Here is a 288,358-nt window from a genome sequence, read left to right as displayed (position 1 = left end):
TCACTTAGTGATTGACAGCTAGCCATGACTGACTGCAGCCCTGACCAAAGAGCTCAGAGCTGTCACTTTTGGCCATTTTTGAAGAAAAAATTATTCACTGGCATTTTTTTTTACAGAGGAAAACATTTCTAATAAAAAAAAATAATAATAATAATTAAAATATATATAATTATTAGGGATGCCCCGATCGATCGGCCACCGATCGTTATCGGCCGATACTCAGTATAAATATGCAATCTGTGAATTCCGATAATGAGTCATATTCGCCGATCGCGGAAACCGATCAAGCGAAGGTCTCACTCGCTGTCTGTCTCAGACACACACGACCTGCAAACTGCCGCTGCTCCTCCTCCCTAGCCCCGCCCGCCCCCGTGTAGAGTTTGTAAACACTGAGGACTGAGAGGAGGCTCCCCTGCTCGAGTCTGTAGTGCATTCGACCTGAGCTAACGTTAGCTACCTAGCTATCGTTACTGTTTAAACAAAATTACCCAGTCAACTATTCACGTTTAGTAGGCATTGTCTAACGGTATTTAGCCGGCTAGCTACTGATAGCTCCTGATATCAACAAATGATCCAGAAAGTCTAGTAGTCCATGTTCATACCTCCGTTAGCTTGCGTTAGCTTGCGTTAGCTGACGTTAGTTCTCTGTTCAAAACGAAATGTCCCATTGAACTAAAGTTCTGTCTTAACGTCATCTAGCCGGCTAGCAGTAGCTACAGATAGCTCTTGATATCAATGTCTTATAACATTGATTCAATGCGTATTGGAGCTGAGGGCTTGCTGAATGTGAAATGACCAAAGAACCGTAACGTTACCAATAGGGTCCAGCTGCAGCGCCGGAGAATCCTTTTTGGAGCTGGAGGCTACTAGAGTACACAGACAGTGGAGCTGTTTGCAGATAGCGAGCATTTTGACTTGTTGCGTGGTGGCGATGTCTCACAGATAATACAAGTACAAGTATTTTTTTGAAATGATCTTTTTATTGATTTTCACCATGGTCCATACAAACAATATCTTGATTTCGCCTTCTGCTGTACAAATTGCATCAATTGTTAATAATTATTACTTAACTTAAAAGTTGCAGTGCAGAAGTATCATTACGTGCGTGAGGACCCATACAGTCAATAACATCCTATACTTTTTTTCTTTTCTAGACAAGCAAAAACGATAACAAAAAATAATAAATAACAAAACGCAACAAAACAAAATTATATGTTATGGTACCTCTCCAATACATCTGCATTTACCATAAAGTAAACAAATAACCAAATAATATGTTGGGGTGCATCTTCCTGATACTCTCCTCCATTTACACAAGTTTCACTTAACAATTATCCCGAATGATCATTTCTATACACCTTAAACAAATGAAGGTCGTAACGGTGTAATGTACATTATCCATCTTTCCCATTTCTTCCTAAACTTATCCTGTTGCAACCTAAAAGAAAAAGTTATTCTTTCCATCTTAAAAATATCATAAATAATATCAATCCAATCATCCACTGTAGGAATTTCTGTTCTTAACCACTTTCTAGTGATGGCTTTCCTGCTGGCCGCACTTAATATCTGAAATATATATCTATCCCCATTTTCTAATGGCCTGGCGCCGAAGTATAGGCTTTCCAATTTAAATGGGATGTCCCCCTGGAATACTTTTTCAAAGATTGTATGGACCTCCCTCCAGAAAGGCATCAGCAAGGGACATGACCAGAATATGTGGTAATGATTTGCCTCTGAGAGGCCACACTGTCTCCAGCAGTTGGAAGATTTGGTATGGTGGCTCCCTTGAGCTGGAGTACTAAAGAACCTAATCAGGGATTTCCAACAAAATTCTCTCCATACTGGTGAACTTGATGTTTTCCATTGTATTTCACATAAATCCTCCCATTCCTCTTCTGTTATATTTAGGTTTCCCTCCCTTTCCCACTTCTGTTTTACATACAATGAATTACCTTTCGTCTGTTGTAATCCCTTATAGAGTCTTGAGATGGTTTTTTGGTTCGAGTTCGAGACATAAGCCCCTCTGAAGACTTTTAATAAAATATTTTCAGAAAGTGTTTGTTTACTAATACAAGTACAAGTCTAATTATATAATATATATATTTTATAAAAAAAAATTTCTTTATATAAAATAAATTTTAATTTCTTTTTAATCAAAAACAATCGGTATCGGATCGGTATCGGCCGATATGGCTCACGACGATCGGTGATCGGTATCGGTGGCAAAAAACGTGATCGGGGCATCCCTAATAATTATATATATATATATATATATATATATATAATGTGTAAATTAATAATAATTATGAATTATGAGTGAATTTGTGTTTCACGTGTTGTCATAGAGAAACCGCCACTGTGGTAAAGGTAACGCTTAAAATGTATTATTGCAGCGGCAAAAGGCGCAGTGAAAATGTTGGGTGCACCTAAATTATGTGCTGGTGCACCTAAATGAAAAAGTTGCAACCAATGTAAAAAGTTAGTCTGGAGCCCTGGTCTGTGATCAGTACATAACTATCCTACATGTCTGTGATCAATACTATCCTACATGTTTGTGATCAATAGATAGAACTATCCTACATGTTTGATCAATACTAGAACTATCCTACATGTCTGTAATTGATACATAGAACTATCCTACATGTCTGTGATCAATACATAGAACTAGGCCTGCCGCGATAAGCAATAAATCGATTAATTGCCGCGATAATTAAAATGAATGCAATGATTTTGACGGGCGCGATTAATTGCTATTTGCGCGTTTGTTTTAATGAGGCGGACCCAGTGCCCCTTGTCAGTCACTGTCCGTGTTGGGAGGCATTAACGTTACTCATACAAACAGAGTAAACACAGTTTTCAATCAATCAATCAATAACAACATTAACGAGACCCTCGTTGTGTCTATTCTGCTAACGCTAACGTTACCTCTCATTGTGTCTATTCTACAAGCGTTAACGTTAGCTAGGCTGTCTATGCTAACGTTAACGAGCATTAGGCTAACAAGCTGTAACGTTACCAGTCGCGTCTATTTGCTAACGTTAGCATTAGGTAATAACCGGTTTAAAGTGGATGGTGATTACCTCACGTTGTGTCTATTCTACTAGCATTAACGTTACTCATACAAACAATCAATAGCGAGTTATATTGATCACGCTATGTACGATAGCCATGCTAAAACGCTAGCACAACATTAGCACCTAACCTAACAACAAGCCTTAACAAGTCAGCGATCTTTTTGCGAGACTAAACTCTCCGCTCGGTGGCAAATTGTGTTGATGTCGGTTTTGTTTAATCAATAAATGAGGCAGAATACACAGTGACTGTATCCTTTGTTTATTGCACTTGTGCCTGCTGCAAACATAATGATTATGAAATCCTAGAGACGCGTCTCTATTCAGTGGTCTGCAGTGTTTCACGTGACTTTTCTGGTACCCAAAAAGTACCTGATAATAATCACAACAATACTTCCGGTCCGGTCGGTGGGCTTCAAAATAAAAGTCTTAAACACCGGAAAAGACGGAGCGGTGGGCTTCAAAATAAAAGTTTTGGGAAATAAATGTCTCCAAAAAAAAATTCTCTAACCGGTCGCAATAATATCGCTTATCGCGATATTTTCGGGGGCAATTAATCGCCCAGCAAAATGTGTTATCGTGGCAGGCCTACATAGAACTATCCTACCTGTCTGTGATCAATACATAGAACTATCCTACATGTCTGTAATCAATACATAGAACTATCCTATGTCTGTGATCAATACATAGAACTATCCTATGTCTGTGATCAATACTAGAACTATCCTACCTGTCTGTACTTTTTACTGTTGCATGGTTTGGAGAGCTAGGAGGCAACATTACGCTCTAGCCTAAAGCTAACATTTCCTTTTTTTCCATTTTTAACCTTTATTTCAACTTGTTAGGAAGTGGCGGTTTCCCTCATGTAGATTAGATTAGCTGTCATTATACAGCACAAGTACAGTACAACAAAAAGAAGTTTGGCAGATGTAGGCTATTGTCGGTACATTATGAACCATGACACGAAGGTATCTTTTTCTCTTAACCTGCTGTAATTTAGCCTTTAGTTTTTTGGCAAATAATCCACTGCGTCCACCATGATTAATTTGTTTTGTGCATCTTTGTTTCGACGTCTAGAGAAACCCCTAATGGATTGTCCAGACGTCCACACGCTTCCCATCACCCGTGGCAACAAGGATGGTCTGCTGGACATGGATGAACTTGCCAGAGGTGATCATTTTACCACTTAATTTACATTCTTTAAAGTAATTTTGTTCTTAATTTCTATCATTCCTAAACACCTCATGGATGTCAATCAATCTACATTTTATTACGGACTCAGGGTCCATATAAAAGACAATACATAGAATAAATTACATATAAAAGCACCATAAAAAACATAGTTTAAAAGATAAGTCTCGCATAAAGACAACTGTCTCTGGTGGGGTTGAAGGGCAAAACCAAGATTATCTCATTTACCTGGCAAATACATTTCTACATACAATCTCTTAAGGCAGCTTGGGATGGAAGTCCTGCAGCCACAAACATCTTACTTGCACTACACCACCCTCACTGACAACCCCCACTGTGTTACATTAACACACCCTACTGGACTATATACTTGTCCACTGTATTGTTACTCTTTCTAATTAGTGTATATAATTGTATAATTGACCACATCTGCCCAGTTGCACAGCCCTGGCCTATTCCTATTCCTATAAATTTTTTTACTTATAATTATACTATATCTATTGTGCTATATTTAGTTATTTAGTTTATATCTCATATAATTGTATTCAACCTCTTATATACAGTCGTACAGCCCTGGCCTATATTTTATTTCATAAATATATTATTCGATTGTGCTTAACTCATTCAGCGCCGGGGATTAGACGGGCCCTGTTGTAGCTAGGCCAACGCTTTTAAAGATAGGAGTGCGTCACCTTGTTTGCAGGGCTATATTCTATTCTATATTATAGCTATGGATACAATACTATGGCCCATTTGACATCAAATATCTATCGCTCACTATGTGAAAAAGAATAAATGTTTTCATCCATACGTTCCTGTGTTATACCGTGGTGAATATAAGTGGTTTTACAATGGTCTGGGGTCATTCCTGAAATGCTCAGGAATAGCCTTCTGCGTTTATTATACTATAACCGTTGCCGTTTCTTGCCTGGACCCGCTACTATTCTCAAATCAAATAGTTTTTTGATGCTTTGATCGTCACCAACGGCATACGTTGTGGAGTAACACACACGTTCGGATCAAGGTGAAGACATGGTTGGATCAATGCAAGATTTATATCATATAGCCCTTACCTTGACTAGGATGTACCCCAAAAAGAATATTCCAATTATCTGATCGCGATTCCAAGTATTGATGTCCATCGTCGCCAACATAATCCACCACACATCATGCATCGGGAGCATTTGACACTTCTCAATCCGACCGGTATAACTGCTCCACTTGCCCAAAAAAAAGCTGACCCGGAGACATTTGATCGACGCACAGGCCAAGATACAAGGTTTTCAAAGGGTGCTAGATACCGCCATCTAGCTGGATGCGGCCGGTATTGCACTTTGGCGATCTCAGACTCATTCCCTATGGTAACGCCAAGGTCCCCGGATGAATAATGAATAAAAATATCGAATAAACGACCAAAACCCGAGATATCTCTGGTCTGGCGCCCAACCGCTGGCGAGTTAACCCGACATATCTCGGGTTTGGCGCCCAACGTGTTAACGTAGCTCATATTTCATTTTATTTTACTCCACCACTTTATTGTATTATCTGACTGTTAACACATTGAGTGCCACGCCCCTTCCGGGAAGTGACCCCTTCCTTGCCGTCCATTAATCCCATGTAAACGTAGTTGTAGTTTGTAGAGCTAAACCTATATTTTATAGTATAGCTATGGGTCTAATAACGGGGTCGAGTCTCAGTGACAAAAACAGATTATTTTTTCATCCGTACATTTCCGTTTTATACTGTTTTGAATATAAATATAGTTTGGGTGCTTCTGAGTCATTCCAGGGAAAAGACGCGAAAACTGTTTTTGTGTAATTCAATAAACACGTAATTTTTCGCCTGATTATTGGATCTTCCTGAAATCAACGCTAGATCATAATTATTATCCTTCCTCGTGCACGCATGCCAGGGCCGCCTCAAGGGGCGTGCGAGCAGTGCGGTCGCACAGGGCCTCGCGGGGAAGGGGGCCTCGTGAGAGAAAAAAATAAAAATAATAATAATAATACAATGTTAACACTTTGGGGACCAGCGTTTGCAATCTAATACATGGCTGGAGGACTAGGCTTTGTCAACAAACCGATGTACTTTCTAACAGTTATATATATACTTTATAGTATTGCTATCTGTCCATTCTCATTGTCACTTGAGTGCATAAACCGTTCCTTCATAATGGCTTAAAGAAAATAAAAATCCATCGGTTGGTTGTCATTTTATAGCGCCGTGAATATAAGGTTTATCGCACTTTTCGCCTAGTCTTTTTTCTGGGAAGCTAGATATGAGGCTAAAGGCTAGTCACGTTATATCAAACGCCATTTCTGCTGTATATATACGAATGAAATAAAACATACTGCGTAGCATCCGGACTATTACAGAGCATCTATGGATGAAATGGGGGCGGCGGGTGACACCGATTACTATTATTGATTTGCAATATAGTGTGCGTTCAATCAGCCATGTTCACTGATCGATCACGTTAGGTTTTAAAACAATGTCCAATCCAGCTGTAATTTGGGGGAATAGTATCCTACCGTCAGGCCATGTGATCGCCGGCAGCATTTCGTCAGTAGTCTTCGGAATCTGGTAGATCGATATGTCCATTGGCTAATCATAAATCCCATTATTCCAGGCTGAAATATGCGTTCGGTAACGGGATCAAAGATGGAGGGTGTTCGTTTGGAATCGAGGCTCAAATGAAACGCCCACAGATGGTAAACATTTTTTTTTTTCAATCCCCCTCAATGATACTGCAGTGGAGCGATGGTGCCCCTAAACGGATCTGGCCGGTATTGCATGTTTCGAAAATCAAATATGCGGGTAGGTCCTGCAAGTTGATGGCGGACTGTAATAGCGTTATAAATATGGAATAAAACAATAACAACTCGCCACGAGTTAACTCGTGGGTCTGGTCCACAATGCATGGCACCGTAACACGTATATATACGTGGACGGTCCTTAAAGTGTTAACAATCACTTTCCATCACAGACCTAAAATCTAGTTTTGCTTACATGCTTATATATTTCACATTAGACACGTTTGTAGAATGTGTCTGACTTGTTATGGGCTCTGCGGTTCTGCAGATATACTATTGGAGCTCTGCGGCTCTGCAGATACACTATTGGAGCTCTGCGGCTCTGCAGGTACACTATTGGAGCTCTGCGGCTCTGCAGATATACTATTGGTTTCAACGAGGGGAGGGGTTACAGGTACGGGGTCTGACTATTCGGCGCTATCCACGGGAGCGTCTTGGCCAAGAGCATCCTACTTCTGAAAACCAAATGTGCAGCATCGGAGCAGAAGAAATAACGGTGCGTGCCGTAAGCTTATCAATACCAAGTATAGTGATTAGGTTATGCCAAGACGAAGAGGACGTTTGGCAGATGGACTGAAGATGAAAGTTGTTGCGTGTTAGAAAGTTCAGTCAGGCTAGCCATGTCGGCTTAGCTAAAGGCAGGGACAGCTAACTAGCGTTAGCTACGTTATCGAGTGCTAACGTGTGGCAGATAAACTAGGAACAGACTCCCAAGTTCATCCCAATGGGGGGGGACAATATGTACTGGTGAACTTTGTCATATCCATGGTTGTAGGGGTGGACGGTATAAATGGTATACGGTATAAACGGTATTCATTTGCTCTACGGTATGGATTTTTACTATACCGTGTAACCGGTAGAGCAGCTCTAAAATAGCAATGACGTCATGTAACCACAGCGCGACTATTTCAATCGCATTTGCCCCTAAAAATAGATAGAATTAGTCATAGATAATAGATATGTGCAAACTGGAAAAAGTTATTTAGGAGGCTTCGCGCAGTGGGCGTGTCAACACGCAATTGTCATTTCATAATAAACACATATCACCGCGGCGCACAGCAAGTTTCAATTTCAGTTCCTGGCATTTTTAACCAGTGGAGAAAGGTAAGAGATGTGAATGAATGAATGAATGAAAACTTTATTTAACAGATTGCAGAATGGGTACAATACAGTACGGCTCAATACATACAATTGTTAAGGGGATGCAGACCTGAGAAAGACGTTTGTCTTGTTTCCATCAGGGTCCCCCATTTTCAATTCATATTCATATGTCCCTATCGTTTTTCTTATATGAATTATTCTACGTTAATAAAACATACCTGGTGATCAACTACAGTTTGCTGTAAACATTATGATATGCGTGTAGTGTTATGATAACGACGGCTGCAGCGGGAGCCGGGAGGACGGCTGCAGCAGTGGATTTGCGAATAGCATGCAGCTGCAGAGCCGCAGAGCCAGCGCGCTTTCAGGTCCGGTCCGCTCAACAGCGCCCCCCCACCCAACGGCTGAAAGTTGTGACCAGACCTGAAAGCGCCGCTGGCTCTGCGGCTCTGCAGCTACATATGCTTCTAGCAAAATCCAGCATCCAGCCCGGCTGTTTGCAATGGGAGCAGCACGGACTCGGGACTTATTTTATTTGGAATATAATGACTTTATACGCAAAAGTAGCCTAGTTTTAAGTTAAAATATTATAAATCTACATGCCTTGAGGATGTCATTCTTTATATAGCCTGCCTATCAGGCAAAAAAAATTATTCTAACGGAAACACTGATACCGTGATATATACCGTTACCGTCTATGCTTCAAATTATACCGTGATATAAATTTTAGACCATACCGTCCACCCCTACATGGTTGTCTCCTTCCTCTTGGACGTTTGGTGAGTTTTTAATGCAATCTATTCTGTTCCCGCCGTGGATCTCTCTCTCTCTTGCTCTCTCTCGCTCTCTCTTGCTCTCTCTCTCTCTCTCTCTTGCTCTCTCTCTCTCTTGCTCTCTCTCTCTTGCTCTCTCTCTCTCTCTTGCGCTCTCTCTTGCTCTCTCTTGCTCTCTCTCTCTCTCTCTCTCTCTTGCTCTCTCTCGCTCTCGCGCGCACTCTCTCGCGCGCTCTCTTGGTCTCTCTCTCTCTCTCTCTCACTCGGTGTGTTGGATCATGCAACAGGGTCTGCTCACACTGTACTTGTGCAGTTTGTGACGTGTGTACTAAGCTTATAGAGTTCGATTCAAATAAGGCAAAACTGCAAATCTGCATGTCGTGCTTGAAAAATTTACCTGGCTTTAAGCTTGTTTATCAGGTTCCAGGGGTGTTTTATGCATTTTCCCTGTTACTGCCCGGTGTACGACTGTACAGGTGCATTGCCACTAAGCCTCGGGCAGCGCTATTATTTAAGAATACGTTGACTGTATCATATGCCCAGCCTCGGGCAGCGCTATTATTTAAGAATATGTTGACTGTATGCCCAGCCTCGGGCAGTGCTATTATTTAAGAATACGTTGACTGTATGCAAAAAATAATTTATTAATAAAAAAAAATAAAAATAGGGGGGGGGGGGGCTCACGTTTAAATCTCGCACAGGGCCTCGCATTTCTCCCAGACGGCACTGACGCATGCAATGTTGTTTAGACCGGCGCGCCGCCCCCCCCCCCTCCTGCAACCCAACGGCAAACAGCCACACATACAGACACAGAGACAGCGTCGATCGGGGTAGAAATAAATATCAGATCAACGCAAGCTTTCATATAATGTCCTTACCTGGTCTCTGATGTAATGCAAAAAAAAGAATCCAAATATCTGATCGCCATTCCAGTTATCCACAGCGATCCTGTCTGTTGTTGGGCATTGCACTTCAACGTGCGGGTGGGGTCAGTAGTCAAAACCATCCCTACAAGCGTGTGTTTTGCCGGAGTGTTTAGGACCTGCCCCCACGCCGCAGCTCGGTAGAGAAAATAAACTAACCCGTTTCTAACAGGGTGCAATAATGGCCGAAGGCGTTAGAGGGCGGTATAAGACCGTCTGCCAGCTCAGACACATTCAGTACAGCATACACAAGGTGCCCCGCTGAATTATGAATGACAAAAGCGAATAAAAGAAATACTGTGAGAAAAACGTAGATCTACGTTTCCGGCACTCAACGATCGGGCGACAGAAACGTAGTTCTACGTTAACGGCAGCGGATGTGTTAATATCTGTCCGCTAATGTCGCACCAGTAACGTCCAAATCAAATTCCTTGTATGTGAAAAGTACATGGCAATAAAGACCATTCTGAATATGTATGTATATAGTTGTGTATATGTATGTGCGCGGATGTATGTATATTTGTATGTGTATATATTGATATGTGGGACTTCGGACCCCAGGAAGACTAGCTGGTGCCATTGGCATCAGCTAATGGGAATCCTTTTTAATAAACAAATACAAATATGACTGTTCTCTCAGTTTCAGAAAAGGACACAGACTGGTTTGTAATCCAAGGTTATGAGGAGCTTGGAGAGAAAAGTGGAGCTAAACTACAGACGAGACTCTTGGAAATCCCGCTCAAGAGATTGTCAGCGGTAAGATGGGGAAGAAAATATTACATTGGGAGTTGTTTTGGCATAATCCATTTGCAGATTTTAGACAAAAACATTTACATAAATTATGATAAAAATATAGATATACTGTATTAATTAAAAAAAAATTATAATAATTGCCTAGTCTCGTTCTTGGCTGGGTCTTGCTTAACTAGGCTTGCCTAGTCTTGTTCTTGACTGGGTCTTGCTTAACTAGGCTTGCCTAGTCTTGTTCTTGCCTGGGTCTTGCTTAACTAGGCTTGCCTAATCTTGTTCTTGGCTGGGTCTTGCTTAACTAGGCTTGCCTAGTCTTGTTCTTGGCTGGGTCTTGCTTAACTAGGCTTGCCTAGTCTCGTTCTTGGCTTGGTCCTGCTTAACTAGGCTTGCCTAGTCTCGTTCTTGGCTGGGTTTTGCTTAACTAGACTTGCCTAGTCTTGTTCCTGGCTGAGTTGGGCTTGACTGGGTGTCTGTTTGTAGCCTAATGTCTCTTAGCGAGAGAGAGAGGTGTGGAGAGAGACACTAACCAAACACACTGCAGCACAGTTTGACACTGGTCTTGGTTGATCAGGTGGAGAGCATTAGAGAATCTGTTTGACACTCGTATTGGTTGATCAGGTGGAGAACATTAGTCTGTTTGACACTGGTCTTGGTTGATCAGGTAGAGAGCATTAATAATAATAATAAACTTTATTTATATAGAATAGAATAGAATGATCTTTATTGTTACAATGTTACAACAAAATTTTAAATGCAGCCCTATGTGCTAGCCGTCACACAGTCCTACATCATAAAAACACAGTCCTAAACACAGTATTAAATATAAAACAAGAGTAAGGCATAATAGACATAACATAAACAGGGGGGTATAAAACAGGGCTCTACAGTGCGACCATATTGCTTGCATATGCCCCTAAAAATATGTGCGTGCGAACATGCAAAATCAAGTACTCGCACGGCGTGCGAGTGGGGCCAGCGAGTGCAGAGTACAGCCTCTCATTCGTCCTTTTTTTTCTCCGCTGCGAGAATCGTTAAACTACAAGTCCCACAGTTCACAGCCGCATAAACGTTCCAATCACAGTAGTTTCCTGTGGTCACGCGACTGGAAACCGAAAGTAATGATCAGCGGCTGCGTCACTGTCTGAGTCAAACAATAATACAGCCATGTCGAAGCCCATTCATTTTTATTTTGCGCGAAAGATACCGGAGAATGAGAAGTCAGGCGAGGCGGCTCATGTTACAGAGGTGATGGTTAACGTTAACCAAGATACTGATGCTAGCCAGCATGCTAGCGAAGTTGGCCAAGCTAGCGAGGCTACACCCACTGTAGCACCCAATGTAGCACCCAATGTAGCCAAAAATTTAGGAGCACACAAAGAAATTTAGGAGCACCCAAAAATATTTAGGAGCACAGTGAAAATATGTCAAGTAACAGAGTTTATTTTTTTTTTCAAAAATAAATGTATATTTGTACTGTGCGTGCATGTGCAAATGGGACACATCTGTGCAATAGCACATACCACCAAAGTCACTGGCCCACTGTGTGCGTGTGTATCATCTGCGTGTGCAAACGGGAATGGGACAGACATTTGAACTATTAATTAAGTGATTAATGCCTACTATGGCAAAGTTGTAGCCAACAACTAGGCCTAATAAGAAAGGCAGTGATATTGAACAAAAAGGAGACACTGGCTTTACAACCAGGGCCATCAGTAGAGGGGGGAGCTAGTGTTGCTCTTTTAGAAAAATAATCCTTTCAGGGTTGCCTATTGAAATACTGTACACCTCCAGTACAGTAGTTTGCGTGTCAGGTAGACCATTGATTGACAGTCGATTCTGCCAATTACGACGTCACACCGTTGCACTCTGGCCGTCCGGCGCTGCAGCTGGACCCTATTGCCACACTGCTTGCACTCTGGCCGTCCGGCGCTACAGCTGGACCCATTGCCCACCTCTGCGGTTGATAACGCTAGCCAAGTTAGCTGTACACACATACACAGTGGGCCAGTTGTAGGGGTGTAACAATGCATCGCAATGCATCGATCCTACTTTGCAATATTTACAAAACATGACATTGTTTTCGAACTCTAGCCATGGGGAAATGTTTAGCCAATTCACGTTAAATTTGTATGTCTTCCCTCCGGCTCCAGTGGGTGTAGCTTCGCTAGCTACAGTGGCTACATTGGGTGCTACAGTGGGTCACGGGTGTAGCCTCGCTAGCTTGGCCAACTTCGCTAGCATGCTGGCTAGCGTCAGTATCTTGGTTAACGTTAACGTTAACCATCACCTCTGTAACATGAGCTGCCTCGCCTGACTTCTCATTCTCCGGTATCTTTCGCGCAAAATAAAAATGAATGGGCTTCGACATGGCTGTATTATTGTTTGACTCAGACAGTGACGCAGCCGCTGATCATTACTTTCGGTTTCCAGTCGCGTGACCACAGGAAACTACTGTGATTGGAACGTTTATGCGGCTGTGAACTGTGGGACTTGTAGTTTAACGATTCTCGCAGCGGAGAAAAAAAAGGACGAATGAGAGGCTGTACTCTGCACTCGCTGGCCCCACTCGCACGCCGTGCGAGTACTTGATTTTGCATGTTCGCACGCACATATTTTTAGGGGCATATGCGAGCAATATGGTCGCACTGTAGAGCCCTGATTAGCCTGATGACTGGCAGTGCGCATAGTACAGTGCGTGCTCCAAGTCAAACTGGATGACACATCTCTCTCAAATCCATTCTGAGAACGGAACGCAGTGCCTGCGACGCGGGTCTTGATTGATTGATTGATTGAAAATTGTATTAACAGATTGCAGAATGGGTACAATACAGTACAGTTCAATACACACAATTGTTAAGGGGATGGAGACCAGAGAAAGACTTTCGTCTTTTTTACATCAGGGTCCCCCATTTTCAATTAATCATAACATATATGACTAGGGATGGGTACCGAATTCTGTACTTTTGAGGTACCGAACCGAAACACGTCGGTACTACCGAGTATCGATTCAAGTGAGATAAAAAAAATTATTTTAATTTTTTTCATGTCAACGTTCACACGCACAATATATGCTTACCTAGGATTTGACTTGATTCAACAACAAAGCAGTCGGAGCAATGGCAAGCCGAAAACGGTCGAAATTGTAGTTATTTGAAGTTTGGATAATTTCTTTCACGACTGAGGTAGGCAAATACATTATTTTGAGACTAAAGTACCGAAAAAAGGTACCGTTGGGTACCGGTATCGATTCACAGGTACCGGTACCGTATCGGTTCAAATGTGAAAGGTACCCATCCCTATATATGACATACATGACATACAGATAGACAGTACTGCTACATTTATGACATACCAGATCTACAAATACAGTACTGTTTGTGATACAAAAATAGTTTAAAAAAAGGGAGTATATACATTTGATGTAGAGACTGTACATTGGAGGAGGTGGTGGGGGGTGCGGGGGAACTGTACATTGGAGGTGGTGGGGGGGGGGGGGGGGTGGTTAGGCGGGTGGGGGCAACTGTACATTGGATTATCGACGAAACCTACTTGGTCCAAGAAGAGGGTCTCGTGTATTACTGGGTTTAAGTCAGTTGTTTATTTATTTATGTTTTACTGTTTGCATACGAGGTGGTCAGCAAATGTTCTTGATAACAATCTAGTGGTCCGCATAAAACAGAAGTTTGGGAACCACTGATATAGACAATCTCTAAATATGCGTTCTATGCTACGTATACAGTACTGCATGTCTGTATGTCATGTCATAAATGTCATGATATATATCTGTATATCTGTATGTTGTGTATGTCATAAATGTCATTATGAATGGAAAATGGGGGACCCTGATGTAAACAAGACGAAAGTCTTTCTCTGGTCTGCCTCCCCTTAACAATTGTGTGTATTGAGCTGTACTGTATTGTACCCATTCTGCAATCTGTTAATAAAATCTTCAATCAATCAATGGCTTGGGCGGCCAGAGCATAACTGTTCTAACGGCAATATATAATCCATTTCAGACAGAATGCACACAATAAGTTATAATAATAATAATTATTATTATTATTGAAAAGTTCTGTATTTTTAAAGTCGTATTTGGGGGCAATTAACCAATGGTATGCTTTTTTTTTTTTTATTATATTTTTTGGGTAAGAATTTCTTATTTCGGTAAGAGTGCTCTCGACCACTCTTATAATTTGTTCTTGCCTGAGAAAAAAGCAACAATAAGAAAACTTTACTGAATCCCAGGTAAGAACAAAGTAAGAGGAAATGTTAGTTAAGAACGAAATCTGTTCTTATATCGCTTCATGCATGAGGCCCATTGTGAGACACAAACTGAAACAAAAATACAATCAGCACATTCTCACATATGTGACCCAGTCTGGTGATGATGCCTACAAGTCGCCAGGGTGAAATGACAGAGACACAATCATTTTAATTTTAATTTTTTTTTTATATATAATTAGAGTTCGAGTGTTGAAGAACATATTTAGTATAACAGCGAACAGATATAATAACTCTAATTGTAAGAATTCTGTGTTTAAAAAAGGCTGTCTTGAAACAGTTTGTCCTCTCCACAGATGAGAGGTGGGGGGCTGGGTTTATTTTTGCATCTGAATAGAGCTGCGCGTTGGGAGGTACGCCCACGCTGTGTGTTTATTCAGATTCACTGAGCCAGGTAAAGGCATTCACACAGAGAGAGTCATTAACGTTAACGATGGACGCACAGAGATTGTCAGTATACATGGCCTGGCGCGCTCAGGTTTGACAAGGTCCCCGGTCGAGGAGCGCAAAATCCATGGACTGAGGAGAGCTCTGTACTCGATCCCCTGTGCGGTATTCCAGCCTGCTGTACGGGACCTCACTGATAATGTCCAAACATGTTCGTATAGCTTATTCCCCCCGACTCGACAACGTGAATGCACCACCGGTGGCGATCAAAAGCTATGAATGCACATTGCACAGCCATGTATATCTTTCCAGAAAACCAGACTTGCGAGTACAAGTTTATACCCAACTATGCGCGGTGTACATATCAAATGCACAATGCCAGTGGAAGGTCTGTTTTAGTTTGGAGTCCCTTTCAGCGCAGTGACATTGCAGCTTCTTTTCAGAAAAGCGCCAGGTCCCACCGTCGTTGCATGGTGAGTCAGTCCCAAATCTGCAGCCTTTTTGCCCGGTCAGAGAGAGTAGGCGTCAATTCCTGGGGGAGAAGCTCTACTCCTTTGATAGCGGGTACAGTAGCTCTGAACCTATAGTGTGAATATCTACTCATATTTACTGAATCTAGTGTGAATATGTACTCATATTTACTGAATCTAGTGTGAATATCTACTCCTATTTACTGAATCTAGTGTGTATATCTACTCTTGTGTAAAGCAGTGCTACAGCACATTTCCTTGTATGCCAGTTTGGGTCATAACTATACCCAAGAGTCACCAACCGAACAGTGACAGTCCATTCCATGAGTTTAGCTTTATTATACAGGGATATTATCACCCGGGTACGTCCAGTGATTTGTGATTTAATTGCAGAATGAATCTGTGATTTTTATGCCCTCCCCCCCCTGTTTTGGGGTAAGAGTGGATGCATGATTGCATCCATTCTGATCTGTCATGACATTGACAGCATGCCTGTCACAGCACTTAATTATGTTAATACTATTCAGGGTTGAGGTGTGGATGGGAGGTATTGTCTACGCCCACCACAAACTTGCATAGGTGTTAAACCTTTGAGAGCACTTTTCACTGCTTCAGTCTCTGAGAAAAAACACAGTTTACAATATTTAAACTGAGCACATCATAATAACATTCTCAGATTTCAATGTATGACACATCATTTGAAAGCTTACATTCTGTACTTTCACAATCTGGAAAATGAAAATGGAGACTTGTAGGCATTTTCGCTAGACTGTGTCACATATGGTGGCTGCAACACTTACAGTAGATGTGAGGAGTTGAGCAACGTCTCGCAGCTTGTGGACATTTGTGGGACATTTCAAGCGTCCAGTGCAGACTGTGAAAGAGGGTTTAGCTTGATGAATCGTATCAAAACATCAAGAAATCGTCTTGAAGTGGAACATCTAGACGAGTTGATGCGAATCAAGTCAAGGCTGCAAGCAGACACAGACGGTGCCACCACCATCAGCCTGGACAAGGTGTACAACCACTGGAGAACTGAGAAGGACAGACGGGAAAGATAAGGTAACATATTAGTTCCTGATCAGATATGTGCATGTTATACTGTCTGTCACTCATTAGGAATTAAGAGCTTGTTTTTATCAGTTGTAGAACTGCTAATATTAACATAATTTTGTTTAGTCATATTTTTTATTTTCTAGACCAAGACAGTTTCAAGACTACAGTATTAACAGTAACACAAACATGTGTGTTTTGAACTTGGCAAAAATCTGATGTTAGAAGATTAATGACTAATTACTCTATTCTATTCTACTCTGTTTCCCAGAAGAAGCAGACCAGACCAGAGGAGAAGTGGCTTCTGCTGACTTTGGATAACTTTATTTATTCTTAAATTTTTTTGAGGAGCAGAGAATAAACAAGTGACTATTTTCTGATGTGCAGTGTTCTGATGTGCAGTCAGGCATTAAAGCGTTCCGTCTTGGGACGGATATCCGTCCATTTGATTTGGAGATTCCGTCATTTGATTCGGAGTCGTGACGGATTTTAACCTGAGCCAATCTGAGGCGTCAAATATCATTTTTTCCCCTACCGCGGCCGCACCAAACAGTCATTTGGCTCTGCGGCTCTGCAGATACCCCCTACTCCTTTCACCCGCCTCCGCTGTGCTCAGCACCAATGGGAAGCGGCCATTTTTCGTTTTGAGTTTCTGAAACTCCGCCATTGCTCTCTAGCTCTACTCGAGAGTAAACTGGACTCATCAACATGCGGCAACTTTTCCGAGACAGTAAGTTCATTTGACTTATTCTAGTCTAAAGAAACATATATATTACTATTGCTATTGATAAATCTAGGTAACGTGAATGCCACAAAACGAATGCCTTTTGTTAATCAGAACGTTATTTACGCGACAAGTTCAACCAGTGTGTTGTTGTTGGTGGTGGTGGTGGTGGTGGTGTAGCGTGTGTGAGCTTGCGCCTCCGTGTATGATAAATGTATGAATGTTGATAAATCTAGGTAACGTTAATGCCCCAAACGAATGCCTTTGTTAATCAGAACGTTATTTGCGTTATCAATTGTTTTTAAGCTCAATAAACGTCTTTCTACCATTTGTCCGGGAGATCTCTGGGTAACAGTACTGTATATTTGCATATCATATATGTCACAAATGTAACATTACTATCTCCTTTAGTATGTCATGTATGTCACTATGAATTGAAAATGGGGGACCCTGATGTAAACAAGACGAACGTCTTTCTCTGGTCTGCATCCCCTTAACAATTGTGTGTATTGAGCTGTACTGTATTGTACCCATTCTGCTATCTGTTAAATATTGATTGATTGTTATTAACAGATTGCAGAATGGGTACAATACAGTACAGCTCAATACACACAATTGTTAAGGGGATGCAGACCAGAGAGAGACTTTCGTCTTGTTTACATCAGGGTCCCCGATTTTCAATTCATCATAACATATATGACACACATGACATACAGATAGACAAATACTGTAGCCTATTGTTTGTGATACAAAAATAGTCTAAAAAGAGTATATACATTTGACGAAGAAACTGTACATTGGAGGTGGGATGGGGGGGTTGTAACTGTACATTGGATTATTGACAACCTTACTTGGTCCCAAGAAGAGGGTCTCGTGTATTAAATAAAGTTTTCATTCATTCACTCTGGATCTTGTAAATCCAGTAGCAATACACACAATTGTTAAGGGGATGCAGGCCAGAGAAAGGCGTTTGTCTCGTTTACATCATCAGGGTCCCCCATTTTCAATTCATAGTGACACTTATGACATACACAACATACATGACATTATGACATTTATGACATGCATGCCTTACAGGTATATAGTAATAGTACTGTTACATTTGTCACATATACGATATGCAAATATACAGTACTGTTACCCAGAGATCCTAACAGTAAATACCGTAATTCCTCTAATAGTAACCGGGTCTCAAATACAAGCCGGGTCTCTATTAATGGCCGGGTGCGCTCTTGAGCTAAGCAATTATAAGCCGGTCTCCTAATACAAGCCGGGTTACTAATATACTGAGCTGCATACTGAGCTAATTACTTGATTTCACTTTGAAAATGTTGAAATGACCAGTGACCACCTGTAATTGCACTGTTTACTATTTCATACAGTACTTGGTTTCAATAAATGAACCCAGTACATTTGACTGGGTTCAAACTGACACAAAATGTTGATTTATTCATTATGATCCGTTTGAAAATTTGAAATATAGGCCTCCCTCTTATACAGGCCTCCTCCTAATACAAGCCTGGTACCCGCTACAGTTGAAACAAATACAAGCCGGGGTTACTATTAGAGGAATTACGGTATATACATATGATGAGGAGGAGACTGTACATTAGGAGGGGGTGGGTGGGTGGGTGGTAAAAAAGATATACAAACGGTGGGGAGGAGACTGTCCATTGTTGTTGTACCATAATTGTGAAACGTGTTTAGTCCCTTGTTTGTATGATAACAAGCCGTTTAGTTCATGGTTCAAAGTAATGGGAAAAGGGTGCTATCTCGCCATCAATCAGAAGCTAGCCACAAGACTTGCATTCACGCTCTCCAGCACACAGCCTCCCTGCCTGGCACAACAACCACAACAGTAGGGTCTATAGTCACAGTCAGGACAGTAGGCTCTACAAGTAGGCTCCCTTAAAACGCTAACGCTATACAGTGGAGGTTAAAATAAGAATATGACTTGGCCAGAAAAAAAAGTTCAGTCAGGAGATTTCTTTTTGCTTTAATCCCTGTGCAGTGTGCACACAGACTAACAGAAATGACTAAGAGCTAAGACCAGACCAGAGGAGAAGAGCTGCCTTTGGATTATTTGATTTATTATTTTATTATTTTTTGAGGAACAGAGGAGTAAACAAGTGACTCTTTTCTGATGTGCAGTGTTCTGATGTGCAGGTGTTCTTATGTGCAGTGTGCACACAGACTAACAGAAAGGACTAAGTAAGAGCTAAGACCAGACCAGAGGAGAAGAGCTGCCTTTGGATTATTTGATTTATTATTTTTTGAGGAACAGAGGAGTAAACAAGTGACTCTTTTCTGATGTGCAGTGTTCTGATGTGCAGGTTTTCTGATGTGCAGGTTTTCTGCTGTGCAGTGTTCTGATGTGCAGGTGAGAGGTTTAGAGGGAGGGAGAGAGAGAAGAGGGAGGGAGGACTTTGCTCTGCATCGTCAATCAATGGTAAAATAAATATTTGATTAAGGAATATAATATGCCTTTTTGTATTATTTCTGTGTATCAGCAAAATGTATAGATTTTTATGTTAGACATTGAGGTAAATTAAGATTCTCAGATCTTTTACAAACCGCCACTTATCAACTAACCGGTTAATCGGAAGGTGACGTATGTTGCTCAGTAGTTGCTGATGTCTGCTCAGGAGGTGTTTGCTCAGACCGAAAATAAATTAGAGGGAACATTGCTCATGGCTATTTGGAGCAAAAGGGGAGCATGATCCGAGTGTGTCATGGCTAGGGATGGGAATCGAAAACCGGTTAGCCTTAGCATGTAGCCATGGCAGACTCTATTTGATTCCTTAAGGGCTCGAAATTGCCTGGGTTTTGGTCATATGCTCCCGAATGCTCCCGCTTTTTGGCTACTTCTATGTGCAGTGAAAACTACTTGAATGCTTTAGAACCTAGTCATTGATTTAGTTCAGGGTGAGCTAAAATTAGCCGCGGAGCTAACGCTAGCTAACGTGAGCTAACGCTAGTTAATCAAGCTCACAGAGAGATAAACAGCTGACAGCGGATAGTACAGGTACAAATACAATAAAACAGCCGGTGGGGGCTGTTGTGTAAACCTTGTACTCACTATATCCACCTTGAGATGTATGCAGTGTTAATTTTGGCAGCTATTTTACTTTTAGTTTTAGTCTTATTCATGTGTCAAATGCTCCTTTTTCGTTTTCATCATATTTAGTCACCTTCATTTATTTTCTGTTTAGTACATTTTAGTCAACTACAGGTCTGAGCATTTTAGTCTGTCAGTTTTAGTCTCGATTTTGTCTTTTTTGTTTTGGTCTAGATTTAGTCGACGGAAACAAATGACATTTTTGTCTGTTTTTTGTGAATGGAAAAAAAGGCATTTTATTCTCTTGTAAATAATGCAATTCTATTTATAGTCTATCCAAAACCCTATCAGCTGATTGACAATACGACCTCCTTATAACCGACATGGAGGCAAATTTGAGGCAAGTGGTGTTTTCCATTTATACTACATTCCAGTCAATTCCCTTTTGTCTGTTGAGTCGTACCGTAGATCGCTGACGTCACTTTAAACTTAAAACTTAAAATGGCAGCCTCCATCAGAGCATTACACTAACAACATTAGCTTAGCGAACCTGCCACTGCACTAGGGGTGGACGGTATAAACGGTATACGGTATAAACGGTATGAATTTGCTCTACGGTATGGATTTTGACTATACCGTGTAACCGGTAGGGCAGCTCTAAAATAGCAATGACGTCATGTAACCACAGCGCGACTATTTCACTCGCATTTGCCCCTAAAAATAGATAGAATTAGTCATAGATAATAGATATGTGCGAACTGGAAAAAGTTATTTAGGAGGCTTCGCGCAGTGGGCGTGCCAGCCCCTACCGCACGCATGTAAACACGGGTCTAGTAGTCTAGTGGGACGGGAATGAATGAATGAATGAGAACTTTATTTAACAGATTGCAGAATGGGTACAATACAGTACGGCTCAATACATACAATTGTTAAGGGGATGCAGACCTGAGAAAGACGTTTGTCTTGTTTCCATCAGGGTCCCCCATTTTCAATTCATATAGTAACGTATAGACACGGGAAGACGGCGGCGTCTCCCTGAGCTAACGTTAGCTTAGCTACCGTTACAAAATGACCCAGTCAACTATTCACTTTTAGTTTAATACATGATGAGGCATTGTCTAACCGAACGGTATCTAGTCGGCCAGCTACTGATAGCTCCTGACATCAACAAACGCTCCACAAAGTCTAGTAGAGAGACGTGTATGCTACCTGTTAGCTCACGTTAGCGCAAGCTAGTTCACTGTTCAAAACGAAATGTCCCATTGAACTAAATAATTCACTGAGGCGTTGTATTAACGTTATATATCCGGCTAGCAGTAGCTACAGATAGCTCCTGATATCAATGTCTTATAACACTGATTCGATGCGTATTCGAGCTGAGGGCTTGCTGAGCACAGTTAAGTAACGTTATGCCAATAGGGTCCAGGTGCAGCGCCGGAGAATCCTGGCCGTAGCTCTGCTCGAGGCTACTCGAGTATGGGTCCAGGTGCAGCTCCAGAGAATCCTGGCCGTAGCTGGAGGCTACTAGAGTACACACAGACAGTGGAGCTTGTTGCGTGGTGGCGATGTCTCGCAGATAATACAAGTACAAGTCTAATTATATAATATATATATTTTATAAAAAAAATAAAAAAAAATTATATAAAATTTTTTTTTTTTTATCAAAAACGATGATACCGTGATATATACCGTTACCGTCTATGCTTCAAATTATACCGTGATATAAATTTTAGACCATACCGTCCACCCCTACACTGCACCTCTATGTGCATAAAGTGTGCTAATAACAAAATATCACAGCCCCTAAGACTGGGAGCGTTCTAACTCTACTGAGCATGTACCCAACATTATATGAGAAATTAAAAGTCATTACGATGTTTTAGTGCGCTTCAAGCGCTAAAGGGATTCATTAACAACTTATACTAGTAGGGTCCATCTCACTCTGTTAGTACTCGTCTGTTTCTTTTCTTTTCATACCAACATTACCTTTTTAAGTGAACGTGGTCTTGTCCTTGTTGTATCCATGTGTAATGTTGATAGTAGTGGGTGTACACAGACGAAATAGTATCTACGAGGAGAGCAAGTCTGTCTGGGATATAGGTTCCTGGCTAATAAATGAGCAGTTCTCGCAGCCTAGCCATCCTCTTTAGCCTCTGTTGTCTTAAATGCTATGTTCTTTTGGTAGAACTCTTCGGCTGCCGCAGGAGTGTTGAGAAAGTAGCGGATTCTGTTCATGGTTATTGGTAGGGGTGGGACCGTACATCGATCCAGATTGATATATCGATCTATTATCAATGATCCAATAGGATCGATGCAACGTAAAACGATCGGTTCATATTGCGATACTCTTATTTTGAAAATCCTGTGGCGAGTCGTATCCGCCCAACAGCACAGCAGTAGCATGTGAAACGCAGTGTAGACATTACAGCAGAGCAGGGCTACAGAGTGTGCCTATTTTGCAACCCGAAATAAGTCCCTGCTGTTTTTTTTTCGCAACGGGTCAAATGCGTCTAACATGCTTTGCATCTTCGCCATTCCTTTCTGCCCACGTTGCGTTAAAGACAGAAATTGGTTTGGAGTGGGGCGCCCATCCGTGCCGTGATGTGACCAACGAGACACAGCACATACACATTCCACACAGAGAGGCTTCGATTGCGGGAAAAAAAATATCGGATCAACGCAAGATTGTTAATATATAGTCCTTGTCTTTGATGTAATGCAAAAAGAATAATCCAATTATCTGATTGCCATTCCAAATACTGGTCGCGGTAGTCTGTCCCACGTTATCCAGCATTGCACATAACGGGCGGGCGGATTAACTCGTCGAGGCATCCGTGGTGACCGCTTGTCTTGCCGGAGTATTTAGACCCCGCCCGCACGCTGCAGCTCGGCCGAGAAAACAAACTACATTGTTTCAAATGGAGTGCAATAGCGGCCGCAAGACCATATTTAGTCATCATTTTCGTTGACAAAATTAACACTGGATATATGCCGCTCCCGCCATATATCCAATAAATTAAGATCTATAAGTTATTTCTAAGGACCTTGGCCGCTGATGTTAAAGGGTGGGGAAGGATTTATCCATTGCGGGGTCTAATACCAGGTTAAAATCACCACCAATTATAAGCTCCGAGGGGGTGCATGTCACTTTAAGAAAAAGGTTCACATAGAAGTTAGGGTCATCTTGGTTTGGACCATATACCTACAGTCTGCCTACAGGAGGGAGGTGGAGGACCTTATAGTCTGGTGTGATAATAACAACCTGGCGCTCAATATAAAGAAAACAAGAGAGATTATAGTGGATTTTAGAAGATCAAGGCCTGACCACTCCCCTCTGCTCATCAACAACGAAGTAGTGGAGAGGGTCACTGAGTTCAAGTTCCTGGGTCTCAGTGTGAGTGAGACCCTGTCTTGGAGCACCAACACCGCCTCAGTGATCGGAAAAGCTCAGCAACGCCTATACTACCTAAGGAAGCTGAAGCAGGCTGGCCTGCCACGAAATCTCCTTGTCAACTTTTACCATTGTGCGGTTGAGAGTGTGCTGACCTACGGTGTGTCTGTGTGGTTCTCCAGCTGCACAAAGGCAGAGCAAGAGGCTCTACAGAGGGTGGTGAAGGCGGCAGGCAGGATCATCGGGACTCCTCTACCAAACATCACCTCCGTCTTCACCTCCCGCTGCCTCCACCGCTCCAAATGTATCATCAAGGACCAGTCGCACCCAGCACATCACCTCTTTCAGCTCCTTCCCTCAGGGAGGAGATACCGGTCAATACATGCTAAGAGTACACGATTTAAGAACAGCTTTTTCCCCCAAGCAGTTAGACTGTTAAACACTCATTGACTGTCCCCTCACGTGCACCATGCACTTACCACTGCACTTGATAATCTCTGATTACCACCCATTATGCACTTTATTATTTAAAATATTCTGTTATGTACAGTGTTATGTGTTATGTGTTCATGTATGTATTATGTACTACGGTCTGTGGGAGCTCCCCTGAAATTTCGTTGTATACTGTGCAATGACAATTAAAAGTCTATTCTATTCTATACATTATCTTAACGGCCACCGGCCCGGGACGTTTTAAGGTTTCGGGACACATCAGTAAAACGGAGTAGGTGGATCACTATGGCTCAGGGGAGGCTACCTTCATCTGGTCGGCGTTGGAGTGTACGGTGAGCCTGTTCGAACTCAATGGATTGCCCGGTGTCTAGGTCTACTATTTTCGGGAGCCATACTTGTACGACAGCGATAGCGTTTTTACCCTCCACACCTTCCGGGAAGACTGCCAGTCTTAGGTTCCGTCTTCTCTCTCTGTTTTCCAAATCGTCAAGCTTTTCTTTCAGACCGCTGACTTCTTCCTCTGTATTTTTATTATGTTCGCTGAGGTCTTGTTGTAGGGAGTTGAGGCTATCACTATAGCTAGCATGCACTTCTTCTATTTCCTTAACACGGTGCCCTAGCGCCCGGTTGTCACTGATAAGACTTTGCACCGAGATATTTAGAGAGTTCAACTTGAGTTCCATCAAGGTTTGTATTCTGTCGAATACTTTTTCCAGTTCCCCAAGAAACCATGCCGGCGGGGTTTCACTGCTAGCCTCGGTGTTAGCTAACATATTAGCCAGAGAGTTAGCTAGAGAGTTAGCTCCTTGTGGTTTCACGCTAATGCTAGCACCACCGTTGGGCGATGCAGTCGGCTTCTTGCATTTATCTTACTTCGCTTCAGGTTTTTTGGGTGGCATTTCTTTGCTAGCGATGTGGTTAATAATATTCACCAGCGTGAGTTATCATATACTTACGCTAAAAGATGCGTCAGTTTTGTGTAGGAGCCCGTTCCACTATGTCCTTCCTCTACGCCGCCATCTTCATTCAGGCAACTGCATGTTGGGTTTTATCTCAGTATTTTATTAATGTTGGCCAGTTTTAAATAACCGCCCTTGGAGCAGATTTACTTTTAAATCGCATCAATAACTACATTTGGAGCATAAAACATTTTTAGAACTTGACAAATACAAACTGAACTAAATTAACTAAAATATTGTGAAAACATAAATCAATTCAAATCTAGACTAAAAAAATACAAGATACAAGAGTTTTATTTGTCACGGCATACAAGTATACAATGAAATGCGGGGGGTCTTGCCCGCAACGATGTGCATAATACAATAGTAATATATAATACGAATCCAATAGAACGACATTGTGCAATAACAAGTAAACAAAGTAGGGCATATCGGTATCTGTACATGAGTTATTTACAGAGCATGGTAGGACATGCTAGGTCCTGTGGTAGTGCAATACACTGTTAGCTACGGATGAGGTACTGGGTCTTTATGTACACTGCTATACAATGCTATATTTTACAATCTCAAGCTATACTATACTATTCTTAAAGTGACCTTTCCTTCTGTAAAGTGACCATAAGTGAGCGTGTGCAGCATGAGTGTGTGTGTGCTCATGTTAAAGTGGCTGCTAGTGTGTGAGCGTGTACAAGTGTGTGTTGTGTGTGTGCTCATGTGTGCTTGTGCGTGGAGAGTTCAGTGTTCAAGGCTCTGATGGCCTGGGGGAAGAAGCTGAGCCGAAGTCTCTCTGTCCTAGTTGCGTGAATATTAAAGGCAACCAACTTGTGTTCGGCTTTTCTCTGATTGGCCCCGCCCCCACGCGCAGGCAAGCGCAGTCGTCCCACGTCCCAAATGAAATCCAAGGAGCGCAAGCGAGCGGCAGCGCGGGCAACCAACTTGTGTCAACCAACTTGTGTTCAGCTGCGGTAGCAGTGGAGCGCTATGAAATGCGCTGAACTAGAAAGCGTAACGTTATTATGTTTCGCGTCACTGTACACCAGATTCACTCGTGTATAAACAAAGCCCATACAGTTATGAAATGCGCTGAACTAGAAAGCGTAACATTATTATGTTTCGCATCACTGTACATCACTTCAGCTCCAGCAGCAGCAGCACCGTTGTACTACCAGATTCACTAGTGTATAAACAAAGCCCATACAGTTATGAAATGCGCTGAACTAGAAAGCGTAACATTATTATGTTTCGCGTCACTGTACATCACTTCAGCTCCAGCAGCAGCAGCACCGTTGTACTACCAGATTCACTCGTGTATAAACAAAGCCCATACAGTTATGCTCATATTTTGCGAATGCATAAACTATATCTTAAATTATGGCTATGTGTCTAATATGGCTGTCGCTTATCAATGACTTCGCGACAGCCATATTAGACACATCGCCATAATTTAAGATATAGTTTATGCATTCGCAAATATGAGAGCTCTGTCATTGAAGTGGGTGGTGGCACTAACAGTAGCGATTTTTATTGTTTTGTCATGACCAAACATAATCCCAACATAGATAGGAGGTGTACTGTATGTCAAATGTCGGTCATGTGGGCATGGTGGAAGAGTTTAGTACAGTCACACAACAGAACACCAGTGGCATTAACCAACAAGGGCGCTCCTCTCAAGAGTACCTGGGGGAGCCTCATGCGCATGCGCGTCTGCCGCGTCTCGCCGCGTCTCTCGAGTCTCTCTTGCCGCGAAGGGCGTGTGCTAGTGGATTGATTGATTGGCTGTGTGGCCAATCAGAGAAACGCTGAACGAAAAGCTGAACACAAGTTGGTTGCCTTTAATATTCACGCGTCCTAGTTACTGGTGTTCGCTGACCGCAGCAGCATGAACAGGGTGTTGTTGGGGTGGTGAGGGTCTTTCATTATCCTGCAGGCTCTGGATTTGCACCTCTTGTTGTATAAGACCTGCAGGGTTGGTAGTGCAATACCCGTGGTACGCTCGGCTGAGCGCACCACTCTCTGTAGGGCCTTCTTGTCCTGTGCCGTGCTGTTTCCATACCAGGCAGTGATGTTTCCAGTCAAGATGCTCTCTACAGCTCCGGAGTAGAAGGACTGGAGTATCTTCCCAGATACTCTGAACTTCCTTAACTGTCTCAGGTGGTAGAGGCGCTGCTTCGCCTTTTTTTACGACTGAGTCTATGTGTGTTGTCCATGTCAGGTCCTCTGAGATGTGGACCCCCAGGTACTTGAAGCTGCTCACCCTGTCCACGGTAGCCCCGTTTATCCTCAGTGGTGTGTGTGTCTCCTGCTGTCTCCTCCTAAAATCCACGATCAGCTCCTTGGTTTTACCAATGTTCAGGAGCAGGCTGTTGTCCTGGCACCAGCGTTCCAGTACCTCAACCTCCTCCCGGTAGGCCTTCTCGTCGTTGTCCGAGATCAGCCCCACCACCACTGTGTCGTCCGCAAACTTCACTATGGAGTTGGAGCTGAACTTGGCCACACAGTCATGTGTGTATAGTGAGTACAGCAGGGGGCTCAGAACACAGCCCTGGGGGGACCCGATGCTCAGGGTGATGGTGTTGGAGGTCTGACCCCCCACCCTGACCGCCTGGGGCCTTTCGCTCAGAAAGTCCAGTATCCAGGCGCTCAGAGCGGAGCTCAGACCCAGCTCGGTCAGCTTGTCCACCAGTCTGGTGGGGACTATGGTGTTGAACGCTGAGCTGTAGTCCATGAACAACAGTCTCACATAGCCCCCCTTTTGGCGTTCTAGGTGAGAGAGGGTGCTGTGCAGTACTTGGGAGACCGCATCATCAGTGGACCTGTTTGGCCTGTATGCAAATTGCATAGGGTCCATATCACTGGCGTGGGAGGCACAAATGTGATCCTTGACCAGCCTCTCGAAACATTTCATGGCCACAGAGGTGAGTGCCACCAGTCTGTAGTCATTGAGATCTGTTGGGGAGGGTTTCTTTGGTACCGGGATAATGGTAGACATCTTGAATCAGGCAGGGACCACTGACTCCGCCAGGGATCGATTAAATATGGTGGTGAACACAGGGGCTAGCTGGTTGGCACACATCAGAGCGCCAAACGGGAACGCGGAAGGACAAGCCAGTTGCCGAAAGGATACACGCTGCCCCCCCCCCCCTCCACAACAGCCGGCGCGCCAGTGACGTCACTAGCTGTTGACCTAGCGGTGCCACTGTCTGCACCAAACCGAGCGTAGAAAGAGTTGAGTTTGTCCGCGAGAGAGGCGTCGTCGCTCCCCATTGAAGGGGTGCTGACTTTGTAGTCAGTTATCGTCCTCAGTCCCCGCCATAAGCCTCTAGTGTCATTCTGTGCCATTTGTGCCTCCATTTTGTCAGCATACGTCCGTTTTGCAAGTTTGACAGCCTTGCGCAGAGTGTAGACTGAACTCTTGTACTCTTCCATATTTCCTGTCTCTCTGCCCAGGTTGTAGGCAGTGGTGCGAGTATTCAGAGCTGCTCTGATAGTACTGTTAGTGTCCACCCACGGTTTCTGGTTCGGGAACACCTGCACCTTTTTTGTGGGGACAATACTATCAGCAAGTGTTGTTATGAAGCTCACGACAGTGTCTGCGAACTCGCTGACGTCACTGGCACTTTCTTGAAACATATCCCAGTCGACGCCCTCGAGAGCGTCCTGAAGCGTGGCCTCTGATTGGTCGGACCATCTTTTTGCGTCACGTGATCTGAGCAAGATGGAGTCATGGTCCGATGTGCTTGTGGCTCCCGCTAGTGGAGGAGCCGGTACAGCTTGTGGTCGAGCGTGTTTCCTCCCCTGGTGGAGCAGGCGATGTGCTGAAAAAAGGATGGCATCACTTTTTTCAGATTCGCCTGATTGAAGTCGCCGGCAATGACCATGGCTGCGTCTGGATGTTTAATCTGGTGGATGTTGAGATGCTCCGCCAGCTCTGCCAGAGCCCTGGCGGTGTTCGCTTGGGGAGGGATGTAAACCGCGGTCATAATGATGGCGGTAAACTCTCGGGGGAGGTGGAATGGGCGACATTGAATGGAGAGATGTTCCATGTCCGGGGAGCATGAACCGGAGAGTATCTTTATCTCCTTGGGGCTAACCCAACCGTTGTTGGTAATGAGGCAGACACCCCCGCCGACGCTCTTACCGGAGGCTTCCGTGCGATCCGCTCGGAAGACTGTGAAGGAGTCCGAGGGAGAGACGCTGTGGTCCGGAGTCGCTGGTTTCAACCATGTCTCCGTAAAGCACAAGACGTTGCAGTCTCACTTCTTGTTGGAATCGGACCTGCACCCTTAAATCGTCCATCCTGGTCTCCAGCGAACGTGCATTTGCCAGGAAGATGGATGGGATCGCCGGTCGGTAAGCAGATATTTTTAGCCTTAATCTGACTCCACTTCTCCTACCTCTATGCTTTCTCTTTGTCCTACCGCCGCCTTTGTCCCGCTTGATCTCCGATGGCCAATCTTGGCATAAAGTGTCTCTAAACTCCTCTTTAAGTTCGGAGTTTAGGTCAATAAGTGACTGACGTCCCCGCCAGTGTGGTTTCCGTAAAAAAAGTAGTAAAAATAAACATAATGACTAAAAATAAGCACAATCGTTGCGGAGCTAAACCAACGGCGACTAACCTGAGCATTGTCTTGAAAAATCTATTTTTGATAGGTACAGAAGGGAAGAAGAGCTTTAATGGCATATTAAAAAAATAATAATAAATACGTATGATACTGTATTATGGTACTATATTGTATTGTATATATCATGTACTATATATCTCACATCACATTATATATGTGCTGTATACACTATTATGTACTATATACTATTATATACTGCAGGTATACTATATGTGGACTATATGTGTGCACTGAAATGTGTACTATATGTATCTAAAACAAATTAAAAAAAGAAACGTAAGTCTTCAGGGGTAGGGCCCGACAAGCCTAGTGCTTCTCCCTAGCCCTTTTCGGACAATTGGACAATGCTGCAATAGCAGCTGGTAAAACTTTGGTGTTTTATGGAATGACCGTTGTTATGTGTCCAAAGCCCGAAAAATAACTGAACTGAACTGAAACTGAACGAATGCAAAACACACAAAAAATATGAACTCTTAATTGGTGTACTTCTCTCTTCTCCAGGCACAATTGCTGCATTGCTCCCCAACAACAAGCAGAGATATAAATGAGTCAAGGCCTCACTGCTGTGACCAGTGTGGAAAGCGCTTCATCAAAAAGGAAGCTTTGTTAATACACCAGCGTATTCATACAGGAGAGAAGCCCTACCACTGTGATCAGTGTGAGAAGAGCTTCAGTACCTTTGTACAATTAAAGATTCACCAGCGGCGCATTCATACAGGAGAGAAGCCCTACCACTGTGACCAGTGTGAGAAGAGCTTCAGTACCTCTGGACACTTAAAGAGTCACCAGCGCATTCATACAGGTGAGAAGCCCTACCACTGTGACCAGTGTGGAACGCGCTTCCGTAACTCTGGAAACTTACAGATTCACCAGCGCAATCATACAGGAGAGAAGCCCTACCACTGTGACCAGTGTGGGAGGAGCGTCAAGACCTCTGGAGAATTAAAGATTCACCAGCGCATTCATACAGGAGAGAAGCCCTACCACTGTGACCAGTGTGAGAAGAGCTTCAGTACCTTTGCACAATTAAAGATTCACCAGCGGCGCATTCATACAGGAGAGAAGCCCTACCACTGTGACCAGTGTGAGAAGAGCTTCAGTACATTTGGAAATGTACAGATACACCAGCGCATTCATACAGGAGAGAAGCCCTACCACTGTGACCAGTGTGGGAAGAGCGTCAAGTCCTCTGGAGAATTAAAGAGTCACCAGCGCATTCATACAGGAGAGAAGCCCTACCACTGTGACCAGTGTGAGAAGAGCTTCAGTACCTTTGCACAATTAAAGATTCACCAGCGGCGCATTCATACAGGAGAGAAGCCCTACCACTGTGACCAGTGTGAGAAGAGCTTCAGTACCTCTGGAGAATTAAAGAGTCACCAGCGCATTCATACAGGAGAGAAGCCCTACCACTGTGACCAGTGTGGGAAGAACTTCAGACAATTGAGTATCTTAAATAAACACCAGAACTTGCATACAGGAGAGAAGTTCTATCCCTGTGGCCAGTGTGGGAAGAGCGTCAAGTCCTCTGGAGAATTAAAGCGTCACCAGCGGCGCATTCATACAGGAGAGAACGCATTCATACAGGAGAGAAGCCCTACCACTGTGACCAGTGTGGGAAGAGCGTCAAGACCTCTGGAGAATTAAAGAGTCCAATCTGATCCAAAATGGCGGATATCCATTATAAGAATGGAACTCTACTTACAGTAAATTTCATTCTCAGTTCTTGCTGCACGCCTGGTGATACTAAATCCAGATTGAACTTTGCCACTGGAAAGATAGGCCTGATATTCTATATTCTATAATAATATTTCAAATTGCCTGTGTCCGGATGGCAGAATTCAGTACTGTATCTACAAAACCTGTTTAATCATCTTCCCTTTATTCATTTCCTTAGATTTATTTGTACAGGTGATCTCAAGAAGGTGCTGAACGAGCTCAGTGGCCATTTTTCATGTCTGGTCATTTTTAGCATGGTGTTATTCACTGTCAAAGATGCTAAGAAAAATCATAATTTATATTGTCCTTTGTTGCATCACAATTTACTCAAGCCTAGTAACGGACACAATATACCTGAATACATTCCCTGAGATCCATAGATGTCCCTAGATATTAAAAATAAAAAGATAAATAAAATATGTCTAACCCTAACTAACCTTACTGTCATGCACTTGTCCTAATAAACTAACCTACACGGTATCACGCAACACTTTGATGAACATTGTTACTCAGCTGATAGAGCTGTACCCTTCCTGATGACTTGTCGTACAGAACTTGTAAGTCTCTTTGGATAAAAGCGTCAGCTAAATGACTAAATGTAAATGTATGTATTTAACGTTAAAATATTTCTTCTTTTCTATACCTGACATCGCTGCAAATGAGGGCAATCTTAACTTTTTTCTAGTTAAAATAAAGGTGTGAAATTAAATGAATTAGGATCAATAGTATTCAATACAGTGAAATAAGCAATCAACAGTGCAAAAATAAAAATTTTACATTGTGAAACAAAATTGTTTACAATCCAAAATGTTTATTTCTCATGAACGATTCATTTTGGATGACGAGCAAACAGTTCACATTTCTGATTACTGTGCAGGTTGTCAGAGTCCAGTGCATGTGTGAAAGGGGCTTCAGTGTGTTTTGGGGGGACAAGCATGCTACAGATCTTTTCCCCTCAATTTACTGTATGTGTGTTCATGTGTGTGTATATGTGTGCATGCATTTATGTGTGCATGCATGTATCTAGTAATTCATGCATGAAAATAATCTCTTAGTTACATCAAGATTGTGCCATGCAGGCAGTGTTATGTTTATATGTGATGTATTTACAATGATTACATGTCTCTGCATTTATAGATTAATGGTGCAGTGGAATATATTGGAGCACATAATCCTCTCAAAGTAACTCTGAAGTAATATGTTTATGCATTCAAGATATCTCTTTTAATGGCTCTATGTTACCATACAGTGAATCTATTATATTACAATATATTTTTCACGTTTTGTTTAGACATTAAACAATATATAAATCTTTATACATTTTATTCTCATCATTGAGCAGTCCTTGAATATATGGGTACTAATCTTGTAGTTCCACTTAGATGGAAAGACATGCAGGACACAACTGCCATAGACAATATTGTATTATGTGATTGAATGGAAGAAACTTCTTGATTTAAAACAATACAACACTTTGGCAGAACATTTTCAATCTTTAGCAATCAAATGTACTGCAGTTCAGAAAGAGTCAACCATCAATATTGTCCGCTCTGGGAGTGGAGACCACTAGTCACCACCACTAGCTTGTGTTTCAGAAACCCTGTTTAAATATGCTGATACTAACGCATATACATGTGAAAAAGTAGAGCCAGGTACTAATATCTAATTGTGTGCCCAGGTAAACAACATGAATCACAGACTGTCTGAGCTTGTCCCAGTCTGCCAACCACTGCACATCCACAACACAAGAAACAAGCATCTTATATCTGGCAAGAGGAGGAGGCTAAATTGTGCTAGCCTAAGCATAGCATGCAGGGGTCCACAGATCTGGAACAAGCTTGATGAAAATCTAAAAATGACTAATACCTTTAAAACCTTTAAAAAAATCACTGAAAGAGGAACTGCTAAAAACATATCTCTAATTAAAATTATAACTTAGGAATAAAATTGTCTGTATTATGTATCTCTGTTATATGTCAGTTAGTAGGTAGGTGTGTAAACCTACCCACGTTGTATTTTTTTGTTTTGTTTTTGTTTGTTTGTTTTTGTTTATTTGTTATTGTTTTGTTTGTTCATATTCTGTTTGTATCTGTGTTCAGGCTCCCTCCAAAAGCTTTAAATAGCTTCTTGGGAGACCTGGCACATGCACACAATTTGCGACATGTTATCACATGAGGATACTCGCATGTAAAATGTATCGTGTGTGTGTGTGAATAAAAAATTCATTAAAAAAATAAAAATAAAAAACGAGAAGCCATTCTTCCTGTTTTCAATGATCAATATTAAGATCTGGGGGAAAAAGTCCAATGCCATGTATACAGATATCCAGGAGAGGTTATATTCCAGGTTGAGTTAACTCCTATCAAGCGGAGCATGTAACGCCTTACTTTTATAAATAATAAATTACCTTGGACCTAAATGTTAACAAAGTATATTAAACTGGACTTTGAAGAAGTCTTTATTCATTGCACACATTGACATGCAGGGGACCAATCCAAGTGCTCCTGTCCGTATTTGTCAAGGACGCGACAGCGATCTGTTCTGCATGTTTTTCCATTGGGTTTATCTTATCGGGAGGGGAAACCCTTGCGAGCGCGGTGAGAACATGCAAACTGGGTACCTGGCAACGCGGCAACCTGGTCCCCAAGCTGGTATCCAACCCTGGACCTTCTAGCTGTGAGGCAACAGTATTAACCACTACTACACCATGCCGCGATAGAACAAATATTATTCACCTGATGCTTTTCACTTTGAATTGGAGGTAAACAGATGGACAGGTCTTTACTGAATGAGTCATTAGGAAGTGGAAGGATTTCAGGTCATCAGGTCTGAGACTTGAGTAACGATAATCAATAGTTTAACATCAAATTACTCAATAGGTGCTTAACACATTGACCACCAATCACGTTCGACGGGTTTCAAGGTCATGCTAATTCCGCCATTCCACGTCGTACGACGTTATTGAGATCATATTTCATTTTTTCGCCATGGTATTCATAATTCCCTCACCCAGCCTCGGCTGATACAGTGGGAGCCTGCACAACTTTGCAACGCTTCAATACTGCCGCCTGGTGGTGATCGGGCGAGTTACAACCGGAAATGGATCTCTGGTGATCTCCGTGCACCGGGGAAATGCGTCCGGCACTCACATAATTGTTGCGGGACTCTAGACACACATCCGTGTATATGGATCCCTGCCATAACTCAATAATCGATATGATTTGGGCGTTTATTATTATTATACAAACCGGAAATGGATCTAGTCGATCCACGTCAAATACTACATAAAGCATTTACTGACGATCACGGAATTATAAACGACCCCCCCCCCCCCCCCCCGTTCATCCGCGCATGATGAGCCATAACGTTTAGGATCATGTACAGTTGAAATTTTGTATATAGTGTGTATCGGCAACAAACGGCAGTTGATAATCTATATATGGTTTATGCCTATAACTCACGTTCTAGGAATTACTGCAGAAAACGATAAAAACATATTTACATTCTAGACTGTATTTTCGTATGAATCTATGAAAAAGTATAACGTTCCTACATCCTGAACGATAGATAATCGATGTTGAATGGGCCATAGTAATGTCAATTTAGCAATACAATTTAAAAAGTTATAGCCCTGCAAAGAAGGTGAACATCTCCATAGGCTTAGAGTGGTGGCAGAGAGTGGTATGAGACGGGCAAACTGTGGCAGTTAATGTGTTAATCATGATTATTATGCCCTCTAAATTAATTGCTTAACATAGAAATATACAATCAATAAAATAAATGCAACACAATAATTGAAATAATAAAACAACAATAAATAACTAGTGGTAAGAAATTGGATCAAATGAACATGGTGAGACAGCACCACAGTAAAGAGTAAAATTGTATGTATTATTATTATCATTTCAAATGAGCAACTGCTTGAACGGCTGATCTAATCCCAGCAACTGCAAATAGTCACCTAAAAGGTGAAAATCTTCTTTGTGATATCAACAACTTCCACATGCCCATCACCCAGCATCAGGATACTAAATGCACCCATGGGGCCGGCAAGCCCAGTATATGTTTACATGTATTTAAACATGTTATGGATGGGGTTATGAGAGTGGTTAAGGTTACTAGGTTAGGGTACACTGTAGGAGGTCATGCAGCAGGTGATGGCTATTCACCAGCTGACAGGCAGAGGGCGCACATGATTCATTTACAGTACAGGGTGTCCCAGGTGGGAGGAAGTTTCCCTTTCTGTACCATTCCATTACATAGGCCCAAGGGTAAAGAAAAACAACCCGGTCTATCTCAGGTTGTAAAACATGGGCATCCCTGATAAAAATCACAATTATAAAAATAGTGCAGCTATATAATTATATGTAGGGTAAACTAAGAGCAAAATGGATAACACTTCAGATATATCGCTAACATGTCGCCTAATAATCTATTATCCTCCTAATATATCACATTATGGTCATTTCTACTACTAATTTCTACTACTAATACTACTCAGCATTTTGGAGACAGGGTAAGGGAGAATTCTGCTATAGGATCTGATTCCAGACCAGAAGGGGTATGTGGCTCCAGAGAGTGGGGACGCTTGAAGCCTTTCTCCAACGTGTTTGTGTTTCCGCGTCTCTGATTGGCCAGGTCATGTGACATGTACGCCCAATCGTGGGACCGCAAGTTTTTACACTGGTTAAGCTTAGGCGCTCTTTCGAAGTTGGTTAAGGTTAGAGTTTGTCTTAGAGCATGGCAATAGAACGCCTGCCCTGATTACAAACTCTAACCTTAACCAACTTCGAAAGAGTCGCCTAAGCTTAATCAGTGATAAACTAGGCATTAGGTAGTTTGCAGGCTGTTCGACCCGGAAATAGGCGCAGAACTTGCCGTCCCATGATTGGCGCACATGTCACATGACCTGGCCAATCAGAGCACAAAACGGAAACACGGACGCGTTGGAGAAAAGCTACACGCAGTGGGGGCACCACTCTGCATTTCACATCTAGATTCTAGACATTCTCTCATGTCATCTCATCTCTCATCAGTAACAAAAAGTCAAAACAGGTCAACACTGACATCCAGTGTTGCGTTGCTGATTTCAAAGCTGGTTGCACGGTGTTTTAATGACGCCACGTGCCTGCGCTCCCGCGCATGCCCATAAATGTTCCCTTGCATAATCACAGACTAAAGACGATGCCTAATTGCCTATACGAATGGAATGTAACACATTTCATTTACAAGTTGTGTGTGAATGTATCTCAGAACGTATTTGAACACACCTGACGATCGGCGCTATTGTTATGCAAAGTAGCCAGGTGGGTACTTAACAAGTTGGCGCATCAGTCGAGTGCAGCGCATTCCTGTGTGCACATCCGTGCATGTGCGTGCGCGTGCTTCTGCTCACAGAGCCGGTTGCACGGCGTGCAACCCCGTCCCATGAGCAACGCACCCCTGCTGACATCGTACACTTCTCACCACTAGAGGGCACAATCGCACACTTTTCTTTTGTTATTGTACAGACTTTGAATCCAGTGAAAAAAACAGTTAGATATAGAGACATTAAATATAGCCTCGTAAAGTCTCATTTAAATAAATAAAAATTAGTCAATCAAGTGTTGCAGCGTCTGATGCAGAGTACAAAACACTGACAGTTCTTGATGCAGAGTACATAACACTGACAGTTTTTGATGCAGAGTACAAAACACTGACAGATTTCTTGATGCAGAGTACAAAACACTGACAGATTTCTTGATGCAGAGTACAAAACACTGACCTAGTTCTTGATGCAGAGTACAAAACACTGACAGATTTATTGATGCAGAGGACAAAACACTGACATAGTTCTTGATGCAGAGTACAAAACACTGACATAGTTCTTGATGCAGAGGACAAAACACTGACAGATTTCTTGATGCAGAGGACAAAACACCGACCGATTTCTTGATGCAGAGTACAAAACACTGACAGATTTATTGATGCAGAGTACAAAACACTGACATAGTTCTTGACGCAGAGGACAAAACACTGACAGATTTCTTGATGCAGAGGACAAAACACTGACCGATTTCTTGCAAACGTTTTTAGACTGGATGATCACACCCACAGAAAATCCTATTTCCTTAACCCTCTGTTAGGATTAGGGGAAGAACGGAACCCAATATGCAGAACGATGGAGGAGCCCCAGAACTACAGAATGACAGGATAACGGAGACGGTGGTGCAGAATGACAAGAGAACGGAGATGGTGGTTGCTCTTCACAAAAAGGTGGTGTTCTATTTATTTTAGAACCGAGGGAGCAAGGTTAAACTACAAATGACAAAAAGAACATAAACGGTGCAGCAGTGCTGGCACTAGTGAAACAGCGAACTTGAGAATACGGAAAATAAACCGGAATAACAAAACACTAACACTTACTTAGAATGAAAACACAGTGCAACACAACATGGACAGGAACGGGGGGAACTGGAGGTATGTCGCCACACAGAACAGAGGAAGGACACACTTAAATACTAGACTAATTACAATTGACAACACCTGGCATGGCCAGTCCAAAAACATAGAAACAATTAAACACCAACTAGACACAAAAGCAATTCACAACAACAACCAAGGCAATATCACAAACAACAACCAGACAGGGGGATGACAATTAAACAAGGAAAGGAAAAGCCCAGGACAACATACATGAAGAAATTAACTCAACTATTTTAAAGAAACACAAAATGGTGGCTTGCATCATCTGGCCCATCTGATGGTGACCACTAGAGGGAGGTAGGAGACCAGGTAGGAGACCACTGTTTCCATTGTGGCCAATGTTCACTTTGTGAGCAAAGTTCTCATTGTCCTCCCTGGAACCGTTACACCCTCATGTTGTGTTAGGAATTGGCACCACTGACCGTTGTTAGCGGGTCAATGTTGACCCGGGGCCTAACTCAGTCCTGACCACTAAAAAGAAAGGAGTATCACTCAATATAGTTAATACTACATCCTAACTAACATTATATGCATTCATAACCATATAATCACATTGTAATGTGATTTTATGGCCCCCGAGACACATCATGTCCCTTATTTTTAAGATGAAAATGAGGTTGTTCAATCATAATATACTAAATGTGAAACCCATAGATAATAATGTTTTCTGACTATAATAGAACAATATTAGAATATAACTTCTGAAAAAAAGTTTAATATATTTATTATTATTTTATTTATTTATATTTAGTATTTTTATAGTATAGTTTTACCTTGCCGGGTCAAGAATGACCCTAACACCACTTTTACTTACTTACTTAGGCCTTTAAATTCCCAAAGGAACATAGGCCATCGACGAAGCTCGTCCATCCTCTCCGGTCTTGTGACCTCCGCTCCAGATCTTGCCAGGACAGCCCTTCTTTCTTCATCTCCTGTTCTGTGGTTCTTCTCCAGGTGGTTTTTGGTCTGCCTCTCTTCCTCCTGCCCTGTGGGTTCCATGTCAGCGCCCGCTTTGTGATTGATTTCTTTCTTCTGAGTGTGTGACCTATCCACTTCCACTTCCTCCTCCGGATTTGAATTTCGATTGTGTCCTGTTTGGTGAGTTCCCACAGGTTGGCGTTAGAGATGGTGTTGGGCCAGTATATTCCCAGGAGGCGTCTGAGGCACCGGTTGGTGAAGGTCTGTAGCTTATTGAGTATAGTGGTGGTGGTTTTCCAGGATTCTGAGCCATATAGTAGAGTGGTCTTTACATTTGAGTTGAAGATCTGTAGCTTGGTCTTGAGTGACAGGTTTTTTGCCTTCCAGATAATGTTTAGCATGTTGAATGATTTTATTTTGAGCCCGAGCAGAGCAGCAGTTTCTTCCAGTTTTCCCGATTTTTATTTTTCCTGCATCTGTTGATGTGTGTGAGCCAGTAGTGCCAGGTCATCAGCTAAATCCAGATCTTCCAGCTGCTCTGTCAAGCTCCATTGTATGCCAGTTTTTCTGTTGCTGGTTGTTTCTTTCATCACCCAGTCTATGCAGAGGAGGAAAAGAAAGGGTGAGAGCAGGCACCCCTGCCGCACACCAGTCAGGACCTCGAAAGCTTCTGATATACATCCTTCATGGAGGACTTGACATCTCATCCCTTGGTAGGTGTTCCTTACGATGTTGATGATCTTTGCTGGGATCGAAATACACTCCAAATACAACTCCAAAACGTTCCTGTAAACATGTTGTGACTAGAGATGTTCCGATACCATTTTTTCCTTCCCGATCCGATTCCGATACCTAAGCTTTGGGTATTATTATTATTATTATGTAAAATGTTGGACACAGAACTACAGTGGAGAGTTCCGCTGCTCTTGGGCCTGGGATCCACACCTCCAACCTCCAGGGGGCCGTAGTGCTCTTGTGCCTGGGATCCACACCCCCAACCTCCAGGGGGCCGTAGTGCTCTTGGGCCTGGGATCCACACCCCCAACCTCCAGGGGGCCGTAGTGCTCTTGGGCCTGGGATCCACACCTCCAACCTCCAGGGGGCCGTAGTGCTCTTGGGCCTGGGATCCACACCCCCAACCTCCAGGGGGCCGTAGTGCTCTTGGGCCTGGGATCCACACCTCCAACCTCCAGGGGGCCGTAGTGCTCTTGGGCCTGGGATCCACACCCCCAACCTCCAGGGGGCCGTAGTGCTCTTGGGCCTGGGATCCACACCTCCAACCTCCAGGGGGCCGTAGTGCTCTTGGGCCTGGGATCCACACCCCCAACCTCCAGGGGGCCGTAGTGCTCTTGGGCCTGGGATCCACACCCCCAACCTCCAGGGGGCCGTAGTGCTCTTGGGCCTGGGATCCACACCTCCAACCTCCAGGGGGCCGTAGTGCTCTTGGGCCTGGGATCCACACCCCCAACCTCCAGGGGGCCGTAGTGCTCTTGGGCCTGGGATCCACACCTCCAACCTCCAGGGGGCCGTAGTGCTCTTGGGCCTGGGATCCACACCCCCAACCTCCAGGGGGCCGTAGTGCTCTTGGGCCTGGGATCCACACCCCCAACCTCCAGGGGACCGTAGTGCTCTTGGGCCTGGGATCCACACCCCCAACCTCCAGGGGACCGTAGTGCTCTTGGGCCTGGGATCCACACCGCTGCTTTACAGTAATTGCAGAATTCAGCCATACTTGTGTCCATCATTTTGAGACAAAAATAAATGTTTGTAGTTGTCAACTTGACCAAATCTGGGTTGGATTTGATTAAAATGTATTGCTATTGCACAGCACAAGTACAGTACAACGAAAAGAAGTTGGCATCTAACCAGAGAGCGAATGTAACAGTAAAGTGCAATGTGTACAAGTGATTAAATATGATATATATAACAAGCTACTGGAAATGTATGTACAGTATTATGTACAGGTATAAATATACTATGGTAGTATGTGAACAGGAATATATGCAGATATATCCAACAGTTGTAGATATTGTAAATATATATATATATATATATATATATATATATATATATATATATATATATATACACGGTATATACAGTATAAACTCTGAACAATTTATTGTGAAGCCGTGGAGCCTCTGGTACGACAGAGGCGGGCTCGAGTGATGGTCTCACGGGCAGGTGTAGATCCCACAGTAGCAGTGGGGTAGGCGGTTCTCTGCTCCAGCAGCTTGGTCAAAGCAATGAAGAATAATAATCCTTGCCGGAAAGTGGCACTGCTGGCGGGGTGTAAATCCTCCGTGGTGCGCGGTTGAACTTGACGTTACTATCCTATTAGTACGCGGCAATAAATGCTCTATGTAGACGCACAATTACCCACTTCACGTGGTCTTTGACTCGTAATGAAGGTTTACTAATAAATAGCGAACGATACGTTAAACGAACGTATTAGGATAACACGAGACTCTATCTTGGGGCAATGCGAGCCCTACTCTGCCCACGTTGCGTAGTGGGGAGAGACGTCACTTGGATAACTGGAACTGAACGAGACTGAACGGGACAAAGGACTAAGAGAGAGTTCTACTTTACTTGCGCCATATATATATGCGCTGTGAACAAATGGTACCATTCGTATTTCAGTAGCCGTATTCATGGGCAGAAGCTGGGCATGTACAGACATATCTCGTCGGTACCTTTGAAGTCAGCTCTAGGGGGTAAGGCACTGGCGCCAGGGGATCGCTTCCAATAGGAGAACGAATATTATGGTCTGTCCCGTATCCACACCGCTGCTTTACAGTAATTGCAGAATTCAGCCATACTTGTGTCCATCATTTTGAGACAAAAATAAATGTTTGTAGTTGTCAACTTGACCAAATCTGGGTTGGATTTGATTAAAATGTATTGCTATTGCACAGCACAAGTACAGTACAACGAAAAGAAGTTGGCATCTAACCAGAGAGCGAATGTAACAGTAAAGTGCAATGTGTACAAGTGATTAAATATGATATATATAACAAGCTACTGGAAATGTATGTACAGTATTATGTACAGGTATAAATATACTATGGTAGTATGTGAACAGGAATATATGCAGATATATCCAACAGTTGTAGATATTGTAAATATATATATATATATATATATATATATATATATATATATATATATATATATATACAATACAGTATAAACTCTGAACAATTTATTGTGAAGTAGTTTTTTTTACTAGTTTTTCCTTTTTTCCCATCATGTCCAGTTAGGTGGCATCTTTGTATAACGTGACTTACAGTGTTCTCTTCTTGTACACCGTATGGATGAGTGGCTGCATTCCTATCCTGCTTTTCTAGTGTACTGCTCCCTTTACAATGGAATGGCTGCGTGACTGCGTACATTTTCCTGTACGAGTGGCCCCAGTCAGATCAATGGAACCCTTAACTGTGTTAGAGCCATGTTTTATTACTGTGTCCTGTTGTGACAATACACATAACAGTATCAAAGTTGTAACTGAGGGGTACAATTCCCTGACTGTATTAATCAAGTACTAGTATCATTAAACTACTACCGTCCTGTACATTACTGGCCAATACCGTACAAAGGTATATTAGATTAGAACACTTCCACAATGAAACGGTTTCCACACAAATACTAATTTAGAATATTTATTACATCAAAAGGTTATTACATTTATCATTTGAATGCGCTTATAAGGCAAATCGAATGTGCATAGGCAAATCAATAATGAATATTAAGGATTATCTCTATGGTACTCTGGGAAAGGGTGTACTACCGGTTGTAAGCCAGCAGGGGGGGGCAATGCTCTATGAAAGTCAATGGTCCACGGAGGCGATATCACCCTTGTGTCAGCGGGGACAGGCAGCCTGGGGACAGGCAGCCTGGTCCCAGGGTGCGCGCCGTGCAGGTGAAAGCCGTGGAGGTGAAAGCCGTGGAGCCTCTGGTACGACAGAGGCGGGCTCGAGTGATGGTCTCACGGGCAGGTGTAGATCCCACAGTAGCAGTGGGGTAGGCGGTTCTCTGCTCCAGCAGCTTGGTCAAAGCAATGAAGAATAATAATCCTTGCCGGAAAGTGGCACTGCTGGCGGGGTGTAAATCCTCCGTGGTGCGCGGTTGAACTTGACGTTACTATCCTATTAGTACGCGGCAATAAATGCTCTATGTAGACGCACAATTACCCACTTCACGTGGTCTTTGACTCGTAATGAAGGTTTACTAATAAATAGCGAACGATACGTTAAACGAACGTATTAGGATAACACGAGACTCTATCTTGGGGCAATGCGAGCCCTACTCTGCCCACGTTGCGTAGTGGGGAGAGACGTCACTTGGATAACTGGAACTAAACGAGACTGAACGGGACAAAGGACTAAGAGAGAGTTCTACTTTACTTGCGCCATATATATATGCGCTGTGAACAAATGGTACCATTCGTATTTCAGTAGCCGTATTCATGGGCAGAAGCTGGGCATGTACAGACATATCTCGTCGGTACCTTTGAAGTCAGCTCTAGGGGGTAAGGCACTGGCGCCAGGGGATCGCTTCCAATAGGAGAACGAATATTATGGTCTGTCCTGTAGCAGGTAAAGGGATATTCCGTATATATGTACAAAGAATATACAAGGGATATCAAACGATATACAAATATTATACATGGGATCTCAGGCAATAAATATATATATTCGGTTTAATCTGACCCTTTGTAACAGCCGCCCCCTAATTAGTCCCACCTAATTAGCTAAGCAGAGACAGATTAACCGCACTGTCCACTACTCAATGTCTGTGAGGGGTCGGTCAGTTCACAAAGTCATGGGTCATGGTCGTCATTAGGCGAGTCGGGGAGCCTTGGCGACTCTATCAGCCTTGCCACGGGTCGGTTGTAGATCCGCCCTTGGCCGAGCACTTCTGCCACTCTGACCTTTCCGTCGGCACCAGTGGTCACTTTGCTTACGCGGCCGGCCGGCCACGCAGCTCGGGGTGGTGACTGGTCTATGGTCATGACGACTGGACGGGATGAAGGGGGGCTTAGGAGGAAGCGGGCCTGAGACTGCTTTGATCTGTGCTTGGCTGTGCTTTCTCCTCCTCCGTCTGTTTCTCTTGTTCGATCTGTACCCCGTGTGAGGAGGGGCCGGTCCCGGCCGCCCCGTCAAGGAGTCGCTTGGGGTGCTGGGTTCGAGGTCAGCTACGTCTGAAGCGCAGCTGAGGGGGGTGGAGTTCCGAACTCCCTCTGGTACCCACGGTTCTCTCACGGGCCTCTCGCTTAATGTCAATAGCCTCTGCTGTACGGGGGAGAGGCCGGTGTCGCTCGCCTCTGTGTGTAGGCAGCTTGTAGACATGGGTTGACTGTCAAGTCCGTAGAGGGGGCCTTGGAGCGTCCATCCCAGTCGGGTCTGAACCGCGACCGGGCATCCTTTGGGTCCGACGTGGGCCGCCTCAATTGGGAGAATGAGGTCCGCGTGGTCGGAGCCGATGAGCAGGGTCGGTGTGGCGCCGTCGATAAGCGGTATAGGTAGTTGACGTAGGTGCCCATACTTAGCCATCAGCTGTGGGATGGGGTAGGTGTACTGCGACAGGCCTATGTCGTGGCTGGTGAAGACGTTACTTATACTATACTGCTTCTCGGGCTTGTCCACCGCTGCTATCTCGAAGGAGACCTTTTCACCCTTTATGGTCTTCTGGTCCCTTCTGATGGTGCGTATGGTCATCGTATCTTTGACACCTCGCAGGCCCAACTGGGCTGCTGCGGAAGCGAGGAGGAGAGTCTTTTCGGACCCATCGTCCAGGACGGCGTAAGTGTCCAGGACCTTGTCCTCGTGGCTCAGGAGCACTCTGACCACTTTGAGGAGCACACGGGGGGTCCCGCTGTGCTGGTCAATGTGGAGCACTCCTGTGGGTGGTGACGTAGACTCTATATGGTACGAGTCGCACCTTGACTCCCAGTGTCTGCCGTAGCAGTCGGGACACCAGGGAGCGGTCTGGTGGAACTTTGGTTCTGGTGCCACCGCCTCGGCATGGTACATCACCGCGACGGGCCCACTCTGTTGTCCTGGCTGACGCCTGTTGATGTCATGCAGGACCTCCAGGTGGGTGCCACCGCACCTGCTGCACTTCCTTTTCAAGCGGCACTCAGCTGCTAGGTGGCTGCGTGCGCAGCGGAAGCAGCGGCGGGCGGTGGTCCTTGACCCACTGGCTCACATCATCCGTGGTCAGCTTCTTGAAATCTTCGCACTGATAGAGCCGATGTTCTCCCTCACAGTACTGGCACTCAATCTTCCACTGGTCCTCTTTCGTCGAGGGGGTGTTGTGGTTCTGGTGCTGCGGTACTGATTCGGCTTGGTGCATAACAGTCACCGATCTTCGGCCATCGTTTACTCTCCTAGGTCCCTCTCTGGAGCTTGGTGTGCTCCGCACGAACGTATCCAATCGTAGGCTGCTGACTTCTCTCGCCAGGAAGTCGGCCAAGTCTAGGAGGGATGGTTCTGGACCGTTAGGATCACGGTGGTCTCTTTGCCGCCTGAAGCGCTCCTGTCTGGCGGGCGGCAGCTTCTCTAAAATCCTCTCGACGTTAGAGTTGGCGTATAGCTCGTGCATACCCTTTTCTCGTTGCGCTCCCAGCATCCCTACCAGGGACTGTACTTTTATAGACAGGTCGTCTAGTGAGCGATTGTCTGTTGCTGGGGGTAAGCGGTCAATATGCCTTATCTCTTCTATTACGTAATCCCATATACGTCCATATCTCTGGTCCAGCGCTGCTAGAGCCGCGGTGTATGGGGTCGTAGAGGTGGCATAGGCTAGCGCTATATTGTGCGCCCGGGGCACTTTCAGGTGCTGCAGTAATATTGCATACTTGTGGCGTTCATCAGCGACATCCACCATCATTGTCTCTAAGCACATCCGGAGCTCCGTATACTGTGCTCGATTCTCATGGGTGAAGTCTTGAAACGTCGGTGTGCCAATGTATGATGTCATGGATGACTGGCACATCGGTGAGCGTTGGGGGAGAGGCCTCCTCGGCGAGTCTCCTCTTGCGTGTCGTCTTGGGCTGGTACTTGGTGGGTACCGAAGGTCGGGTACCCAGGTGCTGTTCCTCGGGGCTGACGGTGCGTCAAACTCACCCGTGAGTTGAGTCGGGGGTTTGTAGCGCAGGGCCTCGGGGCTGACTTCTGGGCTGTACTGGACCTCCTGGTCCTGAGTACGTTGCTGCTGGTCGGGGCTGTACTGGGCCTCCTGGGCCAGAGCACGTTGTTGCTGGTCGGCTTGACACTCCTCCTCCTCCTCCTCCTCTCCCTCTGCTAGGACCTGGAGTCTTCTGTTCAGTCTCTCGGCGTGGTCCGGTTCTTCCCGGTTGCTAGGTCTCGTATGGACCGGCCGGGGAGGGGGTTCCGAGACGTGGACAGGATCCTCCTGTAGGCGGGGTCCCGGGTCGCTTCGTCGGGTAGGGGAATGTGTCCTAGACCCATATCTTGACGATCTCTGGGAGCTCCGTGCGGAGTGAGGGGGTGTCGCCATGGCAACCAGTTTGTCCATCAGCTCCGCCTGCAGCCGGTCGCGCTCTGCCTCGCGCCGGGCATGGGCTGCGTCGCACGCGGCTTCACGCTGGGCATTGGCCATGTCGCGCTGCGCATTGGCGCTGGCCTGGGCAGCGTCGCGCTGTGCGTTGGCGACGTCGCGCTGGGCATTGGCGCTGGCATGGGCGGCGTGGAGCTGTGCATTTGCGACGTCGGCGCGGCTTCTCTCAATGTTCTCTTCTGTCTGGAGGCGTCTGGTCTCCAGCCTTCTGCGGTCGTCTTCACTCCTTTGTTGCGCCTGGAAGCGCTCTCGCTCGCCTGCAAAATGTTCGCGCTCGCACGTCTGTTGCGCTTGAAGTCGATCGCGTTCGGTGGAGGCTGCCAGGGTGGCGATGAGTGCCTGCGCCAGCATCTTGTCCGCCTCGCTGGGGGAAGACGCCGTTCGGGGCGATCGGCTCCCGGCAGTACTTGTTGGAGATCCGTTCTCCTGTTGCGTACCGAGGAGATCCGTCTCCTGGGTGCGCGTCTCTTTAGGGTTGTCTTCCTCCCGGAGCTGATCGGGGACTATTTCTTCGGTATTGTCTGGGGGTAAAGTCGTGTCAGTTCCCTCCTGGTCCCCACCGTGAGCTTGGTCAGTTACATTAGAACCCACTAGGGCCTCTGTTGGCGGGGTAGCCTGGTTGTTAGGGTCGGACATAATTTTACTTTCTACTTTTTCCGCGTTTAACTTCCCTTTAAAGCTAGGTATTGGACTGACAGAGTATGCCTCTAGATAGGGAGGTGGCTGCCGTCTGCGCTGCGGGCGATCTAGTTTAGGAGAACCGTTTGTGGAGTGTTCGTCATCGGCCATGTCAATATTAATATTATATTAATATTACGCTAATTATTATCTCCGGCTCGAAGGACCAATTGTATCTGAGGGGTACAATTCCCTGACTGTATTAATCAAGTACTAGTATCATTAAACTACTACCGTCCTGTACATTACTGGCCAATACCGTACAAAGGTATATTAGATTAGAACACTTCCACAATGAAACGGTTTCCACACAAATACTAATTTAGAATATTTATTACATCAAAAGGTTATTACATTTATCATTTGAATGCGCTTATAAGGCAAATCGAATGTGCATAGGCAAATCAATAATGAATATTAAGGATTATCTCTATGGTACTCTGGGAAAGGGTGTACTACCGGTTGTAAGCCAGCAGGGGGGGGCAATGCTCTATGAAAGTCAATGGTCCACGGAGGCGATATCACCCTTGTGTCAGCGGGGACAGGCAGCCTGGTCCCAGGGTGCGCGCCGTGCAGGTGAAAGCCGTGGAGGTGAAAGCCGTGGAGCCTCTGGTACGACAGAGGCGGGCTCGAGTGATGGTCTCACGGGCAGGTGTAGATCCCACAGTAGCAGTGGGGTAGGCGGTTCTCTGCTCCAGCAGCTTGGTCAAAGCAATGAAGAATAATAATCCTTGCCGGAAAGTGGCACTGCTGGCGGGGTGTAAATCCTCTGTGGTGCGCGGTTGAACTTGACGTTACTATCCTATTAGTACGCGGCAATAAATGCTCTATGTAGACACACAATTACCCACTTCACGTGGTCTTTGACTCGTAATGAAGGTTTACTAATAAATAGCGAACGATACGTTAAACGAACGTATTAGGATAACACAAGACTCTATCTTGGGGCAATGCGAGCCCTACTCTGCCCACGTTGCGTAGTGGGGAGAGACGTCACTTGGATAACTGGAACTGAACGAGACTGAACGGGACAAAGGACTAAGAGAGAGTTCTACTTTACTTGCGCCATATATATATGCGCTGTGAACAAATAGTACCATTCGTATTTCAGTAGCCGTATTCATGGGCAGAAGCTGGGCATGTACAGACATATCTCGTCGGTACCTTTGAAGTCAGCTCTAGGGGGTAAGGCACTGGCGCCAGGGGATCGCTTCCAATAGGAGAACGAATATTATGGTCTGTCCTGTAGCAGGTAAAGGGATATTCCGTATATATGTACAAAGAATATACAAGGGATATCAAACGATATACAAATATTATACATGGGATCTCAGGCAATAAATATATATATTCGGTTTAATCTGACCCTTTGTAACAAAAGTATTTACATGTTATTGTCTACCAAGAAATTATGAAAATACCATGATATTACCATTGGTATCGTGGTTTAAATTGGATTATAGCATAGTATTATTTAATAGGGATAGGTGACTTTGGATAAACCAGTCTAGCGAAAATGCCTACAAGTCTCCATTTTCATTTTCCAGATTGTGAAAGTACAGAATGTAAGCTTTCAAATGATGTGTCATATTTTTAAATCTGAGAATGTTATTATTATTATGTGCTCAGTATAAATCTGGTAATCTGTCTTTTTTCTCAGAGACTGAAGCAGTGAAAAGTGCTCTCAAAGGTGATGCCACATTTTAACACCTATGCAAGTTTGTGGTGGGCGTAGACCACACCATACCACACCTCTCTCCTGAATAGTATTAACATAATTAAGTGCTGTGACATGCACAGATCAGAATGGATGCAATCATGCATCCACTCTTACCCCAAAACGGGGGGGGGGCATACAAATCACAGATTCATTCTGCAATTAAATCACAAATCACTGGACGTACCCGGGTGATAATATTCCTGTATAATAAAGCTAAACTCAGGGAATGGACTGTCACTGTTCGGTTGGTGACTCTTGGGTAGGTTATGACCCGAACTGGCATACAAGGAAATGTGCTGTAGCACTGCTTTACATAGGAGTAGATATACACACTAGATTGAGTAAATAGGAGTAGATATTCACACTAGATTAAATAAATATGAGTAGATATTCACACTAGATTGATTTGATTTGATTTTTATTTGTCTCGAACATAGAAACATAAAACAAGTTTAAAAAACAAAAAGGTAAATAGTCAAAGACTATTTCCATACAATAAGTGTTCGAGAAGGAACAGGGGGAAGTAAAACAACTTATCAAGCCCTGCCCCTTCCTTACAATATTTGACATTATAATTTAATAAAAATAATATAACAAATACAAAATAAAAGTACAGTTTTTTATATATCCAAATGAGAAAAAATAATAGGCAGTCACATTACTGCTCAAGCTCCTCTCTCTTATATGTGTCCATAAGTGCTTGTTTATAGCTACCTTTAAATGTATTGATATTTTTGCTTAATTTTATATTCGCATCCAGACCATTCCAGAGTGATACCCCACAAACTGCAATGCACATGCTTTTAAGAGTTGTACGTACCGTAGGTTGCTTTAAAGCTAATGTCCCTCTAAAATTATAAACACTCTCTCTAGCCGTGAACATCTTTTGAATGTTGCTTGGTAATTTGTTTTTTATTGCCAGAAACATAATTTGTGCAGATTTGAATTTGATTAAGTCCATGAATTTTAATGTTTGACTCCTTACAAACAGACTATTTGTGTGATCTACCATGATGTACTATCCGTATGGCTCTTTTTTGCAGTGTGCATATCTTTTGTAAGTTGCTTGTAAGTATTTCCCCAGATTTCAACACAATATGATAGATATGGTACAATGAGTGTGCAATATAATGTATATAGAGTTTTCTTATTCAGGATATATCTAGTCTTGCCCAGTATACCAATACTTCTTGCTAACTTTGAACACAAATATTTTATATGGGGTTTCCAGCAGAGTTTGTGGTCTATTAAGACCCCTAGAAACTTGTTTGTATATACTCGCTAAATTTTTACATTATCAATTTTCAGTTGAGGATCAGTGATTATTTTACAATTTCCAAATATTATGAAGTTGGTTTTTTTCAAATTGAGTGATAACTTATTTGTGTTGAACCAACCTTTTAATTTGTCCATTTCTATGTTTGCCACTTCTAAAAGCTGTTGAAGGTCATCCCCCGAACATAAAATGTTTGTGTCATCCGCAAAGACAACAAGTTTCAGTATGTCAGATGCTTTACATATATCATTTATGTATAAAATGAACAATTTGGGTCCCAATACTGACCCCTGTGGAACACCACCGGTAATGTTTAAGCATTGTGACTTCAGCATCAGATTCAGTAAATATGAGTACATATTCACACTAGATTCAATAAATAGGAGTAGATTCAGTAGGAGTAGATATTCACACTAGATTAAATAAATATGAGTAGATATTCACACTAGAATATTCACAGCCGTGCGTCCTTTGGGGGAATGTTATGAGTGTTTGTGGAGAAAAGCCGCTTTATAATTTGGAGTGTCGATTTTGGAAAGATATACATGGCTGTGCGTTCATAGCTTTTGATCGCCACCGGTGGTGCATTCACGTTGTTGAGTCGGGGGGAATAAGCTATACGAACATGTTTGGACATTATCAGTGAGGTGACGTCCCATACAGCAGGCTGGAATACCACGCAGGGGATCGAGTACAGAGCTCTCCTCATCATCATCATTAGGTGGCTTCTTCGTTCCGAAGGTTGCCTATCACTCTCCAACCCATTCTGTCCCCACTTCTTCTCTCCAACTCCGTGACTCCGCCTCTCACTCCACTCCAATCACAGACATCGTCTACCCAGCCTCTTCTTGGTCTTCCACTTCCTCTCTTTCCATCCACCTTCCCCATCACCACCTTCTTGAACATCTCCCCGCTGGATCCTCTCAGAACATGCCCGCACAACTCCATCTTTCTCTTTTTCAACCTCTCCAGCAGCTGTCCTCCTTGCATATCCGCTCTTCTCAGTACCTCCTCATTCTTGATCTTATCCTTCCATGTTATCTTCAGCATCTTCCTCAGTGTCCACATTTCAAAAGAGTCTATCATCCTCTTTGCCTCTTCATTCAGCGTCCATGCTTCTGCTCCGTATGAAAAGACTGACATAACATACGTTTCCAAAATCCTGGTCTTCGTTTTCCAACTTATGTTTCTTCTCAATAATTCTTTATGGTTCCAGAATGCGCCCTTTGCAATTCCGGTTCTTCTCTTAATGTCCATGTTAGCTCTTCCACCTTCACTGATCCAGCTTCCAAGGTACATGTACTCCTTCACTTGTTCAAGTTTTTCTCCATCCACCTGTATTTTACAAACAGTTCCTGGTGTTTTTTCAATGCTCATTACTTTAGTTTTCTTTGTGTTTAGTGACATTCCATAGTTTTTGCATTCGACATTCAGCTTATTCATCATGTCCTGTAGATCTTCTTGACAGTTACAGACTATAGCAGTGTCATCCGCGTATCTTATATTGGTGATGTTCTCTTCGCCAAGTTTTACTCCTTTCCCTCCTCTCAGACCTTTTTTCATCAGTGATTCACTGTACATATTAAAGAGTACAGGGGACAAGATGCATCCTTGTCTTACACCCTTCTCCACCGGGAAGTCTCTTGATTTCTCCTTTCCTATTCTAACATTAGCCTTCTGCCTCCAGTATAAGTTGGCAATTATTCTTCGGTCAGAAACTGGTATTTTGAATTCTTCCATTGTTCTCATCAATGTTGTATGTTCAACTCTGTCGAAGGCCTTCGTGAAATCGATGAAGCAAATATACAGCTTCTTCTGTTGGTCTATCGATTTTTCACCAATGATTCTGAGTTGGCAGATTGCATCTCTTGTTCCTTTTCCTTTGCGAAAACCCATTTGGCTATCCGAGAGCTGATGTTCAATTATGGGTTCTATTCTGTTCTTGATGATTTTCAGGAGTACTTTTGATGCATGAGATATCAAACTGATAGTCCTGTAATTGTTGCATTCTGTGGCTCTTCCGGTCTTTGGGATCGGAATGAACATTGATTTTAGGAAATCATTTGGAATATTTCCTGAGTTATAGATGTTGTTTACCAGTTTCACAAGGAGCTCGATGCATCGGTCACCAGAGTTCTTAATCAGTTCAGCAGGGATCTCATCCTCGCCGGGCGATCTGTCCGTGGCCAGTGACTTCACAGCCTCTTCAACTTCTTTTTTCGTGATCTGGACTTTTTCTATCTCTTCTAGTCCATGGATTTTGCATTCCTCGACTGGGGACCTTGTCAAACCTGAGCGCACCAGGCCACGTATACTGACAATCTCTGTGCGTCCATCGTTAATGTTAATGACTCTCTCTGTGTGAATGCCTTTACCTGGCAACATATGTGATAAAGAGCCAACATATGTGATAAAGAAAGAAACAACATATCTGATAAAGAGACAGCATATGTGATAAAGAGACAGGATATGTGATAAAGAGACAGCATATCTGATAAAGAGACAGCATATGTGATAAAGAGCCAGCATATGTGATAAAGAGACAGCATATGTGATAAAGAGCCAACATATGTGATAGACAGCATATCTGATAAAGAGCCAACATAATGTGATAAAGAGCCAGCATAATGTGATAAAGAGACAGCATAATGTGATAAAGAGACAGCATATGTGATAAAGAGCCAACATATGTGATAAAGAGACAGCATAATGTGATAAAGAGCCAGCATATGTGATGGAGACAGCATAATGTGATAAAGAGACAGCATATGTGATAAAGAGCCAACATATGTGATAAAGAGCCAACATATGTGATAAAGAGCCAACATATGTGATAGAGAAAGACAGCAATAGCCCCGCACCACTCTGAGATAATCAAACACAAAGCTTCTAAACAAGCTTCTCTGAAGTGAAAACTGATTCTCCCCAGGTGAGTAAATCTCAGTTTTTGGGTAATCACGGCTTTGTTATACTATACACACATAGTACTACTATGTACTATACACACAGATTACTACTATGTACTTTGATTGATTGATCGAAAAGTTTATTAACAGATTGCAGAATGGGTACAGTACAGTACAGCTCAATACATACAATTGTTAAGGGGATGCAGACCAGAGAAAGACTTTCGTCTTGTTTACATCAGGGTCCCCCATTTTCAATTCATCATAACATATATGACACACACGACATACAGATAGACAGTACTGCTACATCTATATATTTATGACATACCAGATTTGCAAATACAGTACTGTTTGTGATACAAAAAGTGTCCAGAAAAAGAGTGTATATACATTTGATGTAGAAACTGTACATTGGAGGAGGTTGGGTGGGTGGGGGGGCTGTACATTGGAGGTGGGGGGTTGGGTACGGTAGGGGACACTGTACACTGTACATTGGAATACTGACAAAGCCATACTTGGTCATTTACTGTACAACTGGGTTAGGACATTTGTAGGGGCCAGTTTCGATACTATATACAGAGTAGAGTACTACTATGTAGTATGTACTATGCACACAGAGTACTACTATGTACTACATGCTGGGGGGGCTACATCAACTCGAGGGACGCCAACAAACTGAACTATCCTAGAGAATCCCTCCCACCCCCTCTACAACGAGCTAGTCAAGATGAGAAGCATGTTGAGCCACAGACTCATACCCCCCCAACACTCAACTAACCGCCTCGGACAGTCCTTCATACCAGCGGCCATCTGGCTCCACAACAGTGGGCAGGGACTGCTGCCAGACATACAACTAGAACGAATAGGAACCCAAGGAGGACAATAACACTACCTTATGCATACTGCACCTTATGTGAATACTGCACCTTATGTGAATACTGCACCTTATGTGAATACTGTATATTTCAGTTAGTTAGATAGTAAATTATATTGACTTATTTGTTTACACTGCTTGTGTTGTTTTTACTACCTGTACCCCCCCCCCCCCCCCCCATGCTGCTATGATGCCTGAATTTCCCCAATGGGATCAATAAAGGAATATCTTATCTGTAAAGTGTTAAATGAACCTTTTATTTTCATTATTTATGTTCAGCAAATTGCACACCTATGGGCGTGTTTGCACTAGTATCTAATCAGAGCACTATCTTTAGTGAATATATCGCAAAGACGGAGCAGATACCACGCACAAATCACGCGCAGTTAAACTCTTGAGCCCTAGATTCCGCCTAAAAATACATCCTTAAGTAAATGGAAGATTTCTCCACTCCTACAAGGTCCATTTGCATGTTCCTGGTATCTAGGGACATTTGTGGATATCAGGGAATGTATTCCCAGTGTCAGAAATATTGTGTCTGTTACTAGGCTTGAGTAAATTGTAATGAACCAAAGGAGAATATAAATTACATGTATTCCTCTTTGACAGTGAATAACTTACTTACTTACTTATCTCCATTACGCCGGCTGTCGCATAGGGCAGCAACAAAGTTTCTCCACTTGCATCTGTCTTTGGCCATCTTCTCTATAATAATAATAATTAATAATAAAATAATAATTCATTTATTTTGTACAGCGCTTTTCAATGACCCAAAGTCGCTGACAATAGGCAAAAAAACCAAAGAAACATAGAACCACGGGGAAACGGAGAACAATATGAATACACAAGAACACAAAAGTACGAGTAACGGATAACAAATACAGGAGTCAGTGGGGGAGACAGTCGGGAAGCGAGCAAGGGAAACCGAGGGGGGTGGGGGGGGGCAGGAGAGGAGACATAAATCAGGGCAGGGGAAAAGGGGGTGGTAGGTTGGAGGAGGGCGGTTATGGGCAAGGAAGGTCGAATGCTAGGGAGAACAGGTAGGTTTTGAGTCTGGATTTGAAGGTGGCGAGTGAGGGAGAGTCTCTGATGGTCTGAGGGAGGGAGTTCCTGGGTGCAGCCCGTGAGAAAGCCCGGTCACCAAAACTTTTAAGTTTGGATGACGGGACAGTGAGGGAAAGAGTGGAAGAGGACCGGAGGGAACGGGTGGGGCGGTAGGGGAGAAGGAGGTCGGTCAGGTAGGGGGGGGGGGGGCAGGCTTTGAAGGTGAGGAGTAGTGTTTTGAAGTTGATGCGTTCCTATGGTCCCCCAGCTCTGGTGGTGTTGCTGGAGCTCCTTCTCTATAGTCCTACGCCATGTCGCTTTAGGCAGTGCTTGAATTGGAATAGGTGCCAGTACTCCAAATCAGCAACTGCACAGCATGCGCGCTTGTGGCTCCTCTCACTGTACCTCTCCTCCCAACAACACAGACACAGGTCGGTTCTTTATAAACAGGCGTTTATTATCTTTGGGCTCATCACACCTCCTCGTCCCTTCTCACAGGGATTCTGTATCGACGTTTTACACTCTTCAGCCTTTCTTCTTGAAATCCTATTGCTTTTTCTGTAAGGGTTCGGGTTCTTTCACCTCTACGTAACTGTTCCAGTTCTTCTGTAGATTCAGTGTCTTTAGCTTCAGGCTGAATATGCGATTCAACATTTGAGTCTTTAGCTTCAGGTTGAGTATGTGATTCAACATTTGTGTTTTTAGCTTCAGGCTGAATATGTGATTCAACATTTCCACGGCAGGTCTCAGTACTTGTGTCGGACATCTTGACTTAACTTGGATGGCTGTGGGACATGTGTAACTATTGAGCTTGAACTGGATTTGTGTTTATAAATGTATACAGTAGGTTAAATGTGAGTAGCCATAAAGGTTGTTAACGGTATACATACATTCTAAGCATAGACCTCAATATTACATCAAATAACCGTTTAATTTAAACTTTTACACTTCAAGTTGACTTAAATTTAAAACAGAATATAATTTGAAATTACTTAAAATGTGCAAGTATAAAACACAATATCTAGAGTTACCCTTTAAATGCACTTAAGTTACAATCATAAAACACAAAATTGTTACAAATCTTAATTTCAACTTTGAGTGGAATCCCCTTTGGGGTGGAATTCCGCTTTAAACCTTGTAACATGCGACAACCACCAGCAACACATTAGCTTTATCCCCAAAGAAGTAGACTCAGCACAGTATGCAACGTTAATAGTGATTGATTAATTGATTGAAAGTTTTATTAACAGATTGCAGAATGGGTACAATACAGTACGGCTCAATACACACAATTGTTAACACATTGGGCGCCATGTATTATACCCATCATTATGCCCTCTCTGCCACCGCTGTAAGCCTATGGAGATACAAGATACAAGAGTTTTATTTGTCACGGCATACAGGTATACAGTGAAATGCGGGGGGTCTCGCCCGCAACGATGTGCATAATACAAGTAATAATATAAGAGTCCAACCAATAGAGCGACATAGTGCAAAATACAAGTAAACAAAGTAGGCATATCGGTATCTGTACATGAGCTATTTACAGCTACATACAGCTATGTTTACCTTCTTTGCAGGGCTATAACTTTTTAATATTATAGCTATATCTGCATTTCTATGGCCCATTCAACATCGGGTATCTATCGTTCCGGATGTGGGAACGTTATATTTTTTCATTCATACATTGTTGTGTTAATACCGTCGAGAATATAAGTATGTTTTTAAGCTTTTCTGCTGTAATTCCAAAAACGCTAGTTATAGGCGCTGAATCATGATAGATTATCGATTGGCGTTTCTTTCCTATACACGCTATATTAAAAAATTCAAATGTATATGATCGGTATACATTATGCTTCATCATGATTGAAGGAAAGGGGGGGGGGTCGTTTATAATTCCTTGATCGTCAGTAACAGCTTTATTTAGTATGGGTTGATATATTGATCAGATGGATTGCAAACAAAGAAATGGACAATCAAGCTGAAAGTAACGTTAGTTTCGTCTAACCATTCGCCGATGAGATTGGAGGAAAAATATTCAAATTATTTGACGTCGATCTGCTAGATCCATTTCCGGTTTGTATGACGCAATAAACGCCGAAATCATATCGATTATTGCTATTCCGAAAGCGATCCAAATGCACTCGAGTGTGTATATTGATCCACGCTACAATACATCTCTGGCGGAGGAATTTCCTCAATGCACCGATCGCCACTTCCGGTTTGGCGTGAGTGTAACTCGCCCGACCATCCACCAGGCGGCGGTATTGAGGCGTTGCAATATCAGAACAGGGTCCAGCTGGCTCCCGGAGGGAGGCTGGATGAATTATGAATGCCATGGCGAAGAAATGAAATATTGATCCCAGAGGCTTCTATACTTTAAGCAAGTGGCTTGTCCTTCCGCGTTCCCGTTTTGCGCTCTGATTGGCCACGCACGTTTCTGGTCATGTGACATGTGCGCCAATCGTGGGACGGCAAGTTTTTGGACGGTTAAGCTTAGGCGCTCTTTCGAAGTTGGTTAAGGTTAGAGTTTGTCTTAGAGCATGGCGATAGAACGCCTGCCCTGATTCCAAACTCGGCGTTAGGTAGTTTGCAGGCTGTTAGACCCGGAAATAGGCGCAGAACTTGCCTCTATGCACCCTCTATGGACCAGCCGCAACTGATTATGTGCATGGATTATAACATACACCTTTCTCTTGGGCATTTCCTGGTTGTAGCACCTCGCTGGTGTTATACATAACATTCAGCCACAAGGTGTCGCACTAGAGCACCAGCATGTCATTTATCAGGTGTATTCCACGTGGAGAAATGGGAAGTAGGGAGGGGATACATGCCTGCTGCAACATTCATTTTGGACCCACAATTATTTTTTATTTATCCACTTTTTCTCCTTATTTTTCTATTTTTCTCCCATCCCAATTTCGCCTCGCCAAATTCTCCCTTCAATTCTCCCCTCCCCTGTCTCGAACGTTGCTAGACCATGCCTCCCACTGGTCGGCTGCAGTGAGGACCAAGCCTTGCATCACGTGTCCCCTCCGGTACACGAGGAGGCAGCCGTCGCATCTTTTCACCTGAACAGCGCGATCTCTCAGTGGCGAGGAGTAACGCGTGGGAGGCTCACGCTGCCCCCCGATACTTCCTGATTCTGCTGTACAGGCGCACCAACCGACCTGTAGGAGTCGCTGTCCACAAGGTCCAATCCCCACCCGCCGGCTTTCCCACCCCTAACACTGACAATTGTGTTAGTATGAACGACCAGCCAGGCCAGTAGCAACGCCGAGAGCTGGGCTCGAACCCAGCATCTCCTGCGTTAGTGGCAAGCGCCTTGCCCACTGCGCCACTTAGCCGCCGACCCACAATTAGTTTTTAATGATAAATCCATTAACCAATTCTTTTTGGGGGGAAAAGCAATGTTTATTCTGCACCTTTCTAAAAGCTGTGGATGTACCGTATATATTTTTAATGATTACCCTACATAAGGATTATCTATAGTACCTATAAACAAGGTAAATACTTCACCTACAAACATATTACTGTTCTGACAATATTGATAACAGTAACAAACAGTCGCTGAAAATAATACTTTCTTTCAACCTTGATGTGTGAAGTCAGACTCGGGTAACGGATTACTCTGAGATACGTCTGACTTGTCCTCGTCTTCTTACAATCGGACTTGGAGGGAGCTCTTCGGAAGCTTTTTGGAAAACCTTTTGGACAGCGTTAAATAGTGATATTTTGGTGAAGATGTTGAGTAATCAGAACTGTGTTCAGTTTCAGAGGTACTTAGCTCCCCATCATGTTCAGGCTCAGACTCAGTTTCACATGAAGGTGTCATCTGTGGCCTCGGGTGCTGATCCCCGGTCTGGATGTCGCCGTCCTCCTCCTCTGGGCCAGAAAAAATGGGACAGTGCGCATAATTGATGTTCTTGGCCTTTAGGAACCCGTCTAGAGAGTCGAACACCTCTATGTCAGTGGAGGGAGACGCCGCTGCTAGTTTTGAGGTGGAGTCTTGATCTATGGATTGTTCACGTTGCAGATCTTCATGTTCCAACCCTGGCTCTTTAAGTGAAGCTTCAGTCTTGACCACATTTTCACACTGTGAAGAGTTAAAGAGTGCATGTTTAGAAGATTCAGTACGTTATAGGCTCATATCTCTGATTCATGTGTCCCATGCATACTGATGTGGATACACAGATACTGATGCCAGTACAGCAGCATAAATACAGCAGGTACTGAGGGTGATACCAGGCTAAAATACTGCAGGTACTGAGTGTGATACCAGGCTAAAATACTGCAGGTACTGAGGGTGATACCAGGCTAAAATACTGCAGGTACTGAGGGTGATACCAGGCTAAAATACTGCAGGTACTGAGGGTGATACCAGGCTAAAATACTGCAGGTACTGAGGGTGATACCAGGCTAAAATACTGCAGGTACTGAGGGTGATACCAGGCTAAAATACTGCAGGTACTGAGGGTGATACCAGGCTAAAATACTGCAGGTAGGGTATATTTGCAGTTGTGAAGTTAATCTAACTCACTTGGATCATGGCGCTGCAACGAACGGCTGCCTCTCTGATCGCTCCGTCGAGACTGTGCTTTCTTTTGTTAATTTTTATAGTATTAAGAGTTTTATTTGCACCTACTGTTGGTGCATTATACGTGTATGACCGTCAGTCAATCATTGACATTGGATTAAAGAAAACTTACCGATTGGATTGCTCTCTGGATCGGATTGCCGAGCAACAACAATGGCCAGCGGAGATCCTTTGTTGTGGCCATGGCCAAAGCCAGGAGACGCCACGACGAAGAGGGAAGAGAGCCGGAGTCCGGAACAGACTGAGGTCCAAACGACACAGAACCACATTGCCCAGCATATTGTTGGCCAATGTGCAATCGATAGGGAACAAACTGGACGACATCAGAGCACGGATCCAATTCCAGAGGGACATTCGGGATTGTAACGTCCTCTGTTTCACAGAAACTTGGCTGAGTCCAGATGTCCCGAATCACGCAATAGAACCGGCAGACCACTTCTTCGTCCTCCGCAAGGACCGGACGACAGAAGAGTCACTAAAGAAGAAAGGAGGCGGCATTGCCTTCATGATAAACAAGGAGTGGTGCGATGTAGGCAACGCAAAGGAACTGTCTAACCACTGCTCCCCAGACCTGGAGTTTATCACGATAAAATGTCGACCCTTCTTCCTCCCAAGAGAGTTAACGTCCATCATCCTCATCGGAGTGTACATTCCACCACACGCGAACACTGGGGTCGCACTTTCAAAACTTCACGACGAGGTAAACAAACTCCAGACAGCTAATGTTGACGCTGCCATTTTGGTTCTGGGTGATTTCAACAGCGCGCGTCTTAAAAAGGTGTTGCCGAATTTCTATCAGCATGTGACCTGTCCCACCAGAGGCGAGAACATATTAGACCATGTATACTCGCAATTTAAGAATGGGTACAAGTCACAGGCTCTTAGTCCATTCGGTAAAAGCGATCACGCCGCCATCTTTCTTTTGCCAAAGTACAAACAAAGTCTCAAGCGAACGCCGGTGGTCTCGCGAGAGGTTAAGCGTTGGGCCGTGCCGTCAGAGGAGTCACTCCAAGCTGCACTTGAATGCACAGACTGGAGTGTATTCCGTGATAACACAGCCAATATTAACGAATACACCGAAACGGTGATTGACTATGTCTGTACTCTGGTAGAAGAAACAATCCCCTCCACCAAAATTAAAATCTACCCAAATCAAAAGCCCTGGGTAGACAAATCCGTCCGTGAGGCTCTGAAAGTGCGCACATCAGCATACAACACCGGGCTGGTGACAGGCAACATGGAAGAACACAAGATAGCAAGATACAACGTCAGGAGAGCAGTAATAGAGGCAAAACGGCGTTACAGGGATAAAGTTGAACTTCAGTTTGAACAGGCTGACTCTAGAGGCATGTGGCAGGGCCTCAGAACAATGACAGACTACAAAGGCACCCCCCTCAAACTGAACAGTGACATCTCCTTAGCAAATGATCTCAATTCCTTCTATGCAAGGTTTGAGGCTGTGAATAACAACACCAGCCTACAAACCACGGCAATGGGGGGGGGGGGGTCTGCTGATGGAGACTCAGTGTTCAGGGTAACAGAGCATGAGGTGAGACGGATCTTTAAAAAAGTGAATATCAGGAAGGCAGCAGGACCGGACGGCATCCCCGGCCGCGTCCTAAAAGTCTGTGCCGACCAACTGGCCCCGGTATTCACTGACATCTTCAACCTGTCCTTGGAACAGGCTGTCATCCCCACCTGTCTGAAGAAGTCCACCATCATCCCTGTACCCAAAAAATCTACGCCCGCTTGCCTCAACGACTACCGCCCTGTAGCCCTCACCTCCATAGCCATGAAGTGCTTTGAGAAGCTAGTGAAGGGCTACATCTGTTCCTCCCTCCCCATCAACCTGGACCCTCTGCAATTTGCATATCGCCCCAACAGGTCCACAGAGGACGCCATAGCCCATGTGCTGCACACAGCAGCATCACACCTGGACAAGAGGCAGGGGAACTATGTGAGAATGCTGTTCATCGACTACAGCTCAGCATTCAATACCATAGTCCCCTCCAAACTCATAGCCAAGCTCAGGGACCTGGGCTTGAACTATGACCTCTGCCAGTGGGTCTTGGACTTCCTGACGGGCAGACCCCAGGTGGTAAGAGCCGGCAACTGCACCTCCTCATCCATCACGCTCAACATAGGGGCCCCCCAGGGCTGTGTTCTGAGCCCCCTCCTCTACTCCCTGTACACACATGACTGCGTAGCACAGCGGAACAACAACACCATCATCAAATTTGCTGATGACACAGTAGTGGTGGGCCTGATCTCTGCCAACGACGAAAGGGCCTACCTGGAAGAGGTAGAGAACCTGTCACAGTGGTGTCAGGAGAACTGCCTCTCCCTGAACGTCAGCAAAACAAAGGAGATGATTGTGGACTTCAGGAGGTCGGGGGTCAAGGACTACAGCCCCCTCAGCATCGACGGGGCACCGGTTGAGAGAGTGAACAGTTTCAAGTACCTCGGAGCCCACATATCCGAGGACTTGACATGGACCACACACATTGACAGTGTTGTGAAGAAGGCACGACAACGCCTCTACTTCCTCAGGCGCCTAAGGAAGTTCCAAGTCAGTCAGAAGATCCTTAGGAACTTCTACTCATGTACAATAGAGAGCATCCTGACCGGCAACATCACCTCCTGGTTTGGGAATAGCACTGCACAAGACCGTAGCAGACTACAAAGAGTGACACGTTCAGCCGAACGCACAATTGGAGGGGGGCTTCCCACCCTCCAGAACATTTACAACAAGCGGTGCAAGGGGAAGGCTAAGAGAATTATTAAGGACTCGAGCCACCCGAACAACTGCCTCTTTGAACTGCTGCGGTCAGGCAAGCGATACCGGAGTCTTAAGGCGAGCACAGAAAGACTCAGAAGAAGCTTCTATCCCCAGACCATCAGGCTGCTAAACGAACAATAAACAACCATCAAATGCACACAGCACACACACCCACACGCACACACTCACTCAAACAAACAACACACTGCAGCACCCACTCTCCACACTTTAGATCACACAAACACACTTTACACTTTATATTTATTGATAAAGGATTTGCACTACAACTCGTACACCTACTGTGAATTGTACCTAAATTGCACCTCGTCCCATTTCTGCCTTGCACTATATAGTATTGTATATTAGTACACTGCACAGTATTGTATATTGTATGGTAACTACGTCTATTCTGCATCGAACATTGTACATATGTCTAAACTGAACACTGTGACCTCATTTTTTTTACTTCTAATTTTACCATGTTATTTTATTTCATACTTATCTTGTCTTGCACAGTCTCTGGAGCGTAACAGTAAGAAGCATTTTGTATAAAAGTATTCTGTACTTCTGTATGACAACTATTAAAGAAACTTGAACTTGAGTGTGAATGTGATATATCATAAGAGACTACTCAACCTCTATACTAGAGAATAGTCAGATATAACTTCAGTTAGTAAATATAAATAGTCATATTTAACCTCAGTTAGTAAATGTAGAGAATAGTCATATTTAACCTCAGTTAGTAAATATAAAGAATAGTCATATTTAACCTCAGTTAGTAAATATAAAGAATAGTCATATTTAACTTCAGTTAGTAAATATAGAGAATAGCTACTGATGTTTATATAATACTGTATGACTCCTACAATGTGATTTTAAGGAGGAAAAGTTATTCACACATCCGTACATGAACATATTCTGTACACTATGTTCTCAGTCGCTCTATAGCTCCTGTCTCTGCTCAGTATCTGCTTCGGACACTATAATGTAAACGGCCTATGATATATAATCAGCGAAGGGAGATGTACCTTATGGACTATTATGGACATAGTCGAGACACAGTAGATGCATCATGAGAACATACACATCAGAATTTACATGTTAAATATGTATCAAGTAATATGACTTTGTCTGTGAGAGATATAAAACATGTACACTGTGTTACTGTCTCTTATATCCTCTGCTCTTTATCCTCTCCTCTTCGCCACCCTTCTTCCCCACTCTTTTACTAATGAAAGAGCATTTTTATTTCACAAACTGTATTGATCCATATTATAATAGACAACCTTATTGAACTTTAGGAATTGTCTCATTCGGATATTAATTTCAATTAGTATTCCGATTTCTATTCTTAATACCTCGGACCACGGATCTTGATTTAGATCAAAACACATCATTACAGTGATATAATCACCTGCATAAACAGTGGCTCAGGAGGTAGAGCGGTCGTCTGGTAATCAGAAGGTTCCTGGTTTGATTCCAGCTCGTCCCGGGCAGTGTGTCGAAGTGTCCTTGAGCAAGACGCATAACCCCTAACTGCTCCCGTTAAGCAGGTTGGCACCTTGCATGGCTGCCTCCGCCGTCTGTGGTGTTTACGTTCTGCCTTTCTCTTGAAGCTCTCCCCACACTGGTCACAGCAGTAAGGTTTCTCTCCTGTGTGTACCATGTGGTGACTTTTAAGATCTGCCATCCTCTTGAAGCTCTTCCCACACTGGTCACAGCAGTAAGGTTTCTCTCCTGTGTGTACCATGTAGTGTTGTTTAAGCTGTGACTTCGTCTTGCAGCTCATGTCACACTGGTCACAGCAGTAAGGTTTCTCTCCTGTGTGTACCATGTGGTGACTTTTAAGCTCTGCCTTTGTCTTGAAGGTCTTCCCACACTGGTCACAGCAGTAAGGTTTCTCTCCTGTGTGTACCATGTAGTGTTGTTTAAGATGTGTCTTTGTCTTGAAGCTCTTCCCACACTGGCCACAGCAGTAAGGTTTCTCTCCTGTGTGTACCATGTGGTGTATTTTAAGATCAGACGTTGTCTTGAAGCTCTTCCCACACTGGTCACAGCAGTAAGGTTTCTCTCCTGTGTGTACCATGTCGTGACGTTTAAGATGTGTCTTTGTCTCGAAGCTCATGCCACACTGGTCACAGCAGTAAGGTTTCTCTCCTGTGTGTACCATGTGGTGTATTTTAAGTTCTGCCTTTGTCTTGAAGCTCTTCCCACACTGGTCACAGCAGTAAGGTTTCTCTCCTGTGTGTATCATGTGGTGCATTTTAAGATCTGACTTTCTCTTGAAGGTCTTCCCACACTGGTCACAGGAATGACATCTCAATTCCTCCATGTCTCTATTGGTTGCCGGGCAGCAGGACAGGGGATGGATCTGGGGAACAGAGAGAGACAGAAACATTCACATAAAGAGATATGTTTATAAACTGGCAGTCTAAGGCCATGTATAGATTTATGCTTTAAGACCTGAGGAACCGTGCCTTACAGTGAAATTACAGAGGTTCATTCTCCACTGGACACATAAGTAAGTAAGATGTAAGATGGCGCCACGGACGGCTGCTGTGTTGTGCGCTCCTCATAGACCTAGCAACTCTTAGTTATTATGTTGTTTTTTAGTAATGTTTTTTACACAAAAAGGTGACCAGCATTCATAGATATGACAGAGAGGCACTACTGGACATAGAAGATTTGACGATCACTCCAAAACTGGAGTTTTTACACAAAGATCCGTTGTTCATACGAACTGCAGCAGACCCGTTCAACACAGTGCTGCCGAGGTCAAAGAGACGCAGAAAGCGGGGATGCAGAGCCGGCCTCCTGGTGAGACTGAGAAAGCGAGCCAATAGCCCCCCGCCTCCCAGCATTCTGCTTGCCAATGTACACTCTCTGGATAATAAACTGTGCGAGCTAAGAGCAAGGATATCATTCCAACAAGAAACGAGGGACTGCAACATCATATGTTTGACGGAGACATGGCTGGGCGAGGAGACTCCACGCCAGAACAATCAGCAACAAAGAAGGTAAACACCCAGAGGCTGCTTTCATCGTGGTTGGAGATTTTTTTTTTTTTTAAAGAACAGTTTACCTATCAGCCAGTTCTACAGGATCTGTAGTACAGATGAGTTTTTTCAGGAACAGACAGATACTTTAAAAACGATGTTTAAAACCAGAGGGTACACACAGGACATGGTAGAAAAAGCAGCTTTGAAAGTAGGCCATAAAACCCAAGACGATTGCTTACAATCTACAAGAAACAAAACTACCTCTGCACAACCTACAGTGTGTTACACAATACTCACCTCTAGGCAACCTTTTTAAACAACTATAAAAAACATTGGCATCTCAGTTCTGATCCAACATTGGATAAATCTTTTCAGATCCTCCCTAGACTAGTATACAGGAGAGCACATAACATCAGAGACATTGTGGTCAAATCGACCGACCACCAAAATTACATCTGGTCATAAATCAATATTTTTCAGAGTGTTGCATATAAGTTGCGATTTTTTTATCAAACGTTTTCAAGTATTAAAGTGGACCTGCATTGCTATGCCTTGCACTATTTGGGCAACTTTACACAATTCCTGTGAGTCTATGGAAGACATCTGTAAGGTTTATTTTTAAAATAATCATTGTTTTATATTTCTAATGGAGTACTCAAAAGCATAATTTTCCAGCCTCAAGATTTCAGCCTGTTATTGGCCTGGCTCTGCCCATAAGCACTTTCAGTGGCAGTCATACACACAGTCTGCGAGTGGCAGAGAGAGAGAGGGTGCAGGTCCCCTTCTCTTTCTCTCTCTCCCTCTCCCGTTCGAGGAAGTCTACCACTGTGCCGCGCGCTACAGCTTATGCTCCCGAATCGAGAGAGAGAGAGAGAGAGGGGGGGGGGGGGTGCAGATCCCCTTCTGCGTGCAGGTCCCCTTTTCTCTCTCTCTCGATTCGGGAGCATAAGCTGTAGCGCGCGGCACAGTGTGTATGTGTGCTCTGTCGCGAGGGTCTATCTGATTCTCCCTCTCTCTCTCGCTCGCTCTCTGTCAAACCCCGTTTGGTGCGCTACAACCACAGAGCCAATCGGCTCACTATCCGCTCCATCCTCGCCACGTGACGTCACCATGCGAGTCAAATCAGAACGACCTGATTAAAATGGACCAGGAAATGAATGACCTGAATGACGGCAATCCGCCAATATGGTATTTAGAGACAAAAACACATTGATACTAACTCCTATTACTATAATACAATGCTAGAGACTCAAAAAAGACATTTATAATGCATGTCACCTTTAACATCACTAACATGTCACAAAAGCATGTAGAATGTATATGATCATCAATACGTTAGTTTAGCAATAGGTTAAAAGTGCCATTAGATTTTTCCTCTGATTTTCTCCCCATCCCAATTAGTCGTTGTGCCACTTCCCCCCCCTCCCCTACCTGGCGCTGTATGCATGTTCTCCCATGAGTCGGTACAAGGCGTCCCCTCCCCTACCTGGCGCTGTATGCATGTTCTCCCATGAGTCGGTACAAGGCCTCCCCCCTCCCCTACCTGGCGCTGTATGCATGTTCTCCCATGAGTCGGTACAAGGAGTCCCCCTCCCCTACCTGGCACTGTATGCATGTTCTCCCATGAGTCGGTACAAGGCGTCCCCCTCCCCTACCTGGCGCTGTATGCATGTTCTCCCATGAGTCGGTACAAGGCGTCCCCTCCCCTACCTGGCGCTGTATGCATGTTCTCCCATGAGTCGGTACAAGGCCTCCCCCCCTCCCCTACCTGGCGCTGTATGCATGATCTCCTATGAGTCGGTACAAGGCGTCCCCTCCCCTACCTGGTGCTGTATGCATGTTCTCCCATGAGTCGGTACAAGGCCTCCCCCCCTCCCCTACCTGGCGCTGTATGCATGTTCTCCTATGAGTCGGTACAAGGCGTCCCCCCCCTCCCCTACCTGGCGCTGTATGCATGTTCTCCTATGAGTCGGTACAAGGCGTCCCCTTCCCTACCTGGCGCTGTATGCATGTTCTCCCATGAGTCGGTACAAGGCGTCCTCTCCCCTACCTGGCGCTGTATGCATGTTCTCCTATGAGTCGGTACAAGGCCTCCCCCCCTCCCCTACCTGGCGCTGTATGCATGTTCTCCTATGAGTCGGTACAAGGCATCCCCTCCCCTACCTGGCGCTGTATGCATGTTCTCCCATGAGTCGGTACAAGGCGTCCCCCCCCCCTCCCCTAACTGGCGCTGTATGCATGTTCTCCTATGAGTCGGTACAAGGCCCCCCCCTCCCCTACCTGGCGCTGTATGCATGTTCTCCTATGAGTCGGTACAAGGCGTCCCGAGTCGATCACACGCTTCCTCCGAGGCATGCGCCGACAGCCAGTGACGTATTTTCACTTGGCAGCGATGGCTCTCATTGGTGAAGCGTAACGCGTGGGAGGGCACGCTATCTCCACCAAGTCCTGCCCCGCTGAGCAAGCGCCGAGACCTGACCTGTAGGCGTCGCTATCCACAACGCCAGATTCCCACCCTCCAGCTTTCCCACCCCCTAATACTGCCAATTGTATTAGTGTGAGCGGCCAGCCAAGCTGGTGACAACGCTGGGAACTGGATTCGAACAGGCAAACCCAGTGTCTCCCAGCGTTGGTGACGAATGCAATCTCCGCTACGCCACCTGACCGCCCTGCCATTAGATAGTTTTAAGTTTTCGATTTACTGAAGTCTATTGCGAGACGTCGACCATTTTGGAAATTTTGAAACATGGGAATTGTAGTCTTTTTGGGGCCATTTTGTGGAGGGCATCTATAGACCACCATAACACTTCCGGGATTCTGAAATCAGGGAGGAGATTGCGGGGGGGTCAAATGAATGAATGTGGACGAGAGCCGTGATGTAAGTGGTTGCCGATACGGCTGTGGGGGTGCTAAAGACATGATCGAATAGACGTTTATGCGCCTCGCTCTCCTGAACACGGCGTGACCCATAACTAATCGATCAGAACTAAATCGGCAGAGAAAAAGCCCATTTTAAAGCACCTATTCCGCATGGACATGCGCAGAGTGCCCATGGAGTCTGGACGACGCGAGATGACGCTCGAATGAATGTGGACTGTTCCATCAGAGGGGGGAGCTTCGATGGTCATGTAAGTGGCTACAGACCGCTGCACTTAAATATAAACATTAGTCTACCTGTAGACTCAATGAGGTAATTGTAGATGTCGCCATAAGACGCGGCTGGCCATTTAGTGGGATAATTTTTTCATTATCCTGTTCGGCTGAAAGGACATTGGCCACCGAAGCTCCGCCCTCTGATGGAACAGTCCACATTCATTCGTGCGTCATCTCGCGTCGTCCAGACTCCATGGGCACTCTGCGCATGTCCATGCGGAATAGGTGCTTTAAAATGGGCTTTTTCTCTGCCGATTTAGTTCTTTTTTTTTTTTTTTTTTTTCAAATAGTTTTTCTTTATTTTCCCTTTTCAACATGAAACAAGACAATACAATACAATAACAATACTAATAAACAAGACATCACAGGACAATAACAGTAATAATAATAATAATAATAATAATAATAATAATAATAATAATAATAATAATAATAATGACAATGACAAAACCATCAGTTAAATCAGAATAATGAAAAATAAAATAGTCATGTATAAATTAAATATATAAATTAATAAGAATATATATATATATACATATACATACACACATACATATATATACATATATACATGCATATACCCACATGTATGTACCATAAGGCGAGATTACTTGAGCACCCGTCATCTCCAGTATCGACAACCAAGGTCCCTACCCCGTGAGGACCCCAAATCCGGCGCCCCAGCGAGCCAGAGCATCATGCCTCTTTAACACTCCGATTCACCAAGACCTCGAATCAGGGGCCCCCACCAGTCCGAGACCGCGTCTTGTTTGCTTTTCTCATATTTTTATATTCAGAGTTAATGATATTGTTTACACTGTTCATTTTTTCTCATACGTATTTTTAAATAAACAATAATAAATAATAACAACAATGACAACAACAACATCATTGTTATACAACAGACAGGCCTCTTACGCGTCTGTTGTACAACTTCCTCCACTAGGGAAACCCACCTCCAAAAAATACACAACCGGGGATAGACATCCCAAGACCCCCGGCCCCCACCCCTCCCCCAACCAAACAGCAAAACCACCAATCGACACGGCCAGCGACAGCATGCGGATATATTCACATACCGCCACTAGCCGTATCAATCAACAGCCCCCCTGCTCAATCGAGAAAACAGCGGAGACCAAAGGTCCCGGAACATCCACCCCCGGCCGCGCTCCTCCAAGGTCAATCTCTCCAATGGGAGAAGCTGGGATATCTGATCTTGAAACATCTCAAAAGTGGGCGAAGAGTCATTTTTCCAAAACAGGAGAATACATTTCTTGGCAAAGTATGTTATAACAATCAGCAGTCTATATTTTCTTGGATCCATCTGGATCTCTGGTAATTCATTAAGTAAATAGGCACATGGGGACAAGTCAAATTCCGTTTCTAATACAGATTTTGTAAATAAATGAATACAATTCCAGAATCGTTTTAGTTTATCACAGTGCCAAAACATGTGTAGAAATGTTCCTTCGTTAGTTTTACATCTAGGACAGTTTATTGAATTATCTCTAGACATTTTATGCATTTTTATTGGAGTTAAATACAATTTATGGATAAATTTAAAATTTGCTTCTTTGATTTTGTTACTTGTAAATGGAAAGTGTATTCTATCACAAATATTTAGCCATGTATTTTCTACAAATTTCATGGTTAGGTCTGTCTCCCAGATCCTCAACAAAGGCAAAAAAGATGAGTGACATTCTTTGGAGAAGATGTCATAAAATTCACAAATTTTACTTTTAATTGTGGTCGATGACATTAGTATTTCTTCTATTTCATGTAATTCTAGTCTTAGTTTATTTTCTCTTCTCAGTATGTGTATAATGTTTCTCATTTGTAAATATTTAAAGAAATCAGTATTTGGGATGGCATATTCTGTTCTTAAATCCATAAATGATTTTAACTGCATATTTGTATGAAACAGGTCTTTGAATTGACTTATCCCCAACTGAGCCCATTTGAGTATATTAATTGATCTTAGATGTTTATCTAGATCAGGATTGTGATAGATAGGAGAGTATATGGAGGTACAATTGGTGATACCCAGTTTTTTTGAGCAGTCCTTCCAAGCACATAGTGTGTTAAAAACAGTGAAGCAATTACCTATGTTTCTTATCTTTTTAAATTGTTTTATAAATATGAGAGAGTCCAATGGTAACGGGTCAACAAATTTAGCTTCTAACTGAAACCACTGTGAGTCCCGTCTTCCCAACGACCATGACAGTACATTTCTTAATTGGGCTGACCAAAAATAATGTTGGAGGTTGGGGAGACCGAGACCTCCCATGGATTCTGGTTTCATAAGTGTCAATAACTTTATCCTAGGCATTTTGTTGCACCAAATAAATTTTGAGATGGGTCTATTCATAGATTTGAAAAATTCTGTAGATAAGTAACATGGTAACATTTGAAAAAGGAAATTTAGTCTTGGAAGGACGTTCATTCTTATTACATTTATTCTTCCCAGCAGAGATAATGGGAGCGTGGACCATTTACACAGATCAGTTTTTATCTTTTCTATAAGAGGACAATAGTTTTCCCTGTACAAGTTATCTAATTGCGGTGTAATGTTTATTCCCAAATATTTAAACCCTTCTGGAGACCAATTAAAGGGATATGTTTTATACATCGTTTCGGTTGGGGTCATATGCAGGAGACAAGCATTTGATTTATTAAAGTTTAACTTATATCCAGAGTATTTTCCAAATTGTTCTATTTCGTTATATAAGTGTGATAAGGACTGTTCTGGGTCTTTTATGTATAAAATAATGTCATCTGCGTATAAGGATATTTTATGTTCCTCCTTATTCATTTTCAGTCCTTTAATGTGAATATTGTCTCGTACACATGACGCCAGCAATTCAATCACCATCGCGAAGAGTGAACTCGACAGTGGGCATCCTTGTCTTGTCCCTCTCGTTAGTGTAAAAAAATCAGAGGAAGCTCCATTGGTAATGACAGCTGCTTTAGGATTTTTATAGATTGCTTTAATCCAAGCGATAAAGTTTGGTCCCATATTAAGCTTGTCAAGTATAGAAAAAAGAAAGTTCCATTCAACCCTATCGAAGGCCTTCTCTGCGTCCAGTGATAGGAGCAGAGAAGGGCTCCGACTGGTGTCCAAATGGTTTATTACATTTAAAAGTCTCCTTATATTGTCAGCAGAATATCTCCCTTTTATGAAACCCGATTGGTCTGGATTAATCAATTTAGGCAAAATATCTTCTAGTCTTTTTGCTAATAATTTGGTTATAATCTTGTAATCGTGATCTAAAAGACTAATAGGTCTATATGATGAACAATTTAAAGGATCTTTGCCACTTTTGTGCAATACTGTGATATGTGCTAGGTTCATTGATTGAGGGAGTATTCTATTGTGACAGAAATTATACATCATTGCCATAAAAATGGGATGAAGTTCAGTCCAAAATTCTTTATAAAATTCAGCAGAAAAACCATCTGGTCCTGGGCTTTTATTTATGGGCATTAACTTAATTGTGGCCAAAACCTCTTCTTTTGTAAATGATGAGTTAAGATATTGCTGGTCTAATTCAGACAATTTTGACAATTTCTTATTTTGTAAGTACTGGTCCAGTTGTTCTTGTGAATGAGAACTTTGAGATTTGTAAAGTGTATTGTAGAATTCAAAGAAAGCTTGATTAATCTCTTTAGGTTGATATGTTATATTATCATTGAGATTAATTGCTTTAATAGTTCTTTCAGTTTGTTCTTTCTTTAATTGATGGGCCAGTAATTTACTTGGTTTATTGCCAAATTCGTAATGCTTTTGTCTAACGTAATTCATTTTTGTTGTAATTTCGTTTGAAATATTAAGGTTTAATTTGGCCCTGGCCACAATTAATTGTCTCCAATTGTCCTCTGTAGACGCTGTCTTATGAAGTGCTTCACATCTTATTACTTCTCTCTCAAGTTCTTGTGCTTGTGCTCTTTTTACTCGCTTTTTAAATGAACCATATGAAATTATTAGTCCTCTTAAAGTGGCTTTTGCAGCCTCCCAGATAATGTTAGGGTCAATGAGGGGGTCATTATTTTCCTTTATGTAGTTTGTAATCCATGTTCGCGTTTTTACTTTAAATTCTTCATCTTGGAGTAATGAATTATCAAATTTCCATTGTTTGGTGAACGAGTTGTTCCTATTAAACTGAATAGTCATGCATATTCTGGCATGATCTGATAAAATGATTGGGCTAATTTCACATTCCTTTATCATGTATATATATTTTGAGTAAATAAAGGCATAGTCTATTCTACTATATGAGTTATGTACATTTGAGAAGAAGCTGTAGTCTTTAATGCCTGGATGTAATTCACGCCAGACATCAATTAGGCCACTTTCTGCACATAACCCTTGAAGAACTTTTGAGGATTTGGAGCTATGGTTAGTTTGACTAGACTTATCCAATGCTGTCATTGTCAGATTAAAATCTCCCGCCATCACTCCAAAACCTTTACAGTTTTCATTGAACAGCAACACCATGTCAGACATAAATGTGGGTTCATCGGCATTGGGGGCATAAATGTTCAAAAAAGTAATGGATGTTCCCCAAATGCAGCCTGACACCAAGACAAACCGTCCGTTTGGGTCTGTAATTGTTTTTTCTACTGTAAATGGTATTGTTTTGTTAATCAAAATAGCCGTTCCCCTGCTATGACTTTTATATGATGAGAAATAGACCTGACCTACCCATTCTCTTTTTAACTTTGCGTGTTCAGTGTCTGACAAATATGTTTCTTGTAAAAAAGCCACATCTACTTTGTTTTCTTTTAGAAGGGATAACATTTTTTTCCTTTTAATAGGATTTCCCAAGCCTTTAATGTTCCACGAATTTATAATTATATCTGACATGGTAGTTGGTACAATCTTTGAGGAGTATCTATGACTGTATACATTTGCCTCGAAAATATTGCCATTACTTTTATTAATAAACATGACCAAAAAACATAGAACACAAAACATACATAGAATACACATACATAGAATAAAAAACATACATGAAATACATCAACCCACCCCAGCCATGGTTTTCTGAACCACGACATTTACCCCCTTACTCCTAGTAGGCCATAGAGAGACAATAATGGAAAAAACAAAATAACTGAAAAAGAATTAAATCTTTCTTATATTGGCCCCTGGAGCTCTTGTCTTCAGTGTAATAACTTCCTTTTATTTATTTGTATTTCTCTTTACACCCCCTCCCCTCTTCACTTCCCCCCATGTTGTTAAATATGAGTTGGTCACCTGATATTACTGAATGGTGAGGGGTGTTTCTTATTAGGCAGACTTTTTTTTCTTTTTTTTTTCTTTTTTTTCTTATACTGTTGAGAGTTCTCCTCTCCACATACTTTTTACCATTCAGTCATTGTGACCTTCTAATGTTTGAGAGAAAAATATCAGTGCAAAACAGATGCATGTTAAATTCGTGCCATTCCTTGTACCCCCCCTCCCTTCCTTTAGTCATGGTATCGTCCGTATGACGTCACACGTTGTTGCAGGAAGTACCGCTGCCAGACAGTAAATATACACGTTGAGGAGAAAAGAAATAACAGCCGATCGCGACTGTATTGGCAAATCAATACCCCTTCCTCTGGGGTTTCAAAGTCAAGTGATTTGTCCGTATTATAACAGTCATAATGAGGGGGTGCAAACAAACAAAAAAAAACGTAAATGTCATCTTCTTACCTCCACCATGGGTAACGGTTTACGAGGCAAACCTCAGTCCAGCTCGTCGGCGAATGATTCTGCCTCTTTTGGATCGTCAAACAGGACAATTTTGTTTTTATGGAGGATTCGAAGCCGGTGAGGGTATGCAAATCCTCGAAACATGCCCTTTTCGATGAATATCTTGGTCATCCGGTCGAATTCTCTGCGTCTTCGACGTACCTCTGTGGGCAGGTCCTGGCGAATGGTGAGTTTGGCTTCCCCCTCTGTGATTGTAGATTTCTTTGCTGCTTGTAGGATCAGCTCTTTGTCCCCGATTCGTAAAAAGCGGATTAGGACTGGTCTGGGATATTTCCCAGCGTGTGGTTGTGATTGTGGTCGCGCTGGGCGAAACACTTGTTCCAGGTCGAGTGTTTTTTCCAATGAAAGCTTGAGCCAGTTGGGTAGTTTTTGCTGAATGTACTCAGGTAGAGTTTGGTCACCCTCCGATTTCTCTGGAAGCCCCAGCAAAACCAGATTTTTCCTCCTCCCTCTGTTTTCCAACTCATCCGTTTTCATCTCCATTGTTCTCAATGTCTTTTCGGCTCGGTGTAACTCTCGCTGGGTTGTTTGCAGGTTGTCCTCTAGTGCAGAAATCCTCTCTTCCGCCTCATCCAGGCGCTGCTTGTGTTTGTCGACTGCTTTGTTTGTTTTAGTCAGTCCTTCTTTAGTCGCCGATACTTGGTTTGTCACCTTTTCCAGACGAGTATCGATACCGTCTAATCGGCCCAATATTGCAATGCGTTGAGATTTTAACTCTGACATAATTTCGACCAGCGTGGGGTCATTGTCTGTTTCAATTGTTTGGTCGTCGACGTCGACATCTGGTTTGTTTCGCTGGCCTTTCCTTGTTGTTGCCATCTTGCAAATCACCACGTTTTATCAAAAGCCTTTACTTAATTTAAGTTGAAACAAAATTATTGAAATTGTCCTTGAGTGGAGGTAAGAATTGCAAATTTAATCACTGAGACAGTGTAGAGCTCTTAGTTCAGGCAGCCATCTTGTTTCCCAGCAGCCTCACTCATAGAAACTTTTTGACTCCGCCCTCTGATGGAACAGTCCACATTCATTCGTGCGTCATCTCGCGTCGTCCAGACTCCATGGGCACTCTGCGCATGTCCATGCGGAATAGGTGCTTTAAAATGGGCTTTTTCTCTGCCGATTTAGTTCTGATCGATTAGTTATGGGTCACGCCGTGTTCAGGAGAGCGAGGCGCATAAACGTCTATTCGATCATGTCTCTAGCACCCCCACAGCCGTATCGGCAACCACTTCCATCACGGCTCTCGTCCACATCCATTCATTTGACCCCCCCGCAATCTCCTCCCTGATTTCAATGTAACGCGGAAGTGTAGTGGTCTATAGCTGTCGATCAGCGGCGTCTATACTTTCCGTAGCCACATTTCTGCAGGACGCTCTCTGATTGGCCGACGTCAGTTTCTACACTGGTTAGGCTTAGGCACTCTTTCGAAGTAGGTTAAGGTTAGAGTTTGTCTTAGAGCGTGACGGCAAGTTCTTCCGACGGTTAAGCTTAGGCACTCTTTCGAAGTTGGTTAAGGTTAGAGTTTGTCTTAGAGCATGGCGATAGAACGGCAGGTAGTTTGCAGGCTGTTCGACGCGGAAATGGGCAAAGACACAGCTCGTCACGAGATTGGGCAAACATGTCAGTGGCCAATCAGAGAGCGTCAGTCAGTGGCCAATCAGAGAGCGTCCTGCAGAAATGCGGCTACGGAAAGTATAGACGCCGATCAGCGTTGGAATCTTTCCAAACTACACTTCCTGGCAGATTCTATGGGGGTTCAAAGTTCAGCGTTCTGAATGAATTATATCAATAACTGTTATTATTCAGGATAATAAGCCACAAAAGGTAACGTTTTTGACAAATATTGAAACGCAGTTAGTTTCTCCTCCCTATTGTTAGCATGTAGCAACAATTAGATCTTAAATTAGTTTCAAAATGGTTGCACTGTGGTGAAAATAAAAAAGTACAGTAAATTACAGTAGATCTCATTATCTGTTCTTATGCACGCCTGGTGATACTAAATCCAAATTGAACTCGGGCATTTGAAAGATAATATGTATATATATATATATAAATGTGCGAATTGGCTATAATAAGGTCATTTATAAGCCTCCTATTCTATATTCTATAATATTTCAAATGGCATTGGTCCGGATGGGAGAATTCAGTACTGTATCTACAGAACCTTCTGTTTAATCATCTTCCCTTTATTAATTTCCTTAGATTTTTTTGAACACATGATCTCAAGAAGGTACTGAACGAGATCAGTGGCAGTTTTTTATGTTTGTTCATTATTAGCATGGTGTTATTCACTGTCAAAGATGCAAAGAAAAATCATAATTCATATTCTCCTTTGTTTCATCACAATTTAATTGATGTATTACCTCATTTAATGTCGTGCATTTTACTTGTAACGTGAGTTTTCACAAGTTGAGCAAACTAGCAGCTGGCCGTGAATTGATGAATTGAAAATGGAGGACCCTGATGGATGAATGAATGAAAACTTTATTTAACAGATTGCAGAATGGGTACAGTACAGTATGGCTCAATACATACAATTGTTAAGGGGATGCAGACCTGAGAAAGACGTTTGTCTTGTTTCCATCAGGGTCCCCCTGTTTCCATCAGGGTCCCCCTGGAAACAAGACGAAAGTCTTTCTCAGGTCTGCATCCTCTTAACAATTGTATGTATTGAGCTGTACTGTACTGTACCCATTCTGCAATCTGTTAATAAACTTTTCAATCAATCAATCAATCAACCGTGTGTTTCTCTTGCATGTTAGCAATCGCCATTTTATCTTTGAGTGGCTGCCGTTACATGTTCACGTTTGGTTCCCCTCATGTTAGCATGTTACAAAAAGAACACGAAGAGATGCTGTTTCATTCTGTTCCGTTCGCTAACTTACAGAATGGACGATGAAAGCATTTGTAGATCACTTACTTGTATGATATCTTTGTTTTCTCCGGACAACCGTCAACAGGCTTCACTAGTGATGGGTCGGTCATGAGCGACTCGTTCATAAGAACCGATTCATTGCCGTGAGCGTGAGTCGAATCGCTCACGTCTGGCAATGAGTCGGTTCACGCCCCCCCCCCCCCCCCCCCCCCCCCCCCCCCGGCACGCACACAGACACACACAATGAAGTCAACGGATATCGTCGATCGGGGGCTCAACTAGAGTCTGACACGTTTCTATGATAAACTGAATGAATAGTAGTACTATACCTATTGACCGACATTGACAGAGACAACTGAATGAATAGTACTTATTTGGTTGTATAGGAGTCGAGTGGCGCTAATGAGTGTCTTTTGTCAAACAACAGTAGCCTATGAAGAGGCTATGACTAACGTAACGAGATGCAAATATATACTATATGTAGCAGGGTGGATTATCCCTGCTTCGTGGGAACTGTGGTGCGCGGTCACTAGGTAGCGAGACACAGTAGCACTCTGGCCAGCTGCACCTCCGTCTTTGGGGTCCGGAGCGTCAACTGGAGACTGGCAGTGGGAATGTATGAGGCCCAGGATTTACAAACCTGGTCCGGTACTCTGGTCTTCCTCCCTCTCTCTGGGGCAGTCAGCAGTACTCCCCAACACACTCTCACCCTCCACAATTGTCTCCTTAGCCCTCCCACACCTAATGACTGGATGGTAAAGAAATAACTTGGTTCCCCCCGCAAGCAGTACCCTCCCTCAGTAACACCAGAAACCTTACAGTGGAAATGGAAGGTAGGATAGGAAGGGGTTAATGATAAATATATTACCCACATCAAAGGGTTAGGATTAGGGTTAGGTTCAATAAAAGACACGCACACAGTGCTCCTGTTCTGGATGGATGTTATTGTAACTCAGCCTAGTTACAACAATGCTACGTCTGGTGATTACTGCACCATGGGTATCCACACAATAATTACACTGGCATAAATCAATGATAGTATTACACCCAGGCACCAAGTGCTCTCAAGGTACCCAGACTAAGTGCTGCCCACGTCTGGGCGGAACACAGTATTTACCTTCTCTAAGGAATTACACTTATACTGTTCCCGGTTGGTAATATGGGGAAGGAAGGGGGAGCATAGGGAAGGAGAATAAAAGGGATTCACTGAACGGGAAATATTATGAAATACACACCTTATCACGCTCAAAGAAAAGGAATGAAATAAAAGAGTGAGCCCACAAAATACCGGTAAAGTCCTATCTTAATGCCGGCATATATTGTTCGGGGTACCCCTATGAACTGATAGTAGCAACGTTACTTTCGCCCGCGGGCTGCACCACACTGTGTATTGTATAAGGAATCGGGAGCATCAATGCTCATTTGTACTCATCCGAAATGGCCGCCTCGCCACTCCACTGTTGTCCGGGAGGCAAGATGGCGTCGAACGCTCTCGGCGAGGATGTTAGCAGGCATGTACTGAGTGATGACGACCCCTGCTGGATGGGCGGAACTCCCGTCGGCCGCAGGCAGCCTGGTGCAGGTCTGAGTGAAGTCCTCCGGAGCAGGCTGAATGCAGGCAGCCGGTTGCAGGTCTGGTCGAAGTCAGCCGGAGCAGAATGGTTGTTGGCCCACGCTCGTCCTGGTGCGCGCACTCTATACCGCACACTGTAACTACTATAACTCGGTAGTTAAAGACTTGGATATTTGTTTAACCGCACGTTACCTATACCGCACACTGTAACTACTATAAATCGATTGCTAGTGCCTGGCTCTGCACTTATTGTTCATATACTACCGCTGGTACTGCTAGGACATCGTGTCCACTAGCCAGTACTGGTTATCACCCGTTGTCCTCTCACGGGGCCCTCTGGCATAACGTCAGCAACAGGGCTATCCAGAGCCCCCGTTAGCTGCGACTACTCGTTGTCAAGTTCACTGCCGAAGAGAACGACTTCCGCTGGTCTCTTCCATATATCATCTCCCAACTCTCTCCGCCACTCTCTGCCTGCTACCGCCCCCTGCTGGTCCCGCCTGCCAGTCACAAGGGGAGACGCATTGTAGAATATGATTCAGTACTGTCATTTATAATCCATATTCCAGTGCTCTTCGGAAGGGGACGCTTGTGTCATTGTTCGTGTGAATATCAATGACACTAGTTAGAATGTCTTTGTGTACAAGAGGGATATAAAACACAGTCAGCAGTTCTGAATAATATACCATATTTTCCAGACTGCTACATATATATATACTATACTACTGCCGTCCGTCACTGGACCATGCGTGTCCCGACACCGACGCCTGCTGCGCCTGCTGTGTGCTGTGAGTGTCAGTGTTGCTACAGTACAGTCACAGTCGTCAGTCAGTCACACTTATTTAACATGATCAAATAATTATTATAATATTTTTTACTTCACTTTGAAATATTATAGTGAAATATTTTGCAATGTTGTCGCATTTATCTTGTTGAAATCCTCCAACAGGCTCTTTTTTGTAAGTTGACTGGTTTGCACACCAATAATACAGTGCAATAATAGAATAGTAGAATAGATAGTAAAATTATGCAATAGAATGGCCAGAGTAAAATAGTGCTGCTACAGTACAATCAACAGCGGGTGTATTAGAAGGCTATGGTGAAGAGGTACGTTTTTAGCTTATTTCTGAAAATATTAAAAGATCTAGCTTCCCTAATGTCCATAGGTAGTGTGTTCCATAACTTTGGTGCATAGTTAGCAACGGCTGCATCCCTGATTTTCTTTAGACTGTGGCTTGGAACCTTCAATAGTAGATGATCGCAATGTTTATACTTTGTATATAAGGAGGAGGACCTTGAAATAAATTCTAAATGTTACCGATGATTACTGATGTAAACAGGGGGATCCTGATGTAAACAAGACGAAAGTCTTTCTCTGGTCTACATCCCCTTAACAATTGTATGTATAATTGTATGTAATTGTATGTATAACATCGGCCAAGTGTCACTGAACCGTGAACCGTGAGTCGAATCAGTGAATCGGTTCATTGCCGTGAGCGTGTATCGAATCGCTCACTCACTGAAATGATCCGTTGGGCACATCAGCGTCCCTCTCTGATTGGTTGAGCTCCATTTCTGCAGACCCCTCTCTGATTGGTTGAGCAAAGCCCCTCTCTGATTGGAAATGTACTACCAGATTTGCGTATAACGTTATTTCGTGTGACTTCGCGGTTTATTCATAATGTTATGCACATTTCACAACACTGCCAGCTGTCAGAAATTGTACATTGTTATTTCGCGGCCTGCCCATTTGATGTTCCCAAATCATATTCAGAAAGTATCACAGAGACTTCTATTGACCAAGGAATTAGTTATTATTAGTAAGACACAACATTTCCGTAGCAATTGACCACCAGACTCTTTCTCTTAAGGCATTAACTTAACTGGGTTAATTAATATAAATGTTATATTGTAACTGTCTAGTTACACATTGGTTCCGAAACATGTATGTTCCACACGATTATTATTGGTTTTTAATGACAAACCAATTACATAATCCTATCCAACATATGTGTAAAGGCACACACAACATATTCCAGTTAACGGTATATTTTTTTAATGATTCGTTATGGCGTAATCAATACTTCCATGCGTATAAATTGCGTTCGCGACCTCCATGTTTTGGGGCTATTCATCAGAAAACTCGGATTCGGGATTCGGCTCCCATCCGTCGGGCAACAACTGTGGGTTTTCAGCCTCTCTCTCTGGAGCTTAACGGAGTTTCGCCTCCTGGCTAGAGGAGCTTGTCGCGGCTCATGCGCATGTGCGCGCTCGGCCAATCAGAGAGGGGTCTGCAGAAATGGCCTCAACCAATCAGAGAGGGGTCTGCAGAAATGCGGCTACGAATTGTAGAGACGCGGCACATCACTAGGCTTCACCCACTTCAGCCCTTGTCCCTCCCCTCCACCAACCCGCAGGCTCGCGGGAACAACAGCGTCACGTGCCAGCCCCGGGTTGGTGGAGAGCAGAGTGACAGCCGGCCGACCAATGAGCCCGATACTAGGGTCGCTACAGTATTTAACGTTTGAGTCTGCAGTGAACTTGACTGCGAGATGCATGTTAAAAGAACACGTGATGACTAATACATGACTTTGCTCTATTTTATAACCACACACTGTATCAAACAGATGACAGAATAAAGCTGAGTTCGAGAAGATGTCCATTGTCCAGTGTTTATTTATTTAATTTAATTACAGGGCTGGGTAGCTACCTAGCTTTGTGTTAAACATACTGTTAGATCATATCCACTGGTGCAAAACATATGCCAACGCTAGCGACAATAATGCCTGCTAGCATATTAGCTTTCTTGCTGATGACAACAAAGCTAGTTCCAGTAATTTCAGTACACAGCTTTCTCCACTGACTCCAGATCTGTACTGTCCTCTATACAGAGTATAGTGTCTTCAGTACACAGCTTTCTCCACTGACTCCAGATCTGTACTGTCCTCTATACAGAGTATAGTGTCTTCAGTACACAGCTTTCTCCACTGACTCCAGATCTGTACTGTCCCCTATACAGAGTATAGTAACTTCAGTACACAGCTTTCTCCACTGACTCCAGATCTGTACTGTCCTCTATACAGAGTATAGTGTCTTCAGTACAAGCTTTCTCCACTGACTCCAGATCTGTACTGTCCCCTATACAGAGTATAGTAACTTCAGTACACAGCTTTCTCCACTGACTCCAGGTCTCTACTGTCCTCTTTGCAGACACATGACCCTGGAGCCGGGTTGTAAACGGCTTCATCACCGCGGTAACAACCTGGAGGAGCTGTGGAAGCTTCAGCTGCTGCCTCAGGAGGTCGGTCTTCTGCCCTCTGTGTCATTTCATGAAGACGGGGACAGAAAGGACCGATCTGGAGACTGGAGACGAGACAGCAGCACATCCACCCATCTGACCTCTGGAGTCCTATCACTCACACACACACTGGGGTTTAACCATATTTTAATTTGTGTGAACTTCTAATGTACAGTATTTCTAATGTACCTACTGCTCTCACTGTCTATAACTGCCCTACACTGTAATCATAATCATAACTACCCACCTCATACTATAGTCTACCCATATACTCTGTATGATAGCACAATAGTGCTGTACATACTATATATATATTTATCATATATATATATATATATCCATATGTCTGTATATAATCATTCTGTATACCTACTTAAACACCTGCATATAACTCTGTATGATAGCATGTACAATAGTGCTGTACATACTATATATATTTATCACATATATCTATATATATCCATATCCGTCTGTATATACCTGCATATAATTCTTCTGTATACCTAAACACCTGCATATAACTCTATGATAGCATGTACTATAGTGCTGTATACCATATATATATTTATATATATATCCATATCTGAGGGGTTCTCCAGGATAGCGGCCAGCTTCCTTCTCATCCTCCTCTCTGCCACCACCTCTAGTTTGACCAGCTCGAAAAGGGTCTATTCACGTAGCTGTTGTTTTTCCAGTCTCTCTCTCTTTTTCACATTCCATGCATGTGTGGAAACAGAATCCCCTCTCTCTACTCACCAACTACATAGTTTCTCTCTCTACTCATCCTAGAGATCATAGTATCTCTCTACTCATCCTAGAGATCATAGTATCTCTCTACTCACTCTAGAGATCATAGTATCTCTCTACTCACTCTAGAGATCATAGTATCTCTCTACTCACTCTAGAGATCATAGTATCTCTCTGCTCACTCTAGAGATCATAGTATCTCTCTACTCACTCTAGAGATCATAGTATCTCTCTGCTCACTCTAGAGATCATAGTATCTCTCTCCACACGTACCAAGTCGGGATAGATATATATATTTCAGATACTAAGTGCGGCTAGCAGGAAAGCCATTACTAGAAAGTGGTTAAGAACAGAAATTCCTACAGTGGATGATCGGATTGATAATATTTATGATATTTTTAAGATGGAAAGAATAACTTTTTCTTTTAGGTTGCAACAGGATAAGTTTCGGAAGAAATGGGAAAGATGGATAATGTACATTATACCGTTACGATCTTCATTTGTTTAAGGTGTATAGAAATGTCCATTCGGGTCAATTGTTAAGTGAACCTTGTGTAAAAGGAGTTGAGTGTCAGGAACATGCACCCCAACATATTATTTTGTTATTAGTTTGCTTTATGGTAGATGCAGATTTATTGGAGATGCACCCTAACATATTATTTTGTTATCTGTTATTTTTGGTTATTGTTTTTGTTTGTCTAGAAAAAAAGAATTATAGGATGTTATTGACTGTATGGGTCCTCGTGTGCTTGTACATCTGCACTTTAACTCAGAATTATTAACAATTGATGCAATTTGTATTGCAGAAGGCAGAGATAAATGAAGGAGAAGTCAAGATATTGTTTGTATGGACCATGAAAAAATAAATAAAAAACAGTACTGTATTTGTAAATCTGGTATGTCATAAATGTATAGATGTAGCAGTACTGTCTATCTGTATGTCATGTAGGTCATATATGTTATGATGAATTGAAAATGGGGGACCCTGATGTAAACAAGACGAAAGTCTTTCTCTGGTCTGTATCCCCTTAACAATTGTGTGTATTGAGCTGTACTGTATTGTACCCATTCTGCAATCTGATAATAAAATGTTCAATCAATCAATCACTCCAATGCAGTGTTTCTCCTGTTAAGTAAGCACAGCACCTCTCTCTCTCTCTGAGCTTCCCCCCATTAACTCCGATTGGTAGCCAGAGCTGACGACATGATTCTCACCAGTAGGTACAAACATGAACCAGTTTCAAAAGAGCTGACAACATGATTCTCACCAATAGGTACAAACATGAACCAGTTTCAAAAGAGCGGACAACATGATTCTCACCAGTAGGTACAAACATGAACCAGTTTCAAAAGAGCTGACAACATGATTGTCACCAGTAGGTACAAACATGAACCAGTTTAAAAAGAGCTGACGACATGATTCTCACCAGTAGGTACAAACATGAACCAGTTTAAAAAGAGCTGACGACATGATTGTCACCAGTAGGTACAAACATGAACCAGCTTAAAAAGAGCTGACGACATGATTGTCACCAGTAGGTACAAACATGAACCAGTTTAAAAAGAGCTATAAGGACAGGATTCTCACCAGGTACCAGGATGAAGAAGGGCTTCGACAATCACCAGGTGTTTACATAGATTATTATTTATTTATTGACTTTAATATTGTGGGTACATATATTTAAATGTATAAAGAACAGTACATGTATGTGTAGATATCTATGTATGTATGCATTTAGACTTAGAATGATGTATAATTACAATCACTTAGTAGTAGAGAAAGGGTAGGATTAAATATGTTTATACTTCTTCCTACTCCTTTTCAGACATAAAGTTAACATATATATATTGTTTCAACTATTTTGTTGTCGCTATATATATTGCTTTATATATTGCTTTATATATTGCGGTGAGACAACACACTCAGAGCGTCTACAACAGTGATATTTTGATGATGATGATGACGATGATGAAAATGATGATGACGATGATGATGATGAACCCGTCAGGGCGGCGGTGTTGAGGCGGCGGGCGGTGGAGCCGTGCTTTCTGGCCGCCTCCAGGTTTCCAGCCAACCTCCGGTCCCTAGACTGGGAAGATAAAGTGGATGGGAGTTAAAAACCAGCACTAACAGCACCCATCACTTGTTCCTATAGTTAAAAACTAAATAAAGGGCTACAGGTATAATAAAAAAAAAAAAAAAACTCCGCCCCCCGATGCATGTGGCAGGGCATCCAGGCCACCATGGATTACAAATCCACCAACAACTCTCCCCCAACCACTGACTCCTCCCTCCCTGATGAGCTCAATGACTTTTATGCCTGATTTGACAGAGACAACCAGGAGGCGCCCACCAAGGCTGCCCTCCCTGCCAACCTCCAACCCTCACTCTCTCCCCCACTGACGTGTGTACGGCACTGAGCAGGACTAATGCACGTAAGGCAGCGGAGCTGGCAGAGTGCTCAGGAAGTGCGCTGAGCAACTGTCCGGGGTCTTAACTGACACTAATCAACCTGTCACTATCCCAGGCAGTTGTCCCAGCATGTTTTAAAACCACCTCCATTGTGACAGTGCCGAAACACATCTCTGCCTCGAGCCTTAATGACTTCCGCCCCGTTGCACTCACCCCCATCATCAAGAAGTGCTTTGAGAGGCTGGTCCTGGCTCACCCTACCCAAAGCTGTAAAGGAATGTGAATCACTACCCACTTTCAAAACCACTCTCAAAGAGCACCTACGGGAGACTGCAATTCGAAACTGGCCCCTCTAAATGTCCTAACTCAACCCCCTCCAATGTACAGTAAATGTCCTAACCCAATAATACATGAGACCCTCTTCTTGGGACCAAGTACGGTTTCGTCAATATTCCAATGTACAGTTTTGCTTGTACAGTTGTACAGTTTCCCCCACCGCGCCTACCCAACCTGACTGTACTCCTATACATGGTACCAACACCATAATTAAGTTTGTAGATGACACAACAGTGGTGGGCCTCATCAAAAACAACGACCTATAGGGAGGTCCAGCACCTGGTGGCGTGGTGTGCCGACAACCATCTGGCTCTCAACACCAAGAAAACCAAGGAGCTCATGGTGGACTTCAGGAAGACCAGACCCAGCGTCCACATCAACGGGACGGAGGTTGAGCGTGTCTCCAGCTTCAAATTCCTGAGAGTCCACATCTCCGAGGACCTCTCTTGGAACCTCAACACCTCAGCACTGGTCAAGAAGGCTCACCAGCGCCTCTTCTTCCTGAGGAGACTGAGGAAAGCCCACCTGTTCCCTCAGATCCTGGTGAACATTTACCAGTGTGCCATTGAAAGCATCCTCACCAACTGCATCACAGTCTGGTACATCTTTTGCACGGCCTCTGACCAGAAAGCACTGCAGAGGGTGGTGAGAACAAAGCATCACCGGTACACCACTCCCTACTATTGAGTCTATCCACCACAAGCGGTGTCTGAGGAAGGCACGCAGCATTGTCAAGGACACCTCTCACCCCAATCATGGACTGTTTGACGTTCTCCCCTTCGGGAGACGCTCCAGGGTCACGCGCCACTGCTAGATGTATGATAATTATTGTATTTGCACAATAAAAGCAGTTCGCTCGTTACAGGCACAGAAACAGCCCGTTGAGAACAGGACTGAAACAGAGAGGTATAGATGCTGCTAGAATGCTTTTTCTTCAGCAAAAACACCTCTTTCTTCAGCTCAAAGAACTACGTACAGAATATTAACTTGTTGAAAAGGACTCAAATATGTCCACTTTGAATAAAACAGGTCTCTTATACCATCTTTTAATACCACATTGGCTATTGCATGTACATATTTGTGTTTTATTACATACATACCAACTGTTTCACCCGTTTTATTCTCCACCCATTGATACTACTATTACCGACATCTAAGAAGGGAGAGCCCCCCTTGAACGGCCCTTCTAAAGTTTCTCCCCTCCACGTTGCCTGTGGTGCTTTTTTCCTATTGCTAGGTTTTTAGTGAGTTTTTCCCTACCTTCGCGTGGGGCATGTCTGGCAGTGTTGCATTTATTTATTTTACATTATATTTTGGATTTCATGGTGTTTTTTGTTTTGTTTTTGATTTATTGTGATGTTTCTTCTTGACTTGTTTAAAGAAGACGTGTCCGGCCCATGGGGACATTAATGTGTGTTGTCGGGCCTTACAAATAAATTAGATTTTCACTGTAGAAATGGGATTTTTGTTAAACCCAGACACAAAACAAATAAACACAAACACCAATTGTATTGCATTAGAATGCTGAATGTGACGTATCCTTCCCTGTCCAATCACATACTAAGGGTCTCAATTAAGGAAGAAAATATATAAATGATGTAAAACCTACTGAGCAGGGTGTCATTGTAGGTAATACAGCATCTGCCTCTCATGTAATGCTTCTTTCGGTGACCCGACTGGACATTTCTTGGAGCATTGCGGGCAGGAGTGTGTGTACATGTGTCTTTTCTAGGGCTGTCCCAGACTAAGGATTTGGATGGTCGACTAGGATTGGCCAAAATTTGCCGTTTGCCGTTAGTCGACTATTGGTCGACTTAAAAAAAAAAAAAAATATATATATATATATATATATATATATATATATATATATATATATAATATTTACATTTTTTTTAATTTTTTATCATTCCATTTGGGCTGTGGGGGTGCTTAATGTCTGAAGGAGTCGACTGAAGGCTTCTTGTCCTCTGCAAAAGCATGCAATTGGTCCACTGATGGATACATCTTGATATTTGTCTAGTCTAGTGTGTTCATTAGGGTGAAATCCTCTTTCAGTGCCTCTGTGCCTGTTTTCGTAGGCAGTTAGCCTCTGGTATGCGTGCCATTAGCGTTAGCCACGCTTCTAGGCCTCTTTTCTTTTGGAAAGAATGATAAAAAAAAAATATATATATATATATAAATATATTTTTTAATTATATTCGACTAAGAGGTTGGCCAGTCGACTACGGCTCCTTTCGACCGATTAGTCGACTAATCGATTAATAGGGGTCAGCCCTAGTCTTTTCAAATGATTCTAGAAAGCCTTTCCAACAGTACGAACACCTCTTCTTCTCTCAGGTGTACATTGACACATTGGCGGTGTGAGTGGCGCGAGGGCTGTTCGTGTTTTTCTTCGGTCATGGCGTGCTATTGGGGTGTGTGTCTTGGATGGGGATGTGGTAGGGATTTATGTGTGGGGTCATATTTAGCTAATAACACTTAAAATCATTGCTAAACAAACGTAGTGCTGAAAATATACACTTTGACTGCCGTTTTGATAGGGTTAGGGTCTTTACTCTTGGCTACATTTTAAAAGGAAATGCAACATTACTTAATACGGACTGTATTGATCTATTTGTGACGTGAAATTAACCTCTGCCTGATTTGGGCCGATCAGGCATCAGTTCAGTTCAGTTCAGTTATTTTTTATTTCGGGCTTTGGACACATAACAACAGTCATTCCATAAAACGCCAACGTTTTACCAGCTGCTATTGCAGAATTGTCCAATTGTCCGAAAAGGGCTAGGGAGAAGCACTAGGCTTGTCGGGCCCTACCCCTGAAGACTTACGTTTCTTTTTTTCCATATTTACATACATATAGTACACATTACAGTACACATTACAGTATAATATACCTGCAGTATATAATAGCATACTAGTATATAGTACATAATAGTGTATATAGCACATATATAATGTGATATGAGATATATAGTACATGATATATACAATATAATATAGTACCATTGTTGTGAAGGATCAGATTAAACCGAATATATATATTTATTTATGGATATATATTGAATAGTATTTGTATATCGTTTGATATCCCTTGTATATTCCTTGTACATATACACGGAATATCCCTTTATTCTACTACAGCCCATAATAGTTCATTCTCTTATTGGACAAAAGGACCAGGCGCCAGGGACCAGCCCCTGGCGTTCAAGTTCAAAGGTACCGACGAGACATGCCCTTACTAGCCCCGGCTCCGCGCAGGAATACGGCTACCGAAAGGAGAGTGGCACTATTTGTTCACTGTGCATATAAATATGGCGCAAGAAATGTAGAATTCCTCTTAGTCCCTACCCTTCTACCCAACTAAGTAACAGAACGTGAAGCCTCACCCCACGATACTGCGTGCGGTGTAGTATGGCCTGTTTGGCCTTAGAATAGCATTGAGACCTCGTGCGAATTAATAGCTGAATTGCCAGAGTTTGGCACCGTATTTCTATTAAGTAATAATAGTCTATTATGTATGGTGCATCGTGCGGTTAGAGTTCTAAAGTGAGCAGCACCCCCATCGCTTCCTCGTGTTATCTAGAGTCTTAACCAGGCTGGGCAGACCACACGTGGTGCTTTCATCCGAGGAGTTCTAGGCGAGGACCGAGTGGACCTGTACATTGGATTACCTACCCGACGACTGCTGAGCCCTATGCGGCATGGAATATATATTTGCTTTGGTACTTTGATTTGTGGAGCGGATAATCGCCAACACCGGTGAGTGTTGGATCTACCCCGAAAGGAGTCAAGGTGAGACGGCGCTCAGACCAGACTGAGGTCGCCTCGCTTCTTCTTCACTGTGGAGCTACAGCTACAGCTACAGCCTACAAGAGAGCCAAGGTGAATTCATCTGTGGATCAAGATTCTACTGCACTGTCTTCTGTACGTGAAGTCTCCCTAGACATCGTTGACCAGACGGGATACGGCCGACGGCTCTCCTACCCCCCCTACCGGCCTACAACCGGGAGGACCCCTACAGTATATCCAGCTATAATCATTAAGTGACCATAGATATAATTCCCTAAGAGCCAGGTTGTATACTTGCTTCCTGCGTAACCAGAGATTGGACATTCAGTGTTGATTTGCCTACGAGTACTCATTTGCCTTACAAGTGCATTCAAATCATAAACGTAATTGTAACTGAGGGGTACAATTCCCTGACTGTATTACTAGATATGATACTTACTACCACTACCTTTGTACTTAATATTCGGCCACCCAGTACACGGCATAAATATATTATGATGAACACTGTCACGTAGATGAAACGGATCCAACACAAATGTACGAATTAGAAATAGGTCTTTATTTCTACACAGCGATGGTGTGTAGAGCAAGCACTTAATCAAATCAATCACATTTATGAATGGGAATTAGTATGCACTTTTATGGCAAGAGTATTCGTCGGTATATCAATAGAGAATGTCCAATCTCTGAAGGCGCAGGTGGTACATATACGACCTGGAATAGTTTAAGGGATAACAGCAATGATACTTTAATGATTATATACTGGACACACTAGGGGGGGGTTAATCCGGTCGCTTGTAAGCCGACAGGAGTAGGAGGGGGGGGGGGTAGAATCCGGCTGCCTCATCCGGCCAAGGGTATCCCAGGTGAACCCACTGTAGTGCCGTTCAATGCGCCGGCGATCCTTGGACCACAGATGAAAGCAGGTGGACTCTTTGTGGGCCGGCGTCATCCGGTCCACGGAGGAGAGACGTGAAGCGACCTCGTCTTGCAGAGCGTCTCCTCACCTTGCGTCCTCTCCGGGGGGGGGGGTTCCAACACACGGCAGTGTCGGGGGTCTTTATCCATGGAATAATCAAAGTATACAAAGCATAATCCGTGCCTGGGAAGGCGGGCTGTCGTCGGTAGAATAATCCGGTATACAGGTCCACTCGCTCGTCGGCTCTGGGGCTCCTCGGGTGCAGCTTCACGTGGGGTCAACCACCCTGGATAAGCAGCCAGTTCTCTGCCCGAAACGATGGGGTACTGACTACGGTAGTATTCTCACCGCACGAAGCACTATATATTAACAGACTATTATTAGCTTAATAGACTACGTCCAACTCGACGATATAGTGCCAAATATGACTATTCAAATATTAATATACACGATGTCTCAATACCGATGGTAGGCGAACATGGCCTTACTCCCACACGTGGCGTCGCGGGGAGGCTTTACGTCTGTGACTCTATTGGAGGGTAAGAAACTGGACTGAAAAGGAAGTCCTACTTTAGTAGCGCAGTATATATACGCACTATGAACAAATAGTCCCATTAGTGGTGCGGTAGTCAGATTCCTACGCGGAACTAGGACTTGTTCGTACATGTGGAGCGGTACGTTTGAACTGGGTCTGAGGGGTATGGCAGCCTGGCACCAAGGTCTCGACCAATAGTAGAATGGAGACTATTATGGGATGTTCAGTAGGCTAGAATGGATATTCAATGCATATTGTACAAGGAATATACAAGGGATATCAGGGAATATTAGAGAATATACAAATACAATTAAATATATATATATAAATAAATATATATATTCGGTTTAATCTGGCCCTTCACAACAGCCACCCCCTGATTGGTCCCAGACCTAATCAGTTAAACAGAGACAGATTAATCGCGTTGTCTATTTACACATAAGGGTTTGCTGTAGGGGTCAGTCAACTTCACAAAGTCATAGGGTTATAGGGTCATGGTCATCATCGATTGTGTCTGGGAGTCGAGGCAGTTCTATGAGCCTCGCCACGGGACGGGTGTAAGTGCGACCCTGGACGAGCACTTCAGCTGCTCGGACCTTGCCGTCGGCACCGGTGATCACTTTGCTTACGCGGCCGGCCGGCCACATAGCTCTGGGCAGTGATTGATCAATAATCATGACGACTGTTCCTTCTGTCAAATTGTCTCTCTGGGCTCGCTGCAGTAGAAGCAATTCTGCTTCCTCGTAGTTAGCTGCTGACATATCAGCGGGGGACTTGCACTCCGGGTGGTACCGCAGGAATGTTCTTTGTTGTGCACTCTCTATGGACGTGCAATCGTCTATGTTAGGGTCGGTGGAGGCTACGGTGCTCAATCCACAGAACACAGACTTCTTATTTTCCACCTCCTCTGGACTTGCTTCCCTCGGGATAGGCCTGGGCCACTGTCCTTCCGGGAGTCTTAGGAATGCGGGGCCGTCACTGTAGACATTGCGACGGGTGAGGTCATCCAGGGGCATCCCCCGGGTGATGACGTCAGCTGGGTTCTGTTTTGTATCAACGTAGCGCCACTCTGTTTCTCCGGTTAACTCTTCGGTTAAGTCTTGAATCTCGGTGACTCTGACTCCCACGAAGACTTTGTACTTGCATGAGTCCGATTTGATCCAGGCGAGTACCGTCGTGGAATCTGACCACAGGATTGTTCTAGACACCGGTATGGTGAGCTCACGTTGGATGAGCGTGGCTAGGTGCGCTCCGGCTAGGGCTGCGCAGAGCTCTAGACGTGGGATAGATTGTTGCTTGCGTGGGGCTATTCTCGAGCGGGCGAGGACAAATGCTGTGTAGATCTCTCCCCCCTTCTCTTGGGCCCGCAAGTAGGCTACTGATCCGTATGCGACCTCTGAGGCGTCACTGAAGACGTGTAAGTCCATTTTACATGTCTCTGGCCTCACCGTGGGTGGGAAGTAGCTTCGGCGCATATTAACGCCTGGGAGTGAGTGGAGCTCCATCTCCCACTCTCTCCAGGTGGATGCAAGGTGTGCGGGAATGGGGTCGTCCCAGCCCTGGTCCTTGTCCCACAATGCTCGTACAATCATTTTTGCCCTGGTGGTGTACGGTAGAATACATCCTAGCGGGTCATATTGTCGGGCGAGTGTTGTGTACACACTCCGTCTGGTGGTCGGCGCCGCCGCCGGCCTTCCCTGCTCCGTAGTCAGGGGCTTGTGTCTGTAGTGAAGCGAATCTGTTTTGAATCGCCACACCAATCCCAGGGTCATCTCCTGGGCTTCTCCCGGGATTGTAGCCATCCAGGTCTCGCTGCTGGCTGCCTTGTCCTCGGAGGAGAGGCTGCGCAGTACTTGCGGATCGCTGCTGGCCCACTGCCTGAGATCAAAGCCGCCTTTGATCAATGAGGCGCAGAGTTTAATCAGGAGAGCCTCGGCTTCTTCTTGGGTTGAAAGGCTTTGTAGACAGTTGTCTACGTAGAAGCTGTTCTTTACGCTGTGTCGGACCTCTTCGTCCGCTGCTGGGTCCACTGCTACATGTTTCTGTAGTGCAAATGTAGCACAGCAGGGGCTGCACGTCGTTCCGAAGGGGAGGACTTCCCATTGGTAGATGGCTGGGTGCTCATCTCCTGGCTTCTCTCTCCATAGGAACCGTAACAGGGGCTTGTCCGCCTCTACTAATCTCACCTGCAGGAACATTCCTTTAATGTCCCCGCTGATGGCCACCTTTTCCTGGCGGAAGCGGAGTAGAACGCCGAGTAGGGAGGGGCCGAGTGTGGGACCGGGCAGTAACTCTTTATTCAGATTTTGGGATCCGATCTGGTAGCTGCAGTTAAATACTATGCGGTCTTTACCGTTGTGATGGACCTTGTGGTGAGGCACGTACCACGATTCAGTGGTCTGGTCAGCCTCTTTAATGTCCATCTTTGTGACGTGTCCCGCTGTGATGAGCTTCTCAATCTCAGCGCGGTATACACTCTCTTGGGCGGGGTTTTTGGCTAAGCGCTGCTCCGTGTTCAGCAGGTACCGTTCCGTGGCGTCTGTCTTGGCGTGGAAAGTAGGCATTCCTTCTCGCCGCAGGAGTGGCGTGGCGTATCTCAACACGCCGTTGACCGGGACTCTCTTGGTCCCTGTCTCGAGGAGGTGAATGGCGTAAATGTCATCTTTAGAGCGAATGTCTTTCTTTCCGTTCTTAAAGGGCATTTGTTCCAAGGTCCATAGCCGCTCTACGTGTTGCAGGAGTGCGGTTTCTCACTCTGTGACTCGGGAGTGGAGACATCTAGTGGCTGTACTTCGGTTGAGAGATTTGGCGAGCGGGCCTTGGAGAGTCCATCCCAAACGGGTCTCGACTGCTGCAGGACAGCCTCGGGGTCCGGTATGAACCCGGTCTATCGGGACAATGAGGTCTGCATGGTCGGAGCCTATCAACAGGGTCGGCATAGCATTGTCTATGAGCGGGATCGGTAACTTGCGCAGATGTGCATATTTCTCCATCAGCTTGGCGACGGGGTATGTGTACCGCGACAGTCCTATTTCTTGGCTGGTGAAAGCGTCTGTAATCTGGTACCGTCGCTCAGGCTGGCCGCTTGCTGCGTTAGAGAATGAGACATTCTCGCCCTTTATCGTCTTCAAATCTCGTCTTATTGTCCGAATTGTCATTTGGGTTTCGCTTCCCCGCAGCCCTAGCTGGGCCGCAGCGGAGGCGAGCAGAAGGGTCTTCTCTGACCCGTCATCGAGGACGGCGTAAGTGTCCAGGACTTTATTCTGGTAGCTTAGTGTCACACGCACTACTTTTAGGAGTACTCGGCCTCCACTGCTGCTGGCGGGATCGATGTACATGACGCTCGCTTTGCTGCTGGATGGTGCGGGTGAAGGGCGCCGTCTGTTACTGTCGTGAAGTATGTCCAGATGGGCTCCATCGCACTTGGTGCACCTTTTCTTTAAGCGGCATTCAGCTGCCATGTGTGAGCGCGCACAGCGAAAACAGCGCTTGTTGGACTTTATCCATTGACTTGCTTCCTCCGCGTTCAGCTTGGGGAAGGAGTCACATTGCGCTAGCCAGTGTTCTTTCTCACAGTAGGGGCACACTATCTTCCACTTCTCCGTTCTGGAGGGGGTACTGTGGCTCCTGCTGCTCGGTACTGACTCCGATTGGTGCATCACAGTCACCGATCTTCTTCCATCATTTAGTCGTCTGGTTCCTTCTCTGGAGCCAGGGGTGCTCCGTCCGAATGTATCTAGCCGTAGGCTGCTGACTTCTCTCGCCAGGAAGTCTGCTAGATCGAGGAGGTTCGGTTCGGGGCCATTCGGGTCTCGGTGGTCCCTCTGTCGCCTAAAACGCTCCTGTCGAGCGGGCGGCAGCTTCTCCAAGATCCTTTCCACATTTGAGTTGGAGTAAAGTTCATGCCTCCCCTTCTCTCTCTGCGCTCCCAACATCCCTACCAGGGACTGCACTCTGATGGACAGGTCGTCCAGTGCTCGATTGTCTATTGCTGGGGGTAAGCGGTCGATGTGTCGGATCTCCTGGCTCACGTAATCCCATATGCGCCCATACCTCTGGTCCAATGCTACCAGCGCTGCTGTGTATGGGGTGGTGGAAGTCGCGTAGGCGAGCGCTATATTATGTGCGCGGGGTACCTTTAGGTGCTTCAGTAGGATGGCGTATTTGTGGCGTTCATCCAATACATCCACCAACATGGTCTCCAGACACATGCGGAGTTCCATATACTGGGCCCGGTTCTCTTGGGTGAAGTCGGGTACCATAGGCGTGCCAATGTATGACGCTGACTGTGGATACATCGGCGAGCGTTGGGGGAGAGGCCTCCTAGGCGAGTCTCCTCCCGCTCCTTGGTATGGGCTGGTACCGGCAGTGTACCATGGCCCGCTTGTCCAGGTGCTGTTCCTCGGTGCGGGTCGTGCGTCGTGCTCACCCGTGTATAGAGTCGGGGGTCTGTAGCGCAGCTCCGCGGGAGTATAGCCTGGGCTGTACCGGACCTCCTGGTCCGGTAGAGTACTGTGCTGTCGTCGGGCGTGGTTCTCCTCCTCTTCCTCTTCGTCTTCAGTTAGGTCATCCAGTGCTTGTAGTCTCTGGTTTAGCCTCTCCACAGGATATGCTGCTCCTTCCCGGTTGCTAGGTCTCGCTTGGACCGGTGGGGGGAGGTGGTCTGTGGGGGGTATAGACCTCGTCTGTTGGTCAAGTTCAGGGTTGTTTACTCGGCTAGGGGATGCCGCCCTGGAGGTGTGTCTAGACGAGTTCCTGGAGCCTCTGGCGGAGGGAGAGGGTGTTGTCCGTCTGATCAGCTGTTCTATTAGTTGCGCTTGCTGTCTGTCGCGCTCTGCGTCCCGTAGAGCACCAGCAGCTGCTCGCTGGCTGTCTGCTCGGTCTCGGGCCACATTCTCTTCTCTCTGAATGCGTCTTAGTTCTAGACGTATATGCTCTTCTTCGCTCCGCTGCTGGATCTGCAGTCGGTCGCGTTCAGCAGCGGCGTTCAGGCTGATGAGGAAGGCCTGCTGTAGGGTCCTCTCTGCCTCGCTGGGAGAAGGCGGTTGTATAGGGGAGCCTTCCCTCGGGGTACTCCTTGCGGAGCCTTGGAGCTCTATCTCCACGGTGCTCTCCCCGTCTTCTTCCGTGCCGAGTTCTCTCTCGGTAGCGTTGTATTCCTCCCGGGACTCATCGGGGACTACTTCTTCAGTACTGGCGGGGTGTGAAGTCATGTCTGGTTCCCACTGGTCCCCACCGTGAACTTGGTCAGTTACATTAGAGCCCGTAGGGGCCTCTATGGTCGGGGTAGTCTGGGCGTTGGGGTTAGACATACTTTTACTTTCTAGTTTTACCGCGTTTACTGTTAGTAGAAGACTAGGTTGTTGACTGACAGCGTAGGCCTCTAAGTACTGAGGGAGCCGTCGTTCGCGCTGCGGGCGTTGGTTAGGAGGATCGTTTCGTGGAGTGTTCATCATAGGCCATTTCAATATTAATAACACTATATTAATATTACACTAATTACCCTCCGGCTCGAAGGACCAATTGTAACTGAGGGGTACAATTCCCTGACTGTATTACTAGATATGATACTTACTACCACTACCTTTGTACTTAATATTCGGCCACCCAGTACACGGCATAAATATATTATGATGAACACTGTCACGTAGATGAAACGGATCCAACACAAATGTACGAATTAGAAATAGGTCTTTATTTCTACACAGCGATGGTGTGTAGAGCAAGCACTTAATCAAATCAATCACATTTATGAATGGGAATTAGTATGCACTTTTATGGCAAGAGTATTCGTCGGTATATCAATAGAGAATGTCCAATCTCTGAAGGCGCAGGTGGTACATATACGACCTGGAATAGTTTAAGGGATAACAGCAATGATACTTTAATGATTATATACTGGACACACTAGGGGGGGTTAATCCGGTCGCTTGTAAGCCGACAGGAGTAGGAGGGGGGGGGGGGTAGAATCCGGCTGCCTCATCCGGCCAAGGGTATCCCAGGTGAACCCACTGTAGTGCCGTTCAATGCGCCGGCGATCCTTGGACCACAGATGAAAGCAGGTGGACTCTTTGTGGGCCGGCGTCATCCGGTCCACGGAGGAGAGACGTGAAGCGACCTCGTCTTGCAGAGCGTCTCCTCACCTTGCGTCCTCTCCGGGGGGGGGGGGGGGGTTCCAACACACGGCAGTGTCGGGGGTCTTTATCCATGGAATAATCAAAGTATACAAAGCATAATCCGTGCCTGGGAAGGCGGGCTGTCGTCGGTAGAATAATCCGGTATACAGGTCCACTCGCTCGTCGGCTCTGGGGCTCCTCGGGTGCAGCTTCACGTGGGGTCAACCACCCTGGATAAGCAGCCAGTTCTCTGCCCGAAACGATGGGGTACTGACTACGGTAGTATTCTCACCGCACGAAGCACTATATATTAACAGACTATTATTAGCTTAATAGACTACGTCCAACTCGACGATATAGTGCCAAATATGACTATTCAAATATTAATATACACGATGTCTCAATACCGATGGTAGGCGAACTTGGCCTTACTCCCACACGTGGCGTCGCGGGGAGGCTTTACGTCTGTGACTCTATTGGAGGGTAAGAAACTGGACTGAAAAGGAAGTCCTACTTTAGTAGCGCAGTATATATACGCACTATGAACAAATAGTCCCATTAGTGGTGCGGTAGTCAGATTCCTACGCGGAACTAGGACTTGTTCGTACATGTGGAGCGGTACGTTTGAACTGGGTCTGAGGGGTATGGCAGCCTGGCACCAAGGTCTCGACCAATAGTAGAATGGAGACTATTATGGGATGTTCAGTAGGCTAGAATGGATATTCAATGCATATTGTACAAGGAATATACAAGGGATATCAGGGAATATTAGAGAATATACAAATACAATTAAATATATATATATAAATAAATATATATATTCGGTTTAATCTGGCCCTTCACAACAGTAATAGTGAATGTTATATGTACCTTTTGCTATATATTAAATATTTGATTATTACCTTTGTGTGGTTTCATGGTGGTTTCATGGTGGGAAAGTGTTCATCATATTTAGATATTGTGTACTGTATGGCCAGTAGTTAAAGTACATAAAGCGGTAGTGGTTTAATGATACCATACTTATCAATACAGTCAGGGAATTGTACCCCTCAGTTACAATTGGTCCTTCGAGCCGGATGGTAATTAGTGTAATATTAATATAGTGGTATTAATATTGAAATGGCCTATGATGAACACTCCACGAAACGGTCCTCCTAAAGTAGAACGCCCGCAGCGTAGACGACAGCCACCTCAGTACTTAGAGGATTACGCTGCCAGTATACTACCTAGCCTTCTACAAACGGTAAACGCGGTAAAAGTAGAAAGTAAAATTATGTCCGACCCTATCAACCAGGATACCCCGACCACAGAGGCCCTAGTGGGTTCTAATGTAACTGACCAAGCTCACGGTGGGGACCAGGAGGGAACTGACACGACTTTACCCCCCGCCAAGACCGAAGAAGTAGTCCCCCCAGAGCTCCGGGAGGAAGACAACCCTCCAGAGATGGAACTCTGCACGGAACAAGATGAGGAGAGCGCCGAGGAGATAGAACTCCAGGACTCCCCGCAGGGGAACGCATCCCCGACCGGTACTGCCAGGAGCGGCTCACCTCAACAAGCGTCTTCCCCCAGCGAGGCGGAGAGGATGCTGTCACAGGCGTTCCTCGCCACCCTGACAGCCTCTACCGAACGCGATCGACTCCAGGGTGAACGCGATCGACTTCAGGGTGAACGCGATCGACTCCAAACACAGCAACGGAGCGAAGAAGAGCACATACGTCTGGAGCTGAGACGCCTTCAGACGGAAGAGAATATGGCAAGAGACCGGTCCGACACCCAGCGTGCCGCTGCCGGTGCCCAAAGAGAAGCAGAGCGCGACATCGCTCTCATCCAGCGCGAAGCCGAGCGCGACAGACTACAAGCCGAGCGCGACAGACTACAAGCGCAGCTAATGGAGCAGCTGATCACCAGGGCAACACCCCCTCCCTCCACAAGGGGTTCCAGGGCCTCGTCAAGACACGTGTCAAGGGCACCCTCCCCTGACCGAGCAGGCGACCTTGAACCCGACCGCCAGAGAGAGCCCACACCCCCCTCCGAACTCCTTCCCCGACCGGTCCAAGTGAGACCCAGCTACAAGGAAGGAACAGCGGACACCGCGGAGAGGCTAAATAGACGACTACAGGATCTAGAAGACCTGGCAGAGGAAGAAGAGGGAGAAGAGGAGAGTCAAGCCCGACAGCAGCACATTACTCCACAGGACCAGGAGGTCCAGTACAGCCCAGGCTATACCCCCGCGGCTCTGCGCTACAGACCCCCGACTCGACTCACGGGTGAGCATGACGCACGACCAGTCCCGAGGAATAGCACCTGGACCAGCGGGCCATGGTACCCCGCCAGTACCAGCCCACCGAGAGGCGTAAGAGGAGACTCGCCCAGGAGGCCTCTCTTCCAACGCTCACCGATGTGCCAGCCATCCACGGCGTCATACATTGGCACACCGACGTTTCCAGACTTCACCCAGGAGAACCGAGCACAGTACACGGAGCTACGGATGTGCTTAGAGACAATGATGGTGGATGTCGCTGATGCCACAAGTATGCAATATTATTGAAGCACCTGAAAGTGCCCCGAGCGCACAACATAGCGCTGGCCTATGCCACCTCTAAGACCCCATACACCGCGGCTCTAGCAGCGCTGGACCAGAGATATGGACGTATATGGGATTACGTAATACAGGAGATAAGGCATATTGACCGCCTACCCCCAGCAACAGAAAAAATTCTGTTCCACGCTCATCTGCCAGCGGCGCGAGGAAGCCACGGTAAGATTCAGCATTATATTCTAACGTGTTCCATATAAACTGCTATGATGAACATATGACCCACTCTGGATGAATCATCTAACGCTGCCCACGGAATTATAAACGATCCCCCGCCCATCCGGTCATCATCAGATGATACGTAGTAACTTCTACGATAAAAACATACTTATACTTTAGACCATATTTTAGTATGAATATGTGAATGAAAAAGTTTAACGTTGCTACACCCTGAACAATACATATAGGACATTGAATGGGCCATAATAATGGCAATTTAGCAATATAATTTAAAAAGTTATAGCCCTGCAAAGAAGGGGAACTTCTCCAAAATTAATATCTACCCAAATCAAAAGCCCTGGGTAGACAAATCCGTCCGTGAGGCTCTGAAAGTGCGCACATCAGCATACAACACCGGGCTGGTGACAGGCAACATGGAAGAACACAAGATGGCAAGATACAACGTCAGGAGAGCAGTAATAGAGGCAAAACGGCGTTACAGGGATAAAGTTGAACTTCAGTTTGAACAGGCTGACTCTAGAGGCATGTGGCAGGGCCTCAGAACAATGACAGACTACAAAGGAACCCCCCTCAAACTGAACAGTGACATCTCCTTAGCAAATGATCTCAACTCCTTCTATGCGAGGTTTGAGGCTGTGAATAACAACACCAGCCTACAAACCACGGCAATGGGGGGGGGGGGTCTGCTGATGGAGACTCAGTGTTCAGGGTAACATGAACATGAGCATGAGGTGAGACGGATCTTTAAAAAAGTGGATATCAGGAAGGCAGCAGGACCGGACGGCATCCCCGGCCGCGTCCTAAAAGTCTGTGCCGACCAACTGGCCCCGGTATTCACTGACATCTTCAACCTGTCCTTGGAACAGGCCGTCATCCCCACCTGTCTGAAGAAGTCCACCATCATCCCTGTACCCAAAAAATCTACGCCCCCGCTTGCCTCAACGACTACCGCCCTGTAGCCCTCACCTCCATAGCCATGAAGTGCTTTGAGAAGCTAGTGAAGGGCTACATCTGTTCCTCCCTCCCCATCAACCTGGACCCTCTGCAATTTGCATATCGCCCCAACAGGTCCACGGAGGACGCCATAGCCCATGTGCTGCACACAGCAGCATCACATCTGGACAAGAGGCAGGGGAACTATGTGAGAATGCTGTTCATCGACTACAGCTCAGCATTCAATACCATAGTCCCCTCCAAACTCATAGCCAAGCTCAGGGACCTGGGCTTGAACTATGACCTGTGCCAGTGGGTCCTGGACTTCCTGACGGGCAGACCCCAGGTGGTAAGAGCCGGCAACTGCACCTCCTCATCCATCACGCTCAACATAGGGGCCCCCCAGGGCTGTGTTCTGAGCCCCCTCCTCTACTCCCTGTACACACATGACTGCGTAGCACAGCGGAACAACAACACCATCATCAAATTTGCTGATGACACAGTAGTGGTGGGCCTGATCTCTGCCAACGACGAAAGGGCCTACCTGGAAGAGGTAGAGAACCTGTCACAGTGGTGTCAGGAGAACTGCCTCTCCCTGAACGTCAGCAAAACAAAAGAGATGATTGTGGACTTCAGGAGGTCGGGGGTCAAGGACTACAGCCCCCTCAGCATCGACGGGGCACCAGTTGAGAGAGTGAACAGTTTCAAGTACCTCGGAGCCCACATATCCGAGGACTTGACATGGACCACACACATTGACAGTGTTGTGAAGAAGGCACGACAACGCCTCTACTTCCTCAGGCGCCTAAGGAAGTTCCAAGTCAGTCAGAAGATCCTTAGGAACTTCTACTCATGTACAATAGAGAGCATCCTGACCGGCAACATCACCTCCTGGTTTGGGAATAGCACTGCACAAGACCGTAGCAGACTACAAAGAGTGACACGCTCAGCCGAACGCACAATTAGAGGGGGGCTTCCCACCCTCCAGAACATTTACAACAAGCGGTGCAAGGGGAAGGCTAAGAGAATTATTAAGGACTCGAGCCACCCGAACAACTGCCTCTTTGAACTGCTGCCGTCAGGCAGGCGATACCGGAGTCTTATGGCGAGCACAGAAAGACTCAGAAGGAGCTTCTATCCCCAGGCCATCAGGCTGCTAAACGAACAATAATCGCTAAACGAACAATAATCACTATGCAACAACCATCAAATGCACACAGCACACACACCCACACGCACACACTCACTCAAACAACAACACACTGCAGCACCCACTCTCCACACTTTAGATCACACAAACACACTTACACTTTATATTTATTGATAAAGGATTTGCACTACAACTCGTACACCTACTGTGAATTGTACCTAAACTGCACCTCGTCCATTTATGCCTTGCACTATATAGTATTGTATATTAGTACACTGCACAGTATTGTATATTGTATGGTAACTACGTCTACGAACATTGTACATATGTCTAAACTGAACACTGTGACCTCTTTTTTTACTTCTAATTTTTACTATGTTTTTATTTCATACTTACCTTGTCATGCACAGTCTCTGGAGCGCAACAGTAAGAAGCATTTTGTACAAAAGTATTCTGTACTTCTGTATGACAACTATTAAAGAAACTTGAAAACTTGAAACTTGAAATAGACAAATAGAGCTGGCGAGGGATGGTAAATTATGAATTTAACCCATGGCGATTAAAGTGTTAACAGGAAACTCTTAATAAAGAATTCTAGTCTTATAACTATAGGAGCGAGTGATGTGCTTCCGTTTTTCCTTCAGACAAGTCAAACCCCCGTTTTTCCATCTCACTTCTTGTGGCACAGATCTGCATGATTATGTTTACATGAGTAATGGGATTTCAATTCCATGCTGTCCCACATTTTGGACTGCCAGGACCATATCTGTGGAAGAAAAAACTATAAAAACCTTTGAGGAGACAGGACAGTAGACCATGTCACACCAATAGGCTGATGCATACAAATCTATGCCCCTCCTCCACCTGGGACCATCTGACCACCTCTCTTTGTTGATGCTCCCAAAGTACACCCCACTCATCAAACGTGTGAAGCCCTCAGTCAGAACAGTCATAGTATGGCCTGAGAGGACAGACTCTGAGCTGCAGCAGCTGTTCCAACACATGGACTGGAGTATGTTTGCCACTCAGGCCACCCTGGATTCCCACACGGACTGGAGTATGTTTGCCACTCAGGCCGCCCTGGACTCCAACACACGGACTGGAGTATGTTTGACACTCAGGCTCCCCTGGACTCCAACACACGGACTGGAGTATGTTTGCCACTCAGGCCCCCCTGGACTACCACACAGACTAGAGTATGTTTGCCACTCAGGACACCCTGGACTCCCACACGGACTGGAGTATGTTTGACACTCAGGCCCCCCTGGACTCCCACACAGCTGGCCCTGAATGGCATCCCCGGCAGAGTGCTCAGGAAGTGCGCTGAGCAACTGTCCGGGGTCTTAACTGACATCTTCAACCCGTCACTATCCCAGGCAGTTGTCCCAGGATGTTTTAAAACCACCTCCATTGTGACAGTGCCGAAACACATCTCTGCCTCGAGCCTTAATGACTTCCGCCCCGTTGCACTCACCCCCATCATCAAGAAGTGCTTTGAGAGGCTGGTCCTGGCTCACCTCAAATCTGGCCTCTCACCCTCACTGGACAGTCACCAATTTGCCTACCGTGAGAACGGGAGCACGAAGGACGCCATCTCCTCAGCGCTACACTCCGCCCTCTCCCACCTGGATGAGAGCAATACCCATGTGAGAATGTTGTTCATAGACCTCAGCATTCAACACCACCATCGCCTCCAAACTCATCTCCAAACCAAGGACCTTGACATCAACCCCTCGGTCTGCAACTGGATACTAGACTTCCTAACGAACAGACCTCAGTTTGTTAGGTTAATCTCACCTCCTCCACCCTCACCCTGAACACCGGCGTGCCGCAAGGCTGTGTGCTGAGTCCACTCCCTGTACTCTCTCTTCACCCACGACTGCACTCCTATACATGGTACCAACCCCATAATTAAGTTTGTAGATGACACAACAGTGGTGGGCCTCATCAAAAACAACCATGAGTTGGCCTATAGGGAGGAGGTCCAGCACCTGGCGGCGTGGTGTGCCGACAACAATCTGGCTCTCAACACCAAGAAGACCAAGGAGCTCATGGTGGACTTCAGGAAGACCAGACCCAGCGTCCACATCTCCGAGGACCTCTCTTGGAATCTCAACACCTCAGCACTGGTCAAGAAGGCTCACCAGCGCCTCTTCTTCCTGAGGAGACTGAGGAAAGCCCACCTGTCCCCTCAGATCCTGGTGAACCTTTACCAGTGTGCCATTGAAAGCATCCTCACCAACTGCATCACAGTCTGGTACGTCTTTTGCACGGCCTCTGACCGGAAAGCACTGCAGAGGGTGGTGAGAACAAAGCATCACCGGTACACCACTCCCTACTATTGAGTCTATCCACCACAAGCGGTGTCTGAGGAAGGCACGCAGCATTGCCAAGGACACCTCTCACCCCAATCATGGACTGTTTGACGTTCTCCCCTTCGGGAGACGCTCCAGGAACCTCCGCTCCAGGTCAAGCAGACTCAGGAACAGCTTCTTTCCCTCAGCGGTCATCTCTCTGAACTCTGAACCACGTTCACAGCAGACTCAGGAACAGCTTCTTTCCCTCAGCTCTCATCTCTCTGAACTCTGAACCACGTTCACAGCAGACTCAGGAACAGCTTCTTTCCCTCAGCGGTCATCTCTCTGAATGATAGCATGTACTATAATTCTGTATATACCGTATATATATATATATTCTCACCGCATATATACCTATCTTGTCTGTACTTACCTGCACAGTCCCTTACTATATCTCTATATATCCTACTCTTGACTTACTAGTTACGCTGCTGGCCAGTAGTAGTCATACTGTCTCTCTCATATATATATAATACAACTCTGTACATACATTTGATTAGCACTACACTCAGTAGTACTAATATGTATATTGTGTACCCAGTTAACCACCTGTACATTGTATATTGCTGTTGCACTTTACTGCTACATTTGCACTCTGGTTGGATGCCAAACTTCTTTTTGTTGTACTGTACTTGTGCTGTATAATGATGACAATACATTTGAATCGAATCTAATCTAAACCATGTTACTGACCAAAACACAGTGATGGCTGTTGGAATGTAGAGCTATTATTTTAACATGTAGACCACTTATTTTAACAAAGAAAATAACACTTTAAATATGCATTGTGGCTTTTCTGCAGTTCAGCTGTGACAAGAACCGTCCCTCGTGAAACCAGCCATTCAGAATTCCAGCCACGCTGTGGGTAATAATGTGTGTGTGAAGATATCTTGATGCTTATGTACAAGATACATAAATCTTCTATTTTCATGGAACCTAATTTGCATTGAACCTAAAATATGTTTCTGACAACATTTGTAATGACAGGATTGCTATGCTATTGCTGGATCTGGAGTCATATTTGATCTGCAGAGTCCAGTCTGAAAGTTGGATCTGAATTCTGTTTGACGGTACAGGGTCACGCACCACTGCTAGATGTACGATAATTATGGTACAGGGTCACGCCCCACTGCTAGATGTACGATAATTATGGTACAGGGTCACGCACCACTGCTAGATGTATGATAATTATGGTACAGGGTCATGCACCACTGCTAGATGTATGATAATTATGGTACAGGGTCACGCACCACTGCTAGATGTATGATAATTATGGTATAGGGCAGCCGCGGCGATATAGGCGAGGCAGTCGCCTCAGGGCCCGCGGGGGGGGGGGGCCCGGGCCCGAAAGGATATAGAGTAGTGTAGAATAGGGATTGTCATGCATAATCCATCTAGCTCCAAAATCAATTTCAGTAGGTGGCGGTAATGCACCAACACGTTAGTGCCAACCGCCAATAAACATTAGAAGAAGAAGAAGAAGAAGAAGAAGAAGAAGAAGAAGAAGAAGAAGAAGAAGAAGAAGAAGAAGAAGAAGAAGAAGAAGAAGAAGAAGAAGAAGAAGAAGAAGAAGAAGAAGAAGAAGAAGAAGAAGACTTGTTACTGGAGGACTGTGACGTAGCCACGTAAGTTTCTTGGAGCAGCGCGGAGTCTGCGGACGTAAACAACAAAGATGGCGTCGGTACTAGGAATAGTTTCAGATGAAAAAGATTGCTTGCTATTTGTAATAAATGCAATGCAGAAGTTCCACGAGGAGGGAAAGGGGCAACAAGCTATAACACATCCAACATAATAAGTCACCTGAAACATCACCACCGCTACGATGGTGTATTAAAATCTGATGACGCCGAGCAGCTAAAGGCTAAGCTAATCCAAAACCAGCTTCCGGTCGGGACATTTACTGAGTGAGGACCAGCACAAAGTGTAGATATTATGATTTAACAAGTCTATCTGTCCAGGACGATGACAACATTATTGCAGGTAAGCAGGCAGCCTAGCCGTTTCTAACTACTAACGTTATCACGCTAGCTTGGATGCTAACTAACGTAATGTCATGGTTCATAGTGAGCTGTTTGTGTTATAACGAGACAGCAAATTAATGAATGAATGAAAACTTTATTTAACAGATTGCAGAATGGGTACAATACAGTACAGCTCATACAATTGTTAAGGGGATGCAGACCAGAGAAAGACTTTCGTCTTGTTTACATCAGGGTCCCCCATTTTAAATTCATCATAACATAATGACATACATGACATACAGATAGACAGTAGTGCCTACATCTATACATGACATACCAGATTTGCAAATACAGTACTGTTTGTGATATGAAAAGAGTCCAGAAAAGAGAGTATATACATTTGACGTATTATTATTGTATTGTGATATGTTTTGTTTCATGTTGAAAAAAAAAAAAAAAAGAAAAAAAGATTTTGATAATTTCTTTTTTTAATAATACAATAAATATCGGTATCGGTGTGTGGGGCCCGAGCTGTCAATCTCGCCTCGGGGCCCGTGGGGCATTCCAACCGCCACTGGTATAGGGTCACGCACCACTGCTAGATGTACGATAATTATGGTACAGGGTCACGCACCACTGCTAGATGTACGATAATTATTGTATTTGTACAATAAAAGCAGCTCGCTCATTACAGGCACAGAAACAGCCGGTTGAGAACAGAGGTATAGATGCTGCTAGAATGCTTTTTCTTCAGCAAAAACACCTCTTTCTTCACCTCAAAGAACTACGTACAGAATATTAACTTGTTGAAAAGGACTCAAATATGTCCACTTTGAATAAAACAGGTCTCTTATACCATCTTTTAATACCACATTGGCTATTGCATGTACATATTTGTGTTTTATTACATACATACCAACTGTTCTTCCCCAAGGCCATCAGAGCCTTGAACACTGAACTCTCCACGCACAAGCACACATGAGCACACACACAACACACACAATGTACACGCTCACACTAGCAGCCACTTTAACATGAGCACACACACACTCATGCTGCACACGCTCACACTTATGGACACTTAGTATAGCTTGAGATTGTATTTAAGCATTACATCACACGCAGGAGTGGTTTGTGACCAATAAACCATGCCTAGGGGTGGTTGTTAGGCCCGAGGCGCAGCCGAGGGTCGTTAGACCCCCCTAGGCATGGTTTATTGGTCACAAACCACTCCTGCGTGTGATGTAAAGCTTTTATACAACTGCCAGATTCATCCAACCTTATTTCTATACAATAAACACACATTAATCGAAGATTTATTGAAAAAACCATCCGCCAGAAAAAGTAGTTCCCACAACTCCATGTGGAAGCAGCTTGAAGTGCATCCAACCAAACTAACACATCCAACTGTGTATTATTGGAATGATTGAGAGAAGTTGCCTCATGTGGAAGCAGCTTGAAGTGCATCCAACCAACTAACACATCCAACTGTGTATTATTGGAATGATTGATTGAAAATTTTATTACCAGATGCAGAATGGGTACAATACAGTACGGCTCAATACACACAATTGTTAAGGGAATGCATAGGAAAAAAACGTTTTCTTCGCCCTATTTTTTTATTTATTTCTTTTAGCCTAAACTTAACCAGTTGGAAACCAGGGGTACAGTAATAAAATTAGCAATCAACCAATCAATCAATTCAATAGACCATGCTCACTTAAAACAGCGCTGCTTCTCTCTCAGTCTGACTCCCCCGCTGTTGCAGACAGGAGTGTGTGTGTGTGTGTGTGCGTGTGTGTGTGTGTGTGTGTGTGTCACAGTGTGTGTGTGCGTGTGTGTGTGTATGTGTGTGTGTGTGTGTGTGTGTGTATGTGTGTGTGTGTGTGTGTATGTGTGTGTGTGTGTTTGTGGGTACGCCAGCGTCGGACAGTGAGAGAGAACGCTGCAGTCAGTAGCAAGAAGGAAGTAGAAATTTAAATCAATCAATTAATCTATCAATCAAACCGCGATTTTTCTTTTGTTCTAGATTGCCTCAAGACCCATCAATTACATCATCCAACATTGTTTAAAGGGCTAACACATTCCCCTTGACAGAATCGCTTCATATTTAGTCGTTTAGTCGCCATTAACATATCCATTTGTAAATATTATTGGCCACCTTCTTGTGATCCGGCGGAGTGATGTGATGTGGGTCGGTTGTGGGCGGGTCCTGGGCCAGCAGCGTGGATTGTTGCCAATAAAGACGTGTAAAATGACTGTTTCAGCCAATCAGAATCGAGAAATTTGCATGCCGTTGTATAAAATATAGCATTGTATAGCAGTGTACATAAAGACCCAGTGCCTCATCCGTAGCTAACAGTGTACTGCACTACCACAGGACCTAGCATGTCCTACCATGCTCTGTAAATAACTCATGTACAGATACCTGATATGCCTACTTTGTTTACTTGTTTATTGCACTATGTTGCTCTATTGGTTGGACTCTTATTATTATTACTATTGTATTATGCACATCGTTGCGGGCGAGACCCCCCGCATTTCACTGTATACCTGTATGCCGTGACAAATAAAACTCTTGTATCTTGTATCTTGTTTCACCCGTTTTATTCTCCACCCATTGATACTACTATCACCAACATCTAAGGCTGCGGTTAGACTTTTGTTTCATTTTCGTTTCATTTTCAGATGAGTTTCGCCGCAACGTAGCGTTAGGCGAGTCACACTTTCGTTTTGTCACCTGAGCACAGTGATGTAGTACACTGCCAAAGCAGTAGGTGGCAGTAGGTGGCGAACATGAAGGCAATTTTCAACCAATCAGAACTTGAATGTGCCAATACACTTCCTGCAAAGAAAATGTCAACAAGGCGGGCGCCGCCATCTTTGCCTATTTATCCAATGCAGCACTTCTTTTTCAGGAAAGTGTAATAAAAGTGCAATAAACAAAACGGATAGATTCACTGTGTGTTCTGCCTCTCATTTGTTGATGAAACAAAACTAACATCAACACAAGTCTCAAAAAAGATCGGTGACGTTGTTAGCTACATTGTTAGCTGCATGCTAACGTGAATGGAATATGCCATTATAACAGTATAGCATTGTGGCTAGAAGCTAACGTTAGCTCACGCTAGTTAGCCAGCACCAAACTGATGATATCGGGAGCTATCAGTAGCTAGATAACATTAGAGACAACGCTGTGTGTATTAAACAAAGGTGAATAGATGACTGGGCCATTTTGTTTAATGCTTGTTAAGATTGAAAGAGGAGCTCTGAGCTAACAGGGTCTGATAGCTAACGTTAGCCAGCTGCTCATGCAATCGGTAATGCTAGCAGAATGAATGGATGTAAACTTTATTTAACATATTGCATAATGGGTACAATACAATACGGCTCAATACAAACAATTGTTAAGGGAATGCAGACTGTTGTAGCTTGGACTGGGGTCCTTATAACAATAACTTGACAACACATGATAGCTGCAGCTATTTGGGACAGGCTACAGCTCTGTTGTCACCGGAAGGGCACGCAGATGGTATCTACTGCGCATGGGCGTTTTCGCAACGACGGCTCCGTGCAGATTACACGACTGTTGTCGGCGAGGTTTTGGCGCTACTCCAAAACGGAAAACACAATTTAGCGTTTTCAGTAGGGCCACAACGTATCCGCCAAAAAACGCATTTCTGTGTAAAAAGGACAGCAAACGTATTCAAAAACGTATAAAAACGAGCACAAAAACAGTCAGTGTAACAAGCGCCTCAGAAGGGAGATCCCCCCTTGAACGGCCCTTCTAAAGTTTCTCCCCTCCACGTTGCCTGTGGTGCTTTTTTCCTATTGCTAGGTTTTTAGTGAGTTTTTCCTTACGTGGGGCATGTCTGGCAGTGTTGCATTTATTTATTTTACATTTTATTTTGGATTTCATGTTGTTTTTTGTTTTGTTTTTGATTAATTGTGATGTTTCTTCTTGACTTGTTTAAAGAAGACGTGTCCGGCCCATGGGGACATTAATGTGTGTTGTCGGGCCTTACAAAAAAATGCGATTTTTTACTGTAGAAAGGGGCGTTTTGTTAAACCCAGACACAAAACAAATAAACACAAACGCCAAATGTATTGCATTAGAATGCTGAATGTGACGTATCCTTCCCTGTCCAATCACATACTAAGGGTCTCAATTAAGGAAGAAAATATATAAATGATGTAAAACCTACTGAGCAGGGTGTCATTGTAGGTAATACAGCATCTGCCTCTCATGTAATGCTTCTTTCGGTGACCCGACTGGACATTTCTTGGAGCATTGCGAGCAGGAGTGGGTGTACATGTGTCTTTTAAAATGATTCTAGAAAGCCTTTCCCACAGTACAAACACCTCTTCTTCTCTCAGGTGTACATTGACACATTGGCGGTGTGAGTGGCGCAAGGGCTGTTTGTGTTTTTCTTCGGTCATGGCATGCTATTGGGGTGTGTGTCTTGGATGGGGATGTGGTAGGGATTTATGTGTGGGGTCATATTTAGCTAATAACACTTAAAATCATTGCTAAACAAACGTAGTGCTGAAAATATACACTTTGACTGCCGTTTTGATAGGGTTAGGGTCTTTACTCTTGGCTACATTTGAAAAAGAAATGCAACATTACTTAATACGGACTGTATTGATCTATTTGTGACGTGAAATTAACCTCGGCCTGATCTGGGCCGATCGGGCTTAAGACGTTAATAACATGAACAAGTCCCCAGCAGTGGTTAGCAGTGTTGACTCACAGCAAGAAGGTCCTGGGTTCAAACCCCCTTTCTGTGTGGAGTTTGCATGTTCTCCCCATGTTTACGTGGCCCTGGCCTAGTAATAGCGATCTTTAAATATTTAACCTGCAAACACAGACTTTTCTCTCTCTTTCTCTCAGTCTTGGTGAATATGATGACTTAAGTTTATTGTGAGCTTAATTGTATTTTTTCAGGTAATGTAACTATAAGATTTATTCTTCTTCCTGCTCCTTTTGTCCATGGTATGGTATTTATGATTTAGTATGAAGAACTCAGATTGTATTGTTTCCATGTGGCAAATAAAACTCTGAATCTATATGTATATTTAATAGGGCTATATATTTCATATACTATTTATATTATATATTTAAAGCCACAGAAAATCTGTTGGAGTTGGGAGTTATCTACCTGAAAGTGTGCTTGTTATTGTTGCGACTACGTTCAAATTTGTTCCATTGTGGTCTAGCCCCCACTTTCCGATTCTTTTCACTCTGAGCAGCAGGTTCACCAGAACTGTTGTACCGGATGACTTGGCTGTTCCACTAAGGAAAAGCACATTTAGCCAATCAGCCCTCTCCGTGAGAGCTGCTAAGACCTGGAACTCCATACCAATTTACATCCGCCATATTGAAACACACAGATCATTCAAGCACAATCTCAAAACATGGTTAAGAAATAACTAAACATGTGAACACAACAGCCCTTCAGAACCCTAACCCTGTCTGCTTGCCTACGTGTACATGTATGATCGTATGTACCTAATATGTCGTATTATTGTTTGTACATACATTGTCTGTACATGTCTGCTGTACATATCTTGCCTCAGCATGATGTGTTTTTAAACTGTTCTTAATTAACTGTATGCCATATATGTTATGCTGTCTTTTTAGCTGCTCTTTAACACCAGGGACAACAGTTGAAAATTTGCTTTGGCTAACACTGTCTCACATTTACATTTATGTTCATTAATGTGTCCGGCTCTGTTCAAATGAAGTATAAACTGAAACTGAATTGCGGTGAAGTAATGTGTATGATTAGAGCAAGGAAGGAACCCTATCAAGCAAAATGGCAGGTCTTACCTTTTGTTTCACATGACTGTCTCCCATCTTTCCACTTGTAACCTTCACTCAGTGTCCTATGAAAATAAACAAAGGTCCTGAACAAGAATTCAAATTAGATCAATCAAATATGATGAACTATTTACATTTGAATTGTCACTCATATTTCCTAGGACTGTCAAAATTAACACATTCATTTTTTATTATTTTTTTATTTTATTTATTAAGATGCAGTAACTATTGCGTAGTGGGCAAGGCGCTCGCCACGAATGCAGAGACGCTGGGATCACCTGTTCGATCCCAGCGCTCCACATTGCTTTCAGTTTAGCTGGTCGTCCACAGTAATACACATTGGCCCAGAAAAAGTAATACACATTCCCAGAGCCCAGGAAAAGACGACGAGGAAAGAGGGCTGGGATCCGTAACAGGCTGAGATCCAGACGCCACCGTACACCACTGCCCAGTATATTGCTAGCCAATGTGCAATCAATTGACAATAAACTGGATGACATCCGAGCAAGGATTCAATATCAAAGAGAGGCATCCTATAGAGGCAAATCTTTCCTGTGACAAAATGGGATCCAATGTAATAAAACTAAGTCAACCAACGAACTAGATTCCTGTACCGGATCTCCTCTGGTAAACAAGAATACCTTGAAGACTCTAACAGGAGCACTCATTCAAGGGTACTACGACTATGCTTGCACCTCATGGTACCAAAGCACCTCAAAGGCACTAAAAACAAGATTACAAACATCACAAAACAAACTGGTCAGACTACTGCTTGACCTTACTCCTAAAACCCACCTCACCCCTGCCCACTTTGACAACCTAGGATGGCTTAGAGTAGACGACAGAGTACAGCAACTTGCAATGGGCCTGGTCTACAAGATACACTACACCACTAAGATACCCATGTGCATGTCGAAATACTTCCCAAAGGTCAGTGAATACCACGACCACAACACCAGAGGGAGTTCCACAAATCATGTTCAACCCAGATAAAATCATTTAAAAAGTTAAAAAAAATAAAGAAAGAAATTATAACTTTTTTTAATAAAAGAAAAATCGTCATAACTTAGAAATGAGATTGCATAGGTCTATGAATCGATATCGCGATTCTGTTTCGATTAATTGCCCAGTCCTACTGTACAGTAAGTTAGCTTGGTGATCATCATTGTGATGTAGGCTAAGCTGGCTAGCTACTGTTAGCATACAAGCTTTTACAAACAATGTACTTACTTTTTCATCCACAACTTTTTTTCTGATCCAGATGCATAAGTCCACTTCTTCATGTTGCTCAGTTGCTGGTTTATACTTCGGTCCTAATGTTGGCGCAAAGTTTAATTTAGCCTACTGTGTTGTTATAGCTGTACAGCTTACTAAACTACTAGCTTGCTCTTTCAATGCTGCCTTGCACACAGTCAAACCAGTCCAGCTGCAGTTCCATAGGTTAGGTTTAGCTGGGGCCAATCTCAAGTTTCTCAAGTTTCTTTATTAGTTGTCATACAGAAGTACAGAATACTTTTATACAAAATGCTTCTTTCTGTTACATTTTGTATAAAAGTATTCTGTACTTCTGTATGACAACTAATAAAGAAACTTAAGAAACTTGAGATTGGCCCCAGCTAAACCTAACCTACGGAACTGCAGCTGGACTGTTTTGACTGTGCAATACAGCAATCTCTGATTGGATTTGAAGGTTGTCAATCATTCAACCCGTGTTCGTGGGTGGCTGAGGCAAATCTGCACAGGCAGTGCTTAGATAACTCAAATAGCCTATTTTGATTGGATAATAGAATGAAAAGAACTGCCTGTGCAGTGAAGGTTTCACTTAGTGATTGACAGCTAGCCATGACTGACTGCAGCCCTGACCAAAGAGCTCAGAGCTGTCACTTTTGGCCATTTTTGAAGAAAAGAAATTCACTGGAATTTCTTTTACAGAGGAAAACATTTCTAATAAAAAATAATAATAATAATTAAAAAAATATATATAATTATATATATATATCTATATATATATATATATATATATATATATATATATATATATATATATATATATATATATATATATATGTAAATTAATAATAATTATGAATTATGAGTGAATTTGTGTTTCACGTGTTGTCATAGAGAAACCTCCACTGTGGTAAAGGTAACTCTTAAAATGTATTATTGCAGTGGCAAAAGGCGCAGTGAAAATGTTGGGTGCACCTAAATTATGTGCTGGTGCACCTAAATGAAAAAGTTGCAACCAATGTAAAAAGTTAGTCTGGAGCCCTGGTCTGTGATCAGTACATAACTATCCTACATGTCTGTGATCAATACTATCCTACATGTCTGTGATCAATACATAGAACTATCCTACATGTTTGATCAATACTAGAACTATCCTACATGTCTGTAATCGATACATAGAACTATCCTACATTTCTGTGATCAATACATAGAACTATCCTACCTGTCTGTGATCTATACATTAGGGGTGGACGGTATAAACGGTATACGGTATAAACGGTATGAATTTGCTCTACGGTATGGCTTTTGACTATACCGTGTAACCGGTAGGGCAGCTCTAAAATAGCAATGACGTCATGTAACCACAGCGCGACTATTTCACTCGCATTTGCTCCTAAAAATAGATAGAATTAGTCATAGATAATAGATATGTGCGAACTGGAAAAAGTTATTTAGGAGGCTTCGCGCAGTGGGCGTGCCAGCCCCTACCGCACGCATGTAAACACGGGTCTAGTAGTCTAGTGGGACGGGACACGGGTCACACGGGAGGACGGCGGCGTCTCCCTGAGCTAACGTTAGCTTAGCTACCGTTACAAAATGACCCAGTCAACTATTCACTTTTAGTTTAATACATGATGAGGCATTGTCTAACCGAAAGGTATCTAGTCGGCCAGCTACCGATAGCTCCTGACATCAACAAACGCTCCACAAAGTCTAGTAGAGACGTGTATGCTACCTGTTAGCTCACGTTAGCGCAAGTTAGTTCACCGTTCAAAACGAAATGTCCCATTGAACTAAATAATTCACTGAGGCGTTGTATTAATGTTATATATCCGGCTAGCAGTAGCTACAGATAGCTCCTGATATCAATGTCTTAACACTGATTCGATGCGTATTCGAGCTGAGGGCTTGCTGAGCACAGTTAAGTAATGTTATACCAATAATAGGGTCCAGGTGCAGCGCCGGAGAATCCTGGCCGTAGCTCTGCTCGAGGCTACTCGAGTATAGGTCCAGGTGCAGCTCCGGAGAATCCTGGCCGTAGCTGGAGGCTACTAGAGTACACACAGACAGTGGAGCTTGTTGCGTGGTGGCGATGTCTCGCAGATAATACAAGTACAAGTCTAATTATATAATATATATATTTTATAAAAAAAATAAAATTATATAAAATAAAATATTTTTTTATCAAAAACGATGATACCGTGATATATACCGTTACCGTCTATGCTTCAAATTATACCGTGATATAAATTTTAGACCATACCGTCCACCCCTACTATACATAGAACTATCCTATGTCTGTGATCAATACATAGAACTATCCTACATGTCTGTAATCAATACATAGAACTATCCTATGTCTGTGATCAATACATAGAACTATCCTATGTCTGTGATCAATACTAGAACTATCCTACCTGTCTGTACTTTTTACTGTTGCATGGTTTGGAGAGCTAGGAGGCAACATTACGCTCTAGCCTAAAGCTAACATTTCCTTTCTTTCCATTTTAAACCTTTATTTCAACTTGTTAGGAAGTGGCGGTTTCCCTCATGTAGATTAGATTAGCTGTCATTATACAGCACAAGTACAGTACAACAAAAAGAAGTTTGGCAGATGTAGGCTATTGTCGGTACATTATGAACCATGACATGAAGATATCTTTTTCTCTTAACCTGCTGTAATTTAGCCTTCAGTTTTTTGGCAAATAATCCACTGCGTCCACCATGATTCATTTGTTTTGTGCATCTTTGTGTCGACGTCTAGAGAAACCCCTGATGGATTGTCCAGACGTCCACACGCTTCCCATCACCCGTGGCAACAAGGATGGGCTGCTGGACATGGATGAACTTGCCAGAGGTGATCATTTTACCACTTCATTTACATTCTTTACATTCTTTAAAGTAATTTAGTTCTTAATTTTTATCATTCCTAAATACCTCATGGATGTCAATCAATCTACATTTTACTACGGACTCAGGGTCCATATAAAAGACAATACATAGAATAAATTACATATAAAAGCACCATAAAAACATAGTTTAAAAGATAAGTCTCGCATAAAGACAACTGTCTCTGGTGGGGTTGAAGGGCAAAACCAAGATGATCTCATTTACCTGGCAAATACATTTCTACATACAATCTCTTAAGGCAGCTTGGGATGGAAGTCCTGCAGCCACAAACATCTTACTTGCACTACACCACCCTCACTGACACCCCCCACTGTGTTACATTAACACACCCTACTGGACTATATACTTGTCCACTGTATTGTTACTCTTTCTAATTAGTGTATATAATTGTATAATTGACCACATCTGCCCAGTTGCACAGCCCTGGCCTATTCCTATTCCTATTACATTTGTACTTATAATTATACTATATCTATTGTGCTATATTTAGTTATTTAGTTTATATCTCATATAATTGTATTCAACCTCTTATATACAGTCGTACAGCCCTGGCCTATATTTGATTTCATAAATATATTATTCGATTGTGCTTAACTCATTCAGCGCCGGGGATTAGACAGGCCCTGTTGTAGCTAGGCCAACGCTTTAAAAGCTGGGAGTGCGTCACCTTGTTTGCAGGGCTATATTCTATTCTATATTATAGCTATGGATACAATACTATGGCCCATTTGACATCAAATATCTATCGCTCACTATGTGAAAAAGAATAAATGTTTTCATCCATACGTTCCTGTGTTATACCGTGGTGAATATAAGTGGTTTTACAATGGTCTGGGGTCATTCCTGAAATGCTCAGGAATAGCCTTCTGCGTTTATTATACTATAACCGTTGCCGTTTCTTGCCTGGACCCGCTACTATTCTCAAGTCAAATCGTTTTTTGATGCTTTGATCGTCACCAACGGCATACGTTGTGGAGTAACGTTACACACTCGTTCGGATCAAGGTGAAGACATGGTTGGATCAATGCAAGATTGATATCATATAGCCCTTACCTTGACTAGGATGTACCCCAAAAAGAATATTCCAATTATCTGATCGCGATTCCAAGTATTGATGTCCATCGTCGCCAAAAACAAAACATAATCCACCACACATCATGCATCGGGAGCATTTGACACTTCTCAATCTGACCGGTATAACTGCTCCACTTGCCCAAAAAAAAGCTGACCCGGAGACATTTGATCGACGCACAGGCCAAGATACAAGGTTTCAAAGGGTGCTAGATACCGCCATCTAGCTGGATGCGGCCGGTATTGCACTTTGGCGATCTCAGACTCATTCCCTATGGTAACGCCAAGGTCCCCGGATGAATAATGAATAAAAATATTGAATAAACGACCAAAACCCGAGATATCTCTGGTCTGGCGCCCAACCGCTGGCGAGTTAACCCGACGTATCTCGGGTTTGGCGCCCAACGTGTTAACGTAGCTCATATTTCATTTTATTTTACTCCACCACTTTATTGTATTATCTGACTGTTAACACATTGACAGGGCTCTACAGTGCGACCAAATTGCTCGCATATGCCCCTAAAAATATTTGTGTGCGAACCGTAAAAATCAATTACGCGCACGCTGTGCGAATACAGATTATAGCCTCTCTCGTCTTTTTTTTCCTCCGCTGCGAGATCGTTAAAAAACTACAAGTCCCACATTGCACTCAAGCCAACGGTCCAATCACAGTAGAGTGACGTGACTGGTTTCATGAGAAAGAAAGCAAATGACCAATCGGAAGCTCTCATTTGGCTTGTTTACTTCCTGAAACGCCACCATTGCGATATGCAAGAGTTTCCCCGAGACATGTAACTTCTAGTCTTACCAATAGAAATATATTTTAGAACACCTAGATTTAGCGATAGCAATAGTAATATAACGTTAATGCAACAAAACGAATGCCTTGCTTGGTTAATCATAACGTTGATGCAGTAGCGTATGCCATTGTGTTGACTGTAACGGACATGATAACAACATAACACTGTGTACACATTCAAATTGCGATAATCGATTCTAACATTTTCAAATCGACCAAAGTAACTGGCCCACTGTGTATGTGTGTACAGCTAACTTGGCTAGCGTTACGAACAGCAGAGGTGGGCAATAGGGTCCAGCTTTTATCTCTCGAGATAAAGCTGGGAACGAGGTTAGGGTCCAGCTGCAGCGCCGGACGGCTGGAGTGCAAGCGGTGTGACGTAATTGGCAGACTCGACTGTCAATCAATGGTCTACCTGACACGCAAACTCATAAACAATGTTTCTGTACTGGAGGTGTACAGTATTTCAATAGGCAACCCTGAAAGGATTATTTCTCTAGAAGAGAAACACAGCCAAAACATAGGCATTGTATGCATAAAAGGGGCAAAAGCTAAAGTTAAGTGACTGTTACTTTTGTAGCAGTAGTTTGATTTGATAGTTTATTTGATAGGGACAGCACATGTTAATGAACATAAAGTACAAAATGTAAACATGCAGGGTTGTAGCAAGAGCTAATTTACACACATGCACGCACAGTACAAATATACATTTATATAAAAAAAATTAAAAAAAATCTTTTACTTGAAATATTTTCACTGTGCTCCTAAATATTTTTGAGTGCCCCTAAATTTCTTTGTGTGCTCCTAACTTTTTTCATTTAGGAGCACCTGTGCCCCTAGTGAAAAAGGTTAGCGTAGAGCCCTGATTGAGTGCCACGGCCCTTCCGGGAAGTGACCCCTTCCTTGCCGTCCATTAATCCCATGTAAACGTAGTTGTAGTTTGTAGAGCTAAACCTATATTTTATAGTATAGCTATGGGTCTAATAACGGGGTCGAGTCTCAGTGACAAAAACAGATTATTTTTTCATCCGTACATTTCCGTTTTATACTGTTTTGAATATAAATATAGTTTGGGTGCTTCTGAGTAGAGCTGCCGCGGTATTGATTATTTCCTTACCGCACAAATTTGCAAAATATTTCCTACCGCCGCGGTTTTTACCGCACGCACACAAAAAATAAAAAAAAAAAGTTTGAATGCATTTTTTTTAGTAGTAGTCTACTCTTTATAGCATATAGCCTGCCTCTAGTCTAAATGTCTATCTTTAGAGGATGACTTTGCAGCATGAATATTGTTTGGGATTCGGCAAGCACGCATTCGTTATTAAAAGTGAAACACGGATTCGAAGTCTCCCCTCTGGTCGTGCGCCGTTCACTAGGTGTCGCGGGCAGGAGTGGTAGCGGCGCGCCCGCCGGTTACCCCCCCCGACCCTTTCTTCTTATTATTATTATAACGTTACTACTTATGATTACAAAGGCATTCGATTTGTGGCATTAACGTTAGTATAGTTACACGTTCGTATTTACCGGACCATAGCAAGGCAAGCGTTACTAAATTAATATCTAAGTTCCTTTCTTTGCTCAGAGCGTGCCGAGTTGTACCCATTCTGCGGTCTGTTAATAAAGTTTTCAATCAGACAAGTGTATAGAACGAAGGGCTTTTATTATAACATTTCGTTGCAGTAAAATCATTATGCCTCGTTCCCTGAGGAGCGACGGCAATCCACTCCGGTCTCCGGTGGGAGCTAACGTACTATTAGCCGTGTTGTGACTGAGCTCTGATCAATGGCTCATGGCTGAGATTCAGGAAGTAAAAGCACTTCGCGTATCTCTTCTGACCAATCTGTGGTCTGCAGTGTTTCATGTGACTTTTCTGGTACCCAATAGGGTCGCTTGGAATCTCGACAGAGAAGTAGGGTATATCTGCAGAGCCGCAAGCCCAACGAGAGCGTAATAATAATAATAATAATATAATAAAAAACAGCGGTGATGCCGGTATTCAGCCCAACGCTGCGGTGGGCATGATGTAACAGCGATACCGCGGTAATACCGATACCGCGGCAGCTCTACTTCTGAGTCATTCCAGGGAAAAGTCGCGAAAACTGTTTTTGTGTAATTCAATAAACACGTCATTTTTCGCCTGATTATCGGATCTTCCTGAAATCAACGCTAGATCATAATTATTATCCTTCCTCGTGCACGCATGCCAGGGCCGCCTCAAGGGGCGTGCAAGCAGTGCGGTCGCACAGGGCCTCGCGGGGAAGGGGGCCTCGTGAGAGAAAAAATAATAATAATAATACTTGTTAACAACTTTGGGGACCAGTGTTTGCAATCTAATACATGGCTGGAGGACCAGGCTTTGTCAACAAACCGATGTACTTTCTAACAGTTATATATATACTTTATAGTATTGCTATCTGTCCATTCTCATTGTCACTTGAGTGCATAAACCGTGCCTTCATAATGGCTTAAAGAAAATAAAGATCCATCGGTTGGTTGTCATTTTATAGCGCCGTGAATATAAGGTTTATCGCACTTTTCGCCTAGTCTTTTTTCTGGGAAGCTATATATGAGGCTAAAGGCTAGTCACGTTATATCAAACGCCATTTCTGCTGTATATATACGAATGAAATAAAACAAACTGCGTAGCATCCGGACTATTACAGAGCATCTATGGATGAAATGGGGGCGGCGGGTGACGCCGATTACTATTATTGATTAGCAATATAGTGTGCGTTCAATCAGCCATGTTCACTGATCGATCACGTTAGGTTTTAAAACAATGTCCAATCCAGCTGTAATTTGGGGGAATAGTATCCTACCGTCAGGCCATGTGATCGCCGGCAGCATTTCGTCAGTAGTCATCGGAATCTGGTAGATCGATATGTCCATTGGCTAATCATAAATCCCATTATTCCAGGCTGAAATATGCGTTCGGTAACGGGATCAAAGATGGAGGGTGTTCGTTTGGAATCGAGGCTCAAATGAAACGCCCACAGATAGTAAACATTTCTTTTTTTTCAATCCCCCTCAATGATACTGCAGTGGAGCGATGGCGCCCCTAAGCGGATCTGGCCGGTATTGCATGTTTCGAAAATCAAATATGCGGGTAGGTCCTGCAAGTTGATGGCGGACTGTAATAGCGTTATAAATATGGAATAAAACAATAACAACTTGCCAAGAGTTAACTCGTGGGTCTGGTCCACAATGCATGGCACCGTAACACGTATATATACGTGGACGGTCCTTAAAGTGTTAACAATCACTTTCCATCACAGACCTAAAATCTAGTTTTGCTTACATGCTTATATATTTCACATTAGACACGTTTGTAGAATGTAGTGTTGTCACGATACTGGAATTTCGACTTCGATACATATATATATATATATATATATATTAAACTAAATAAGACTCGTGCACATCTGGTTGGACCCCGACTGGAGGTGCAGGTCAGCGCAAGAGAGATAAATAAAGTAAAAGGAGAAAACCTTCAAGGGAAAGAAGGGACCGCACACTCCACAGGACTGGTTTTTGCTTATTTATTGTTGCACAACGCGTTTCGCTATCGCTTCCTCAGGTGCTATGCAGCAGGTGTCATCAATGATCATCATTATGTACACCCCACATCGTAACACATCAAGCCCATTGGCTACTCAATTATCACATTTAATTTGATCATTTTGCAGGATGTAATGCATATAACTCTTATGTATAAAAATGATGCATAGAGACCACATATATACACACTCATTTTTGAAAATTATATAATACAAAATGAGAGAAGTGACAAATCGTAACACATCAAGCCCATTGGCTACTCAATTATCACATTTAATTTTATCATTTTGCAGGATACATATCACTCTTATGTATAGAAATGCCTAGAGACCACATACATACACAGACTCATTTTTGAAAATTATATATAATAAAACAATATGAGAGAAGTGACAAATACCTAGGTCATTAGACCTGATAAACAGTTTAAAACAGACTTAAAACCACACCCATATAGGTTACACAGAACGGATAGTGGTTACAAAAATGGATTCAGCTCGAGGGATTCATTTAGACCATGGGGTTCTACAGAATTCAAAGTAAAAATCCAGTACGCTTCCCTTTGTAAGAGAAGCTTTACTATATTACCTCCCCTCGGTGGTAGGGTGACTCTTTCGATTCCAATGAACCTTAGAGAGGCTGTGGAACCATGATCTCTCTCCTTATAGTGTCTTGCAATGGCATAATCCATATTGTTGTTCCTAATGGCTGCCTTGCGTTCTGCTATTCGCACCTTCAAATTTCGTTTTGTTTGTCCAACATAGACCTTACCACAGGGGCATTTCAGCATGTATATCACATGAGTGGTGTTGCAATTAATAAGATCCCTTATTTTATATTCCTGCCCAGACTGTGGATGGTAGAAAACTTTTGTTTTCATAGTGTTTGAACAATGGGTACATCGACCACATGGATGGTTACCACACAGCTCTGTTAGCCAGTTAGAGTGACTTACTACAGGGGATTTATACATAGAATTGACGACAAAACGCAAATGAAGCTGACAAAGCCAAACGAGAGGCTCAACGTATTAAAGACGAGCTGGTTGTGAAACTGGGCTCGGATGAGTTCACAAACCTGGAACGCAAGATGAAAGATGACCTCCAGAAGTTTGAGAGTGAACTTAAAACTCTTAAGAGGAACAAATTCGAACGACATGCTGAGGACTTCAAGAGAGGGACCGTCTACAAGTGGCAACAACCGGCGTGGAAAGAACGACGTCCAGCGGCCTCACGCCAGAGGGAGCGATTCCCACGCAACGAAGGGAGCCGAGGAAACTACACAACCGAGGAGTCTGATCCTGCCCTGTCAAGTGACTCGACCCATTCCCAGGATGCACGTTTTTTAGACGCACGTCCATGGTACGGCTCACGACACAACAACCAACGAAGAGGGACCAGGGGAAGAGGACGAGGCGGGGGAAGAAAAGACATCGACCCGCCATCTGTCGTCACCAGGAGCAGGAGCAACAGGCCGTGATTAACATCTCGGACTGTCCCCTCACACCAGCCCAACAATCGGTATTAGGTAAAGGTCTATCATTTGTTCCAACAAATAAGGTGAATGTCTTTAAATTAAAAGTGGACTGCGGAGGTTGAAAGAAGAGCTCTAAACGAATTGAGAAAAAATGACAAAATTATTATCAAGCCGGCAGATAAGGGTGGCTCTATTGTAATACAAAATGTCAAGGATTACATGTATGAAGCCACACGGCAACTTAGCAATACTGCATTTTACAAGTCTCTTCTTCACAACCCTGTTGAACAGTTAATGACAGACAGAGATAAGATACTAGATGATGCACTTAAAAGTAAGAACATCACAAAAAAACAATACGAGTTCCTAAAAGTTGAATTCCCTGTCACACCTGTTTTTTATCTATTACCTAAAATTCATAAAAAATTGACAAACCCGCCAGGACGCCCCATAGTCTCAGGAAACAATTCCTTATCAGAACCTCTAAGTCAATTTGTAGACTATTTTATCAAAGATATTGTAAAGACATTACCTTCATACCTTGCAGATACTAGGGATGTGTTGAAGTTGTTAAAGACTTCCATCCCACAAAATGCATATCTAGTATCCTTTGATGTAGAGAGTCTTTATACTAATATTCCACATGAGGACGGCCTGGCGGCCATGTCATTTTTTCTGGGTACAAATGATGAAGTCTCCTCTGATTTTTTACTCGGCTTGACGAATTTTATTTTGAAATCTAATTACTTCATGCTTGATGATATTGGTACATTCAAATCCAGGGTACTGCCATGGGTTCTGCATTCGCACCTAATTACGCCAACCTATTTATGGGCCACTGGGAATCCCAGTTTATCCACAACCAAGATGCCTCGCCCCTCTTGAAAAATGTAATTATTTGGAAAAGGTACATAGATGACATTCTCATGGTGTTTGTTGGCTCGGAAGATGAGTTATTCCAGTTCAGGGAGTATATCAATGGTACACATCACACTTTAAAATTCACGATGGTACACAGCAGAGAACATATTGATGTCCTAGACTTACGGATATCAGCAGACAATGAGGGAAACCTGAACACTACTATCTTCCGTAAACCAACAGACCGCAACACTATTTTACATGCACAGAGTCATCACCCGAGACGTATGGTAGAGAATATCCCATACGGACAATTCCTGCGCCTTAAACGTATCTGTAGTGATCCCACAGACCTAGAAAGAAAGGCAGATGAAATGAGTAACAGATTTGAACAGAGGGGATACAAGGCATCAGTGGTGCATACAGCCAGAAATAAGACAAAACATGTACAGAGGGAAACCATTTTGGAATCTGACAAAAGAGACACCCCTGGTAACAGAGTCACATTCGTTTCAGAATATAGTACTTCATCTCAAGTTGTTAAAAAGATTATTGACAAACACTGGAACATACTCAAATGTGACCCTCTTTTAAAAAACATTTCTTCATTACCACCAAGATTTTGTTTTAAAAGGGGAAAAACATAAGGGGCGCTGTCGTCAATTCTATGTATAAATCCCCTGTAGTAAGTCACTCTAACTGGCTAACAGAGCTGTGTGGTAACCATCCATGTGGTCGATGTACCCATTGTTCAAACACTATGAAAACAAAAGTTTTCTACCATCCACAGTCTGGGCAGGAATATAAAATAAGGGATCTTATTAATTGCAACACCACTCATGTGATATACATGCTGAAATGCCCCTGTGGTAAGGTCTATGTTGGACAAACAAAACGAAATTTGAAGGTGCGAATAGCAGAACACAAGGCAGCCATTAGGAACAACAATATGGATTATGCCATTGCGAGACACTATAAGGAGAGATATCATGGTTCCACAGCCTCTCTAAGGTTCATTGGAATCGAAAGAGTCACCCTACCACAGAGGGGCGGTAATATAGTAAAGCTTCTCTTACAAAGGGAACCGTACTGGATTTTTACTTTGAATTCTGTAGAACCCCATGGTCTAAATGAATCCCTCGAGCTGAATCCATTTTTGTAACCACTATCCGTTCTGTGTAACCTATATGGGTGTGGTTTTAAGTCTGTTTTAAACTGTTTATCAGGTCTAATGACCTAGGTATTTGTCACTTCTCTCATATTGTTTTATTATATATAATTTTCAAAAATGAGTCTGTGTATGTATGTGGTCTCTAGGCATTTCTATACATAAGAGTGATATGTATCCTGCAAAATGATAAAATTAAATGTGATAATTGAGTAGCCAATGGGCTTGATGTGTTACGATTTGTCACTTCTCTCATTTTGTATTATATAATTTTCAAAAATGAGTGTGTATATATGTGGTCTCTATGCATCATTTTTATACATAAGAGTTATATGCATTACATCCTGCAAAATGATAAAATTAAATGTGATAATTGAGTAGCCAATGGGCTTGATGTGTTACGATGTGGGGTGGAGTATGCTGTACATAATGATGATCATTGATGACACCTGCTGCATAGCACCTGAGGAAGCGATAGCGAAACACGTTGTGCAACAATAAATAAGCAAAAACCAGTCCTGTGGAGTGTGCGGTCCCTTCTTTCCCTTGAAGGTTTTCTCCTTTTAGTTTATATATATATAATATATATATTTTTTTTATAAACAAATTTAGCTTTTGTTGCTGGTTGATTCTCCTCAGCTTCAAGTCTGGTACTATAAGAGAAGATAAATATAACACTTTTAAAACCCTTTGTTTATCTTTAGATCACACATTTAAAAATAACTGTTCATCTCACTTAAATCATTTTTATTGCAAATGCAGAACATGGTATTTTCTCAAGCAGACAGATGTAAACACTGTAATCTGTGTTGCATGTACCTCACAAACTGAACAGTTAGTAACAGTTTCGATTTTTATTTAAAGATAACGAGAGCAAGCAAGAGAGAGAGAGAGAGGTATCGGTAGATAGAGAGAGAGAGAGAGGTAGCGGTAGATAGAGAGAGAGAGAGAGAGGTAGCGGTAGATAGAGAGAGAGACAGAGAGAGAGAGAGGCTATGCTCGGAGCATTTCAAATCAAATTTATTTTATGCAAAAAAAATTAAAAATAAATTAAAGAATGCAAGCACTCCCAGACATACCCCACGCGAAGGTAAGGAAAAACTCACTAAAACCTAACAATAGGGAAAAAAGCTCCACAGGCAGTGTGGAGGAGAGAAACCTTAGAAGGGCCATTCAAGGGGGGATCTCCCTTCTTAGATGTTGGTGATAGTAGTGTTGCAGACGGACAGTTGGTAAGCATGCACTCATGTGTGTAGTGAAACACAGATGAGTACATGCAATAGCAACTGAACATTTTGAAAGATTAAAGATAAAGCTAATAGCGATAGCAACTGAACATTTTGAAAGATTAAAGATAGAGCTGATAGCGGATCTATTTGAGGCACAGGGGCGGCGCAAAGAGGGTCACGTCCTCCCCGTCTTAGTCACGGGACATTCAACACTCCGGTCATTGCTCAGGGACAGCCGGAGACAGGGAGATAGGGGGCGGCGCAGAGAGGGTCGCGAACTCCCCGACATCATCGCGGGACGTCCGGCACTCCGGTCACCACTACGAGACCTCCGGAGACAGGGGGGCACGCAGAGGGGGTCGCAACCTCCCGGCCTTCATCACGGGATGTCCGACACTCCGGTCAGCACTCCAGGACAGCAAGTCATAGGGGGACAGGGAGACGGGACAGGCGTTAGACAGCTCATGTGATTGTAGTGGGCGGACATAGCAATAGATACAAGTGGTAAGCATATATGTGAATGGAGTAGATATATGAAGTAAGCATATTTATGTGAATAGAATAGAAGTACTTAACCCAGCAATGAAACCGCGTTGACTGTTAATCTGTTAACAGTCTGTTAATACTGTTAATCAGTTGACAGGACCACGGACAGACGACGGTAAATAACTGATCCAAGGCCTCGGAGGTGCATGTAGAGCAGTCACTACAATCTTGGCCAAGACCCCGAGGCATCCATCACCTTAGTCAGCACCAGGAGACGAGCACTCAGAGAGATGGGGGAGGGAAGGGGGGGAGGGAAGGGGGGAGGGAAGGGGGGGGAGGGGGGAAGAGTTAGAGAGTTCCCATGTTTGTGGTGCTGCAAAAGAGCAGACATGTAGTACCCTGTAGTGCCATGTAGTACCCCGTAGTGCCATGTAATACCCTGTAGTACCCTGTAGTACCCTGTAGTACCCCGTAGTACCCTGTAGTGCCATGTAGTACCCCGTAGTGCCCTGTAGTACCATGTAGTGCCATGTAGTACCATGTAGAGCCATGTAGTACCCTGTAGTGCCATGTAGCACCATGCAGTACCCTGTAGTACCATGCAGCACCCTGTACCCTAACTAAACTACCCTGTAGTAAACTACCCAGTAGTACCATGTAGTACCCTGTACCCTAACTAAACTAGACAGATTAATCTAAAGGTCAGTCCCTGACCAGGTGAGATCAGGGTAGGTTGAAGGAGAGAGAGAAAAGATGAGTCTTAACCCTTGTGCACCCCTGGGGTCTTTTTCTACTTTTTTGAAATATTTTGAGTGTGTGTGTGAGCACAGCGGTGTCTGTGTTTATTATTATTTCATGAAATTGGGTAAATATCTTAATTTTACATATATGTTCATTGTGTGAAAAGCTTATAACATGAAACACTCTAGAAAAATAGTTACAGATTTAGTGACTTGTTCACCCCTAGTCCCTTTTTCTACTCCCATCCACTTCAATGGTAAAACGGCATTTTTAAGCATTTTTAAATCTGCTCTCATTCGTTAAATTCTCGATATAAATATAAAATGCAGTGTTGTACAACACAGTCAGTGAGCAAGCTTTCGACCAATCCATCAATCAAAGACCCATGATGCCGATTTCGAACACAAGGTGGCATAATAACACTGCAGACCACCGGCTACTAACCATGGAAGAGGCCGGGGGAAAGTGGCTGCTGGCTGCTGCTGCAGCCACAGTCTACTGCTCCGGTGTGTGGGTGTGTGTGTGTGCAGATGAAAGAGCAGCACGTTCCCCTGAAGTGGGCCAAAACAATATTGGGGGGGGGGGGGGTCGTGTGTGTGAGATACAGATACAGGTCATGCACAGAAGCTTCAATCATGTACGGCAAAGTGGGCCAAAACAATATTCGCGGGAGGCAGTGGTTGTTTACGCAGGTGCGACTGATGAAAGCAATTGTTCGGTGAGGTGGCCCGTTGTTTACAGTTGCCGGAGGGGGACGCGTCGCTGGCCGATGAAGTTCTTCTCGAACATGCTGGAGTGGACATGTCCCTCTACAACGCATTGGTGCTGTTGCAATATAACCAGGCTGGAACGTCGGGAGGAAGTACAGACGGAGGCTATTTATCGACGAGATGGCAACCAAGCTTCTCATGCCGCAGGTGGCAATCCGAGAGAGGTTGCCCCGCGGGCACCGGCAGCAGCGGCGAGACCACCACCGTGCCGTGCGCTTAGCCGGTGATGGTGGTCGCTGCTGCTGCGCCGGGCGCTGTGGGAAAATAACCCGAATGGAGAGGCAATGTCACATGTGCACTAAGTCAGTGTGCAAACACCACAGTGATTGCGTTTGTAACACGTGTAAAATAAAATGAAAGAAAGAAATCTATTTGTCTTTTTTCTTCAGTATGTTGTAAACGTGCGTTTCGCCATGTCCAGACCAATATGCGTAAATTCTTTTTTCGCCTCAACGCCGTTTCTGTCATCGAATCTTTTAAAAAAAAAATTATTCGTATTCAGAGGTAATTCGTCGAGATATTTCTAATTGGTATTTATCAAAAAAAAATATGGGAAATATGGTCAAAAACAACATTTATCCGTTTTTTTTGAACCGCCCGCAGTCAGTTGAGCACTTAGTAACGTTTCGCCTCAACGCCGTTTCTGGCCGAACTAGTCATCGAATCTTTAATATTTTTTTTGATTCGTATTCAGAGGTAATTCGTCGAGATATTTCTAATTGGTATTTATCAAAAAAAATATGGGAAATATGGTCAAAAACAACATTTATCAGTTTTTTTCGATGAAAAAACACGTTCTATCAAACAAACACAGGTTTGAGTGGTTATTTTTCATAAATATGAGTAATATGTTGAGAGATATATTGAGATTATACTATTACTGTTACGCACATAATGTGAGTATAATGTGCAGCTGGTTGAAACGCTGGGATATTATGTATAAAATGTAGAAATTAATATTTGTATGCAGGTCGAATATACTTTGCTCACAGAGCGAGCCCACTTGTGTGAGTTCTGTCACCAGCCACCTAGTTCACTGTGATTGGTCACGCCCCTCTGCTCCCGGCTGCTCACTAGTGAGACGAGAGAGGGCTCGCTCTGCCATGGGAGGGGCTCTTGTGTTGAGAAATATACCGGCAAATAAGTACTGTACCCCCGCTAAAAATATGAGTTATAACCGGTCCTCTCTAACGTTAGACTCTCGGCTATTTCTGACTGCTATTTCTGACCGAAATAGTCTACCTTTCTTTTTTATAATGGCAGATTCTTATTCACAGGTATTTTGTCCCGTTTTGATATGCTGTAAAGTATTGGAAAAAAATAATAGATATATGGTGAATATGGCGGGTTATCAGGGTTTTTTCAATAAAAACTGACGTGGTATCAAACAAACACTAATTTAAGTGGTTAAAATTCGAAAATATGTGTAATTTTTTACAGATATCTTGAGAATAGGCTATGAATGTTAACACTTTGACTGCCGGGAGCCGTCTTTAGACGTCTTTGCTGGCCATGCTAAAGTTGCCGGGGGACGCTGTAAGTCGTCTTTATATCAATATTTCAAAAATCTGCGATCGGATTCATAATGTCCCTCCGCTGGCCTGAGATCCACCAGCAGGACCCACTGAGCTCTCTGGCGGTTCAGGAGCGCCATCTGGTGGCCGATCGGCGCAAGCGCTTAACAGGAAGCGCATTAGAGGTTTTGCTAGACGTCCGTATTGCTTCCGGCCACTCGGTACATGTCCCGTGACTCTAGCTCGTCACTCTACATAGCGATCGATTGCCAATAACTCGATAAACAACATGATTTGGACGTATATACCATTATACAAGCTGGAGATGGACCGGGTAATAATATATCCCATAATGATAAAATTTCTACTCGACGATGATCGCCCAACGGCGCGCGGAGACTGGGGTGAGTTTCAGCGTGTAACGTTACCGTCTTCGATAATAACTGATATTATCAACATTTGACCCACATTAGATGATTGGTATAACGCTGCCCACGGAATTATAAACGCCCCCTCGCCCATCCGGTCAACATCAGATGACGTGTAGTAACTTCTAGAAGTACGTCTAGTTGGAATTTTTTATATCGCGCTGATTGCCATCAAACTGTATTTCATCATCAATATAATGCATTTGGGGCTATATATCACGTTCTGGAGAAAGCTGCAGAAAGAGATGAAAACATACTTATACATTAGACCATACTTTACTATGAATATGTGAATGAAAAAGTTTAACGTTGCTACACAATGAACAATACATATAGGACTTTGAATGGGCCCTAATAATGGCAATGTAGCAATAGAATTTAAAAAGTTATAGCCCTGCAAAGAAGGGGACTTTCTCCATAGACAAATAGCCCTGGCAATCTATGGTATATCATTAATTTAACCTTAGGCAACCAAAGTGTTAAACATTGGTAAAACATTTTTTTTTAAATAGTAAACAGTTAAAATTATTTGGCTTTAAACATGATGTATCTTTTCCTCTCTTAAAGGATAACTCCACTTTTTTTTTAAATTAGCTTATTTAACATCTTCCCTGGAGTTAGACAAGAAGATGCATACCTTTTTTGTCTCTGTGCGTGCATTTTAGCTTTGGGAATAGACGCTCCGTTAGCATAGCTTAGCTTCATCACTGGAAGTGGGGGAGGACAGTAGCCTTACAGTGCCTTACAGTGTATTGCAAGGTCTGACATTGACCAAACTTGATATGCATGACCTTGGTGGGCTCTAGGTCAACTCCTGAAAAGGGGGTCAATGTCAGACCTTGCAATCAAAAGTTAGGGGCGCACTGAAATTATGGCAAGGGTTATTAGCCCCCTAACTTTTGATTGCAAAGTCTGACATTGACCCCCTTTTCAGGAGTTGACCTAGAGCCCACCAAGGTCATGCATATCAAGTTTGGTCAATGTCAGACCTTGCAATACACTGTAAGGCACTGTAAGGCTACTGTCCTCCCCCACTTCCAGTGATGAAGCTAAGCTATGCTAACGGAGCGTCTATTCCCAAAGCTAAAATGCACGCACAGAGACAAAAAAGGTATGCATCTTCTTGTCTAACTCCAGGGAAGATGTTAAATAAGCTAATTTTAAAAAAAAGTGGAGTTATCCTTTAAGCCCAGTGAGCTCCCCCATCGTTAGGCATGCACAAGGAAGCAGGGATTTAAAAGCTTCGACAGAGCAGGCGCACCTGATGACGGCAGGTCATTAGTAACGTTACATTTTCAACAAGATTGCTGCTATTTAAACACTTGATGGAAACGGGGTAACGTTAACCTTATGTCGACTGTAGTATTGTATGACCTCGACATAACGTTTACACGTTAACGTTACTCCGTTTACATGCAGTAATTATAACGGTGGCCAGCTAAGCTAAGGGAGCTAACTGCTAGCAGTAGCTAACGTTAGCTGGTAGCTGTAACGTTACAACGAATCAGCTGTTGATATTATGCGCCATCAGTAGACAACGTATCATGTAGGGGTGGACGGTATGGTCTAAAATTTATATCACGGTATAATTTGAAGCATAGACGGTAACGGTATATATCACGGTATCAGTGTTTCTGTTAGAATAATTTTTTTTGCCTGATAGGCAGGCTATATAAAGAATGACATCCTCAAGGCATGTAGATTTATAATATTTTAACTTAAAACTAGGCTACTTTTGCGTATAAAGTCATTATATTCCATATAAAATAAGTCCCGAGTCGAGACTCCTGCTCCCATTGCAAACAGCGGGGCTGGATTTTGCTAGAAGCATATGTAGCTGCAGAGCCGCAGAGCCAGGGGCTCTTTCAGGTCATTCATTTCAGCCATTGGCAATTCATTTGGGTGGGGGGGCGCTGTTTGACGGGCCTGTGACCAGACCTGAAAGAGCCCCTGGCTTTGCGGCTCTGCAGCTGCATGCTATTCGCAAATCCACTGCTGCACGCCGTCCTCCCGGCTCCCGCTGCTGCCGTCGTTATCATAACACTACACACATATCGTAATGTTTACAGCAAACTGTAGTTGATCACCAGGTATGTTTTATTAACGTAGAATAATTCATATAAGAAAAACGATAGGGAAATATCTTACCTTTCTCCACTGGTTAAAAATGCCAGGAACTGAAATTAAAACTTGCTGTGCGCCGCGGTGATATGCGTTTATTATGAAATGACAATTGCGTGTTGACACGCCCACTGCGCGAAGCCTCCTAAATAACTTTTTCCAGTTTGCACATAACTATTATCTATGACTAATTCTATCTATTTTTAGGGGCAAATGCTATTGAAATAGTCGCGCTGTGGTTACATGACGTCATTGCTATTTTAGAGCTGCTCTACCGGTTAAACGGTATAGTCAAAATCCATACCGTAGAGCAAATTAATACCGTTTATACCGTATACCGTTTATACCGTCCACCCCTAGTATCATGTATTAAACTAGAGTTAATGGTTTAATGCTTCAGTCACAGTGACGTTGAAAGAGCAGCTGTCACGAACCTCTTTCATTTCTTTATGGAAGCATTGGGGAAGCTTTAGCTTGTCCTTCGTTGTTTACTTCAAACCCGAAGTACCTCCAAACAGCACTTCTGCTGTTTTCTTTATCCACAAGCACAAGTTGCGGAGGCTCTGCATTTGCCGTAATTTTCAGCTAAAAGCTCTTGTTTACAAATACAAACTGAAGACTGCTCTGTGAGGTGGAGGGCTGGACTCGGAGCAGGCGGAACAGCGCGTCAACAACTTGCTGTAGAACACTCGCCAGCTGGTACCGATACTGCAGAAAGTATCGGTATTTCGGGAAATGAGTATCGAAGCCGTTTTAAATATTCAGTATCGATATGTATCGATACTTCGATATTTTTGACAACACTAGTAGAATGTGTCTGACTTGTTATGGGCTCTGCAGCTCTGCAGATATACTATTGGAGCTCTGCGGCTCTGCAGATACACTATTGGAGCTCTGCGGCTCTGCAGGTACACTATTGGAGCTCTGCGGCTCTGCAGATATACTATTGGTTTCAACGAGGGGAGGGGTTACAGGTATGGGGTCTGACTATTCAGCGCTATCCACGGGAGCGTCTTGGCCAAGAGCATCCTACTTCTGAAAACCAAATGTGCAGCATCGGAGCAGAAGAAATAACGGCGCGTGCTGTAAGCTTATCAATACCAAGTATAGTGATTAGGTTATGCCAAGACGAAGAGGACATTCGGCAGATGGACTGAAGATGAAAGTTGTTGCGTGTTAGAAAGTTCAGTCAGGCTAGCCATGTCGGCTTAGCTAAAGGCAGGGACAGCTAACTAGCGTTAGCTACGTTATCGAGTGCTAACGTGTGGCAGATAAACTAGGAACAACAGACTCCCCAAGTTAATCCCAATGGGGGGGACAATATGGACTGGTGAACTTTGTCATATCCATGGTTGTCTCCTTCCTCTTGGACGTTTGGTGAGTTTTTAATGCAATCTATTCTGTTCCCGCCGTGGATCTCTCTCTCTCTCTCTCTCTCTCTCTCTCTCTCTCTCTTGCTCTCGCTCTCGCTCTCTCTCTCTCTCTCGCGCGCGCACTCTCTCGCGCTCTCTCTCTCTCGCGCGCTCTCTTGGTCTCTCTCTCTCTCTCTCTCTCACTCGGTGTGTTGCATCATGCAACAGGGTCTGCTCACACTGTACTCGTGCAGTTTGTGACGTGTGTACTAAGCTTATAGAGTTCGATTCAAATAAGGCAAAACTGCAAATCTGCATGTCGTGCTTGAAAAATGTACCTGGCTTTAAGCTTGTTTATCAGGTTCCAGGGGTGTTTTATGCATTTTCCCTGTTACTGCCAGCTGTACGACTGTACAGGTGCATTGCCACTAAGCCTCGGGCAGCGCTATTATTTAAGAATACGTTGACTGTATCATATGCCCAGCCTCGGGCAGCGCTATTATTTAAGAATGTGTTGACTGTATGCCCAGCCTCTGGCAGTGCTATTATTTAAGAATACGTTGACTGTATGCAAAAAAAAAATTATTAATAAAAAAACATTATATATTATATAAATTTTTTTTTTGTATTATTACCTTTGGGGGGGGGGGGGGGGGGCTCACGTTTAAATCTCGCACAGGGCCTCGCATTTCTCCCAGAGGGCACTGACTCATGCAATGTTGTTTAGACCGGTGCGCCGCCCCCCCCCCCCCCCCCCTCCTGCAACCCAACGGCAAACAGCCACACATACAGACACAGACAGTGTCGATCGGGGTAGAAATAAATATCAGATCAACGCAAGCTTTCATATAATGTCCTTACCTGGTCTCTGATGTAATGCAAAAAAAAGAATCCAAATATCTGATCGCCATTCCAGTTATCCACAGCGATCCTGTCTCCGACGTTGTTGGGCATTGCACTTCAACGTGCGGGTGGGGTCAGTAGTCAAAACCATCCCTACAAGTGTGTGTTTTGCCGGAGTGTTTAGGACCTGCCCCCACACCGCAGCTCGGTAGAGAAAATAAACGAACCCGTTTCTAACAGGGTGCAATAATGGCCGAAGGCCTTAGAGGGCGGTATAAGACCGTCTGCCAGCTCAGACACATTCAGTACAGCATACACAAGGTGCCCCGCTGAATTATGAATGACAAAAGCGAATAAAAGAAATACCGTGAGAAAAACGTAGATCTACGTTTCCGGCACTCAACGATCGGGCGACAGAAACGTAGTTCTACGTTAACGGCACCGGATGTGTTAATATCTGTCCGCTAATGTCGCACCAGTAACGTCCAAAGCAAATTCCTTGTATGTGAAAAGTACATGGCAATAAGGACCATTCTGAATATGTATGTATGTATATAGTTGTGTATATGTATGTGCGCGGATGTATGTATATGTGACTCCGCCCAGCGTGCGCGCCTACAACTCGGCGACCCAGGTTCCTGACGAGAAGAGAAAGTATTTTTTATTTTATTTTTTTTCCATTTCCGTTTTTTTTTTTTTTTTTTTATATACTTACAGTTCGAGGGTTGAAGAACATATTTAGTATAACAGCGAACATATATAATAACTCTAATTGTGTTTAAATTGTGTTTAAAAATGGCTCCTTGAGACACTCTGAATCGTCTCTCACGAAGCTCTAGGGGCAGTTCCCTCGGGCTGTCCTATTTTTGCATGTGAAAGGCTGCTGTTAATGTGAGGTACGCCCCCACACGGTGTGGTGTTTATATTCACAGCACCTGTAGCCCAGAGAACACTTTTTTGCTGCTTAGATAACATCGACATGGCCGCACAAAGATTATCAGCTGCTCTTAATAGAGGAAGAGATGGAATGAGTATAGACTCCTCGGCGTTAATGAGTGACCACATCACGGACTACATGATCATCACGGAAGGTGAGCGGCCACCAGCTCTTTCATCCGACGATGAAGAGACCGAAGACGCAGATGAAATTGTCCCAGATCCAATCGAACCTACCGACGAAACAGAAGAGGAAGACGGGGACATTTGCGTTGAAACTGTAGCATTGGGCTTTTCAGCTGAATCGACCATGCGATCAGTTGAAAAGATGTCTGGTTTAACGGTGGAGGGCGAAATAGAAGAGGAACTGAGAAAGATACACGCTTTCCACTGCAAGTGCCAGGCGCGCCGAAAGGAAAATTCAGAACGATCTGCCCTGTCTTGTTCAAAAAAACTGTCGGTTGAGCTAATTTACCAAAACCGATTGGACACCGCGTCGTTGACACCAAGAGAAAGGGACATGTGTCTGTTGTCCATTATTGGAACATGCCAAAATGTTTCAGAGAAGACGCAAAGTACAAAGAGTGAACGCTGTCCGTGTGGCTTCGAGGACAACATACAGATTTCACGACGTTGTTGTCTGTCGTCCAACGTTCTGTTTCATTTATGGGTAAGTGTCTTTATGCTTGTATATTGTATTGGACGTAGATGTATTGTATTGGACGTATATGTATGTTTAGCAATAGCAATAAATAGGTGTTAAAGTCTAGATATAGTCGTCGAATCCTATTCTACCCTGCGAGGGCGTCCATTTTGGATATTCTGGGTAGTGTAGTTTTTGTGCGGCCATTTTGTAATGCACATCGCTAGGATAGGGATTCTTAAAAACTACACCTGAATGTAAACAAGAGTGATTGATTGATTGATTGAAAAGTTTATTAACAGATTGCAGAATGGGTACAGTACAGTACAGCTCAATACATACAATTGTTAAGGGGATGCAGACCAGAGAAAGACTTCCATCTTGTTTACATCAGGGTCCCCCATTTTCAATTCATCATAACATAATATATGACATACAGATACAGTGTGTACAATGTGTGTATTTCATTCATTAATTCTCTTCCCTATTGTTAACATTTTTGTTTAGGATCAGCGATGCGCTTCTCAAAAGCCTTTTCAAACACTACAAGACAGATGGCCTCACACCGCGGGAGAGGAAGAAACAGCCGAGAAATCACAAGCGTTTTTTGTCTCTTTTTGACGTAAAAAGGGTTGTGAAATTTCTGATCAACTTTGCTGTCCTCCATGCGATTGTGTTGCCTGGCCGTCATGCTGGTCACAAGGATTTCACTGCAAAGTTACTGCCAACCAATCTGACCAAAGCTTCCCTGTGGCGCCTTTACAGCAGTATAGAAGGTATGTCTCTTTCTCTCTCACACACACACATGGTTCCCACTTTTTCTTATTCTACCAATCTAACAAAAACACTTGTCTTTTCAGGATTTCGTGTTGTTGGTCAGAGATCCTTCCTTCGGTTGTGGAAAGCACTCCTTCCGCAGATAATGATCACAAAACCCAGGACAGATCTGTGTTCTCAATGCTACTCCAACAATCACCAATTACAGCAAGCCGCGGGAAGGCCAGAGAAGTTGCAGGTGGAGAAACTCCAGGTGTGTACAGTCTACTTTCACTACTACACTACAGACTGTTTTTTACCACCATCTATTCCCCTGTACCCCCGTCCATAGTGGCTTGTTTACAGTATTTACCCAAACATAGCAACGTCCGATGACGACATAGATAGCAAGCATTTTACTGTTCATATCTCAGCCGCAGGGAGCTGTTGTTGTTGTCGTTGAGCTTTATTATTCTGTTGCCGGCTGAATGATTGAATGCAGAATGGGTACAATACAGTACAGCTCAATACAACAACAGTGGACTGGAGGATGAAGACCAGAAAAAGACTTTCATCAAAACATTTAGAGACATACAAATATACAGTAGTTTCATAAAAATGCTAAAATGCTATTGATTGATTGATTTAAAACTTTATTAACATATTGCAGAATGGGTACAGTACAGCTCAATACATACAATTGTTAAGGGGATGCAGACCAGAGAAAGACTTTCGTCTTGTTTACATCAGGGTCCCCCATTTTCAATTAATCATATTTCATATCTAAATCATATAATATCTCATTGCTAAATATATGCAATATATAATCTAATAATCCTATAATCTAAATCTAATATATAATATAAAAATGCTAAATGCATGGGTATTTTATTTTGTCTTTAATGTTAGCTTGCAAACTCGAATACTGTCTTGGTAAGCCTCGTAATGAATTGTTTGGGGAAAAAAAGAAAAACATCGTGATGTGTATCGTGTATCGCCGAAAGGTCAGAAAATATCGTGATATCATATTTAGGCCATATCGCCCAGCCCTAGCTTCAACACACATGACATTAGGATAACCTGAGGATAACTGAGCACTGCCACCTCATTAGCCGTGTGTGTGTGTGTGTGTGTGTATTGAGCCGTACTGTGTTGTACCCATTCTGCAATCTGTTAAATAACGTTTTCTTTCATTCATGCTTTCATCCAGGTGCAGTTAAAACATCTGGCCCTTGTTGACAGAGAAGCGAGCTGTTGCAGGAGATGACTGCCGCCACAAAGAGCACATGCGCCGAGAACATGGATCTGTCGCTAGGCCCCTCCCCACCTGCAAGCAGAGATATCACGATGCACTACAGCTTTGATTACGCACAGCAGGTGAATATCCAATATAATGTTGCTTTTTGTTGTTAAAGGAAAACTTACAGGAACGTTTGAGTTGTATTTGGAGTGTATTTAGATGAGATGAGAGTGGGAGGAGAGAGAAAATAGGAGAAGAGAGGAGAGAATAGGAAAAGAGAGGAGAATAGAGAGAGAGAGAAGCACTTTGAGCTGCAATTCTTGGAATGAAGGTGCTATACAAATACGGTTTATTATTGTTATTATAGTTTATTCAGTTTTAATGTAAAAATAGTTCCTTATAGTTTTAGCAGTATTTTTTCATGAATCATTCGCCAAACATAAAAAATACTTGCATTTGGCTAGTAAAGTGGCCTAATTTCCTCCCCTGTTCCCTTATTTCAATGTCCCTTATTTCAATGTCCTTTTTTCTTTTTCTTCTTTCTCTGTCAGGTTCATTTTCCATCTCACCCTTTTCAAGTGGGTCCCATCTTTTTTCAAACACCGCGCAAATGTGGCCTGTTCGGTGTCCACTGTGAAGGGCTGACGAAGCAGGTGAATTACCTAATTGATGAAGGGATGTCAACTGGTAAAGGCAGCAATGCCGTTATCAGCTATGTGGATCATTTCTTCACCAACTATGGAGTTGGAGAAAAATCAGTGGACCTGCACTGCGACAATTGCTCCGGGCAAAATAAAAACAATTATGTCTTGTGGTATTTTGCGTGGCGTACTATTCACAAACTTCACCTGCAGCTTGCTCTCCACTTCCTAATTGCAGGCCACACTAAATTTGGCCCCGACTGGTGCTTTGGTTTTATAAAGCAGGTTTACAGGAAGACTGCGGTCGACACCCTGGCAGGCATCGCAGACATCGTCAGGAAAAGCTCTGCAGTGAAAGGAGTCAATATCCCCCAACTTGTCGGTCGCGAAGATGGCACAGTTTATGTTCCAAGCTACGACTGGCAACAACATCTCGGAGGCTTCTTCAAAAGATTCCCACAAATAAAGAAATACCAGCACTTCAGCTTCGATGCCAACAGTCCTGGCATGGTGACGGCGAAATTACACTGTGACGATACAGAGCCATTCACGTTTCAGCTGTTGAAAGACCCAAAACGCTACCCAACCATCTCTGGTTTTCCTGTCCTCCCCCCACCTGGTCTAGACAATGACCGACAGGAATATCTTTATAAGGAGATAAGACAATACTGTTCTGATGACGCAAAAGACATTACATGCCCACTCCCAACATCTAGAGCACCTCGGAACAAGAAGACTGTACGATGTTAGACACATGGATGTAGAGCACACACACACACACACACACACACACACTGTACTAGCAGTCACTTTAACATGAACACACACACACACTCATGCTGCACACGCTCACAATGTATGGTCACTTTAAAAAAATTAAACAAGAACAGGAGTGGTTCTTGTAGAGTAAAAGCTTTTGTAAAACTCATGTACATATACCTGATATGTCTTATTCTTATTACTTGTATTATTGCACAATGTCGCATTCTCATCCTATTGGATTCTTATTATTGCATTCTTGACTTGACTTGATAGTATAGTAGTACTAGTATAGCATAGGGACATAGAATAATTGTATTGTTGTGTACCGGTACATGTACATTATATTTTTATTATTATTACTATTGTTTTATTGCACAATCGTAGCGGGCATGGCCAACCGCATTTCACTGTATGCCCTGGTATGTATGCAATGAATTAAAAAAAATGTCACTTTAAACTAAATGGAAAGGTCACTTTAAAGGAAAGAACCGATGTGGTTCTTGTATAGTTTAGATTATTGTAGTATAGCATAATGACAGAGTTGAAACTGTATTAGCATGTCTATTTTTATCATGCACATCTTATGCCTTCTTATTACCTGTTTATGTATTTTATTATTAGTATTATTGCACAATCGATGCGGGCATGACCACCCGCATTTCACTGTATGCCCTGGTATGTATGTGACTAATAAACCTCTTGAATTGATTTGATATTGTCTGCTGATTTTCATCCAGTTGTCACATGAAAGGTGGTAACAAAGATAATGATAATAATGAGGCTTGTGTCTATCACTCCGCTGGCCAGTTCTACCAACTATGCATTACAATTCCCTGCGGTCAACATAATTTCTTCCTATTTTGGTTGTAATTGTGTAATGATAGATGTATAACCTGAACACTGTACATATCTGTTTTCAGGAAACACTGGGCTATACAAAGAATATGCTGTGATGTCACATGAATGTATAAATATATGGCCATGCATTTAATCTCTCTTTTTTATAAAATCATTATAGCCAACATGCAATATATCCCATTGATTGGTACAATGGGACAGACATTTGTTTTATACAGCTATAACCTGCATTCTTTCAAAATATATCATTAATCAATAAAACAGATATTGGAATACATAAATAAAGGTTTTCAATTCAATAACTGAAATATACATTATTCAGACTAGTAGTTATATTACTACTACAATAGAAAATGTTTGATTTTTTATCTGATCTGTCAGCATGGCTGTCACAGGACTTAATTATGTTAATACTATTCAGGGGAGAGGTGTGGCTGGGAGGTATTGTTTACGACCAGCAGAATCCTGGCAAAAGGTGTCAAATCTTTAAGAGCTGTTTTCTCTGCTTAGGTCTCTGGGGAAAAAAGACTGCTACAAGATTTAAAATTAGCACATCACAATAATAACATTCTCAGATTTCAAAGTATGACACATCATTTGAAAGCTTACATTCTGTACTTTCACAATCTGGAAAAATCTGGAAAATGAAAAAATAGACATGTAGGCTATAGCACTGGTCGGGGTCACATATTTGTATGTGTATATATTGATATGTGGGACTTCGGACCCCAGGAAGACTAGCTGGTGCCATTGGCATGAGCTAATGGGGATCCTTTTCAATAAACAAATAAAAATATGACTGTTCTCTCAGTTTCAGAAAAGGACACAGACTGGTTTGTAATCCAAGGTTATGAGGAGCTTGGAGAGAAAAGTGGAGCTAAACTACAGACGAGACTCTTGGAAATCCCGCTCAAGAGATTGTCAGCGGTAAGATGGGGAAGAAAATATTACATTGGGAGTTGTTTTGCATAATCCATTTGCAGATTTTAGACAAAAACCTTTACATAAATGATGATAAAAATATAGATATACTGTATTAATTTAAAAAAGAATTATAATAATTGCTTGCCTAGTCTCGTTCTTGGCTGGGTCTTGCTTAACTAGGCTTGCCTAGTCTTGTTCTTGACTGGGTCTTGCTTAACTAGGCTTGCCTAGTCTTGTTCTTGCCTGGGTCTTGCTTAACTAGGCTTGCCTAATCTTGTTCTTGGCTGGGTCTTGCTTAACTAGGCTTGCCTAGTCTTGTTCTTGGCTGGGTCTTGCTTAACTAGGCTTGCCTAGTCTCGTTCTTGGCTTGGTCCTGCTTAACTAGGCTTGCCTAGTCTCGTTCTTGGCTGGGTTTTGCTTAACTAGACTTGCCTAGTCTTGTTCCTGGCTGAGTTCGGCTTGACTGGGTGTCTGTTTGTAGCCTAATGTCTCTTAGCGAGAGAGAGAGGTGTGGAGAGAGACACTAACCAAACACACTGCAGCACAGTTTGACACTGGTCTTGGTTGATCAGGTGGAGAACATTAGTCTGTTTGACACTGTGGTCTTGGTTGATCAGGTAGAGAGCATTAATAATAATAATAATAAATTTTATTTATATAGAATAGAATAGAATGATCTTTATTGTCATTGTTACAATGTTACAACACTTTTAAATGCAGCCCTAGGTGCTAGCCGTCACACAGTCCTAAACACAGTATTAAATATAAAACAAGAGTAAGGCATAATAGACATAACATAAACATAAACGGGGGGGTATAAAAGATAATTGCACTATCCCTTAGTGTTGTGTGTGTGTGTGTGCGGGGGGGGGGGGTGCAGGCAGATTGTTGTTTTAAATTTTAGCTGAGTTTAGTGCACATATGGCCCTGGGATAGAAACTAAACTTCAGTCTGTTAGTCCGGGTGGGTATAACACTGAAACGCCTGCCCGAGCGCAGCCGTATAAGGTGTTTGTTGCCAGGGTGGTGTGGGTCCTTTAGTATTTTCACTGCCTTCTTAACACATTGAGTGCCAGCAGGGGGCACACTATTTATCGCTTGAATGCCAGCCTTTTGGGACTGATTTTCCGATATTTCATGATTTTCGCGGAGCTATTTCTATATTCTATATTATGGCTATGTGTCTAATACGCCCGTTGCTTTTCAATGACTTGCTTGCAGTCAACATGTACGAAACCGATTGTTTTTTCATCTGTACATTTCTGTACATCCTCTTCCTCACCCTTGCAAATCCCTCCCCTTCGCCTCCTCCTCCAATGTCCTCTCTCCTGCTGTGCCATGTGTCCTTCACCCCCCTCCTTCCTCCTCCTCCTCCCCCTCCCTGTGCACGCAAGCGAGAGAGAGAGAGCGAGAGGGCGGGGCCGGCCGATAGATTGATGGGGGGGCATGGCCTGGGCTAGTGTATTGATAGCCTTCTGAAAGAAGACGTTTCTTCAATTAGCTTTACCAGTGATATTTGGAGCTCTGATGTCAGCCCCATGTCAATGCTGAGTTTGACAGCTCAGTGGATTGACGCAGACTTCCAACTCCGTAAAGCGCTCCTGCATTCCCAAGAGTTCTCCGGCTCCCATACTGCTGCAGCGCTGGCATGGCAACAGCATTCGAGAATATATTTTCCAGACGTGGCATATTCCGAAAGAAAATATTCATGTCATACTCCGAGATAATGCCCGAAACGTGGTCAAATGCATGAAAGACACAGTTTGGGATGTATGGCCCACGCACTTCAGCTGGCTGTCCAGTGTCCCCGCCAATGTTCCGAGACATTTGTATAATTGTTAGGCTATTTGAATCCACCATTTAGGGCTGGTGTATTCAAATAGCCTAACAAATAAAATGTAATATGTCTCGGAACATTGGCCCGCAGATGCACCACTGCAAACCAAAGAAATGTGAACTCAAGAAGCCAAAACGAAGTATAGCCTGTTTTAGAAGGCTATAGCCTAAAAAAAATGTTGCCTTTTACCACCGCTTAGCCTATATTTTACGCAGTGTTTAGCCTATTAAATAGGCTAATTGTTTTTTTATTCGTTTTAACTTTCAGCTTAATAAATGTGTCGTTAATTCAGTATTTAACTTCTTGAATTCATATTTATTTAGGCTATCTTAATTAAAAACACAAATGTTATGGACATCTAATTTAATTATCTGCTTATTTATTAATGCTTCAATTCATTCAGAAACGTTGCAGCAAACAATCCATATGCATTTGTTTACATAATGATAACGTACACAAATAACATTATTGAGGGAGGAAAAAAAGGAAACTGATACCTACTTCACCCTGTTAGTCAAGTTGGACTATCGCTCTGACTCAGACTGTGGGTGTGGGGGGGGGGGGGGGGGGGGGGTGTCTCGCAGATAATACAATAGTATAATTATATAATATATATTTTTTCTGTAGGTAACGTTACATTTGGTTGACAATTTACTGACTGACTTTCACAACACTCCATATTTACGTAGCTATCTAACCAGCACTGTAAACCGGGACCCAGCCCAAACCATCACCGTGACGTCATCATCATCATTAGGTGGCTTCTTCGTTCCGAAGGTTGCCTATCACTCTCCAACCCATTCTGTCCCCACTTCTTCTCTCCAACTCCGTGACTCCGCCTCTCACTCCGCTCCAATCACAGACGTCGTCTACCCAGCCTCTTCTTGGTCTTCCACTTCCTCTCTTCCCATCCACCTTCCCCATCACCACCTTCTTGAACATCTCCCCGCTGGATCCTCTCAGAACATGCCCGCACAACTCCATCTTTCTCTTTTTTAACCTCTCCAGCAGCTGTCCTCCTTGCATATCCGCTCTTCTCAGTACCTCCTCATTCTTGATCTTATCCTTCCATGTTATCTTCAGCATCTTCCTCAGTGTCCACATTTCAAAAGAGTCTATCATCCTCTTTGCCTCTTCATTCAGCGTCCATGCTTCTGCTCCGTATGAAAAGACTGACATAACATAAGTTTCCAAAATCCTGGTCTTCGTTTTCCAACTTATGTTTCTTCTCAATAATTCTTTATGGTTCCAGAATGCGCCCTTTGCAATTCCGTCACCATCCAGCTAAATCTAAAATGGCGGCGCCCATGGCAAAAACAGGGAAATTGCATTCGAGTTTTCAGACAAATAAGCAGGATTTCATATTTGATTATAGGACCATGTCTTACCCAAAGTACACAACAAACAAACTAGGCTCATATTGTTTAATGCTTCATCTCTCCTTTAAATCATTGGTTTTAGGACCTGGCAATTCAAGCTGCCCACTACTGGAACCTCTAGTCTAGTGTAATGCTCGTGCACAGTATTACTAAAAACAATCTGATGGTAGGTAGTTGTTGGTAGCTAGCTGCTGCAGGGCTGGTCGGTAGCTGCTAGTAGCTAGCTGATGCAGGGCTGGTAGGTAGTTGTTGGTAGCTAGCTGCTGCAGGGCTGGTGGGTAGATGCTGGTAGCTAGCTGCTGGTGGGTAGCTGCTGGTAGCTAGCTGCTGCAGGGCTGGTGGGTAGCTGCTGGTAGCTAGCTGCTGCAGGGCTGGTGGGTAGATGCTGGTAGCTAGCTGCTGCAGGGCTGGTGGGTAGATGCTGGTAGCTAGCTGCTGCAGGGCTGGTGGGTAGATGCTGGTAGCTAGCTGCTGCAGGGCTGGTGGGTAGATGCTGGTAGCTAGCTGCTGCAGGGCTGGTGGGTAGATGCTGGTAGCTAGCTGCTGCATGGCTGGTGGGTAGATGCTGGTAGCTAGCTGCTGCAGGGCTGGTGGGTAGATGCTGGTAGCTAGCTGCTGCAGGGCTGGTTGGTAGATGCTGGTAGCTAGCTGCTGCAGGGCTGGTGGGTAGATGCTGGTAGCTAGCTGCTGCAGGGCTGGTGGGTAGATGCTGGTAGCTAGCTAGGGGTTGGACTTGGAATCGGTGAGTTGTTGCTGCTGCAGAATGAAGAGGAAAGACGTGACAGGAATGAGTAGTTGCAAAAGAACAGATCTGACAGCCAGCAAGTGAAAGTGCTCATTGACGATGTACTACTCGGCATACAAATGAATGCATCGATGCCGTCTGTTCAACAGATCCTTGATCATGTGGCAAAATATGTGAGTATCCCAGAACACTGGCGGAGCTAGAACTATGCATTTGAGTTTGTGAAGTCAATCAATGCAATTGTACAGAATGAGAGTATGTGCAATATTCGAAATGCCCCGTTTCATACCTTGATAGTAGATGAGAGCACAGACATCACAGTGCACAAAATGCTAGTTCTGTATATAAAATACAGGGAGGAAAATGATGTCAACTACAAAACTGAGTTTGGTGGCATCATTCAGTCAACGTCATGCACTGCTCCAGGTAATTCAAGCTCTGGTTTTGTCAAATCTTGACTATTGTCCTGCAGTATGGTTGAATGTAACAACGAATAAACTGAAAAAAATTACAAATGGTACAAAACAAAGCAGCACGTATAGCGCTTCGCTGTGAGTACAGAACTAATGTTGCAGCGCTGCACAGTTGTTTAACTTGGTTACTTGTCAAACATAAATTACTCTGCTCACTCCTTGTATTCACTAGGAATATTCTTGTTACAAAGATCCCCTCAATTTTATATAACAATTTATCTATAAGTCTTGACAGACACAACCATTCCACCAGACATGCTTCTGCACAAGGTTTTACACTTACAAAAGTGAGGTCGAATGCAATGAAGTGAACTGTCATGTTCCGTGGTATGCAGGAATGGAACTCTCTTCCCAGACATGTTAAGCAGGAGAATAGTAAATGTTGTTTCAAAATCGTGGTAAAACAACATTTTCAACCAAAGAAATTGACATTCCCTAATAGATAGTGTGTACGTAAATGAAAATGTATGTGTCTGATAAAGAGATAGTATATGGATGAAAAGGCATGTGTCTGATAGGGATATATTATTAAAATATTGTATAATTGGCTGATATGAACATAGATAATGTATGTAAAAGCTAAATAGTATATTATGCTGTATTGTATTATGAATTAATTATGAGTAGGTATTATTGTATTGTATTATGAATTCATAAGGCGTATATATTGTTGTATTGTATTATGAATTTGATTAGGGTTTTTATTGTTGTTTTAATTGTCTGTATGACATGTAAATGTTGTGAGTGTATAAGTCTGTAACTGTATTTTATGTGTTATGGACCCCAGGAAGAATAGCCCCAGCACTGCTGTGGCTAATGGGGATCCAAATAAACGTTTAAACTTATAAACTTATTGTTGAGGCCATCACGCAGTTTTATTCCATTGTGCTAGGAAAGCACAATGGAGTTGCAGCTATATTGAGACGCCAAATACCACATCTCACAGAACAACACTGTGTGGCCCACAAAGAGGACTTGGGCATTGATGATGCTTGGAAACATGTGCCTTTGATGAGAGAAGTGGAAACACTTCTTAGAAGTGTATACAACATGTTCTCCCGGTCAGCAGTAAAGGGCAGATTTGAGGAACTAGCCGATGTCCTTGATGAGGATACACTGTCATTCAGGCCTTTGAATGAAGTGCAATGGCTGTCACGCAACCAAGCTGTAAATGCTGTTCTGAGAAACTACACTGTTCTTGAAGAATACTGCAGAAGAGTTGGTGATGAAGGAGATCCAGTGGCAAAATACTGCTACAAAAAGCTGAGTGATCCAAAGTACAAGGTTACACTCACTGCTCCTGGAGGTGTATTGAGCGAGCTGGCACCACTCTGCCTTTCTCTCCAAAAACATAACCTGACAGTGATGGAAGGGCATTGCCTTGCAAGAGCCAAGATCGAGAAGCTGCGTTCACAGTACCTGAATGATGCTCAGGGGCCTCAGTGGAGTGACGGGGTCAAAGAGGTGATGAGGGCCTCAGAAGCAGATGGGGACACTATTACCAGGGATCTTATCCTGTTTATTCACAGCCTGTGTGATCGCCTGGATGCTCGTTTTCCAGTGGAGGGTTTAAAAGAGTGGTCTGCGTTTGACATTGCAGCATTGAGTCCAGCCAACATCACTTTTGACTACGGAGCATCAGATGTTGCCATGCTGGCAAAGAAATACCAGGCCATTCTCCTCCCAGAGTCTATGGATGTCATCAACCATGAATATGCTGATTTAAAGTACAATGGGCCTCATTCAACAATACTCTTATTATTTTTCTTATATTCTTGCTTACCTGTCTGTTAAGAGAACAATAAGAAAAGCCACCGCCACATTCATCAAGCCGTTCTTAAAGTCCAAATCTGTTCTTACCCAGGTTTTTTTAATGGTGAATCCCACTCATTCTAAACTGGATGCGCGTTCTCGCGCAAGTCATTTGCATACAGAGTGAGACCCGCCTTGCAGGCTCATTATAATACGAGAGCCGTGGGTCTGCATCGGATCCCCCGGCCGTATTCAAGTGCTGGAGCGCTTTGCGATGGATCAAAATTAGATGGGAATCAAGTGTATTGTCATCATACAGCACCTATAGCTATATAGTGGAATATACTGTATTAATATAGTAATATAATAGTAGATGGCTAGTTGCACGCTTCTGGCCACCTCCCGCAGTGCGCGCATAACATGTATACAGTACGTGCAAAATTAATCGTTCCAGCAAGGTACTGTAGGCTTTGTCAATACTGAACGACTGTGCATTGTCGAGAGCCAATCGCACAGGTTGCCACTCATCTGGCTCTGCAAATAGATCTAGAGTCTGAATATCTCCGCATATATAGCCTCATTAGCCTGATGACTGGCAGTGCGCATAGTACAGTGCGTGCTCCAAGTCAAACTGGATGACACAAATCTCTCTCAAATCCATTCTGAGAACGGAACGCAGTGCCCGCGACGCGGGTCTTGATTGATTGATTGAAAATTGTATTAACAGATTGCAGAATGGGTACAATACAGTACAGCTCAATACACACAATTGTTAAGGGGATGGAGACCAGAGAAAGACTTTCGTCTTGTTTACATCAGGGTCCCCCATTTTCAATTAATCATAACATATATGACTAGGGATGGGTACCGAATTCTGTACTTTTGAGGTACCGAACCGAAACACGTCGGTACTACCGAGTATCGATTCAAGTGAGATACAATATTTTTTTCTTTTTTTTTTTACTTTTTTTTTTTCATGTCAACGTTCACACGCACAATATATGCTTACCTAGGATTTGACTTGATTCAACAACAAAGCAGTCGGAGCAATGGCAAGCCGAAAACGGTCGAAATTTTGGGGTAAGAGTGGATGCATGATTGCATCCATTCTGATCTGTCATGACATTGACAGCATGCCTGTCACAGCACTTAATTATGTTAATACTATTCAGGATGGGGGTGGATGGGAGGTATTGTCTACGCCCACCACAAACTTGCATAGGTGTTAAACCTTTGAGAGCACTTTTCACTGCTTCAGTCTCTGAGAAAAAAGACAGTTTACAATATTTAAACTGAGCACATCATAATAACATTCTCAGATTTCAATGTATGACACATCATTTGAAAGCTTACATTCTGTACTTTCACAATCTGGAAAATGAAAATGGAGACTTGTAGGCATTTTCGCTAGACTGTGTCACATATGGTGGCTGCAACACTTACAGTAGATGTGAGGAGTTGAGCAACGTCTCGCAGCTTGTGGACATTTGTGGGACATTTCAAGCGTCCAGTGCAGACTGTGAAAGAGGGTTTAGCTTGATGAATCGTATCAAAACATCAAGAAATCGTCTTGAAGTGGAACATCTAGACGAGTTGATGCGAATCAAGTCAAGGCTGCAAGCAGACACAGACGGTGCCACCACCATCAGCCTGGACAAGGTGTACAACCACTGGAGAACTGAGAAGGACAGACGGGAAAGATAAGGTAACATATTAGTTCCTGATCAGATATGTGCATGTTATACTGTCTGTCACTCATTAGGAATTATCATCTGAATCATTAAGAGCTTGTTTTTATCAGTTGTAAAACTGCTAATACCGTAATTCCTCTAATAGTAACCGGTATTCAATTAAAAACCGGGTCTCTATTAATGACCGGGTGCGCTGTTGAGCTAAGCAATTATAAGCCGGCCTCCTAATACAAGCCGGGTTTCATGTATATTAGAGGAATTGCGGTATTTCCCTCAACGGATTTACCATAGGCAATATATTTTGTTATTGTTGTTATATGCTGGCCTGGCTGTGCAGTAAATACCATATAATGGTATGGTGTTAATGTTTACCAAGAGAGTAAGCCTACCTCAGAATTGTATAAAACGAAGTTATTATTATTATTATTATTATTATTATTATTATTATTATTATTATTATTATTATTATTATTATTATTATTATTATTATTATTATTATTATTATTATTATTATTATTATTATTATTATTATTATTATTATTATTATTATTATTATTATTATTATTATTATTATTATTATTATTATTATTATTATTATTATTATACCAGTATTGTGATTGCACTATTTTACTTTATTTAACTTTTTTTGACCACCTGTAAAATTGCACTGTTTACTACCGTATTTCATACAGTACTTGGTTTCAATAAATTAACCCAGTACATTTTACTGGGTTCAAACTGACACAAAATGTTGATTTATTCATTATGATCTGTTTGAAAATTAGAAATATAGGCCTCCCTCTTATACATGCCTCCTCCTAATACAAGCCTGGTATCAGCTACGGTTGAAACAAATACAAGCCGGGGTTACTATTAGAGGAATTACGGTATTAACATAATTTTGTTTAGTCATATTTTTTATTTTCTAGACCAAGACAGTTTCAAGACTACAGTATTAACAGTAACACAAACATGTGTGTTTTGAACTTGGCAAAAATCTGATGTTAGAAGATTAATGACTAATTACTCTATTCTATTCTACTCTGTTTCCCAGAAGAAGCGTACCAGACCAGAGGAGAAGTGGCTTCTGCTGACTTTGGATAACTTTATTTATTCTTTAATTTTTTTGAGGAGCAGAGAATAAACAAGTGACTATTTTCTGATGTGCAGTGTTCTGATGTGCAGTGTGCACACAGACTAACAGAAAGGACTAAGAGCTAAGACCAGACAAGAGGAGAAGAGCTGCCTTTGGATTATTTGATTTATTATTTTATTATTTTTTGAGGAACAGAGGAGTAAACAAGTGACTCTTTTCTGATGTGCAGTGTTCTGATGTGCGGGTGTTCTTATGTGCAGTGTGCACACAGACTAACAGAAAGGACTAAGTAAGAGCTAAGACCAGACCAGAGGAGAAGAGCTGCCTTTGGATTATTTGATTTATTATTTTTTGAGGAACAGAGGAGTAAACAAGTGACTCTTTTCTGATGTGCAGTGTTCTGATGTGCAGGTTTTCTGATGTGCAGGTTTTCTGCTGTGCAGTGTTCTGATGTGCAGGTGAGAGGTTTAGAGGGAGGGAGAGAGAGAAGAGGGAGGGAGGACTTTGCTCTGGATCGTCAATCAATGGTAAAATAAATATTTGATTAAGGAATATAATATGCCTTTTTGTATTATTTCTGTGTATCAGCAAAATGTATAGATTTTTATGTTAGACATTGAGGTAAATTAAGATTCTCAGATCTTTTACAAACCGCCACTTATCAACTAACCGGTTAATCGGAAGGTGACGTATGTTGCTCAGTAGTTGCTGATGTCTGCTCAGGAGGTGTTTGCTCAGACCGAAAATAAATTAGAGGGAACATTGCTCATGGCTATTTGGAGCAAAAGGGGAGCATGATCCGAGTGTGTCATGGCTAGGGATGGGAATCGAAAACCGGTTAGCCTTAGCATGTAGCCATGGCAGACTCTATTTGATTCCTTAAGGGCTCGAAATTGCCTGGGTTTTGGTCATATGCTCCCGAAATGCTCCCGCTGTTTGGCTACTTCTATGTGCAGTGAAAACTACTTGAATGCTTTAGAACCTAGTCATTGATTTAGTTCAGGGTGAGCTAAAATTAGCCACGGAGCTAACGTGAGCTAACGCTAGTTAATCAAGCTCACAGAGAGAGATAAACAGCTGACAGCGGATAGTACAGGTACAAATACAATAAAACAGCCGGTGGGGGCTGTTGTGTAAACCTTGTACTCTTTAGTTCACATATAATAAGAGACGGAGTGTTTGTTTACTAGTCTGTACTGTGTAAGCCAGGAAGTACCGTGGTGCAACATACAAATGTGTCCGTGTAGCAACACAAGCCAATACCTTACAGGACAGGGGCCCGGGGAGGGAGCTCTGTGTGTGTGTGTGAGAGACAGAAGTCAGAGGAATAACGACCTGTTATTCAATAGATTAAATTAGTTTAAGAATAAAACAATAAATACATTTTAAGAGAATCTCAAATACATTATTTTATTTAAGTGTAGGCTATAGTTAATGTTTTATTTTTTACAGTTTTTGTATTTTTCTGACATGGGGGCTCAACAATAAATGACAATCAGAAATGTCAAGTTGCATGTTGTTATTCTAACCAGCTTAGTTCTGTTGCATTTCCAATTTATTTATTTAAATTATAAATTGAGCAGGTATCGATAAGGGAATCGATAAAGAATCGAATCGATAAGCAGAATCGATAATGGAATCGTATCGATAAAATCCTATCAATTCCCATCCCTAGTCATGGCTAAGTATTCGCAGGACGAAACAAGATGGAGTTTTGCTGCACGTATAAAGAAGGTGTCAAGCCTAGAGTAGCTGTTGTGCATGTATGGGTAGAAACTATATCCACCTTGAGATGTATGCAGTGTTAATTTTGGCAGCTATTTTACTTTTAGTTTTAGTCTTATTCATGTGTCAAATGCTCCTTTTTTCGTTTTCATCATATTTAGTCACCTTCATTTATTTTCTGTTTAGTACATTTTAGTCAACTACAGGTCTGAGCATTTTAGTCTGTCAGTTTTAGTCTCGATTTTGTCTTTTTTGTTTTAGTCTAGATTTAGTCGACTGAAACGGATGACATTTTTGTCTATTTTTTGTGAATGGAAAAAAAGACATTTTATTCTCTTGTAAATAATGCAATTCTATTTATAGTCTATCCAAAACCCTATCAGCTGATTCACAATAAGTTCAGTAGAAGGCTAGAAGCCCAATAGTAACCAACCATTACTTGAAATGGTCAATAGATTCAGAAATAGTCAGACATGGAACATATTCTGATTTAAATAGCTTATTTTACTTTTTTTTTAACCAACAACGCAACAATAGGATAGGGTAAATACACACAGTACACACTGATTGCAATTCTCACTGGGACCTACAAATTTCACACACGTCACACACATACATACCACAATGAAAACTATTAGTGCAACTTAGTTTACATGAATCGAAAAAAGCTAGATCAATTTAGATATAAATTTTTTTCCTTTACCAAATGGTAGAATAACATGATTATTTTTTTTTTTATCTCAAAGTATTTTTGGTAAATAAAAATATTTAAAATAATTATATTAATTAACAGCAGCCGTTCTAAATAATTTAAAGAACATAAAACGACCTCCTTATAACCGACATGGAGGCAAATTTGAGGCGAGTGGTGTTTTCCATTTATACTACATTCCAGTCAATTCCCTTTTGTCTGTTGAGTCGTACCGTAGATCGCTGATGTCACTTTAAACTTAAAATGGCAGCCTCCATCAGAGCATTACACTAACAACATTAGCTTAGCGAACCTGCCACTGCACCTCTATGTGCATAAAGTGTGCTAATAACAAAATATCACAGCCCCTAAGACTGGGAGCGTTCTAACTCTACTGAGCATGTACCCAACATTATATGAGAAATTAAAAGTCATTACGATGTTTTAGTGCGCTTCAAGCGCTAAAGGGATTCATTAACAACTTATACTAGTAGGGTCCATCTCACTCTGTGTTAGTACTCGTCTGTTTCTTTTCTTTTCATACCAACATTACCTTTTTAAGTGAACGTGGTCTTGTCCTTGTTGTATCCATGTGTAATGTTGATAGTAGTGGGTGTACACAGACGAAATAGTATCTACGAGGAGAGCAAGTCTGTGTCTGGGATATAGGTTCCTGGCTAATAAATGAGCAGTTCTCGCAGCCTAGCCATCCTCTTTAGCCTCTGTTGTCTTAAATGCTATGTTCTTTTGGTAGAACTCTTCGGCTGCCGCAGGAGTGTTGAGAAAGTAGCGGATTCTGTTCATGGTTATTGGTAGGGGTGGGACCGTACATCGATCCAGATTGATATATCGATCTATTATCAATGATCCAATAGGATCGATGCAACGTAAAACGATCGGTTCATATTGCGATACTCTTATTTTGAAAATCCCGTGGCGAGTCGTATCCGCCCAACAGCACAGCAGTAGCATGTGAAACGCAGTGTAGACATTACAGCAGAGCAGGGCTACAGAGTGTGCCTATTTTGCAACCCGAAATAAGTCCCTGCTGTTTTTTTTTCCCGCAACGGGTCAAATGCGTCTAACATGCTTTGCATCTTCGCCATTCCTTTATGCCCACGTCGCGTTAAAGACAGAAATTGGTTTGTAGTGGGGCGCCCATCCCTGCCGTGATGTGACCAACGAGACACAGCACATACACATTCCACACAGAGAGGCTTCGATTGCGGGAAAAAAAATATCTGATCAACGCAAGATTGGTAATATATTGTCCTTGTCTTTGATGTAATGCAAAAAGAATAATCCAATTATCTGATCGCCATTCCAAATACTGGTCGCGGTAGTCTGTCCCACGTTATCCAGCATTGCACATGAACGGGCGGGCGGATTAACTCGTCGAGGCATCCGTGGTGACCGCTTGTCTTGCCGGAGTATTTAGACCCCGCCCGCACGCTGCAGCTCGGCCGAGAAAACAAACTACATCGTTTCAAATGGAGTGCAATAGCGGCCGCAAGACCATATTTAGTCATCATTTTCGTTGACAAAATTAACACTGGATGTATGCCGCTCCCGCCATATATCCAATAAATTAAGATCTATAAGTTATTTCTAAGGACCTTGGCCGCTGAGGTTAAAGGGTGGGGAAGGATTTATCCATTGCGGGGTCTAATACCAGGTTAAAATCACCACCAATTATAAGCTCCGAGGGGGTGCATGTCACTTTAAGAAAAAGGTTCACATAGAAGTTAGGGTCATCTTGGTTTGGACCACATACATTATCTTAACTGCCACCGACCCGGCCCGGGACGTTTTAAGGATTCGGGACACATCAGTAAAACGGAGTAGGTGGATCACTATGGCTCAGGGGAGGCTGCCTTCATCTGGTCGGCGTTGGAGTGTACGTTGAGCCTGTTCGATCTCAATGGATTGCCCGGTGTCTAGGTCTACTATTTTCGGGAGCCATACTTGTACGACGGCGATAACGTTTTTACCCTCCACACCTTCCGGGAAGACTGCCAGTCTTAGGTTCCGTCTTCTCTCTCTGTTTTCCAAATCGTCAAGCTTTTCTTTCAGACCGCTGACTTCTTCCTCTGTATTTTTATTATGTTCGCTGAGGTCTTGTTGTAGGGAGTTGAGGCTATCACTATAGCTAGCATGCACTTCTTCTATTTCCTTAACATGGTGCCCTAGCGCCCGGTTGTCACTGATAAGACTTTGCACCGAGACATTTAGAGAGGAAACTAACAGTAAACGTTTTTACATGAAATACAGCCCAAAAACCCTGCTGACAAACGTTTGCTTATTAAATACATTCTATACTATAATAATACAAATGTTTCATTGCCTCTCTGTGACGACAAAGTTGTTTAAATAAGGGGAGAAAAGTAGCTAAAACCAATGTATTTGGATGGCACATGAAGTGCCATTGGCAACCGGAAGTCAGCCGGAAGTGGCTACTTTCAGATTGTGCAAGTGGAGAATACTATACTATTCTTAAAGTGACCTTTCCTTCTGTAAAGTGACCATAAGTGTGAGCGTGTGCAGCATGAGTGTGTGTGTGCTAATGTTAAAGTGGCTGCTAGTGTGTGAGCGTGTACAAGTGTGTGTGTTGTGTGTGTGCTCATGTGTGCTTGTGCGTGGAGAGTTCAGTGTTCAAGGCTCTGATGGCCTGGGGGAAGAAGCTGAGCCGAAGTCTCTCTGTCCTAGTTACTGGTGTTCGCAGGCGTTTGCCTGACCGCAGCAGCATGAACAGGCTGTTGTTGGGGTGGTGAGGGTCTTTCATTATCCTGCAGGCTCTGGATTTGCACCTCTTGTTGTATAAGACCTGCAGGGTTGGTAGTGCAATACCCGTGGTACGCTCGGCTGAGCGCACCACTCTCTGTAGGGCCTTCTTGTCCTGTGCCGTGCTGTTTCCATACCAGGCAGTGATGTTTCCAGTCAAGATGCTCTCTACAGCTCCGGAGTAGAAGGACTGGAGTATCTTCCCAGATACTCTGAACTTCCTTAACTGTCTCAGGTGGTAGAGGCGCTGCTTCGCCTTTTTTACAACTGAGTCTATGTGTGTTGTCCATGTCAGGTCCTCTGAGATGTGGACCCCCAGGTACTTGAAGCTGCTCACCCTGTCCACGGTAGCCCCGTTTATCCTCAGTGGTGTGTGTCTCCTGCTTAGAGCTGCCGCGGTATTGCTGTTTTCCTTACCGCACAAATTTGCAAAATATTTCCTACCGCTGCGGTGTTACCGCACGCACACAAAAAAATATAAAAAAGTTTGAATGCATTTTTTTTTAGTAGTCTACTCTTTATAGCATATAGCCTGCCTCTAGTCTAAATGTCTATCTTTAGAGGATGACTTTGCAGCATCAATATTGTTTGGGATTCGGCAAGCACGCATTAGTTATTGAAAGTGAAACACGGATTCGAAGTTTACCCTCTGGTCGTGCGCAGTTCACTCGGTGTCGCGGGCAGGGCTGGTTACCCCCCCCGACCCTTTCTTATTATTATTACTATAAAGTTACTACTTTATAATAAAGGCATTCCTTTTGTGGCATTAACATTATATAGTTATACGTTCAATAACATCACTGAGCGTATTTACCGGACGATAGCAAGGCAAGCAATACTCTATTCATATCTCAGTTCCTTTCTTTGCTCAGAGCGTGCTGAGTTGTCCCATTCTGCGGTCTGTTAATAAAGTTTTCAATCAGACAAGTGTATAGAACGAAGGGCTTTTATTATAACATTCGTTGCAGACAGTAAAATCATTATGTCTCGTTTAGTACTCCTGAAGAGCGATGGTAGTCCACTCCGGCGGAGAGTTAAAGCTAACGTTATTAGCCGTGTTGTGATGATCTGACATTCAGGACGTAAAAAACGTGTGCCGCGTCTCTCTTCTGACCAATCAGTGGTCTGCAATGTTTCACGTGACTTTTCTGGTACCCAATAGGGTCGCTTGGAACCTCGATAGAGAAGTAGGGTATATCTGCAGAGCCGCAAGCCCAACGAGAGGAGGGTAATTTATTATTATTATTATTATAAAAAACAGCGGTGACGCGGTATTCAGCCTACTCTGCGGTGGCCGTGATGTAACAGCGATACCGCGGTAATGCGGTAATCGCGGCAGCTCTACTCCTGCTGTCTCCTCCTAAAATCCACCATCAGCTCCTTGGTTTTACCAATGTTCAGGAGCAGGCTGTTTTCCTGGCACCAGCGTTCCAGTACCTCAACCTCCTCGTCGTTGTTTGAGAACAGCCCCACCACCACTGTGTCGTCCGCAAACTTCACTATGGAGTTGGAGCTGAACTTGGCCACACAGTCATGTGTGTATAGTGAGTACAGCAGGGGGCTCAGAACACAGCCCTGGGGGGATCCGATGCTCAGGGTGATGGTGTTGGAGGTCTGACCCCCCACCCTGACCGCCTGGGGCCTTTCGCTCAGAAAGTCCAGTATCCAGGCGCTCAGAGCGGAGCTCAGACCCAGCTCGATCAGCTTGTCCACCAGTCTGGTGGGGACTATGGTGTTGAACGCTGAGCTGTAGTCAATGAACAACAGTCTCACATAGCCCCCCTTCTGGCGTTCTAGGTGAGAGCGGGTGCTGTGCAGTACTTGGGAGACCGCATCATCAGTGGACCTGTTTGGCCTGTATGCAAATTGCATAGGGTCCATATCACTGGCGAGGGAGGCACAAATGTGATCCTTGACCTTGACCAGCCTCTCGAAACATTTCATGGCCACAGTGGTGAGTGCCACCAGTCTGTAGTCATTGAGACCTGTTGGGGAGGGTTTCTTTGGTACCGGGATAATGGTAGACATCTTGAATCAGGCAGGGACCACTGACTCCGCCAGGGATCGATTAAATATGGTGGTGAACACAGGGGCTAGCTGGTTGGCACAGGACTTAAGTATGCGTCCTGTTATTCCATCTGGGCCAGCAGCCTTTCTGGTGTTCACCTGCATAAATGCTCTTCTCACACTATGTACCGACAATGAGAGAGCGTCCCCGCCACCCCCCCCCCGCGTGAATCCTTTCGGCAACTGGCTTGTCCTTCCATGTTCCCGTTTGGCGCTCTTATTGGCCAGGTCATGTGACATGAGCACCAATCGTGGGACGGCAAGTTTTTGCACGGTTAAGCTTAGGCACTCTTTCGAAGTTGGTTAGAGTTTGTCTTAGAGCATGGCGATAGAACGCCAGGTAGTTTGCAGGCTGTTCGACGCATAAATGGGCAAACACGCTATAAGGAGTCCGAGGGAGAGACGCTGTGGTCCGGAGTCGATGGTTTTAACCATGTCTCCGTAAAGCACAAGACGTTGCAGTCTCTCACTTCTCGTTCTCGTTGGAATCGGACTTGCACCCTTAAATCGTCCATCCTGGTCTCCAGCGAACGTGCATTTGCCAGGAAGATGGATTTCTCCTACCTCTATGCTTTCTCTTTGTCCTACCGCCGCCTTTGTCCCGCTTGATCTCCGATGGCCAATTTTGGCATATCTCACATCACATTATATATGTGCTGTATACACTATTATGTACTATATACTATTATATACTGCAGGTATACTATAATGTAATGTGTGCTGTAATGTGGACTATGTGTGCACTGAAATGTGTACTATATGTATCATGTATGTATGTAAATAAAAACAAATAAAAAAAAGAAACGTAAGTCTTAAGGGGTAGGGCCCGACAAGCCTAGTGCTTCTCCCTAGCCCTTTTCGGACAATTGGACAATGCTGCAATATCAGCTGGTAAAACGTTTATGGAATGACCGTTGTTATGTGTCCAAAGCCCGAAATAAAAAATAACTGAACTGAACTGAAAACTGAACGAATGCAAAACACACAAAAAATATGAACTCTTAATTGGTGTACTTCTCTCTTCTCCAGGCACAATTGCTGCATTGCTCCCCAACAACAAGCAGAGATATAAATGAGTCAAGGCCTCACTGCTGTGACCAGTGTGGAAAGCGCTTCATCAACAAGGCAGCTTTTCTAATACACCAGCGTATTCATACAGGAGAGAAGCCCTACCACTGTGACCAGTGTGGGAAGAGCGTCAAGTCCTCTGGAGAATTAAAGAGACACCAGCGCATTCATACAGGAGAGAAGCCCTACCACTGTGACCAGTGTGGAACGCGCTTCAGTCAATCTGGAGGCTTAAGGAATCACCAGCGCATTCATACAGGAGAGAAGCCCTACCACTGTGACCAGTGTGGATCGCGCTTCAGTCGATCTGAACACTTAAAGATTCACCAGCGCATTCATAGGGGAGAGAAGCCCTACCACTGTGACCAGTGTGGAACGCGCTTCAGTCAATCTGGAGACTTAAGGAATCACCAGCGCATTCATACAGGAGAGAAGCCCTACCACTGTGACCAGTGTGGATCGCGCTTCAGTCGATCTGAATACTTAAAGATTCACCAGCGCATTCATAGGGGAGAGAAGCCCTACCACTGTGACCAGTGTGAGAAGAGCTTCAGTACCTTTGCACAATTAAAGATTCACCAGCGCATTCATACAGGAGAGAAGCCCTACCACTGTGACCAGTGTGAGAAGAGCTTCAGTCAATCTGGAGAATTAAGGAATCACCAGCGCATTCATACAGGAGAGAAGCCCTACCACTGTGACCAGTGTGAGAAGAGCTTCAGTACCTGTGGACACTTAAAGATTCACCAGCGCATTCATACAGGAGAGAAGCCCTACCACTGTGACCAGTGTGAGAAGAGCTTCAGTACCTGTGGACACTTAAAGAGTCACCAGCGCATTCATACAGGAGAGAAGCCCTACCACTGTGACCTGTGTGAGAAGAGCTTCTGTCAATCTGGAGGCTTAAAGATTCACCAGCGCATTCATACAGGAGAGAAGCCCTACCACTGTGACCAGTGTGGGAAGAGCGTCAAGTCCTCTGGAGAATTAAAGAGTCACCAGCGCATTCATACATGAGAGAAGCCCTAACACTGACCAGTGTGAGAAGAGCTTCAGTACCTCTGGAGAATTAAAGAGTCCAATCCGATCCAAAATGGCGGATATCCATTATAAGAATGGAACTCTATTTACAGTAAATTTCATTCTCAGTTCTTGCTGCACGCCTGGTGATACTAAATCCAGATTGAACTTTGCCACTGGAAAGAGATTTGGGCCAATCCATAGATGTGCGAATTGGCTATAATATGGTCATTTATAGGCCTGATATTCTATATTCTATAATAATATTTCAAATTGCCTGTGTCCGGATGGCAGAATTCAGTACTGTATCTACAAAACCTTCTGTTTCCCTTAATTCATTTCCTTAGATTTATTTGTACAGGTGATCTCAAGAAGGTGCTGAACGAGCTCAGTGGCCATTTTTCATGTCTGGTAATTTTTAGCATGGTGTTATTCACCGTCAAAGATGCTAAGAAAAATCATAATTTATATTGTCCTTTGTTGCAATTTACTCAAGCCTAGTAACAGACACAATATACCTGAATACATTCCCTGAGATCCATAGATGTCCCTAGATATTAAAAATAAAAAGATAAATAAAATATGTCTAACCCTAACTAACCTTACTGTCATGCACTTGTCCTAATAAACGAACCTACACGGTATCACGCAACACTTTGATGAACAGCTGATAGAGCTGTACCCTTCCTGATGACTTGTCGTACATAACTTGTAAGTCGCTTTGGATAAAAGCGTCAGGTAAATGACTAAATGTAAATGTATGTATTTAACGTTAAAATATTTCTTCTTTTCTATACCTGACATCGCTGCAAATGAGGGCAATCTTAACTTTTTTCTAGTTAAAATAAAGGTGTGCAATTAAATGAATTAGGATCAATGGTATTCAATACAGTGAAATAAGCAACCAACAGTGCAAAAAAAAATATGTTACATTGTGAAACAAATTTTTTTACAATCCAAAATGTTTATTTCTCATGAACGATTCATTTTGGATGACGAGCAAACGGTTCACATTTCTGATTACTGTGCAGATTGTCGGGAGTCCAGTGCATGTGTGAAAGGGGCTTCAGTGTGTTTTGGGGGGACAAGCATGCTACAGATCTTTTCCCCATCAATTTACTGTGTATGTGTGTATATGTGTGCATGCATTTATGTGTGCATGCGTGTATCTAGTCATTCATGCATGAAAATAATCTCTTAGTTACATCAAGATTGTGCCATGAAGGCAGTGTTATGTTTATATGTGATGTATTTACAATGATTACATGTCTCCTTGAATATATGGGTACTAATCTTGTAGTTCCACTTAGATGGAAAGACATGCAGGACACAACTGCCATAGACAATATTGTATTATGTGATTGAATGGAAGAAACGTCTTGATTTAAAACAATACAGCACTTTGGTAGAACATTTTCAATCTTTAGCAATCAAATGTACTGCAGTTCATAAAGAGTCAACCATCAATATTGTCCGCTCTGGGAGTGGAGACCACTAGTCACCACCACTAGCTTGTGTTTCAGAAACCCTGTCTAAATATGCTGATACTAACGCATATACATGTGAAAAAGTAGAGCCAGGTACTAATATTGAATTGTGTGCCCAGGTAAACGAGAAGCCATTCTTCCTGTTTTCAATGATCAATATTAAGATCTGGGGGAAAGTCCAATGCCATGTATACTGATATCCAGGAGAGGTTATATTCCAGGTTGAGTTAACTCCTATCAAGCGGAGCATGTAACGCCTTACTTTTATAAATAATAAATTACCTTGGACCTAAATGTTAACAAAGTATATTAAACTGGACTTTGAAGAAGTCTTTATTCATTGCACACATTGACATGCAGGGGACCAATCCAAGTGCTCCTGTCCGTCTTTGTCAAGGACGCGACAGCGATCTGTTCTGCATGTTTTTCCATTGGGTTTATCTTATCGGGAGGGGAAACCCTTGCGAGCGCGGTGAGAACATGCAAACTGGGTACCTGGCAATGTGGCAACCTGGTCCCCAAGCGGGAATCGAACCCTGGACCTTCTAGCTGTGAGGCAACAGTATTAACCACTACTACACCATGCCGCGATAGAACAAATATTATTCACCTGATGGTTTTCACTTTGAATTGGAGGTAAACAGATGGACAGGTCTTTACTGAATGTGTCATTAGGAAGTGGAAGGATTTCAGGTCATCGGGTCTGAGACTTGAGTAACGATAATCAATAGTTTAACATCAAATTACTCAATAGGTGCTTAACACATTGACCGCCAATCACGTTGTACGACGGGTTTCAAGGTCATGCTAATTCCGCCATTCCACTGCGTACGACGTTATTGAGATCATATTAAATTTTTTCGCCATGGTATTCATAATTCCCTCACCCAGCAGCCTCGGCTGATACAGTGGGAGCCTGCACAACTCTGCAACGCTTCAATACTGCCGCCTGGTGGTGATCGAGCGAGTTACAACCGGAAATGGATCTCTGTGCACTGGGGAAATGCGTCCGGCACTCACATATTGTTGCGGGACTCTAGACACACATCCGTGTATATGGATCCCTGCCATAACTCAATAATCGATGTGATTTGGGCATTTATTATTATTATACAAACAGGAAATGGATCTAGTCGATCCACGTCAAATAAGTGGGATATTTTTCCTTCAGTGTCATCGGCGAACGGTAAGAGGACACTGATGTCATTTTCAGCGTGATTGTTTATTATTATTAATGCAAACTGCTCTGATCAATATATCACCCATACTACATAAAGCATTTACTGACGATCACGGAATTATAAACGACCCCCCCCCCTCCCGTTCATCTGCGCATGATGAGTCATAACGTTTATGTACAGTTGACATTTTTAATATAGCGTGTATCGGCAACAAGCGGCAGTTGATAATCTATATATGCGTTTATGCCTATAACTCACGTTCTAGGAATTACTGCAGAAAACGATAAAAACATATTTATATTCTAGACGGTATTTTCGTATGAATCTATGAATATAATATATATATATATATGAATATAACGTTCCTACATCCTGAACGATAGATAATCGATGTTGAATGGGCCATAGTAATGTCAATTTAGCAATACAATTTAAAAAGTTATAGCCCTGCAAAGAAGATGAACATCTCCATAGGCTTAGAGTGGTGGCAGAGAGTGGTATGAGACGGGCAAACTCTGTGGCAGTTAATGTGTTAATCATGATTATTATGCCCTCTAAAGTAATTGCTTAACATAGAAATATACAATCAATAAAATAAATGCAACACAATAATTGAAATAATAAAACAACAATAAATAACTAGTGGTAAGGAATTAGATCAAATGAGCATGGTGAGACCGACTAAAGCACCACAGTAAAAAGAGTAAAATTAAATGTATTATTATTATCATTTCAAATGAGCAACTGCTTGAACGGCTGATCTAATCCCAGCAACTGGTTGGGTTGATCTAATCCCAGCAACTGCAAATAGTCACCTAAAAGGTGAAAATCTTCTTTGTGATATCAACAACTTCCACATGCCCATCACCCAGCATCAGGAGACTAAATGCACCCATGGGGCCGGCAAGCCCAGTATATGTTTACATGTATTTAAACATGTTAGGGATGGGGTTATGAGAGTGGCTAAGGTTACTAGGTTAGGGTACACTGTGTAGGAGGTCATGCAGCAGGTGATGGCTATTCACCAGCTGACAGGCAGAGGGCGCACATGATTCATTTACAGTACAGGGTGTCACAGGTGGGAGGAAGTTTCCCTTTCTGTACCATTCCATTACATAGGCCCAAGGGTAAAGAAAAACAACCCGGTCTATCTCAGGTTGTAAAACATGGGCATCCCTGATAAAAATCACGATTATAAAAATAGTGCAGCTATATAATTATATGTAGGGTAAACTAAGAGCAAAATGGATAACACTTCAGATATATCGCTAACATGTCGCCTAATAATCTATTATCCTCCTAATATATCACATTATGGTAATTTCTACTACTCAGCATTTTGGAGACAGGGTAAGGGAGAATTCTGCTATAGGATCTGATTCCAGACCAGAAGGGGTATGTGGCTCCAGAGAGGGGACGCTTGAAGCCTTTCTCCAACGTGTTCGTGTTTCCGCGTCTCTGATTGGCCAGGTCATGTGACATGTACGCCCAATCGTGGGACCGCAAGTTTTTACACTGGTTAAGCTTAGGCGCTCTTTCGAAGTTGGTTAAGGTTAGAGTTTGTCTTAGAGCATGGCGATAGAACGCCTGCCCTGATTCCAAACTCTAACCTTAACCAACTTCGAAAGAGTCGCCTAAGCTTAACCAGTGATAAACTAGGCGTTAGGTAGTTTGCAGGCTGTTCGACCCGGAAATAGGCGCAGAACTTGCCGTCCCATGATTGGCGCACATGTCACATGACCTGGCCAATCAGAGCGCAAAACGGGAACCCGGAAACACGGACACGTTGGAGAAAAGCTACACGCAGTGGGGGCACCACTCTGCATTTAACATCTAGATTCTAGACCATCTCTCATCTCATCTCATCTCATCAGTAACAAAAAGTCAAAACAGGTCAACACTGACATCCAGTGTTGCGTTGCTGATTTCAAAGCTGGTTGCACGGTGTTTTAATGACGCCACGTGCCTGCGCTCCCGCGCATGCCCATAAATGTTCCCTCGCATAATCACAGACTAAAGAGAATGTCTAATTGCCTATACGAATGGAATGTAACACATTTCATTTACAAGTTGTGTGAATGTATCTCAGAACGTATTTGAACACACCTGACGATCGGCGCTATTGTTATGCAAAGTAGCCAGGTGGGTACTTAACAAGTTGGCGCATCAGTCGAGTGCAGCGCATTCCTGTGTGCACATCCGTGCATGTGCGTGCGCATGCTCACAGAGCCGGTTGCACGGCGTGCAACCCCGTCCCATGAGCAACGCACCCCTGCTGACATCGTACACTTCTCACCACTAGAGGGCACAATCGCACACACTTTTTTTTTGTTATTGTACAGACTTTGAATCCAGTGAAAAAAAGTTAGATATAGAGACTGTTGTGAAGGGCCAGATTAAACCGAATATATATATTTATTTATATATATATATTTAATTGTATTTGTATATTCTCTAATATTCCCTGATATCCCTTGTATATTCCTTGTACAATATGCATTGAATATCCATTCTAGCCTACTGAACATCCCATAATAGTCTCCATTCTACTATTGGTCGAGACCTTGGTGCCAGGCTGCCATACCCCCCAGACCCAGTTCAAACGTACCGCTCAACATGTACGAACAAGTCCTAGTTCCGCGTAGGAATCTGGCTACCGCACCACTAACGGTACTATTTGTTCATAGTGCGTATATATACTGCGCTACTAAAGTAGGACTTCCTTTTCAGTCCAGTTTCTTACCCTCCAATAGAGTGACAGACGTAAAGCCTCCCCGCGACGCCACGTGTGGGAGTAAGGCCAAGTTCGGCCTACCATCGGTATTGAGACATCGTGTATATTAATATTTGAATAGTCATATTTGGCACTATATCGTCGAGTTGGACGTAGTCTATTAAGCTAATAATAGTCTATTAATATATAGTGCTTCGTGCGGTGAGAATACTACCGTAGTCAGTACCCCATCGTTTCGGGCAGAGAACTGGCTGCTTATCCAGGATGGTCGACCCCATGTGAGACTGCATCCGAGGAGCCCCAGAGCCGACGAGCGAGTGGACCTGTATACCGGATTATTCTACCGACGACAGCCCGCCTTCCCAGGCACGGATTATGCTTTGTATACAGTGATTATTCCATGGATAAAGACCCCCGACACTGCCGTGTGTTGGAACCCCCCCCCCTGGAGAAGACGCAAGGTGAGGAGACGCTCTGCAAGACGAGGTCGCTTCACGTCTCTCCCCCGTGGACCGGAGAGAGCCGGCCCACAGAGAGTCCAGCTGCTTTCATCTGTGGTCCAAGGATCGCTGGCGCATTGAACTGCACTACTGTGGGTTCACCCAGGATACCCTTAGCCGGACGAGGCAGCCAGACTCTACCCCCCCCCCCCCTCCTACTCCTGTTGTCTTACAAGCGACCAGATTACCCCCCTTAGTGTATCCAGTCTTATAATCATTAAAGTATCATTGCTGTTATTCCTTAACTATTCCAGGTCGTATATTTACCGCCTGCGCCACCAGAGATTGGACATTCTCTATTGATATACCAACGAATACTCTTTGCCATAAAAGTGCATACTATTTCAATTCATAAATGTAATTAAGTGATTAAGTGCTTGCTCTACACACCATTGCTGTGTAGTAATAAACGCATACTTCGACTTCGTACATTTGTGTTGGATCCGTTTCATCTACGTGAGAGTGTTTATCATAATATATTTATGCCGAGTACTGGGTGGCCGAATATAAAGTACAAAGGTAGTGGTAGTAAGTATCATATCTAGTAATACAGTCAGGGAATTGTACCCCTCAGTTACAATTGGTCCTTCGAGCCGGATGGTAATTAGTGTAATATTAATATAGTGTTATTAATATTGAAATGGCCTATGATGAACACTCCACGAAACGATCCTCCTAACCAACGCCCGCAGCGCGAACGACGGCTCCCTCAGTACTTAGAGGCTTACGCTGTCAGTCAACAACCTAGTCTTCTACTAACAGTAAACGCGGTAAAACTAGAAAGTAAAAGTATGTCTAACCCCAACGCCCAGACTACCCCGACCATAGAGGCCCCTACGGGTTCTAATGTAACTGACCAAGTTCACGGTGGGGACCAGTGGGAACCAGACATGACTTCACACCCCGCCAGTACTGAAGAAGTAGTCCCCGATGAGTCCCGGGAGGAATACAACGCTACCGAGAGAGAACTCGGCACGGAAGAAGACGGGGAGAGCACCGTGGAGATAGAGCTCCAAGGCTCCGCAAGGAGTACCCCGAGGGAAGGCTCCCCTATACAACCGCCTTCTCCCAGCGAGGCAGAGAGGACCCTACAGCAGGCCTTCCTCATCAGCCTGAACGCCGCTGCTGAACGCGACCGACTGCAGATCCAGCAGCGGAGCGAAGAAGAGCATATACGTCTAGAAATAAGACGCATTCAGAGGGAAGAGAATGTGGCCCGAGACCGAGCAGACAGCCAGCGAGCAGCTGCTGGTGCTCTACGGGACGCAGAGCGCGACAGACAGCAAGCGCAACTAATAGAACAGCTGATCAGACGGACAACACCCTCTCCCTCCGCCAGAGGCTCCAGGAACTCGTCTAGACACACCTCCAGGGCGGCATCCCCTAGCCGAGTAAACAACCCTGAACTTGACCAACAGACGAGGTCTATACCCCCCACAGACCACCTCCCCCCACCGGTCCAAGCGAGACCTAGCAACCGGGAAGGAGCAGCATATCCTGTGGAGAGGCTAAACCAGAGACTACAAGCACTGGATGACCTAACGGAAGACGAAGAGGAAGAGGAGGAGAACCACGCCCGACGACAGCACAGTACTCTACCGGACCAGGAGGTCCGGTACAGCCCAGGCTATACTCCCGCGGAGCTGCGCTACAGACCCCCGACTCTATACCCGGGTGAGCACGACGCACGACCCGCACCGAGGAACAGCACCTGGACAAGCGGGCCATGGTACACTGCCGGTACCAGCCCATACCAAGGAGCGGGAGGAGACTCGCCTAGGAGGCCTCTCCCCCAACGCTCGCCGATGTATCCACAGTCAGCGTCATACATTGGCACGCCTATGGTACCCGACTTCACCCAAGAGAACCGGGCCCAGTATACAGAACTCCGCATGTGTCTGGAGACCATGTTGGTGGATGTATTGGATGAACGCCATAAATACGCCATCCTACTGAAGCACTTAAAGGTACCCCGCGCACATAATATAGCGCTCGCCTACGCGACTTCCACCACCCCATACACAGCAGCGCTGGTAGCATTGGACCAGAGGTATGGGCGCATATGGGATTACGTGATCCAGGAGATCCGACACATCGACCGCTTACCCCCAGCAATAGACAATCGAGCACTGGACGACCTGTCCATCAGAGTGCAGTCCCTGGTAGGGATGTTGGGAGCGCAGAGAGAGAAGGGGAGGCATGAACTTTACGCCAACTCAAATGTGGAAAGGATCTTGGAGAAGCTGCCGCCCGCTCGACAGGAGCGTTTTAGGCGGCAGAGAGACCACCGAGACCCGAATGGCCCCGAACCGAACCTCCTCGATCTAGCAGACTTCCTGGCGAGAGAAGTCAGCAGCCTACGGCTAGATACATTCGGACGGAGCACCCCTGGCTCCAGAGAAGGAACCAGACGACTAAATGATGGAAGAAGATCGGTGACTGTGATGCACCAATCGGAGTCAGTACCGAGCAGCAGGAGCCACAGTACCCCCTCCAGAACGGAGAAGTGGAAGATAGTGTGCCCCTACTGTGAGAAAGAACACTGGCTAGCGCAATGTGACTCCTTCCCCAAGCTGAACGCGGAGGAAGCAAGTCAATGGATAAAGTCCAACAAGCGCTGTTTTCGCTGTGCGCGCTCACACATGGCAGCCGAATGCCGCTTAAAGAAAAGGTGCACCAAGTGCGATGGAGCCCATCTGGACATACTTCACGACAGTAACAAACGGCGCCCTTCACCCGCACCATCCAGCAGCAAAGCGAGCGTCATGTACATCGATCCCGCCAGCAGCAGTGGAGCCCGAGTACTCCTAAAAGTAGTGCGCGTGACACTAAGCTACCAGAATAAAGTCCTGGACACTTACGCCGTCCTCGATGACGGGTCAGAGAAGACCCTTCTGCTCGCCTCCGCTGCGGCCCAGCTAGGGCTGCGGGGAAGCGAAACCCAAATGACAATTCGGACAATAAGACGAGATTTGAAGACGATAAAGGGCGAGAATGTCTCATTCTCTATCGCAGCAAGCGGCCAGCCTGAGCGACGGTACCAGATTACAGACGCTTTCACCAGCCAAGAAATAGGACTGTCGCGGTACACATACCCCGTCGCCAAGCTGATGGAGAAATATGCACATCTGCGCAAGTTACCGATCCCGCTCATAGACAATGCTATGCCGACCCTGTTGATAGGCTCCGACCATGCAGACCTCATTGTCCCGATAGACCGGGTTCATACCGGACCCCGAGGCTGTCCTGCAGCAGTCGAGACCCGTTTGGGATGGACTCTCCAAGGCCCGCTCGCCAAATCTCTCAACCGAAGTACAGCCACTAGATGTCTCCACTCCCGAATCACAGAGGGAGAAACCGCACTCCTGCAACACGTAGAGCGGTTATGGACCTTGGAACAAATGCCCTTTAAGAACGGAAAGAAAGACATTCGCTCTAAAGATGACATTTACGCCATTCACCTCCTCGAGACAGGGACCAAGAGAGTCCCGGTCAACGGCGTGTTGAGATATGCCACGCCACTCCTGCGGCGAGAAGGAATGCCTACTTTCCACGCCAAGACAGACGCCACAGAACGGTACCTGCTGAACACGGAGCGGCGCTTAGCCAAGAACCCCGCCCAAGAGAGTGTATACCGCGCTGAGATTGAGAAGCTCATCACAGCGGGACACGTCACAAAGATGGACATTAAAGAGGCTGACCAGACCACTGAATCGTGGTACGTGCCTCACCACAAGGTCCATCACAACGGTAAAGACCGCATAGTATTTAACTGCAGCTACCAGATCGGATCCCAAAATCTGAATAAAGAGTTACTGCCCGGTCCCACACTCGGCCCCTCCCTACTCGGCGTTCTACTCCGCTTCCGCCAGGAAAAGGTGGCCATCAGCGGGGACATTAAAGGAATGTTCCTGCAGGTGAGATTAGTAGAGGAGGACAAGCCCCTGTTACGGTTCCTATGGAGAGAGAAGCCAGGAGATGAGCACCCAGCCATCTACCAATGGGAAGTCCTCCCCTTCGGAACGACGTGCAGCCCCTGCTGTGCTACATTTGCACTACAGAAACATGTAGCAGAGGACCCAGCAGCGGACGAAGAGGTCCGACACAGCGTAAAGAACAGCTTCTACGGAGACAACTGTCTACAAAGCCTTTCAACCCAGGAAGAAGCCGAGGCTCTCCTGATTAAACTCCGCGCCTCATTGATCAAAGGCGGCTTTGATCTCAGGCAGTGGGCCAGCAGCGATCCGCAAGTACTGCGCAGCCTCTCCTCCGAGGACAAGGCAGCCAGCAGCGAGACCTGGATGGCTACAATCCCGGGAGAAGCCCAGGAGATGACCCTGGGATTGGTGTGGCGATTCAAAACAGATTCGCTTCACTACAGACACAAGCCCCTGACTACGGAGCAGGGAAGGCCGGCGGCGGCGCCGACCACCAGACGGAGTGTGTACACAACACTCGCCCGACAATATGACCCGCTAGGATGTATTCTACCGTACACCACCAGGGCAAAAATGATTGTACGAGCATTGTGGGACAAGGACCAGGGCTGGGACGACCCCATTCCCGCACACCTTGCATCCACCTGGAGAGAGTGGGAGATGGAGCTCCACTCACTCCCAGGCGTTAATATGCGCCGAAGCTACTTCCCACCCACAGTGAGGCCAGAGACATGTAAAATGGACTTACACGTCTTCAGTGACGCCTCAGAGGTCGCATACGGATCAGTAGCCTACTTGCGGGCCCAAGAAGAGGGGGGAGAGATCTACACAGCATTTGTCCTCGCCCGCTCGAGAATAGCCCCACGCAAGCAACAATCTATCCCACGCCTAGAGCTCTGCGCAGCCCTAGCCGGAGCGCACCTAGCCACGCTCATCCAACGTGAGCTCACCATACCGGTGTCTAGAACAATCCTGTGGTCAGATTCCACGACAGTACTCGCCTGGATCAAATCGGACTCATGCAAGTACAAAGTCTTCGTGGGAGTCAGAGTCACCGAGATTCAAGACTTAACCGAAGAGTTAACCGGAGAAACAGAGTGGCGCTACGTTGATACAAAACAGAACCCAGCTGACGTCATCACCCGGGGAATGCCCCTAGATGACCTCACCCGTCGCAATGTCTACAGTGACGGCCCAGCATTCCTAAAGCTCCCGGAAGGAGAGTGGCCCACGCCTATCCCGAGGGAAGCCAGTCAGGAGGAGGCTGAGAATAAGAAGCCTGTGTTCTGTGGATTGAGCACTGTTATCTCCGCAGACCCCAACATAGATGATTGCACTACCATAGAGAGTGCACAACAAAGGACATTCCTACTGCACTACCTACCGTCTCTACAGACCCGCCAGAAGTGGGTAAAGGAGAGAGACAATTTGACAGAAGGAACAGTCGTCATGATTATTGATCAATCACTGCCCAGAGCTATGTGGCCGGCCGGCCGCGTAAGCAAAGTGATCACCGGTGCCGACGGCAAGGTCCGAGCAGCTGAAGTGCTTGTCCAGGGTCGCACTTACACCCGTCCCGTGGCGAGGCTCATAGAACTGCCCCGACTCCCAGACACAATCGATGATGACCATGACCCTATAACCCTATGACTTTGTGAAGTTGACTGACCCCTACAGCAAACCCTTATGTGTAAATAGACAACGCGATTAATCTGTCTCTGCTTAACTGATTAGGTCTGGGACCAATCAGGGGGTGGCTGTTGTGAAGGGCCAGATTAAACCGAATATATATATTTATTTATATATATATATTTAATTGTATTTGTATATTCTCTAATATTCCCTGATATCCCTTGTATATTCCTTGTACAATATGCATTGAATATCCATTCTAGCCTACTGAACATCCCATAATAGTCTCCATTCTACTATTGGTCGAGACCTTGGTGCCAGGCTGCCATACCCCCCAGACCCAGTTCAAACGTACCGCTCAACATGTACGAACAAGTCCTAGTTCCGCGTAGGAATCTGGCTACCGCACCACTAACGGTACTATTTGTTCATAGTGCGTATATATACTGCGCTACTAAAGTAGGACTTCCTTTTCAGTCCAGTTTCTTACCCTCCAATAGAGTGACAGACGTAAAGCCTCCCCGCGACGCCACGTGTGGGAGTAAGGCCAAGTTCGGCCTACCATCGGTATTGAGACATCGTGTATATTAATATTTGAATAGTCATATTTGGCACTATATCGTCGAGTTGGACGTAGTCTATTAAGCTAATAATAGTCTATTAATATATAGTGCTTCGTGCGGTGAGAATACTACCGTAGTCAGTACCCCATCGTTTCGGGCAGAGAACTGGCTGCTTATCCAGGATGGTCGACCCCATGTGAGACTGCATCCGAGGAGCCCCAGAGCCGACGAGCGAGTGGACCTGTATACCGGATTATTCTACCGACGACAGCCCGCCTTCCCAGGCACGGATTATGCTTTGTATACAGTGATTATTCCATGGATAAAGACCCCCGACACTGCCGTGTGTTGGAACCCCCCCCCCTGGAGAGGACGCAAGGTGAGGAGACGCTCTGCAAGACGAGGTCGCTTCACGTCTCTCCCCCGTGGACCGGAGAGAGCCGGCCCACAGAGAGTCCAGCTGCTTTCATCTGTGGTCCAAGGATCGCTGGCGCATTGAACTGCACTACTGTGGGTTCACCCAGGATACCCTTAGCCGGACGAGGCAGCCAGACTCTACCCCCCCCCCCCCCTCCTACTCCTGTTGTCTTACAAGCGACCGGATTACCCCCCTTAGTGTATCCAGTCTTATAATCATTAAAGTATCATTGCTGTTATTCCTTAACTATTCCAGGTCGTATATTTACCGCCTGCGCCACCAGAGATTGGACATTCTTTATTGATATACCAACGAATACTCTTTGCCATAAAAGTGCATACTATTTCAATTCATAAATGTAATTAAGTGATTAAGTGCTTGCTCTACACACCATTGCTGTGTAGTAATAAACGCATACTTCGACTTCGTACATTTGTGTTGGATCCGTTTCATCTACGTGAGAGTGTTTATCATAATATATTTATGCCGAGTACTGGGTGGCCGAATATAAAGTACAAAGGTAGTGGTAGTAAGTATCATATCTAGTAATACAGTCAGGGAATTGTACCCCTCAGTTACAGAGACATTAAATATAGCCTCGTAAAGTCGCATTTAAATAAATAAAAATGAGTCAATCAAGTGTTGCAGCGTCTGATGCAGAGTACAAAACACTGACATAGTTCTTGATGCAGAGTACAAAACACTGACATAGTTCTTGATGCAGAGTACAAAACACTGACAGAGTTCTTGATGCAGAGTACAAAACACTGACAGATTTATTGATGCAGCGTACAAAACACTGACAGAGTTCTTGATGCAGAGTACAAAACACTGACAGATTTCTTGATGCAGAGGACAAAACACTGACCGATTTCTTGCAAACGTTTTTAGACTGGATGATCACACCCACAGAAAATCCTATTTCCTTAACCCTCTGTTAGGATTAGGGGAAGAACAGAACCCAATATGCAGAACGATGGAGGAGCCCCAGAACTACAGAATGACAGGATAACGGAGACGGTGGTGCAGAATGACAAGAGAACGGAGATGGTGGTTGCTCTTCACAAAAAGGTGGTGTTCTATTTATTTTAGAACCGAGGGAGCAAGGTTAAACTACAAATAACAAAAAGAACATAAACGGCGCAGCAGTGCTGGCACTAGTGAAACAGCGAACTTGAGAATACGGAAAATAAACCGGAATAACAAAACACTAACACTTACTTAGAATGAAAACACAGTGCAACACAACGTGGACAGGAACGGGGGGGAACTGGAGGTATGTCGCCACACAGAACAGAGGAAGGACACACACTTAAATACTAGACTAATTACAATTGACAACACCTGGCATGGCCAGTCCAAAAACATAGAAACAATTAAACACCAACTAGACACAAAAGCAATTCACAACAACAACCAAGGCAATATCACAAACAACAACCAGACAGGGGGATGACAATTAAACAAGGAAAGGAAAAGCCCAGGACAACATACATGAAGAAATTAACTCAACTATTTTAAAGAAACACAAAATGGTGGCTTGCATCATCTGGCCCATCTGATGGTGACCACTAGAGGGAGGTAGGAGACCACTGTTTCCATTGTGGCCAATGTTCACTTTGTGAGCAAAGTTCTCATTGTCCTCCCTGGAACCGTTACACCCTCATGTTGTGTTAGGAATTGGCACCACTGACCGTTGTTAGCGGGTCATATTTCTCATATTTCTGGGCGCAAGCGTCTTTTTTCAATGTATTCCAATGGGGAGGGAGCGTATGCGGCCGCATACAGGTAATGCGCTGCAGTCAGCTTCTTTTTTCAGCGCCTTTCAGCTTTTTTATGCGGCCGCACACAGCCTAGAGAGTTGAAACTTTCTGAACTTTCCAGAGCGGTGCGCAGAGCGCATATTCAGACAACCAATCACAGCAGTGGCACTATCTGTAGGGCTCGCGACACAATAGGCGTGTTCGAGATTGATTTTAGCTCGCCTCGAAAATAGACGAGAGTAGCCAAGTGCAGCCGGGGGAGGAGTCAGAACGTCGGACACTTCAAATTTCACAAGAGTGTAGCACTTGTGTCACCTACTTGTAACAGCTGTTCGCCACGGGCTAGACATACAGACATACAGACGTAAACGGTAGCAGTGGTTTGAAGTATCCCTTTTTGGTTCTTTCAATAACCTCATTTAAGGAGGGTTAGTTCGATATCAAGTCCTAGATTGATTAGATCAACACATTAGGTTTGGTTCAGACGTCTCTGAGGTTATCTCTAGCTAAAAGCTAGATTCAAGATTGGATATTAGACGTATCCTCTGTAACGTTGAGACATTGTAAGGCAAGGCGTGTGCCGTAAAGCAAAGCGTGGCTGTCGCAACATCTATCTCACTCACGTCATGACGCGGATTAAAGGGCAATGTTGTAATTCAAAAGACTTGGTACCCAATAATATCACATATGTTCTTATATATATATATATATATATATATTAGAGGTGGGCATAGATTAATTTTTTTAATCTAGATTAATCTATCTGCAATCCTGGATTTAATCTAGATTAATCTAGATTAAAATGGCAAAAAAAAAAAAAAACTGCCGAAGGCATTCAAAATATGTGTGTTCTACCCAAATAATGACCAGAAGTAAGTCCTTACTTTTTCTTTCCTCCTTATGTTTCTCAGGCCAGGTGGCCCATTACACCATGAGCCCATCTCCCGTTTCCAAAATGCATTACAGACTGTTTGAAAAAGCTGTTTTGCTATGATAATTGGTAATGAAATATCAAAATAATGTTCAATAAGATGTACTTGTGTTTAATAAATTGTTTTATTCAGAAGATAACACAAATAAATAATATTACCAGTACAGTATCTAGCACACTCTCAGGAGCAAAACAGAAAGAAGCAGTTGCCAATGCAAATCAACTGCTCCAGTGGAGTTGCTCAGTGGCCAATGGTGTCAACTGTGGTTGTACTGGGAAGCTCCCAGGTGTGAATGGAACTGTGTGAATGTGAAGCAGGGCGTTCCTGAAAAAGAGCATCTGTGCTCAGCGAACCTACCCTGGGTAGATAAAGTTAAAAAAAATAAAAAATGTAAAACAAAAAATAATTCGATTAATGCGTTAATTATATTGTCGCGCGATACTAGTATCGCGTGAACGCAGCACGTTAACGCCGTTAACGGCCCAGCTCTAATATCTCTATATATATATATATATAACGGATGGTATCGTGAAGCGCAGTCAAGAAGGGCTGGGGTGAGTAGCGGTGCTATGGGTTAAACTCACTCTCACATCCTCAAAGACAGATAGACACGTTGCAAAGTAGTGAATTCACCTCTTGGTATAGCGGTCTGTGTTGTTGCCTGCGACGTGGGAGACCGGGGTTCGACTCCCACTCGGGGCATCGAAGTTTGAGGTGACGTTGTCACAACCGTTACATATATATATACAGTATATATAGCATAATGCAGGTGTATAAGTAGGTATATGGAAGCATTATATGCAGGTATATTCAGACAGATATGAATATATATATATATACATGCAGTAAATATAAATATATAAATGTATATATCTAGCACTATTGTACATGCATCATACAGAGTTGTATGGGTAGACTATTTCACGTCTGGTCAATGTTAGCATGGTGTTATTCACCTTCAATGATGGAAAGAAAATAACTAATAATAATAAATATTATATTCTCCTTTGGTTCATTTACTCAGCATAGTAACTGTTAAGAGTAAAGGTAAAAGGTCCTCAGTTGTGCTATTATGTACTATATATATATCAATGTGTTCTCTGTATATATCATAAGTGCAGTAATGTTGTTGTAACACTATGGGGCGCTCTAACTAAAGGTAGAGGCGCACATCTGTTTCACAGTGCTGAGCTTATAAAAGGGGTGTGTCCACCTGCTCAGCTCTCTCTCTTCCTCTCAGCTGCACCTTGGAGTAGCAGGTGCACGCTGCAACAATGTTTATGACCAATGTGAAATAAACCAAGCCAAAAAGGCTAAAGAGTTCATCGTCTCTCATCGATTCCTTTCCTCCGAATGCAACGCAAAGATAAGCTGCAGTCATTATCTTAACAGGTTATGGGCCCAGGAGCCATTCGGAGAAAATTAAGTAAGGGATAATGTATCCAACGGCAGCCAGCACGAGACCTCCAGACACAGGAGCTACATTGCATATCATCACGAACATAGACATGTTCAAGAACTTCGACGACACGTTCAAGCCAGAGACCCACTGTGTAGAATTGGCAGACGGCACCCTATGCAACGGCGTCGCTCAACGCAGAGGAGACGCAGAAGTATGCCTGACCGATAGTGAAGGATGGCGGAGAGCCACGCTGAGGAAAGCATTGTTTGTACCTTCATACCCACAGGACATATTCTCCGTGAAGGCAGCGACCACCAATGGGGCAACGGTCATATTCCAGCAAGAAAAAGACGCTTTAATACACCAAGATGGTACCAGGTTTGACATTTATGTCTCACCGATGGTGAGAACAGTGACAAATGTAAAACATGTCACGACATACAGGGGTGGCATGAGATATTAGGCCATTGTAACTATAATGATGTCATTAAGTTAACAAATGTTGTTAAAGGTATGGATATAAAGGGCAAGACAGAAAGACCCATCCAAGAATGTGAGGTGTGTGTTCAGGGAAAATTCACACAGACAAGCAGTGTTGGGAAAGTTCACTTTCTACATGAACTAGTTCAGTTCACAGTTCACAAATTTTAAAATGAACTAGTTCAGTTCATAGTTCATAATAAAAAAAATTGAACTAAAGTTCATGGTTTCAAAAATGAACTAATTTATAGTTTATAGTTATTTTTTCAATACGTTGCTGCAAGCTATTATTTGTCAAATGTATTGCCACAACCCAGAATACTGGCATTTCCATAACGCTTTGCTGCCGTCCATTCAGTCCACACTAGTAGCAGCTGCAGTTATAGTATCGTATAGCTGCCGCTCTGCGTCTACTGGAATATATCCCTATATCAGTCTATACACTGAATAAATCTCCACATGCACCTATACACACCCATTCACCTGGCCACACCCCCATCCGCTCCTCTACATAAGCAGGGGTGTGGCCATACTAACAGCTCCTTCCTTATTTTCACCACGGCGAGTGTCTGTACACACCACTTGAGTTTAGTGTAAAATAATTGTTGGAGAGGAGCTACGTGGACATTGTTTCTTGTTTTTTCTCTCTCTCACAGTTTATGAGAAAAAGCTAAGATATAATGTCTTCATCTAAGTCGGGGGGTTCGAGCGCTTGCAACGTCACCCTTCACCAGCGGTTTTCCATTGCCGGTGTTCTGCCTAATTCCGACCCGCCGCCACATTATGACCTACCCCCCTCGGGTGAACGCGCATAGACCTCGCGTGGACGTGCATACACCTCGTGAACGCGCATACACTCTATCAGCCTATATCAGCGCCGTTTATTATCAGCCTGCGCAGCCATCAGTTTGCCAGCCTGCGCGGTCTATTTACAGACTTCATTCACGTTTTTTTTTATACTAAATCCAGTGGAATGATTAGATTTGTCCCGATCCATAGATATGCAACATGGCTATAATAAGGTCATTTATATAGCCTGATATTCTATATTCTCTAATATAATGTGAACATGCAAATGTTTCAATAGCCATGTGTAAGCATATACATGTGTGCGAATACACATTCCTTGTTGTTAAGGGGATGCAGACCAGAAAAAGACGTTTGTCTTGTTTACATCAGGGTCCCCCATTTTCAATTCATAGTGACATTTATGACATACACAACATACATGACATCATGACATTTATGGCATAGGGACATACATGACATACAGGTATATAGTACTGTGTGTGTGTGTGTGTGTGTGTGTGTGTGTGTGTGTATGTGTGTGTGTGTGTGTGTGTGTGTGTGTGTGTGTGTCTCTGACCCTACCATCTCTGTGAAGGCCACCATTGACATCTGTGGAAGGTGGCAGGAACTACCACTTACCGATGTCCGTGGCCATCTCATGTCGGCACAACAACAACGCCAATGTCAACACTGGACTGAGCTTAAACTGCAAGGGAAGCTTGCCTGTCTCCCTGCCGCTGACCACTCTGTCTCGCACGCAGTTTAAATTTTTTTAGCTATAGATGAGAGCATCATCATTTTTACTTTAAAAGCTAGGCTATAGGTTTTACCATCAATGCTCAACCTATCCATCTGGTTCCCTGGCAGTCATAGCCCACACTGCATACACCATGGTCATTAACAGACAACAGAAACCATGTCTCACATACTCAATGGCTGTCATGCATACAAAGGGCTCTACATTTGTAGGCATGATAGGATCGTGGATCTGATTGCAGACAGTGTCAGTTCCACACTCGGGTCACCTGCAACATATAAGCTGTATAAGCACACCAGTGTGAAGCCATATATGCTCAATCTGTGTAGGGACAATTCATTGTTCTCTGATATTTCAGCAAACACCCCCGATGTTGTTATTGTTAATGAGAATAACAGAGAGGTTCTCATCCTAGAAGTTGGCTGCATGTTTGACTACAGTCTAGACGGAAGCCTTTACAACCAAAATGTTAAAATATCAACTGTTAGACCATACCATATCACAACTCGGCTACAACTGTAAACTTTTAGTCTTCATATTTGGAGGCCTGGGTCATGTCCATAAGTTGGTTGTTAGAGGCCTTCAGATGGCCGGTCTTCCGAAGAGAAGAGCCAAACAATTAGCAAAATATTGCTCAGTGTCAGCAATTATTGGCAGCCGGGCAATTTGGAGAAGACACTGCTATCTGTATCCATGAGCTGTGTGTAGATTGTCAGGTTCATCATCCATGTGTGTGTGTGTAACTTTGGTTGCCATTGTCAATTTGGGCACAACTGTATCAGAATAACCCACAATGTACAAGTCCACTGATAATATTTGTGTCCTTTAAACATTGTCTTTATGTGGACATAAATAAAGATTCAAAATGTGTGTGTGTGTGTGTGTGTGTGTGTGTGTGTGTGTGTGTGTGTGTGTGTGTGTGTGTGTGTGTGTGTGTGTGTGTGTGTGTGTGTGTGTGTGTGTGTGTGTGTGTGTGTGTGTATTCACAATGGAGACTAATTGGTATGGACCAATTGCACATAAAACATCTTTTAGAAGTCCGGTAGGGATGACATATGGGTCTGGATGATGCCTTCATATGAGAAATAATGTAATTAAGGCCATCTGCTGAAATGGGCTAAAAAAACGTATGAAAAAGTAATCATTTTAATATTCTCATGTCTTCATCTGCTCCATTTCTGCGTCCAGCATTTTTATGTGGAAGACATATGACATACGTGAGTGAGATTTCTAGGACATGATCATGTAAAAAGCATTTGCTGAAATTCATAACAGAGCCCCAGTCGGGGGGGGGGGGGGGCGGGGCATTTCTCTGCAAGGTTGCATAGAATTGACCCCCTCCCTTATCTTGGGAGAAGATTTTTTCACAGACACCAGAATGACTGTGGTGACACTTGTAGGCCTCTGTATGATCATGTAAAAAGCATTTGCTGAAATTCATAACAGGCCTAGAAGTGTCACCACACTCATTCTGGTGTCTGTAAACCAATTTTCTCTCAAGATATGGGAGGGGGTCAATTCTATGCAACCTTGCCGAGAAATGCCCCGCCCCCCCCCCCCCAACTGGGGCTCTGTTATGAATTTCAGCAAATGCTTTTTACATGATCATACAGAGGCCTAGAAGTGTCACCACAGTCATCCATCCATGTCAGCACTTATTTAAGTTTTGTATTTGAGTGAGTTAAGTTATTAGTTTGCTTCATTAAAGGGTGTTAATTTAAGTTTCTCTAGTGCCTTTTGTACGCTTTAGGGTGGTGGTTACGCTAAAGGTAACGCACACATTTTCTCACGCGGGCACATGTCCGGGCTAAGCCCCGGATCTCCTACAATCCTACATCCGCCCCTGGACGACATTCATTTGCATAAATTAGGAATAATAGCGGTCCTAGTATGCTTCCTTGTGGAACACCACAGCTCACTGTGAGGGGGGGGGGGGGATAGGGTACCGTTTACCTCCACCATCTGTTCTCTCCCCTCCAGGTAGGATTGTATCCAGCTCACTGATAGACTATCAAAACCAATTGCTTTTAGCTTGTCAATCAGAATGGTGTGATTGACAGTGTCAAAGGCCTTTTGTAGGTCCAGCATGACCATGCCGCAGTATTTGCCCGCGTCCACCTCTTGTTTGATGTGGTTGTTCAAATAGAGAAGGCATGTGTCAGTGGAGTGGGATGTTCTGAAGCCAGATTGGAATTCGTAGATTCGATTTTTTTCCGCAAGGTACTTTTCGATCTGTTCGTATACTATTTTTTCCATGACTTTCGAGATGGATGTAAGGATAGAAACAGGGAGGTAGTTGCCTGGGTCTAATTTGCTGCCCTTTTTGTGCAGGGGTGTTACTCTCGCAATTTTGAAGTCCTTGGGGACGTGTCCCTGTTTTAGGGAGAGGTTTATTATGTGTGTGATGACTGGGGTGATGGCGGCTGCTGAGTCTCTGAGGAATTTGGAGGGGATGTTGTCATGGCCAGTGGCCTTGTTAGGTTGGAGGGCGCTCAGTTTTTTGAGTACCTCATCTGTAGTTACCATTTCCAGGTGAGTGGTGAGTTGCAGGGGCGAAAGGCCTGGCTTTGAGGAACTGCTGGAGCCAGACGAGGGTGCTTCTGCTCTGTCTCCGTATCCGATGGAAACTGAGGATTTTATGGAGGGAGCGGGAGCGCTCTTGTTTGATGCCCCGTTGGAGACGTATCACTCTCCCCCCCAGGGTGTGGCAGGGGGTGATATGTCTCCTTGGGGTCCCTCGTCCTCCGGTGTTGGGTTAGAACCTCCGACTCGGAGACGTGATGCCCAGCTATCAACCACGTCGGATGGTGGCGCCACACATGGCAGCCTCCCGTACGCGAGGGATGCTGGCTACGTGGAGGGAGGTGAGCAAGGGGACCTACGTGAACCACGTGATCGCGTGGCGACGAGATCAAAGCGTGTCGCAACTCTCTCTTCTATAGCTCTGGTTCAGACTAAGGGGTTTTACCTATATAAAAGAGTGCTGGGATATCTAGTGAGCTCTACATGTAGGTGAAGGGTTTTTACCTATATAAAAGTGTGCTGTGATATCTAGTGTGCTCTACCTAGAGGTGAAGGGTTTGTACCTATATAATATATGAATGAATGAATGAAAACTTTATTTAACAGATTGCAGAATGGGTACAATACAGTATGGCTCAATACACACAATTGTTAAGGGGATGCAGACCAGAGAAAGACGTTTGTCTTGTTTACATCAGGGTCCCCCATTTTCAATTCATAGTGACATTTATGACATACACAACATACATGACATCATGACATTTATGGCATAGGGACATACATGACATACAGGTATATAGTACTGTTACATTTGTGACATATACGATATGCAAATATACAATACTGTTACCCATAGATCCTAACAGAGAGTATATACATATGATGGGGAGGAGACTGTACATTAGGAGGGGGTGAGTGGGTGGGAGAGAAATATACATACGGTGGGGAGGAGACTGTACATTAGGAGGGGGTGGGTGGGTGGGAGCGAATATATACATTTACATTTACATTTAGTCATTTAGCTGACGCTTTTATCCAAAGCGACTTACAAGTTCTGTAGACTGTACGACAAGACAGCAAGAAGGGTACAACTCTATCAGCTGAGTAACAATGTTTATCAAGGTGTTGCGTGTTACAGTGTAGGTTAGTTTATTAGGACAAGTGCATGACAGTAAGGTTAGTCAGGGTTAGATATATATATATTTTTTTTTTAATATACATACAGTGGGGAGGAGACTGTCTATTAGGAGGGGGTGGGGGGGTTTGGATTTTTTTTTTGTTTTTTTTGTTTACTAGACATCACTCAGGTGTATTTATTGATGCTCTCATTGATACTATGTTTGTTTCTGAAGTGTGTGTGTGTGTGTGTGTGTGTGTGTGTGTGTGTGTGTGTGTGTGTGTGTGTGTGTGTGTGTGTGTGTGTGTGTGTGTGTGTGTGTGTGTGTGTGTGTGTGTGTGTGTGTGAGATATATAGAGAGAGAGGGGGGGCTTTGGTAGACTATTGCATTGGTCCATTCATTGAAGATGAACGCAATGCGACATCCTTTACTAGGCTCACCCACCAACAGTGCAGGTGCTGAACTGCTGATCCGAATGTATAGGTAAAAACCATATTATGCGTTTTCATCAATAAATAAATGGCCAAAATTTTTTTTGCTCGCACACTCGCATTCACTGGGGGCCTACAAATACATTCTTTCGTGGGGCCCAGAATCTACAGCTACGCCCCTGGTTGGGCCACTAAGATAGCCCCATCTGCTTGGGGCTTCCCTGGAATGGCAAACACCTGGAAAGGAGCTAAGCAGCTATCAGACTGTAGCAGGGTGGATTATCCCTGCTTTATGGGAGTGGTTGTACACGGCCACCTGGTAGCGGGATGCAGTCAATTTTAATCTATCTGAACCCCCGTCTTTGGCCCGGAACGTCGAACTGGAGGGCGGGCAGCAGGAGCGGATGGGGCCCAGGATTTACTAACCTGGGGGGTGGTACTCTGGTCCTCCTCGCCTTCCAGGGCGGTCAGCAGCAGCTCCACACACACTCTCACTTCCCCCAGTACCTCCGTTAGCCCTCCCACACCTGGTGACTGTTAGTTGAATAAAGATATTGCGCTCCCCTCAAAGCAGTACCCTTCCTTGACCACCTGTAGAGACCTTTAACCATATGCTGCGAATAGGGTGGAAGGGTTAAATAATAATACTACAGTCATCTATTTACCCAGTCAACAAGGGTTAGAATACGGGCTCAGAAATAGACATACACACCGTGCTCCCATCTACGTCTCCTTTATATAAAGCCTGGTCAGTGAGCAATTACAGTTTATACTTTATGTGGTTCATATGGCATATAATCACATTAGGCACCGGGTGCTCTCACTCACATTATAGGGGAACGCTATTCCCAACATAGGCACCTAGTGTTTCAAGTTTCAAGTTTCTTTAATAGTTGTCATACAGAAGTACAGAATACTTTTATACAAAATGCTTCTTACTGTTGCGCTCCAGAGACTGTGCAAGACAAGATAAGTATGAAATAAAATAACATAGTAAAATTAGAAGTAAAAAAATGAGGTCACAGTGTTCAGTTTAGACATATGTACAATGTTCGATGCAGAATAGACGTAGTTACCATACAATATACAATACTGTGCAGTGTACTAATATACAATACTATATAGTGCAAGGCAGAAATGGAGAAATGGGACGAGGTGCAATTTAGGTACAATTCACAGTAGGTGTACGAGTTGTAGTGCAAATCCTTTATCAATAAATTTAAAGTGTAAGTGTGTTTGTGTGATCTAAAGTGTGGAGAGTGGGTGCTGCAGTGTGTTGTTTGTTTGAGTGAGTGTGTGCGTGTGGGTGTGTGTGCTGTGTGCATTTGATGGTTGTTTATTGTTCGTTTAGCAGCCTGATGGCCTGGGGATAGAAGCTTCTTCTGAGTCTTTCTGTGCTCGCCTTAAGACTCCGGTATCGCTTGCCTGACCGCAGCCGTTCAAAGAGGCAGTTGTTCGGGTGGCTCGAGTCCTTAATAATTCTCTTAGCCTTCCCCTTGCACCGCTTGTTGTAAATGTTCTGGAGGGTGGGAAGCCCCCCTCCAATTGTGCGTTCGGCTGAACGTGTCACTCTTTGTAGTCTGCTACGGTCTTGTGCAGTGCTATTCCCAAACCAGGAGGTGATGTTGCCGGTCAGGATGCTCTCTATTGTACATGAGTAGAAGTTCCTAAGGATCTTCTGACTGACTTGGAACTTCCTTAGGCGCCTGAGGAAGTAGAGGCGTTGTCGTGCCTTCTTCACAACACTGTCAATGTGTGTGGTCCATGTCAAGTCCTCGGATATGTGGGCTCCGAGGTACTTGAAACTGTTCACTCTCTCAACCGGTGCCCCGTCGATGCTGAGGGGGCTGTAGTCCTTGACCCCCGACCTCCTGAAGTCCACAATCATCTCTTTTGTTTTGCTGACGTTCAGGGAGAGGCAGTTCTCCTGACACCACTGTGACAGGTTCTCTACCTCTTCCAGGTAGGCCCTTTCGTCGTTGGCAGAGATCAGGCCCACCACTACTGTGTCATCAGCAAATTTGATGATGGTGTTGTTGTTCCGCTGTGCTACGCAGTCATGTGTGTACAGGGAGTAGAGGAGGGGGCTCAGAACACAGCCCTGGGGGGCCCCTATGTTGAGCGTGATGGATCAGGAGGTGCAGTTGCCGGCTCTTACCACCTGGGGTCTGCCCGTCAGGAAGTCCAAGACCCACTGGCAGAGGTCATAGTTCAAGCCCAGGTCCCTGAGCTTGGCTATGAGTTTGGAGGGGACTATGGTATTGAATGCTGAGCTGTAGTCGATGAACAGCATTCTCACATAGTTCCCCTGCCTCTTGTCCAGGTGTGATGCTGCTGTGTGCAGCACATGACATGGGCTATGGCGTCCTCCGTGGACCTGTTGGGGCGATATGCAAATTGCAGAGGGTCCAGGTTGATGGGGAGGGAGGAACAGATGTAGCCCTTCACTAGCTTCTCAAAGCACTTCATGGCTATGGAGGTGAGGGCTACAGGGCGGTAGTCGTTGAGGCAAGCGGGCGTAGATTTTTTGGGTACAGGGATGATGGTGGACTTCTTCAGACAGGTGGGGATGACAGCCTGTTCCAAGGACAGGTTGAAGATGTCAGTGAATACCGGGGCCAGTTGGTCGGCACAGACTTTTAGGACGCGGCCGGGGATGCCGTCCGGTCCTGCTGCCTTCCTGATATTCACTTTTTTAAAGATCTGTCTCACCTCATGCTCTGTTACCCTGAACACTGAGTCTCCATCAGCAGTGCTCAATACATTACTTCAAAACCCCGCTTAGATTAGGGCAGTGTTTCTCAAAGTGGGGGGCGCAGAGGCATGAATTTTTATTTTTTTTTGATTACAGAAAATTATCACTAAAGTGCTATCTGTTGCAGCTGCACTGTTCTCCATGAAAATACCATATTTGGATAAGTTTGACCATTTCTCAAAATCTGAAAATCATTATTTAATAAAACACAGAAAAGGATCACCAAGTTACTCTCGATAAAAAAATACTTTACAGACAACATTGAGACAAAGCTTCCTGACACATCTCCATCCAAACTCTTGGAAGAACTCATTGAAATCTCATCTGATACCACCTGGAGAGCTAGTTTCAGAGTGTGGTGCTGAGTACCAAGTATCTCATGATGCAGCAGTTAAGGTGTTGATACCATTCAGCACCACATATCTGTGTGATGCTGGCTTTTCATCCATGACAGCTCTGAAAACAAAATATAGGGCCAAGTTGAGCCTTGAGGATGACATGCGTGTTGCCTTGTCAAAGACTGACAGCAATAAAGACTGTTTGCTTATTTCCTATGTTCGCTTTGTAAATTCCCAGTCACTGAGTGAAGATCTGCTGTTTTGCAAATATGTCAAAAACAGAGCGACAGCTGATGAGCTCTTCAAAATTATTGACAGTTACCTGACAGAACATGGACTGAAATGGGAGAACTGTGTGGGCTTTTGCTCTGACGGTGCGCAGGCCATGGCAGGGAAAAGGAGGGGGCTACAGGCGCTCATCAAGGGGGTCTCGCCAAACGCGCAATGGACGCACTGTAAATTCACAGAGAGGCGCCAGCGTCAAGACAGCTTAGCCCTGAGCTGAATGAGGTTTTGACAGAAGTTATAAACGTGGTAAATTTCATCAAAACCCGACCCCTGAAAGCGCGCCTGTTCTCTGCGCTGTGTGAGGAGATGGGAGCTGACCATTCTGCAGTGCTGTTTCACAGCGAGGCAAGGTGGCTCTCGCGAGGGAAGGTGTTGTCAATTTGAAAGGTCACGATATTGGTGTTATTTCAATACATTTAAACATGGCCCATTTCATGACTATTTTGTTGGGGCGAGGGGGGGGGGGGGGCCCAAGATATTTTGGTCCGCCAAAGGGGGGCCTGACAGAAAAAGTTTGAGAAGCACTGGATTAGGGGAAGACCCAGGCACATGTCAAGGAGTTCAATGGGAATTCAGGAACGTCACACAGTTATCACAATACAAAAATAAGTTACATGTGGGCCCACGTTACCAAATAAAAACCTAAGCTAAAGCCGGCTTATAATGGTTGGGGTACCCCTAGACGCTGGTCGTTAGCGTTCACTTCAAATGAATACTGTTTTGGCACACGAAGTACCGCTGTACTTAACCAAGATGGCGGGTCCACTCTCACCACCCCTCGTCCGGGTGACAAGATGGCCATCGGGCGATCCCGCGAGCACAGCCAGCGGGCTGGGGTAGGCAGCAGGGGCAGTGGCTGAACTGGAGGAGCGTGCTGTGGTGTGGCGACCTCTGCTGGACGAAGAGGTGTCCTCAGCTGCGTCGACGAGACGTCCACTGCAGGGCTGCTGACTGGGCTGGCGCGCTCTAAACTGTTGGCTACCTTAAACACAGCTAAACTGTGGGTCTTAGTGAACCCTCCTGCTATCGCCTGTACTGCTAACGCAACGTGACTGTATGCACCACCGGTCTTCAGCGACGCTCGCCTTGTGGTATACTCAGAGTCACTATAGCCGTTAGCAGCAAGCTAATACACCGCTTACACTTCTAGGATAACACGTTATTTACAGACGTTGGTTCTTCTTTCCGTATCGCTTACTCACACACTTCTCTATCGCTTGTACTTCTAGGATAACCCGTGTTATAGCAAAGTACTTGTTATCTCCCGTTGCTCTTCAACGGGACTCTTCAACCGTTCACGTCCGCTCACATCCGAGTTCACTGTCGAAGAGGACTTCCTTCTGTTCCGCCCTCCAGGTAATCATCTCTCACTCGCTGCTCCTTTCTCCTCCGCTCCGCTTGCCACCACTGCCCCCTGCTGGCGACCGCAAACTGGTCCCACTATAGGACACTCAAGGCAGGAAGAAAGATGCTTCAATGTCACGTTAATGGTCCATATCGAAGCCGGAGGAAGAAGAGCACCTCGCATCATTAGTCCGGGCGAGATATCAAAAAGGAACACTGTTTATCACATCTTTGTGCACACAGGGGAAGTAACAGGTTAGTCAGCACTTCTGAATAATTAGCAGAATATTCAGGATGCTACAAGACCTTAAAAGGAAACCCAACAGCACAGCAAACATTGCTGCCTCCCTACCGGATGAGCTGAACGCCCGTTTTGAACGGTACCACCAACCTTCCAGGGGAAGCCCCCACCACTCATTAACCCCTCCCACAAGTCTGTACGATGAACGGTTTATGAGATATGAAAGGGGCGGGGCTTATTGCAATGGTCAATAATTTATTCATAAATATTTGTAATGCATGTAGTATATCAATGACAATAGGTTCACTATGGCATGTCTATATATTGTTAACAGGTGCCAGAGAGCTGATTACCAGCAAACCTGTGTAATATCACCCTCTTGTGGTGAAAAGCTGTAACTTCATACTGAATATGCATTTCAATGATGGGAATGAATTAACTTAAAATACTTGTCCAAAACTGTCCTATTGTGAGGTTAGCTGCGGACAGAGATAGACAGATGGACAGAACCGACCTGATGGAGATAATTATTATATTATATATAGTGTAGAGGCACTAAACCAACATTCATCTCTATGTGGGGGAATCGTATCCAACAAACAGTAAAGTAGCAATGGAGAATGAGACTCTTGTTTTAAATTAAACCATTATTTTATTTTACTGTCTAGGTTACATCTCTAAACTCTTACTGACATTACTTCCTTTTCCTTATATTACGGGGAGAGGGGGAGGGGCTAATTTTAACCTTTATTTAACCAGGAAGTCCCATTGAGATACAAGATCTCTTTTGCAAGGGAGACCTGGCCAAGATGACAGCAATAACATTTGCAATATATGAAACAGCAATAACATGTGCGGTACATCACATAAGAACATAATAAAAGTGCATGTATACAATATACAATACATCACATGTAAACACAAAAACACAAAACAGAATAGTCTACATAATAGTAAACGTGTATGACAGTAAAATACAGGGTAATACAGTAATTTTGCAGTTGGGACCCGACTACAGAAAGCAGCGATATTCTTCTTGTAGGAAGTTATGTAATACAGATTTAAATTTGCAGAGAGAGACCAGGGTATCTAAGTGGATATGGTCCTGTAGCCCATTCCATGCCCAAGGTGCGAAGCTTGAAAAAGCTGTTCTTCCTAGTTCAGTATTTATTCTCCGTTTTTTTTTAGCCATCTTGTGGACCTGGTATGGTAGCTGCTAGAGGCAAAGCTAAGTAGGTTGGAAAGATATAGGGGAAGCTTCCCTAGGACGGCCTTATATATAAAAACAAACATGTGGGATTTCCTCCGTACGTACAGAGAGGTCCATCCTACCATTTGGTAAAGCACACAATGGTGAGTAAGCCCTTTGGCACTAGTGATGAAGCGCAGAGAAGCATGATACACACTGTCTAGCTTTTTAGCAGTGAAGAGGCAGCATGCATATTATATTATGTCACCATAGTCAATTACAGACAGGAATGTGGCTTGAACAAGTTTCTTTCTGGCTCCAAAAGAAAAGCATCGTTTGGGCGGCTGGGTGGCGCAGCGGACTAAGCGCTCGTCACCGCAGCAAGAGACACTGGTATCGAATCCGGCTGTCAGCGGTGCCTCCGGCTTGGCCTGCCGTCATACTGACACAATTGGCGGTGTCAGCGGGAGGGAAGCCGGTGGGTGGTGATCTGGTCGTTGTAAAACAGCGACTCCTACAGGTCGGTCAGGGCGCCTGCACAGCGAGGGAGGGAAGTGGTGAAGGTAGTGTGACCTCCCACGCGTTACACTTCACCAATGAGAGTCCGCGCTGTCAGGTGAAAAGAGAGCCGCTGGCTGTCTCCTATGTATCGGAGGAAGCATGGGCTCCCTAGACCGACCTGTAGGGGGCACATGCGCGCAACGACCAGTTTTGCATTTAAAACTAGTTTAAGATAAAAAGGGAGGTTTGAAAACAATTAAACGCAGCCTGGAGGTTCTCGATCACCTGAGGGAGGGAGCACTTGTATACAGGACTGTATCGTCCACATACAGATGAAGCCTTTAGTATTCATGGACGCTTTGCCGCGACGCGCGCACGGTTATATCACGTCGTTTTAATTAATTAGGAACCCAGGCTGCTGTTCTGTTTTATGCCGCCAGGAGGCGCAAAGTCGACCGGTGGCGGTCTATTGAGTATTGACTTCCTCATTCATCACTGTGCCTTTGTGTCGATAACACAAGCCACTGTCAACGTTGGGACGGCGCGAGACTGAGAGAGACTTTATTGTGAATTTAAAATATGCTGGTAAAGTGGGGAGGGAGATTGTTCATTCAAGTAAGCTATAATACAGTATTATATGGCCACCAGACATATTCTCTCCGTGAAATTGCATTTATCCGTCGCGCAAAAAGCAGTTTTCTTTTACTTTGAAAGATTGTCACTTCCGTCTCAGTACTCAGCTACAGGGAATGAAATACGTTGGTAAGCTAGCGAACATTGCATTCCTTATTAATTTCAGTAACGTTATGTTTTTCATCTGGAATGCAACTGTCTGGATTATGCATTGAAACTCGAATAAAACGTTCAAACTGTTCCAACTTGTGTATTGTTTTCATAAAAGTTGACTAAGATTGTACTCTTGTATTTTGCACTGTACAGTATGTCACAGGTGAGCTTGCTAGCCATTTGATTGTTAACATGATACTCTGCAGTGCAGGTGAATAAAGTAGAAGCACTTCTTATAGTGTACAATGGGGGAAATAAGTATTGTTCAGTAAATGTATTTCCAATTAGCGTATTCAAGCTAAATTTGCACCAGACGTTTGTATTAACTCAAGAAATCTAAACATTAAAGTCCATATGTAAATAAAGTTATGTGTAATCAAGTGGAATGAAACAGGAAAAAAGTATTGGACACACTAAGAAAAAGCAGTACACCACAGCAAGGAAAGGCAAGGAACTAGCTGAAAACCAAAACGAATTAGGAGGCAACTCTACCTCCTAACTGTGCTAATAATGTCAACTGGGTTAGAATATATTAATGGGCTATAAAATGTTTTTTTGTTTGTTACCAAGGTGCCACACAAGAAACATCAACTGATGGGTAAAAGCAAAGGGCTCGCCTCTCAAGACCTTCACAAACAGATTGTTGCAAATCATGAAAATAGAATTGGCTAAAGACGTATTTCACAACTTCAGAATCTTCCAGTAAGCACCATTGGGGGCACCAAGTGGAAGCAACATCACTCCATCATCAACCGGCCATGCACTGGTGCTCCTCGCAACATTTCTGATCAGGGAGTCAGAAGGATACTGATGGGCCAAAATCACACCTGAATACTGCAGCATCATTGAAGCTGTCATTACAAACAAAGTTTTAGTTTTGAATCACTTCTCTTGTAACACAACTCCTGGGCCCTCATTCATCAACGTGTTCTACGCACAGATCTGTGCTTACCCTGTGCGTACGATCATTTCTAAGCAAAGAGTGGGATTCATCAATTTCAACTTGAACTTGACTCCGTGCTTACGTCTACGCACAGGTCAGAGCACACTTACCTGACGCCCAGTGGTAGAATATCGTTACTACGCATAAGCACTCCTCAGTTCTGCATTAGTTTCAAGGCGGAAATAAGCTTCCGTGCATTAGTGTTCAACTTCTGTATGACCCTAATTCATTATAGTTCATTGTAAAATAGCGACAGTAGTGTAATTATAACGGGCTCACACGCGAACAAGAGGTTGGCCTGCTTGTTTGACACGGGGGGGCAGACGCAAAACACCAACCTCCAAACGCGATTAGATATTGTTTCAAATAAAAAGCAAATTATTTTGTGTGTCATGTTTCCAAATAAGATTGGTCACGAAATGCTTTCTACTTCAATTTGTTGGTTAGAATAGATGACCTCCGTTGAAACTTCACTGAGACTAACAGTCTATTTGTGAGCTCCCGCACAGATGTGATGATAATAATAATAACAATAATAATAATAGCTTCATTTTATATAGCGCCTTTCAAGAGAACCAAGGTCGCTTTACATAGATAGGGGGGGGGGGGGGGGGAATAACAAAGTAACAAACATAGTGGACAGACACACAACATATATATATGATGATGGAATTCATTCAAGGTCCTCTCCATCGGGTCTTTGCCACCGGCACGGTCCATCGTGATATTGGAGATGGATCGAGCAATAGACTGTTACTGTAGCTGTCAAAGCTCCATCACAAATGCAGTTATGTGAATAGAAAGGGATTCCACTCAGTCAATGTTGCGATGCGCATTTGCCTGATACATGTTATTGCTGGATGCCGGGAGGAAGGCGATGCTGAATGTTTTCAATTCATTAAATAAAACTGATACTTTTTGCAAGGGTTTACTGACTGTCATACAAATAATCAACCAACTACATACTGTAACTTTTCAGTGCACGTTCTTATTTACATTGTGACAACAGCCTTGTGAGTTCCCGCAGTGACCCGCACACAGACATGATGGAATTCAAGTTCATGTTTGTATTGATCACATATAGGCAGGCTACACATGGCGTATCTGCTACATCATACATGGCAGTAAGATTCATTGTTCTTGTATATGCTCTCGTATTATTGTTTATGTAGGCTACCCAATACTGACATCAAAATAGATTGTAGTATGCCTCTAGAAATCATATGCAGCAGGTAGAAAATTGACGGGAGATCCATCGCGATTTGGAATAAAATTGAGGAGAACTTTAATCCCTGGGTATTAATCAAACAACACGGGAAAAGGCAGTCATATTCCAGCGCGGTCTTTATTAGCCGACAACAAAATAGATGCCTCTAAAAATCATATAGCCAATCGAACACAACTAATAAAGGCATTCATATTACAGCACGGTTATAATGACACACAACCAACGCCAAACAGTGGTCAACGAACAGTCTTTATTAGTATTTTGAGCTGTCCAGGCAGAATTGCAGCAATGGTCTTAGGGAGCCGTTGATATCTGACATCACCGTTTACAAGTCCGCCTTTTATTTATCCCATAATACGCGATAGTGTCTTCTTGGTTCGACAGCAGTGAACAATCTCCGTGGAGTTTCTCAGAGTTCCGCTCGGGTCAGTCCATTATTTCACATCCCATGGGGGGTGTTTCCTCACTTTCATGACCATATATGGATAATCATGCACGAGCATTGACGGTAGAACAAAGTGGTATTCATCAACACGGAGGAGCATAGAGCCTGCGTACGCACGTGTGATGAATCCCGACTTCCCTGTGCGTACACTGGTTCTACATTCCGTGCTTACGTGTGGAAATAGAACATGTTCTACGCACACATTGATGAATGAGGGCCCAGGTCTCTACTGTCCTCTTTGCAGACACATGACCCTGGAGCCGGGTTGTAAACGGCTTCATCACCGCGGTAACAACCTGGAGGAGCTGTGGAAGCTTCAGCTGCTGCCTCAGGATGTCGGTCTTCTGCCCTCTGTGTCATTTCATGAAGACGGGGACAGAAAGGACCGATCTGGAGACTGGAGACGAGACAGCAGCACATCCACCTATCTGACCTCTGGAGTCCTATCACTCACACACACACTGGGGTTTAACCATATTTTAATTTGTGTGAACTTCTAATGTACAGTGTAACTGAGGGGTACAATTCCCTGACTGTATTGAATAAGTATGGTATCATTAAACCACTACTGAGTTATGTACATTACTACTGGCCATACAGTACACATGTATATGAGATGAACACCTCCACAATAACACGGCTTCACAACAAATACTGTTTAGAAGAATATTTATTAGCAGCACGAAGATTATCTTACATTACTTTACTTATCAAGATTGAGAGTTGCGCTTGTAAGGCGAAGAATGTGCATGAATAGGTCAAGAGCGTAAGTCCATGAGAATATTACGCAGGAGATAATTAATACCACCTGTATCATAAGAATTATATAGGGTACACTAGTAGGGCAGCTGGAGATACTAATAGGGTCCCTCCGGTTGTAGGCCAGCAGGGGAGAGGATTTGTCGGTAGCGAAAGTCTGGGTCAACGAGGAATAAGGAGACTCCAGGTACAGGAGACAGTGCAATAATCCCTTGATCCGCAGACGAACAACAGCTATTCTCCGGTATGCAGTGCCGCATGGAGGAAAGCTAGCCAGCCTCAGGGGTCCTAGAGGCGGGCTCGACGTTGCTCCTCACAGGGTAAATCCCACACAGTTGTGGGTGTAGACGATTCTCCGCTCCATCAGCTACAGGACCAAAGCAAATATAATCCAGCCGAAAAGGGCTCTGTAGTCGCCGGTGTAGGTTATCCAGCGTACATATCCACACGGTTCTCGTCTAGGGCTCCTCGGATGACGGCACCAGGTTAAGCCGCCCAGCCTGGATAAGCACACTAGCTCGGTACGAGGAAGCGTTGGTAATGCTGGTCACTGTAGAACGGTAGCCGCACGATACACTATACATAATAGACTATTACTTAATAATAGAATAGGTCGAACTCGACGATACAGCGTTAAACTCTGACACTTCAGCTATCAATTCGCACGCGGTCTCAAGGCTCTATTTCGGGGCAAAACGGGCCCACTTCACAGCACGTTGTATCGTGGTGTGAGGCTTCAACTTATTGGTTAACATGTTTCGGGTAACTAACTGCTGTATCCACCTGCACCGTATTTATACGTTAGGTGAACAAACTAGTACCAGCCTTATTTCTGTCTCGTATTCTTGCGCAGAGCCGGTCATGTCCAGGCATGTCTTGGCGGTGACTTTGAACTAGACATTGGGGGTATGGCCGTGGCGCCTAGGGGATCGCTGTCCAATAGGAGAACGAAATATTATGGTCTGTACTAGGTAAAGGGATATTCCGTGTATATGTACAAAGAATATACAAGGGATATCAGACGATATACAAATACTATACAATATATCTCAAGTAATAAATATATATATTCGGCTTAATCTGACCCTTTGTAACAGCCGCCTCCTAATTAGTCCGCACCTAATTAGATAAGCAGAGACAGATTAACCGCACTGTCCACTACTCAATGTCCGTTGTGAGGGTAGGGCAGTTCACAAAGTCAGGGGGTCATGGTCGTCATCAAGAGAGTCGGGGAGCCTTGGCAACTCTATCAGCCTCGCCACGGGTCGGGTGTATGTCCGCCCTTGGGCGAGCACTTCTGCCGCTCTGACCTTTCCGTCGGCACCAGTGATCGCTTTGCTTACGCGGCCGGCCTGCCACATAGCTCGGGGTAGTGACTGGTCGATAATCATGACGACTGTACCTTCCGTCAAATTGTCTCTTTCTTTTACCCATTTCTGGCGGGTCTGTAGAGACGGTAGATAGTGGAGGAGGAAACTGTTCCAAAACTTGTCAGCCAATACTTGACTGTACCTCCACATTCTTCGGCCGTTCGCTTCTTCAGGTCTGTACACTGTCTGTGGGAGCGCGGGGTCCAGCCGCCCCATCAAGAGAGTGTTGGGGGTGACTGGGTCGACATCTGCTACATCACTTGAGACGTAACCGAGGGGCTTTGAGTTCAATACTCCCTCGATCTCCGTGAGGACTGTCGTGAGGACTTCTTCCGCCACGGTCTGGGCCCCAAGCACGGCGTACAGGGCTGTCTTTATTGAACGTACTTCTCGTTCCCAAGTTCCACCGAAGTGAGGTGCATTCGGGGGGTTAAACTGGAAATCAATCTGGGAGGGAGCGAGGTGGGTCTTAAGTTCGGGGCCCATAGCTTGGAAGCTCTCTCTCAGCTCTCTTTCTCCGCCTTTGAAGTTTGTCCCGTGATCAGACAATACTATAGACGGTTGTCCTTTCCGCGATGTGAATCTCCGGAAGGCCATAAGTAATGAGTCCGTACTCATGGTTGGAAGGAGTTCTATGTGTATCGCTCGGGTGGTCATGCATTTGAATACAATACCCCACCGCTTCTCCGTCCCTCTTCCTTTCTTTACATACAGCGGGCCGAAACAGTCCATACCGGTGGAGTGAAAGGGCTTGTCGCCGAGTCGGAGGCGACAGGGGGGTAGGTCAGCCATCCGGGGTATACTGGGCTGTGCTCGCCATTTGCGACAGTCTAGACAGGTCCGCTGGAAGCGTCGTACCGCTTCTCTTCCGTGCAGTATCCAATAGCGACGTCTTATCTCCGCGAAGACTCTCTCTGCCCCGGCGTGGTGCACGTCCTCGTCGTATTTCTTTATGATGAGCTCTGTGACCTTGTGTCGGCTGTTTAAGACTATCGGGTACTTGACGTCATCCGTTAAGTCTGGGGCTCTCCTCAGACGACCACCCACTCTGATGAGATTATGGGCGTCGCTCTCAGGGGCCAAGTGGAGCAGTCTGCTGTCTGACGGGACTGGCTTTGATCCCTGCAGACAGTCTAGCTCGTCGGGGAACGAGTCTCTTTGGGCTCGCTGTAGCAGAAGGAGTTCTGCTTCTTTGTAGTTAGCTGCAGTAATGTCAGTAGTGGACGGAACCTCTGGGTGGTGCCACAGGAATGTCTTTAACTGCGCACTCTCAAGGGTGGGGCAGTCGTCTATGTTGGGATCTGTGGGGACGAGTGTGTGTGTCAACCCACAGAACATAGATTTCTTCTTCTCTGCCTCCTCTTCACTCGCCTCCCGTGGGGTGGGTGTAGGCCACTCTTCTTCCGGGAGCTTGAGGAACTCGGGACCGTCACTATAGAGATTGTGACGGGTGAGGTCATCCAGGGACATTCCCCGTGTGATGACGTCGGCTGGGTTCTGTTTTGTGTCCACATACCTCCAGCATGCTGCTTCTGTTAAATCTTGGATCTCTGTGATTCTGACTCCCACGAAAACCTTGTATCTACACGAATCGGACTGGATCCATGTGAGTACGGTCATGGAGTCTGACCACAGGATTGTTCTTTGCACCGGGATGGTGAGTTCACGTTGGATTAACGTGGCGAGTTGCGCTCCTGCTAGGGCTGCGCAGAGCTCTAGATGCGGGATAGATTGTTGCTTGCGGGGGGCTATTCTTGAGCGAGCCAAGATGAAGGCAGTATGTATTTCTCCTCCCTCCTCTCGGGCCCGCAAGTAGGCCACCGAACCGTAGGCTACTTCGGAGGCGTCGCTGAAGACGTGCAGGTCCATCTGACACGTCTCCGGCCTCACTGTGGGTGGGAAGTAGCTGCGGCGTATGTTGACACCTGGGAGCGAGCTGAGTTCTGTCTCCCACTCTCTCCATGTGGAGGCAAGGTGTTCGGGTATGGGATCGTCCCAGCCCTGGTCCTTGTCCCATAGCGCTCGCACAATCATCTTTGCCCTGGTGGTGTAAGGTAGAATACATCCCAACGGGTCATATTGTCTGGCGAGTGTTCTGTATACACTCCGTCTTGTGGTCGGTAGTGAAGTCGACCTTCCCTGTTCCTTGGTCAGGGGTGTGTGTCTATAATGGAGCGAGTCTGTTTTGAAGCGCCAGACTAGTCCTAATGTCATTTCTTGGGCTTCTCCTGGGATGGTCGCCATCCAGGTCTCGCTGCTTGCTGCCTTGTCCTCTGGGGAGAGGCTGCGCAATACTTGAGGGTCGCTGCTGGCCCACTGCCGGAGATCAAAGCCGCCTTTGATCAGGGAGGCGCGGAGCTTGAGTAGGAGGGCCTCGGCTTCTTCTGGCGTCGAGACGCTTTGCAGACAGTTGTCCACGTAGAAACTATTTCCTACACTTTGTCGGACCTCTTCATCAGCTGCTGGGTCCTCTGCGACGTGTTTTTGCAGTGCAAACGTAGCACAGCATGGGCTGCATGTGGTTCCGAAAGGGAGGACTTCCCATTGATAGATGGATGGTTGCTCATCCCCGATCCTCTCTCTCCATAAGAACCGCAGCAGGGGCTTGTCCTCTTCCACTAGTCGCACCTGCAGGAACATCCCTTTGATGTCGCCGCTGATGGCCACCTTGTTCTGGCGGAAACGTAGCAACACGCCCAGTAGAGAGGGGCCGAGTGTTGGGCCGGGCAAGAGCTCTTTATTCAGATTTTGTGATCCGATCTGGTAGCTGCAGTTAAACACAATACGATCCTTGCCGTTGTGGTGGACTTTGTGGTGCGGCACGTACCATGATTCGGTCGTCTGATCGGCCTCTTTAATGTCAATTCTCTTTATGTGTCCCGCTGTGATTAGCTTGTCAATCTCAGCACGGTACACAGTAGCTTGAGCGGGGTCTCTGGCTAGGCGCCGCTCTGTGTTCGATAGTTACCGCTCCGTCGCTTCTTTTGGGGCGTGGAAGGTAGGCATACCCTCTCGCCTCAGGAGTGGAGTTGCGTATCTCATCACTCCGTTGACTTTGACTCTCTTTGTCCCCTGCTCGAGGAGGGCTATGGCATAAATGTCTTCCTTGGAACGAATGTGTTTCTTTTCGTTCTTAAAGGGCATTGTCTCTAGTGTCCATAGCCTCTCGACGTGCTGTAGGAGGGTGGTGTCTTCTTCTGTCACTCTGGAGTGGAGGCAGCGAGTGGCTGCTGTTCGGTTGGGAGACCTGGAGAGGGGGCCTTGTAGTGTCCATCCTAGGCGGGTCTCGACTGCTGCTGGACAGCCTCTGGGCCCAGTGTGGACCCGGTCCATCGGGACGATGAGGTGTGCATGGTCGGATCCTATCAGCAGGGTCGGGGTGGCACCGTCTATGAGCGGTATAGGTAGTTGACGCAGGTGCACGTATTTATCCATCAGCTTGGCGATGGGGTAGGTGTACTGCGACAGGCCTATGTCTTGGCTGGTGAAAGTGTTAGTGATCCTATACCGTCTCTCTGGCTGCCCGCTTGCTGCGATAGTGAAGGAGACGTTCTCACCCTTGATCGTCTTCAGGTCTCTTCTGATAGTCCGAATCGTCATCGTGTCTTCGCTCCCCCGCAGCCCCAGCTGGGCGGCAGCGGACGCGAGGAGAAGGGTCTTCTCTGACCCGTCGTCAAGGACGGCGTAGGTGTCCATGACCTTGTCCTCGTAACTCAATGTTACGCGGACCACCTTCAAGAGCACCCGGGCTCCCCCGCTGCTGGCGGGGTCAATGTACATAACACTTGCCTTTGTGCTGCTTGAGGGTGCAGGCTTTCTTCTGTTACTGTCATGTAAAATGTCCAAGTGGGCTCCGTCACACCGACTACACCTCTTCTTTAAGCGGCACTCGGCTGCCATGTGACTGCGCGCACATCGGTAACAGCGGCGGTTGGACTTTATCCATTGACTCACCTCGTCGGCGGTCATCTTCTTGAACGTGTCACAGTGTGACAGCCAGTGTTCCTTTTCGCAGTACTGGCATACAATCTTCCACTTCTCTTTCGTCGAGGGGGTACTGTGGTTCTTGTTGCATGGTACTGACTCGGCTTGGTGCATGACGGTCACCAGCCTGCGGCCATCGTTTGATCTCCTAGGTCCCTCTCTGGAGCTTGGTGCGCTCCGCACGAACGTATCCAATCGTAGGCTGCTGACTTCTCTCGCCAGGAAGTCGGCCAGGTCTAGGAGGGATGGCTCGGGACCGTTAGGATCACGGTGGTCCTTTTGCCGCCTGAAGCGCTCTTGTCGGGCGGGCGGAAGCTTCTCTAATATTCTCTCAACATTAGAGTTTGCGTACAGTTCATGCATACCCTTTTCCTTTTGTGCCCCCAGCATCCCTACCAGGGATTGTACCTTGAGAGGTCATCTAATGAGCGATTGTCTGTGGCTGGGGGTAGACGGTCAATATTCCTTATCTCTTGTATTACGTAGTCCCATATGCGTCCATAACGTTGGTCGAGGGCTACTAGAGCCGCGGTGTATGGGGTAGTAGAGTTGGAATATGCCAGCGCTATATTGTGCGCTCTGGGCACCTTCAGGTGCTTGAGTAGGATAGCATACTTGTACGTTTCATCTGGTACATCGGACATCATTGTCTCTAAGCACATTCGTAGCTCTGTGTACTGTGCTCTGTTCTCGTGTGTGAAGTCCGGGAACGTCGGTGTGCCAAGGTATGATGCCATGGATGGCTGGCACATCGGTGAGCGTTGGGGGAGAGGCCTCCTAGGCGAGTGGTGGGCTGGTACCGGTCGGGTACCAAGGCCCGTGTACCCAGGTGCTGTTCCTCGGGGCTGGTCGTGCGTCAAGCTCACCCGTGAGTTGAGTCGGGGGTCTGTAGCGCAGAGCCGCGGGGGTAAAGTCTGGGCTGTACTGGACCTCCTGGTCCTGTGGAGTACGATGCTGCTGTTGGGCTTGACTTTCCTCCTCTCCCTCTTCTTCTTCCTCTGCCAGGTCTTCTAGATCCTGTAATCGTCTATTTAGTCTCTCAGCGGCGTAGGCCGGTTCTTCCCTGTTGCTGGGTCTCGCATGGACCGGTCGGGGAGGGGGTTCGGAGAGGTGTATAGGCTCTTTCTGTTGGCCGGGCTCAGGGTCGCTTGATCGGGTAGGGGAGGGTGCCCTAGACCCTTGTCTTGACGAGGCCCTGGAGCTCCGTGCGGAGGGAGGGGGGGTTGCCCTGGCAATCAGTTGCTCCATTATCTGCGCTTGTAATCTGTCGCGCTCGGCTTCGCGCTTGATATGAGCGAGGTCGCGCTCTGCTTCGCGCTGGGCTTGGGCTGCGTCGCGCTGTGCATTGGCGGCTCCGCGCTGTGCATCGGCGGCGGCGCGCTGGGCTTCGGCGCGGTCTCTTTCCATATTCTCTTCCGTCTGGAGGCGTCTAGTCTCCAGGCGTATGCGGTCGTCGTCACTCCTTTGCTGCGCCTGGAAGCGCTCTCGCTCGATTGCAGAGTGTTCGCGTTCACTAAGGGCTTGCGCTTGGAGTTGCGCGTGGAATCGTTCTCTTTGGTCTACAGATTCTTCGCGCTCACTTAGTTGTTGAGCCTGCAGGCGGCCTCTTTCCATGGTAGAGTGTTCGCGCTCACTTTGGTGTTGCGCGCGGAGGCGCTCTTGTTCCATGGAAGAATGTTCGCGCTCGCTAAGCGTCTGTGCTTGGAGTCGATCGCGTTCAGTGGAGGCTGCCAGGGTGGCGATAAAAGCCTGCGCCAGCATCTTGTCCGCCTCGCTGGGGGAAGACACTGATGGAGGTGATCGGCTTCTGGCAGTGCTCGTTGGAGATCCGTTCTCCTGTCGCGCTCCGAGGAGGTCCATCTCCTGGGTGCGCGTCTCTTCTGGAGGTGGGTCGGGTTCCGTCCCTGTAGGGCTTTCTTTATCCTGGAGCTCTCCGGGGATTGTCTCGTCGACGTTGGCGGGGGATAAAGTCATGTCAGGTCCCTCCTGGTCCCCCCCGTGAGCTTGGTCAGTTACGTTAGAACCCACTAGGGTCTCTACTGGCAGGGTCGCCTGTTCGGTAGGGTTTGACATACTTTTACTATCCGCTTTTTCCGCGTTTAACGTCTGTATAAAGCTAGGTAGTAGACTGGCAGCGTAGTCCTCTAGGTAACGAGGTGGCTGCCGTGTGCGCTCCGGGCGATCTAGCTTAGGAGAACCGTTTGTGGAGTGTTCATCATTGGCCATGTCAATATTAATATTATATTAATATTACGCTAATTACCCTCCGGCTCGAAGGACCAATTGTAACTGAGGGGTACAATTCCCTGACTGTATTGAATAAGTATGGTATCATTAAACCACTACTGAGTTATGTACATTACTACTGGCCATACAGTACACATGTATATGAGATCAACACCTCCACAATAACACGGCTTCACAACAAATACTGTTTAGAAGAATATTTATTAGCAGCACAAAGATTATCTTACATTACTTTACTTATCAAGATTGAGAGTTGCGCTTGTAAGGCGAAGAATGTGCATGAATAGGTCAAGAGCGTAAGTCCATGAGAATATTACGCAGGAGATAATTAATACCACCTGTATCATAAGAATTATATATGGTACACTAGTAGGGCAGCTGGAGATACTAATAGGGTCCCTCCGGTTGTAGGCCAGCAGGGGAGAGGATTTGTCGGTAGCGAAAGTCTGGGTCAACGAGGAATAAGGAGACTCCAGGTACAGGAGACAGTGCAATAATCCCTTGATCCGCAGACGAACAACAGCTATTCTCCGGTATGCAGTGCCGCATGGAGGAAAGCTAGCCAGCCTCAGGGGTCCTAGAGGCGGGCTCGATGTTGCTCCTCACAGGGTAAATCCCACACAGTTGTGGGTGTAGACGATTCTCCGCTCCATCAGCTACAGGACCAAAGCAAATATAATCCAGCCGAAAAGGGCTCTGTAGTCGCCGGTGTAGGTTATCCAGTGTACATATCCACACGGTTCTCGTCTAGGGCTCCTCGGATGACGGCACCAGGTTAAGCCGCCCAGCCTGGATAAGCACACTAGCTCGGTACGAGGAAGCGTTGGTAATGCTGGTCACTGTAGAACGGTAGCCGCACGATACACTATACATAATAGACTATTACTTAATAATAGAATAGGTCGAACTCGACGATACAGCGTTAAACTCTGACACTTCAGCTATCAATTCGCACGCGGTCTCAAGGCTCTATTTCGGGGCAAAACGGGCCCACTTCACAGCACTTTGTATCGTGGTGTGAGGCTTCAACTTATTGGTTAACATGTTTCGGGTAACTAACTGCTGTATCCACCTGCACCGTATTTATACGTTAGGTGAACAAACTAGTACCAGCCTTATTTCTGTCTCGTATTCTTGCGCAGAGCCGGTCATGTCCAGGCATGTCTTGGCGGTGACTTTGAACTAGACATTGACATAGACATATGGCCGTGGCGCCTAGGGGATCGCTGTCCAATAGGAGAACGAAATATTATGGTCTGTACTAGGTAAAGGGATATTCCGTGTATATGTACAAAGAATATACAAGGGATATCAGACGATATACAAATACTATACAATATATCTCAAGTAATAAATATATATATTCGGCTTAATCTGACCCTTTGTAACATACAGTATTTCTAATGTACCTACTGCTCTCACTGTCTATAACTGCCCTACACTGTAATCATAATCATAACTACCCACCTCATACTATAGTCTACCCATATACTCTGTATGATAGCATGTACAATAGTGCTGTATATACTATATATATTTATCACATATATCTATATATCCATATGTCTGTATATAATCATTCTGTATACCTACTTAAACACCTGCATATAACTCTCTATGATAGCATGTACAATAGTGCTGTACATACTATATATATTTATCACATAATCAATATATATCCATATGTCTGTATATACCTGCATAATAATCCTTCTGTATACCTACTAAAACACCTGCATATAACTGTATGATAGCATGTACATTAACCATAGATCCATTAGCACTTTGGGATCCTAGTGAACGAAAAGTGCACTACAAATATAATTTATTATTATTATGAGTTGTCAATGAGAGCAGCGATGCTGCTGAGACATTTAACTAGTTTATTAAACGTGTTTGGTGAAAAAATAAACTTCTCATCCTCCTCTCTGCCACCACCTCTAGTTTGACCAGCTCGATATTTCAGATACTAAGTGCGGCTAGCAGGAAAGCCATTACTAGAAAGTGGTTAAGAACAGAAATTCCTACAGTGGATGATCGGATTGATATTATTTATGATATTTTTAAGATGGAAAGAATTACTTTTTCTTTTAGGTTGCAACAGGATAAGTTTCGGAAGAAATGGGAAAGATGGATAATGTACATTATACCGTTACGATCTTCATGTGTATAGAAATGTCCATTCGGATCAATTGTTAAGTGAACCTTGTGTAAAAGGAGTCGAGTGTCAGGAAGATGCACCCCAACATATTATTTTGTTATTAGTTTGCTTTATGGTAGATGCAGATTTATTGGAGATGCACCCTAACATTATTTTGTTATCTGTTATTTTTGGTTATTGTTTTTGTTTGTCTAGAAAAAAAGAATTATAGGATGTTGATCTTGTGGAATTTAAAACGGCACAATTAATGTATAAAGCAAAAAGTCATGTACTTCCAAGAAACATTCAATAATTGTTCTTTGATAGGGAGGGGGTTATAATCTGAGGGGAGAACACAATTTAAAAGTGCTTAATGTACGCACTACCATGAGAAAACACTGCATCTCGATATGTGGAGTGAAACTGTGGAACAGTCTAAATGTGGTGCTAAAGCAATGTCCAAACATGAGACAATTCAAACTGATGTATAAGGAAATGATGTTCACAAGGTACAGGGATGAGGAAGGGACTTGATATTCACGGGTGTTTACATTTTTATTTTATTTTCCATTTTATTTCTTTCATGTTTTACATATATAGTTTCTGTTTTTTGTTTTGCATATATATATATATTTTTTTTTCTCTCTCTTTTCTTTTTTATGTTTTAAAATAGTACACTCATTTGAGTAGTGGAAAAGGGGTAGGATTAAATAAGTGTATACTTCTTCCTACTCCTTTTCGAACATGTAGATTGAGTTGTTTTGCTTTTTGTTATTGTTCGTTTGTATTCACTGCATGTTCGAAATAAAGATTTCAAATCAAATCAAAAAAATTTATTGACTGTATGGGTCCTCGTGTGCTTGTACTTCTGCACTTTAACTCAGAATTATTAACAATTGATGCAATTTGTACTGCAGAAGGCCGAGATAAATGAAGGAGAAGTCAAGATATTGTTTGTATGGACAATGAAAAAAAAAAAAAAAAAACAGTACTATATTTGTAAATCTGGTATGTCATAAATGTATAGATGTAGCAGTACTGTATCTGTATGTCATGTAGGTCATATTTTATGATGAATTGAAAATGGGGGACCCTGATGTAAACAAGACGAAAGTCTTTCTCTGGTCTGCATCCCCTTAACAATTGTGTGTATTGAGCTGTACTGTACCCATTCTGCAATCTGATAATAAAATGTTCAATCAATCAATCACTCCAATGCAGTGTTTCTCCTGTTAAGCTAGCACAGCACCTCTCTCTCTCTCTGAGCTTCCCCCCATTAACTCCGATTGGTAGCCAGAGCTGACGACATGATTCTCACCAGTAGGTACAAACATGAACCAGTTTAAAAAGAGCTGACGACATGATTCTCACCAGTAGGTACAAACATGAACCAGTTTAAAAAGAGCTATAAGGACAGGATTCTCACCAGGTACCGGGATGAAGAAGGGCTTCGACAATCACCAGGTGTTTACATAGATTATTTATTTATTGAATTTATTATTGTGGGTACATATATTTAAATGTATAAAGAACAGTACATGTATGTGTAGATATCTATGTATGTATGCATTTAGACTTAGAATGATGTATAATTACAATCACTTAGTAGTAGAGAACGGGTAGGATTAAATATGTTTATACTTCTTCCTACTCCTTTTCAGACATAAAGTTAACATGTATATTTATTGTTTTAACTATTTTGGTTTGTTGTCGCTATATATATTGCTTTATATATTGCGGTGAGACAACACACTCAGAGCGTCTACAACAGTGATATTTTGATGATGATGATGATGATGATGATGAAAATGATGATGACGATGATGATGATGAACCCGTCAGGGCGGCGGTGTTGAGGCGGCGGGCGGTGGAGCCGTGCTTTCTGGCCGCCTCCAGGTTTCCAGCCAACCTCCGGTCCCTAGACTGGGAAGATAAAGTGGATGGGAGTTAAAAACCAGCACTAACAGCACCCATCACTTGTTCCTATAGTTAAAAACGAAATTAATGGCTACAGGTAAAATAAATTATAATAATAAGATAATTGAAATATATATATAATACTAGTACTACTAATAATAATAATAAAAAACAGCACTAGTCATTTCCGTCTTTAACACTATGATCGCCGGGGACGAGTTAAGACGTCATTCCTAGCCATGCTCATTCTGCCGAAGACGCCGTAACTCGTCTTTGATGTCAATATTTCAAAAATCTGTCATCGAAATCATATTTCCTTTCCGGAGCCCTGAGACACACTGCAAAGCTCCACTCAACTCTCTAGCGGTTCAAGAGCGCCATCTGGTGGCCGATCGGCAGATCGCCAACCGGAAATGAGCCTTTGAACCGGAAGTGCTCATCCATATGTGGTCCGGGCACTCGCTATCGTTAGAGAGACTCCGTCTTGATACAGTGAACATCGATCGGTGCAAATAACTCGAAAAAACAACATGATTTGGACGTATATACTATTATACAACCTGGAAATGGATCGGGCATTTCTCCATCCCATAATAGAAAAAATTCTGTTCCACGCTCATCTGCCAGCGGCGCGAGGAAGCCACGGTAAGATTCAGCGTTATATACTAACGTGTTCCATATAAACTGCTATGATGAACATATGACCCACTCTGGATGAATCATCTAACGCTGCCCACGGAATTATAAACGATCCCCCGCCCATCATCAGATGATACGCAGTAACTTCTACGATAAAAACATACTTATACTTTAGACCATATTTTAGTATGAATATGTGAATGAAAAAGTTTAACGTTGCTACACCCTGAACAATACATATAGGACATTGAATGGGCCATAATAATGGCAATTTAGCAATATAATTTAAAAAGTTATAGCCCTGCAAAGAAGGGGAACTTCTCCATAGACAAATAGAGCTGGCGAGGGATGGTAAATTATGAATTTAACCCATGGTGATTAAAGTGTTAACAGGAAACTCTTAATAAAGAATTCTAGTCTTATAACTATAGGAGCGAGTGATGTGCTTCCGTTTTTCCTTCAGACAAGTCAAACCCCCGTTTTTCCATCTCACTTCTTGTGGCACAGATCTGCATGATTATGTTTACATGAGTAATGGGATTTCAATTCCATGCTGTCCCACATTTTGGACTGCCAGGACCATATCTGTGGAAGAAAAAACTATAAAAACCTTTGAGGAGACAGGACAGTAGACCATGTCACACCAATAGGCTGATGCATACAAATCTATGCCCCTCCTCCACCTGGGACCATCTGACCACCTCTCTTTGTTGATGCTCCCAAAGTACACCCCACTCATCAAACGTGTGAAGCCCTCAGTCAGAACAGTCATAGTATGGCCTGAGAGGACAGACTCTGAGCTGCAGCAGCTGTTCCAACACATGGACTGGAGTATGTTTGCCACTCAGGCCACCCTGGATTCCCACACGGACTGGAGTATGTTTGCCACTCAGGCCGCCCTGGACTCCAACACACGGACTGGAGTATGTTTGACACTCAGGCTCCCCTGGACTCCAACACACGGACTGGAGTATGTTTGCCACTCAGGCCCCCCTGGACTACCACACGGACTGGAGTATGTTTGACACTCAGGCCCCCCTGGACTCCCACACAGCTGGCCCTGAATGGCATCCCCGGCAGAGTGCTCAGGAAGTGCGCTGAGCAACTGTCCGGGGTCTTAACTGACATCTTCAACCCGTCACTATCCCAGGCAGTTGTCCCAGCATGTTTTAAAACCACCTCCATTGTGACAGTGCCGAAACACATCTCTGCCTCGAGCCTTAATGACTTCCGCCCCGTTGCACTCACCCCCATCATCAAGAAGTGCTTTGAGAGGCTGGTCCTGGCTCACCTCAAATCTGGCCTCTCACCCTCACTGGACAGTCACCAATTTGCCTACCGTGAGAACGGGAGCACGAAGGACGCCATCTCCTCAGCGCTACACTCCGCCCTCTCCCACCTGGATGAGAGCAATACCCATGTGAGAATGTTGTTCATAGACCTCAGCATTCAACACCACCATCGCCTCCAAACTCATCTCCAAACCAAGGACCTTGACATCAACCCCTCGGTCTGCAACTGGATACTAGACTTCCTAACGAACAGACCTCAGTTTGTTAGGTTAATCTCACCTCCTCCACCCTCACCCTGAACACCGGCGTGCCGCAAGGCTGTGTGCTGAGTCCACTCCCTGTACTCTCTCTTCACCCACGACTGCACTCCTATACATGGTACCAACCCCATAATTAAGTTTGTAGATGACACAGTGGTGGGCCTCATCAAAAACAACCATGAGTTGGCCTATAGGGAGGAGGTCCAGCACCTGGCGGCGTGGTGTGCCGACAACAATCTGGCTCTCAACACCAAGAGGAACAGCTTCTTTCCCTCAGCTCTCATCTCTCTGAACTCTGAACCACGTTCACAGCAGACTCAGGAACAGCTTCTTTCCCTCAGCGGTCATCTCTCTGAATGATAGCATGTACTATAATTCTGTATATACCGTATATATATATATATTCTCACCGCATATATACCTATCTTGTCTGTACTTACCTGCACAGTCCCTTACTATATCTATATATATCCTACTCTTGACTTACTAGTTACGCTGCTGGCCAGTAGTAGTCATACTGTCTCTCTCATATATATATAATACAACTCTGTACATACATTTGATTAGCACTACACTCAGTAGTACTAATATGTATATTGTGTACCCAGTTAACCACCTGTACATTGTATATTGCTGTTGCACTTTACTGCTACATTTGCACTCTGGTTGGATGCCAAACTTCTTTTTGTTGTACTGTACTTGTGCTGTATAATGATGACAATACATTTGAATCGAATCTAATCTAAACCATGTTACTGACCAAAACACAGTGATGGCTGTTGGAATGTAGAGCTATTATTTTAACATGTAGACCACTTATTTTAACAAAGAAAATAACACTTTAAATATGCATTGTGGCTTTTCTGCAGTTCAGCTGTGACAAGAACCGTCCCTCGTGAAACCAGCCATTCAGAATTCCAGCCACGCTGTGGGTAATAATGTGTGTGTGAAGATATCTTGATGCTTATGTACAAGATACATAAATCTTCTATTTTCATGGAACCTAATTTGCATTGAACCTAAAATATGTTTCTGACAACATTTGTAATGACAGGATTGCTATGCTATTGCTGGATCTGGAGTCATATTTGATCTGCAGAGTCCAGTCTGAAAGTTGGATCTGAATTCTGTTTGACGGTACAGGGTCACGCACCACTGCTAGATGTACGATAATTATGGTACAGGGTCACGCCCCACTGCTAGATGTACGATAATTATGGTACAGGGTCACGCACCACTGCTAGATGTATGATAATTATGGTACAGGGTCACGCCCCACTGCTAGATGTACGATAATTATGGTACAGGGTCACGCCCCACTGCTAGATGTACGATAATTATGGTACAGGGTCACGCACCACTGCTAGATGTATGATAATTATGGTACAGGGTCATGCACCACTGCTAGATGTATGATAATTATGGTACAGGGTCACGCACCACTGCTAGATGTATGATAATTATGGTATAGGGCAGCCGCGGCGATATAGGCGAGGCAGTCGCCTCAGGGCCCGCGGGGGGGGGGGGCCCGGGCCCGAAAGGATATAGAGTAGTGTAGAATAGGGATTGTCATGCATAATCCATCTAGCTCCAAAATCAATTTCAGTAGGTGGCGGTAATGCACCAACACGTTAGTGCCAACCGCCAATAAACATTAGAAGAAGAAGAAGAAGAAGAAGAAGAAGAAGAAGAAGAAGAAGAAGAAGAAGAAGAAGAAGAAGAAGAAGAAGAAGAAGAAGAAGAAGAAGAAGAAGAAGAAGAAGAAGAAGAAGAAGAAGAAGAAGAAGAAGAAGAAGAAGAAGAAGACTTGTTACTGGAGGACTGTGACGTAGCCACGTAAGTTTCTTGGAGCAGCGCGGAGTCTGCGGACGTAAACAACAAAGATGGCGTCGGTACTAGGAATAGTTTCAGATGAAAAAGATTGCTTGCTATTTGTAATAAATGCAATGCAGAAGTTCCACGAGGAGGGAAAGGGGCAACAAGCTATAACACATCCAACATAATAAGTCACCTGAAACATCACCACCGCTACGATGGTGTATTAAAATCTGATGACGCCGAGCAGCTAAAGGCTAAGCTAATCCAAAACCAGCTTCCGGTCGGGACATTTACTGAGTGAGGACCAGCACAAAGTGTAGATATTATGATTTAACAAGTCTATCTGTCCAGGACGATGACAACATTATTGCAGGTAAGCAGGCAGCCTAGCCGTTTCTAACTACTAACGTTATCACGCTAGCTTGGATGCTAACTAACGTAATGTCATGGTTCATAGTGAGCTGTTTGTGTTATAACGAGACAGCAAATTAATGAATGAATGAAAACTTTATTTAACAGATTGCAGAATGGGTACAATACAGTACAGCTCATACAATTGTTAAGGGGATGCAGACCAGAGAAAGACTTTCGTCTTGTTTACATCAGGGTCCCCCATTTTAAATTCATCATAACATAATGACATACATGACATACAGATAGACAGTAGTGCCTACATCTATACATGACATACCAGATTTGCAAATACAGTACTGTTTGTGATATGAAAAGAGTCCAGAAAAGAGAGTATATACATTTGACGTATTATTATTGTATTGTGATATGTTTTGTTTCATGTTGAAAAAAAAAAAAAAAAGAAAAAAAGATTTTGATAATTTCTTTTTTTAATAATACAATAAATATCGGTATCGGTGTGTGGGGCCCGAGCTGTCAATCTCGCCTCGGGGCCCGTGGGGCATTCCAACCGCCACTGGTATAGGGTCACGCACCACTGCTAGATGTACGATAATTATGGTACAGGGTCACGCACCACTGCTAGATGTACGATAATTATTGTATTTGTACAATAAAAGCAGCTCGCTCATTACAGGCACAGAAACAGCCGGTTGAGAACAGAGGTATAGATGCTGCTAGAATGCTTTTTCTTCAGCAAAAACACCTCTTTCTTCACCTCAAAGAACTACGTACAGAATATTAACTTGTTGAAAAGGACTCAAATATGTCCACTTTGAATAAAACAGGTCTCTTATACCATCTTTTAATACCACATTGGCTATTGCATGTACATATTTGTGTTTTATTACATACATACCAACTGTTCTTCCCCAAGGCCATCAGAGCCTTGAACACTGAACTCTCCATGCACAAGCACACATGAGCACACACACAACACACACAATGTACACGCTCACACTAGCAGCCACTTTAACATGAGCACACACACACTCATGCTGCACACGCTCACACTTATGGACACTTAGTATAGCTTGAGATTGTATAATATAGCATTGTATAGCAGTGTACATAAAGACCCAGTGCCTCATCCGTAGCTAACAGTGTACTGCACTACCACAGGACCTAGCATGTCCTACCATGCTCTGTAAATAACTCATGTACAGATACCTGATATGCCTACTTTGTTTACTTGTTTATTGCACTATGTTGCTCTATTGGTTGGACTCTTATTATTATTACTATTGTATTATGCACATCGTTGCGGGCGAGACCCCCCGCATTTCACTGTATACCTGTATGCCGTGACAAATAAAACTCTTGTATCTTGTATCTTGTTTCACCCGTTTTATTCTCCACCCATTGATACTACTATCACCAACATCTAAGGCTGCGGTTAGACTTTCGTTTCATTTTCGTTTCATTTTCAGATGAGTTTCGCCGCAACGTAGCGTTAGGCGAGTCACACTTTCGTTTTGTCACCTGAGCACAGTGATGTAGTACACTGCCAAAGCAGTAGGTGGCAGTAGGTGGCGAACATGAAGGCAATTTTCAACCAATCAGAACTTGAATGTGCCAATACACTTCCTGCAAAGAAAATGTCAACAAGGCGGGCGCCGCCATCTTTGCCTATTTATCCAATGCAGCACTTCTTTTTCAGGAAAGTGTAATAAAAGTGCAATAAACAAAACGGATAGATTCACTGTGTGTTCTGCCTCTCATTTGTTGATGAAACAAAACTAACATCAACACAAGTCTCAAAAAAGATCGGTGACGTTGTTAGCTACATTGTTAGCTGCATGCTAACGTGAATGGAATATGCCATTATAACAGTATAGCATTGTGGCTAGAAGCTAACGTTAGCTCACGCTAGTTAGCCAGCACCAAACTGATGATATCGGGAGCTATCAGTAGCTAGATAACATTAGAGACAACGCTGTGTGTATTAAACAAAGGTGAATAGATGACTGGGCCATTTTGTTTAATGCTTGTTAAGATTGAAAGAGGAGCTCTGAGCTAACAGGGTCTGATAGCTAACGTTAGCCAGCTGCTCATGCAATCGGTAATGCTAGCAGAATGAATGGATGTAAACTTTATTTAACATATTGCATAATGGGTACAATACAATACGGCTCAATACAAACAATTGTTAAGGGAATGCAGACTGTTGTAGCTTGGACTGGGGTCCTTATAACAATAACTTGACAACACATGATAGCTGCAGCTATTTGGGACAGGCTACAGCTCTGTTGTCACCGGAAGGGCACGCAGATGGTATCTACTGCGCATGGGCGTTTTCGCAACGACGGCTCCGTGCAGATTACACGACTGTTGTCGGCGAGGTTTTGGCGCTACTCCAAAACGGAAAACACAATTTAGCGTTTTCAGTAGGGCCACAACGTATCCGCCAAAAAACGCATTTCTGTGTAAAAAGGACAGCAAACGTATTCAAAAACGTATAAAAACGAGCACAAAAACAGTCAGTGTAACAAGCGCCTCAGAAGGGAGATCCCCCCTTGAACGGCCCTTCTAAAGTTTCTCCCCTCCACGTTGCCTGTGGTGCTTTTTTCCTATTGCTAGGTTTTTAGTGAGTTTTTCCTTACCTTCGCGTGGGGCATGTCTGGCAGTGTTGCATTTATTTATTTACATTTTATTTTGGATTTCATGTTGTTTTTTGTTTTGTTTTTGATTAATTGTGATGTTTCTTCTTGACTTGTTTAAAGAAGACGTGTCCGGCCCATGGGGACATTAATGTGTGTTGTCGGGCCTTACAAAAAAATGCGATTTTTTACTGTAGAAAGGGGCGTTTTGTTAAACCCAGACACAAAACAAATAAACACAAACGCCAAATGTATTGCATTAGAATGCTGAATGTGACGTATCCTTCCCTGTCCAATCACATACTAAGGGTCTCAATTAAGGAAGAAAATATATAAATGATGTAAAACCTACTGAGCAGGGTGTCATTGTAGGTAATACAGCATCTGCCTCTCATGTAATGCTTCTTTCGGTGACCCGACTGGACATTTCTTGGAGCATTGCGAGCAGGAGTGGGTGTACATGTGTCTTTTAAAATGATTCTAGAAAGCCTTTCCCACAGTACAAACACCTCTTCTTCTCTCAGGTGTACATTGACACATTGGCGGTGTGAGTGGCGCAAGGGCTGTTTGTGTTTTTCTTCGGTCATGGCATGCTATTGGGGTGTGTGTCTTGGATGGGGATGTGGTAGGGATTTATGTGTGGGGTCATATTTAGCTAATAACACTTAAAATCATTGCTAAACAAACGTAGTGCTGAAAATATACACTTTGACTGCCGTTTTGATAGGGTTAGGGTCTTTACTCTTGGCTACATTTGAAAAAGAAATGCAACATTACTTAATACGGACTGTATTGATCTATTTGTGACGTGAAATTAACCTCGGCCTGATCTGGGCCGATCGGGCTTAAGACGTTAATAACATGAACAAGTCCCCAGCAGTGGTTAGCAGTGTTGACTCACAGCAAGAAGGTCCTGGGTTCAAACCCCCTTTCTGTGTGGAGTTTGCATGTTCTCCCCATGTTTACGTGGCCCTGGCCTAGTAATAGCGATCTTTAAATATTTAACCTGCAAACACAGACTTTTCTCTCTCTTTCTCTCAGTCTTGGTGAATATGATGACTTAAGTTTATTGTGAGCTTAATTGTATTTTTTCAGGTAATGTAACTATAAGATTTATTCTTCTTCCTGCTCCTTTTGTCCATGGTATGGTATTTATGATTTAGTATGAAGAACTCCGATTGTATTGTTTCCATGTGGCAAATAAAACTCTGAATCTATATGTATATTTAATAGGGCTATATATTTCATATACTATTTATATTATATATTTAAAGCCACAGAAAATCTGTTGGAGTTGGGAGTTATCTACCTGAAAGTGTGCTTGTTATTGTTGCGACTACGTTCAAATTTGTTCCATTGTGGTCTAGCCCCCACTTTCCGATTCTTTTCACTCTGAGCAGCAGGTTCACCAGAACTGTTGTACCGGATGACTTGGCTGTTCCACTAAGGAAAAGCACATTTAGCCAATCAGCCCTCTCCGTGAGAGCTGCTAAGACCTGGAACTCCATACCAATTTACATCCGCCATATTGAAACACACAGATCATTCAAGCACAATCTCAAAACATGGTTAAGAAATAACTAAACATGTGAACACAACAGCCCTTCAGAACCCTAACCCTGTCTGCTTGCCTACGTGTACATGTATGATCGTATGTACCTAATATGTCGTATTATTGTTTGTACATACATTGTCTGTACATGTCTGCTGTACATATCTTGCCTCAGCATGATGTGTTTTTAAACTGTTCTTAATTAACTGTATGCCATATATGTTATGCTGTCTTTTTAGCTGCTCTTTAACACCAGGGACAACAGTTGAAAATTTGCTTTGGCTAACACTGTCTCACATTTACATTTATGTTCATTAATGTGTCCGGCTCTGTTCAAATGAAGTATAAACTGAAACTGAATTGCGGTGAAGTAATGTGTATGATTAGAGCAAGGAAGGAACCCTATCAAGCAAAATGGCAGGTCTTACCTTTTGTTTCACATGACTGTCTCCCATCTTTCCACTTGTAACCTTCACTCAGTGTCCTATGAAAATAAACAAAGGTCCTGAACAAGAATTCAAATTAGATCAATCAAATATGATGAACTATTTACATTTGAATTGTCACTCATATTTCCTAGGACTGTCAAAATTAACACATTCATTTTTTATTAAGATGCAGTAACTATTGGGCGGCTACGTGGCGTAGTGGGCAAGGCGCTCGCCACGAATGCGGAGACGCTGGGATCGCCTGTTCGATCCCAGCGCTCCACATTGCTTTCAGTTTAGCTGGTCGTCCACAGTAATACACATTGGCCGTATTACGGGGAGGGAAACTGAAGGGTGGGGATCGGGCGTTGTGGACAGCGACTCCTACAGGTCGGTTGGTGCGCCTGCGCAGTAGAATCAGGAAGTGTCGGGGGCAGCGTGAGCCTCCCACGCGTTACTCCTCGCCACTGAGAGATTGAGCTGCGCAGGTGAAAAGATGCGACTGCTGTTACCTCAAGTACCGGAGGGGACTTGTGCTATGTATGACTTAGTCCACATTGCAGCCGGCTTGTGGGAGGCAAGAAACAGCGTTCGTGACAGGGGAGGGTTGAATTGGATGATACGAAATTGGGATGGGAGGAAAATATGGAAAATGGAGAAAAAGTGGATAAAAAAAAAAAAAGATGCAGTAACTATTTTCAGACCACTACAGGGCCGCAAGTCGCCATGATAAACAAACTCCGATTACCCAAAATGAAAGCCTTGTCACGTATAAACTATAAAAATGCATTACTGTTACAATCTTGTTGTAACCAAGAGATTATGTGGGTAAAAAAAGGAGTTATGTGCATGGATTATGACAAACTTTCTTGGGCATTTTCTGGTTGTAGCGCCTGGCTGGTGTTATAGATAACATTCAGCCACAAGGCGTCGCACTAGAGCACCAGCATGTCATTTATCAGGTGTATTCCACGTGGAGAAATGGGAAGTTGGGAGGGGATACATGCCTGCTGCAACATTCATTTTGGACCCACAATTAGTTTTTAATGATAAATCCATTAACCAATACTTTTTTGGGGGAAAAGCAATACATTTATTCTGCACCTTTCTAAAGTGGATGTAGCCTATATATTTGTAATGATTACTCTACATAAGGATTATCTATAGATAGTAGGGATGGGTACCGAATTCGGTACTTTTGAGGTACCGAACCGAAACACGTCGGTACTACCGAGTATCGAATCAAGTGAGAAACAGAAAAAAAAATAAAGAAAACGTTTTTTTTATTATTATTTTCTTTTAATTTTTTTTAACTTTTTTCTTTTCATGTCAACGTTCACACGCACAATATATGCTTACCTAGGATTTGACTTGATTCAACAACAAAGCAGTCGGAGCAATGACTTTTGACAATGACAATGAATTTTTTTTTTTACGACTGAGGTAGGTAAATTAAATTTCTTGAGACTAAAGTACCGAAAAAAGGTACCGTTGGGTACCGGTATCGATTCAAATGTGAAAGGTACACATCCCTAATATAGTACCTTTAAACAAGGTAAATACTTCACCTACAAACATATTACTGTTCTGACAATATTGATAACAGTAACAAACAGTCACTGAAAAGAACACTTTCTTTCAACCTTGATGTGTGGAGTCAGACTCGGGTAACGGATGACTCTGCGATACGTCTGACGTGTCCTCGCCTTCTTCCTCCTTACAATCGGACTTGGAGGGAGCTCTTCGGAAGCTTTTCGGAAGCTTTTTGGAAAACCTTTTGGACGGCGTTAAATAGTGATATTTTGGTGAAGATGTTGAGTAATCAGAACTGTGTTCAGTTTCAGAGGTACTTAGCTCCCCATCATGTTCAGGCTCAGACTCAGTTTCACATGAAGGTGTCATCTGTGGCCTCGGGTTCTGATCCCCGGTCTGAATGTCGCCGTCCTCCTCCTCTGGGCCAGAGAAAATGAGACAGTGCGCATAATTGATGTTCTTGGCCTTTAGGAACCCGTCTAGAGAGTCAAACACCTCTATGTCAGTGGAGGGAGACGCCGCTGCTAGTTTTGAGGTGGAGTCTTGATCTATGGATTGTTCACGTTGCAGATCTTCATGTTCCAACCCTGGCTCTTTAAGTGAAGCTTCAGTCTTGACCACACTTTCACACTGTGAAGAGTTAAAGAGTGCATGTTTAGAAGATTCAATATGTTATAGGCTCATATCTCTGATTCACATGTCCCATGCATACTGATGTGGATACACAGATACTGATGCCAGTACAGAGGGCGATACCAGGCAAAAATACTGCAGGTACTGAGGGTGATACCAGGCTAAAATACTGCAGGTACTGAGGGTGATACCAGGCTAAAATACTGCAGGTACTGAGGGTGATACCAGGCTAAAATACTGCAGGTAGGGTATATTTGCAGTTGTGAAGTTAACCTAACTCACTTGGAGTGTGAATGTGATATATCATAGGAGACTACTCAACATCTATATATACTAGAGATTAGTCAGATATAACTTCAGTTAGTAAATATAAATGGTCATATTTAACCTCAGTTAGTAAATGTAGAGAATAGTCATATTTAACCTCAGTTAGTAAATATAAAGAATAGTCAGATTTAACCTCAGTTAGTAAATATAAAGAATAGTCATATTTAACTTCAGTTAGTAAATATAGAGAATAGCTACTGATGTTTATATGATACTGTATGACTCCTACAATGTGATTGTAAGGAGGAAAAATTATTCACACATCCGTACATGAACATATTCTGTACACTATGTTCTCAGTCGCTCTATGGCTCCTGTCTCTGCTCAGTATCTGCTTCGGACACTATAATGTAAACGGCCTATGATATATAATCAGCGAAGGGAGATGTACCTTATGGACTAATATGGACATAGTCGAGACACAGTAGATGCATCATGAGAACTTACACATCAGAATTTACATGTTAAATATGTATCAAGTAATATGACTTTGTCTGTGAGAGATATAAAACATGTACACTGTGTTACTGTCTCTTATATCCTCTGCTCTTTATCCTCTCCTCTTTGCCACCCTTCTTCCCCACTCTTTTACTAATGAAAGAGCATTTTTATTTCACAAACTGTATGGATCCATATTATAATAGACAACCTTATTGAACTTTAGGAATTGTCTCCTAATCATTCGGATATTCATTTCAATATTAGCATTCCGATTTCTATTCTTAATACCTCGGACCACGGATCTTGATTTAGATCAAAACACATCATTACAGTGATATAATCACCTGCATAAACAGTGGCTCAGGAGGTAGAGCGGTCGTCTGGTAATCAGAAGGTTCCTGGTTCGATTCCAGCTCGTCCCGGGCAGTGTGTCGAAGTGTCCTTGAGCAAGACACATAACCCCTAACTGCTCCCGTTAAGCAGGTTGGCACCTTGTATGGCTGCCTCCGCCGTCTGTGCTGTTTAAGTTCTGTCTTTCTCTTGAAGCTCTTCCCACACTGGTCACAGCAGTAAGGTTTCTCTCCTGTGTGTACCATGTGGTGTAATTTTAGGTTTGACTTTGTCTTGAAGCTCATGCCACACTGGCCACAGCAGTAAGGTTTCTCTCCTCTGTGTACCATGTGGTGACGTTTAAGTTCTGCCTTTCTCTTGAAGCTCTCCCCACACTGGCCACAGCAGTAAGGTTTCTCTCCTGTGTGTATCATGTGGTGTATTTTAAGATCTGCCTTTCTCTTGAAGCTCTCCCCACACTGGTCACAGCAGTAAGGTTTCTCTCCTGTGTGTACCATGTGGTGTAATTTTAGGTTTGACTTTGTCTTGAAGCTCATGCCACACTGGCCACAGCAGTAAGGTTTCTCTCCTGTGTGTATCATGTGGTGTCGTTTAAGTTCTGACTTTGTCTTGAAGCTCATGTCACACTGGTCACAGCAGTAAGGTTTCTCTCCTGTGTGTATCATGTGGTGTCGTTTAAGTTCTGACTTTGTCTTGAAGCTCATGTCACACTGGTCACAGCAGTAAGGTTTTTCTCTTGTGTGTACCATGTCGTGACTTTTAAGATGTGACTTTGTATTGAAGGTCTTCCCACACTGGCCACAGCAGTAAGGTTTCTCTCCTGTGTGTATCATGTGGTGTATTTTAAGATCTGACCTTCTCTTGAAGCTTTCCCCACACTGGTCACAGCAGTAAGATTTCTCTCCTGTGTGTACCATGTCGTGACGTTTAAGATGTGACTTTCTCTTGAAGCTCTCCCCACACTGGTCACAGCAGTAAGGTTTCTCTTCTGTGTGTACCATGTGGTGTTGTTTAAGCTCTGCCTTTCTCTTGAAGCTCTTCCCACACTGGTCACAGCAGTAAGGTTTCTCTCCTGTGTGTACTATGTGGTGACTTTTATGCTCAAACTCTGTCTTGAAGCTCTTCCCACACTGGCCACAGCAGTAAGGTTTCTCTCCTGTGTGTCCCATGTGGTGAATTTTAAGCTGCGACTTTGTCTTGAAGCTCTTCCCACACTGGTCACAGCAGTAAGGTTTCTCTCCTGTGTGTACCATGTGGTGCATTTTAAAATGTGTCTTTGTCTTGAAGCTCTTCCCACACTGGTCACAGGAATGACATCTTAATTCCTCCATGTCTCTATTGGTTGCCGGGCAGCAGGACAGGGGGTGGATCTGGGGAACAGAGAGAGACAGAAACATTCACATAAAGAGATAGGTTTATAAACTCATCTCAGTCAGTCATAGTAGTCTCCCTCCTACAATCATTTGACCTGACTCCCACTGCCATGCCTCCCACCCACAAAGCAGGCAACTCCTTGGATCTCATATTTGCCCGTAACTCCAGCATCATTAACACCACGGTAACTCCCCTACATGTATCTGACCATTCCTTCATATCCTTCTCACTAACTCTCATGCTTAACCGAAAGGTCTTCACCCCAACTCAAACCGTCTCACTCAGACGCAACCTGCCCTCCCTATCCCCCTCCACCCTCTCCTCTGACATACTGTCCACTCTACCTTTGAGTGACACCTTCTCTGCTCTCTCCACAGAGATGGCAACCTCCACCCTCCTCTCAGCCCTTGCAACCTCCTTCGACAAGCTCTGTCCCCTCGTTGAGAAACCTGCCCGCCGTTCCCCACCCAGTCCATGGCTGACAGATCCAGTGAGAGAACAAAGACAGGTCCTGAGAGCAGCTGAAAGGAAGTATAGAAAGTCACGCCTCACTGCTGACATCGACACATATCACAACCTCTTGTTAACATTCTCCAAAACCATTACTAATGCCAAAGCTTCTTTCTTTCACCATAGGATCGAGGCCTCTGCCAAGAATCTTCGCAAACTGCATGCTACCATGTCCTCCCTCCTCACTCCCCCCCCACCCCCCCCTCCCTCATCTTTCTCTGCCGAAGACTTTGCGATCTTCTTTGAGGAAAAAGTGGAGAACATCCGCAGCTCCTTCTCCCAACCCCCACCCATTCCAAATGCTGAATCGAGAACCTCATCCTTCACTCTGTCATCTTTCTCTCCCATTACAGAAGCCGAGACCCTGACACTGGTAACGTCGAACCGTCCGACTACATGCCAGCTGGACCGGCTACCTTCCCCACTCCTCCAGACCATAGCACCAGACATCCTCCCATTCCTAACTGCAACCATCAACTCCTCACTCAACTCGGGGGTGGTCCCCACCTCCCTAAAACAAGCCAGAGTCACACCCCTCATAAAAAAACCATCCCTGAACCCTACCGTCATAGGCAACTACCGTCCTGTCTCTCTTCTCTCCTTCCTTTCTAAAACACTTGAACGTGCTGTATCCAACCAACTTACTGCTTATCTCTTACAGAATGACCTCCTAGACCCTAATCAGTCAGGCTTCAGGACTGGTCACTCCACAGAGACAGCCCTCATTGCGGTCACAGAGGCACTTCACTTAGCAAAAGCGAAAGGCCTCTCCTCTGTCCTGATTCTCCTAGATCTATCTGCAGCCTTCGACACAGTCAACCACCAGATCCTCCTCGCGGCCCTCGCAGGAATGGGAGTGGCTGGCTCTGCGCTGACATGGTTGTCATCATACCTCAATGACCGCTCCTACCAAGTGTCATGGAGAGGGACCCTGTCGGCCACCCGCCCCCTGCGGACGGGTGTCCCCCAGGGCTCGGTTTTAGGACCCCTTCTCTTCTCCCTCTACACTAAATCACTGGGTAACATTATCACGTCTCATGGCTTCTCCTACCACTGTTATGCCGACGATACTCAACTCTTCCTCTCCTTCCCTCCCTCAGATATCCACGTCTCTGAGCGGATCTCGGCCTGTCTGTCCGACATCTCCGCCTGGATGACGACCAACCACCTCAAACTGAACCTAAGCAAAACAGAATTGCTCCACCTGCCGGCCAAATCCTCCCCCCTGACCGACCTTTCCATCACAGTCGAGAATGCAGCTGTGACCGCGTCCCCGACCGCCAAGAACCTTGGTGTTGTCCTCGACGACCAGTTGAACTTCTCTGCTCACATCGCAGCGACAACCAGAACCTGCCGATTCCTCCTGAGCAACGTCAGAAGGATACGCCCCTTCCTGACAAAAGAAGCCACCCAACTCCTCGTCCAATCAACAGTCATCTCCCGCCTCGACTACTGCAACGCACTGCTCGCTGGCCTCCCGGCCACTGCCACTAAGCCTCTTCAACTCATTCAGAACGCAGCGGCCCGCCTGATCTCAAACCTACCGAAGTCGGCCCATGTCACCCCACTTCTTAGGGACCTGCACTGGCTCCCCATTGCTGCACGAATCCGAACTACCCACCCCAGTTAGGACAGCCGAAACACGTCCAATCTTTCGCCGTCGACTAAAGACGCACTTCTTCAACCATTATCTGAATAATAAAAAAAAAAAAAAAAAAAAAAAAAAAATCTAACCCTAACTAACCATACTGTCATGCACTTGTCCTAATAAACTAACCTACACTGTAGCACTCAACACTTTGATGAACATTGTTACTCAGCTGATAGAGTTGTGCTCTTCCTGATGGCTTGTCGTACAGAACTTGTAAGTCGCTTTGGATAAAAGCGTCAGCTAAATGACTAAATGTAAATGTAAATGTAAATGTAAACCCGGCAGTCTAAGGCTATGTATAGATGTATGCTTTAAGACCTGAGGAACCGTGCCTTACAATGAAATTACAGAGGTTCATTCTCCACTGGACAGATAGCATGAGGTGACTGTTCATTCTCCACTGGACACATAGCATGAGGTGACTGTTCATTCCCCATTGGACACATAGCATGAGGTGACTGTTCATTCCCCATTGGATACATAGCATGAGGTGACTGTTCATTCCCCATTGGACAGTAAGTAAGATGGCGCCACATAAGTAAGTAAGATGTGTTGTGCGCTCCTTATCGACCTAGCAACTATTTTAGTTATGATGTTGTTTTTTAGTAACGTTTTTACTAGGGATGTCCGATATTATTGGCCTACCGATATTATCGGCATTCAAATGTAATATTGGATATTATCGGTATATATATTTTTTTTACATTTATTTAACCTTTATTTACCCAGGCAAACAAGTAAGAACAAATTCTTATTTTATTTATTGTCAAAAGTATGCATAATGTTGTGTTAAAGGAAAACTCCAACATTTTGGTAAATTAGCTTATTTGCCATCTACCCTGGAGTTAGACAAGAAGATGCATACCCTTTTTCTTCTCTGTGCATGCAGTAGGAGTAGGAAGACGTGCACCGTTAGCCTAGCTTAGCGTCAGTCACTGGAAGTCGGTTCCTCCATTAGCCTAGTTCCCAACGTCTTCCTACTCCTACTGCATGCACAGAGAAGAAAAAGGTATGTATCTTCTTGTCTAACTCCAGGGTAGATGGCAACCAAGCAAATATCCCAAAATGTTGGCGTTTTCCTTTAATACAACGACAAGAGATATGTAATGTTAATTACCTGAAATTATTCCATTTTTTGGGGGGGGGGAACCCTGCATATATCGGTATCGGTTGATATCGGTATCGGAAATTAAGAGTTGGACAATATCGGTATATCGGATATTGGTAAAAAAAAAAAAGCCAATATCGAACATCCCTACTTTTTACACAAAAGGTGACCAGCATTTATAGATATGACAAGAGAGGCACTACTGGACGTACAAGATTTGACGAGTCGATCACTCCAAAACTGGAGTTTTTACACAAAGGTCCTTTGTTCATACGAACTGCAGCAGACCCGTTCAACGCAGTGCTGCCGAGGTCAAAGAGACGCAGAAAGCGGGGATGCAGAGCCGGCCTCCTGGTGAGACTGAGAAAGCGAGCCAATAGCCCCCCGACTCCCAGCATTCTGCTTGCCAATGTACACTCTCTGGATAATAAACTGTGCGAGCTAAGAGCAAGGATATCATTCCAACAAGAAACGAGGGACTGCAACATCATATGTTTGACGGAGACATGGCTGGGCGAGGAGACTCCACGCCAGAACAATCAGCAACAAAGAAGGTAAACACCCAGAGGCTGCTTTCATCGTGGTTGGAGATAATAAAAAAAATTAAAGAACAGTTTACCTATCAGCCAGTTCTACATGATCTGTAGTACAGATGAGTTTTTCAGGAACAGACAGATACTTTAAAAACTATGTTTAAAACCAGAGGGTACACACAGGACATTGTAGAAAAAGCAGCTTTGAAAGTAGGCCATAAAACCCAAGAAGATTGCTTACAATCTACAAGAAACAAAACTACCTCTGCACAACCTACAGTGTGTTACACAATACTCACCTCTAGGCAACCTTTTTAAGCAAACTATAAAAAACATTGGCATCTCAGTTCTGATCCAACATTGGATAAATCTTTTCAGATCCTCCCTAGACTAGTATACAGGAGAGCACATAACATCAGAGACATTGTGGTCAAATCAGACCTGCCTCCTAAAAAAACACTTTTTTAGATTACCTGCCAGATGGAAACCGACGGTAAGCAAACTATAAAAAACATTGGCATCTCAGTTCTGATCCAACATTGGATAAATCTTTTCAGATCCTCCCTAGACTAGTATACAGGAGAGCACATAACATCAGAGACATTGTGGTCAAATCAGACCTGCCTCCTAAAAAAAACACTTTTTTAGATGACCTGCCAGATGGAAACCGACGTTGTGGTTTGTGTGCTCAGTGTCACTTTACAGAAAAGTGCACTTTTTTCTATCACCCATCAACTGGGAAAGAGATCAAAATAAGAGGCAAAATAACATGTAAAACTACCAATGTAATCTATATGCTCAAGTGCCCATGTGGTAAAGCATATGTCGGTAAGACAACACGTGCTTTAAAAACACGTATTGCTAAACACAGGAGTACGATATGGAATGGGGATGAAAAAAGCCCAGTAGCTTTACATTTCAAAAAGGCACACTATTCTGGGTTACTTTGTTTTTTCCTTTTTGTTTTCAGTGGCTAGGACCTGGACCGGGTCCAAAAGAAAGTACTTTACACACTGCTGTCTATAGATGCAATAAATCATGTCTAATACCGTGTTTAATATATATATATTTCTCTAAAAAATATTTTTCTAAAACATGTCAAATGTAAAAGATAGATTGTTACTAAATCATGTCTAAAATGTATAAGAAAATCATGCAAGTCTTGGTACCGCCCCTGATCACCAGGTGGGGCTGATAGCTAATTTATTCATTTAATTTCCTGTATAAAAAAGATGCAATTTTCTGTTGTGTTCATACTTGAAAAAGACCGGAAGGGTCGAAACGTTGTATCTGCTATTTTTCGTCACAATTAAAACACCTTGGAGCATCAAAAGTGAGTTGCGAGCCCCGCTTTGTTTCATGTACTACTGTTTTTACAGTTTGGCTCAGCACCAAGGAACGGAGGATGTGCGTCATTTATTTTTTCTGGAGATTTCAACCAAGCATCTCTGAGTGAAGTATTACCTGAATACTTTCAGCACATCGATGTGAAAACACAGGGAAATAACATCCTGGATCATCGTTACAGCCCATTCAGGAAGTCATACAAGCCCCTCCTCCATCAGACCATTCTTCCATCCTGCTTTTACCTGCCTATAGGCAGAAACTGAAGCAAGCACCGCCCACCGTTAACTCATTCGGGGCCATTGGAATTCCCCATCCTGTTTAAGCACGGCCAGGTTTTCATTACATAGTTTCACTGTGCATCACATTGTTTGTAGAGCTAAATCTATATTTTATATTATAGCTATGGATACAATACCATGGTCATTTGACAGTAACTATCTTCTGTTCAAGATGCAAAAAATAAATACATTTTTCATCCATACGTTCCTGTTTTATACCGTGGCGAAAATGAGTATAATTTCTGAATGATCCGGGCTAATTCCTGGGAGGCTGGTTATAGCCCGCAATGTGTATTATACTAAAGCCATTAGAGTTTCGTCCCTACACACACTACTATTTAAAAATCAAATGCATATGATAGGTATTATGTTTAATCATGAATGCATGAAAGGGGGAGGGGGGGGGGGGCGTTTCTGATTAATTTATTGCCAATAACGGCATTCGTTATTACCACAACACACGCCGATCAGGGGGATGGGTATGAAAACTTCCAAAAAGAATATTCCAATTATTTGATCGCCATCTGGTAGATCGTATGTCCATTTGGTCCACGACATAACCCACCACAGCATATGGATCGGGGGTCCCGAAAACGATTCAATGGGATCGGTTGAAGCCCTAGGTTCCCCATTACTAGAAAAGAGAGCCCGGAGAAATTTGAGTGTAGCACCCGGTCTGGAACAGGGGTTACTGCACTCTCGATACTGCCTACTACCAGGATCTGGCTGGTACTGCACCTTCGGAGTCCCAGTATGCCTTTTACAGGCAACATACAGGTCCCTGACATTGAATAGGATATTAAAATCGAAAAAAAAGGGAAAACGATATAAAAACGTATATATACACGTTACACGTTGGCGCCCAATAACGTTAGGTTATGACTATAACCAAGTTCTGTTAGTATAGCGACGCTCGGCGTCACTCTCTGCACTGTCCTCGCACACGTGCACGCGCACTGAATAAAGACCACAATGTACCTTTAATCCCAATATTTGTCTGATCACACCCCTATCAGCTTACCCATATAAGCAGGGGTGGGGCCACCCACTCGCCTCCTTCCCAAGCTTTCACCACAAGGCGAGATCAAGGGCTGCAGCGGCGTCGGACGCCGAGCGTCGCTATACTAACAGAACTTGGTTATAGTCATAACCTAACGTTCTGTATCGTATAGCTCTCGCTCGGCGTCACTCTCTGCACAAGGGAGGCCGAGCGAGAGCCATCGGCCGACAAATACACCCCGCTGAAAGCCCCCCACAACCATCAGAACAGGGAGGGCCGAGCACCCCCCCCTATTGGGGGCTTCACGGGAGGGCGACGGACCCGACCGTGCGAAGAGGCACTCAAGCAACTCAACGCACAGGGTGAGCAGCCGTGGCTTGACCCCACGACTACACACACGCACAACCCGCATGCCACCCGGGAACGAACGGAGGAAACAACCTCGTTACTGCCCCCAGAATCACGGGGTCAAGGGCAAACCCAACCCCGTGGCAAGGCCGTAGCAGCGGAGCGCGAAGGAAGACCCAGACCCACCAAAGGGACTGGACCCCCTGGAACGGGGGCCCGGAGAAGTCCATGATGCCAGCATCAAGACCCCACCAGGTGGGCACTTAGTGACCCCGCACCCCACATCGCCAGCGTATTCGGACAAAGGCCCCACAGCCGAGCGGGCCCTGTCCCCCCAATAGTACACCGCCTGGCACACTGACCCTGCAGAACAGGCAGTCAGCATGGCCGTAAGCACACAAAAAAGGTTAACCAACGGAAGCAGGCAGCGCACCGGGGAAAAACCAGGCAACAGGCTATTAACCCTAGCCTGGAGACTGCGGACGAGACAGGCGCCAGAGGGGACAGCTGAACACAGCCGCCCCGGCGGAAGGGGCGTAAGCTGGCGGTGTTGCATGACCAAGCCTCCATTTAAAAAAAAACCCACCCAGAGGGGTTGAGGCAGAGAAGGCTGACACGATTGGCAGACGTCATGAACGTGCAGGGGCACCCTCAAACGGTGAACCCGGGAGTTGACACTGCTCCAACACACCAGGGAATCAACCACCTTGGTGTTACCCAATGCGGTGGTTGTTCCTATAACCCCTCAAGAAAAAACTCCAAAACACACCTGCGGGTATACACCGGCTATACCGCAGTACAAGTGTTTCAGTTTTTCAAAAAAGGGTTAACCCAGGCCTACGGGTCGACGAAACATTACTTCGGACCGGGCCCGGTGATACGGGAAGCACAGGGTCACCAGAGGAGGTCAAAGACCACCCCAACAGGCCCCTCTTCGCCATGCGTGAGAGAGGAGCGAAAAAGAATGGAGAACCAGCCCCAAGCACACCGTACTTGGTATTCCCAGGCGGTCTCCCAACCAAGTACTAACCAGGACCAACCTGTGTAGCGGCCGAGATCTGACGAGATCGAGCGTGTACAGGTTGGCATGGCCGTAAGCCATTACGACAGTGCTGAGTAAAAAACGTACCCAACCAGGGTCTCCATAGTGCTTAACCCTGTGACACCCGGACCGACCTGGCATTTTTCCCCCTGAAAAAAGCCCAAGTCCCTCAGGGTACCAGAACAGCAGATCTGCATCCCCGGCGGACAACAGGTTCAACTGATCCGGACCAGCGTGACCAGAACCAGTCCCGTGCCCTAACCACGCCGACATGCCTACTCCAGGAGAAAGGGCAGATATGCGTGTTGATCTTAAACATGAAAAGAAGGCGTCACCCAGACGTTCGGGCGAACCGCGCCCGGTGGCCCACCCCCAGGGCGTGAGACCCCTCTACATATGTTCAGATCCATTCCGTCATCACCCCCAGATATGAACGAGAACCCGTCGATAACCAAAACCAGGTCGTTGGATTTGGTCGTCGGAAGAGGAAAAACCTCCATCCCAGTTGCTTTATAAAAACGCAGTTTTAACCTCAAGCAACCAAGGCGTGCCAGTCAGTCGCCTGTTTACAGAACACCCCGAGCTAGCACTATACGTGCGTCGGGACACACCCACATCAATGAACAGGCTATTTAGACCCGTCATTGAATCACCAAGGCGCCCAGGGGAACGACAAGAGGGGTGTGACACTTCCTAACTCCAACTCTTTTTAATAGAAAAGCAGGAAGCACAAACAGTATGTATCCCAGTCTACACAGCCGGGGGTAAAAATTGTTCACATTTTTACATCCCACCACCCTCCCATAGGAAGGAGACGGGAATCCCCAGAGAGACTTCCCACGCGAGCTGTACAGATTGAAAAGAATATATTGCACCTTGAGCCATGTAAAAAATTGGATTTAGGGCTCTCCGGGGAGGAGGCACTGAACCCATACACACTCAATAATCGAATTGAATCGAATACATACACAATAGAGTAGGACTCCTTCTAGAGGGTCCACTCACCTTGACAATCTGAGGAGGAGGCTCTGTACTCTGAAGGAGGCTCCCTCACATGGAAGGAGGAGTCCCAACTCACAGAAGGCCCGAATAGGAGCTTGGTGAGGAGGAGCCCTGACCACCCCCCCGAAACAGATCCATCACATGGACCTGAACAGCACACGGAAGTCCTACCAACAGAGACGCGCACGGTGACGTACTCTATGGCGGGGGAATTTCTGCGGTGCACACGCCCAATATTCCAGGCCGTGGAACCCTCCCCCCCCCCCCCCCCCCCCCCCCTCACCCTGTAACGTGCCGAACCGCAACAGGAACCTTGAAGGACAGGTGGGTTTACCCCTGACCAACAGAAAAAAGGGGAGGAAAGGTTACCAGTTCACCCCTTTACGACCCCACACCCATGATACGATGTAATGACAAAAAGAGAGTATGACACAGTCATAGTCAGCTCTATGAAGCGTCTGACAGCTTCACACAGCGCATGAGCCAACCTGCTATCTGATTTTTATTAAGGAAAAAACACAGAATAGAGGGCTCTTCAAGAGCCCCGGTACCAAACTTACACATGTGCTTCTGTGGCCAGTCCAACCCAGTTGTAGGTCACATGACACACACAACCCATCATCACCTAAAAAAAATGGCAAAAACACTCTACAGAGGAACGCCGTTTTCCATAATGAGAGAATACATAATTCTCGATTAGTATCGGCCACAGGCCTTGCTAAGCACACACGAAAGCGACCAAACAATCTTTTCTTTTAGGAAAATAAAGTTTCTCCAGCTGTTTTAGCACAACCTCAGCAATCAAGCTAAGGGTTACATCGCATCCCTACCACACAGTGACACAATGTAGTGCAACAACATGTCTGATAGGAGGATGAAGAAGTCCCCAGGGAACCGGGGGGAAACACAATCCTCCTACTTTACCCTTAATACGGCCAGTTAAAACAGGAAAACCTGTTAATATGTGAACACACTGTTCATTGTCATTACAGGCTGAGAAAAGAATCATTCTTTACTCATTTGTCACTAAGCATAGCTTTATAGGTTAGTTAACCCCCTTAATTGTGAGTACACGGTACATATAAACACACATGATGTTTCTCAACACAACAAACCAGATCATTTTCACATCTGAAACAACAACCCGATTTGCATGGAGAAGCTAATACCAGTGACAAGACAATTCACACACAACTCGCGTCGTATCCTAAATGTAGTGCAGTAACACTCGTTTTGGAAAACATCGTTATTTACAAAACATTTAGAAGGGAAAAGCCAGAAGCAGTGTACAAGGTCTGGCCAAACCTCGCCTACCCGGAGCGTAGATCAACGAAGTGCAGTCTCAAGGCACCGTAGTAAAACACAGCCGTCCTGTGTTGTCGATCTGGGCAGCGTCGCCGCTCCAACCCGTCGCTACGGTCCCCTTTGTTGACGCAGGCTTTGCCGTCCTGGCCCAGGGCAGGTTCGACGAACATCCTCTGTCAAAGATGACGTCGTAGTCAAGAGTGTTTAAAACATGTTATAATCAAAGCACGTTCAACAGAGTAGCATTAAGCTAACGGCCGCTCCAACCGTCGGTCGCTACCGCCCCTGCCCGCGAGACGCCGAGCCAACGGCGCACGCGACCAGAGGGGAGCTTCGAATCCCCCCCCCACCTCTCCCCGTGAGGGAGAGGGGAGTCGGGAACCGCGGCGGCGCGCAAGGAGCCGGAGCCACCCCGCGCTGGGCCTTGGCCGATAGCAGCAAGCTAACGTTTCCTAGTGATCACAGCAGGCTAGCGCCGCAGCTAACTGGCTAACAGTAGGCCCAACCTGGGTAGGCCACGCAGTGATCACAGCAGGCTAGCGCCGCAGCTAACAGCTGACTGGCTAACAGTAGGCCACCACTAGCACGTAAGCTAAGCAGCTATCACCTGAACTTGTACACAATGATATAACACTCACCCAGACAGGCCGCCGTTCTGAAACCCTCCTCACTTTTTAAGAGAAAAGAGAAACAAGATGTTAACACAGTTTTACAACGGTGATTTTACAGACGGAGCCAGCACAATACCCAACTGGCCTGTGTAGCTGACTTTGAACACAGATCTTCCGCTAATGAACATCTATGCACATATCTCCTCGTGAGGGAATACTCTCATTTGGATATGAAAGATGGGGCCTAACACGGTGACAGAGAGATATCCACTCGTCCAGAAAACACAGGGATCACCAGTGTTAATGGTCGTGGCCCACTAGTTACTTTCTATAATGGGCTTCAGATCAAGGTCTTCCACTGCTGCCCAAGAGGCTGAACCAAAAGACCTTAAACTGGGGCCGGTGTTCGTAAACATTGTCAGTTAGCCCCCATAGCACTAACAGACAAGTGGAGCCGCAAGCAAACAGTACTCACCCTAGGGCTGGGCGATAACAATAATCATCGTGATAAATTATTTCCTCGAAATAAACATGAAACGTGGTCACAAAGTTTCGATATATCGATTTTCCAAGCTTGGACCAAACAACAACCTGGTGGAATATAATAATCTATGCACTGGGCCGTGATTACTGCGTAGAAGAATGTGCGCGGACTGATGACGACATCAACTCGAGACATTCAGTTGTTTTGGTGGTTTGAAATCACGCGGCATAATAACAAGAAACATTCATTCAGACTGTGTTGGATATAACAAAATGGATTTATATGGATTATGGACTTGGACACATTCATGGAGAATTCAAGCCGGGACCACAACGCTTTTCAAAGGGTTGGCTCGACACGCGACGGCTCCAACTCGTCTCGTAATGACGTCTTCGACTTTTCGTTGGTTCTATCGCAGCAAAACAAGTGAGTCTATGAATAGCCCGTCGGCGCCGGCCATAAGAAGTTAATTAAACTTGACAGAAATGTATATCGACGATAATTATCGATATCGAGTTATATGAAAATTATTTTATTATTTTATCACGATAATGTTTTTGGCCATATCGCCCAGCCCTAACTCACCCAACCTGAAACCCACCGCTTCTCACAACAGCGGCGCGTCCTACAGTTCAGCTGTGTCCTGAAAGGTTTCACCCCAACCAACACAGCAAGGAACTGCAGTTGAGAGGCATGCAGCGGCGTGCTCCCAATACAAAAAACCGGTGGAGGATTTTTAGAATGATCATCATCTTCCAGACACTCCAGTACAAAGACAATATCGCCGTATTTTCTCGAAAATAGTGAGAGAGAAAATAAAGATATGATGTCAACGTATCCTTGTTTTCCAACTCTTCTCCTAACATCACTTCAAGTGGGGATCTACCGAGGCACTTCCTTGTGGTGAAAAGCGAGAAGGAGGCGAGTGGGTGGCCCCACCCCTGCTTATATGGGTAAGCTGATAGTCAGACAAATATTGGGATTAAAGGTACATTGTGGTCTTTATTCAGTGCGCGTGCACGTGTGCGAGGACAGTGCAGAGAGTGACGCCGAGCGAGAGCTATACGATACAGAACTTATATATACACTTGGATGGCCCCGAAAGTGTTAAGAAGTACAGATCTGGTCTGACCAATCGGACGAGGCACTACGAGACTGTTTTGATCATGCAGAGTGGGAAATGTTCCGTGACTCACCGGACAATAACATTGAGGAAAACACGGAGGAATCACTGGTTTCCTACAGAAATGCATTGAGGACGTTGTGCCGAGAAAATAAATCGGCCACAGAGGCAGAGTTTAAGCGCATCAACACCAGGAAAGCAGCCGGGCCAGATCACATCCCAGGCCGGGTGATGAGAGCATGCGCGGCGGAGCTGGCTGGGGTGTTCACGGACATATTCAACCTGTCCCTCTCCTTGAGTGTAGACCCCTCCTGCTTCAAATCAGCCCACATTGTGCCAGTACCAAATTAGAGCAAGGTAACAAGCCTCAACGACTGGCGCCCAGTTGCTCTCACCGCCATACTGAGCAAATGCTTTGAGAAGCACATCAAGACACTGCTCAACAGCAACCTACCGCTCAGCCTGGATAACGCCAATATGCCTACAGACAAAACAGGGAGGTTGACAACCTGGCAAAGTGGTGCCAGGAGAACAACCTCTCTCTCAACGTGGACAAGACCAAAGAGCTGGTCATAGACTACAGGAGAAAGGGAGAGAAGCTGGACCCCATTACCATCGACAGGGCTGCAGTGGACAGAGTCAGCAGTTTTAAGTTCCTCGTGTTCACATCACCGACAAACTCACCTGGGACATTTACACAAATCATGTGGTAAAGAAGGCCCAACAACGCCTCTACCACCTCAGGAGGCTGAAGAAGTTCGGCATGACACCCAAGATCCTGAAAGTGTTCTACAGTGGAACAACAGAGAGCGTCCTGACGGTGTAAATCACCGCCTGGAGGGGGAGCTGCACCGACCTCAACCTCAGAGCGCTGAGCAGAGTCGTGAGGACAGCCCAAAAAATCTGTGGATGTAAGCTTCCCTCCATACAGGATAACTATGAGAGACGGTACGTCAAAAAATCCAGAAAAATCATCAAGGACTTCAATCACCCCAACCATGGACTGTTCCAGCTGATGTGGTCTGGAAAGCGCTACCGCAGCCACACAGCCAGAGCCAACCGGCTGAGGTTTTCCCCTACAAGCCATCAGACTCATTAACAGAGCCCATTGACCGTCCTCTCTGCTCCTCCTATGTTGACTTATATGTTTTTATTTGTTCATTGATTGGGTGTATTATATGTTTTTTGTATCGCTTCTTAATTATCTTTTTAGATTGAATATTTCATATGCAGATACATTTTAGTTTCTATTTGATCCTTTCTTGTTACACTGCTCTGGGCTGAGAGGAACAGTATTTTGTTTTTTTTTAAATAATAAGTACACAAGAATAAACTAAATCTTGATTTTTTTATTCTAATGCTGAAGCCAGACATCACAGGAACCTGGCGATTTGTCTACACTAATTATGATGCTATAGTTCCAGTCATTCTATTCTGGCCTCTAACAGCTGGTTCCATACAGAGTAGATGATTTGTGCATTTTTCAATCAGTACATATTTGTTTTTATAAAAAATTAGGAAGTAGCCCTGTTACGAAGGATCAGATTAAACCGAATATATATATTTATTACTTGATATATATTGTATAATATTTGTATATCGTCTGATATCCCTTGTGTATTCTTTGTACATATACACGGAATATCCCTTTTACCTAGTACAGACCATAATATTTCGTTCTCCTATTGGATAGCGATCCACTAGGCGCCACTGCCATACCCCCAAGGTCTAGTTCAAAGTCACCGCCAAGGCTTGCCTGGACATGCCCGGTTCTGCGCAAGAATACGAGACAGGAATAAGGCTGGCACTAGATTATTCACCGTACGTATAAATACGTCGCAGGTGGATACAGCAGCACTTAGCCTAAAGTCAAGTTAACCTAGAAACGTGTTACCCTCAAACGTTAAAGCCTTCATCACGAGTCAACGACCAAGTGAAGTGAGCAACCGTGCGTCTAAATAGAGCACTTATAACCGCGTGCGAATAGGATAGTAAAGTGTCAGAGCTTAGTGTAATAACGTCAAGTTCGACCTAGTTAATGTGAAGTACCGCGCACCGGAAAATCTACACCGGTGAATGCAGAGCCCTTTCCAGCTGGATTATTGCTTTGGTCCTGTGGCTGTTGGAGCGGAGGAGAATCGTCTACACCCACTACTGTGTGGGATTTACCTGTGAGGAACATCACTCGAGCCCGTCTCTAGGAGAGGCTGGCTGGCTTTCACCTATGCTGCACGCATACTTGGATTATAGCTGCTGCTTTCGTCTGCCGATCAAGGGAGTAATGTACCGTCTCCCGTAGCTGGAGTTTATTGATTCCCCGGTGATCCAGACTTTGCATTCGAACATTTCCTCCCCCTGCTGGCCTACAACCGGAGGGACCCTACTAGTATCTCCCGCTGCCCTACTAGTGTACCATAGATATAATTCCTATTGATACAGGTGGTATTTATTATCTCCTGCGTAATATTATAATGGACTTACGCTCTTGACTTACTCACGCACATTCTTCGCCTTACAAGCGCGACTCTAAGTAAAGTAATGTAATCTACTATTATTGCTGCTAATAAATATTATTCTAACCAAGATTTGTGTGGAACCGTGTCATTGTGGAAGTGTTCATCTCATATACCTGTGTACTGTATGGCCAGTAGTAATGTACATAAGACAGTAGTGGTTTAATGATACCATACTTATTAATACAGTCAGGGAATTGTACCCCTCAGTTACAATTGGTCCTTCGAGCCGGAGGGTAATTAGCGTAATATTAATATAATATTAATATTAACATGGCCGATGATGAACACTCCACAAACGGTTCTCCTAAGCTAGATCGCCCGGAGCGCAGACGTCAGCCACCTCCCTATCTAGAGGCATACGCTGTCAGTCTAATACCTAGCTTTATAAAGAAGTTAAATACGGATAAAAACAATAAAGCGGATAGTCAAAGTATGTCAAACCCTACCGACCAGGCGACCCCGCCAGTAGAGACCCTAGTGGGTTCTAACGTAACTGACCAAGCTCACGGGGGGGACCAGGAGGGACCTGACATGACTTTACCCCCCGCCGACGCCAACGAGGTAGTCCCCGGAGAGCTCCAGGATAAAGAAAGCCCTCCAGGGACGGAACCCGACCCACTACCAGAAGAGACGCACACCCAGGAGATGGACCTCCTCGGAGCGCGACAGGAGAACGGATCTCCAACGAGCACTGCCAGAAGCCGATCACCTCCGCCTGTGTCTTCCCCCAGCGAAGCGGACAAGATGCTGGCGCAGGCACTCATCGCCACCCTGGCAGCCTCCACCGAGCGCGAACGAGCTGCAGACCAACGAGAGCGCCTTCACGCGCAACTCCAAGCGCAAGCCCTCAGTGAACGCGAACATTCTGCAACCGAGCGAGAGCGCTTCCAGGCGCAACAAAGGAGTGAAGACGACCGCATAAGACTGGAGACCAGACGCCTTCAGACAGAAGAGAACATTGAAAGAAGCCGTGCCGATGCACAGTGCGCCGCCGCCAATGCACAGCGCGACGCCGCCCATGCCAGCGCCAATGCGCAGCGCGACGCCGCCAATGCCCAGCGCGAAGCAGTGCGCGACGCCGCCCATGCTCAGCGCGAGGCAGAGCGCGACCGGCTGCAGGCGCAGATGATGGACAAATTGATTGCCATGGCGACACCCCCTCACTCCGCACGGAGCTCCCGGAGATCGTCACGACAAGGGTCTAGGACACATTCCCCTACCCGACCAAGCGACCCGGGACCCCGCCAACAGGAGGATCCTGTCCACGTCTCCGAACCCCCTCCCCGGCCGGTCCATACGAGACCCAGCAACCGGGAAGAACCGGACCATGCCGAGAGACTGAACAGAAGACTCCAGGACCTAGCAGAGGAAGAGGAGGAATGTCAAGCCGACCAGCAGCAACGTACTCTGGACCAGGAGGCCCAGTACAGCCCCGACCAGCAGCAACGTACTCTGGACCAGGAGGCCCAGTACAGCTCAGACGTCAGCCCCGAGGCACTGCGCTACAAACCCCCGACTCAACTCACGGGTGAGTTTGACGCACCGCCAGCCCCGAGGAACAGCACCTGGGTACCCGACCTTCGGTACCCACCAAGTACCAGCCCAAGACGACACGCACGGGGAGACTCGCCCAGGAGGCCTCTCCCCCAACGCTCACCGATGTGCCAGCCATCCATGGCATCGTACCTTGGCACACCGACGTTCCCGGACTTCACACACGAGAACAGAGCACAGTACACAGAGCTACGAATGTGCTTAGAGACAATGATGTCCGATGTACCGGATGAAACGTACAAGTATGCTATCCTACTCAAGCACCTGAAGGTGCCCAGAGCGCACAATATAGCGCTGGCATATTCCAACTCTACTACCCCATACACCGCGGCTCTAGTAGCCCTCGACCAACGTTATGGACGCATATGGGACTACGTGATACAGGAGATAAGAGACATTGACCGTCTCCCCCCAGCCAGAGACAACAGAGCATTGGATGACCTCTCTATCAAGGTACAGTCCCTGGTAGGGATGCTGGGGTCCCAAAAGGAAAAAGGGATATACGAACTGTACGCTAACTCTAATGTAGAGAGAATATTAGAGAAGCTCCCTCCCGCCCGACAAGAGCGTTTTCGGCGGCAGAGAGACCACTGTGACCCCAACGGCCCAGAGGCATCCCTCCTAGACCTGTCTGAGTTCCTCGCCAGGGAGGTCAGCAGCTTACGACTGGACACGTTCGTATGGAGTGGACCAAGCCCAAGACCAGGACCTCGGGGATTAAATGATAACCGCCGGTCGGTGACCGTTATGCACCAAGCCGAATCAGTACCGCAGCACAAGAACCACAACACCCCCTCGACGAAAGAGGAGTGGAAGATTGAATGCCAGTACTGTGAAGGGGAACATCGGCTGTATCAATGCGACACTTTCGGGAAGCTGACCACGGACAAGGTGACAAATTGATTGCCATGGCGACACCCCCTCACTCCGCACGGAGCTCCCGGAGATCGTCACGACAAGGGTCTAGGACACATTCCCCTACCCGACCAAGCGACCCGGGACCCCGCCAACAGGAGGATCCTGTCCACGTCTCCGAACCCCCTCCCCGGCCGGTCCATACGAGACCCAGCAACCGGGAAGAACCGGACCATGCCGAGAGACTGAACAGAAGACTCCAGGACCTAGCAGAGGAAGAGGAGGAATGTCAAGCCGACCAGCAGCAACGTACTCTGGACCAGGAGGCCCAGTACAGCCCCGACCAGCAGCAACGTACTCTGGACCAGGAGGCCCAGTACAGCTCAGACGTCAGCCCCGAGGCACTGCGCTACAAACCCCCGACTCAACTCACGGGTGAGTTTGACGCACCGCCAGCCCCGAGGAACAGCACCTGGGTACCCGACCTTCGGTACCCACCAAGTACCAGCCCAAGACGACACGCACGGGGAGACTCGCCCAGGAGGCCTCTCCCCCAACGCTCACCGATGTGCCAGCCATCCATGGCATCGTACCTTGGCACACCGACGTTCCCGGACTTCACACACGAGAACAGAGCACAGTACACAGAGCTACGAATGTGCTTAGAGACAATGATGTCCGATGTACCGGATGAAACGTACAAGTATGCTATCCTACTCAAGCACCTGAAGGTGCCCAGAGCGCACAATATAGCGCTGGCATATTCCAACTCTACTACCCCATACACCGCGGCTCTAGTAGCCCTCGACCAACGTTATGGACGCATATGGGACTACGTGATACAGGAGATAAGAGACATTGACCGTCTCCCCCCAGCCAGAGACAACAGAGCATTGGATGACCTCTCTATCAAGGTACAGTCCCTGGTAGGGATGCTGGGGTCCCAAAAGGAAAAAGGGATATACGAACTGTACGCTAACTCTAATGTAGAGAGAATATTAGAGAAGCTCCCTCCCGCCCGACAAGAGCGTTTTCGGCGGCAGAGAGACCACTGTGACCCCAACGGCCCAGAGGCATCCCTCCTAGACCTGTCTGAGTTCCTCGCCAGGGAGGTCAGCAGCTTACGACTGGACACGTTCGTATGGAGTGGACCAAGCCCAAGACCAGGACCTCGGGGATTAAATGATAACCGCCGGTCGGTGACCGTTATGCACCAAGCCGAATCAGTACCGCAGCACAAGAACCACAACACCCCCTCGACGAAAGAGGAGTGGAAGATTGAATGCCAGTACTGTGAAGGGGAACATCGGCTGTATCAATGCGACACTTTCGGGAAGCTGACCACGGACAAGGTGAGTCAGTGGATCAAGGACCACCGCCGCTGCTTCCGCTGCGCGCGCAGCCATATGGCAGCTGAGTGCCGCTTGAAGAAGAAGTGTGGCAGGTGCGGCGGCACCCACTTGGAGGTCCTGCATGACATCAACAAGCGTCCGCCAGGACAACAAAGTGGGCCCGTCACGGTAATGTACCAGGCCGAGGCGGTGGCACCAGTACCAAAGATCCACCAGACCGCTCCCTGGTGTCCCGACTGCTACAGCAGACACTGGGAGTCACGGTGCTACTCGGACGACCGCGAGTCGGCACCACCCCAGACGATCCAAAGCAACCGACCAACAGGAGTGCTCCATATAGACCAGCACCACGGGACCCCCCGAGTGCTCATCAAAGTGGTCAGAGTGCTCCTGAGCTACGAGGACAAGGTCCTGGACACTTACGCCGTCCTGGATGATGGGTCTGAAAAGACTCTCCTCCTCGCTTCCGCCGCAGCCCAGTTGGGCCTGCGGGGTGCCAAAGGTACCATGACAATACGCACCATCAGAAGGGACCAGAAGACCATAAAAGGTGAGGTCTCCTTCAAGATAGCAGCGGTGGACCAGCCCGAGAAGCAGTATAGTATTACCAACGTCTTCACCAGCCACGACATAGGCCTATCACAGTACACCTACCCCATCCCACAGCTGATGGCAAAGTATGTGCACCTACGTCAACTACCTATACCGCTTATCGACGGCGCCACACCGACCCTGCTCATCGGCTCCGACCACGCGGACCTCATTCTCCCAATTGAGGCGGCCCACATCGGACCCAAAGGATGCCCAGTCGCGGTTCAGACCCGACTGGGGTGGACGCTCCAGGGCCCCCTCTACGGACTTGACAGTCAACCCACGTCTACACGCTGCCTACACACAAAGGCGAGCGACACCGGCCACTCCCTCGTACAGCCCGTTGAGAGGCTATTGACATTAAGCGAGAGGCCTGTGAGAGAACCGTGGGCACAAGAGGGAGTTCGGAACTCCACCCCCCTCAGCTGCGCTTCAGACGTAGCTGACCTCGAACCCAGCACCCCAAGCGACTCCTCGATTGGGCGGCCGGAACCGGCCCCTCCTCAGACGGGGTACAGAGCAAACAAGAGAAACAGACGGAGGAGGTGGAGGCGCAGCCAAGCACAGATCAAAGCAGTCTCAGGCCCGCTTCCTCCTAACCCCCCTACCATCCCTTCCAGCCCGTCAGAAGCGGGTCAAGGACGGGGACAACTTAAAAGTGGACACAGTCGTCGTGATCATAGACCAGTCACTACCCCGAGCTGCGTGGCCGGCCGGCCGCGTAAGCAAAGTGATCACTGGTGCCGACGGAAAGGTCAGAGCGGCAGAAGTGCTCGTCCAGGGGCGGACATACACCCGGCCCGTGGCGAGGCTGATAGAGTTGCCAAGGCTCCCCGACTCTCTCGATGACGACCATGACCCCCCGACTTTGTGAACTGCCCTACCCTCACAACGGACATTGAGTAGTGGACAGTGCGGTTAATCTGTCTCTGCTTATCTAATTAGGTGGGACTAATTAGGAGGCGGCTGTTACGAAGGATCAGATTAAACCGAATATATATATTTATTACTTGATATATATTGTATAATATTTGTATATCGTCTGATATCCCTTGTGTATTCTTTGTACATATACACGGAATATCCCTTTTACCTAGTACAGACCATAATATTTCGTTCTCCTATTGGATAGCGATCCACTAGGCGCCACTGCCATACCCCCAAGGTCTAGTTCAAAGTCACCGCCAAGGCTTGCCTGGACATGCCCGGTTCTGCGCAAGAATACGAGACAGGAATAAGGCTGGTACTAGATTATTCACCGTACGTATAAATTAGTGCTGTCAAACGATTAAAATATTTAACTCGATTAATCGCATGATTGTCCATAGTTAACTCGCGATTAATCGCAAATTAATCGCATTTTTATTATTTTTTTTTTACCTTAAACAGATCTTTTTCAAGTTCCAAGTTTTAATACTCTTATCAACATGCGAGTCAACAAATGCTTGCTTTATGCAGCCATTTAACACAAAAGGATGACCCTCATGCATTGCAAATTTGCATCAAATTCAAAACAGAGTGATGCACAAAATAACTTAAAAGAAAATAATGAATAAAGTGTGCATGAAATAATAGGGGAAAGAAAACGTTAGGAACTTGTTACATTCACACACACAAGGGCTGATTAATCACACACCCCCCTCTCTCTCTCTCTCTCTCTCTCTCTCACACACACACACACACACTCTCTCCCTCACACACACACTCTCCCAGCTCTCTTTCTCTCTTGCCCCTTCCTCATCTCTCTCACCCCCTCTCTCTCTACACACACACACACACTTCAGAAACAAACATAGTATCAATGAGAGCATCAATAATACACCTGAGTGAAGTCTAGTAAAAAAAAAAAAAAAAAAAAAAAATTTTTTTTTTTTTGTTAATCTTGAGTTAAAAAAAATTAGTGGCATTAATAGAATCGGGAGTTAACGCGTTAATATCGCGTTAACTTTGACAGCCTTAGTATAAATACGTCGCAGGTGGATACAGCAGCACTTAGCCTAAAGTCAAGTTAACCTAGAAACGTGTTACCCTCAAACGTTAAAGCCTTCATCACGAGTCAACGACCAAGTGAAGTGAGCAACCGTGCGTCTAAATAGAGCACTTATAACCGCGTGCGAATAGGATAGTAAAGTGTCAGAGCTTAGTGTAATAACGTCAAGTTCGACCTAGTTAATGTGAAGTACCGCGCACCGGAGAATCTACACCGGTGAATGCAGAGCCCTTTCCAGCTGGATTATTGCTTTGGTCCTGTGGCTGTTGGAGCGGAGGAGAATCGTCTACACCCACTACTGTGTGGGATTTACCCGTGAGGAACATCACTCGAGCCCGTCTCTAGGAGAGGCTGGCTGGCTTTCACCTATGCTGCACGCATACTTGGATTATAGCTGCTGCTTTCGTCTGCCGATCAAGGGAGTAATGTACCGTCTCCCGTAGCTGGAGTTTATTGATTCCCCGGTGATCCAGACTTTGCATTCGAACATTTCCTCCCCCTGCTGGCCTACAACCGGAGGGACCCTACTAGTATCTCCCGCTGCCCTACTAGTGTACCATAGATATAATTCCTATTGATACAGGTGGTATTTATTATCTCCTGCGTAATATTATAATGGACTTACGCTCTTGACTTACTCACGCACATTCTTCGCCTTACAAGCGCGACTCTAAGTAAAGTAATGTAATCTACTATTATTGCTGCTAATAAATATTATTCTAACCAAGATTTGTGTGGAACCGTGTCATTGTGGAAGTGTTCATCTCATATACCTGTGTACTGTATGGCCAGTAGTAATGTACATAAGACAGTAGTGGTTTAATGATACCATACTTATTAATACAGTCAGGGAATTGTACCCCTCAGTTACAAGCCCAGTATATACGCTTAGACCACAGTGTCTGACCACCTTCCTGCCAGAAGCACCATGACCTGCTTATTGTGTCAAGAAACATCCCAACAGTGTCAAACAGACTCTAAGGGGGCTTTCACACCTGTAGTTCGTTTGCTTTGTTCCGATTCAGGGAGACACAGGGACTATAATGATACAATTGTTGCACTTGTCCTTTAGTTCGTTTGTGTTCACACGGCTGTGTTAACACTTTGTATGCCACTCACGGCTTTATTCGGGTTTACGACCCGACCGTTGAATGCCACGTCACGGCTATTCTCGGATTTTTATTTAATTTTTTTTTATTAGCGATCTGAAATCATATTGCATCACGCGAGCCTACCGTTGGATATCCAGGGACCGCCGAACACTCAGATCTGAAAAAAGCGCCCCCTATCGTCTCCCAGGTGGTAAATCACCCTTTTGGAATAGACTCAATGAAAGTGAATGGGAGAACGGATTTCTGACTCCATCTTTTACTTCTCACTGATGCAGCCTGGGTCTACCAGAGTTCATCCTGGAGCCTCTGAGCCGCGCGGATCATGAGTTCTACTGTATACACGTTAGATCTATACACTTATCGATTTTTTCGAATGGTGATCAGGAATTGGAATATACCATTTGGATACCATCTGATGTCAGGTAAGTAGGGCTGCAACTAATGACTAATTTGGTAGTCGACTAATCTGCCGATTATTTTTTCGATTAGCAACAACAATTTTTTTTTTTTTTTTTTTATTACCTATCTTTGTGAAAGTGGCTTCTCAGCTCTGGTCCAGCTGAAGACAGAGCAGAGGAACAGATTGGACATTGAGCATGACCTCAGAGTTGCTTGTCTACCATCACCCCAGACTTTGAGACTCTTGTCAGGACCAAACAACAACATCATAACATGATGATCCCATAGCAAATTAAAATAATGACTCATGAAACATTTGAATTTGGATCTTTAAGCCACTTTAAATGAAAATGTATTTGAAGAACAATACAGCAATCACTCATAACAAGATAAATAAATTAAATAATACAAATTAAAGTGGAGGTGTACTTTAAATAACTTTTGTTTGCTGTGTGTGAGAGGAGTCCGTGTGTGTGTGTATGTGTGTGTGTCTTACTCTGATCGCTGTGTGAGTGAGAGGAGTGTGTGTACTTTGTAATTTGTGTGTGTGTCTTACTCTGATCGCTGTGTGTGAGTGAGAGGAGTGTGTATGTGTGTGTCTTACTCTGATCGCTGTGTGTGAGTGAGAGGAGTGTGTATGTGTGTGTCTTACTCTGATCGCTGTGTGTGAGTGAGAGGAGTGCGTGTGTAATGTATTGTGTGTCTAGTCTGATCATCATCTCCTGCAGGGGAACAATGTTTTCAATGTCCAAAATTTGCTATGGGATCATCATGTTATGATGTTGTCTGGAACCCTGAGAAGCCACTCTCACAAAGATAGGTAGTGCACAAAAAAAAAAAAAAAAAATTAATAAAGTTTTTTTTTTTATATGACTAATCGACGCAACAATTTCTCGTCAACGATTTTTTATAATCGACGTCGTCGATTATGTCGACTAATTGTTGCAGCCCTACAGGTAAGGAATCTATGTTATCAGTGTTAGGATAATCAGACTCGTTTTCACAGAGATATAAGCGTTTATGTGATATGTGATCTAGCTGTTTTCACTGTAAAAGCCATGAGGAAATAAGACCAGCGATTATCAGCGCGCGGCACGAACGTGCGTGCGTGCACATATACTATCGATCATCTAGCGTTTATTTGAAAACGATTCATAAATAGGCCGACAAATATCAACGTTCTGGAATATTCCAGTAAAAGGCGATTATCATAGAATGGGTTGTTTTTCACCGGAAAACGGGTGATTTTCAAAATGCTATCAAACGGAAATGAAACGATAAAAAACCAATCTGCCTTGACAACGTTGACTGGAAAATGATTCTTTGATAAGCAACGTGCAGATTAGACACATAGCCATAATTTAAAACATAGATTAGGCGATATTAACGTTAACATTGGCGCCGATGGTGGCATTCAAGGGACTAATACGGAATTAACCTCCGGCGCTCAAAGTGTTAACAGCGGACCAAAACAAACGCACGCGCGAGCAAACTGTCACTCATTGGTCAGATTTTGGGGTGTAACGGAACGTAAACCAATCCCGGTCACCCTCTTTATCTGGGAACGCCCAAACCCAACTTCGGTCACGCCCCATCTTGCGCGGCATTCTGGATCTTTCCTCACAGCCCCACCAGATTTTCACGTCGAAAGGTAGGTGATATGAAATCATACTTATTTTAGAGTATATATATCAAATTTCATGAGTATTCATCTATATTTAGTCATCTAAAGACTACTAGATGTGAACGTTTGTACCACTGCAACGTTATAATTGTTCGAATGTGTTCGGGGCGACGCTGATTTCCAAGTAAAAGTAGCTTCCTGTTCCTTAAACACGAACTCCCACTCGCCCCAAGATGAAGTCAGATTGTTTGGTTATGTTGCTAGCATATATAGCCAGTGTTTTGTCCGACGAAATGTGTTGTACATTTGTAATCTTAATAAGAGATCTAAGTTTGTCTGAACGAGTGATGAACTGAGGTTGCGCGAAAATAATCGAAGGGAGAACAATAATTTTCGCGGGGAAAATAATGAACTGGTTTTCTCTCTCTCTCTCTCTCTCAATCTCTGTATAAAAAAACATCTGAAGCATAGACAGTGACAAAGTCCAGAGACAGCACAGCAGACACGGTAGGTTTGTGTGTGCTTGTTTGTTTCTCTACAGGTGAATGGAGGTGTGTGTGTGTGTGTGAGGCTGCCATGCTGAACTGGGTGAAGGTAAGGTTGTGTGTGTGTTTGCATGTCTGGTAATATTTCAGCATAATCATTTTGGTTTCATGCTCATTCATATTCAAGTTCATTAACAAAAGGCAAGATGTTCTTGATACCTTCCATTGTTCTGCATCTTTTCATCAGAATTTCACTCATATCCAACAAACCATAGCAATAAACTAAATTCATCATTGAGGTCAACAACCTCCTTATCCATATTCAAAAAAACAATTCAAATCTAATTTAATTTCATCATAAATCACTCACATAAGTTCCCTCCTAGCACTGTTTTTTTTAAATAATGTGCTAAATAAATCAAATAAAATAAACTCGTCAGTCGTACAATAATAATAAAGTTCATATTATTTTACTTTCTTGTTTAAAATATTTTTGTGTGTTTGCCGGCTGCCGATAATAATAATCACTTTATTTGGGCTGACAGAGCCACAGAACAACTGCGTCTTCATTTGATCTAGTCTTGTCGATGAATTAGGTATATTGTTAGTAAGTTAGCCATGTAATAAGCGGGATAATGTATAGCTTTACTCGATCATTGTCGCAAAATAATTGACCTTCACTGACGTTTAAAACACCTCAGCGCTGCGCCTCGGTATTTTAAACTCCGTGTCGGTCAATTATTTTGCGACAATGACCTCGTAGCTATACATTATCCCTTACTTATTATTGGACCTTGGTATATTGTAATCAAGCAGCGTCATAATAATAAATTTCTTTTTAACTGCAGGTCACACCACCAAGAGGCAGAAGCTGGGGATCTGGCGGTGTGGCCGGTGTAAAAAGGCGAACCCCCCTGTGGACTCTGAGGGTTTGGTGTCGTGGGTCCAGTGTGACAACTGTCACAAATGGTTCCACACCATGTGTGTCCAGTGGGAGGAGGAGGAGGACGAAGATGCTAGTTTCTGGTGTTACTGGTGTTTGGATGAATGAGTGTATGAATGAGTGAGCGAATGAAAAAATTTATAAATATGTATGGTGTGCTGTAAATAGTTATTGTTCTAAGTTATGTTTATTGTATTTTTTATATAATGTTTATAAAATTTTATGAAGTGCTGGCTGTTGTGTTAAATTTGTCATATTTTTGTTGAAAACACATGTACTCACAAATGTTAATGTGACAAGTGATTGTGATTAATATTTTGTTTGTTAGACAAATAAAATGGGGATGTTGTTTGCTCCTGAGATGAGATGGTAGACAAACGACACTACCTTCCAGCTGACAGTAGATGGCAGCATTGATTTTAAAGGATGAAAACAGGTTCAAACAAAAGAACTCCATTTTCCAAGACCTTTTTTCACAGTTCACAGGTCAGCAGGTCGGTAAAAGTTGATGAAAATGCGATCTGAACACAGGAGCGTTAAACTATGAATGCGCCCTCACGTCACCTCAGTACAGTGACCGTGAATGGCCACCTAATTATCATAATTAAAGTGCATCATTAGCATTATGTTTGTTGTCTAAAGGGAACTAAAATGGTAAAATTTAAGTTTTTAAATGATATCCGCATATATAGGACAAATAAAACAGCGTTGTTTTGTAAAAAACTCCAATGAAAACGGCGCAAGGTACGTAATATTCGCTATTGTTATGCAAATGTGATAGAATCCTATAAAAAGGTGGACGCACTTGGGCACTGTGACGTGTGTCCCCCCTAACCCTGAATCTGACTCGAGCCTGACTTTACTGATGACCGCGGGCAAAGAGAGAGGGAGAGAGAGAGAGAGAGAGAGAGAGAGAGAGAGAGAGAGAGTCGGTGAGAGAGGGAGAGAGATACGGTGTGTGTGAGAGAGAGAGAGAGAGAGAGAGAGAGAGAGAGAGAGAGAGTCGGTGAGAGAGAGAGAGAGAGAGAGTCAGAGAGAGAGAGAGAGTCAGTGAGAGAGAGAGAGAGAGTCAGTGAGAGAGAGAGAGAGAGAGAGAGAGAGAGAGAGAGGGAGAGAGAGAGGAGGCGTTGTCCCGCACGGTGCTGCTGTTGCAGCGTCAATACAGAGACCCCGGCTCTCCTCTCCTGCGCGGCGGCGGGGACACAGCTGACTGACACCCGGCAACACAAACACCATTTCAGGGTCTGCTCTGCTTGTTGTATCTCCGCTGTAACAACATGCAGCAGCAGCAGCAGCAGCGCGACACTGTTCGACAGACCTTTCAAAGCCCCTTTCCCTCATTCGGTCACTAAACGTTCTGTACACTTCAGTGTTCTTGTGCGTGTTCTCCAGCATCTGACGAATGTGATCGTCTGCCCAAATATCAACGAGGCAGTTTACCTCATCGCTGCTCCACGTTGACCCACGACTCATTATTATTATTATTGTGTCGGTTTGTTAAGTCGATTGCATTCTCACAGCGTACGAGTCGCGTCGGGTTCGTTTGGAAGTGCGCCGAGACCACCCTCTCTAGGTTGTGTTTTTATTCTAATGTTATTTATCTTGATTTTATTCTGATTTGATTTTATTCTGTTTTTATTGCTAACCCTTTTTTTACACAGGATTTTAGCCTGTACATTCTGGCAGGGGGACTGCCAATGGAAATTAGCCTTTTGGCTAAAATTGGGTGCATTTACATTTGTAAAATGTTTTATTAATGTACACTGTCCCCCTTGAACAAATAAAGTAAACCTAAACCTAAGCTTATTTGTGTTTAGAACTATGATTTGAAATTGGTTATGTCGGTAGCTTCTTTAATACATATATATATATTTTTTTGTAATTGTGTTTTAATGCAAATTAACACATCCACCGCCATTCACATTGTACGACGGGTTTGCTGGTCATGCAAATTCCGCCAAATCACGGTGTACGACGTTATTGACATCATATTAAATTTTTTCGCCATGGCATTCATAATTCCGCCACCCATCCTCTGCTGATATAGTGGGAGCCTGCACAACAGTGCAACGCTTCAATACCGCCGCCTGGTGGATGATCGGCCAGAAATGGATCTGGTGATCTCGGTGCATCTGGAAACTCCGTCCGGCAGTCACATAATGTTGCGGGACTACAGACACACACTGGCGTGCATGGATCGCTGCAATAACTCAATAATCGATATGATTTGGGCGTTTATTGCGCCATACAAACCGGAAATGGATCTAGTCGATCTGCGTCAAATAAGTGGGATCTTTTTCCTCCAGTCTCATCGGTGAACGGTAAGAGGACAGTAACGTTATTTTCAAGGCGATTGTACATTTCTTTATTTACAAACCATCTGATCAATAAATCAACCCATACTACATAAAGCATTTACTGACGATCACGGCATTATAAACACCTGCCCCCCCCCCGTTCATCCGCACATGACGAGTCATAACGTTTAGGATCATGTACAGTTGAAATTTTTAATATAGCGTGTATCGCCAATAAACGGCAGTTGATAATCTATATGCGTTTATGCCTATAACTCACGTTCTAGGAATTACTGCAGAAAACGATAAAAACATACTTATATTCTAGACGGTATTTTTGGAAGAATATATGAATGAAAAAGTATATCGTTCCCACATCCTGAACGATAGATAATCGATGTTGAATGGGCCATAGTAATGTCAATTTAGCAATACAATTTAAAAAGTTATAGCCCTGCAAAGAAGGTGAACATCTCCATAGGCTTAGAGTGGTGGCAGTGAGCCTACATTGATGGATATAAGCGTGGCAGTCAATGTGTTAAAGGGCCGCCCGGTGTGTAGAAGCAGAACCCGACTTCTAGTATTTATATTATTGTTTAGTGTCTTATTTATGTTTGAACTCTAGGGGGCTCCCCACCTACTATAAGTAACCTAGCTAATCACTGTAATTCATGCACCGGTTATGGAGATTCGTTTTTCCTACCTGTTTCACTGTTTGGAACTGATAGACAGAGCAACTGACAACTGCTCTAATTGAACCATTTATTCATTCTTCTTTGGACAATAAAACCCTGTAAACCGTACCAGCCGCAACTTGGACATTCTTCTATATTTACTAGGGATGCACCGAAAATTCGGCTACCGAAAATTATCTGCCGAAAATGGTTAAAAAGGCTCTTTCGGCTTTCGGCCGAAAGGGTTTAGCACCGAAAATATATGACCGAAAGTCAAATAACGTGTTGTTGTGATGACGTCATCAAAACGCGACTACAGACATACCGGTAGCATGCGCAACATGTAACGTGAGCAGCTTGGCAGCTCTTCCTGCATTCTACAGCCTGTGATAACTAACTCCTCTTGGGAGTAGGGATGCCCCCCGAAACCCGGTTCTAAACTAAATTAGAAAAAACCGGAGTATTGATCAGCTCCGACGTTAACGGTACTGCTATCAGTAGTCTAGGAGCGGATTAGCTACGGAGCTAACAGTGTACCATCCATCTGCAACGCAACGGTGGCAGCAACAGTGGACACTGAGTAATGTTAACGTTATGACGAGTTCATACTACACTACACGTATGAACTCGACATAACGTTAACGTTACTCCGTTTAAATGAAGTGTTTAATTAGCAGCAATCTGTTGTTGAAAATGTATTATCGTTAAACCGGAAATGGAAATGCGAGGACAGGAAGTCGTCATCAATCGTTGTAGTCTTTTAGTCTTAAAGGGGAACTATCTTATAAATGGCCTTTTTGAGTGTTTAGCATTGTTTCCTAGCTATGTGAACTTATATTAATATGATCTATGTCTCAAAATTCTCATATTGGCGCATTCTTCCAATTCTCCTCTCACAATATTCACCCTCACTGAACTGAGTCATTTGAAAATGTGCGCGATATGTGATGTCAGAGAGACACCGCTGCATGTTAATGTTCAGGCGACGACGCCGCTGCGCAGTGGTTTAGGAGCCCAGCCTCAAAACAGCTCGAGATCTTGAGGTAGAAAAATGCTGTTTTTGAGGACTTGATTAGAAATACAAAACAATGAATAAAAAAATATATATATTACAGAGGTGTTCCATAGACTCACAGGAATTGTGTAAAAGTGCCCAAATAGTAAAAGAAATAGTAAAATAGTTCCCCTTTAACAGTCTGGAATTAATGTGTGCATTCAAAAAAGTGCTGAATAAATGTTTTATGGGCCCATAATAGTGATTATTAATATTATTTAAGTTAAGTTTAGCCATAAGCATGTCTTTTGCCATAATCAGGTAGCTAAAAAAAATATATATATATTTATATTAATCATTTTCGGCCTTTCGGCATTCGGCCAACTGTTTCCTATTTTCGGTATCGGTTTCGGCCAAGAATTTCCCATTCGGTGCATCCCTAATATTTACATCACAAACTGTGTTACCGAGTAGAGAACTAATTATGGGTGCATCGTGACGCCTGTCAGCACTATCGGGGAGTGACAGTCGGCCACTACACAGACAGATAGAAGTTATTAATCTAGTTTCTTCACCTTTTAAAGACTTTCAATTGGTTTTGTTTTGTACGAGACCTTATGTTTATGAAAATAAACATAACCATCAAGGAAGAGATCACGTTTCCAGTGTAATTCTTCTGTTTACGGATGCATCGACAGGGTGATACAGTGTGTGACAGCCAGTAAGATTGCCATCAACCAACAAATAGCAAACACAACGCAGACTTCACGGAACGCCAGATGACGGGTTGATAAGGCTGGAAACACCCTAATCCTACACTAGGCAAGCAATTATTAAAAATATTATGTAATACACTATCTATATTTTTATCATGTAAAAGTTTATATAAAATGTGCAAATGGATTATGCAAAACACCCAATGTAATATGTTTTCCCCCATCTTACCGCTGACAATCTCTTCAGTGGGATTTCCAAGAGTCTTGTCTGTAGTTTAGCTCCACTTTTCTCTCCAAGCTCCTCATAACCTTGGATTACAAACCAGTCTGTGTCCTTTTCTGAAACTGAGAGAACCGTCACAATGCCACACTTTTGAAACTAAATATTTAAAAGCTTGATTAACTACCGGTATCCAAGATTCAAATGTTTGTATATCATTTTGACTTAATAATGTATTCCCATCCGACGTCATTCTCACCTTCCTCTTTTTCCCTTTCTGCCTCACCTTCCTCTTCTTTACCCCTTTCATCTTCTGAGTTCACCCCCCCTCCCTTCTCTTCCTCTGCTGCAAGTCCACTATGTGAGCTCCAGTCTTCATCTCTCTCATCGTCTTCTTCCTCATCCTCCTCCTCCGACTCTGGACAATAAAAATATATACAGCCAATGTCTGCATCAAGCAAGAACACTGCAACAAGCCAGCAAAATACTATATCTGTGTTGGGGAAAATAATATATCTATGTTGGGGAAAATACTATATCTATGTTGGGGAGATACTATGTCTATGTTGGGGGAAATAATATATCTATGTTGGGGAAAATACTATATCTATGTTGGGGGAAATACTATGTCTATGTTGGGGAAGATACACTATGTTGGGGGAAATACTGATGTCCTTATTATCTCAGTTAGTTTAGTACAGTATGTGTACAGATGTAGTGAATATATCTGTTTTCTCAGTTAATTTAATGTGTACAGATGTAGTGAAGGTGTCTGTTCTCAGTTAGTTTACCATGTGTACAGATGTAGTGGATAATAGATGTCTCTGTTCTCTCAGTTAGTTTACTATGTGTACAGATGAAGTGAAGATATGTTGTCTCAGGTAGTTTACTATGTGTACAGATGTAGTGAAGATGTCTCTGTTCTCTCAGTTAGTTTACTATGTGAACAGATGTAGTGAAGATGTCTCAGTTTTCTCAGTTAGTTTACTATGTGTACAGATGTAGTGAGATGTCTCTGTTCTCTCAGTTAGTTTACTATGTGTACAGATGTAGTGCGATGTCTCTGTTCTCTCAGTTAGTTTACTATGTGTACAGATGTAGTGAAGATGTCTCTGTTCTCTCAGTTAGTTTACTATGTGTACAGATGTAGTGAAGATGTCTCTGTTCTCTCAGTTAGTTTACTATGTGTACAGATGTAGTGAAGATGTCTCTGTTCTCTCAGTTAGTTTACTATGTGTACCAGGGACGCGAGAAGGGGGGGGTGCGGCAGGGGCTGCAGCACCCCCTGCTGGATGGGAGTGTAACTGCAACTGCAAGGTTGTTTTGGATTTTATTCCAAATTTGTAACCGAGGCTACTCATGTCACAGAGCGGAACGGCACTGCAGATTTACCCTACTCTTGGAATTCATTCAGATCGTCATAGGGGCGCTGTCTCGATAATGCAGTGTTATTATTAACAGCGTGTAGCCGACGCATGAACCGGTTGGGATTCGAATAGACGCGGCCTGGAAGCGTCAACGCGGAACTGGAAATCCGTTGGTAAAAAAAATAGACACAGCGGCTGCGCCCTGCCTGGGATAGTTAACTTTTGGGACGCTGAATTCGCAGTAAAGGAATATATGAACAAGCCAGCAGAACTATCCGAGCCCCCGGGAGGGTGATCGAAGACCTTTTGCATCATGTCGGCGATCATGTATGCGGGGAACGAATTGCAGAGGGAGGGCGCAACAGCCAGGTGGGGTAAGCTGGGCTGTGATGTGTGCATCAGAACGGTTGGGCAGCGGTTGGGCAGCGGTTTTGATTGAAAAGTTTATTAACAGATTGCAGAATGGGTACAGTACAGTACAGCTCAATACATACAATTGTTAAGGGGATGCAGACCAGAGAAAGACTTTCGTCTTGTTTACATCAGGGTCCCCCATTTTCAATTCATCATCATAGTATCCTCTTGAACGAGAGTGTTGGTTATGATGACGTGACAGACAGTGGAGCTGTTTGCAGATAGCGAGCATTTTGACGTGTTGCGTGGTGGCGATGTCTCGCAGACAATACAACTACAAGTATAATTATATAATATATATATTTTATATTTTAAAAAAATTATATAAAAAAAAAAAAATTATCAAAAACGATCGATATCTCAGCACCCCCACTCCCCGCGGACTTCTCGCGTCCCTGATGTGTACAGATGTAGTGAAGATGTCTCTGTCCAGAGCATATTGTACACCACTCTATACTACACTCAAACTACAAAAAAGCAAGCTTAGAGAAACAAGTAGCTTATAATGATGTCATGGTAATATTACTTAAGAGGGTCAGATGGTGTAGTGCAAGTAGGATGTTTGTGGCTGCAGGACTTCCTCCCCAAGCTGCCTTAAGAAATCTTATATACATGTGTTTGTCTGGTAAATTACTCTGTAAATGAGCTCATCTTGGTTTTGTCCTTCAATCACAGCAGTGGAAACAAAGACAGTTGTCTCTATGCAAGACATTAATCTGTATTTTATTTTAAACTGTGATTTTTTTTATTGTGCTTTTATATGTAGTTTATTCTATGTATTGTCCTGTCTTTTATATGGACCCTGGGTCTGTAATAAAATGTAGATTGATTGACATCCATGAGGTGTTTAGGAATGATAGAAATTAAGAACAAAATTACTTTAGAGAATGTAAATTAATAGGTAAAATTATCACCTCTGGCAAGCTTGTCCATGTCCAGCAGACCATCCTTGTTGTCACGGGTGATGGGAAGCGTGTGGACGTCTGGACAATCCATTAGGGTTTTCTCTAGACGTTGACACAAAGATCACAAATCCATCATGGTGGACGCAGTGGATTATTTGCCAAAAAACTGAAGGCTAAATTACAGCAGGTGAAGAGAGAAAGATACGGTCATGTCATGGTTCATTATGTACAGAAAAAATTGCCTAAATCTGCCAAACTTCTTTATGTTGTACTGTACTTGTGATGACAGCTAATCTAATCTAAATGAGGGAAGCCTCCACTTCCTAACAAGTTGAAATAGCGGTTTGCGACGGGAAAAAAGGAAATGTTAGCTTTAGGCTAGAGCGTGTTTACTTTAGTCTGTCTTACTCTCACTTTTACACTGAACTCCGAGTCTCTTCTAAGGAAGCCTCCTAGCTCTCCAAACCATGCAACATAAAATATGATTGTTCTAACAGAACAGAACAATCACAAACTGAGAAGGTTTAGTCAAGGTTTAGCAAACCACACATTGGATAGGACATGTTACAATATGACTTACCAAGAGCAGATAACTTTGTGTCGTTAAGGTGTGAAAAAGTGTACTGATCCCAGATATGTAGGATAGTGTTATGTACTGATCCCAGACATGTAGGATCGTTTTATGTACTGATGCCAGACATGTAGGATAGTTATATGTACTGATCCCAGACCCAGACATGTAGGATAGTTCTATGTACTGCTCAGACATGTAGGATAGTTCTAGTATGATCATGTAGGATAGTTCTAGTATTGATCACAGACATGTAGGATAGTTCTATGTACTGATCAGACATGTAGGATAGTTCTAGTATGATGAATGAATGAAATGAATGAATGAATGAATGAATGAAAACTTTATTTAACAGATTGCAGAATGGGTACAATACAGTACGGCTCAATACATACAATTGTTAAGGGGATGCAGACCTGAGAAAGACGTTTGTCTTGTTTCCATCAGGGTCCCCCATTTTCAATTCATATAGACATTTATGAGGAAGGAGCAATACGAGGAAAACAATCTGAACATAATTGTACTTACAGATGTTGTGGTGTCCACAGTCTGATCTGTTTCCAGAGAAGTCTTGGTCCAGTACAGTTCTGTTCTCCACAGAGACGTTAGCAAGATACTCGTTTCATTGTCTCCAACGTGGATGTCTCTGGTCCGACTCACAACAAAGGCAACTTGATCTGGTTCACAATCGGGTTCAAAGTCAGTCGTGTTTGCACGGAGGAGTTGACGGTGGCCGATCACAAATTTGTTGTGTTTAACTTGTCCTTTGATAACGGTTTTGAACCAGATAACAGAAGCGAGTTAAAAGCTCCTCAATGTAAACAGTCTGGCTGTAGAAACGTTAGCTGCTAGTTTTAACCATAGATATATAGTTCTATAGATATCTATGGTTTTAACAGCGACGCGCGGCCATCTTGCCAAACCACTCGTATTTCCGCGTTCCCGTTTTGCGCTCTGATTGGCCACACACGTTTCTGGTCATGTGACATGTGCGCCAATCGTGGGACGGCAACGTGATTACATATGCACGCCGCATTTCTCGGAGACGCTCTCTGATTGGCCGACGCCTGTTTCTACACTGGTTAAGCTTAGGCACTCTTTCGAAGTTGGTTAAGGTTAGAGTTTGTCTTAGAGCATGGCGATAGAACGCCAGGTAGTTTGCAGGCTGTTTGACGTGGAAATGGGCAAAGACACAGCTCGTTACGGTTTGGGCAAACGCGTCAGTGGCCAATCAGAGAGTGTCAGTCAGTGCCAATCAGAGAGCGTCTCCGAGAAATGCGGCTAGGTTTCGTAATCACGCAACTGGTTTTAGGCGCCCCGCGTGCCTCTATCCCTTCTACAACGGTGCTCAGGTTCCGGGTTCCTTTGATTGGCCACGACCAGGGGTGCAGTCGTGCACACACGCGGTTACACGGCGTGTTATTAGTAGTCACTCAGGGCAGAAGTGCGCGCAATGATAAGTACCCGGCCGTTGTAGAAAGCTACCCGGCCGGCGGCCGGCACTTGTCACCTAGACTTTGCATAATAATAAGAACCTACGAGAAGGTGGGGGGCTGCTTGATCTCCATTGTTATGCATAATAATCATCTGTTCTGTGCAACTGAGGGAACATGTATGCGCGTGCGCGGGAGCGCGTGTGCACGTGGCGTGTAACCAGTTCCCATATTACGACTGCACCACTGGCCACGACGCCCACGTGACCCTACACTAGCCCGCCCCCTCCCTGCCGCGCGGCAAGCGCCGCGCTTCCTCAGCTTCCGCGATCCCTCAGCTTCCTCAATTTATAACGAATCATTAAAAAAATATACCGTTAACTGGAATATTGTAGTGACTACATTATTGGTTCGTGTTCTCCTCTGACTGTGTTGTGTAGTGGGAGGGAACTACTAATCTGGCACCGCGGCCAGAGGGGACATCTATTGCGGTGGCACTCGCTGTTGTCATTCATTACTGTGCTGGCGATTACATGTGCTGTTGTTCTGTGTTGACTGACGTGGCTTTGTACATTAAACAAGCATTCCGTTACCTCCGTTTATTCCTCTTTCCTCTGGCACTACAGTACAACCATTAATAATTTACAGGAAATGTATTGCTCATGAAAAAAAATACATTGTTTGAATTAGTGATTATAAAAAGACAAATTTTTACAAAAAAGTCACTCAAGGATTCCCATCATTTCTGCAGTGTCCTGTTTGTTGTGAGAGTCAGTCTGTGTGGTGCTGCCCTCTGTCTCTGAGCTGAAAGACTGCGGTGGTGGTGTCTTCTCCAGCCTCCATCTGATGCCGGGGAGCAGGTAACAGCCTCAGGATCCACTGGGTAGGAGCTTTTCCCCTCCTCCTGCTTCTTCTCTGACTCCCACTGACTCTCAGCTTCCAGCCCACCTGCTTGACAGACAGCTCCTCTGGGGAGAAGTCTTTAGTGTCCAGGGTCAGGAGGGCAAAGCTCCAGTTTGTATGAGACTGGCTGGATGGCCACAGAGGCTGGGACACACTCTATCTGCAGAACTCCACTAAGTGTGTCTGACTCTTAACCACCACTGGCTGACTGATTATGACGATTATGATGCCCTCCCTCCCACAGGTGATTTTCTTTTTTTTATTCTCCCCCCCCCCCCAAAAGAATAATGATGTATGATAAATATAATAATAATAAAATGCCTCTGAATACCATAGTCCAATCGGTTGCAGCATCTAATTTTGTTCTAGAATGAATCTCAGAATCACTGTCTGACTCCATGGGCGACTTCTCTCTGGCTGCCGATTGCCCCTCAGTCCTCTCGTACATTCATGTGCCTGGTGCCAGTGTATGGCAGCCATTGAGCCTGCGTAGCCCAAGGTTGGGTGCTACCAGTGGTGGTGAAGGAGGCAATTTCCACCCTACATTGTGGGGAGCGCTTTGAGTGTCTAGAAAAGCGCTATATAAATGTAATGAATTATTATTATGTGTTGGCATTTTTATTTTTATTTTTTTTACACCACAGCCTCCAATGCATTTCTATGGGTTATTTTAGTGCAAGCCCTTACAGGCTTTCATCATATGTAAGTCACAATAATAAAACAAATAGTCTATTGGCTGAGCGTGTGGCATTCGTTTGACATCACATCCGGAATCACGCCAACCAGGAAATAACTAATAGTTGTCGTCGATGAAAATTGATAATAATCACAAGTTTCAAGTTTCTTTAATAGTTGTCATACAGAAGTACAGAATACTTTTATACAAAATGCTTCTTACTGTTACGCTCCAGAGACTGTGCTAGACAAGATAAGTATCAAATAACATAGTATAGCATGTAAATTAGAAGTAGAAAATGAGGTCACAGTGTTCAGTATAGACATATGTACAATGTTCGATGCAGAATAGACGTAACTGAGTTACCATATAATGTACAATATACTATGCAGTGTACTAATATACAATACTATATAGTGCAAAGCAGAAATGGGATGAGGTATGATTTAGGTACAATTTACAGTAAGGTGTACGAGTTGTAGTGCAAATCCTTTATCAATAAATATAAAGTGAGGGGAGTGGGTGCTGCAGTGTGTTTGTTTAAAGTGAGTGTGTGCGTGTGGATGTGTGTGCTATGTGCGTTTGATGGTTGTTGTGTAGTGTTCATTGTTCGTTGAGCAGCCTGATGGCCTGGGGATAGAAGCTTCTTCTGAGTCTTTCTGTGCTCGCCTTGAGACTCCGGTATCGCTTGCCTGACCGCAGCAGTTCAAAGAGGCAGTTGTTCGGGTGGCTGGAGTCCTTAATGATTCTCTTAGCCTTGCCCCTGCACCGCTTGTTGTAAATGTTCTGGAGGGTGTGGAGCCCCCCTCCAATTGTGCGTTCGGCTGAACGTGTCACTCTTTGTAGTCTGCTTCGGTCTTGTGCAGTGCTATTCCCAAACCAGGAGGTGATGTTGCCAGTCAGGATGCTCTCTATTGTACATGAGTAGAAGTTCTTAAGGATCTTCTGACTGACTTGGAACTTCCTTAGGCGCCTGAGGAAGTAGAGGCGTTGTCGTGCCTTCTTCACACAAGATACATTCAGTGCTGGATCTAACTAAATGGATTTATAGACACATTTATGGAAAGTTCAAGCCCGGACCACAAAGCTTCTGGAAGGGTTAGCGCGACACGCAACGGCTCTTCCAATTCGTACGGCGATGTTCTACCGGCAGCAAAGAAAAGTGAGTCTCAGCCTCTGTGTTATGATATTATGATATGAAAATGTAATCGTAGTGCTGTCAGACCCAGATACGGGTTGTCTTTTCCCTTTATTTTTTTATTGAGTGCTTCGTTTACATATTAAAATCACAACGATTTTCTTCTGGGGGACAATGCCGAGATGCCCACACACCCCTACAGGGGTTTGGTTTACAAACATGTCACCTTTTTCACCTCTTATCACATCAGTTTGCAGGTCTGGTTATATACTGTAGTTACTGAAACTGAGTGAATATGGCACAGCCCCACCTAGAATATTCTTCACCAGCCGCCACTACACTGTTTTTCTCCTATTTTTATATTCAGAGTGAATTATATTGTTTACACTGTTTATTTGTTCTCATTTTATTGCCTATATTTATGTCTTTCTACTATTACCCTGCCCATACATGTACTTCCTATCCACCATGCTGTCATGACGCCTGCATTTCCACAAGGGGATCAATAAAGGAATATCTTATCTTACAGTATCTTATCCTCCAAGATCTTGTGTTGAAGTTTGTGGAGCTGCTGCATGTTTCTCTGCAGTCGGTCCCACTGGCAGAGAAGAGGTGGGACCTCTGGCCAGAGACTGCAACATTAATAATAATAATAATAATAATAATAATAATAATAATAATAATAATAATAATAATAATAATAATAATAATAATAATAATAATAATAATAATAATAATAATAATAATAATAATAATAATAATAATAATAATAATAATAATAATAATAATAATAATAATAATAATAATAATAATAATAATAATAATAATAATAATAATAATAATAATAATAATAATAATAATAATAATAATAATAATAATAATAATAATAATAATAATAATAATAATAATAATACATCTATCTCATATAGCGCTTTTCCAGGTGCTCAAAGACGCTTTACATGGGTAGGAGAGACAAAACTATGGCAAAACAAAAAACAGAACAAAAACAGAATAAAAATAATACATGACAAAATAAAATAAAACCGACAGAATTAGAGGTCAAAAGCAAGATTGAAAAGGTGAGTTTTGAGGGCTGATTTAAAAGATGTCAGGGTGTTTGCATCACGGATATGGCTGGGGAGGGCATTCCGGAGGGAGGGGGCAGCACACTCTGAATAATGCTATAATACTGTTGAAATAACTATTACTAACCAATCAAAAATACACTATAATATCAAATATATTGGCCATATGAACATAAATTGTTACTACAGTTGTTTACATTACAATTACATTTAGTCATTTAGCTGACGCTTTTATCCAAAGTGACTCACAAGTTGTGTACAGCAAGTCAGCAGGAAGGGTACAACTCTGGCAGCCAAGTAACATTGTTCCTCAAACAGTGTTGAACTTGGGTGCTACAGTCTTGGGTGCATAGTAGTATAGACAGATTAGCATAGTAGGTAGTAATATAGGCAAGGTAGATTACTTTGTAGCAAAGTGCATGATAGTAAGATGGTACAAAGGTTAGTAAGTAATAAAAAATATATATATAAATTTCAGATATTGATTGAAGAAGTGTGGCGGCGGCGGAAAATTGGGCGGGTTTTGTCAGTCCTGACTGGTGGGAAGTTTGTTCCATCATTGTGGAGTGAGGACTGAGAATAGCCTGCTTCTCTTTGATGACCCCCCTGGAGCTCAGGTGGGAGTGGGTCTGAGGCGGAAGTGTAGGGGTGTTGGGGGTGTGTAATTAGAGATTATTGACCGGAGGTAGGAGGGAGCTGTTCCCCTCCTGCATACAGTAAACATACAAAATAAATAGCAAAGACTATATTAAATAATAAGATAAAGTGAGTGGGCAGGTACACTATACCAGAAGTCTTTAGTGTCCAGGGTCAGGCAGGGTTCCCACTCGTCCTGGAAAACCTGGAAATCCAGAGACTAGATTTCCAGTCATGGAAAACCTGGGAAATTACCAAATATGCTGGAAAAAAGATGATGTTGTCCTGGAAATGTACAATTGTATTTTAGCCCCTAGATGTGCATTTTGATTGAAACTCAACTGTTGGTAGGATTATAGCAGTACCGCCCAATTTTGGGCCTGCGGGCCAAGTTTGGCCCACGTTCCCTTTGTTTTGGCCTAACATGGTATTTGACAAGCACATGCTTATTGTCTTATTATTTAAAGTGCTGTAAAATCCTGATGTAATGACTACAAAACGTACATTTTGTGATGGGTGTAGCAGGTACTTGTAATGAACATGAGACACTTCATCAGGAACCCTGCATAATTAAAAAAGGAGGAATACATTTGGGGTTAAATGTGTCAATACCAGGCCTACTGGTAAATTATATGACCGGTTGTGAGCAAGTGCTGTCCTGAATTGTCAAGAAAAAGTCCTGGAAAAGTCCTGGAAAACCTTTTCTCAAAAAGAGTGGAACGCCTGTCAGGGCAAATCTCTCTCCCTCTTTCTCCAGTTTGTAGGAGACTGGATGGCCACAGAGGCTGGACACGCTCCACCTCCAAGATAATAATAATAATAAATGTATTTTATATAGCACCTTACATAAGGTATCTCAAAGCACTTTACAGACATTGCATTACAGTACATGGACAGACACAGTACATGGACCTTTACAATGACAACATGGTGGTGACACTACAGAGAAAGGGAGACAGCTTAGAAACAAGACAGAGACAATTAAAAAAAATAATAATAATAGAAAATAATAATAATACTAATATGTGTGTACAGATGTGAAAATGTAAGTGATGCAGGGGTTGGAGGGTCAGGAGTGAGGGTATGCAAGTTTGATTCAAATGACATTACTCCCCATGCTTGATCATAGTCTACAGATCTGCATGTAAGACCTCACTCCACAAACTTGATGTCCTCTACCACTCTGCTATCCGGTTTGCCACCAGTGCCCCTTTCAACACTCACCACTGCTCCCTTTACTCCTCCGTCAACTGGCCATCCCTGCACACTCGTCGCAATATGCACTGGTTCATGCTCATTTACAAAACCCTCCTTGGGTTGTCCCCCCCCCCCTTACCTATGTCACCTGTTGCTAATTACATCTGCCACTTACAACACTCGTTCTGCTCAACACATTCTCCTAAAGATTCAGAAAACATACACTGCACTTGGTCAAACGTCATTCAGGGCTGCTGCTGCCAGGGACTGGAACAACCTACAGAAATCTCTCAAACTGGTCACCTTTATGCCTATAGTCAACATTCAAGCACTCTCTGATGAACATTCTCACTGATTCCTGCAACTGTTTCTCAAGCCAGTAACACCCCCCCCTGTCTGTCATGGTGCCCCTCTCACTGCTATATTACTTGTTGTATGTATATTTATATTGTAATAACATATATTGTATGTCGGAAATGTTTAATCCTGAATTCCTTTTCATCCCCCCCGGCCCCCTCCCTTCAAGAGGCGTTGTCGCTTGTCAGGCCATCATTGTAAATACGAATTTGTTCTTAATTGATTTGCCTGGTTAAATAAAGGTACAAAAATTGAACAGGTGGGTTTTGAGGTGGGACTTAAATGTTTCTACGGACGGGGCTTCTTTAAGTAACATATCTTGGATAGTTTGGGGTCAAATAGAACACCAGAGTTTTTCACTATGGGGGAGGGGAGGACAGAGTGGTTGTTGATGGATATGGAGCAGTCAGGGTTTTTACGGAGAAGGTGAGGTGGGCCTATTAGAAGGATTTCAGTTTTGGTACTGTTAGTTTGAAATGTCTTTATTGGGAATAACCCCTTGAGATGAAACCATCTCGTTTTCAAGGGGGTCCGCAAAGACAATACAGAGTTATTTGACAATCTTATATAACAGAAACAACAAACAACAAATAAAAAAATAAAAATAAAAAAAACTAGACAAAACAAAACAAAACAGAAACAAAAGCAACAAAACAACAGAGTAAGCAACGCCAGCCAAGAAAATAAAATAATCCAAAGATAAAAAGCATACAACAGTATGTCAACAACAACAACACAACGACAAGAACTGCAACACCAGCAATGGTTAATCTATCTCATATTATTCTATTGAGGTCCAAAGCATAAGCAGATAGTCTCACCGTGAGAGGACAACATATTTTTAAACAATTTAAAAGATGACGTTGAACGGATGTGGACAGGTAGATTGTTCCAGTTGGCTGGGGAGGGCATTCCAGATTGTTGAGTTGGAGAAGGTTGTGATTCATCCAGATTTTTATTTCAGGAGGCAGGAGGAGAGGGCAGTAGTAGCAGCAGTGGTGTCAGGAGGGGATCTTATGTTGAAGTTTGTCCATCAGCTCCAGACTGCTGTGGAGCTCCTGCATGTTTGATTGATTGATTGAAAGTTTTATCAGATTGCAGAATGGGTACAATACAGTACGGCTCAATACAAAAAATTGTTAAGGGGATGCAGACCAGAAAAATACTTCCGTCTTGTTTACATCAGGGTCCCCCACCTGTTTCTCTGCAGTCGATCCCGCTGGCAGAGAAGAGGTGGGACCTCTGGCCAGAGACTGCAACACTGTATACCGTATACATTTATCTATATCAGTATGGATATATCTGCATATATACCTGTATACAATTCTGTACACTGTACACACTGTATATATACTTTATCTGTTACATGCACTCTGGTTAGAACTTAAGAACTTCTACTCATGTACAATAGAGAGCATCCTGACTGGCAACATCACCTCCTGGTTTGGGAATAGCACTGCACAAGACCGAAGCAGACTACAAAGAGTGACACGTTCAGCCGAACGCACAATTGGAGGGGGGCTCCCCACCCTCCAGAACATTTACAACAAGCGGTGCAGGGGCAAGGCTAAGAGAATCATTAAGGACTCCAGTCACCCGAACAACTGCCTCTTTGAACTGCTGCGGTCAGGCAAGCGATACCGGAGTCTCAAGGCGAGCACAGAAAGACTCAGAAGAAGCTTCTATCCCCAGGCCATCAGGCTGCTCAACGAACAATGAACACTACACAACAACCATCAAACGCACATAGCACACACATCCACACGCACACACTCACTTTAAACAAACACACTGTAGCACCCACTCCCCACACTTTATAGCACACACTCACTTTAAACAAACACACTGTAGCACCCACTCCCCACACTTTATATTTATTGATAAAGGATTGCACTACAACTCGTACACCTTACTGTAAATTGTACCTAAATTGTACCTCATCCCATTTCTGCTTTGCACTATATAGTATTGTATATTAGTACACTGCATAGTATTGTATATTATATGGTAACTCAGTTATGCCTATTCTGCATCGAACATTGTACATATGTCTATACTGAACACTGTGACCTCATTTTCTACTTCTAATTTACATGCTATACTATGTTATTTGATACTTATCTTGTCTAGCACAGTCTCTGGAGCGTAACAGTAAGAAGCATTTTGTATGAAAGTATTCTGTACTTCTGTATGACAACTATTAAAGAAACTTGAAACTTGAACTTGAAACTAGAACTTATTTTCATTCTACTGAATTTGTGTGGTATGATGATAATACATCTGAATCTAATCTGATCTAGGACGTTTGTTGTGAGAGTCAGTGTGTCTGTTTAGAGAGAATAAAGCATATCCTCCAAAAATGACTTTAGTTAGTCAGTGTTTTTGTGTAAACCTCCCATTGACTGCACTTCATTTTACACTTACTGCACTTCGAGCGCCATCTGCTGGCAAAGTTAGAGTTGGTCCAAGGAGCGCATTGAGGAAGTCCCCGCCCAGCGGAAATGACGTCAGGCTTTGTGTAGCTTCTTCACCTCGTTGTATGTTGCTAATGGGCTAATGCTAACTTGTGATTCTGAACAGATCTAGAATGTAGAGATCGTGTAAAGAACGGACTAACTAAAACCTGCAAACCCAAATAAACTGTTTCCTGGTTTACTGTCACCACCTTCCAGAGGGAATGAGCCCGAAGTCCGGCTACTTCTAACCAGTAGGTTACATGAGCGGTGTTGTTGTGTCGGACTCCCTGCAGAAGAACCACCTCGTGTTGTTAGCAGAACGCTGCTGGATTGATTGATTGATTGAAAAGTTTATTAACAGATTGCAGAATGGGTACAGTACAGTACATCTCAATACATACAATTGTTAAGGGGATGCAGACCAGAGAAAGACTTTCGTCTTGTTTACACCAGGGTCCCCCATTTTCAATTCATCATAACATATATGACATACATGACATACAGATAGACAGTACTGCTACATCTATACATTTATGACATATCAGATTTGCAAATACACGTCTACCACGTTCAGAACAACACAGGAGAAGGTAAACAAAGGTAGGTTCACGTCGACCTCTCCGTTTTGTTACAGTAACATCTGCTTGTATTAATCTACTGACCGCACATCTGATCTGTTGGGCGTTTCTGCCACTTTTCCACCAGACTGGGCCTTGACCAGAGGTAGCTGGAGCAGCTAACACGCTAAGCTGCTAAGCTAATGATAATGTTACTACTGAGTTTCTGAGAATATGTGACGTTAGGTCAAACTGGTGCGACTCTGTGTATAGAGAGAAATGTGCGTTTATTCAGCTCGTTAATCATAATGACCGAACATCTCTGTTGAGCGTTTCAGCCACTGTGTCGGCTTTACTTGAGAGGCTATGCTAATGCTTCTATTGAGCCGTACTGTATTGTACCCATTCTGCAATCTGGTAAATAAAGTTTTCATTCATTCATTCTAGGATGAGGTTGGCCTCCAGTAAGGCCATCTGCACCTCCTGCTTCTGTTCACTTGTTTAATCTCCTCCAGTAAGGCCATCTGCACCTCCTGCTTCTGTTCACTTGTTTCATCTCCTCCAGTAAGGCCATCTGCACCTCCTGCTTCTGTTCACTTGTTTCATCTCCTCCAGTAAGGCCATCTGCACCGCCTGCTTCTGTTCACTTGTTTCATCTCCTCCAGTAAGGCCACCTCCTGTTTATGTTCCCTTCTTCGATGGAAGTGTGGATCCAAGTAACTAGCTTTGTTCAGCAGCATGAACACCCTCTTTTCCTCACTATACCGCTCCTCCAGATCGGTAATGATCTGTGTCTTCAGTTCAGTGTTTCCCCTGAAAAAAAATTCAGCAGCGGTGCTGTGCCTCTAGGGGGGTCCGGGGGCATGCCCCCAGTAACTTTTTTTTTACATTTTAAAGTTAAATGCATCAATCTGGTGCACTTTGAGAGCAAAATAAAGAGGCTAGATCTATGATGATTGTACATGTCAAAATACTTCCCAAAGGTCAGTGAATACCACAACCACTACACCAGAGGAAGCTCAACAAATCATGTAAAACCCAGATTCGGCTCAAACAAGGGACTAAACACGTTTCGCAATTATGCCACAACAATGTGGAACGCCCTACCCAAAGCTGTAAAGGAATGTGAATCACTACCCAAAACCCCCACCACCTCCTAATAGACAGTCTCCTCCCCACCGCATGTATATATTCCCTCCCCACCGTATGTATATTTCTCACCCACCCACCCCCTCCTAATGTACAGTCCCCTCCCCATCATATGTATATACTCTGTCAGGATCTAGGGGTAACAGTACTGTATATTTGAATACCGTTTATGTCACAAATGTATCAGTACTAAATACCTATATGTCCCTATGCCATAAATGTCATGTATGTTGTGTATGTCATAAATGTCTATATGAATTGAAAATGGGGGACCCTGATGGAAACAAGACAAACGTCTTTCTCAGGTCTGCATCCCCTTAACAATTGTATGTATTGAGCCGTACTGTATTGTACCCATTCTGCAATCTGTTAAATAAAGTTTTCATTCATTCAGCCTTTTCCTCAGGTCAGTCTTTTACATTAAGCACCCCCCACAGCCCAAATAAAATGATAAAAAAAAACGTATTTTTTTTAATAACATTTTTTAATAGTCTAGACTCTAGTTCATAGCAGCGGCAGTCCTAATGCGCCGCTGCTGAATGCATATAGGGGAAACTTCTTCATCAACGCCGGTGGGTCGCCTGGCGTTCGCTTGCCCAGGCGAGAGAATAGAAGGTGTTTTAAAGGCTGTGCGGCCGACGCAGTTCGATATGTTGCCACTTTGAAAGAACATTTGTATCTGTAGTAAATAAATATGCATTCATATTAGGACAGGTTTGCATTTGTCCAGCCTACATTTACAATATATTATTCACACAAAGTATTGTCAACAATTACAATTAAATTGTTACAATTAGGTCCACCATTCTACCAATTTTTTTTGGATCAGCACTTGTTGAAGCATGCACGCCAGTGTTGAAAAGACAGCTCTGTTGATCCAGTATTTAAAAACGGGTAGACCAAACTGGTGGCCCTATTAATTGAATGGAAGAGACACAAGACGTAACTGACATAATTGCTAGCATTGTCCACTAGCATTGTCTGTTGTAAATAATGGAGTTCCACAAATCATGTCCAACCCAGAATCGGCTCAAACAAGGGACTAAACACGTTCCGCAATTATGCCACATCAATGTGGAATGCCCTACCCACAGCCGTAAAAAAATGTGAATCACTACTAGGGCTGGACGGTATGGTCTAAAATGTATATCACGGTATAATTTGAAGCATAGACGGTAACGGTATATCACAGTATATTAATTAATCTTAAAATGTCTATTTTTTTTGATCCACTTTTTCTCCCCATTTTCAATTTTTCTCCCATCCCAATTTCGTATTATCCAATTCTACTCTCCCCTGTCTCGAACGTTGTTAGACCATGCCTCCCACTGGTCGGCTGCAATGTGGACCAAGCCTTGCATCACGTGTCCCCTCCGGTACACGAGGAGGCAGCTGTCGCATCTTTTCGCCTGTACAGCACGACCTCTGAGCGGCGAGGAGTAACGCGTGGGAGGCTCACGCTGCCCCCGTTGCTTCCTGATTCTGCTGTACAGGCGCACCAACCGACCTGTAGGAGTCGCTGTCCACAACGTCCGATCCCCACCCACCGGCTTTCCCACCCCCTAATACTGCCAATTGTATTAGTATGAACGACCAGCCAAGCCGGAAGCAACACCGAGAGCTGGGCTCGAACCCAGCATCTCCTGCGTTAGTGGCGAGCGCCTTGCCCACTGCGCCACTTAGCCGCCCTAAAAATGTCTATATAAATGCTTCTGAAGGGGTAAAGATCTGGCAGCTATTACTGTACTCTTGTATTACTAGGACATATTTCACATAGTACAGAGGTATTTTAAGAACATTTATTGTGCAATACTTCAATAGAAAAATGCAAAACTCCATCTCTGAAAAACACTTTTCATGAAATACAATCAAATCAAGCAGCACAAAGTGAAAATAAAAACGACTGCAGGACACGAGGTTTCTTTCCCTCAAACAACGCAAACACAATAAAACTCCAACATAACTTAACTTTAGTGTTTGACAACGTAGAGAGAGAGCGTGATGCAATAGGTTTACGTTTGAGGTTTGAGCGTCCTAAGTTGCTGTAGTTGATGTCACACCAGGATGTCAATGTCAACACAGAGTTGGAAACGAGAGCAGCCCGATGGATAAAGCGATATAAAGAAACGAATAGCCAATAAATGTGAAGTTATCTTTGAACCTCTGTTGTCAAGCCTCGTCACTATAACCTCCCTTTCCTCACTAATGAAACTGGTGCCGCACAGTCACGTAAGAACGTTAGTATAGCGGCTAATGTTAGCCCGTTGCTGCGCTAAAGCAAGTCTCCTCTCAGCCTCCTTAGCCAAATTGAAATGCCCAAACTATATGACAAGGTCCGTGAGCAAGTGGAGAAAAACTCAGTACAATTAAACACTGCAACGACCACTGCAAACGTCGAGTGAATCGTCAAGTAACGTTAACGTCATTGCTACTGCTGTGACTAGCTGCTCTAGTCTACCGGTCACAAGGTATGAAGGTATAGTCAAAATCCATACCGTTTATACCGTCCACCCCTAATCACTACCCAGTACCCACCTTCAAAACCGCTCTCAAGAGCACCTATGGGAGGCTGCAATTCGAACCTGGCCCCTGTAAATGTCTGAACCGCCCTCCCACCCCCTCCTAATGTACAGTTCCCTCCCCCTCGTATGTATATATTTACTGATGGGATCTGTTTAACAGTACTGTATATTTACTGTATATTTGCATATCTTGTATCAATAGGTTCTCATTTTATAGCGCCGTGAATATAAGCGTTATACCGGATTTGGGTCTAGTATATTTCCTGGAAGCCGAGATACAGGGCTAATGGCTAATAGCGTTAAATCCAATGGCATTTCGGTTATAGATACGCGTCGCTGTATATCAAAAAGCAGGGTAGCCGGACCAGCACTCACAGGTTCAATGTTTTTAATGGCAGCCTGAATAAAAAGCAGAACGGTGGACTCTGAAGAAGGACAGTGTCCGAAACATGTCTGCTTTTTATTCAGGCTGCCATTAAAAAAACATTGAACCTGTGAGTGCTGGTCCGGCTACCCTGCTTTTTGATATACTGAACTTTATGGGATTACAGCACCCAGTGTGAGAACTTGTGAGCGCGGTCTAACTTGACTATATTGGTTATAGATACGCTCCAGTTAAAACTCAAACTGCATATGATCGGTACGATCCTCACGCATGTATGCATGAAAGGGGGGGGGGGTGGCGTCGTTTCTGATTATCGATTACCAATAACCGCGTTAGCCTCATTAGCCACATAGGCCGAACGCCTGGTTGGCTATCAAAACAAGGCCCGATCGGGATGTACTTTACGTGAAAAATATCTTACCGTGGTCCGGTGGGATCGCCCGAGCATTTCCCCGTTATCGATCGCCATCTGGTAGATCGATATGTCCATTGGCTGATCATAAATCCCCTTATTGCTTGGTGAAATCTGCGATGCAAAACGTAATCCAAGCTACTATGCTACACATCCAGAATCCTGCTACTGGAAACTAAAAAAAAAGTTAAAAAAAAGAGTCCACCGTTCGGCCACAGGGAACACTGCATTATCGCGATAGCGCCCCTAAGAGGATCTGGCCGGTATTGCACCTTCTCGAATTCATAGAGTAGGGTAGATCTGCAGTGCCGCTCGGCGACCTTGAATAGGTTATTAAAATACAAACAATTGTGTGTATTGAGCTGTACTGTACTCTACCCATTCTGAAATCTGTTAATTCAAGTTTTCAATCAATCAATTGGGATGGGGGGGGGCAGGTGGCGCACGGAGATTACGTTCGTCACCAACACCGGGAGACACTGGATTCGCCTGTTCGAATCCAGCTCCCGGCGTTGCTATCAGCTTGGCTGGCCTCTCACACTGATACAATTGGCTGTATCAGGGGGTGGGAAAGCTGAAGGGTGGGTCCTGGGCGTTGTGGACAGCGACCCCTACAGTTCGGTCGGGGCGCCTGCTCAGCAAGGGTTGGAACTAAGGAGAGATAGTGTGGCCTCCCACACGCTACACTCTCCCCGGTGAGAACCTGCGCGGCCAGGTTGGCCTGCCCCAGGCTGCACATGCGTCGGAGGAAAGCATGCGACAGTCTCCGGTCTCCCGGACCAACAGTAGGGGAAAGTACGCAACAACCAGGAAGGGTGGGATGGGAGAAAAATCGGGAAAAAGGAGGGGAAGAAATATAATAAAAAAATTAAAAAAAAAAAAAAAAAAAAAATCAATTGGGATGGAGGAGATAGCAGCAAACACGTCTCGCCCATGCAGAGGGGAAAACATTCTATCCTCTAGACTGGGCACGGGCAGGATATTCCTTTATTGATCCCCTTGGGCATAACAAAAAATATTGTTTGTTTCCTGTTGGTTGTCAGTTAAGGCCATGGGTAGGTAGGGAATTTATTTAATTTTTTATTTTATTCTTTCCCACGGCGACTATGGATAGGGAATTTCTTTATTTAATAAAATTTTTCACAACATGGATGCTTGTACTCTGCCAGCATGTTTAATATCCATAATACTAAAGGTTTGACTAAGATTTCTACAAAACTTTATTAAAAAAAATAAATTATTTTCTTTATTTTTATTATATTTTTTATTTTTTAAACTCGTAAAATATATTGGGTCGCACCTAAATCGGCAGGGTCAGTCGGCAACCGGAAACAACCAATTTTTTTTAGGCCTTGGGGAGATTCAGTCGTCATAGCAGCAGGGGGTACAGGTATGGTCAGGGTAATAGGAGAGCAATACATATAAGCAATAAACAAATGTAATCTGAATATACAATTTTAATAAAATAAACCGCAGAGTTGCATATGAGTCTGTATACCCTATTGGTCATAATATAACTTACAATAAATATAGGCAATATAAAATATGACTAAAAGTAAGCAGTATACACAAAGGTGCAGATCATAATGAGTTATAGTCCATGCAGGGTTTAGTGGTTAAGGGTCAGACATTCCTAATGGTTCCTCAAGTTCTGCAGCCGTTAGTTCTCCAGCTGCTGGCAGCAGTCCGTGCCCCCGGTTGTGGAGCCTGATGGCCACTGGCTTGAAGAACTGGCAGACGGGCACACAGACACACACGTTGTTGACCTAGTAACGTTAATGCCAGCTTGCTTGCTGTTGCTGTGGCCTGGTGTTTTGAAAGCGCTCCAGTCCTTACCGAGCGGTGAGGAGGATCTGATGGTGATCCGGGCTTGTTCTTAGTGGTAGAAATTAGGGATGCATGATCATTATCGGGCCGATATCAGCAATTATGATGTCATCCCGATAAACCCGATAACATTATTGATAGCTCCGATAATATATAATACATTTTTTGGTCAAAAGAAATCCGGTGTGGGTGGATTGGGATGAAGGGCGTTTGTTTTTACTGTAGGCTCCTCCCGTTTTCCCAGTACTGTGGTACAACTGATAGCATGTGGTTTAGGAAGAGGGAGTTTTTCACAAATCCAGCGCTCCCTTTCTCATGCCTGGCTGTGACGTAGTCGCGTAACTTTCAGAAGCAGCACAGATGGTAAACAAAGATCGCGTCGTCAGACTTTTTCAAAGTTTCAGAGGAAACCAGTTTGCTTGCTATTTGTAACAAATGCAGAAGTTCCACGAGGAGGGAAAGGGGCAACAAGCTATAACACATCCATCATCCAACCTAATAAGTCACCTGAAACATCACCACCGCTACGATGGTGTATTAAAATCCGACGACGCCGAGCAGCTAAAGGCTAAGCTAATCCAAAGCCAGCTGCAAAGGAACCGGCACGGCTTGTACCTATTGACGAGGCATTTGCTAAATTAAAGATGTTTGACAGAGACGATTTGTTTGGTTTATTTCATTCTTTTTGAGGTGTGCTGTCCTATAAATGCCAAGTAATCGTTGTTTCATGGACCCACAACAGTCTCCTCTCCTATAGCGTCAAATGTTTTTATCTGCTGACAAAGCACAATACCTGTTGGTTTTTAGTTCACTCATTGTTCAGGGAAACACATTGTTAATGACATTGACGGATTGTGAATTTTGTGATTGACTCAAATTATATTTATTTGGAAAAATAAATACAGTCACTTTATTTGAAGAGTCAAAACTGTTCTCTTGGCTTTGTTTTGTTCATAGTAGTAACGCTCATGTCATGATAAATCTGGTTTAGGTCAAAACTACAGGAATATACATAATAAAAAAAAAATTATAATACAATAAATATATATATTATCGGTATCGACCTTGAGGAGCAGAAAGTTATCGATATCGATTTGAAAAAAATCAATATCGTGCACCCCTAGTAGAAATCTGTTATCCAACTGTTGAATTATCTGTGGTGACGATCCATGGCTGTTCTTTTTATATTATTATTATTATTATTAGCTGCCGCAGCCTCAGATATTATTAGCCCTTCATTAGCAAAATCCAGAACAAACGTTAGCTTAGCAGTGTTTCTCATCTGTTTATCTGACATACATTATCTTAGTTTAGCTTGGCTTAGGAGTCCATGGTAAAGTTGTATTATTTGCAGTTTACCAAACAATTCTTTTTCAATCTTCTGTAGATGTCCATGATATTACATTTAGAGTTGTTGCGATACCGATACCAGTATCGGAAATGCCTCCGATACTGCCTAAAATGCTGGTATCCTTATCCAATACCATATGACGTAATTTATCAACAAAACGTGCGGTATCCTCCTACTGAGAGTGAGCATTATAAAACAAATGTGTTTTTAATCGACCGTGAATTAAAGTGTCAATGCTGTTTGTCATTTTAACAGCAGATACTTTCTTAAATGCCATCGTCCCGAGAGAGGGGTGTTGACAGGGATTTTCTTGATATCGATACCGATAACTTTCTGCTCCTCAAGGTCAATACCGATACCGATAATATATATATATTTATTGTATTATTTAAAAAATGTGTATTCCTGTAGTTTTGACTAACCAGATTTATCATGACATGAGCGTTACTACTATGAACAAAACAAAGCCAAGACAACAGTTTTGACTCTTCAAATAAAGTGACCATATTTATTTTTCCAAATAAATATAATTTGAATCACAAAATTCACAATCCGTCAATAACTTGTAAACATAACACTGCAAAATGTAAACATTTGCCAATTGCCATAGTGAGGTTCATCACTCAGTGATGTAAAAATAAAATAAAGGCCTCTAGAACTGTTGCAAATCTTTGCATAAGCCTGGGATTCAAATTCAATACTGGCAGGTAAAATTGTACAGTCGGATATGTCTCTATGTAAACAAAGTATACAAACTGAAAAACTGCATTCCTCACAGTATCAAAAACAAATAAATAAGCTACTGAAACAAGTTCCACACAGTAACAAACAGTCATTTTACAGAACAAAGGATTAATTATATTACTTATAATAATCCATATAAATGACAGTGAGTGAACCCTTTTTTCCACTAAACTACTAAAGCATTGAGGTTTCAAACTTTCAATTGTTTTCGTTTTTTTCTCAAAGAGAGAGAGATATTATCTGCTCTGAGAGTGGAGACCACTAGTCATCACCACTAACTTGTGTTTCAGAAACCTTGTTTAAATATTCTGATACTAACGCATATACATGTGAAAAAGTAGAGCCAGGTACTAATATCTAATTGTGTGCCCAGGTAAACGAGAAGCCATTCTTCCTGTTTTCAATTATCAATATTAAGCCCAATGTCAGTGATGTATATCCAGGAGAGGTCATATTCCACGTGGAGTGAACTCCTATTGAGCGGAGCATGTAACGCCTTACTTTTATACATAATAAAGTACCTTGGACCTAATGAGGAACTAAATGTTAACAAAGTATATAGAACAAATATTATTCACTTGATCGTTTTTGAATTCGAGGTAAACAGATGGATAGGTGTTTACTAGGGATGCTCGATATTGGCTTTTTTACCGATACCGATATTCCGATATTGTCCAACTCTTAATTTCCGATACCGATATCAACCGATACCGATATATGCAGGGTTTCCCCCCAAAAAAACGGAATAATTTCAGGTAACTAATAATTTCACTGGATGCATTCAAAAGGCTTTCTAAATGTAAGCATTATCTGTGCAAAATATGATAATTAAAAAAGTAAAAATTAACATTACATATCTCTTGTTGTTGAATTAAACCAACATGCATACTTTTGACAATAAATAAAATAAGAATTGGTTCTTACTTGCTTGCCTGGGTAAATAAAGGTTAAATAAATGTAAAAAAAAAAAAAAAAATTTTTACCGGTACCGATATTTTCCGATATCACATTTTACTGCCGATATCAGCCGATAATATCGGTCGGCCGATAATATCGGACATCCCTAGTGTTTACTGAATGTGTCATTAGGAAGTGAAGTAGAAGCCATTCTGGATGGATTTCAGGTCATCCGGTCTGAGACTTGAGTGACGATAATCAATAGTTTAACATCAAATTCCTCAATGGGTGCTTAATCATGATTATTATGCCCTCTAAAGTAAATGTTACTGTATTTATAAAGGACCTTTCAATACAGTTAAGTAACAAAAAAGCTTCCCAAATCAAAATAAAAACAGGACTTTACACATTAAGAAAATGCCTGCAGGTTGTTTTAAAAATGAAATCAAACTTTATTTATATAGAGCCTTTTGTGCAAGATTAAAATACAAAAGTGCTTAACAAGGAAGTCATCAAATAAATGCAACACAATAATTGAAATGGGAATAAAACAACAACAAATAACTAGTGGTAATGAAGTAATGAATTAGATAAGAGCTAATAAAATAGCATGGTGAGACAGAGACTCTGACCGCTATGAGGGCCGTCTCTGTGGAGTGACCAGTCCTGAAGACTGATTAGGGTCTAGGAGGTCAAGAAATTACTAATGTGTATGGGAACTGACAAAAAAGGTGGAGGCTGCTGACCAAAACTTTAGGTGAAGCACAAATTATTATATTATATATTAAATTATATTTTTAAAACATCCCCCACTGTGTCAGTGGTCAGTGGACACGGATGAAAACATATTAGCATTAGGTGACAGCGCACCTGACCAGATGAAAACATATTAGGTGACAGCGCACCTGACTAGATGAAATCATATTAGGTGACAGCGCACCTGACCAGATGAAATCATATTAGGTGACAGCGCACCTGACCAGATCAAAACATATTAGGTGACAGCGCACCTGATCAGATCAAAACATATTAGGTGACAGCGCACCTGACCAGATCAAAACATATTAGGTGTAGGTGACAAGGAAGCCACAGACTCATACCCCCCGACACTCAACTAACCGCCTCGGACAGTCCTTCATACCAGTGGCTCCACATCAGGCTCCACAACAGTGGGCAGGGACTGCTGCCAGACATCGACCTAGAACTAATAGGAACCCAAGTAGGACAATAACACTACCTTATGCATACTGTACCTTATGTGGATACTGTGATACTGTGAATAATGAATAATGTATATTTCAGTTAGTTAGATAGTAAATGATAACACTACCTTATGCATACTGCACCTTGTGTGACACTGTGAAAATATATTTCAGTTAGTTAGATAGTAAATTATATTGACCTATTTGTTTACACTGCTTGTGTTGTTTTTACTACCTGTACCCCCCCCCCTTCCCCCATGCTGCTATGATGCCTGAATTTCCCCAAGTGGATCAATAAAGGAATATATTATCTTATCTTAAAAGGAAAGATGAAATTACCTACCTGGGTTCCATCCTATAGAGGCAAATCTTTCCTGTGACAAAATGGGATCCAATGTAATAAAACTAAGTCAACCAACGAACTAGATTCCTGTACCGGATCTCCTCTCTGGTAAACAAGAATACCTTGAAGACTCTAACAGGAGCACTCATTCAAGGGTACTACGACTATGCTTGCACCTCATGGTACCAAAGCACCTCAAAGGCACTAAAACAAGATTACAAACATCACAAAACAAACTGGTTTTAGGACCTTACTCCTAAAACCCACCTCACCCCTGCCCACTTTGACAACCTAGGATGGCTTAGAGTAGACGACCGAGTACAGCAACTTGCAATGGGCCTGGTCTACAAGATACACTACACCACTAAGATACCCATGTGCATGTCGAAATACTTCCCAAAGATCAGTGAATACCACGACCACAACACCAGAGGGAGTTCCACAAATCATGTTTAACCCAGATAAAAAATTTAAAAAAGTAAAAAAAAAAAAAAAAAAAAATTAATAAAAGAAAAAATCGTCATAACTTAGAAATGAGATTGCATAGGTCTATGAATCGATATCGCGATTCTGTTTCGATTAATTGCCCAGCCCTACTGTACAGTAAGTTAGCTTGGTGATCATCATTGTGATGTAGGCTAAGCTGGCTAGCTACTGTTAGCATACAAGCTTTTACAAACACTGTACTTACTTTTTCATCCACAACTTTTTTTCTGATCCAGATGCATAAGTCCACTTCTTCATGTTGCTCAGTTACTGGTTTATACTTTGGTCCTAATGTTGGCGCAAAGTTTAATTTAGCCTACTGTGTTGTTATAGCTGTACAGCTTACTAAACTACTAGCTTGCTCTTTCAATGCTGCCTTGCACACAGTCAAACCAGTCCAGCTGCAGTTCCGTAGGTTAGGTTTAGCTGGGGCCGATCTCAAGTTTCTCAAGTTTCTTTATTAGTTGTCATACAGAAGTACAGAATACTTTTATACAAAATGCTTCTTTCTGTTACATTTTGTATAAAAGTATTCTGTACTTCTGTATGACAACTAATAAAGAAACTTGAGATTGGCCCCAGCTAAACCTAACCTACGGAACTGCAGCTGGACTGTTTTGACTGTGCAATGCAGCAATCTCTGATTGGATTTGAAGGTTGTCAATCATTCAACCCGCGTTCGTGGGTGGCTGAGGCAAATCTGCACAGGCAGTGCTTAGATGACTCAAATAGCCTATTTTGATTGGATAATAGAATGAAAAGAACTGCCTGTGCAGTGAAAATTTCACTTAGTGATTGACAGCTAGCCATGACTGACTGCAGCCCTGACCAAAGAGCTCAGAGCTGTCACTTTTGGCCATTTTTGAAGAAAAAATTATTCACTGGCATTTTTTTTACAGAGGAAAACATTTCTAATAAAAAAAAAAATAATAATAATAATTAAAATATATATAATTATTAGGGATGCCCCGATCGATCGGCCACCGATCGTTATCGGCCGATACTCAGTATAAATATGCAATCTGTGAATTCCGATAATGAGTCATATTCGCCGATCGCGGAAACCGATCAAGCGAAGGTCTCACTCGCTGTCTGTCTCAGACACACACGACCTGCAAACTGCCGCTGCTCCTCCTCCCTAGCCCCGCCCGCCCCCGTGTAGAGTTTGTAAACACTGAGGACTGAGAGGAGGCTCCCCTGCTCGAGTCTGTAGTGCATTCGACCTGAGCTAACGTTAGCTACCTAGCTATCGTTACTGTTTAAACAAAATTACCCAGTCAACTATTCACGTTTAGTAGGCATTGTCTAACGGTATTTAGCCGGCTAGCTACTGATAGCTCCTGATATCAACAAATGATCCAGAAAGTCTAGTAGTCCATGTTCATACCTCCGTTAGCTTGCGTTAGCTTGCGTTAGCTGACGTTAGTTCTCTGTTCAAAACGAAATGTCCCATTGAACTAAAGTTCTGTCTTAACGTCATCTAGCCGGCTAGCAGTAGCTACAGATAGCTCTTGATATCAATGTCTTATAACATTGATTCAATGCGTATTGGAGCTGAGGGCTTGCTGAATGTGAAATGACCAAAGAACCGTAACGTTACCAATAGGGTCCAGCTGCAGCGCCGGAGAATCCTTTTTGGAGCTGGAGGCTACTAGAGTACACAGACAGTGGAGCTGTTTGCAGATAGCGAGCATTTTGACTTGTTGCGTGGTGGCGATGTCTCACAGATAATACAAGTACAAGTATTTTTTTGAAATGATCTTTTTATTGATTTTCACCATGGTCCATACAAACAATATCTTGATTTCGCCTTCTGCTGTACAAATTGCATCAATTGTTAATAATTATTACTTAACTTAAAAGTTGCAGTGCAGAAGTATCATTACGTGCGTGAGGACCCATACAGTCAATAACATCCTATACTTTTTTTCTTTTCTAGACAAGCAAAAACGATAACAAAAAATAATAAATAACAAAACGCAACAAAACAAAATTATATGTTATGGTACCTCTCCAATACATCTGCATTTACCATAAAGTAAACAAATAACCAAATAATATGTTGGGGTGCATCTTCCTGATACTCTCCTCCATTTACACAAGTTTCACTTAACAATTATCCCGAATGATCATTTCTATACACCTTAAACAAATGAAGGTCGTAACGGTGTAATGTACATTATCCATCTTTCCCATTTCTTCCTAAACTTATGCTGTTGCAACCTAAAAGAAAAAGTTATTCTTTCCATCTTAAAAATATCATAAATAATATCAATCCAATCATCCACTGTAGGAATTTCTGTTCTTAACCACTTTCTAGTGATGGCTTTCCTGCTGGCCGCACTTAATATCTGAAATATATATCTATCCCCATTTTCTAATGGCCTGGCGCCGAAGTATAGGCTTTCCAATTTAAATGGGATGTCCCCCTGGAATACTTTTTCAAAGATTGTATGGACCTCCCTCCAGAAAGGCATCAGCAAGGGACATGACCAGAATATGTGGTAATGATTTGCCTCTGAGAGGCCACACTGTCTCCAGCAGTTGGAAGATTTGGTATGGTGGCTCCCTTGAGCTGGAGTACTAAAGAACCTAATCATGGATTTCCAACAAAATTCTCTCCATACTGGTGAACTTGATGTTTTCCATTGTATTTCACATAAATCCTCCCATTCCTCTTCTGTTATATTTAGGTTTCCCTCCCTTTCCCACTTCTGTTTTACATACAATGAATTACCTTTCGTCTGTTGTAATCCCTTATAGAGTCTTGAGATGGTTTTTTGGTTCGAGTTCGAGACATAAGCCCCTCTGAAGACTTTTAATAAAATATTTTCAGAAAGTGTTTGTTTACTAATACAAGTACAAGTCTAATTATATAATATATATATTTTATAAAAAAAAAATTCTTTATATAAAATAATTTTTAATTTCTTTTTAATCAAAAACAATCGGTATCGGATCGGTATCGGCCGATATGGCTCACGACGATCGGTGATCGGTATCGGTGGCAAAAAACGTGATCGGGGCATCCCTAATAATTATATATATATATATATATATATATATATATATATATATAATGTGTAAATTAATAATAATTATGAATTATGAGTGAATTTGTGTTTCACGTGTTGTCATAGAGAAACCGCCACTGTGGTAAAGGTAACGCTTAAAATGTATTATTGCAGCGGCAAAAGGCGCAGTGAAAATGTTGGGTGCACCTAAATTATGTGCTGATGCACCTAAATGAAAAAGTTGCAACCAATGTAAAAAGTTAGTCTGGAGCCCTGGTCTGTGATCAGTACATAACTATCCTACATGTCTGTGATCAATACTATCCTACATGTTTGTGATCAATAGATAGAACTATCCTACATGTTTGATCAATACTAGAACTATCCTACATGTCTGTAATTGATACATAGAACTATCCTACATGTCTGTGATCAATACATAGAACTATCCTACCTGTCTGTGATCAATACATAGAACTATCCTACATGTCTGTAATCAATACATAGAACTATCCTATGTCTGTGATCAATACATAGAACTATCCTATGTCTGTGATCAATACTAGAACTATCCTACCTGTCTGTACTTTTTACTGTTGCATGGTTTGGAGAGCTAGGAGGCAACATTACGCTCTAGCCTAAAGCTAACATTTCCTTTTTTTCCATTTTTAACCTTTATTTCAACTTGTTAGGAAGTGGCGGTTTCCCTCATGTAGATTAGATTAGCTGTCATTATACAGCACAAGTACAGTACAACAAAAAGAAGTTTGGCAGATGTAGGCTATTGTCGGTACATTATGAACCATGACACGAAGGTATCTTTTTCTCTTAACCTGCTGTAATTTAGCCTTTAGTTTTTTGGCAAATAATCCACTGCGTCCACCATGATTAATTTGTTTTGTGCATCTTTGTTTCGACGTCTAGAGAAACCCCTAATGGATTGTCCAGACGTCCACACGCTTCCCATCACCCGTGGCAACAAGGATGGTCTGCTGGACATGGATGAACTTGCCAGAGGTGATCATTTTACCACTTAATTTACATTCTTTAAAGTAATTTTGTTCTTAATTTCTATCATTCCTAAACACCTCATGGATGTCAATCAATCTACATTTTATTACGGACTCAGGGTCCATATAAAAGACAATACATAGAATAAATTACATATAAAAGCACCATAAAAAACATAGTTTAAAAGATAAGTCTCGCATAAAGACAACTGTCTCTGGTGGGGTTGAAGGGCAAAACCAAGATTATCTCATTTACCTGGCAAATACATTTCTACATACAATCTCTTAAGGCAGCTTGGGATGGAAGTCCTGCAGCCACAAACATCTTACTTGCACTACACCACCCTCACTGACAACCCCCACTGTGTTACATTAACACACCCTACTGGACTATATACTTGTCCACTGTATTGTTACTCTTTCTAATTAGTGTATATAATTGTATAATTGACCACATCTGCCCAGTTGCACAGCCCTGGCCTATTCCTATTCCTATAAATTTTTTTACTTATAATTATACTATATCTATTGTGCTATATTTAGTTATTTAGTTTATATCTCATATAATTGTATTCAACCTCTTATATACAGTCGTACAGCCCTGGCCTATATTTTATTTCATAAATATATTATTCGATTGTGCTTAACTCATTCAGCGCCGGGGATTAGACGGGCCCTGTTGTAGCTAGGCCAACGCTTTTAAAGATAGGAGTGCGTCACCTTGTTTGCAGGGCTATATTATATTCTATATTATAGCTATGGATACAATACTATGGCCCATTTGACATCAAATATCTATCGCTCACTATGTGAAAAAGAATAAATGTTTTCATCCATACGTTCCTGTGTTATACCGTGGTGAATATAAGTGGTTTTACAATGGTCTGGGGTCATTCCTGAAATGCTCAGGAATAGCCTTCTGCGTTTATTATACTATAACCGTTGCCGTTTCTTGCCTGGACCCGCTACTATTCTCAAATCAAATAGTTTTTTGATGCTTTGATCGTCACCAACGGCATACGTTGTGGAGTAACACACACGTTCGGATCAAGGTGAAGACATGGTTGGATCAATGCAAGATTTATATCATATAGCCCTTACCTTGACTAGGATGTACCCCAAAAAGAATATTCCAATTATCTGATCGCAATTCCAAGTATTGATGTCCATCGTCGCCAACATAATCCACCACACATCATGCATCGGGAGCATTTGACACTTCTCAATCCGACCGGTATAACTGCTCCACTTGCCCAAAAAAAAGCTGACCCGGAGACATTTGATCGACGCACAGGCCAAGATACAAGGTTTTCAAAGGGTGCTTGATACCTCCATCTAGCTGGATGCGGCCGGTATTGCACTTTGGCGATCTCAGACTCATTCCCTATGGTAACGCCAAGGTCCCCGGATGAATAATGAATAAAAATATCGAATAAACAACCAAAACCCGAGATATCTCTGGTCTGGCGCCCAACCGCTGGCGAGTTAACCCGACATATCTCGGGTTTGGCGCCCAACGTGTTAACGTAGCTCATATTTCATTTTATTTTACTCCACCACTTTATTGTATTATCTGACTGTTAACACATTGAGTGCCACGCCCCTTCCGGGAAGTGACCCCTTCCTTGCCGTCCATTAATCCCATGTAAACGTAGTTGTAGTTTGTAGAGCTAAACCTATATTTTATAGTATAGCTATGGGTCTAATAACGGGGTCGAGTCTCAGTGACAAAAACAGATTCTTTTTTCATCCGTACATTTCCGTTTTATACTGTTTTGAATATAAATATAGTTTGGGTGCTTCTGAGTCATTCCAGGGAAAAGACGCGAAAACTGTTTTTGTGTAATTCAATAAACACGTAATTTTTCGCCTGATTATTGGATCTTCCTGAAATCAACGCTAGATCATAATTATTATCCTTCCTCGTGCACGCATGCCAGGGCCGCCTCAAGGGGCGTGCGAGCAGTGCGGTCGCACAGGGCCTCGCGGGGAAGGGGGCCTCGTGAGAGAAAAAAATAAAAATAATAATAATAATACAATGTTAACACTTTGGGGACCAGCGTTTGCAATCTAATACATGGCTGGAGGACTAGGCTTTGTCAACAAACCGATGTACTTTCTAACAGTTATATATATACTTTATAGTATTGCTATCTGTCCATTCTCATTGTCACTTGAGTGCATAAACCGTTCCTTCATAATGGCTTAAAGAAAATAAAAATCCATCGGTTGGTTGTCATTTTATAGCGCCGTGAATATAAGGTTTATCGCACTTTTCGCCTAGTCTTTTTTCTGGGAAGCTAGATATGAGGCTAAAGGCTAGTCACGTTATATCAAACGCCATTTCTGCTGTATATATACGAATGAAATAAAACATACTGCGTAGCATCCGGACTATTACAGAGCATCTATGGATGAAATGGGGGCGGCGGGTGACACCGATTACTATTATTGATTTGCAATATAGTGTGCGTTCAATCAGCCATGTTCACTGATCGATCACGTTAGGTTTTAAAACAATGTCCAATCCAGCTGTAATTTGGGGGAATAGTATCCTACCGTCAGGCCATGTGATCGCCGGCAGCATTTCGTCAGTAGTCTTCGGAATCTGGTAGATCGATATGTCCATTGGCTAATCATAAATCCCATTATTCCAGGCTGAAATATGCGTTCGGTAACGGGATCAAAGATGGAGGGTGTTCGTTTGGAATCGAGGCTCAAATGAAACGCCCACAGATGGTAAACATTTTTTTTTTTTCAATCCCCCTCAATGATACTGCAGTGGAGCGATGGTGCCCCTAAACGGATCTGGCCGGTATTGCATGTTTCGAAAATCAAATATGCGGGTAGGTCCTGCAAGTTGATGGCGGACTGTAATAGCGTTATAAATATGGAATAAAACAATAACAACTCGCCACGAGTTAACTCGTGGGTCTGGTCCACAATGCATGGCACCGTAACACGTATATATACGTGGACGGTCCTTAAAGTGTTAACAATCACTTTCCATCACAGACCTAAAATCTAGTTTTGCTTACATGCTTATATATTTCACATTAGACACGTTTGTAGAATGTGTCTGACTTGTTATGGGCTCTGCGGTTCTGCAGATATACTATTGGAGCTCTGCGGCTCTGCAGATACACTATTGGAGCTCTGCGGCTCTGCAGGTACACTATTGGAGCTCTGCGGCTCTGCAGATATACTATTGGTTTCAACGAGGGGAGGGGTTACAGGTACGGTGTCTGACTATTCGGCGCTATCCACGGGAGCGTCTTGGCCAAGAGCATCCTACTTCTGAAAACCAAATGTGCAGCATCGGAGCAGAAGAAATAACGGTGCGTGCCGTAAGCTTATCAATACCAAGTATAGTGATTAGGTTATGCCAAGACGAAGAGGACGTTTGGCAGATGGACTGAAGATGAAAGTTGTTGCGTGTTAGAAAGTTCAGTCAGGCTAGCCATGTCGGCTTAGCTAAAGGCAGGGACAGCTAACTAGCGTTAGCTACGTTATCGAGTGCTAACGTGTGGCAGATAAACTAGGAACAGACTCCCAAGTTCATCCCAATGGGGGGGGGACAATATGTACTGGTGAACTTTGTCATATCCATGGTTGTAGGGGTGGACGGTATAAATGGTATACGGTATAAACGGTATTCATTTGCTCTACGGTATGGATTTTGACTATACCGTGTAACCGGTAGAGCAGCTCTAAAATAGCAATGACGTCATGTAACCACAGCGCGACTATTTCAATCGCATTTGCCCCTAAAAATAGATAGAATTAGTCATAGATAATAGATATGTGCAAACTGGAAAAAGTTATTTAGGAGGCTTCGCGCAGTGGGCGTGTCAACACGCAATTGTCATTTCATAATAAACACATATCACCGCGGCGCACAGCAAGTTTCAATTTCAGTTCCTGGCATTTTTAACCAGTGGAGAAAGGTAAGAGATGTGAATGAATGAATGAATGAAAACTTTATTTAACAGATTGCAGAATGGGTACAATACAGTACGGCTCAATACATACAATTGTTAAGGGGATGCAGACCTGAGAAAGACGTTTGTCTTGTTTCCATCAGGGTCCCCCATTTTCAATTCATATTCATATGTCCCTATCGTTTTTCTTATATGAATTATTCTACGTTAATAAAACATACCTGGTGATCAACTACAGTTTGCTGTAAACATTATGATATGCGTGTAGTGTTATGATAACGACGGCTGCAGCGGGAGCCGGGAGGACGGCTGCAGCAGTGGATTTGCGAATAGCATGCAGCTGCAGAGCCGCAGAGCCAGCGCGCTTTCAGGTCAGGTCCGCTCAACAGCGCCCCCCCACCCAACGGCTGAAAGCTGTGACCAGACCTGAAAGCGCCGCTGGCTCTGCGGCTCTGCAGCTACATATGCTTCTAGCAAAATCCAGCATCCAGCCCGGCTGTTTGCAATGGGAGCAGCACGGACTCGGGACTTATTTTATTTGGAATATAATGACTTTATACGCAAAAGTAGCCTAGTTTTAAGTTAAAATATTATAAATCTACATGCCTTGAGGATGTCATTCTTTATATAGCCTGCCTATCAGGCAAAAAAAATTATTCTAACGGAAACACTGATACCGTGATATATACCGTTACCGTCTATGCTTCAAATTATACCGTGATATAAATTTTAGACCATACCGTCCACCCCTACATGGTTGTCTCCTTCCTCTTGGACGTTTGGTGAGTTTTTAATGCAATCTATTCTGTTCCCGCCGTGGATCTCTCTCTCTCTTGCTCTCTCTCGCTCTCTCTTGCTCTCTCTCTCTCTCTCTTGCTCTCTCTCTCTCTTGCTCTCTCTCTCTTGCTCTCTCTCTCTCTCTTGCGCTCTCTCTTGCTCTCTCTTGCTCTCTCTCTCCTCTCTCTCTCTTGCTCTCTCTCGCTCTCGCGCGCACTCTCTCGCGCGCTCTCTTGGTCTCTCTCTCTCTCTCTCTCACTCGGTGTGTTGGATCATGCAACAGGGTCTGCTCACACTGTACTTGTGCAGTTTGTGACGTGTGTACTAAGCTTATAGAGTTCGATTAAAATAAGGCAAAACTGCAAATCTGCATGTCGTGCTTGAAAAATTTACCTGGCTTTAAGCTTGTTTATCAGGTTCCAGGGGTGTTTTATGCATTTTCCCTGTTACTGCCAGGTGTACGACTGTACAGGTGCATTGCCACTAAGCCTCGGGCAGCGCTATTATTTAAGAATACGTTGACTGTATCATATGCCCAGCCTCGGGCAGCGCTATTATTTAAGAATATGTTGACTGTATGCCCAGCCTCGGGCAGTGCTATTATTTAAGAATACGTTGACTGTATGCAAAAAATAATTTATTAATAAAAAAAGAAAAATAATAATAATTATATAAAAAAAAAAAAATTGTATTACCTTTAGGGGGGGGGGGGGGCTCACGTTTAAATCCCGCACAGGGCCTCGCATTTCTCCCAGACGGCACTGACGCATGCAATGTTGTTTAGACCGGCGCGCCGCCCCCCCCCCCTCCTGCAACCCAACGGCAAACAGCCACACATACAGACACAGAGACAGCGTCGATCGGGGTAGAAATAAATATCAGATCAACGCAAGCTTTCATATAATGTCCTTACCTGGTCTCTGATGTAATGCAAAAAAAAGAATCCAAATATCTGATCGCCATTCCAGTTATCCACAGCGATCCTGTCTCCGATGTTGTTGGGCATTGCACTTCAACGTGCGGGTGGGGTCAGTAGTCAAAACCATCCCTACAAGCGTGTGTTTTGCCGGAGTGTTTAGGACCTGCCCCCACGCCGCAGCTCGGTAGAGAAAATAAACAAACCCGTTTCTAACAGGGTGCAATAATGGCCGAAGGCGTTAGAGGGCGGTATAAGACCGTCTGCCAGCTCAGACACATTCAGTACAGCATACACAAGGTGCCCCGCTGAATTATGAATGACAAAAGCGAATAAAAGAAATACCGTGAGAAAAACGTAGATCTACGTTTCCGGCACTCAACGATCGGGCGACAGAAACGTAGTTCTACGTTAACGGCAGCGGATGTGTTAATATCTGTCCGCTAATGTCGCACCAGTAACGTCCAAATCAAATTCCTTGTATGTGAAAAGTACATGGCAATAAAGACCATTCTGAATATGTATGTATATAGTTGTGTATATGTATGTGCGCGGATGTATGTATATTTGTATGTGTATATATTGATATGTGGGACTTCGGACCCCAGGAAGACTAGCTGGTGCCATTGGCATCAGCTAATGGGAATCCTTTTTAATAAACAAATACAAATATGACTGTTCTCTCAGTTTCAGAAAAGGACACAGACTGGTTTGTAATCCAAGGTTATGAGGAGCTTGGAGAGAAAAGTGGAGCTAAACTACAGACGAGACTCTTGGAAATCCCGCTCAAGAGATTGTCAGCGGTAAGATGGGGAAGAAAATATTACATTGGGAGTTGTTTTGGCATAATCCATTTGCAGATTTTAGACAAAAACATTTACATAAATTATGAAAAAAATATAGATATACTGTATTAATTTAAAAAAAATTATAATAATTGCCTAGTCTCGTTCTTGGCTGGGTCTTGCTTAACTAGGCTTGCCTAGTCTTATTCTTGACTGGGTCTTGCTTAACTAGGCTTGCCTAGTCTTGTTCTTGCCTGGGTCTTGCTTAACTAGGCTTGCCTAATCTTGTTCTTGGCTGGGTCTTGCTTAACTAGGCTTGCCTAGTCTTGTTCTTGGCTGGGTCTTGCTTAACTAGGCTTGCCTAGTCTCGTTCTTGGCTTGGTCCTGCTTAACTAGGCTTGCCTAGTCTCGTTCTTGGCTGGGTTTTGCTTAACTAGACTTGCCTAGTCTTGTTCCTGGCTGAGTTGGGCTTGACTGGGTGTCTGTTTGTAGCCTAATGTCTCTTAGCGAGAGAGAGAGGTGTGGAGAGAGACACTAACCAAACACACTGCAGCACAGTTTGACACTGGTCTTGGTTGATCAGGTGGAGAGCATTAGAGAATCTGTTTGACACTCGTATTGGTTGATCAGGTGGAGAACATTAGTCTGTTTGACACTGGTCTTGGTTGATCAGGTAGAGAGCATTAATAATAATAATAAACTTTATTTATATAGAATAGAATAGAATGATCTTTATTGTTACAATGTTACAACAAAATTTTAAATGCAGCCCTATGTGCTAGCCGTCACACAGTCCTACATCATAAAAACACAGTCCTAAACACAGTATTAAATATAAAACAAGAGTAAGGCATAATAGACATAACATAAACAGGGGGGTATAAAACAGGGCTCTACAGTGCGACCATATTGCTTGCATATGCCCCTAAAAATATGTGCGTGCGAACATGCAAAATCAAGTACTCGCACGGCGTGCGAGTGGGGCCAGCGAGTGCAGAGTACAGCCTCTCATTCGTCCTTTTTTTTCTCCGCTGCGAGAATCGTTAAACTACAAGTCCCACAGTTCACAGCCGCATAAACGTTCCAATCACAGTAGTTTCCTGTGGTCACGCGACTGGAAACCGAAAGTAATGATCAGAGGCTGCGTCACTGTCTGAGTCAAACAATAATACAGCCATGTCGAAGCCCATTCATTTTTATTTTGCGCGAAAGATACCGGAGAATGAGAAGTCAGGCGAGGCAGCTCATGTTACAGAGGTGATGGTTAACGTTAACCAAGATACTGATGCTAGCCAGCATGCTAGCGAAGTTGGCCAAGCTAGCGAGGCTACACCCACTGTAGCACCCAATGTAGCACCCAATGTAGCCAAAAATTTAGGAGCACACAAAGAAATTTAGGAGCACCCAAAAATATTTAGGAGCACAGTGAAAATATGTCAAGTAACAGAGTTTTTTTTTTTTTCAAAAATAAATGTATATTTGTACTGTGCGTGCATGTGCAAATGGGACACATCTGTGCAATAGCACATACCACCAAAGTCACTGGCCCACTGTGTGCGTGTGTATCATCTGCGTGTGCAAACGGGAATGGGACAGACATTTGAACTATTAATTAAGTGATTAATGCCTACTATGGCAAAGTTGTAGCCAACAACTAGGCCTAATAAGAAAGGCAGTGATATTGAACAAAAAGGAGACACTGGCTTTACAACCAGGGCCATCAGTAGAGGGGGGAGCTAGTGTTGCTCTTTTAGAAAAATAATCCTTTCAGGGTTGCCTATTGAAATACTGTACACCTCCAGTACAGTAGTTTGCGTGTCAGGTAGACCATTGATTGACAGTCGATTCTGCCAATTACGACGTCACACCGTTGCACTCTGGCCGTCCGGCGCTGCAGCTGGACCCTATTGCCACACTGCTTGCACTCTGGCCGTCCGGCGCTACAGCTGGACCCATTGCCCACCTCTGCGGTTGATAACGCTAGCCAAGTTAGCTGTACACACATACACAGTGGGCCAGTTGTAGGGGTGTAACAATGCATCGCAATGCATCGATCCTACTTTGCAATATTTACAAAACATGACATTGTTTTCGAACTCTAGCCATGGGGAAATGTTTAGCCAATTCACGTTAAATTTGTATGTCTTCCCTCCGGCTCCAGTGGGTGTAGCTTCGCTAGCTACAGTGGCTACATTGGGTGCTACAGTGGGTCACGGGTGTAGCCTCGCTAGCTTGGCCAACTTCGCTAGCATGCTGGCTAGCGTCAGTATCTTGGTTAACGTTAACGTTAACCATCACCTCTGTAACATGAGCTGCCTCGCCTGACTTCTCATTCTCCGGTATCTTTCGCGCAAAATAAAAATGAATGGGCTTCGACATGGCTGTATTATTGTTTGACTCAGACAGTGACGCAGCCGCTGATCATTACTTTCGGTTTCCAGTCGCGTGACCACAGGAAACTACTGTGATTGGAACGTTTATGCGGCTGTGAACTGTGGGACTTGTAGTTTTTTAACGATTCTCGCAGCGGAGAAAAAAAAGGACGAATGAGAGGCTGTACTCTGCACTCGCTGGCCCCACTCGCACGCCGTGCGAGTACTTGATTTTGCATGTTCGCACGCACATATTTTTAGGGGCATATGCGAGCAATATGGTCGCACTGTAGAGCCCTGATTAGCCTGATGACTGGCAGTGCGCATAGTACAGTGCGTGCTCCAAGTCAAACTGGATGACACATCTCTCTCAAATCCATTCTGAGAACGGAACGCAGTGCCTGCGACGCGGGTCTTGATTGATTGATTGATTGAAAATTGTATTAACAGATTGCAGAATGGGTACAATACAGTACAGTTCAATACACACAATTGTTAAGGGGATGGAGACCAGAGAAAGACTTTCGTCTTTTTTACATCAGGGTCCCCCATTTTCAATTAATCATAACATATATGACTAGGGATGGGTACCGAATTCTGTACTTTTGAGGTACCGAACCGAAACACGTCGGTACTACCGAGTATCGATTCAAGTGAGATAAAAAAAATTATTTAAATTTTTTTTCATGTCAACGTTCACACGCACAATATATGCTTACCTAGGATTTGACTTGATTCAACAACAAAGCAGTCGGAGCAATGGCAAGCCGAAAACGGTCGAAATTGTAGTTATTTGAAGTTTGGATAATTTCTTTCACGACTGAGGTAGGCAAATACATTATTTTGAGACTAAAGTACCGAAAAAAGGTACCGTTGGGTACCGGTATCGATTCACAGGTACCGGTACCGTATCGGTTCAAATGTGAAAGGTACCCATCCCTATATATGACATACATGACATACAGATAGACAGTACTGCTACATTTATGACATACCAGATCTACAAATACAGTACTGTTTGTGATACAAAAATAGTTTAAAAAAAGGGAGTATATACATTTGATGTAGAGACTGTACATTGGAGGAGGTGGTGGGGGGTGCGGGGGAACTGTACATTGGTGGGGGGGGGGGGGGGGTGGTTAGGCGGGTGGGGGCAACTGTACATTGGATTATCGACGAAACCTACTTGGTCCAAGAAGAGGGTCTCGTGTATTACTGGGTTTAAGTCAGTTGTTTCTGATATAGACAATCTCTAAATATGCGTTCTATGCTACGTATACAGTACTGCATATCTGTATGTCATGTCATAAATGTCATGATATATATCTGTATATCTGTATGTTGT

Source organism: Notolepis coatsorum (assembly GCF_963971535.1).
Source record: "Notolepis coatsorum genome assembly, chromosome: 7".
NCBI classification, from domain to species: Eukaryota; Metazoa; Chordata; class Actinopteri; order Aulopiformes; family Paralepididae; genus Notolepis; species Notolepis coatsorum.
Note: the sequence above shows the minus strand (reverse complement) of the source record.